Here is a 288,358-nt window from a genome sequence, read left to right on the forward strand (position 1 = left end):
TTAAATTGAAAAAAAAAAACTACTAAAACTGTGGGTAGCAAAACTGAGAACAAAGATAAGTTTATTCAAACCAGTTATAATATTTAAAAAGACAAATGCAAAAAATAGGGGAGACACTACAAGGGGACAAACAAAGCTGGATGAGATTAGAACTCTATAGCATATAAATCAGCATAAATTAATGTGGATGAATAGTCCAAAACAAATACATAGGAATATGGGAAGATGACAAATAGTAACGTAAGTATAGTTTATAAAAGATTCAGTAATATAATGAAATAAATTAAAGCAGACATTAAATTACATGTGTGAGACTCATAAATGTGAAGTAAGATATAGAATCACAAATAAATAAAGTATTTATCCATGTACTCCTGCCCTCTAGTCTTCCCTCTATTTTTTAAACTTGTCTCTTTACAGAACCACTCCAGCAGCATTGTTTTTCTTTACTTCACTGCTAAAGTGGTGCTTTAAATCAAAGGCTCTCATAGACTTGCTTTAAGAGCTTGTGACGTTACGTAAAGCCCACTTTACACGCTTCAATATATCTCACAATCCGTCGTTGGGGTCAAGTTGTAAGTGACGCACATCCGGCATCGTTTGTGAGGTATCTGCGTGTGACAGCTACGTGCGATCAGGATTGAACGCAAAACCGTTGATCGCAAACACATCGTATCTTTGTCTAGAATTGAGCGTTTTGTTGCACGAACCTAGTCAATTGTAACGTGTGACATCCCTCATACGATTTTGGTGTCTGAGGCTATGTGCGCAGGTGTGCGCTCTGCACCGCAGCTTAAAAAAGGTCCGCTTCAGAGCGCAGCTGAAAAGCTGCGTTCTGAAGCGCCTCACAATGTCTGTCATTCACTAATCTCTGTCAGTCGGTCACTATCTCTGTCCCTCACTCTCTGTCCATGTCAGTCTATCCCCCTCTCTCATATACTCACCGATCCCTGATCCCCGGCGCTGCACGGCGTTCACACTGCTCCGGCGGCTTTTACTGTTTTGAAAAAGCCGGCCGCCCATTAAACAATCTCGTATTCCCTGCTTTCCCCGCTCACCGGCGCCTATGATTGGTTACAGTGAGACACGCCCCCACGCTGAGTGACAGGTGTCACACTGCACCCAATCACAGCAGCCGGTGGGCGTGTCTATACTGTGTAGTGAAATAAATAATTAAATCATTAAAAAGAACGGCGTGCGGTCCCCCCCAATTTTAAAACCAGCGAGATAAAGCCATACAGCTGAAGGCTGGTATTCTCAGGATGGGGAGCTCCACGTTATGGGGAGCCCCCCAGCCTAACAATATCAGCCAGCAGCCACCCAGAATTGCCGCATACATTAGATGCGACAGTTCTGGGACTGTACCCGGCTCTTCCCGATTTACCCTGGTGCGTTGGCAAATCGGGGTAATAAGGAGTTATTGGCAGCCCATAGCTGCCAATAAGTCCTAGATTAATCATGTCAGGCGTCTTCCCGAGATACCTTCCATGATTAATCTGTAAATTACAGTAAATAAACACACACACACGAAAAAATCATTTATTAGAAATAAAAAACACAAACATATACCCTGGTTAACCACTTTAATCAGCCCCAAAAAGCCCTCCATGTCCGGCGTAATCCAGGATGCTCCAGCGTCGCTTCCAGTGCTGCTGCATGGAGGTGACCGGAGCTGCAGAATACACCGCCGCTCCGGTCACCTCCACACAGCAACTGAAGACAGCCGTGCGATCAGCTGAGCTGTCAGTGAGGTTACCCGCTGTCACTGGATCCAGCGGTGGCCGCGGGTAACCTCTGTGGCCGCGGGTAACCTCAGTGACAGCTCAGCTGATCGCGCTACTCACCTCAGTTGCTGCGTGGAGGTGAGAGGAGCGGCGGTGAGTAGCGCGATCAGCTGAGCTGTCACTGAGGTTACCCGCGGCCACCGCTGGATCCAGTGACAGCGGGTAACCTCAGTGACAGCTCAGCCGATCGCGCGGCTGTCTTCAGTTGCTGTGTGGAGGTGACCGGAGCGGCGGTGTATTCTGCAGCTCCGGTCACCTCCATGCAGCAGCGCTGGAAGCGACGCAGGAGCATCCTGGATTACGCCGGACATGGAGGGCTTTTTGGGGCTGATTAAAGTGGTTAACCAGGGTATATGTTTGTGTTTTTTGTTTCTGATAAGGGATTTTTTTCGGGTGTGTGTGTTTATTTACTGTAATTTACAGATTAATCATGGAAGGTGTCTCATAGACGCCTGACATGATTAATCTAGGACTTATTGGCAGCTATGGGCTGCCAATAACTCCTTATTACCCCGATTTGCCAACGCACCAGGGCAAATCGGGAAGAGCCGGGTACAGTCCCAGAACTGTCGCATATAATGTATGCGGCAATTCTGGGCGGCTGTTGGCTGATATTGTTAGGCTGGGGGGCTCCCCATAACGTGGAGCTCCCCATCCTGAGAATACCAGCCTTCAGCCGTATGGCTTTATCTGGCTGGTTTTAAAATTGGGGGGGACCGCACGCCGTTTTTTAATTATTTAATTATTTATTTCACTACACAGTATAGACATGCCCACCGGCTGCTGTGATTGGGTGCAGTGTGACACCTGTCACTCAGCGTGGGGGCGTGTCTCAATGTAACCAATCATAGGCGCCGGTGGGCGGGGAAAGCAGGGAATACGAGATTGTTTAATGGGCGGCCGGCTTTTTCAAAACAGTAAAAGCCGCCGGAGCAGTGTGAATGCCGTGCAGCGCCGGGGATCGGGGATTGGTGAGTATGAGAGAGGGCTGCTAACTTCAGTCACTTAGGAGATTAGCGGTCACCGGTGAGCCCTTCACAGGTGACCGCTAATCAGGACGCGACACAGACAGAGCCGCAGCATGACTATGAAGTCGGGTGAAGTTCACTCGAGTTCATTCTGACAGTGCGGCTCTGTCTGTGTCTGCTGTCATCTGCCATTCAGCTCTGCTACATGGCTGTCTGTGTCTGCTGTTAGCGGCCATGTAGCAGAGCTGAATGGCAGATGACATAGTAAAAACGCATCCCTACACATTACACACGCTTGGCAAGTCAATAAATAAAAAAAAAAAAAAAGACGCCCAATGCATACGTCACAGAACACATGATCTAAAGGATCGCACATAAAATTGATCAATTAAACATAGACTACTAACGCACGTGTGACAGCAAATGAACGACCTACGTGCAATCTCATAAGATCCCGTATGCAACCTGGGCGTGTCACATCGCAAATGCGATTGTACAACTAATTGCAACGTGTAAAGCAGGCTTAAGACTTCTAGCCAGCCAGAAGTTAGGATCATAAGATGACACTTCGGGACCAAAGCCGAGTCAAAAAAAGATGAAAATGCAGGAAGGGACTACCACGCCAGAAGTGAAAACAAAAACTGAAGTGGTGCTTTAAATATTAAACTTTTGGTTCAATAAACTTGTCTATTTACTTTTTTTGTCCTTTTTTTTAATAAGGAAAATGGAGGATAATTGGAAAAAAAATATTTTTACTTTTTTTGTCCCTTTAAAATACTAAGAACGTGTGTTCATCTGAATTGCCATAACTGAAATAATTTCTATTGCAGTATATAGCTAAGATTATGGTATCTAAAGATGAGCGAATCCAAACTGTAAAGTTCAAGGTTTGTACCGAACATGGAGTTTTTAAAAAAAAAAATCAGTGTCTGAATTTGGATTTCGGGTGCTGTTCATATGGGAGTGTGATGCCCCAGGGCTGTGGGGTACTCGGTCCCGGGTGTGTGGAGCGCAAAGGGGAACAGTCATGGTCGCGGCCGATGCCTGGCTCCATGACTCTGGGGGGTGGTCCGATAAAAAATGTGGTGAAAAATGGAAGAAAAATAAAAGAAAATAAAATAAAAGAGTTTACGACTACGCCACTTGTGATGTGCGGCTAGGTTATTAAAGCCACCGCTGCAGGGCCCTGCTGAAGCTGGTGGAGTAATGCAGCTTAGGTGTTTGGGGCCCTCTGCAAGCAGGGCTATGCCCCAGCAGTGGATGATGGGGGGCAATAGTAGGGAATAGTCAGTGCATGTGTACAAAGGCAAGACTGAAACAGTTCACACCGGTATTACAGTTTCAACTTGCCTTTTTACTGTTGGCTCGGTACCTGGACCCGCTATTGCTGGTTTCAGGTGTTTCCGCTCCCCTTGTTCTTCGTGCAAGCTGTGACCTGGGGAAGCTGTCATCCATGCACACTTGTTTGTATTGGGCTCCCATGGCTTAGAGCTTCTGGGGGAGCCCCTCTATTTCAGTCTTGGTCCTATTGCAGGCAGCCTGGACTATTTAAGGGGTTCAAATCCCTGGTCCCCTCTTTGCTGCTGATGCTTCAGACTCTCTGGGTGGTGAGGGACCCTGGAGAGACCCTCACCTGGCAGATTTAACAGTTGACCATAAAGTGTCCCACTGTCCTAGGGTCTACACCGTGCCTTGTGCTGAGTCCTGTGAGCCTAGGTTCCAGACTTTCACAGGCACCCCGCGGTTCCTGGACTATTACACTTCCACATGTAACCCATGGTCCTGGAGTCCTGGTTCCTTACTCCACAGTCCCTCACGCCTGTTACAGCGTTCGCTGTTACTTCAGGTCTTTACACTTTTCCTTTCTTTACTTCACTCCTCAGTCTCTCACTTCCAATTCTCAACTCCTCTCACTCCTGACTTCTAACTCTCCTCTTCTCTTCCTCCTGCCAAATTCCCAACTGACCACTGGCCTCACCCCTTGCTGGGTCTCACCCTACAGATTGGGTGGCAATAGGCCAATAAGTTCCCATCCCTTTTACCTGTTGCTAGGCAGTCTCCCAGTCTGGAATTGGGGTTGTGCATGTGGCCTGAGGGTGCAGGTGTGTTAAATGGCACAGGTATTCTGGGGTTTGGTTTTCCACAGGCTACATTTTGTGGCACCTCATACCTCAGGGCTGCTACACTAAACACTCAATCAAGCATCGGGGTGCTCCGGTACGCTTGGTGCTCCACCCAGTCAGTAAAAACATAATTTCTGGATATAGTGTGTTAAAAAAAATCCCTCCCCTGTAAATGTTCTGCTTATGACTAGCTGTATGTGGTCAGACACCCAAATTGCTCAATCATCGATTTCAAATGGGTTTTAGACTCCCGGATCAGATTTAGGTCAAGTCCAGTTCCTGAATTTTTCTTTATTTGAAGTCCAGCTGAACTTTGCTTAGTGCACTGGCACTTCCCGGCATCCTAGCCCCATGTCCCTGCTCCTTCATCTTTCCTCCATGGCCATGCTCGTGTTGCATGGTCCTCAGCTTGGCCTCACCCCCTGTGGCCACCCACTTGTCACCTGGTCTGCTGCATCAGGCTGATCAGGTGATCAGGTTACTATTTTTAGGCTGCGGGTAGCCCAATAACCATGGGTCTCCCCAGCCTGAGAATACCAGCCCCCAGCTGTCTGGCTTTATCTTGGCTGGGAATCAAAATTGGGGGGACCGCACACTGTTTTTTTTAAATTATTTAAATATTTTTTTTGTAAAAAGCTGCAAGTGGTTCCTCCTATTTTGATACAAAGCCAAGATAAGCGCACCACTGGGGGCTGCAGCCTGTGGCCATATGCTTTTTCTGTGCTGGGTATCATAATATGGTGGGACCGTACATTAATTTTTCTAAATTAATTTATTTTACTGTACAATATAGATTCACTAGTGTATGTGATTGGAAGCGACAGACACGCTGTCACTCAGCGTGGGGGCGCGTCTGACTGCAACAAATTACAGACACTGGTGGGCAGGGGAAGCAGTGCATATGCAATGATGGCAATGAGTAGCCCCAGAAGTGAATGAGTGGGTGCGGAGCGTACAGCTGCACCGGTGACTCTAAGTATGAAGCGCTTGCTCCTACACCTTTGCGCTGGATTTTAGTCCCATAGATTTTATGGGGGCCAGCATCCAATCAGATACCAGGGATCAATCCTCCACCGACCCCAAGTCAGCAGGGAATTGATCTAAAAGTCATCCCATCACTAGTGAGAAACGCAGGGAAAAATCGCAAAAAGAATTGACATGGTGCATCTTTGTACTCACCACAAAGAAGCAGCCAAAAATAGCTACAATGTGCGGACAGCAAAAAATAAATTTCATAGACTTTGCTAGGGAAGGAAATGCAAGCAGTTTTGTGCCAAAAACTGCACAAAAAAAGTGGCAAAAAAAACACAGCATGCACATTAGGCCTAAGGGATTTTACTGCTTTGTTCTGTAATTAAATTCCTTAAAAAGTTAAAAGGGAAGCTTAAAGAAAACCAATGAACGGATGATGTATATGATGATGATCATGCACCTTCCTACTACCAAGTAAAGTTTTGAGCCAAGCAGTTTAAATGGGGTAGGGAGTCAACTGAAAATGGCGCCCTTTCAAGGCAATATGTCAAAGCATCTTCAGAAGAAAACTGCTGTAAAGTGGAGGCCATGCATTTAGAAGAGTTAGTGTTATAGCTCATGAATTAGGAATTTAATTTGGTGCAGTTTCTAGAATCATTCATGATGATTTGATGTTGTCAACGGTCTGTTTATGGTGGGTGCCACAAATGTTGATGCCTTAGCAAAACTCATCTCACCCGCAATTAAGCCAAATAATTTAGACATGCTTAGAAAAAAATCAAGGACACTTCTATTTTCAAATTATTGTAGGTGATGAACATTGGTCCTCCACCATGATCCTGAGACCAAACAAAAGTGCAATGGAAGCAAAAAGGGTTATCAACTACAAAGACATTTTGTGTCCAGCAGTCAGCTGGAAAGATCATGACAACAGTTTTTTGAGATTCCAAAGGCATTTTATTACTAAAATTCATTCCACACAAGACAATTACTCGAGACACCTATGCCTCAATAATGAAGGCATTACCTGAGGCTAACGAAAAAAAAATGTCATGGGAAGTTGTTGGCAGATGTGTTGCTGCTTCAAAACAATGTACCAACTCACATGGCTCTAAAAGCACAAGTTGCTATCAAGGAGTACAGTACAGCTTCATAATGCTTAATCATCCAACATAAAGTCCAGACCTAACTCCCAGTGATTACTGTATTTTTCGTTTTACAGTATGAGACACACTGGATTATAAGACACACAGCAAATTTAGAGGAGGAAGCTAGCAAAAAATAATTTTTAATGTAAAAATGAGATTCCATGTTAGAATCCTAGTGCATCTTATAATATCTCACCAGAGGGAATGGGCAGTGGTGGAGCAGCTCAGGAGGGTCAAAGGAGGCAGGGTCGGTGAAGCTGCAGGCTTGGAGAAGGGGGTATTGTGGCTCCAGGGGGTCATTGAATAGAGAGTCATTGATACTGCGGGCTTCAAAGTATCATGACAGCAGACGCAATTGATATGCTAGATCGCTGCAGGCTTCATTGAACTGCCGGCGATTGGCAAATGGATTTCAAGAAAATGGCAGCAGAGGCGACGCATGCACAGATCAGCTTCCGTGCCATTTTCTTGAAGTCCATGGCATCAACCGCCAGCAGTTCAATGGAGCACGCAGTGCGCTGGCAGATCAATGGTGCCCGCCGCCACAATACCCCCAGCCCCGCAGTATTGCTGACCCACTGTCCTGTGATCCTCCTGAGCTGCTCCACTGCAGTGACACCCCCTCCTCTGAGCCCTCAGTGTCGCTGACCCTGCCACATGTGACACCGCTGTACCACCGCCGTAAGAAATATCCGGATTATAAGATGCACCCCATTTTCCCCCCAGTTTTGGGGGAAAAAAATGTGCATCTTATAATCTGGAAAATACGGCACTTTATAATAATAATAATATATAATAATATAATAATATAATATAATATAATATCTTAGAACCTGAAGAAATGTCTGCTTGGGAAATGATTTCCTGATGACAGTGTAGTCAAAGCGACAGTAACAGGGGTCTTCCAGCAGCAACAAGTCTACTTCTCGTCTGAGGGCTTCTGATCACTGGAATTAAAGTGAAATAAATATATTAAAGTTACGGGTGGTAAGTTAAATTTTCTCAGAAAATGTTGTTTTCGTATACAGGTAGATAAATTATTAAACACCTGTCATATATCAAAATTATTGGTGTGCAGAGTTGAACACAACTAAGAAGACTAAAAGTAAGATTACACACTGTATAGTTATTAAAAAAAACTGAAATGTTAAAAAAAATGTCAAAATCATGACAATGACCCAACAAATACTAACTTAAATATGTGAAACTATCATGTACTCAATTTGACTATGCTGTGGTCCTGAAAATATTCTGAACAGAACTGGTTAAATCATGTAGTAATGTAATACCCTCAGTGCAGAAAGGGTGATCATTTTTTTTAAACAATTGTCCAAATCATACGGAAAACTGCTACAGTGATAGCGAAGGGAGTAATCACTCAGAGAGAACAACAAATAGCAATTAGTGATGAGCGAGCATGCTTGTCACTACTCGGTACTCGCACGAGTATCGCTGTACTCGGGCTGCTCGGCGGGGACCGAGTAATCTCGCGATACTCGTGCTGTACTCGTGGTCTTCATTTCTGCATGTTGGCGCTCTTTTGAGAGCCAGCCCTCATGCAGGGATTGGCTGGCAGACCACTGCAATGCCACAGCCCTGTTAGTTGTGGAATTGCAGTGATTGGCCGGCCTGCACAGCGTGACCGAGCCTTTATATTGGCCGGCGCGCTGTGCTCTGCTCACAGCTATTCAGACAGTCAGTGTAGGGAGAGTGTCGCTGATTCAGGGAAAGCTTTGCGGCCCTTTATAGCTTTTTCAGTTGCAGGGCTGCAAACAGTGTGACCAAAATTCCTTCTCAGGACTATTCTAGTTGTATACAGGCAGGCAGGGTATAGCCAGGTCGGAGTACAGTAGCAGAGTCCTTCTCAGGACTACTGTTGCTATATACAGGCAGGGTATAGCCAGGTCTGAATACAGGCTAGTGACCAAAAGAGTCCTTGTCAGGACTATTGTACCAGTATACAGGCAGGCAGGCAGGCAGGGTAGTGGTGACCGTATACCAGCCTTCATCATATCTGGGGCTGGTGTACACAGTGTAAAACAGTCCAGATAGTGTCTGACTTGTCTGTAATTGTCGCTCCCCAAAAAAACCTGTTAGGTTATTATTGCGTCCGTGCTTGGTTTTTAAAACCGCACGTGTGTGCCTGTTGGTGGCAGCGTACAGGTGCACTTGTGTGCAATTTCCACACACTTTGATATAACGCACAAGTAGTGAATATACACGTCAGCAGTGCACAGCATTGCAAAATGCGCAAGGGCATTGGCAAGGAACAAGGAAGTGGACGTGATGGTGGTGCAGGCAGAGGCCGAGGTCGTGGGCAAGCTCTAATTTCGCCACAACAAAGGGCCACATCTAGTCGCTCGCACGTCCTGTCCCAAATTCTTGGGGACCGCAGCAGTACACCGCTCTTGAACCAAGACCAGTGTCAACAGGTTGTTAGTTGGATAGCAGATAATGCTTCCAGTCAGATTGGCACCACCACAAACACTCTGTCTTCCACACGGTCAAGTGTCAGTAGCCGTGATACTGCACCGCACATTTCTGAACCTGATCCTCCTTCCTACCACCAGGCTGAGTACACGTCCTCCTCGGACATTAATGATCCCACACTTGGACACTCGGAAGAGCTGTTCACGTTTCCATTCACACATTCTGGCCTCTCGCCAGCTCATATTGAAGTGGGTCATGAGGAGATCGTCTGTACAGATGGCCAAATATTTGAGCAGCCACGTTCTCACGAAGTTGGCAACGTGTCTCAACAAGTGGTGGACGATGATGAGACACAATTGTCAGCAAGTCAGGAGGAGGAGCAGGGTGCGGAAGAGGAAGACGACGTGGTGGATGATCCAGTAACTGACCCAACCTGGCAGGAGGATATGCAGAGCGAGGACAGCAGTGCACAGGGGGAGGGAGGCGTAGCATCACAACAGGCAGTAAGAAGCAGGGTGGTGGCCCCAGGCAGAAGTCAGGCAACCGTTCCCCGGAACAACACGACGACACAAGGTGCCTGTACAAATGTTAGGTCTTCCCGAGTCTGGCAGTTTTTTAAGTTGGATCCAGATGATTCAAAAAAGGCCATTTGCAACACCTGCCGTGCCAGCATCAGCAGGGGTACCAAAACTAGCAGCCTGACCACCACCAGCATGATCAGGCACATGTCAGCCAAGCACCCGACTTTGTGGGAAGTACAACAGAGTCGAGGAGCAGTGCTTGCTGATGTCACTGCTACGTCTTCGCTGGTTGTGCATGCGAGCCAATCCTCTGTCCATGCTGCCTGCGAACAAGCCTCCTCCACTCCTGCACCTGCAGTTGCCTACGCAGAAAGAACACCATCATCAAGCACGTCCTTGTCCCAGCGCAGCGTTCAGTTATCCATTCAGCAAACCTTTGAACGCAGGCGCAAATACACTGCCAACACCCCACATGCCACAGTTCTAAATGCTAACATTTCGCGACTGCTTGCGCTGGAAATGTTGCCTTTTAGGCTGGTGGAGACTGAAGCATTCCGTGACCTGATGGCGGCAGCTGTCCCACGTTACTCGGTCCCCAGCCGCCACTATTTCTCCCGGTGTGCCGTCCCCGCGTTGCATAACCACGTGTCACAAAACATCACACGTGCCCTGAACAACGCTGTTTCACCCAAGGTCCACCTAACCACAGACACGTGGACAAGTGCTTGTGGGCAAGGCCGCTACATCTCGTTGACGGCACACTGGGTTAATATTGTGGAAGCTGGGACCCAGTCTGAGCAAGGGACGGAACACGTCCTTCCCACACCAAGGTTTGCAGGCCCTACCTCAGTCAGTGTTTCACCCACACTCTACAGCTCCGGAATGTCATGCTCTTCAGCCTCCTCCTCCTCCTGCGCATCCTCATCCACTGTGCCCTCCACACCAGTCACAAGCTGGAAGCACTGCAGCACTGCCTCGGCGAAGCGGCAACAGGCTGTGCTGAAGCTAATCTGCATAGGTGACAAACCCCACAATGCAGAAGAGCTGTGGACAGCTCTGAAACAGCAGGCAGATCACTGGCTCACACCTCTGAACCTAAAGCCAGGAAAGGTCGTGTGTGACAATGGCCGGAACCTGGTGGCGGCTTTGAGGCGAGGCCAGCTGACACATGTTCCATGCGTGGCCCATGTGCTCAACCTCGTGGTTCAGCGGTTTATAAAGTCATACCCAGAGCTGTCTGATCTACTGGTAAAAGTTCGCCGCCTGTCTGCACATTTTCGAAAGTCACCTAATGCTTCAGCCGGCCTTGCCGGCTTTCAGCGCCGTTTGCATCTTCCGGCTCACAGACTGGTGTGTGATGTCCCCACGCGTTGGAATTCAACTCTGCACATGTTGGTCAGGATATGTGAGCAGAAGAGGGCAGTTGTTGAGTACCTGCATCACCTAAGCCGTCGGGAAATGGGTCAAACTCCACACATAACACCTGAGGAGTGGAGATGGATGTCAGACCTATGTACCATCCTCCAAAACTTTGAGGACTCCACCAAGATGGTGAGTGGTGATGACGCCATTATTAGCGTCACCATACCGCTACTCTGCCTTCTAAAACGGTCTCTGCTGAAAAACAAACATGATGCATTGCAGGCGGAGCGCGATGAGTTGCAGCAAGAAACAGTAGTGGGTGTGGGTGATAACACACAGCCCAGCCTCGTCTCATCACAACGTGCAGTGGAGGACTATGACGAGGAGGAGGATGAAGACATGGAGCAACTCTCCGGACAAATTGAGGATATGACATGCACACCAGTCATATCCTCGGTTCAGCGTGGCTGGCCAGAGGACAGGGTAGATGAGGAGGAGGAGGAGGAGGAGGAGGAGGAGGACAGCATGTTCAGTCATCTTGTTGGTCAGGCTACTGAAGTCCTGGCTGTTAAGAGTCTGGCGCACATGGCTGACTTTATGGTAAGCTGCCTGTCTCGTGACCCTCGCGTTAAGAACATCTTGGCCGACAATCATTACTGGTTGGTAACACTGTTAGACCCACGCTACAAGGAGAACTTTTTGTCTCTTATTCCCGTGGAGGAGAGGTCAACCAAAATGCAGCAGTTTCGGAAGGCCATACTCACGGAAGTAGGCAAAGCATTCCCCTCACAAAACGCTAGCGGCATAGGTCATGAATCAGTGGACAACCGAGGCGTACAGCCGAGAGAGGCACAAGTCCAATCCGCCAGAGGTAGGGGAACAGTCTTTAAGATGTGGGACAGTTTTCTCAGCCCCTCACGTACCACAGCCCCTGAGGTGCGGGGTAGTGCCACAAGAAATCCTAAGTTTGCCCAGATGCTGAAGGAGTACCTTGCAGATCGAACAACAGTACTCCGACATTCCTCTGTGCCTTATAATTATTGGGTATCCAAGCTGGACACGTGGCATGAATTGGCTCTCTACGCCTTGGAAGTCCTGGCCTGCCCTGCTGCTAGCGTTTTGTCAGAGCGTGTTTTTAGTGCCGCAGGTGGAATCATTACAGATAAACGCACCCGCCTGTCAACTGAAAATGCTGACAGGCTGACTCTGATCAAGATGAACAAGGGTTGGATTGGGCCAGACTTCACCACACCACCAGCAAATGAGAGCGGAATTTAAAGTTTGCCATGTACCTCCACTCACCCATGGGTACACACTTCTGGACTTTGGATAATCGCTGGACTCCTCCTCCTTCTCCTCATGCGCCACCATGATGATGACCGTTACAAATTGCAATACTTAGGCCTTTGTTTCAGGTATACCCCCAGTGGTAAATTTTTTCGCCCATTCTTTGCAGAATGGACATTACAACGACAGGAGACCCGCTCCTTTGCAATGGGAACAATGTTTTGAGGCCCTCATGCACGTCTCTACCCAGGGACAACGTGGAGCCTCCCAATTTTTGGCTGCCCTGCCTAAGGGCTATACTATAATACACCCACTTCCTTAAAATGGACACTTAATGTTTTGAGGCCCTCATGCACGTCTCTACCCAGGGACAACGTGGAGCCTCCCAATTTTTGGCTGCCCTGCCTAAGGGCTATACTATAATACACCCACTTCCTTAAAATGGACACTTAATGTTTTGAGGCCCTCATGCACGTCTCTACCCAGGGACAATGTGGAGCCTCCCAATTTTTGGCTGCCCTGGCAAAGGGCTATACTGAAATAGACCCACTTCCTTACAATGGGCACTTCAGGTTTACAGGCCATCATGCACGTCTCTACCCAGGGACAACGTGGAGCCTCCCAATTTTTGGCTGCCCTGCCTAAGGGCTATACTATAATACACCCACTTCCTTAAAATGGACACTTAATGTTTTGAGGCCCTCATGCACGTCTCTACCCAGGGACAACGTGGAGCCTCCCAATTTTTGGCTGCCCTGCCTAAGGGCTATACTATAATACACCCACTTCCTTAAAATGGACACTTAATGTTTTGAGGCCCTCATGCACGTCTCTACCCAGGGACAACGTGGAGCCTCCCAATTTTTGGCTGCCCTGCCTAAGGGCTATACTATAATACACCCACTTCCTTAAAATGGACACTTAATGTTTTGAGGCCCTCATGCACGTCTCTACCCAGTGACAATGTGGAGCCTCCCAATTTTTGGCTGCCCTGGCAAAGGGCTATACTGAAATAGACCCACTTCCTTACAATGGGCACTTCAGGTTTACAGGCCATCATGCACGTCTCTACCCAGGGACAACGTGGAGCCTCCCAATTTTTGGCTGCCCTGCCTAAGGGCTATACTATAATACACCCACTTCCTTAAAATGGACACTTAATGTTTTGAGGCCCTCATGCACGTCTCTACCCAGGGACAACGTGGAGCCTCCCAATTTTTGGCTGCCCTGCCTAAGGGCTATACTATAATACACCCACTTCCTTAAAATGGACACTTAATGTTTTGAGGCCCTCATGCACGTCTCTACCCAGGGACAACGTGGAGCCTCCCAATTTTTGGCTGCCCTGCCTAAGGGCTATACTATAATACACCCACTTCCTTAAAATGGACACTTAATGTTTTGAGGCCCTCATGCACGTCTCTACCCAGGGACAACGTGGAGCCTCCCAATTTTTGGCTGCCCTGCCTAAGGGCTATACTATAATACACCCACTTCCTTAAAATGGACACTTAATGTTTTGAGGCCCTCATGCACGTCTCTACCCAGGGACAACGTGGAGCCTCCCAATTTTTGGCTGCCCTGCCTAAGGGCTATACTATAATACACCCACTTCCTTAAAATGGACACTTAATGTTTTGAGGCCCTCATGCACGTCTCTACCCAGGGACAATGTGGAGCCTCCCAATTTTTGGCTGCCCTGGCAAAGGGCTATACTGAAATAGACCCACTTCCTTACAATGGGCACTTCAGGTTTAAAGGCCCTCATGCACGTCTCTACCCAGGGACAACGTGGAGCCTCCCAATTTTTGGCTGCCCTGCCTAAGGGCTATACTACATTAGACCCACTTCCTTCCAATGGGCACTTCAGGTTTACAGGCCCTCATGCACGTCTGTATGCAGGGGCATTGGTGAACCTCACAATTTTGGACTGCCCTGGCAAAGGAAAATACTACAAAGACTCACTTCCTCAAAATGGGCACATTAGACTCAAGAGGCCTTCATGTACGTCTCTTCTCAGGGACATCGGAGTGCCACACAATGTTTTCACGTAAAATCTTTCATGTATTAATCTCAAAAAGTAACATACACCAGCTCTATCTCACTATTGGGTATGTGCCCTTAACATTTCCGCCATGAAAAATCATTTTGGGGTCATTTTGGAAGGTTTTCTGGTGAGTCCGTAAAAATGGCGTAAAACGCGGACAAAATTGTTCACAGCTGTGACTTTTCAGTGATAAATGCTTCAAGGGGTCTTCCCCATGCTGTTGCCATGTCATTTGAGCACTCTTCTGAGACTTTTGTGACATTTTTAGGGTTTCTCCATGCTGCCGGGGGGTCATTTCACAAAAATACTCGGGTCTCCCATAGGATAACATTGGGCTCGTTGCTCGGCCCGAGTACACGAGTATCTTGGGATGCTCGGCCCGAGCTTCGAGCACCCGAGCTTTTTAGTACTCGCTCATCACTAATAGCAATGACAAATTATATAACTATAATCGAATGGAAAACAATATATCTGAAGGTAATTGATAAAATGATAACAACAGTCTCAGCAAATATCTTTCATGAGAGCACAGCTAGGTTTTTCAGTTTATTTTTCTAAAAAAATATTAAAGGGCATTGCTAATAGGCTGTGGTTACTTATGGTGGTATTATTTTGGGACTATACGATGTGGTTATTATATGGTGGTATTATGCTGGGTCTATTTAATGTAATGTGGTTACTATATGGCAGCAGGGCTGCCATCAGAGCATTACTGTCCTTACTGCTATATGGGGCCAAGTGAGCAGACACAAGGAGGGGGGCTGCTCACAAAAAGCTGCCCTCCCTCACCTGAGCTGCACTGATCTATGTAATTCGTGCAGAACAGGAGAGGAATCTACACAGGAGAAGAACGGAGGCTGTAGGAACCAAGCAGGTGAAGGACCTTCTGCCTGAGGAAATTCTGGACCTTTTAGGTCATGTAAAAAAACACCAAAAAACTGGACTGTAACAAATGTTCAATAAATATGCAACATTACAAGCATGTGAATTGCAGCCTCAAGACTAGAAAAAAACCAAGGAGAAAAATTGTAGGAAAAATACCCTGACTATAAATAAATAAATTGCAAGTGCTTAATAACAGGGTACTAAGTATATACATTTTTGCAAAAAGGTAAGAAGCTGTGTCACCTCGTCACGGTGTACCCATCTGAGACAGTCCCTAACCTACTAAAGTTAAAAACATATTCTGTACCTGACTTGTGTCATGTCAAAACTTCAATATGAATGGTAAAGTGGTCAGCTGCGTCCCAGATTAAATACACAACAAAAGTGAGAAGCAAGTAGTTGTTCAGCCTCAGTATCAGGAGGGCTGTGCCCCCAACTTGCAATAAAGCAAGATAAAAGACAAAAAAAAAACACCAAAAAACTGAGCTGTAACAAATGTTCAATGAACATGCAACATTACAAGCATGTGATTGCAGCCTCAAGACTAGAAAAAAGCCTTGGTTTTTTTCTAGTCTTGAGGCTGCAATTCACATGCTTGTACTGTCTCAGATGGGTACACCGTAACGAGGTGTGACAGCTTCTTACCTTTTTGCAAAAATGTATATACTAAGTACCCTGTTATTAAGCACTTGCAATTTATTTATTTATAGTCAAGGTACTTTTCCTACAATTTTTCTCCTTGTTTTTTTTTCCTTTTAGGTCATATGTATGATCACATGATAGGTGAATTGAAAGGATATGCAGATGTTCAACTGCTGCACCCTCTGTGCAGGTCCCAGTGGCTCCTCTTCTGCTCTGCAATAGAGTTGAGCGCGGTTCGTGGTTCATGGTTCTACAGTTTTTTCTTTTTTTTTCCTTGTCTTCCTTCCCTAAGCGTGCGCGTGTAGTGGGGCGGGCCAGCATGTCAGCCAATCCCAGACATACACACAGCTAAGTGGACTTTTAGCCAGAGAAGCAACGGCATGTGTGATAGGATGTCCATGTCACATGTCCCTGCATTATAAAAACGGGTATCTGGCCGTCCGGACGCCATTATCTGCCTTCTGCGTCTGGGTGTCAGTCACCGCAGGTGCAGCTCCTGTCTCCGATACTGCTGTGTACGCTCTACACACAGCACTATACAGAATAGGGATAGAAGTTTCTTTTAGCCCTTGTAAGGGCTAATAACAGCAGGCTCAGAGCCATAGGTGACAGTCAGGTCCGTGGAAACAGATTTTAACAGCTACAGATAAGAGCAGCTGTGTAGCTAAGGTCAGGGACTTCCTCGCTGCATTTCACCATTAGGAGGGATATAAAGTGAGGCTTCCTTTCCTCTACAAAGACCCACAACCATGCCACTGTACCCTCCAGCCCTTTGCACACTCAAGCTCATTGTTACTAAGCCATTATACTAGCAAACACTGAGGAAACTTAGTGGCATCCTAAAAGTGGCTGTTGTACTCCATTTGTGCCCCACTGGTGCCAAGCTATTTGCAGCACCACTGCATTGCAGACTCAAACTCATTGTTACTAAGCCATTATACTAGCAAACACTGAGTAAACTTAGTGGCATCCTAAAAGTGGCTGTTGTACTTCATTATTGTCCCACTGGTGCAAAGCTATTTGCGGCACCTCTGCATTGCACACTGAAACTCATTGTTACTAAGCCATTCTAATAGCAATTTATGCTGCCAGTTTAAGGCCCGTAGTTGCGTTGTCAGGGATAGTTATTATTGTTTATTCTGCTGTTAATAAAGCTAGACCACCGCTGCAATCTACACCACCTCTCAATTTTTACTACCACATTTTAAGTGCACAATCTTGTCGCAATCAAAATGAGTGGCAAAATGACAGATGCTGGTGGAAAGGGGAAGAGGCGTGTTGGAAAAGGAAAAAAGGGTTTGTACGTGGGGAAGGTGGCAAAGCTCCATTAACATCTGCTGAAGATAGACCTCTTCCAGCAAAAGTAAGATGTCTACTACTTACCATGGACAATCCGATGTGCTCCCTTTTTTACGGACACGAACAACTGGAACAAAGGTAGATGATGGCCAAAAAAAGAAAATGCTTGAATGGATCTCAAGTGGTCCAACAAGTGCCCTCTCCACCACCTCAACTACCGCATCCAAAAAACACCAGCCCTCTGAGTTGTCAGCCCAATCACACTTGCTTTCTCCCAGCTCTGAAGTCTCCATCCGCCCTGCACAGTATGGTGGAACTGAGATGGCTGAGTCTGCAGAGCTGTTCAGTCACACTATAGCCTGGAAATCAGAGGTCTGCTCCCAAGCTACAGTGAGTACAGACCAGGAAATGGTCTGCAGTGATGCCCAGGACCTTTGTGACTCTGATTCAGGCCATGAGGACCACGTTTCTGAGCATAATGTTGACCCTTATTCACAAACTGTAACACCTGTTGTTATAGACAATGAGGAACATACTGATGACGATGAGACGCAGATACCAGATTGGGATGACAACTTAAATATCGGTTCACGTCAGGAAGAGGCTGAGGGTGAGAGGAGTGCAAACACAACACTTGATGAGGAAGTTCAAGATCCCACCTACTGTCATATATTACATAGTTACTTAGGTTGAAAAAAGACCTAGGTCCATCTAGTTCAACCTTCCTCCACCAGTTCTATATTTAGTCACTAAGTCATTTATAACCAACAATGTTTTGTGTACTGAGGAAATCATCCAGCCCTTTTTTAAAAGCTGTTATAGTATCTGCCATTACTACCTCTTGTAGTAGTGTATTCCACAGTCTGACCACTCTAACTGTAAAGAACCCTTTCCTATTTAGGTGTCGGAATCGCTTTTCTTCCACTCGCAGTGAGTGCCCCCTGGTCCTTAGTATTGTTTTCGGAAGAAATAAGTCATGTGCCAGTCCTTTATATTGACCACACATGTATTTATACATATAAATGAGATCTTCTCTGAGATGTCTTTTTTCTAAGCTAAACATATCTAACTTTTTCAACCTGTCATCATATGGGAGGCCTTCCATTCCTTGTAATAGTCTAGTTGCCCGCCTTTGAACTGACTCTAACTTCTGAATGTCCTTTTTAAAATGTGGAACCCAAAACTGGATCCCGTATTCCAGATGTGGCCTTACAAGTGAATTATATAGGGGTAACAATACGTTGGGATCCCGGGATCTAATCTCTCTTTTTATACACCCTAAAATCTTGTTTGCTTTAGCAGCTGCTGCTTGACATTGAGTGCTGCTGCTCAGCTTATTTGTAATGAGAATACCCAAGTCCTTCTCCTGTTCTGTAGTCCTGAGTTTACTTCCATTTAATGTATACGCAGCTATAGGATTACTCCGTCCTAGGTGCATTACTTTACATTTATCAACATTAAATCTCATTTGCCAAGTATCTGCCCATTCTGACATCTTATCCAGATCTTTTTGTAATATTGTGCTATCCAGGTCAGTTTTTAATATCCTACATAGTTTGGTGTCATCGGCAAAGACTGACACTGTACTATCAATCCCATCCACAAGGTCATTAATAAAGAGAGTAAAAAGAATCGGTCCAAGCACAGATCCCTGCGGCACCCCACTGCTGACTATAGCCCATTTAGAGAATGTACCATTTATGACTACTCTTTGTTTCCTATCTTTTAGCCAATTCCTTACCCAGTTGCATATTGTGTCCCCTAGTCCTTGCTTCTGGAGCTTTAGTATAAGGCTATTATGTGGTACAGTATCAAATGCCTTTGCAAAGTCCAAATAAATCACATCAGCTGCATTACCAATATCCAGGTTTGCACTTACCCCCTCATAGAACCCCAACAGGTTGGTTAGACATGACTTATCTTTCATGAATCCATGCTGTTTGTCAGTTATCATATTATTTTCTGCAATATATTTTTGCATGTCATCCCTTAAAATGCCCTCAAAAACTTTGCATACTACTGATGTCAGGCTTACTGGACGGTAGTTGCCTGGATCTACCCTCTTACCTTTCTTAAATATCGGTACCACATCAGCAATCCTCCAATCCTGAGGCACCAACCCTGTTACAAGTGAGTCTAAAAAGATGAGATACAGCGGTCTGTCGATTACGGAGCTCAATTCCCTCAATATTCATGGATGAATGCCATCTGGCCCTGGGGATTTGTCAATGTTTAATTTACTCAGACGTAGGCGTACTTCATCTTGTGTTAAATTAATTATATCGGGTGGTGGACTTTGATTTTTCACTTGTTGAATGATCCCTGGTACAGTTAGTTCCTTGGTGAATACAGATGAGAAATGCCTATTTAATATCTCAGTCTTTTGTTTGTCCTCTATAACTAACTTGTTATTATATTTTAAGGGTCCGATACTATCCTTTGTTTTCCTTTTGGCATTAATGTATTTATAAAAGATTTTGGGATTTATTTTAATGTCATTGGCGATTTTTTTTCAGTAGCTAGTTTTGCTTGTTTGATTTCTTTTTTGCATTGCCTATTGATATCTTTATACTCCTGCAATGCTATTTCTGTATTCTCAGCCTTTAAGATTTTAAACGCCCTTTGTTTTTGTTTTATTATACTTTGTACAGTCTTATTTATCCATAGTGGTTTCTTTTTATTTCTGGACATTTTATTACCAGAGGGTATACGTTTTTTACAGGACTCTAGTAGTATATCCTTAAACTTACCCCATTTATGTTCGGTATCCCCAGTTATCATGACTCTGTCCCAAGCTACACATTTAAGCTCTTCCCTTAATTTGTTGAAATCAGCTTTCCTAAAATTCCAGGTTTTAGCATTCCCCCTTTGAAATGTTCTATTGAATATTATGTCGAAGCTTACCATATTATGATCGCTGGTGCCCAAGTGCTCCCGGACCTGTAGATCTGAAATTGTATCCGGTCTATTTGACAGGACCAGATCTAGCAAATTATCTCCCCTGGTCGGTTCACCTACCATCTGAGAGAGGAAATGGTCTTGAATGGTAGATAAGAACTTACAGCTTTTAGCAGAACCAGAAGATTCTATGTCCCACTGTATGTCTGGATAGTTGAAATCCCCCATAATAAGAACCCGATTATTATTATTAGCTGTCTTTTCAATTTGTTCCAGCATTTCACCCTCTATTTGTTCAGGTATGTTAGGAGGCTTATAGCAAACTCCAATTAGCATTTTTCCATTATTCCCCTCTCCATGTACATTTACCCATACTGACTCTACATTGTTGCTGTTCCCTTCAATGTCATCATACAACACAGGTTTTAGGTTAGATTTGATAAATATACACACCCCACCACCTTTTTGGCCTTTCCTGTCCTTCCTAAATGTACTATAACCCTGTATGTTTGTCACCCAGTCATGGCTTTCATCCAGCCAGGTTTCCGTAATGCCCACCACATCATAATCCATGGTTGACATAAGAGTCTCCAATTCATTCATTTTGTTTGCAAGACTTCTTGAATTTGCCAGTAGACATTTAATCCTATTAACACCTTTATTACTCCTAGCCTCCCTACGTTCCTTGTATGTCCCATCCCCCCCTGATCCTTCATTGACCCCTACCGTCTCCCTGTCTCTATCTGCTCTATCTATCCCCTTATTTGCTCCACTACCCTCCCTCCCCCCCGATCCTAGTTTAAAAGCTCCTCCATCCGTCTGACCATTTTCTCCCCCAGCACAGCTGCACCTTCCCCATTGAGGTGCAGCCCGTCCCTACCGTAGAGCCTGTAGCCGACTGAGAAGTCGGCCCAGTTCTCCATGAACCCGAACCCTTCCTTCCTGCACCAATTTCTAAGCCACATATTTATCTCCCTAAGCTCCCGCTGTCTTTCTAGTGACGCTCGTGGCACCGGTAGTATTTCTGAAAACACCACCTTGGAGGTCCTGGACTTCAGCTTCTCTCCTAGTTCCCTGTAATCATTTTTAAGGACCTTCCACCTGCCTCTAACTTTGTCATTAGTACCAATGTGCACCATGACCGCTGGGTTTTCCCCAGCCCCACCCAGCAATCTGTCTATCCGATCCACAATATGCCGAACCCGAGCACCCGGCAGACAACACACTGTTCGGCATTCACGGTCTCAGTGACAGATGACCCTGTCTGTCCGCCTAATTATAGAGTCCCCTACCACCAACATCTGTCTGGGCTTTGCTGCACTCCTATTTCCCTCCTTCCTACAGCAGTTGTTTTCCTGGTTGCTAGGAGCAACATCCTGCTGTAGTGACCCTAGTCCAGGCTCTTCATTCCTAATATCAGCCAAACAGGCATATTTACTAGGTTGTGCCAGGTCAGGACTAGGCTCCCTGACACTTTTCCCCCTACCTCTTCTTCTAACTGTTACCCAGCTACCTACCTCTGGGTCCTGATCTTCCCCACTTCCACCCTCCTCCATATCACTGACCCCAGCCAGAGAAAGCTCAGTGAGCTCTAAACTCCTCTCCAGGTTTGCAATGCCCCTTAGTGTTGCAAGCTGCTTATTTAGATCAGTTACCTTGGCTTCCAAATACGCAACATGCTTGCATCGAGTGCAGACATATTCACCCTCGAACGGTTGCTCAAGGCATGCATACATCTGACAAGATACACACCTGGTAGCATTGTCCATGGAGCACCTATCACATGGGGATCAACAGTAAAGTAGAAAAACAAAGAGAAAAAAACGAAAGAAACCCAATGGGAAACGTATAAGGATAAATTCAAACTATGTTCTTGTGTCAAACTATGTAATTGTGTTGAAACTATGCACTTATCTTAAATTCAGCACTTTACTTCAGTTCAGCACCTCGCTCGCTCAGCACCTCGCTAGTACTGGCTGGTTTATATAGATGTACAATGACTATCAGAAGCTGCTAGAAGCTTCTAGAAACAGGTGTGACTAATCCTACTAATTAAATCACAAGACTAACTTTTTTTTTTTTCCCTTTTCACAGAATCACAAACAGGCACACAATTCCCTAATGAAATTCAACAATTACAGTTATCACCACTATGTAATTGTGTTGAAACTATGCACTTATCTTAAATTCAGCACTTTACTTCAGTTCAGCACCTCGCTCGCTCAGCACCTCGCTAGTACTGGCTGGTTTATATAGATGTACAATGACTATCAGAAGCTGCTAGAAGCTTCTAGAAACAGGTGTGACTAATCCTACTAATTAAATCACAAGACTAACTTTTTTTTTTTTTTCCCTTTTCACAGAATCACAAACAGGCACACAATTCCCTAATGAAATTCAACAATTACAGTTATCACCACTATGTAATTGTGTTGAAACTATGCACTTATCTTAAATTCAGCACTTTACTTCAGTTCAGCACCTCGCTCGCTCAGCACCTCGCTAGTACTGGCTGGTTTATATAGATGTACAATGACTATCAGAAGCTGCTAGAAGCTTCTAGAAACAGGTGTGACTAATCCTACTAATTAAATCACAAGACTAACTTTTTTTTTTTTCCCTTTTCACAGAATCACAAACAGGCACACAATTCCCTAATGAAATTCAACAATTACAGTTATCACCACTATGTAATTGTGTTGAAACTATGCACTTATCTTAAATTCAGCACTTTACTTCAGTTCAGCACCTCGCTCGCTCAGCACCTCACTAGTACTGGCTGGTTTATATAGATGTACAATGACTATCAGAAGCTGCTAGAAGCTTCTAGAAACAGGTGTGACTAATCCTACTAATTAAATCACAAGACTAACTTTTTTTTTTTTCCCTTTTCACAGAATCACAAACAGGCACACAATTCCCTAATGAAATTCAACAATTACAGTTATCACCACTATGTAATTGTGTTGAAACTATGCACTTATCTTAAATTCAGCACTTTAATTCAGTTCAGGACCTCGCTCGCTCAGCACCTCGCTAGTACTGGCTGGTTTATATAGATGTACAATGACTATCAGAAGCTGCTAGAAGCTTCTAGAAACAGGTGTGACTAATCCTACTAATTAAATCACAAGACTAACTTTTTTTTTTTCCCTTTTCACAGAATCACAAACAGGCACACAATTCCCTAATGAAATTCAACAATTACAGTTATCACCACTATGTAATTGTGTTGAAACTATGCACTTATCTTAAATTCAGCACTTTACTTCAGTTCAGCACCTCGCTCGCTCAGCACCTCGCTAGTACTGGCTGGTTTATATAGATGTACAATGACTATCAGAAGCTGCTAGAAGCTTCTAGAAACAGGTGTGACTAATCCTACTAATTAAATCACAAGACTAACTTTTTTTTTTTTTTCCCTTTTCACAGAATCACAAACAGGCACACAATTCCCTAATGAAATTCAACAATTACAGTTATCACCACTATGTAATTGTGTTGAAACTATGCACTTATCTTAAATTCAGCACTTTACTTCAGTTCAGCACCTCGCTCGCTCAGCACCTCGCTAGTACTGGCTGGTTTATATAGATGTACAATGACTATCAGAAGCTGCTAGAAGCTTCTAGAAACAGGTGTGACTAATCCTACTAATTAAATCACAAGACTAACTTTTTTTTTTTTCCCTTTTCACAGAATCACAAACAGACACACAATTCCCTAATGAAATTCAACAATTACAGTTATCACTAGTGATGAGCGAGTACTAAAAAGCTCGGGTGCTCGAAGCTCGGGCCGAGCCTCCCAAGATACTCGTGTACTCGGCCCGAGCAACGAGCCCAATGTTATCCTATGGGAGACCCGAGTATTTTTGTGAAATGACCCCCCGGCAGCATGGAGAAACCCTAAAAATGTCACAAAAGTCTCAGAAGAGTGCTCAAATGACATGGCAAAATCATGGGGAAGACCCCTTGAAGCATTTATCACTGAAAAGTCACAGCTGTGAACAATTTTGTCCGCGTTTTACGCCATTTTTACGGACTCACCAGAAAACCTTCCAAAATGACCCCAAAATGATTTTTCATGGCGGAAATGTTAAGGGCACATACCCAATAGTGAGATAGAGCTGGTGTATGTTACTTTTTGAGATTAATACATGAAAGATTTTACGTGAAAACATTGTGTGGCACTCCGATGTCCCTGAGAAGAGACGTACATGAAGGCCTCTTGAGTCTAATGTGCCCATTTTGAGGAAGTGAGTCTTTGTAGTATTTTCCTTTGCCAGAGCAGTCCAAAATTGTGAGGTTCACCAATGCCCCTGCATACAGACGTGCATGAGGGCCTGTAAACCTGAAGTGCCCATTGTAAGGAAGTGGGTCTATTGTAGTATAGCCCTTAGGCAGGGCAGCCAAAAATTGGGAGGCTCCACGTTGTCCCTGGATAGAGACGTGCATGAGGGCCTGTAAACCTGAAGTGCCCATTGTAAGGAAGTGGGTCTATTGTAGTATAGCCCTTAGGCAGGGCAGCCAAAAATTGGGAGGCTCCACGTTGTCCCTGGATAGAGACGTGCATGAGGGCCTGTAAACCTGAAGTGCCCATTGGAAGGAAGTGGGTCTATTGTAGTATAGCCCTTAGGCAGGGCAGCCAAAAATTGGGAGGCTCCACGTTGTCCCTGGGTAGAGACGTGCATGAGGGCCTCAAAACATTAAGTGTCCATTGTCAGGAAGTGGGTGTATTATAGTATAGCCCTTAGGCAGGGCAGCCAAAAATTGGGAGGCTCCACGTTGTCCCTGGGTAGAGACGTGCATGAGGGCCTCAAACCATTAAGTGTCCATTGTCAGGAAGTGGGTGTATTATAGTATAGCCCTTAGGCAGGGCAGCCAAAAATTGGGAGGCTCCACATTGTCCCTGGATAGAGACGTGCATGATGGCCTGTAAACCTGAAGTGCCCATTGTAAGGAAGTGGGTCTATTGTAGTATAGCCCTTAGGCAGGGCAGCCAAAAATTGGGAGGCTCCACGTTGTCCCTGGATAGAGACGTGCATGAGGGCCTGTAAACCTGAAGTGCCCATTGGAAGGAAGTGGGTCTATTGTAGTATAGCCCTTAGGCAGGGCAGCCAAAAATTGGGAGGCTCCACGTTGTCCCTGGGTAGAGACGTGCATGAGGGCCTCAAAACATTAAGTGTCCATTGTCAGGAAGTGGGTGTATTATAGTATAGCCCTTAGGCAGGGCAGCCAAAAATTGGGAGGCTCCACGTTGTCCCTGGGTAGAGACGTGCATGAGGGCCTCAAAACATTAAGTGTCCATTGTCAGGAAGTGGGTGTATTATAGTATAGCCCTTAGGCAGGGCAGCCAAAAATTGGGAGGCTCCACGTTGTCCCTGGGTAGAGACGTGCATGAGGGCCTCAAAACATGAAGTGTCCATTGTCAGGAAGTGGGTGTATTATAGTATAGCCCTTAGGCAGGGCAGCCAAAAATTGGGAGGCTCCACATTGTCCCTGGGTAGAGACGTGCATGAGGGCCTCAAAACATTAAGTGTCCATTGTCAGGAAGTGGGTGTATTATAGTATAGCCCTTAGGCAGGGCAGCCAAAAATTGGGAGGCTCCACGTTGTCCCTGGGTAGAGACGTGCATGAGGGCCTCAAAACATTGTTCCCATTGCAAAGGAGCGGGTCTCCTGTCGTTGTAATGTCCATTCTGCAAAGAATGGGCGAAAAAATTTACCACTGGGGGTATACCTGAAACAAAGGCCTAAGTATTGCAATTTGTAACGGTCATCATCATGGTGGTGCATGAGGAGAAGGAGGAGCAGTCCAGCGGTTATCCAAAGTCCAGAAGTGTGTACCCATGGGTGAGTGGAGGTACATGGCAAACTTTAAATTCCGCTCTCATTTGCTGGTGGTGTGGTGAAGTCTGGCCCAATCCAACCCTTGTTCATCTTGATCACAGTCAGCCTGTCAGCATTTTCAGTTGACAGGCGGGTGCGTTTATCTGTAATGATTCCACCTGCGGCACTAAAAACACGCTCTGACAAAACGCTAGCAGCAGGGCAGGCCAGGACTTCCAAGGCGTAGAGAGCCAATTCATGCCACGTGTCCAGCTTGGATACCCAATAATTGTAAGGCACAGAGGAATGTCGGAGTACAGTTGTTCGATCTGCAAGGTACTCCTTCAGCATCTGGGCAAACTTAGGATTTCTTGTGGCACTACCCCGCACCTCAGGGGCTGTGGTACGTGAGGGGCTGAGAAAACTGTCCCACATCTTAAAGACTGTTCCCCTACCTCTGGCGGATTGGACTTGTGCCTCTCTCGGCTGTACGCCTCGGTTGTCCACTGATTCATGACCTATGCCGCTAGCGTTTTGTGAGGGGAATGCTTTGCCTACTTCCGTGACTATGGCCTTCCGGAACTGCTGCATTTTGGTTGACCTCTCCTCCACGGGAATAAGAGACAAAAAGTTCTCCTTGTAGCGTGGGTCTAACAGTGTTACCAACCAGTAATGATTGTCGGCCAAGATGTTCTTAACGCGAGGGTCATGAGACAGGCAGCTTACCATAAAGTCAGCCATGTGCGCCAGACTCTTAACAGCCAGGACTTCAGTAGCCTGACCAACAAGATGACTGAACATGCTGTCCTCCTCCTCCTCATCTACCCTGTCCTCTGGCCAGCCACGCTGAACCGAGGATATGACTGGTGTGCATGTCATATCCTCAATTTGGCCGGAGAGTTGCTCCATGTCTTCATCCTCCTCCTCGTCATAGTCCTCCACTGCACGTTGTGATGAGACGAGGCTGGGCTGTGTGTTATCATCACCCACACCCACTACTGTTTCTTGCTGCAACTCATCGCGCTCCGCCTGCAATGCATCATGTTTGTTTTTCAGCAGAGACCGTTTTAGAAGGCAGAGTAGCGGTATGGTGACGCTAATAATGGCGTCATCACCACTCACCATCTTGGTGGAGTCCTCAAAGTTTTGGAGGATGGTACATAGGTCTGACATCCATCTCCACTCCTCAGGTGTTATGTGTGGAGTTTGACCCATTTCCCGACGGCTTAGGTGATGCAGGTACTCAACAACTTCCCTCTTCTGCTCACATATCCTGACCAACATGTGCAGAGTTGAATTCCAACGCGAGGGGAAATCACACACCAGTCTGTGAGCCGGAAGATGCAAACTGCGCTGAAAGCCGGCAAGGCAGGCTGAAGCAGTAGGTGACTTTCAAAAATGTGCAGACAGGCGGCGAACTTTTACCAGCAGATCAGACAGCTCTGGGTATGACTTTAGAAACCGCTGAACCACGAGGTTGAGCACATGGGCCACGCATGGAACATGTGTCAGCTGACCTCGCCTCAAAGCCGCCACCAGGTTCCGGCCATTGTCACACACGACCTTTCCTGGCTTTAGGTTCAGAGGTGTGAGCCAGTGATCTGCCTGCTGTTTCAGAGCTGTCCACAGCTCTTCTGCATTGTGGGGTTTGTCACCTATGCAGATTAGCTTCAGCACAGCCTGTTGCCGCTTCGCCGAGGCAGTGCTGCAGTGCTTCCAGTTTGTGACTGGTGTGGAGGGTACAGTGGATGAGGATGCGCAGGAGGAGGAGGAGGCTGAAGAGCATGACATTCCGGAGCTGTAGAGTGTGGGTGAAACACTGACTGAGGTAGGGCCTGCAAACCTTGGTGTGGGAAGGACGTGTTCCGTCCCTCGCTCAGACTGGGTCCCAGCTTCCACAATATTAACCCAGTGTGCCGTCAACGAGATGTAGCGGCCTTGCCCACAAGCACTTGTCCATGTGTCTGTGGTTAGGTGGACCTTGGGTGAAACAGCGTTGTTCAGGGCACGTGTGATGTTTTGTGACACGTGGTTATGCAACGCGGGGACGGCACACCGGGAGAAATAGTGGCGGCTGGGGACCGAGTAACGTGGGACAGCTGCCACCATCAGGTCACGGAATGCTTCTGTCTCCACCAGCCTAAAAGGCAACATTTCCAGCGCAAGCAGTCGCGAAATGTTAGCATTTAGAACTGTGGCATGTGGGGTGTTGGCAGTGTATTTGCGCCTGCGTTCAAAGGTTTACTGAATGGATAACTGAACGCTGCGCTGGGACAAGGACGTGCTTGATGATGGTGTTCTTTCTGCGTAGGCAACTGCAGGTGCAGGAGTGGAGGAGGCTTGTTCGCAGGCAGCATGGACAGGGGATTGGCTCGCATGCACAACCAGCGAAGACGTAGCAGTGACATCAGCAAGCACTGCTCCTCGACTCTGTTGTACTTCCCACAAAGTCGGGTGCTTGGCTGACATGTGCCTGATCATGCTGGTGGTGGTCAGGCTACTAGTTTTGGTACCCCTGCTGATGCTGGCACGGCAGGTGTTGCAAATGGCCTTTTTTGAATCATCTGGATCCAACTTAAAAAACTGCCAGACTCGGGAAGACCTAACATTTGTACAGGCATCTTGTGTCGTCGTGTTGTTCCAGGGAACGGTTGCCTGACTTCTGCCTGGGGCCACCACCCTGCTTCTTACTGCCTGTTGTGATGCTACGCCTCCCTCCCCCTGTGCACTGCTGTCCTCGCTCTGCATATCCTCCTGCCAGGTTGGGTCAGTTACTGGATCATCCACCACGTCGTCTTCCTCTTCCGCACCCTGCTCCTCCTCCTGACTTCCTGACAATTGTGTCTCATCATCGTCCACCACTTGTTGAGACACGTTGCCAACTTCGTGAGAATGTGGCTGCTCAAATATTTGGCCATCTGTACAGACGATCTCCTCATGACCCACTTCAATATGAGCTGGCGAGAGGCCAGAATGTGTGAATGGAAACGTGAACAGCTCTTCCGAGTGTCCAAGTGTGGGATCATTAATGTCCGAGGAGGACGTGTACTCAGCCTGGTGGTAGGAAGGAGGATCAGGTTCAGAAATGTGCGGTGCAGTATCACGGCTACTGACACTTGACCGTGTGGAAGACAGAGTGTTTGTGGTGGTGCCAATCTGACTGGAAGCATTATCTGCTATCCAACTAACAACCTGTTGACACTGGTCTTGGTTCAAGAGCGGTGTACTGCTGCGGTCCCCAAGAATTTGGGACAGGACGTGCGAGCGACTAGATGTGGCCCTTTGTTGTGGCGAAATTAGAGCTTGCCCACGACCTCGGCCTCTGCCTGCACCACCATCACGTCCACTTCCTTGTTCCTTGCCAATGCCCTTGCGCATTTTGCAATGCTGTGCACTGCTGACGTGTATATTCACTACTTGTGCGTTATATCAAAGTTTGTGGAAATTGCACACAAGTGCACCTGTACGCTGCCACCAACAGGCACACACGTGCGGTTTTAAAAACCAAGCACGGACGCAATAAGAACCTAACAGGTTTTTTTGGGGAGCGACAATTACAGACAAGTCAGACACTATCTGGACTGTTTTACACTGTGTACACCAGCCCCAGATATGATGAAGGCTGGTATATGGTCACCACTACCCTGCCTGCCTGCCTGCCTGTATACTGGTACAATAGTCCTGACAAGGACTCTTCTGGTCACTAGCCTGTATTCAGACCTGGCTATACCCTGCCTGTATATAGCAACAATAGTCCTGAGAAGGACTCTGCTACTGTACTCCGACCTGGCTATACCCTGCCTGCCTGTATACAACTAGAATAGTCCTGAGAAGGACTTTTGGTCACACTGTTTGCAGCCCTGCAACTGAAAAAGCTATAAAGGGCCGCAAAGCTTTCCCTGAATCAGCGACACTCTCCCTGCACTGACTGTCTGGATAGCTGTGAGCAGAGCACAACGCGCCGGCCGGTATAAAGGCTCGGTCACGCTGTGCAGGCCGGCCAATCACTGCAATTCCACAACTAACAGGGCTGTGGCATTGCAGTGGTCTGCCAGCCAATCCCTGCATGAGGGCTGGCTCTCAAAAGAGCGCCAACATGCAGAAATGAAGACCACGAGTACAGCACGAGTATCGCGAGATTACTCGGTCCCCGCCGAGCAGTCCGAGTACAGCGATACTCGTGCGAGTACCGAGTAGTTACAAGCATGCTCGCTCATCACTAGTTATCACCACTATGTAATTGTGTTGAAACTATGCACTTATCTTAAATTCAGCACTTTACTTCAGTTCAGCACCTCGCTCGCTCAGCACCTCGCTAGTACTGGCTGGTTTATATAGATGTACAGTGACTATCAGAAGCTGCTAGAAGCTTCTAGAAACAGGTGTGACTAATCCTACTAATTAAATCACAAGACTAACTTTTTTTTTTTTTTCCCTTTTCACAGAATCACAAACAGACACACAATTCCCTAATGAAATTCAACAATTACAGTTATCACCACTATGTAATTGTGTTGAAACTATGCACTTATCTTAAATTCAGCACTTTACTTCAGTTCAGCACCTCGCTCGCTCAGCACCTCGCTAGTACTGGCTGGTTTATATAGATGTACAATGACTATCAGAAGCTGCTAGAAGCTTCTAGAAACAGGTGTGACTAATCCTACTAATTAAATCACAAGAATAACTTTTTTTTTTCCCTTTTCACAGAATCACAAACAGACACACAATTCCCTAATGAAATTCAACAATTACAGTTATCACCACTATGTAATTGTGTTGAAACTATGCACTTATCTTAAATTCAGCACTTTACTTCAGTTCAGCACCTCGCTCGCTCAGCACCTCGCTAGTACTGGCTGGTTTATATAGATGTACAATGACTATCAGAAGCTGATAGAAGCTTCTAGAAACAGGTGTGACTAATCCTACTAATTAAATCACAACACTAACTTTTTTTTTTTTTCCCTTTTCACAGAATCACAAACAGACACACAATTCCCTAATGAAATTCAACAATTACAGTTATCACCACTATGTAATTGTGTTGAAATTATGCACTTATCTTAAATTCAGCACTTTACTTCAGTTCAGCACCTCGCTCGCTCACTACTGTCAACCCACAGTCAGGCACTCGAGGACGTCAACAGAGGCGGTGGAGGAGGATGCTACTGACGATGAAGTTACCTTGCGCCTTCCTGGACAGAGGAGTAGTACTGGTAGCACGTCTACAACTGCATCCTCAGCCACCACTCTGCCTCTGAGCACTAGTCGGGGGGGGCTCAGCAGGTCGCATGCCCTCTAAGCCTTGCCTAGCCTGGACCTTTTTTGACATAGAAAAATATCTCCCAAATCATGTGATATGTAAAATTTGACGACTTCTTCCATGAATCGTCACATGAATAAATATCACATGTCCCAGTGGGAAGCTCACCATGCTGCAATGCGGTCTAGCCGAGCGAACCATCCACCGCCTGCCCCTTCAAGTGCATTCGCGCGATCTTCATCTTCTAGGACTGTGGGGACAGCTGTCACACCTGGTTTTCCACGCACAACTTCCACCACTGTAACCGCAACAGGCAGTTTGCTTGGTAGGTCGTCATTTGGTTTGGAATGGGAAACAAGTGCGTGTGTACAGCTCTCTCAGACATCGATAGCATCAACGTTGGATGAAGGCAACATCATGTCTACGCCTGCACTTTCCTCACAAACCTGCATTTTTTCAGGGACACCCTACTCAACACCGTCTACACACAGCAGCCAGATCTCTGTCCCTCAGATGTGGACAAATAAAAGGCCATTTCCTGCGACCCATGACAAAGCTAAGACGTTGACTTTATCCCTCTGTAAGCTCTTGGCTACTGAAATGCTGACTTTCCTCCTGGTGGACACACAGGATTTTAGAGACCTTATGTCTGTCACTGTGCCCCAGTACCAGATGTCCAGTTGCCATTACTTCTCTAAGAAAGGTGTGCCTGCGCTACACCAGCATGTCGCACACAATATCACCGCTTCCTTGAGAATCTCTATGTGTGAACGGGTGCATTTCACCACTGATACTTGGACCAGTAAGCATGGACAGGGACGTTACATATTGCTGACTGGGCACTGGGTAACTATGGTGATAGATGGTGAAGGGTCTGCTGCAAAGTCTTGCCGTCCCCACGACTTGTGTGTCAATCCTCTGTCTGTCCAAGTTCCGCCACTGCTTCTGCCTCCTCCACCTCGTCTGGGTCCTCCACCTCCGCACCAAGCCTGCCTGGTCAGGCCACCAGCGTTCTTACTGCGCAGAAGGAATCGCGCACCCCTCATTACTATGCTGGCAGCACAGCGCAATGGCATTAGGCGGTCTTTATCTTGAAATGTCTTGGAAATAAGAGTCACACAGCAGCTTATTTGTGGGCAGCTCTGGAGACTGAGTTTGGTAAATGGTTGTCTCCACTCAACCTGCAGCCTGGTAAGGCCGTGTGCGACAATGCTGCAAACCTGTATGCGGCCCTTTGCCTGGGCAAGGTGACACACGTGCCTTGTATGGCTCACGTGTTGAACCTTGTTGTCCAGCAATTTTTAACACACTATCCCAGCCTAGATGGCCTTCTTAAGAGGGCATGAAAACTGTCTGCTCACTTCCGCCGTTTAACCACCGCTGCTGAGCGACTTGCATCGCTCCAAAAGTCTTTCGGCCTGCTGGTTAATCGCCTGAAATGCGATGTGCCGACATGCTGGAATTCGACTCTCCACATGTTACAGCGACTGTGGCAGCACCGTCGAGCCCTGGCTCAATACGTCATGACGTATAGCCTGGGCCAACGAGATGCAGACGTGGGGCAGATCACCCTGATGGAGTGGTCTTAGATCAAGGACCTACGCACCCTTCTGCACCTTTTCGACATGGCGACGAATATGTTTAGCGCTGACAATACCATTATCAGCATGACAATTCCAGTCATTTACATGCTGGAGCACACGCTAAACACTATTCGGAGTCAGGGGGTGGGACAACAGGAAGGGGAGGAACTACAGGAGGATTCATATGCACAAGACACAACAACATCACCAAGGTCCAGACGTTCATCATCACCAACGCGGCAGGCATGGGACCATGTGGGACAGGGATCAACAAGGGCGCATAGTTATGCCACAAACACAGCGTGGACTTTGTCCGCATGGCTGCGCAAGACACATGAGCGCCTTCTTGCTGCACTACCTCCAACATGACCCTCGTATTGTCAAAATTAGAAGTGATGATGACTACTGGCTTGCCACACTATTAGATCCCCGGTACAAGTCCAAATTTTGTGACATAATTCCTGCCATAGAAAGGGACGCACGTATGCAGGAGTATCAGCAAAAGCTGTTACTCGTTCTTAGCTCGGCTTTTCCACCAAACAACCCTGGTCCAGGGAGTGAATCTCCCAGTTGTAACTTGACAAACATGGGACATTCTCGTCATCTTCAACAGTCTACCCGTACCAGCAGCACCGCATCTGGTGCTGGTAACAGCAATTTTATTGAATCTTTTCATACTTTTTTTAGACCATCCTTTGCAAGGCCACCAGAGACAACAAGTCTGACACATAGTCAACGGATGGAGAGGATGATAGTATTGTTGTGGGCGGGGAGGGCACTGCTCTCACCACGCTCGGGTCCGGCGCTGCTGCTCGGTGGCTCGAGTGGTGGGCCGGATCCGGGGACTCGAGCGGCGCTCCTCGCCCTTGAGTGAAAGGGGGTAGTGTGGTTTGGGGGATTTGGTCCGTGACGCCACCCACGGTTTGTGGTGAGGTTGGGGCACCTCCGCTGCTGTTGACGGGGATCCCGGGAACGATGGCAGGGAGCAGCTGGGATGTTTCTCTCCCCTCCGTGGGTAGGGGGGTTGGTGGTCCCGGGGCCTGGTGAGGTGACGGGGAGGCAGGGTCGGGTAAGGTGCAGGGTCGCTTGGACTGCGCAGTGCGGTGCCGGACGGCACGGTAGTACTCACTCAGCCACAAATGGATGCAAAGTCTCTGGTAAAATAAACGGCTGAATGGACGGGTCCCGCAGCCGGCTGCTGTGGTTTCTCCCGGACGGTTGGTGGTGGCTGCCTTTCCCTGCACCTTTTGTGTATCTTCGGTCCCGATGGCTTCCCACTGGTAACCCGCTCCCCAGCGTGTATATCGGCCGGAGGAGCCCTTTTGCCCGCAGGCTCTGGCCCTGGGAACTCTAGCTGTGGCGGTAGCTGTATTGTGCTGGTTGGACGGTTGCCTTCAATCGGGTCTTGGCTGTTTGGAAACCCCTGGGGTTCCTGTCACTAACGGATTTGACCTGTTTAACGGCGATTCCAAGCCTAATCAGGGTCCGCAGGCCCTGCCGGTTTGTGCTGGCTTCACTTCGCTCCCCGGTTCGGTACCGGCAGGCCACCGCCCGTCCCCGGTCCTACGGTTCCGCGTTGATCTGCCTCTCTTGCAGACGGCCACCACCGTCTGCCAACCTTGCTCTCGGTGCCCGGGCCACGTACCCGGACACAGTCAGTTTGCTCCTCTACTACCACTTTACTCCTCACTCTTTGACCTCCCTAACTTCACTAACTTCCTTTTCCCGCCTCCAGGACTGTGAACTCCTCAGTGGGTGGGGCCAACCACCTGGCTCCACCCCACCTGGTGTGGACATCAGCCCCTGGAGGCAGGCAACAAGGAGATTTGGTGTCTGGCTGATGTCCCTATCTCGGGGTGTGGGGTGTTGTGTTGCAGTCCCTGTGACGACTTGGCTAGTCCAGGGCGCCACAGTATCTCCAAATGAACATCGATGCCATGACTTTGCAAATGGAGCCTTGCTCATTTTGGGCTTCAAATCTTGAAAAATGGCCAGAGCTCTCCACTTACGCCTTGGAGATTTTGTCGTGTCCAGCTGCCAGCGTTGTCTCTGAACGTGCCTTCAGTGCTGCTGGGTGTGTGCTGAAAGATAAGCACACGCGTCTGTCCAGTGACAATGTGGACAGACTAACGTTCATCAAAATGAACAAGTCATGGATCCACAAGGAATTTACTACCCTTGGGTCATCCTAGGGAGAGTAAATACTTGTGGATTTGAAATGTTCTTGATGCAAATCTACCTATGAAGTGTACAACTGGGGCACAAGTGCTGAAGGGGTGTGTGTGTGTGGGGCCCAATTTTTGGAAAAAAGGGAGACTCCGCTTGGAGTAACCTTGCGGTGTTTTACATGATTTTAGAAGGGCATGCCATGCCTATATCTGTGTCTCATCCTCTTTTCCTTGTAACGCTGTTTTGTTTTTGCATGAGAATTTGTTCTTGTCACTTTCCCATGTGTTTGTGTTGTGTTGTGAGTTGTTTGTCACCTTTTGGACACCTTTTGAGGGTGTTTTCTAGGAGTTTTTATGTGTTTGTGATTGCCTCCCATTGTTTCCTATGCGGTTTGAGTGGTTCGCCGAACCGGTTCGCCGAACCGAACTTGAACGAGACCTCTGTTCGGCGAACCGAACTCGAGCCGAACCACGGTCGGTTCGCTCATCTCTACTCTGCAACAATCAGGAATTGCGAGATGTGGTAATGTATAGTGTGTGTGTGTGTGTGTGTGTGTGTAAGCAAATGTGCCTGTTATAGGTCTGTGTGTCTATATGTGATTTAGCGGAGTTGTGATTGTTTATAGGTGCATGTAGTGTACATGTAGGAGAGTTGTGTGTGTCTATAGGTGCATGTAGTAGAGCAATGTATGTCTATGGTCATATAGCAGAGCCATGTATGTCTATGGGCATGTTGCAGAGACTTGTATGTCTATGGGCATGTAGCAGTGCAGTGTATGTCTATGGGAATTTAGCAGAGCTGTGTGCATAATATATATATATATATAAATATTACTGCAGAAATACACTAACAATAGATTTATCACCTCCCTATTCTACCTTATTACATTAAAATTAATAATAATCACTACTCCCCTTTACACCACCAGTCAAGTTTTAATAAGAAAGATGTTTTTTCTATTTTCTGCTGTGTTATCCTCTGGTGTGTGATATGGTAGAGTGTCTTATAGTTCAAAAAATATGGTACTTAGTAGAGTTGAGCGCGGTTCGTGGTTCGTGGTTCTCCAGTTCTAGGCTCGAGTGATTTTGGGGCATGTTCTAGATCGAACTAGAACTCGAGCTTTTTGCAAAAGCTCGATAGTTCTAGAAACGTTCGAGAACGGTTCTAGCAGCAAAAAACCAGCTAAATCCTAGCTTGGTTTCTGTTGTAATAGTGTAAGTCACTCTGTGAATCACACTATTATGACATTTCAGTGTATAGTGTGCGTGAACAGCGCCTTCAGATCACTGCTGTTTCTATAATGGCGATCGCCATTTTTTTTTTTCTTGTCTTCCTTCCCTAAGCGCGCGCGTGTAGTGGGGCGGGCCAGCATGTCAGCCAATCCCAGACACACACACAGCTAAGTGGACTTTGAGCCAGAGAAGCAACGGCATGTGTGATAGGATGTCCATGTCACATGTCCCTGCATTATAAAACCGGACATTTTCTTCCAGGACGCCATTATCTGCCTTCTGCGTCTTTGGTGTCAGACATCACTGTCGCAGCTCCGTCCTCCTGAGTCCTATCGCCGATACAGCTGTATGCGCTGCATACACAGCGTTAGACAGCTTAGGGAGAGCACTTTATAGCAGTCCTTTTAAGGGCTCAAACCGGCAGGGTCAGAGGTCATAGGTGACAGGTCCTGAAAACAGCAACAGCGTCTGTGTAGCCAAGGTCAGGGATTTCCTCCCTGCATTTCACCATTAGGAGGGAATAGAAAGGCAGGCTTCCATTCCTCTACCCAGAGCACCACAATCCTGCCACTGTACCCTCTTGTCCTCTGCACACTCCAACTCATTATAACTAAGCCATTATACTAGCAAACACTCAGTGTACCTAGTGGCATCCTATACGTGGCTATTGGACTTTGCTATAGTCCCACTAGTCCCACTAGTGCAAAGACATTTGCAGAGCGCGTCTGCCTGCATTGCACACTCCAACTCATTATAACTAAGCGATTAGACTAGCAATTTTTGCTGCCAGTTTAAGGCCTGTAGTTGCATTGTCAGGGATATTTATTCTTTATTATTCTGCTGTTAATAAAGCTAGACCACCACTGCAATCTACACCACCTCTCAATTTTTACTACCACATTTTCAGTCCACAATCTTGTCGCAATCAACATGAGTGGCAAAATGACAGATGCTGGTGGAAAGGGGAAGAGGCGTGGTGGAAAAGGCAAAAAAGGTTTTGTCCGTGGGGAAGGTGGCAAAGCTCCATTATCATCTGCTGAAGATAGACCCTCTACCAGCAAAAGTAAGATGTCTACTACTTACCATGGACAATCCGATGTGCTCCCTTTTTTACGGACACGAACAACAGGAAGAAAGGTAGATGATGGGCAAAAAAGGAAAATGCTTGAATGGATCTCAAGTGGTCCAACAAGTGCCCTCTCAGCCACTTCAAGTACCGCATCCAAAAAACACCAGTCCTCTGAGTTGTCATCCCAATCACACTTGATTTCTCCCAGCTCTGAAGTCTCCATCAGCCCTGCACAGTATGGTGGAACTGAGATGGCTGAGTCTGCAGAGCTGTTCAGTCACACTATAGCCTGGGAATCAGAGGTCTGCTCCCAAGCTACAGTGATTACAGAACAGGAAATGGTCTGCAGTGATGCCCAGAACCTTTGTGACTCGGATTCAGGCCGTGAGGAACAAGTTTCTGAGCATAATGTTGACCCTTTATCACAAACTGTAACACCTGTGGTTATAGACAATGAGGAACATTCTGATGAAGATGAGACGCAGATACCCGATTGGGATGACAACTTAAATATTCGGTCAGGGCAAGAAGAGGCTCGGTCAGAGGGGGAGGGGAGTGCAAACACAACAATTGATGATGAAGTTCTAGATCCCACCTACTGTCAACCCCCAGTCAGGCACTCGAGGAGGTCAACAGAGGCGGTGGAGGAGGATGCAACCGACGACGAAGTTACCTTGCGCCTTCCTGGACAGAGTCAGAGCACTGGTAGCACGTCTACAACTGCATCCTCAGCCACCACTCTGCCTCTGAGCATTATTCGGGGTGGATCAACAGGTCGCATGGCCTCTAAGCCTTGCCTAGCCTGGTCCTTTTTTGACATAGAAAAAGATCGCCCAAATTATGTGATATGTAAAATTTGTCATGGTTCTCTTAGTAGAGGTCAAAACCTCAGCAGTTTGACAACTTCTTCCATGAATCGTCACATGAATAAATATTATATGGCCCGGTGGGAAGCTCACCGTGCTGCAATGCGGCCTAGCGGAGCAAACCATCCACCGCCTGCCCCTTCCAGTGCATCCGCGCGCTCGTCATCTTCTAGGACTGTTGGGACAGCTGTCACACCTGTTTTTCCACCCACAACTTCCACCACTGTAACCGCAACAGGCAGTTTGCTTGGTAGGTCATCAGTTGTTTTGGAAGGGGAAACAAGTGAGTGTGTACAGCTCTCTCAGACATCGATAGCACCAACTTTGGATGAAGGCAACATCATGTCTCCGCCTGCACTTTCCTCACAAAGCTGCATTTTTCCAGGGACACCCTACTCAACACCGTCTACACACAGCAGCCAGATCTCTGTCCCTCAGATGTGGTCAAATAAAAGGCCACTTCCTGCGACCCATGACAAAGCGAAGAGGTTGACTCTATCCCTCTGTAAGCTGTTGGCTACCGAAATGCTGCCTTTCCGCCTAGTGGACACACAGGTTTTTAGAGACCTTATGTCTGTCGCTGTGCCCCAGTACCAGATGCCTAGTCGCCACTACTTCTCTAAGAAAGGTGTGCCCGCGCTACACCAGCATGTCGCACACAACATCACCGCTTCCTTGAGAAACTCTGTGTGTGAACGGGTGCATTTCACCACCGATACTTGGACCAGTAAGCATGGACAGGGACGTTACATGTCGCTGACTGGCCACTGGATAACTATGGTGATAGATGGTGAAGGGTCTGCTGCACAAGTCTTGCCGTCCCCACGACTTGTGTGTCAATCCTCTGTCTGTCCAAGTTCCGCCACTGCTTCTGCATCCTCCACCTCATCTGGGTCCTCCACCTCCGCCCCAAGCCTGCCTGGTCAGGCCACCAGCGTTCTCACTGCGCAGAAGGAATCACGCACCCCTCATTACTATGCTGGCAGCAGAGCGCAACGGCATCAGGCGGTCTTTAGCTTGACATGTCTTGGGAATAAGAGTCACACAGCTGAGGAGTTGTGGTCAGCTCTGCGGTCCGAGTTTAATAAATGGTTGTCTCCACTCAACCTGCAGCCTGGTAAGGCCGTGTGCGACAATGCTGCAAACCTGGGTGCGGCCCTTCGCCTGGGCAAGGTGACACACGTACCTTGTATGGCTCACGTGTTGAACCTTGTCGTGCAGCAATTTTTAACACAGTATCCCGGGCTAGATGGCCTTCTGACCAGGGCACGAAAACTGTCTGCTCACTTCCGCCGTTCAAGCGCCACAGCTGAGCGACTTGCATCGCTCCAGAAGTCTTTCGGCCTGCCGGTTCATCGCCTGAAATGCGATGTGCCGACACGCTGGAATTCAACTCTCCACATGTTACAGCGACTGTGGCAGCACCGCCGAGCCCTGGTGCAATACGTCATGACGTATAGCCTGGGCCAACGAGATGCAGAGGTGGGGAAGATCACCCTGATGGAGTGGTCTCAGATCAAGGACCTATGCACCCTTCTGCACAGTTTCGACATGGCGACGAATATGTTTAGCGCTGACAATGCCATTACCAGCATGACGATTCCAGTCATTTACATGCTGGAACACACGCTAAACACTATTCGGAGTCAGGGGGTGGGACAACAGGAAGGGGAGGAACTACAGGAGGATTCATATGCGCAAGGGACAACAACATCACCAAGGTCCAGACGTTCATCATCACCAAGGCGCCAGGCATGGGAGCATGGGGGACATGGATCAACAAGGGCGCATGGTAGCAGGCGAGATGTTGAGGAAGGTGCAGGGGGACATGAAGAAATGGAGGACGAACTGTCCATGGACATGGAAGACTCAGCAGATGAGGGAGACCTTGGGCAAATTTCAGTTGAAAGAGGTTGGGGGGAGATGTCACAGGACGAAAGAACGGTTAGCACCTCTATGCCACAAACACAGCGTGGACTTGGTCCGCATGGCTGCGCAAGACACATGAGTGCCTTCTTGTTGCACTACCTCCAACATGACCCTCGTATTGTCAAAATTAGAAGTGATGATGACTACTGGCTTGCCACACTATTAGATCCCCGGTACAAGTCCAAATTTTGTGACATAATTCCAGCCATAGAAAGGGACGCACGTATGCAGGAGTATCAGCAGAAGCTATTACTCGATCTTAGATCCGCTTTTCCACCAAACAACCGTGCAGGTGCAGGGAGTGAATCTCCCAGTTGTAACTTGACAAACATGGGACGGTCTCGTCATCTTCAACAGTCTACACATACCAGTAGGACCGTATCTGGTGCTGGTAACAGCAATTTTATGGAATCTTTTCATAATTTTTTTAGACCCTCCTTTGCAAGGTCACCAGAGACAACAAGTCTGACACATAGTCAACGGCTGGAGAGGATGATACAGGAGTATCTACAAATGAACATCGATGCCATGACTGTGCAACTGGAGCCTTGCTCCTTTTGGGCTTCAAACCTAGAAAAATGGCCAGAGCTATCAACTTACGCCTTGGAGATTTTGTCGTGTCCAGCTGCCAGCGTTGTCTCTGAACGTGTCTTCAGTGCTGCTGGGTGTGTGCTGACAGATAAGCGCACGCGTCTGTCCAGTGACAATGTGGACAGACTGACGTTCATCAAAATAAACAAGTCATGGATCCAGAAGGAATTTACAACCCCTGTGTCATCCTGGGGAGAGTAAATGCTTGTGGATTTGGAATGTGCTTGATGAAAATCTAGCTGTGAAGTGTACAACTAGGGCACAAGTGCTGCCACTGAATGGGTGGGTGTGTGTGGGGCACAATTTTTGGAAAAAAGGGAGACTCCGCTTGGAGTAACCCTTGCTTACATTGTTTTTAAAAGAAGCCAAGATTAACAGAGCTGGGATCAGGAAAGACTTTGCTACCTACTCCGGTGTCATCCTGGGGACGGATAAGAATGGCGTATTTTGGAATGTGCTTGATGCAAATCTAGCTGTGAAGTGTACAACTAGGGCACAAGTGCTGCCACTGAATGGGTGGGTGTGTGTGGGGCACAATTTTTGGAAAAAAGGGAGACTCCGCTTGGAGTAACCCTTGCTTACATTGTTTTTAAAAGAAGCCAAGATGAACAAGTCATGGGTCAGCAAAGACTTTATCTACCTACCCCGGTGTCATGCTGGGGACGGTTAATTATGGCGTATTTTGGAATGTGCTTGATGCAAATCAAAACATCCTGTTTGCAACTAGGGCCCAAGTGCTGCCACTGATGGGGTGGGTGTCTGTGTGGCCCAATTTTTGGAAAAAAGGGAGACTCCGCTTGGAGTAACCCTTGCTTACATTGTTTTTAAAAGAAGCCAAGATGAACAAGTCATGGGTCAGCAAAGACTTTATCTACCTACCCCGGTGTCATGCTGGGGACGGTTAATTATGGCGTATTTTGGAATGTGCTTGATGCAAATCAAAACATCCTGTTTGCAACTAGGGCCCAAGTGCTGCCACTGATGGGGTGGGTGTCTGTGTGGCCCAATTTTTGGAAAAAAGGGAGACTCCGCTTGGAGTAACCCTTGCTTACATTGTTTTTAAAAGAAGCCAAGATGAACAAGTCATGGGTCAGCAAAGACTTTATCTACCTACCCCGGTGTCATGCTGGGGACGGTTAATTATGGCGTATTTTGGAATGTGCTTGATGCAAATCCAAACATCCTGTTTGCAACTAGGGCCCAAGTGCTGCCACTGATGGGGTGGGTGTCTGTGTGGCCCAATTTTTGGAAAAAAGGGAGACTCCGCTTGGAGTAACCCTTGCTTACATTGTTTTTAAAAGAAGCCAAGATGAACAAGTCATGGGTCAGCAAAGACTTTATCTACCTACCCCGGTGTCATGCTGGGGACGGTTAATTATGGCGTATTTTTGAATGTGCTTGATGCAAATCAAAACATCCTGTTTGCAACTAGGGCCCAAGTGCTGCCACTGATGGGGTGGGTGTCTGTGTGGCCCAATTTTTGGAAAAAAGGGAGACTCCGCTTGAAGTAACCCTTGCTTACATTGTTTTTAAAAGAAGCCAAGATGAACAGAGCTGGGATCAGGAAAGACTTTGCTACCTACCCTGGTGTCATCCTGGGGACGGTTAATTAGGCCGTATTTTTGAATGTGCTTGATGCAAATCTAGCTGTGAAGTGTACAACTGGGGCACAACTGCTGCCACTGAAGGGGTGGGTGTGTGTGGGTCCCAATTTTTGGAAAAAAGGGAGACTCCGCTTGGAGTAACCCTTGCTTGCTGTGTTTTTAAAAGAAGCCAAGATGAACAGAGCTGGGATCAGGAAAGACTTTGCTACCTACCCCGGTGTCATCCTGGGGACGGATAAGAATGGCGTATTTTTGAATGTGCTTGATGCAAATCTATCTGTGAATTGTACAACTGGGGCACAACTGCTGCCACTGAAGGGGTGAGTGTGTGTGGGGCCCAATTTTTGGAAAAAAGGGAGACTCCGCTTGGAGTAACCCTTGCTTGCTGTGTTTTTAAAAGAAGCCAAGATGAACAGAGCTGGGGTCAGGAAAGACTTTGCTACCTACCCCGGTGTCATCCTGGGGACGGATAAGAATGGCGTATTTTTGAATGTGCTTGATGCAAATCTAGCTGTGAATTGTACAACTGGGGCACAACTGCTGCCACTGAAGGGGTAGGTGTGTGTGGGTCCCAATTTTTGGAAAAAAGGGAGACTCCGCTTGGAGTAACCCTTGCTTGCTGTGTTTTTAAAAGAAGCCAAGATGAACAGAGCTGGGGTCAGGAAAGACTTTGCTACCTACCCCGGTGTCATCCTGGGGACGGATAAGAATGGCGTATTTTGGAATGTGCTTGATGCAAATCTAGCTGTGAATTGTACAACTGGGGCACAACTGCTGCCACTGAAGGGGTGGGTGTGTGTGGGTCCCAATTTTTGGAAAAAAGGGAGACTCCGCTTGGAGTAACCCTTGCTTGCTGTGTTTTTAAAAGAAGCCAAGATGAACAGAGCTGGGGTCAGGAAAGACTTTGCTACCTACCCCGGTGTCATCCTGGGGACGGATAAGAATGGCGTATTTTGGAATGTGCTTGATGCAAATCTAGCTGTGAATTGTACAACTGGGGCACAACTGCTGCCACTGAAGGGGTGGGTGTGTGTGGGTCCCAATTTTTGGAAAAAAGGGAGACTCCGCTTGGAGTAACCCTTGCTTGCTGTGTTTTTAAAAGAAGCCAAGATGAACAGAGCTGGGATCAGGAAAGACTTTGCTACCTACCCTGGTGTCATCCTGGGGACGGTTAATTAGGCCGTATTTTTGAATGTGCTTGATGCAAATCTAGCTGTGAATTGTACAACTGGGGCACAACTGCTGCCACTGAAGGGGTGGGTGTGTGTGGGTCCCAATTTTTGGAAAAAATGGAGACTCCGCTTGGAGTAACCCTTGCTTGCTGTGTTTTTAAAAGAAGCCAAGATGAACAGAGCAGGGGTCAGGAAAGACTTTGCTACCTACCCCGGTGTCATCCTGGGGACGGATAAGAATGGCGTATTTTGGAATGTGCTTGATGCAAATCTAGCTGTGAATTGTACAACTGGGGCACAACTGCTGCCACTGAAGGGGTGGGTGTGTGTGGGTCCCAATTTTTGGAAAAAAGGGGGACTCCGCTTGGAGTAACCCTTGCTTGCTGTGTTTTTAAAAGAAGCCAAGATGAACAGAGCTGGGGTCAGGAAAGACTTTGCTACCTACCCCGGTGTCATCCTGGGGACGGATAAGAATGGCGTATTTTGGAATGTGCTTGATGCAAATTTAGCTGTGAATTGTACAACTGGGGCACAACTGCTGCCACTGAAGGGGTGGGTGTGTGTGGGTCCCAATTTTTGGAAAAAAGGGAGACTCCGCTTGGAGTAACCCTTGCTTGCTGTGTTTTTAAAAGAAGCCAAGATGAACAGAGCTGGGATCAGGAAAGACTTTGCTACCTACCCTGGTGTCATCCTGGGGACGGTTAATTAGGCCGTATTTTTGAATGTGCTGGATGCAAATCTAGCTGTGAATTGTACAACTGGGGCACAACTGCTGCCACTGAAGGGGTGGGTGTGTGTGGGTCCCAATTTTTGGAAAAAAGGGAGACTCCACTTGGAGTAACCCTTGCTTGCTGTGTTTTTAAAAGAAGCCAAGATGAACAGAGCTGGGATCAGGAAAGACTTTGCTACCTACCCCGGTGTCATCCTGGGGACGGATGAGAATGGCGTATTTTTGAATGTGCTTGATGCAAATCTAGCTATGAAGTGTACAACTGGGGCACAACTGCTGCCACTGAAGGGGTGGGTGTGTGTGGGTCCCAATTTTTGGAAAAAAGGGAGACTCCGCTTGGAGTCACCTTGCGGTGTTTTACATGACTTTAGAAGGGCGTGCCATGCCTATATCTGTGTGTCCTCCTCTTTTTCCTTGTCCAGCTGTTTTGTTTTCGCATGAGTATATGTCCTTGTCACTTTCCCATGTGTTGTGAGTTGTTTGTCACCTTTTGGACACCTTTGAGGGTGTTTTCTAGGTGTTTTTCTGTGTTTGTGATTGCCTGCCATTGTTTCCTATGCAGTTCGAGTTCGGTTCGTCGAACGTTCGACGAGCCGAACTCGAACGGGACCTCCGTTCGGCGAACCGACCTCGAGCCGAACCGGGACCGGTTCGCTCATCTCTAGTACTTAGCTTCATTACACCCAGCAGCTCCAGTCATAGCCACAGCTACTTAACAGTATGGCTGCAGCAGATGTTTTTGGCCGTGTAGGACATCTGCTGCCGGCCTGCCCTTAGCTCCTCTATGCATTATTGTGAAGTTTGTACTACACATGCGCTAATAACACTGCCATGCGCAGTACAAAGACGACCATACCGGAAGAAGAATGATGGCATCGCAAGGAGAGAGGATAACTCAATCACCGCCAAGTGCCAGGATTCCATTTGAACCTTCTGTCCTTAGCGACGGAGCCGTCCATGACTGGTGAGTATAATCTGTGTTTGTCTGTCTTTCGGCTCCTGTTTCCGGCTCATACACAGTACGTTACTGTGTACACAGGTGCACACTATAGAATGTATTAGGTCTGTATATACTATATCTATATAATGTGGATGTGTGTATACAGTATAGTGCCATGTATACCCTATATTCAGCCTCCAGCCTCCATATTAGGGATATGCAGCCTGCAGCCTTTATATAGGACATTTGGCAGAGGTAATCAGACACTGGACATCGGATAAGGCTCCAGACATCGGGCAGAGGTTATCAGACACAGGACATCTGGTAAAGCTCCAGAAATCGGGCGGCACAGGCACAATAAGCCCAGACCAAATTAGGGCTTCAGGTACTGAACACATGGACAAGGCTGGAGTAACTGGATATGCCGGTCACTGAATATGCAGGTACTTGAATACGCCGGATCAAAGGTTAGCCGGACTACAGACATGATACCAGAGTCAGACAGTTGACCAGACTCAGGCAGAACACTGGATTATAACTTAAGCAGACTCCAGCACTCGAGCAGCAGCAGCAACACAGACGGGAACAAACTGCAGCAGGGCAGTGTGCTGGACCTGTACAGATTCTATCTTGCAGGCTGCCGCCTTTGCCATACAGAACCTATGATTCAGGCTCCCTCTTTGCCATACAGATCACACCCTGCAGGCTGCTCCCTTTGCCACACAGATCCGATTGCACAGGCTGCCCCCTTTGCCATACAGATCCCACCCTGCAGGCTGCTCCCGTTGTCATACAGATCCCACCTGCAGGCTGCCCACTTTTCTATACAGATCTCATCCAACAGGTTGCCTCCTTTTCCTTACAAATCCCTCCAGGCTTCCCTTTTTTTCCATACAGATACCCCATAATGCCTCCTTTTGCATGAAGATTTTACCACATGTGGCCCCCTTTTCCATACAAACCCCACCCAGCTGCCCCTTTCTACACAGCTCCAACTCCCACGGCTGATCCCTATGCCATACAGATCCCACCTCACAGGATGCCTCCTTTGCTATACAGATCCCCCTTTCCCATGCCTCTTTTTTCTATACAGATCCAGCAACCTCTCCCTTACTGTCCTCTTTCCCATGCAGATCCCCCCTTATGCAGCCCCCTTTTCCATACATATCCCCCTAGGTTGCCTCTTTTTTCTATACACATCCAGCAGCCTCTTCCTTACTGCCCTCTTTCCCATGAAGATCCCACCCTATGCAGCCCCCTTTTCCATACATATCCCCCAAGGCTTCCCCTTTTTTTTCTATACAGATCCAGCAACCTCTCCCTTACTGCCCTCTTTCCCATGCAGATCCCTCCCTTATGCAGCCCCCTTTTCCATACATATCCCCCTAGGTTGCCTCTTTTTTCCATACAGATTCAACAGCCACTTCCTTACTGCCCTCTTTCCCATGCAGATCCCACCCTATGCAGCCCCCTTTTCCATACAGATCCCTCAGACTGTTCCCTTTGCCATACAGATCCCATTTCACTGGCTGCCCCATTGCCATACAGATCCCACCCTGCAGGCTGCCCCCTTTGTCATACAGATTCCACCCCAGAGGCTTCCCCCTTTGCCATAATAATCCCTACCCATAGGATGCCCCCTTTTCCATGCAGATCTCACCCCATGTGGCCCCCTTTTCTAAACAGATTTTCCCCAGCCTGTCCCTTTTTCCAAACAGGCTTCCCCCTTTTCTTCACAGATCCAATCTCACAGGCTGCCTCATTTTCTATACAGATCCAACCCCACACACTGCTCCTTTGCAATACAGATCCCACTCCACAGGCTTCCCCCTTTTGTCATACAGCTCCCCCCATACTGCCCCATTTCCCATGCAGATATCTCCCTATGCAGCCCCCTTTTCCATATAAATCACACCTGAGGCTGCCCCCTCTTCCATGCAGATACCAGCACACACTGCCCCTTTTCCATATAGACACCACCCATCTGACCCTTTTCTACACAGATCCAACCCCACAGACTGTCCCATTTGCCATTCACATCCCCCATATGCCCCCTTTCCCATGCAGATACAACCCTATGCATCCCCCTTTCCCATACAGATCTCCCCATGCTGCCCCTTTTTTCCATACAGATCTGGCAACCTGTCTTCCCCCATACTGCCCCCTTTCCCATGCAGATCTTACTCTATTCAACCCCCTTTTCCATACAGATCCCCCGGGCTGAGCCCCTTGCCATACAGGTCCTTATATACAAACTGCCCCCTTTGTCAAACAGATCAAATCCCGCAGGCTTCCCCTTTTTCAACGCAGATTCAATCTCATAGGCTGCCTCATTTTCTATACAGATACAACCCCCCACACTGCCCGTTTGCCATACAGATGCCACTCCACAGGCTGCCCCCTTTTCCATAAAAATCCCCCCAAAGGCTGCCCCCTTTTCCATACAGATACCATCACAGACTGCCCTCTTTTCCATATAGACACCACCCAGCTGCCCCCTTTTCTACTCAGAGCCAACCCCATAGACTGTCCCCTTTGCCATACAGATGCCCCCATATGCCCCCTTTCACATGCAGATATAACCCTATGCAGCCCCATTTCCCATACAGATCTCCCCAGGCTGCCCCTTTTTTCCATACAGATATGGCAACATCTCTTCCCCCATACTGCCCCCTTTCCCATGCAGATCTTACCATATGCAGCCCCCTTTTCCATACAGATCCCCCAGGCTGTGCCCTTTGCCATACAGGTCCCATTATACAAACTGCCCCTTTGTCATACAGATCACACTCTGAAGGCTACCCCCTTTGCCATACAGATCCCACCTCACAGGCTGCCTTCTTTTCCATACAGATCTAACCCCGCGGGCTTCCCCCTTTTCCATAATGATCCCTCCCCATAGAATGCCCCCTTTTCAATGCAGATCCCACCCCATGTGGGCCCCTTTTCCAAACAGATTTCCACCTAGCCTGTCCCTTTTTCCAAACACGCTTCCCCCTTTTCTATGCAGATTCAATCTCATAGGCTGCATCGTTTTCTATACAGATCCAATCCCACATACTGCCCGTTTGCCATACAGATGCCACTCCACAGGCTGCCCCCTTTTCCATAAATATCCCCCCAAAGGCTGCCCCCTTTTCCATACAGATACCACTACAGACTGCCATCTTTTCCATATAGACATCACCCAGCTGCCCCCTTTTCTACTCAGAGCCAACCCCATAGACTGTCCCCTTTGCCATACAAATTCCCCTATGCCCCCTTTCACATGCAGATATAACCCTATGCAGCCCCCTTTCCCATACAGATCTCCCCAGGCTGCCCCTTTTTTCCATACAGATCTGGCAACGTCTCTTCCCCCATACTGCCCCCTTTCCCATGCAGATCTTACCCTATGCAGCCCCCTTTTCCATACAGATCCCCCAGGCTGTGCCCTTTGCCATATAGGTCCCATTATACAAACTGCCCCTTTGTCATACAGATCACACCCTGCAGGTTGCCCCCTTTGCCATACAAATCCCACCCTCCAGGCTGCCTTCTTTTCTATAAAGATCTCAGCCCGCAGGCTTCCCCCTTTTCCATAATAATCCCTCTCCATAGGATGCCCCCTTTTCCATGCAGATCTCATCCCTTGTGGTCCCTTTTTCCATTCAATTTTCCCCCCAGGCAGTCCCTTTCTCCACACAGATCCCAGCTCATAGGCTGCCCCCTTATTAATACAGATCTCACCAGCAGGCTGCCCCCTTTCTATACAGATCCAGCCCAACAGGCTACCCCAATACAAAGCCCCCTTGCAGGCTGTGCTCCTTGCTGTACAGATCTCATCCTGCAGGCTGCCCCTTTTGTCAAACAGATTCTCCCATACTGTCCCCTTTCCCATGCAGATCTCACTCTATGCATCCCCCTTTTCTATACAAATCCCCCCAAGGCTGCCCCTTTTCACATACAGATCCCCCACACTGCCCACTTTTTCACGCAGATCCCATCACCTGTGCCCCCCTTTTCCATATAGACCTCACCCAGCTACCCCTTTTCTACACAGCTCCAACCCCACAGGCTGCCCCCTTTGCCATACAGATCCCACCCCACAGGCTGCCTCCTTTGCCATACAGATCCCACCCCACAGGCTGCCCTTTTTGCCATACAGATCCCACCCCACAGGCTGCCCCCTTTGCCATACAGATCCCCCATACTGCCCCTTTCCCATGCAGATACAACCCTATGCAGCCCCCTTTTTCCATACAGATCTCCCCAGGCTGCCCTTTTTTTCCATACACATCTGGTTACCTCTCACCCCCCATACTCCCCCCTGTAATGCTGCCACCAGGGGGAGCCAGAGTTCTGCAGCAGAAGACACTACACAGAGCAATGAGAACCAGGAAGTGAATACACAGCGTTCTCATACACTACCTCAAAGCACAGCTGAGAAGCAGAGCATGCAATGAATAGTCAAGCAGGCTGGGTCAAACACCATACGGGTAGAAGCAGGACCGGAGGAACGAGCAGAAGCGGAGTTAAAGAGGGGACAGAGGACTGGAGGGGGGACCAGGGGACGGAACACAGACAAGGGCACGGGGGCACAGGAACAGACAGATCAGGATATCACTCACAGGACCACCAATCACAGGCAAAGCAGTGCTAAGCTTATAGCCGGTGCTGGTTCACTGGAAATGTCAGCTTTTAAGGCATCGAGGGTCCAGAAGTGAGGCCAGAGAGAAGGCTCTGCCCTATAGCCATGTGGACCGGGAGGCGAACCATGACACCCCCTTTCCCATGCAGATCCCACCCTATGCAGCACCCTTTTTCAGGATCCCCTCAGGCTGCCCCCTTTGCCATGCAGATCCCACGATGTAGGTTTCCCCCTTTGTCATACAGATCCCGCCATGCAGTCTGCCCCCTTTGCCATACAGATCCTACCCCATAGGCTTCCTTCTTTCCCATATAGATTCCACCCTGCAGACTTCCCCCTTTTCCATAATGATCCCTCCCCATAGGCTGCCCCCTTTTCCATGCAGATCCCACCCCATGTGGCTCCCTTTTCCATACAGATTTCCCCCTAGGCTGTCACTTTTTCCATACAAAGTGGACTCCCACACTGTCATAATGAAGCACTCCGCAGTGATGGTTAATTTGTGATTTTTATTTACATGTTTCAGAGATCATGTCTCCTTTCTCAGAATAAATCACATATGTACAATGTATCCAATTATGTATCTGTTGGGGTCGAATAGGAGGAGTAAGATAGTAGTCATGAGGCCTTAGCAAACCATCAGCACCCACAATCTCATCACAAGGGAACCATTGAGTGTAGAGAAAGCTGTTGTGAATGTCATCTGTGTGGGTGTTGTTTTGCTCTGGTGGCCAGAAATGGTAGTGGAGCTGAATCTTAGCCTGTGACTCAGACAGGTGTCGGCGTTAATTGAGATTAGGGAAGTCCTATTGCAAACAAGTCTGGTCTATATAGGAGAGCACGTTTTGCCTTGCTAGCGCCGCTTATAATTGTATATTCCTCAGTCTCTGTTCCTGGCTTGGAGTTTTGTCCTTCCCTGTTTCCCTGAGCAAGATGTCTGCAAATAGGTTCTCAGTTTTATTCTTGCTTCCTGGTTCCCTCCAGGGCCATATTTACTATCAGGAGTTTGGTATTTTTCTACATTTTGTACTGACCACAATCAGTTTCCTTTCCTTTTCTTTGTATCAAGGTAGTTGGGCCTCGCCTTTGCTAAGTCTATTTTTTCCTATCTGTGTATTGTGTTTTCCTACATCATCGTATCTTTGTATGTGGGGGGCTATCTACTCCTTTGGGGACTACTCTGAGGCAGGGTAGATTTTCTCTTTTCTTTCTGTGAGGCGTAGCTAGTTTCTCAGGCTGTGACGAGGCATCTAGGTTTTTAGGAACGTTCCACGGCTACTTCTAGTGTGGTCTGATAGTTAGGGGATGGCGGTCAACACAGATTCCAACTACTCCTGTTTTCTTGGTGTTTTTTTCCCCAATGAGAGTTTTTGTAATCTTCCACAGTTACCGGATCATAACAGAAAGCCCTCTCCTTCTAACTAATTACCTACATGCTGACTTAGGCTTATGAGGGGTTAAGCTGCCAGGATCTCTACATACATACTATATATTCTCTACAAATACATATCAGGTTCTTAGCGCACAATGTGATCAAATTGTACAAGCCCATATGCCAACGTCAAGGCGACCTCTTCACTATACACCATAATAATTTACCAATAAATTACTTACTAACTAGGACTAGGCCTTATCTGATATTAGTACTACCATTTTTAATATTACTGCACTATTCCTTTTTTTAAATGTTCATCTGTTGTTAACATTTTAATTATTTTTTTTATTTTTCTTACTCTTGTTGTTCTAATTGTCTTGTTAAAAAAAATCCTAATAAATAATGCCTGATGTTTTTGATCCAGAAGAAGGTAAAACCCCAGGACACCTTTAACCAATTTGTGTCAAAGGTGAAAAAATCCTTTTCGATCCCGAAAAAAGACAATCAGTCCTAGGACCCTGGATCAAAACTAATTATGTTATTTCTAGTTAAGTAATTAATTTTACAGTGCTAATTAAATTAATACTATAGTGTCTATAGAGTTTAGGTATTATACTATTCTTATCCTGCTTTCTCATTACAGTATTATTCTAACTTTATATTTTTCTAACTTGGAGTTCTATTTTTACAGATATAACTATTTTATTCCTATTATTATCCTGTGATCTTCTTACAGTATAATTCTAACTTTTCTATAACTATTAATAACAATTAGTATTAATAACTATTAATACTACACTATCCTTACATTGTTTATCTAGACGAAGGCAAAAAAAATGGGCACATTCAGCCTATTTAAATCACAGGGGAAAAATTCCTTCTTGACCCTGAGAAAAGGCGATCAGTCCTAGAACTCTGGATCAAACTGCTGTCTTATTACTACTGTTATTTTATTACCATTTTTACTACTTTCTTATAATCTCTCATATTATTGTTCTTATTATTATCCCTATTGGTTTATACTTACCACTGCATTCATGATGTTTCAATCGAGAGGTCACAGCAGGATGGTCCATATGATGTTCCTCTTTCCGCTCATGAACCAGTTGACGTTTCGGCGGTTGTTGTCCTGTTGGATCCTTCTTTTTTGGGTCCTCCTTGCAGGGATCTGAATGTCCAGTTTTAGCTTCTTTTCTGACTTTTCTGTTATATTTTCCTTTTCATCCAGGTAGTCACACAGTTCTCTTATTCTCTTTTGTTCTTCCCACTTCCTTTTTTCCCTGGTTTGGATTGTCCTGGATGGCTCGGGCTGTTCTTCACGCTGCACTGTGTATCTTCTCTTGGTCTTTGGGTTGTCTGCATCAGACGTTAGGAAGACAAGAGAATAAGTTAGAAGATTTAATAGAAACATCCAAATACACAACCACCTTCTAATAAAAGAGACCATAAGGTTGCCCATAGTTTTCTCACTGACCTCATTCTTGAAGAGGGTTGAAGGCAGTAGCTTCACACAATAGGTCATTCTTTTCAGATGCTCCTTGGGTGTGACATTATTGAAGGAAACACAACCAGATATTAGGATCAGTCCTAACCGTACAAGATGTGATAGAGTGTTATTACTGATCACCACATTGCCCCTCATCCTTCCATTACATGTAGTGCAGAATACAGACTACTGTGCTGCTGTCTGCAGCCCTGAGGGGCTGCAAAGAAAATGGATGGACTTACTGTCCTTCTCTCCTTTTAGATTACGATCAGGCAATGTTCTCACTGGTGTTATGAGCTTCCATTTGGAACTTTGGAACTTAGTTAACAGGAATGTGTCATTGAAACTGACCTATTGTTTAAATCAGACTTTTATGTTATATGTATTCTTTTATTTTTATCTTATTATGATTTGTATTAATAAAAAATCTTGCAAAATTCACACTATACAGAATTTTTTAAAATCATATTTCTAGTACTTTCAGAAATAGTTTTCAGCAGGCTCCTTACCATCAGAGGCAGGATTACAGTGACAGGTAACAACTTTATACAGAGCTGAAAACACAGATGTCACTATTCACTATAGGTGATGATACAGCTGACCCGGCTCCCTCTTTCCTCACAATGACTTTTGCACACCCTCATTAGCTGATTTCGGTATAAAACAGAGGGTTAGAGTCTGTTCATTGCTGCTAATGTTCATGTAAATTTCGTGCAACAAAAGGAAGTTAGAGACTAAAAAGCCCCAGAGGCCAATAAAGATTTTAATATGGATAAAAAAAACATAACAAATATTATTTTTAAGAAAATACATGAAATACAAAAACCTGGTTTAAATAATAGGCCTATTTTTTATGACCTTTTTTAAGCTTTTTGTTACTTTTTGATGCTACAATTACTTCTAAAAATATCAAAGAAGTTGTGATAGGAGAAAATCAAAATGATTTGTAAGACCCTGACCCGTCATCCACATCAGTAGTCCATGTAGGCAGGGACAGTGCGCTGCAAACTTTATTGGCGCTTACTAGGCCCGTGCAATTAATATTGATGGATCCCATTAAAGTTACAGTAAATTTAAGGGGTTTAATTGGACAATTTTCATTTTTTTTTACTACAGGCCTAAGAACTAACAGACAGGTAGTCAGCATCTAACTGCCTGATAGATTCTATCCCCAAAGTATATAAATGAAATATTTTTGGATAACTCCTTTAACCCCTTCCCGACCTTGGACGGATCTATCCGTCATGGAGCGTGTCAGGTTAAGCGCCGCCCCCTGCCGCGGGCAGGCAGCGGTGGTTGGCACATATATCAGCTGTTTTCAACAGCTGACATGTGTGCCTGCATGTTGCGAGTGGAATTGCTTCCACTCGCAACATTTAACCACTTAAATCTCGCTGCCAAAGTCTGGCAGCGAGATCTATATGCGCGCGGCCATGATTTTTACTTACTGCCGCCCCCACCGGAAGTTACGTGACCGACTTTCGGTGGTTGCCATCGTAGCACAGGGTCATGTGATGACGCCTGCAGCTATGATGTTTCACTTTCGTTTTCCCTCGGCCTGGAGCAGAGGGAAACAGGAAGTGACTGTATCTGCTGTTTATAGCTGTATAGCTGTGATCAGCAAATAGATAAGAGCGATCGGATTGCTTATCGCTATAGCCCCCTAGGTGGACTAGTAAAATAAAAAAAAAGTAAAAAAAAGTTTTAAAAAATAGAAAAAAAAAAAACACCTAAAAGTTCAAATCAGCCCCTTTTCACCCCATTGAAAATGAAAGGGTTAAAAAATAAAAAAATATACACATATTTGGTATCGCCGCGTTCAGAAATGCCCGATTTATCAAAATATAAAATCAATTAATCTGATTGGTAAATGGCGTAGTGGCAAAAAATTCCAAACGCCAAAATTACGTTTTTTGGTCGCCGCATGTTTTACGCAAAATGCAATAACAGGCGATCAAAACGTAGCATCTGCGCATACATGGTACCATTAAAAATGTCAGCTCGAGACGCAAAAAATAAGCCATCACTGAGCCATAGATCCCGAAAAATGAGAACGTTATGTGTTTTGGAAAATGGCGCAAAACGTGCGCCACTTTTATTGGACAAAGTTGTGAATTTTTTTTAACCCCTTAGATACAAGTAAACCTATACATGTTTGGTGTCTACAAACTTGCACTGACCTGAGGCATCACATAGATATAACAGTTTTACCATGTAGTGAACACGGTGAATAAAACATCCCAAAAACTATTGTGCGATCACACTTTTTTTGCAGTTTTTCCACACTTGGAATTTTTTTGCTATTTTCCAGTACACTATATGGTAAAACCTATGGTTTCATTTAAAAGTACAACTCGTCCCACAAAAAACAAGCCCTCATATGGCAAGATTTACAGAAAAGTAAAAAAAGTTACGGCTCTCGGAAGAAAAGGAGCAAAAAACAAAAACGCAAAAACGGAAAGTGCCCGGGAGCTGAAGGGGTTAAAGTGGAAATCCTAAATCTAGGGAACAGTCAGTCCTCACAGACTGATGGATTCTACCTGATCCAACACTGGCACAATATCCAATCCACATGGCATCTGCTGACATTGTCTCTTCTCGTAATGTAAAGAAATCCTACAAAAGAGGAACAGAGATTTTAGGTACTTAATCCATATTTCTAGGACTTGGGTCTCATCAGACTCATCAGACCAGAGGACATAGTTCCAGTGATCCATGTCATTAGTCTGTTTGTCTTCAGAAAACTGTTAGTGGGAATCCTTGTGCATCATCTTTAGAAGAGGATTCCTCCAGGGACGACAGCTATGCTGACCAATTTGATACAGTGTGCGGCCTATGGTCTGAGCACTGACAGGCTCATCCCACACCCCTTGAAGCTCTGCAGAAATGATAGCAACACTCATACTGTACATCTATTTTGAAAAGACAGCCTCTGGATATACATGGTGTGCAGTCCTTTTCTTTGGTCGATCATGGCAAGTTATATGGTCTTTGGCCACTGTACTGCAGCTCATTTTCAGGGTGTTGGCAAACTTCTTATAGCCTAGGCCATCTTTCTGTAGAGCAACAATTCATTTTTTTAAAACATTAGACAATTCTTTGCCAGGAGGGGCCATGGTGACCAATATGAGAAAGTCTGTGAGCAATAACACCAAATTTAATTCACCTGCTCTGCATTCACACCCAAAATGTTGGAACCTTAATGAGTCACATGACTTTGGGGAGGGAAATTTCCTAATTAGGCACAATTTGGCATTTTCACTTATGGGTGTACTCACTTTTGTTGCCAGCGGTTTTTACATTAATGCCTGTGTGTTGATTTACTAAGAGGGCACATCAGATCTACACTGTTATATAAGCTGTACACTGACTACTTTACATTGTGTCAAAGTGTCATATCTTCAGTGTTGTATCATGAAAAGATATAGTAAAATATTTACAAAACTGTGATGGATGGATGTACTCATTTTTGTGACATATTGTACATGACTGGACTGAGTTGTAGTTCCTTGCACAGCTGATAATTGAAAACATCACTGTGCAGAGAAATAGTATGAAAGGTGCTGAATTTTTCTTTCTATGAGTGGGTACAGGGTTGGACTGGCCCACCGGAGAAACTGAGTACCTTCCATTAGGCCCAGGTTCCTGCTGGCATGGTCACCATCAGGTTATTACTGCCCTTACAGATGGGGCCCGGTGAAGAGGGGGACAGGAGCCCAGCTGCTTTATTAAGCCCCAGACAGGACCCTCCTCTTCACCAGGCCCCTTTCACATCCGCCTAGCACATAGTTAATTTGTATGCGATGCGCATCAGGTGCCTCACATGCAAATTAGCCATAAGGTGGCAGGGTCAGTGGGACTTACTCACATACATTTTAGCAAACTGCAGTCTAGCTTTTTTATGTCTCTGTGTCAGCAGTGGGGTCCTCCGTGGTCTCCTGCCATAGGATTTCATTTCATTCAAATGTCGATGTATTGTTTTCGCTGACACTGATGCACCCTGAGGTTGCAGGGCAGATTCACTCATCACTAGTATTAAGTTGTACAGTTTAGTTCAAATTATTATATTTTATTCAATATACAGTATATCTAAAACACAAGAAATATCTAAACACACTCTCAATAACTTACCTGAAAATATATCCAATGTCAATCTATATGTTAATTTAACAAAAAGTGATTCTAATGTTACTTTCTTCCAGATATTGACTTTCATTTATAAAATTAGTCTTTCCAAATACTGCCAAAATATTCAAACACAAAACAATATCAGTTCAATGAGTCCCATTAGGTTATAAAATGCTGCAGAAGCAACATCTGCAGCAGGCACTTTATTATATGTCTACTGTACCTATACTGCAGTTATAAAGTCATTTATTACTCTTTTTATGATTTTAATGTTCTAGAAGATTTTATCATCTTCTGTAACATTCCCACTGTGATAAATGCTGAAAAGCATGAATGTAAGTACAGAATGCCACCCAATGCATTAATTTTGTATCATATATTGTGCATGAGTTTCTAAATGTTCAGACTTGGTATCAGACTTTGTTTTATGACTTGTGTTTCATAAAACTTTAGGTGGATCATCTACGTTTTTTACAACTTGTAAAAAAAGAAAAGTATTCAATCCAGTAAACTATTAAAATTAAAAAGGAATTAATTATAGCCCAGAGAGTCTAGGACTGCATAGGAAAGGGCTAGACACTAATTTAAAGCTTATAAGCATGTGCCCAAATACAATGTGGTCATTATACAAATGTATTAAATGGCACCCTGCAGTTATTGACTACTAGAGATGAGCAGATCTTTTGACATTCAAATCCACTGACTGCACTGAAATTTTCCTTTCTCACCTTTCAAACTGCAAAACCACTTAAGGCTGCTTTACACGCTACAATATATCTAACGATATGTTGTCGGGGTCATGTCGTTAGTGACGCACATCCGAAATCATTTGACATATCGTAGCGTGTGACAGCTACGTGCGACTGTGAACGAGCACCTTATCGTTGCTCATTGACACATCGCTCATTTTCTAAAAATCAAACATCCTTCTGTACTCCGGTTGTTCATCGTTCCCCAGGCAGCACACATCGCTCCGTGTGACCCCCCGGGAACGATGAACACAGCTTACCTGCGTCCCGCCGGCAATGCGGAAGGAAGGAGGTGGGCGGGATGTTTACGTCCCACTCATCTCCGCCCCTCCGCTTCTATTGGGCGGTCGCTGTGTGACGTCGCTGTGACGCCGAACGTCCCTCCCCCTTCAGGAAGAGGATGTTTACCGCCCACAGCGAGGTCGTTTGGAAGGTAAGTACGTGTGACGGGGGTTTACGACTTTGTGCGAAACGGGCGACAAATTGCCCGTAACGCACAAACGATGGGGGCGGGTGCGATCGTACATGCGAATGCACGATAAATTATACCATATAAAGCGGCCTTTACTGTTACTCTCATTCATTCTTATCTGAACTACTGTAACTCTCTACTGATTGGTCTCTCTGAGAAAATGTTCTCCTCTCCAATCCACTCTAAATGTGTCAGTCAGAAACCTATTTCTGTCCAGTTGCTACACTGATAGCTCTACCTAGTGCAGTCATTGCACTGGTTATCCATCAGATAAAGTTCTATGGAAAAGTATTTCTCTCACCCACAAAGGTCTCAGCAAAATCCATTTTCTCCCTCATCCCTGTCTATCATCTTAACCATGCATTACATTCTGCAACCAACCTAAGACATCTTCTGCAACCAACCTCAGATCATTTTTCATAATCTGAAACTCCCACTTTCCTCTCCAAAATCTCTCTCATGCGGCACCAGTTTTCTGCAATGCCTTATTACAAACAATCTGATTTAATACTAGGGATGAGCAAACCCAATTGGTAAAGTTCGGTGTTCATACTAGACACCAGGCTCAAACACAGACTTTTAAAAAAAAACCTCTGTGTCTGAGTTTGGAGTTCAGATGCTGGTCATATGTTAATAACGTTTGTTGAAAGGCTGCAGCACACCTAATCAACAAAATGTATTGCATGCTGAAGATGCCAGTATGCTGCTGTGAACAATAAATAAAAAAAAATGACTTGGAGTTCTATTTTTCCTAAACCTCAGCTGTCTTCTTTACTTTGGCTCAATTATCATAAAAAGAGGAGATCCTTTAAAATTACTTAAAAAAAAGGGGGTGTCCCATCTATTTTTGCTAACCAGCCAAGGTGAACCAACCAGCTGGGGACTGGTATTATTAGCCTAAAAATAGTACCCCACAGCCACCCCAGAAGTGTCGCTTCCATACAGGCGCCAATTCCAGCGCTTTGCCCAGCTCTTCTCGATTGTCCTGGAGCTGTGGCAATCAGGGTAGTTCTTTTTTGATTGATGTCAGCTGTGAATTGGCAGCTGACATTGAGCCCAGAGGTTAGTAATGGAGAGGCATCTATCAGACACCTTCATTATTTACCCCGTAAGTGTAGAGTTAAAAGAAACACAAACACAGGAAAAAAAATAGTTTATTTGAATAAAGACTCACCCAGGGCTGTAATATCATCATGCCATTCAGCACCCACTGCTGTACAAGATAGATGAGGAGATGGAACTGCGCTGGATGATTAGCCTGGATTAGGTGAGTATAGGGGCTGGCTGTGGGACACACATGGAGTAGGCTGTCAGGACACATGAGGGACTAGCTGTAGTGACATACTTGGGGCAGCTGTGGAGACTTGAGGAGCTGGCTGTGGTGACATATGAGGCAGACTCTGGGGACATACCTGTGGCACTCTGTGGAAGACTGGCTGTGGTGACATACAGGGGGCTGGCTGTGGGATATACATGGGCAGGCTGTGGTGACATATGTGGGGCAGGCTGTGTGAACATGAGGGGCTGGCAGTGGAGACATGAGGCGCTGGCAGTGGAAACATGAGGGGCTAGTAGTGGAGACATGTGGGGCTGGCTGTGGGGACATATGAGGGGCTTGCTGTGATGACATACATGGGACAAGCTGTAGGGACACGAGTGTCTGGCTGTGGAGACATGAGGGCTCTCTGTGGGAATATGTGGAACTGACTGCAAGCATTGTCCCTTCAGGTGGCTGAATTAAATAGGGCAGTACAGCAGCAAGCTCAGTCCAGTCTACTCTCTGGATAACTGGAACCTAAATTGCCTCTCCCAGAAAGATTTTTGGGGCAGAGCAACTGGTTTGTTACTTTCAGAAAGGCGTGTAAGTTATATTTCCATTTACTACCATCTCCTCTGGTGGTGAGGAACAACAGGTTGGAATTGTCTCTTTCGTGAGTGGGGTGCCGCAAGCATGGGCTTTTTCATTGCTCTCTGATTTCGCTGGGTTATTTTTATGGATGGATTTTTCTCGGCACTAGGACTCATCTATGATGATCAGATAGAACATTATTAGCCAAAATTGAGATCCATTCGCTGCAAGAGGGGGAATGGGCTGCAGATGAATATTATGCTGAATTCCAGTGCTGATCTGCAGATTCACAGTGGAATGACCCTGCACTAAAAAGCCAATTTTTACAGGGTTTGCAAAAGAGGGTAAAGGAGGCTTTGGATATGTATGAAACTTCTCTTTCTTTAGAGTGCACTATGTTTTTGGTCAAGGCCGGCATCAGCACCAAACACACATGGGAAAATGCCTGGGCCCTGGACAGCTGGGGGGCCCACTCGCCGTCTTCAGTCCTGCAGGCCCTAGGCAGAGTTCTAACGACTGCAGTGCTTGAGCTGGCAACCACACTCAGGGCCGCCATCAGGGCATTACATCCGTGACTCCTAAGGGGCTCCATGAGCAGAAGCCAGGAGGGGGCGAGGCCACTGACAGCCCAGGCCACTCCCCTTTCATCCTTCAGCTCACCGGGCCCCAGGGGTCGGGGCCGCCATCAGGGCAATGAGGGGGCCCAGGTCGCTCATAGAGAGCTGCTCTCTTCATGCAGTGCTCGGATCTATCTGATCGGTGCAGAGTAGGACAGGAAATGTACTGGAGCAGAATGGAGGCTGAGAAGGTGAAGGACCTTGCCTGATCACATGACCGGTGACCAGGCAGGTCCTGTAGCTGCTGCAGCCTCCATGCAGATCCTAGTGTCTGCTAACCTGCTCTGCATCGATCAGGAACTGCAAGATGAGGTAATGTATAGTGTGTAACTGTGCATGTAGTCTGTCTCTGTCTGGATGTCTCTGTCTATCTCATTCCCTTTCAGTCTCATTCCCTGTCTGTCAGTCTGTCTCATTCCCTGTCAGTCTCAATTCCTGTGTCTGTCTCATTCCCTAACTGTCTCTCTCATTCCCTGTCTGTCTCATTCCCTGTCAGTCTGTCTCATTCCCTGTCAGACTTTCTCATTTCCTGTCAGTCTCTCTCATTTCTTGTCAGTCTCTCTAATTCCCTGTCAGTCTCTCTCATTTCTTGTCTGTCTCTCTCATTCCCTGTCTGTCTCTCTCATTCCCTGTCTCTCTCTCTTTCCCTTTCAGTCAGTCTCTCTTATTTCCTGTAATTCTGTCTTTTTCCCTGTCAGAGTTTCTCATTTCCTGTCAGTCTCTCTCATTCCCTGTCAGTCTCTCTCATTCCCTGCCAGTCTCTCTCATTCCCTGTCAGTCTCTCTCATTCCCTGTCTGTCTCTCTCAATCCCTGTCTGTCTCTCTCTCTTTCCCTTTCAGTCAGTCTCTCTCATTCCCTTTCAGTCTCTCTCATTCCCTGTCTGTCTGTCTCATTCCCTGTCTGTCTGTCTCAATCCCTGTGTCTGTCTCATTCCCTGTCTGTCATTCAGTCTCATTCCCTGTCTGTCTTCCCTGTCTGTCTCATTCCCTGTCAGTCTGTCTCATTCCCTGTCTGTCGCTCTCATTTCCCTATCAGTCTCTCTCATTCCCTTTCAGTCTGTCTCATTCCCTGTCAGACTGCCTCATTCCCTGTCAGTCTCTCTCATTCCCTGTCTGTCTCTCATCCCTGTCAGTCTCTCTCATTCCCTGTCAGTCTCTCTCATTCCCTGTCTGTCTGTCTCATTCCCTGTCTTTCATTCCCTGTCTGTCTCATTCCCTGTCAGTCTGTCTCTTTCCCTGTCAGTCTATCTCATTCCCTGGCAGTCCGTCTCTCTTTCCCTGGCAGGTTGTCTGTCTCATTCCCTGTCTATCTCTTTCATTCCCTGGTAATCTGTTTAATTCCCTGTCAGTCTGTCTCATTTTCTGTATGTCAGTCTGTCTCGTTCCCTGTCAGACTGTCTCATTCCCTGTCTGTCTCTATCATTCCCTGTCAGTCTCTCTCATTCCCTGTCTGTCTATCATCCCTGTCAGTCTCTCTCATTCCCTGTCAGTCTCTCTCATTCCCTGTCTGTCTGTCTCATTCCCTGTCTTTCATTCCCTGTCTGTCTCATTCCCTGTCAGTCTATCTCATTCCCTGGCAGTCTGTCTCTCTCTTTCCCTGGCAGGTTGTCTGTCTTATTCCCTGTCTATCTCTTTCATCCCCTGGTAATCTGTTTAATTCCCTGTCAGTCTGTCTTATTCCTTGTCTGTCAGTGTGTCTCTCTCATTCCCTGTCTATTACCTCACACATAAGGTTCTTACACTAATAATGTCCTTTGTTGCCTATAGTAAAAATTCACAGCTCCTATTAATGACCTGCAGCTTCCAGCTCCATTGACTTTAATGTAAGGAGGTGTTTTTGTGAATAACTGTAAAGCGTGGGGTTAAATTTTCCCCTCAAAACATAGTCTATGATGTTCCCTGAGAAACATGAGGCGTCTGTGTAAAATATCATGATTGTAAATGAGACGGTGCAGATTCCTTTATCGGACACACAAACACACACACATATACAAACACACATATACACATACACTTGTAAGAGGGTGGTCACAACCCCAGAGAGAGAAGATGCCCCCCTGAAGACATCACATAGTTGTGAAGCATTTATTGAATATGTTGTATAGAGTTATTAATGTATTGTCACAATAATGTGTAGTTTTAAGGGGCCACCACTAGATGTCACTCAAGAGTAGCACACTGACACTAGGAACAGGCATAGGTATGCAGTTGAAGGTTAAATCTGCCTGGTAACAGACAGTTGGGATTTTGAAATTAGCCTATAGGGGAGAAGCTAGGGCATAGCTAGAGAGACTGTTTCTGTGGAAACGGCAGTTAGGGCCCAGCCTGGGTCGGAGTCAGGCCTCAGGCCTGTGGAGCAGCAAAGTCGCTGGCTATGTGGAACTTATAACAAGGAAAGTGGAGATAAAGTTACAGTGGTGTGCAGATAGAGACGGTTGAAGTTAGTTAAGTTTGGGACACAAGACAGAGCAGGAGCAAGGGAACGAGAAAGAAACCAGAATGAAGGAAAGTGGGACACCTCTGATGATGGAGTAAAGAAGGAGACACAGGAGAGAGGGAGCTGCCAAGAGAGACATAATTTGGACCACACTACTGAGTCCCTGAGGCTGGCACAGGATCCTGCAGCTGGAGGCCTGAGAAAGTCTGAGAAAAGATTGTGGCTTGCTGGGGAGCAGTGCGGCAAATAGGGGTAAGCCTTACGGGCACCTTTTTGGACTGTGGTGTGGAGTAGTGTCCGAGGGCACTGTATCCAGAAGTTCATTTTGGTGGCGGCCTGAACTACCTGTATGAGGTCATGGTGACCGGTCTCAAAGCCTTTATCCCTGCTGTACTGTTCGGGTCAATATGACCCGAAATGATTTTTGAGACCCTGCAGATTTTTTTTAATGAGGATTTGAAACTAGTGGTTCCTTGACTTCTCCTCATTTGTGGAGCTCTACATTTTTTTTTTTGTTTTTGTTTTGTTTTTTTGTTTACTTTTTGCTACACGCTGATTGTTACACTTGTACTGTTCGGGTCAATATGACCCGATAGCATTTTATACTGTTCTACAGGTCTCTGATTATTTCTGACTGCAAAAGTTATGTTTTTTATGTGTACTTCATCTCAAAATGGTGTATACAGGAAAACCCCCTGATGAAAGACCTGAAAAAAATCAAAGTATGCGTGTTGTTCTAGATTTGACTCATGGACTAAAAGGACAAAATGTCACATGTGACAACTTTTTTACATCCTATCAACTAGGCCAGATGTTGAAGAAAAAGCAACTTACCATGCTGGGTACTAAGAGAAAAAACAAACCTGAACTACCGCAAGGTATCCTTAGCCAGAGAGAGGTGTACAGTTCTACTTTTTATTTTTCTGGAAATACAACTGTTGTTTCTTATGTTCCAAAAAAAACTAAACAGGTAATTCTAATGAGCACAATGCCTGACATTATTTTGGATTATAATGCCAGAAAGGGAGCAGTTGATACTTTAGACCAAGCAAAATCAACATATACATGCAAACGCAAAACCAATCAGTGGCCAATGATTTTATTTTATAACATACTGGACGTTTCTGCATACAATGCATTTGTCTTATGGAGAGAAATCGACCCCGATTGGAACCGGAATAAGCTGCATAAGGCCCCCTTCACACGTCCGTGAAAAACACGCATGTGTGTTACGGGCCGTTTTTCGGGTCCGTGTCCCGTTTTTGTGTCCGTTTTTATGGTCCGTGTGGCACCTGTGTGAATTGCGTATGCTAGCCGTGTTTGTGTGTAGAACGTCCGTGTGTGCGTGTGGAATTAACGTGTATGTGTACGTGGAATGTACGTGGAATGTCCGTGTGGAATGTCCGTGTGTGTGATGCACAATGTCGTTTATAAATGTCGGCTGACAGCAGACAGAGTTGCGCGATGAGAATGAACTCGAGTGAACTTCACCTGACTTCATCCTCATACCGCGGCTCTGTCTGTGTCGAGTACTGATTAGCGGTCACCTGTGAAGGATTCACCGGTGACCGCTAATCCCCAGAGTGACTGAAGTTTCCCCCCCTCTCTCATACTCACCGTTCCTCGATCCCCGGCGCGGCGCTGCACGGCATTCACACTGCTGCGGCGGCTTTTACTATTTTGAAAAAGCCGGCCGCTCATTAAACAATCTCCTATTCCCTGCTTTCCCCGCCCACCGGCGCCTATGATTGGTTGCAGTGAAACACGCCCCCACACTGAGTGACAGGTGCCTCACTGCACCCAATCACAGCAGCCGGTGGGCGTGTCTATACTGTGCAGTAAAATAAATAAATAAATAATTAAAAAAAAACGACGTGCGGTCCCCCCCAATTTTAATGCCAGCCAGATAAAGCCATACGGCTGAAGGCTGGTATTCTCAGGATGGGGAGCTCCACGTTATGGGGAGCCCCCCACCCTAACAATATCAGTCAGTAGCCGCCCAGAATTGCTGCATACATTATATGCGACAGTTCTGGGGCTGTACCCGGCTCTTCCCGATTTGCCCTGGTGCTTTGGCAAATCGGGGTAATAAGGAGTTAATTGCAGCCCATAGCTGCAGGGTATATGTGTGTGTTTTTTATTTCTAATAAAGGATTTTTTCTGGTGTGTGTGTGTTTATTTACTGTAATTTACAGATTAAACATGAAACGAATCTCGGGGAGACGCCTGACATGATTAATCTAGGATTTAGTGGCAACTATGGGCTGCCATTAACTCCTTATTACCCCGATTTTCCAAAGCACCAGGGCAAATCGGGAAGAGCCGGGTACAGCCCCAGAACTGTCGCATATAATGTATGCGGCAATTCTGGGCGGCTGCTGACTGATATTGTTAGGGTGGGGGGCTCCCCATAACGTGGAGCTCCCCATCCTGAGAATACCAGCCTTCAGTCGCATGGCTTTATCTGGCTGGCATTAAAATTGGGGGGGACCGCACGCCGTTTTTTTATAATTATTTATTTATTTATTTTACTGCACAGTATAGACACGCCCACCGGCTGCTGTGATTGGGTGCAGTGAGGCACCTGTCACTCAGTGTGGGGGCGTGTCTCACTGCAACCAATCATAGGCGCCGGTGGGCGGGGAAAGCAGGGAATACGAGATTGTTTAATGAGCGGCCGGTTTTTTCAAAATAGTAAAAGCCGCCGGAGCAGTGTGAATGCCGTGCAGCGCCGCGCCGGTGATCGGGGAACGGTAAGTATGAGAGGGGGGGGGGGACTGACCGACAGACTGTGAGAGAGGGACAGAGAGACCGACAGAGAGACCGACCGACGGACTCAGGGAGATTGACCGACATACACAGAAATAGAAAGAATAGCCGACATCACTAGAAATAAAAACACCAAACGGACACGGACTATAGGTAGATGCATACGTGTTTACTAACGTGTGTGCACATACCCATAGACTTTCATTGTGTCCACGTGTGCGTGCTCCATGCAGATAACGGACATGGACCCGTGAAAAACGCAAACACATACGGATCACGGACACGCACACACGGACATAATGAAATAACGCACGTGTGACCACAATCATAGATTAACATTGGTGCACGTTTGGCCGTGTCTCCGGTATATACGGAAACGGACCAAACACGCATGTGTATCACGGACGTGTGAAGGGGGCCTAAAAGAAGATTATTTCTTGAGGAATTGGGAAAATCCCTGGTGAGGCCATATATTGAGAGCAGAAAAGTGACCCCCAGAAGTGATGGAGCAACAGCCATTGTAAAAAGTGTCCAGCATGCTCAAGAAAGAGACTCCACATCCATGGCCTCCACCAGCACAGCTACCAGAAAAAAAAAGGAAGAGATGTAGCTTCTGTCCATCTTCCTGTGACAATAAGGGGTACTTAGCACACTACGACATCGCCGGTGCGATGTCGGTGGGGTCAAATTGAAAGTGACGCACATCCGGCATCGCAGGCGACATCGTAGTGTGTAAAGCCTAGATGATACAATTAACGAGCGCAAAAGCGTCGTAATCGTATCATCGGTGTAGCGTCGGCGTAATCCATAATTACGCTGACGCGATGGTCCGATGTTGTACCTCACCCCATCAGCAGCACACATCGCAGTGTGTGAAGCCGCAGGAGCGAGGAACATCTCCTACCGGCGTCACCGCGGCTCCCGTAGGATATGCGGAAGGGAGAAGGTGGGCGGGATGTTTACATCCCGCTCATCTCCGCCCCTCCGCTCCCATTGGCCGTCTGCCATGTGACGTCGCAGTGACGCCGTACGACCTGCCCCCTTAATAAGGAGGCGGGTCGCTGGCCAGAGCGACGTCCCAGGACAGGTGAGTCCATGTGAAGCTGCCGTAGTGATAATATTCGCTACGGCAGCTATCACAAGGATATCGCAGCTGCGACGGGGGCGGGGACTATCGCGCTCGGCATCACAGCATCGGCTTGCGATGTCGCAGCGTGCAAAGTACCCCTAAGACTAATCTGACATGTGCTGGATGTTCAAAATATCGGTGTAAAGGACATGTGTCTTATTATTGTGTTCAGTCTTAAAAACACATGAACATGTTCAGTTTTTTCTTTTTTCTTTCTAAAAAGGTTGAAGTTTTTATGATTTTTCATTTGTTGATTTATAAAATTTGTTTTCAAAAAGTTAAATTTCATGTTTTAGTAATAGTAATGTAAAGCTTCTTTATTATTTGTGTGCAGAATGTCAACAATCGAAGATAATTGCAAGAAGCCTGTGTAACCTTTTTATGAAAAAAAAAAAATAATTAAGTTTGAATTTAAATTTTGTTTTTGATCAACCATGTTCACATACAGTATTTCAATGAAAAAAGTATTCAAATAAAACAATTAGAGTAGCTAAAAATCAAGAATTAATAGGTCGGGTCATATTGACCCTGGAACAGTACAAGTGTATAGCAAATGCGAACAGAACAGCAGGGTTAACAATGCACACATACCAGAGGTGAGAAAGACAGAAGGATGGAGCTAATATACAGCTGTAAGATGGACTTTAATAAAGAAAACCTGTTTAAGTTGCCTGGTTATCTTGGACGATTTCTTGTTGCTAAGGACAGTGCCGGTGATCAGGAGAGGACCAAAGTGCTGGAGAAACCAGGTATTTTCCTGTGGGATGATCCCCAGCTCTCCATATTCCCCTTACTGCTTGCTCCATGTGCTCCCATGTTTTCTGTGACGGTCACGGCTGGGGTGCGCTTGGTGCCCTCCGGGCACAGGACCACGACTACTGCTGATGCGCCCCCTGCCCACCGTTACAACTGGCGTAGTCGGCAGGATCAAATCATCATGCATAGAGACGGGGAAGAGACCCTGGCTGTAACTGATGGTGTAGTGCCTGAAGACATAGTGAAAGTGGCACTGAGAGCACCTGTGGATTTTGTGGACTGTGTTGTGCCTGAAGGACTACATAATGTGGCACTGACTGTGAAAGGGAATCCTATGAATTGTTCTGTGGTGTCTGAAGGACTGTGTATGGTGACACGGGTGGCACATGTGGGCTCAGAGGACTGTGCAGTGTCCGTGGAGCCCTGTGATGCAGCGGCCAGGAAAAACAAAGATGAAGGCTTCTGGAAGAGTGGGTGGCGCCAGGCTGAGAAAATAGCAGTGGCGGTGACCAGGAGGCTGGATCTGAGTTTTGCTGGCATGTGTTCTGTTGGCTGGCACCCCTAAGTCCAGGTGCTGCAGGACTGAACAGTTTGAAAGTTGATATAACGTTAAAGAGGATTGTGCCCAGGGAGAGGACTCAAACATGACTTGAGCCCCCTGCGATTCATGGTTTGCTATGTTTAAGAAACGTACCCAGGGGGATATTGGACTGTTCCTTAGGACATTCCCCTGTGAGAAAAAGACTGTTCTTTAGATAGAGGAACATTGTGTGACTTTTGTTTTTATTTTTTTTTCCTGATTTTTCTGTTCCTGGACAGGGGGACCAAAGGTGAACAATAGACTGAACTTTGTGTTTGTTCCAGGGTCGCTACCAAGAGCAGGACTTTACTAGTTATGCAAAATGTTCTGGTTATCCTATATATGTGTATTGTCTGTGTATGTGATGTCTTGCAGGTGTCCGCCATGCCGAGGACGGCTATGGTTAAAGAGGGGAGGTATGTAAGAGGGTGGTCGCAACCCCAGAGAGAGAAGATGCCCCCCTGAAGACATCTCATAGTTGTGAAGCATTTATTGATTATGTTGTATAGAGTTATTAATGTATTGTCACAATAATGTGTAGTTTTATGGGGCCACCACTAGATGTCACTCAAGAGTAGCACACTGACACTAGGAACAGGCATAGGTATGCAGTTGAAGGTTAAATCTGCCTGGTAACAGACAGTTGGGATTTTGAAATTAGCCTATAGGGGAGAAGCTAGGGCATAGCTAGAGAGACTGTTTCTGTGGAAACGGCAGTTAGGGCCCAGCCTGGGTCGGAGTCAGGCCTCAGGCCTGTGGAGCAGCAAAGTCGCTGGCTATGTGAAACTTATAACAAGGAAAGTGGAGATAAAGTTACAATGGTGTGCAGATAGAGACGGTTGAAGTTAGTTAAGTTTGGGACACAAGACAGAGCAGGAGCAAGGGAACGAGAAAGAAACCAGAATGAAGGAAAGTGGGACACCTCTGATGATGGAGTAAAGAAGGAGACACAGGACAGAGGGAGCTGCCAAGAGAGACATAATTTGGACCACACTACTGAGTCCCTGAGGCTGGCACAGGATCCTGCAGCTGGAGGCCTGAGAAAGTCTGAGGAAAGATTGTGGCTTGCTGGGGAGCAGTGCGGCAAATAGGGGTAAGTCTTACGGGCACCTTTTTGTGACTGTGGTGTGGAGTAGTGTCCGAGGGCACTGTATCCAGAAGTTTATTTTGGTGGCGGCCTGAACTACCTTTATGAGGTCATGGTGACCGGTCTCAAAGCCTTTAACAATACACACATACCAGAGGTGAGAAAGACAGAAGGATGGAGCTAATATACAGCTGTAAGATGGACTTTAATAAAGAAAACCTGTTTAAGTTGCCTGGTTATCTTGGACGATTTCTTGTTGCTAAGGACGGTGCCGGTGATCAGGAGAGGACCAAAGTGCTGGAGAAACCAGGTATTTTCCTGTGGGATGATCCCCAGCTCTCCATATTCCCATTACTGCTTGCTCCATGTGCTCCCATGTTTTCTGTGATGGTCACGGCTGGGGTGCGCTTGGTGCCCTCCGGGCACAGGACCACGACTACTGCTGAGGCACCCCCTGCCCACTGTTACACACTCAGCTTTATATATTAGATATATACATATGGCTGATGATTCTGTCTAGGGCTCGTCATTTTGATGTCCCATAATATAGTGCATGCAGCTTTTTTCGGGCTGTCAAAATGATTACTTGCGGTTAATATGATTGGTGAGGACTGTTTGCAGAATTGGAGATTTTCTAAAAGTGATGTGGGACTGTGGAAGGTTCGAGGTAGCATGCAAGGGAGGATCTCAGCTCACCCGGTAAATGCATCACCTGGGTCCTTTCTCTGGGGGATGGTGCAGGGAGGTCAGCTCCGTGTTCAAAGAGGCAAAGTCCGGCAATAGAAAAAAGTTTTTTCCAGCATCCAAGAAATAAGGTTAAAAAACAATTTTATTTCATAACTTACTTGTGCAAATCTAGCAGGATATGTCTAAGACTAAGAGCCTCTTTTAGGTGTGAAACGCGTAAGCTATTGTTTTATACTTGGTGGACGTCTATCCAACCTAGTATTTGTTTTAACCTTAAGGAATAAAATTGTTTTTTAACCTTATTTCTTGGATGTGATGCTGGAAACTTTTTTCTATTGGTGAAGGTTCGAGGGGTAGAGGCGGAGCTGTGGTGAAGTCTTATGGGAGCCCGAAAATGTTAGCAGTATGGAGCCCTGAAATTCCTGGTGGCAGCCCTGACCTAACTATGTTGGATACTAGATAATGCAGTTGTCGGCTCTTTAATCACACTAGCACACAGCATTCGTGCTGCTGCATTGAAGTTCATCTGTGGGCGGAGCTACCGCACAGTGTGTTCCAGTCCCACAGATGAAGACGAGCCGCAGCACAGCTTCTGCCAGCACACTGAGCACAGCGTATGGTCCCCCTCCACCTGAGCTGTATGTTCCACCCCCCTCGATCTGTATGGGGTCCCCCTCCACCTGAGCTGTATGTTCCACCCCCTGATCTGTATGGGGCCTCCTCCTCCATCTGAGCTGTATGTTCCATCCCCCCGATCTGTATTGGCCCCCACTCCTGAGCTTTATCGGCCCTCTCAGTGCAGTAGGTGCCCCCCCTTGAGCTGTATAGGACCCCAAGAGCCATATGTACTGCCACCCCAGAGCCATATGTGCAGCCCTACAGAACCGAATGCGCTGCCACCCCAGAGCCACGTGCGCTGCCAACCCATAGCCGCGTGCGCTGCCACCCCAGAGCCGCCTGTGTTGCCACCCCAGAGCCGCATGCGCTGCCACCCCAGAGCTGTATGCGTGGCCCCACAGAGCTCTATGCCACCCACCCCAGTAATATGCATTCCCCACAGAGTTGTATGCTACCCCAGTAACATCTATGCCCCCCAGTAATGTCTATGCCCCCAGCTCCTTCTGTCATTTATATACTGTAGCCCCCAGCTCCTCCTGTGATGTATATATAGCAGTGTCAGTGTGCTCTGTGTGTGGCCACCAATCAGCACAACCACATGCCCAGGAGGAGCTGGATGGGAGACAAACTCGAGGTGAGTGAGGCTGCTGCTGCTCCATATTAATAATATCTCTACTGTGTCTGTGTGTGCGTGTGTAATGTGTATCTATGTATGTCAGTGTATATGACTGTATAGGTTTATGTCTGCCTATATTTTGCATTTTTTGTGAATTTGTCTTTAAATATGTATGTGTATGTATGCCTGTATGTGTATGTATCTGTGTATGTGCATCACTACGTGTGGATGGGGCCCACTGAGACTCTTTCTCCCAGGGTCCACAAAAACCTGGAGCCGGCCTTGTTTTTAGTAACATGTATTGACCGGTGATTTTATCAGAGATCCCATGAATCTAAAACATCCCGTGCAGGTGTTTCTATACCTGCATTAGTTTCTGAGTCCTCACCTGAGCCAATGCAGTTTAGAGAGAAGTCCTGTGGGGGGAGAACCTCCATTCCACTAAAAAAGAGTGGAGTCTGTTTTTTCTGTGGCAAATAGGGACTTTATCAGTACCTGTCCCACTGTACCCAGGGAGAAAAAGCAGTCAGAAAACTCCTAAACCCAAGTTGTTTGGGGGACCCCCAACCTGGGTCTATGTATATCCTCCACAATGGTGTCTCAATGTTTATTACCCACCAGGTATTAAACAAGTCAAGGTTAGGGGCCAAAACATTTCTATTACTATTTTTCTTCATAGTAGTTCAGGGGCAAACATGATCGATGAACAGTTTGCTCATTTCTTAAGGTTGTATTTGAAGGAATTATCAAATCCTGTTCAGATATTTGCCATTGATTCTTCACCTCTTACTCATGACGTCTTTTTTTATTGTGTTCAGGTGTTGGAACTCTGTATAGAGGTACTTCACTCATAGTGGATATCATGTTATGTTCTCAAGGGTCTTTCTGCACAAATTGTATTGTGTTTTCCCTGGTTAGCCTTACATAATCCCACCATTGAGTGACAAACTGAACAAAATGAAATGGAGCACATATTGTAAAGACTACTGTTTAGCAACCTGTATTTTGGTGGTTACCATAAGCCTTCCTGGTCCTCTTTCTGATTTTAGTGATGTGTTCTAAGAGAGATGATGTGAGGAGTTGCTGCCCCATGTACCTTATGATTGCACCAGAAGGTTAATGTCGGAGGCCTTTGGTTCTGAGATATTAGCTCTCAAAGAGTATATAACTGAGAGTTTAGCTAAGGGGCACATTAGTCCAACTTCTTTGTCAAAAAAAGAATGGTGGTTTATGGCAGTGCCTGGATTTCCGGGAGCTCAACCAAATACCGGTTCAGGTCTAGGGAGTCATTTTCATGCAAAATTCTATATATTGAATGTATTTCCTTTCTTTTGGCTATGTAAGGGTTAATGTCAATTGTCCTTGCCAGCAGCATTCTCTCATTTTCCTGTAGAGGGTGCCAATTATTCACATTATTGATGGATGCTTGGCCAGGAGGTGAAAGGAGCTGGTGGAGCCTTCTCTGCAAGCTGCTGTGGAGGCAACAGTCCTGTTACTGTCTGCAGCTGTCTGTTGTTGTTTTTTTCCCATATTTGTCTCTTCTACTCCTGGTGTGCTATTAGTGCAACAGTGGGGCTAGTGTCCCTCACCTGACAGCTCACTAGCCAGGGCTATTACAGGGTCTGCCAGGGTCTCAGGTATTCTGTTAGGTGACAGGTGCAGAGCCTGTATAGGACCTGGCTAGATGTGTAGGGTACAGCTGCAGATGAGTGAAGGAGGCGTTCCATCTTCCCCTTACTAGCGCTAGGGCTCACCGTTGCTAAAGTACCCCTTGTTTTGTTGTGTCATGTTGTACATTTATTTTATCTGTTACTCATGTAACACAGATGCTCTGAAAGGGCACAACTCAAGTAACGAATATAATGGAAGTCAATGATTGGACAGTTCAGCTCTCTGCCCACGTACCGGCAGTTATAAACATAGCATAGCATTTATGGGGAAATGGACGATTGTGTTTTTTTTTCTTTTTTCTTTTTGACACATTACATCCAAAAACATTATTTTTATCCCCTGGGAGAGCCAGACACTGAAATTGGCTCACACTGAGATGCTTGCTCCCATCATTCAATGAAGGGAGCCTTCTCTATGTGTACTTGTGTCACAGACAACACATCTAAGCACCCACGATACTCTGCCGAGCACTGAGAGTACCTGAGCACCTTGATGCTCGATCAAGTATCAAGCAGTGGTGAGCACACTAGCTCTTCTGTACATGTAATCTAACATTCCCAAATCTGCAATGTGAAATTGACATATCAGATAATTTGTGTTTATATTAGTAATTCTGTAAGAAATTGACAAGAATCTGGGCAAGAAATTCTATAAACTGTTATACCGCAGCAATTTCTCTTTACTCAATCTTACATAATATAGCATTGGTTGTTATTCTTCATAGACCTTCAGGAACAGTTCTTGTCAGACAAACTGCCGTGAATGAAAACAAAAAATCTATAACATTGTTTTATTTAGCTGCAAAGCTCCCAGCCAGCAGTCAGGTTTAATTCACACTGCTGATGCTCAGCAAACATAACACCGTGACATCTGGAATGTTGGAATTTTTGGCATGGCAACCCGCACCTCAATATAAAAAATCATGTGCTGAACTCCCATTGAAACACAGAGAGCCTCCATTACCTGGAAACAGAAAACCATTAGAATTACAGTGATGATGATTTCTTTAATTAAAACTGGTATGCGCTGAGAGTCTATGAGCACCTCATCCTTCATGTTTGGAGGACTTATTTCCAATCAGTGATTATTAACACATGGAAGGGACCAAGTAACCCTAGGGTGGCTTATTTAGCAATGAATTTAACATTTGTTTTGCTGATGTGACACATTTCAAGTACTTTTATACTCTCTAGCTCTAATTACCATTGAGTCTACAATTAAATATGGAGGGCAATTTCTGGACTGCTAATAGCTGTGTCTTGCCAATACTGTAATCCCCTTGTATGAAACTAATTGTAAAGCAGATGGTTGTGTACATTTTTGATAGCTCCTATGTTTCTTTTATTGAAGATAAAATACTTGCTAGGTTAACTAAAACAAAAGTATAGAACATCTGTCTTTTCCATGGCAAGTGTACCCAGACTGTAATCAGATTAAAACTGATTGGAGTTTGTTAAAGACACATTTTATTTTCAGCACATTTGACATTCATCAACAAACATATGCAGCTTCGTGGGTAGGTGTTAGCAGAAATAAAGACAGATTTCTAATTTAAAACAAACTAATAAAACTATCTTAGTTATTTGCACATGGCAAAGATTTGCTGGTGCTATTAAAATGTGGACTGAAGAACATTTATATAAGAAAAATATTTAATTAACTAAAATGAGCCAAAAAGAATGAATAGTACTTGTATGTGATTGTTGTTAATGAGCTAGAAATATGGAAGAACAATGAGACAGTTGGGCTCAGATAAGAAACTTCAGAGTAACTTTAAAGCATGGTGTGATGACTCCGTGTTTGGCACTTGTGTGGGGTGGTGAACAGTTCTTAATTAGGCCATACATATGGGACCTTTGCTTGTTAAATGAAGAGAAGTTAACCATTGTCTCTTCTCAGACTGATCGGAGCCCTATTGTCTCCAAATATGTATGCACTCTACATGCCACTTTCACTACATGCTCGTAATTCAGAGGAAACTTATGCAGTCGGATTAAACTAGTGACAAATGAAAGAGCAGCCATCTCTTCCAATCCTGTAAGAGAACTGAGTGATATAAAAAGGCCCCGCTTCTGTCACCAGGGAGGAGTCTACAAGATCTCAGCTGAGGAACTTCAGTTCCTGCTGAGGAAACAAAAAAACTGCTTTAGACCTCTTTCACACGTACATGCCTCTGGTACGTGTTTGGCAGTTTTCTCACGTACCGGAGACACATACACATGTAGACCTAAGGGGCACTTTGCACACTGCGACATCGCAGGTGCGATGTCGGTGGGGTCAAATTGAAAATGACGCACTTCCGGCATCGCATGCGACATCGCAGTGTGTAAAGGCTGGATGATACGATTAACGAGTGCAAAAGCGTCGTAATCGTATCATCGGTACAGCGTCGGCGTAATTCATAATTACGCTGACGCAATGGTCCGATGTTGTTCCTCGCTCCTGCGGCCGCACACATCGCTGTGTGTGAAGTCGCAGGAGCGAGGAACGTCTCCTACCGGCCTCACTGCGGCTTCCGTAGGATATGCGGAAGGAAGGAGGTGGGCAGGATGTTTACATCCTGCTCATCTCCGCCCCTCCGCTCTGATTGGCCGCCTGCCGTGTGACGTCGCAGTGACGCCGCACGACCCGCCCCCTTAACAAGGAGGCGGGTCGCCGGCCACAGGGACGTCGCACGGCAGGTGAGTGTGTGTGTGTGAAGCTGGCGTAGCGATAACTTTCGCTACGCCAGCTATCACCACATATCGCTGCTGCGACGGGGGCGGGCACTATCGCACTCGGCATCGCAGCATCGGCCTGCGATGTCGTAGTGTGCAAAGCCCGCCTTAGTATTCCTATGGTTTTTGACACATGTATGTATTTTCACACGGAACGTGTGTCCGTTTGTTTCTCACACCAACATGTCCGTTTTCTCTCCGGCATCACGGGTGTCACACGGAACGCAAATGTGTCACACGTAACACACACGGACCACACAGATGTGTTCCATGTGACACGCATCGGAGAGAAGACATGTGTCTGTGTGAAAAAAAAGAACCATTACTCACCTTCTCCAGCCCTGCAGTCTCTGCCGCTGCTGTCACTTGCTGCCGACCGCCTCTCATTATGCTAATTGAATATTCACTTCCCTGCGGCTGGAGGAAGCAGCAGCAGCGGGGAGTCGGCAGGACCGGAGACCTAAGATCAGCACCACGGACTGCGATGCCAGGAACAGGTGAGTAGAAAGTTCCCGTTGTCCATGCGTTATCGCGGATAACACACGGAGAACACACGTAGCCCATAAACACGGCTCACGGAGGGCTAAACGCACCTCTGACATGTCCGTGTGAAAAACGTGCTTGGTTTTTCACGAACGTGTGAAAGAGGTCTTACTTTGAATATTCTACATGATTTAATTTTAGGATCCCTGGTTCCAGTTGAAAGAACACAAAACCACTTCACTGTTCAATGCTGAGTCCACAAATTCACTTGGAGACCCCAGGTTGTAACTACTCAGCTGCCTGTCTATATATCTCTCTCTGCTTAGTCAGCTTCTTAAGCTTGCCACTATCTCTTCTTAGTGGGTGCCCACCAAAAGCAGGGTGCTGCAAGACTGAGATAGATGGTCTGGAAGCCCTGAAGTCACAAAAATTTTAATCCCTGACTGGCCATTGGGGGATTGTACAGGAAAGGGGGTAATTTTACATATGTGGGGTTAGATGGGGAAAGAGGTGATGGGGAGCTGCAAGCTGGGGGCTGTGCAGGAAAGAGGGTGATATTATTTACTTAGATAGGGAGGGCATGCTTTTACAGTTAAGGGGCTGCATGCTGGGGCTGCATGGAGAATGGGGTGTTCTTGCATTTGAGGGGTTATGTGGTGAAGAGTGTGATGTTACATGTTTGGGGCTGCATAGGGAAGGGGGTTATGTTACATGCTTAGAATTGTCCTCATAGCATCCTCCCTATCTTACAATTCATTATATGGCCTTCAGTATCCTCCCCACCTCACAATTCACTATACGGCCCCGATAACATCCCTCCCGACCCCGAAATTCATTACATGGTCCTGATAGCATCCTTCTTACACCACTATTCATTATATAGACCCGATAGCATCCTCCCCCAACTAACAATTCATTATATGACCCTCATAGCATCCTCTCCATACTACAATTCATAATATGGCCCTGATGGCACTCTCGACTCCACTATTCATTATGAAGCTCATATAGCATCCTTCTTCACCCCACAATTCATTATATAGCCTTGATAGCGTCATCTTCCACCCCACAATTCATTATATTACCCTGATAGCATCCTCCCCACCCCACAATTCATTATATGGACTCAATAGCATCCTTCCCCAACTAACAATTCATTACATGACCCTCATAGCATCCTCCCCACACCACAATTCACAATATGGCCCTGATAGCACTATCCACTCCACAATTCATTATGTGGCTCTGATAGCATCCCCCTTCACCCCATAATTCATTATGCAGCCTTATAGTATCCTCCCTACCCCACAATTGATTATATGGCCCTGATAGCGTATGCCAACCCCACAATTGATTATAGCCCTGATAGCATCCTCCCCACCCCAATTCATTATATGTCCCTGATAGTATATTCCCCCACCCAACAATTCCTTATATGGCCCTGATAGTGTCCTCTCCAACCCATAATTCATTATATGGCTGTGATAGTGTAATCCCAGCCCACAATTCTTTATATTGCCTTGATAGCGTCATCTTTCACCCCATATTTCATTATATGGCTCTGATAGTATCATCCCCCACCCCACAATTCATTATATGGACCCGATAGCATCCTCCCCCAACTAACAATTCATTATATGACCCACATAGCATCCTCTCCACCCAATAATTGCTTATATGGCCCTGATAGTGTCCTCTCTAACCCATAATTCATTATATGGCTGTGATAAAGTTCAGTAAACATTATATTTTTGGATACTGGTCTGTCTTAATTCTCTGTGAACAATCTGATTCTGGCCTACTGTATCCCATAGCAGGTGGCAGTCTACTTTGGTTTATTGGCCAGTAAAACGCATCATGAAAACACAAACACCTAGCCAGGACCTCCAATTTCATGTAGTGCTGAGGGGCATTGAGAATGAGTACCTCACTCATGGATACTGCCCTGCACCACCCTACACTGTGATCTTTCAAGCACTTATGCAGAATCAACATGACCCTCATAAAATCTGGTAGTTCTGGCCCAGCATGAGCCCAGGGATTTTGGCATGAGCAATGATGATATGAAGATGCAGCAAAGATCAAACACATGACGCAGATTGGAGTGGTAAGGTAAGTATAAAGATTTTTATATTTATAAAACCTGCATCTATGTAACCATGTATTTTTGTAAAATCTGAATAAAATTTAATTCCATTAGAATTGCTTTGCTTTTCTTTAATAGTTATATATTGATGTATTTTGTTTATATAATAAAGAAGATCATTTTTGGATAAGGATAAATAAAAACTGCATGAACATTAGGAGAAACGTGACTATATTAGATTTCATTATATAACTACAATGTAGAGGAAGATAGGAAAGTGAATTGAACTAAATTAAAAGATGCAGTGTTGTAATAGTTCTTGAAGGAGTTATTGTAACACCTGCCTGGAGCCACAGACTCAGATGGGCTGTAATGGACAGGCTAGAGGGAAGCCACTCACCAAGCAGGACCCCCAGAACCCTGAAACCCTTTAACCCCTATACAGGGATTTGGAATTACACAGGGCCCTGGAGATCACTACCTGTGGAAGGCTGCAGTCCGATGAGATTAGTCATCAGGCAGGGCAAACCAGGAATAGCAGAACAGGGACAGAATCGGCAGGCCAGGCAAGGACGTAATAAGAAAACGTAGCAGAGGTCAAATCCGGATCGGATCGGGCAGTGAGGTACAAAAACAGCAGGCAGGGGGGTAGTCAGAAAACACGCAGAAGTCAGCACACAGGAATTACTAAACAGAATAAGGCGGACGAGGAGCCAGGAAATCAGAACTATCTCTGGCAGAGGTCAGCAGACAGGAGGAGAATTAAGAAGGGTGTGGTGTCTTCCCATTGGCTGTAGCTGAATGATGGCAACTTCAGCTGGAAGACACATGCCACCTATAGTCAGCCAGTGGTGCTGCAGATCCCAAGATAACCCAGCCCAGTGGATGATTGGCCAATACAAAATAGAGTCTGGCTCACTCAGATGTAGTTGGTGCCTCCGAGAAAAAAAACACTGTAGTCAAAAATTAGCTCGGGCACACAGTAAAAGTAAGAGTCTGAAAACAATGCTTTTTTGAATTTCAGTGGAATTGTTTTATTGATGCAAAGGACCAAACAAAATCTGACGTATCGGCCTTCACATATAGGCCTTCCTCAGAGATGGTCTGTGATACAAATTTACAGAAAAAAGAAAAGTAAAATTAATACATGTACAGATATCCATACATTTTACAGGTACTACAATATGAAATAATAATGTTAGCATCAGTAAGCATATATACACTGATAATGGAAAAGTCAGGTACATTCGAGAAAAACAATATCGCAAGCAATACAGTAGTTGTAAAGATACACATTCTATAGAGGAGGTTCACACTACTCAAAGTGAAGACCATCCTAACCTGAGGCAATATAGAAAAATTAGGGCATACCTATGTGATAATGGAAGAGATATGTATTCAAGTCACTGCTCAAAACGATACCATCATGATATGCACGAATGCCTAAAAATAGACACATATAAGTATACTAGAGCCGGCCATAAGTGAAGAATTTAGGTGAGGATAGAAAATGCGAGTGAAATCACAATTATGAAAGGGAGAAGAGGCAGGAAATCGAAGAAGGAATATATAAAAGAATCAAACTCAACGTATTGAGCCAAGAGAGAGGGAAACAGAGAAAAGGGGGAGGCATATAGCAGAGCAGGAGAGAGGGCAGAAGGGAGGTGGAAGCAGGTCCAGAGGAAAGAAGAAGGTGAATAGTAACAAAGAGAAAGAGAACGAAAATGAAACAAGGGGAGGAAAAAAAGAAAAGAAGGAGACCATGGGTACTGTGTTCCACAAATGAAAGTCAATGCTCAAGATACCTTTGTGAACATCAAAAGCTGCAATAGGTCACACACCAGTAGTGTATAACTACTAGCGGGGGTCAGTTGTTTGGTACTATAAAAGAGATGTATGAGTTATACACAATATTGGATTTCCACCATATTCATATGAGACACAACCTGTGACTATTGTAAAATATGTACATACCTAATAGAGGAGTATGAGGTAGCAAGACTGCCAGTCTAGCACGTGCTAGTACCCTTGTATGTGGTCTAGATATGTGGAAGTAGATAGAATCCACCAGTAATTACCTCATACAATAGGGAAATCATATAGCAAAAAAGGTTTACACATACCGCTCAATGAGACTACTATGCAAAAAAAGATTTTCTCTGACTCTCACTAGAGATCGGGCCAATGCCCAAAGGTGCACAACGCTTAATGTTTATAATCTGTGAATATACAAAAAGGTATATGAAGATAAGTCTATGGCACCTGGACTGTTATCATATGGAAAAAAGTCTGATAGTAAATGACAAACCTTAATCCTATTATGCAATGTAAGAAGTCAATCCTGAAGCAGGAAATGGGATTAAAGGAACAAGATAAGTTCCTGTGAAGATAAAGCAAAAGGCAAGTTGGTCATCGGTCACATGCACAGACCGGCTGTGGCCGTTGTCTGCGCTTGCGCTGAGTGATCCATGTGGTCTCTCTGCGCTTGGGCTACTGACGTGCCCCGGTCCGGTCCTGGCTTTCACCGACAGGTGATCTTCTTTAGCAATCAGGCACCTCTTAAATAGGCCCCATTTCCTGCCACCGTATGCACCGCAGGACTCATACCGGCATTCACACAGGAGTTTCTCCACCACCAGGTACAGATCACTCTTCTCCTGTCACACTGGCTACTATCTGTATTCTCAACTTGCCTTTTGCTTTATCTTCACAGGAACTTATCTTGTTCCTTTAATCCCATTTCCTGCTTCAGGATTGACTTCTTACATTGCATAATAGGATTAAGGTTTGTCATTTACTATCAGACTTTTTTCCATATGATAACAGTCCAGGTGCCATAGACTTATCTTCATATACCTTTTTGTATATTCACAGATTATAAACATTAAGCGTTGTGCACCTTTGGGCATTGGCCCGATCTCTAGTGAGAGTCAGAGAAAATCTTTTTTTGCATAGTAGTCTCATTGAGCGGTATGTGTAAACCTTTTTTGCTATATGATTTCCCTATTGTATGAGGTAATTACTGGTGGATTCTATCTACTTCCACATATCTAGACCACATACAAGGGTACTAGCACGTGCTAGACTGGCAGTCTTGCTACCTCATACTCCTCTATTAGGTATGTACATATTTTACAATAGTCACAGGTTGTGTCTCATATGAATATGGTGGAAATCCAATATTGTGTATAACTCATACATCTCTTTTATAGTACCAAACAACTGACCCCCGCTAGTAGTTATACACTACTGGTGTGTGACCTATTGCAGCTTTTGATGTTCACAAAGGTATCTTGAGCATTGACTTTCATTTGTGGAACACAGTACCCATGGTCTCCTTCTTTTCTTTTTTTCCTCCCCTTGTTTCATTTTCGTTCTCTTTCTCTTTGTTACTATTCACCTTCTTCTTTCCTCTGGACCTGCTTCCACCTCCCTTCTGCCCTCTCTCCTGCTCTGCTATATGCCTCCCCCTTTTCTCTGTTTCCCTCTCTCTTGGCTCAATACGTTGAGTTTGATTCTTTTATATATTCCTTCTTCGATTTCCTGCCTCTTCTCCCTTTCATAATTGTGATTTCACTCGCATTTTCTATCCTCACCTAAATTCTTCACTTATGGCCGGCTCTAGTATACTTATATGTGTCTATTTTTAGGCATTCGTGCATATCATGATGGTATCGTTTTGAGCAGTGACTTGAATACATATCTCTTCCATTATCACATAGGTATGCCCTAATTTTTCTATATTGCCTCAGGTTAGGATGGTCTTCACTTTGAGTAGTGTGAACCTCCTCTATAGAATGTGTATCTTTACAACTACTGTATTGCTTGCGATATTGTTTTTCTCGAATGTACCTGACTTTTCCATTATCAGTGTATATATGCTTACTGATGCTAACATTATTATTTCATATTGTAGTACCTGTAAAATGTATGGATATCTGTACATGTATTAATTTTACTTTTCTTTTTTCTGTAAATTTGTATCACAGACCATCTCTGAGGAAGGCCTATATGTGAAGGCCGATACGTCAGATTTTGTTTGGTCCTTTGCATCAATAAAACAATTCCACTGAAATTCAAAAAAGCATTGTTTTCAGACTCTTACTTTTACTGTGTGCCCGAGCTAATTTTTGACTACAGTGGATGATTGGAGCCTGCGCCCACCGGTGCCGCTGGCATCGACTCCTCTCCCATCACCAACACCATCCACGGCAGGAACACGGCGTCGCTTGGCGATCGGAGTAGAAGTCGCTGGAGAGGACTCCAGTGGTGACATAACAGTTATCTCATTATAGTCACTAGCATTACATTATGTACACTTAAATCCAGAAATATTTGGAGAGTGGCACAAGTTTTGCAAATTTAACTGTCTACCTAAACATATTCAAGATACAGTTATGTAATCAATGTGTTCATAAAGTGTAGACTCTCAGCTTTAATTTGAGGGCATTCACATGTGTTGTGAATTTCATCCGAGTGGGTGCTGGTGTGGAGCTCTCTCTGGTGGCCAGGAATGGTAATGAAGCTGAGTCTGAATCTGTGACTCAAACAGGTGATGGAATTAATTAGGAATCCAGGAAGTCCTATTTCAGATCAACCTAGTGTATTTGGAAGAGCATTTTCAGCCTGGCGGCCACTGGTGATAGCTGTTTCCTGCTGCTTCTGAAGATGGCTGGGAGTTTTCCCTTCAGTTTCTCCCATTTATTCTGTGCCTGAATCTACTCCAGATAAGCTTACTAGTTTCTGTGCTTAATTGCTGGAATTGAACTTGAGGGTGTTTCTTCTTATTCCATTTTGGTCTATGTTTTGGTTTATTGTTTGTGAGGATCAGTCTCTCTGCTTTTGTGAGCAGGGCAGTTCCACTAGCAAAAAGAGAGCTTTCTCCCTGTTCATGTTAGGATTATTTGCACTTTAGAATAATTTGTTCAGTGATTTTGTTTCTTCCCATTATATCTGCAGTTCTACTTAAAGTGTCTGGCACATGAGTACCTGATATGGTGGGGGAGAGACCGTGTGGTTTCAGATCTTTTCTGTATCAGAAGTTTGGTATTTTTTGCAGGCTTTTTGCCTGCTGCAATCAGTTGTCTTTCCTGTCCTGTGGTATCTAGTAAGTCGGGCCTCACCTTTGCTAATCTATATTTTTTATCTGTGTATTGTGTTTTCTTACATCACCGTCATGTTCATGCTGGGGGCTTACTATTTCTTTGGGGACTGCTCTGAAGCAAGATAGGATTCCTCATTTCTATTTTTGAGGTGTAGCAAGTTTCGCTTGCAGTGACGAGGTGTCTAGGTGTGTTAGGAACATCCTACTGCTACTTCTAGTGTTGTCCGATAGATAGGGTATTGCGGTCAGCTTAGTTTCCAACTACTCTTGCGGTTATGTTTTTTCCTGATTAATGGGACTTTTTGTGATCGACCATGGTTACCAGTTCATAACACACATCCTAACTGGAGTAAAGGGTGCTTTACCCGCTGCAACATCGCTAACGACATATCGTCGGGGTCACATCATTAGTGATGCACATCCAGCGCCGTTAGCGACATCGCAGCGTGTGACACCAAGGAGCGACGATCAACGAGCGCAAAAATGTCCAAAAATCGTTGCTCGTTGACATGTCGCTCCTTTCCCAAATATCGTTGCTGCTGGTATGATGTTGTTCGTCGTTCCTGCGGCAGCACACATCGCTGTGTGTGACACCACAGGAATGACGAACATCTCCTTACCTACGTCCACCAGCATGTTCCGGCCGCTCATTTCCGCCCCTCCTCTGCTATTGGACGGCTGCCGTGTGACGTCGCTGTGACGCCACACGAACCACCCCCTTAGAAAGGAGGCGGATCGCTGGCCAGAGCGACGTCGCAGGGAAAGTAAGTCCGTGTGTCGGGTGTTAGCAATGTTTTGCACCACGGGCAGCGATTTGCACGTGACGCACAACCGACGGGGGCGGGTACGCTCGCTAGCGATATCGGTACCGATATTGCAGCGTGTAAAGTACCCTTAAGGGTTTAGGAATTTAAGCTATTTAATATGTAGTTTTTTCAAGGGACCAAAAGAAATTAGACAATTATCTCATTGACTCTTTAATGGATTGGATGTGCTATTCCCTCATTAATCGATCATCAAATAAACAGGTAAAGGTCTGGTGCTGATTTCAGGTGTGACATTTGCATTTGGAAGCTCTTTCTGTGAACTCACAAGATGCAGTCAAATGAGCTCACTGTCATGGCTTGGTTTGGGTATTCAACACTGTGACATGTTACTGCATGGTCAGTTCTTCAGTCTGCTGGGCTATTGCAATTTATTCCCTGTCCAAATGCAGATGGTTCCTATTGTCTTTGTTCTCCATTCTTCAGATGTTTCTCACTTTCCCATTTTGGTCCGCCGTATCACGTTCTGAGTTGGGTTTTATATGTTCACCTTCCAATACCTTTTCTTACTATCTATACCTCTAGGTGAACTTGTATTTAGGGGTTCCAGCACTTCAGCTTAGGGTTATACATCATTAAGTAAATATCAGTTTTGTTCCTGGAGTGAGTCAGTTTGTTCTCCTTTCCAACCCCTTTTCCTTTTCCTATTTTAGGTTTTTGGAAGGTTCTTCTTGGTCCTCTTATTTGTAGTTCTCTTTAGCTTTCCTTCTCTACCTTATATGAACATGTCTTTGTTTTCTCATCTTCCGCTCTCCATATTGGCAGTGTGTTGTGGCCTTACCTTTGGTCCTTCAGGAGGTTGGAGAAACCTCTCAATGGCCTTTTAGAGGGTTAAGTCTGACATAGTTTTTAAGTTATACAGCTACAGAGCTGGCCAAAAGTATTGGAACCCCTGCAATTCTGTCAGATAATACTCAGTTTCTTCTTGAAAAGGATTGGAATCACAAATTCTTTGGTATTATTATCTTCATTTAATTTGTCTTCAATGAAAAAAAATTTGTCATAAAGCCAAATTGGATATAATTCCACACCAAACATAATAAAGGGGGTAGACAAAAGTATTTGCACTATTTGAAAAATCATGTGATGCTTCTCTAATTTGTGTAATTAACAGCACCTGTAACTTACCTGTGGCACCTAACAGGTGTTGGCAATAACTAAATCACACTTGCAGCCAGTTGACATGGATAAAAGTTGACTCAACCTCTGTCCTGTGTCCTTGTGTGTACCACATTGAGCATAGAGAAAAGAAAGAAGTTCAAAGAACTGTCTGAGGACTTGAATCCAAATTGTGAGGAAGCATGAGCAATCTCGAGGCTACAAGTCCATCTCCAAAGACCTGAAAGTTCCTGTGTCTACGGTGCGCAGTGTCATAATGCCCATGGCACTGGGGCTAACCTCCCTAGATGTGGAAGGAAAAGAAAAATTGACGAGAGATTTCAACGCAAGATTGTGCGGATGGTGGATAAAGAACCTCGACTAACATCCAAACAAGTTCAAGCTGCCCTGCAGTCCGAGGGTACAATAGTGTCAACCCATACTATCCGTCGGCGTCTGAATGAAAAGGGACTGCATGGTAGGATACCCGGGAAGACCTCGCTTCTTACCCCGAGATATAAAAAAGCCAGGCTGGAGTTTGCCAAAACTTACCTGAGAAAGCCTAAAACGTTTTGGAAGAATGTTCTCTGGTCAGATGAGACAAAAGTAGAGCTTTTTGGGAAAAGCCATCAACATAGAGTTTACAGGAAAAAAAAGAGGCATTCAAAGAAAAGAACACGGTCCCTACAGTCAAACATGGCGGAGGTTCCCTGATGTTTTGGGGTTGCTTTGCTGCCTCTGGCACTGGACTGTTTGACCGTGTGCATGGCATTATGAAGTCTGAAGACTACCAACAAATTTTGCAGCATAATAAATATGCAATACCAAAAGACAATGTAACTGACCTGATGTGTCGCGTGTGACCAGCACGTCCAGGAATTCGAGGGATGTGTTACTGAATCTGTGAGTCAGCCGTACATTGATCTCATTGGTATTCAAACTCTGAATGAATAAATTAAGATCTCGGGCACTCCCCTGCCAGATGAAAAAGATGTCATCAATGTACCGCGTCTAAAATGGGATGCGGTCTACCGATGACATCACATCTGACAGGAGAAGGTCCCTCTCCCACAGCCCCAGGAATAAATTAGCATATGAGGGTGCAAAGGCTGCCCCCATTGCTGCATCCTGGAGCTGTAGGTAGAGGGACCCCCCGAAAAAGAAAAAATTATGGGTTAATGCAAAACTCAACAGATTCGTGACAAAATCCCTCTCCATCCCAGACATGCTGGTCATTGATAGAAAAAATTAGATTGCCCGTAGCCCTTCGCGGTGTCGAATGCTCGTATAGAGCGATTTGACATCGCAAGAGACTAACAGAGAACCCTCACCCACGTGTAGGGAGTCTATTTTTTGTAAGAAGTTGCTCGTGTCTCTTGTATACGAAGGGAGAGACTCTACTAAGGGCTTAAGCAGGGAATCAATATAGATACAGACCCATTCAAGAAAGTTGCCCACCCCCAACACGATGGGTCTACCCGGTGGCATATTCACGTCTTTGAGCACTTTAGGCAACAAATACAGCGTCGGTACCGTGGGCTCGGACATAAGTAGCAAATCAAAAAGTCTCTTCTCTATAATCCCACTGTCTACAATATCCCTCAGCAAAAATTGTAGTTCTTTCATAAATTTGTTGAGAGGATTAAAAGGTGAGGCGCTGGTAACATTCGCTAGCCCTGAGCTGTCTATATGCCTCCTTTTCATATAATGAACAGGGCCAGACCACAATATTCCCACCCTTGTCGGCTGGTTTTATTACTATGTCATCCAATCTCCTGATCCTGCTGATGCAGCTCCTCTCTTCCCTCGTAAGATTATCATTATAGATATTAGTGGGGAATTTCAAAAACTCATCAGAGGCGAGCCATACAAACAGGTCGACATTGGGACAAGCCGACAAGGGGGGGAATTTCTTCGACTTAATCCGCAACCATGAAGGGATCTTACCTAGGGCACTGGAAGAATGTTCCTCTAATAATTCCTCAAGGATTCTAAGAGCAGTTTGTTCAGTCTCTGCTGGGAAGGCCTTTTGTAGGTCATCGTCATGGAACCATTTTTCATTATCAGTGCCCGGGCAAAGATGTGTAGATCCTTCTCGGCTGTAAAAGGGTCAAATCGTGAACTAGGTGAAAAAGTAAGGCCCCAGGCCAAAACCTCATTGTCTAAAGTTCAAAATATATGTTGGGATAGGTTTATTACCTCTGGGGTGCCACCCGATTTCCCCACCGCTGGGACCTTCTTACTGTGGTTCCCAGTCGTTTTTTGTTTCCCTTTTCTCCTAGTCCCAAGCCTCGTGGTCATGGGGGACAGGGACTGATCTGATGCCTCACCCGCAGACGAGACTGTAGACACTGACACGGACCTCCCGCGAACAAATCGTGGTGCTGACTTACGCCACTTATACACTTTGAGTTGTTGGTAATCCGTCATGTCCCGTGCAATCTTTTTCGAGTGAGTCTCTCTAATCGCTTTCTCCCATTCCTCGGAACTAGCAGCCATCATAGCATCAAAAGTCGCAATCTCCTCGGCCGAGGATATTGCCTTCAATTCTAAATAAGTTGAGTCCAACTCCTTCTCTACCTCTTCAAGGGTTTTTAAGTTAAATCCAACTAATAGTTCCATGAGTTTAAGGGAACTGGTGGAACAGATTTCTTCCCATTTATTAATGAAGGTGGTGTCCTCCACAGGAAAGGAGGGGAACACCTGCATCCTTAGTCCTCGAGGAATCATTTGCTTTGAAATGTATCCCTCAAGCCCTATTCCACCACACCTTTGTACACCTGTGTAACAGGCATTTCACATTACTCTGTAGCTCTGTACTCCCCTTTGCTCAACACCCATGCCATCCGGCAGATTCCCATCAAAAGCTCTGCTACATGTCATTTTTCAGGAGATATCCCTGGTTCTGTAATCCATGATTGGTAAAGGAAAAACCTGTGAAAATACAAAGAAACTCATATAAATATGCAATACCAAAAGACACGGACAATCCCATGCCATGTTCGCAATATGGATAAAGCCATATACAGACTATTGATAGCAAAAGAAAGGAAATTCTGTACAACGACTTAATTGAAAAAACGGTTGAATTTTATTAATATAATAGCATAAAAGCAATAGAAAAATGTATAATATTAAATTTACAGAGACAGATGGTGAGTACCAGCAGATGGCGCCCTCACCTCACAATAGGTGCGTGGTAGCACACTGAGAGTCAGGCAGCACACCAATGGCTAAAAAAAACAGATGATATAAAGCTAGGGTGTGCTGGAGGTCACACAGTGCCCTGTAAACATTAATCAAACACACAAAGTGTGACGGTACATGTAAACAAAGCACTGAAAAAATACAGAGTGCAACCTAACATACCTATATGCGAGATGAGAGCCCAGATCCCCGACCTATAGGTTTCGGTGTGACTCCTTCTTCCAGGGGTGGACTCTAATTAAAAAGTCTGTCCTTATAAAAGGTGAATGTCCAATCAGCATCCATGTCAGTCCAAACCAATCAGACCTCACAATATATATTACCCCTCTATGGTAAAATACAAGGTCCATTAGCATTGGGAGCTGGCCTGAGGTGCAGAAATTTTCCACGCCCTATGCAGTGACGCTATACCAGAAGTCTAATAACATAGTCGTCGCATCACCAGCATAAGGATGTAAACAATGCATGACTCATGAGGGTGTGGCTAAAGCCCCCACGTGTAACACACCAAGAATCCATAGCGTATTGCCAATAGCTGGTGATGCCATACCGGAAGTACCGTGATGTGGGGCGTCGCGTCACTACCATAGAGGCGTCCGCATCATATGACTCACGGGGGCATGATCATAGTATCCACATGCGCCCACACGCCCAGAAACCGTGACGCAGGCGCCTGTGTTTGAGTGAGTGCTATGACAACAAAATCGTTGCTACTGGGCGCCCACGTGTCAGTTACGTCACGGCCCATAGTATCGATCCGCCTATCAGATTGAATACAGTACAGCAGGGGACAGTTAGAAGGAGTGGCCAAACACTAACGGAACACAATGCATCCTGTAAAACCACATCATACAATCGCAGTTAACCACTGCGGCGCACACACACACATGACCGAGTAGCACCGCGCAAGGCTGGAAAACATTTTGGAAGAATGTTCTCTGGTCAGATGAGACAAAAGTAGAGCTTTTTGGGAAAAGCCATCAACATAGAGTTTACAGGAAAAAAAGAGGCATTCAAAGAAAAGAACACGATCCCTACAGTCAAACATGGCAGAGGTTCCCTGATGTTTTGGGGTTGCTTTGCTGCCTCTGGCACTAGACTGCTTGACCGTGTGTGTGCATGGCATTATGAAGTCTGAAGACTACCAACAAATTTTGCAGCATAATGTAGGGCCCAGTGTGAAAAAGCTGAGTCTTCCTCAGAGGTCATGGGTCTTCCAGCAGGACAATGACCCAAAACACACTTCAAAAAGCACCAGAAAATGGTTTGATAGAAAGCACTGGAGACTACTAAAGTGGCCAGCAATGAGTCCAGACCTGAATCCCATAGAACACCTGTGGAGAGATCTCAAAATGGCAGTTTGGAAAAGGCACCCTTCAAATCTCAGGGACCTGGAGCAGTTTGCCAAAGAAGAATGGTCTAAAATTCCAGTAGAGCATTGTAAGAAACTCATTGATGGTTACCGGAAGCGGTTGTTCGCAGTTATTTTGGCTAAAGGTTGTAGAACCAAGTATTAGGCTAAGGGTGCCAATTCTTTTGTCTGGCCCATTTTTGGAGTTTTGTGTGAAATGATCAATGATTTGATTTTTGTTTCATTCTCTTTTGTGTTTTTTCATTGCAAGCAAAATAAATGAAGATAATAATAGCAAAGAATTTGTGATTGCAATCATTTTCAAGAAGAAACTGAGTATTATCTGACAGAATTGCAGGGGTGCCAATACTTTGGCCAGCACTGTAGGGTATTTCCAGTTTGTTCAGGGACCACTTGGGGGCAGGTGTGGTTTCTCCCTTTGGTAGGTCTTCCCTTTTTACATTCTCTGTGTTAGAGTGTCATAACATTCTAAAAGGAAGAGAAATAGACCATCATTAAGCTGAGAAAAAAGAAATAGAGGGATATAAGAAATATTAGGAGTGGCCAAATCAACAATTTGGTACATACTGCAAAAAGAGAGCACTGAGATGAGCTGGGGAACTTAAAAAGTCCTTGACTTTAATGGAAGACAACAGTGGTGGATGACTGCAGGACCCTTTCCATGGTTAAAAAAGAAAAAAAACAACTTCACAACATCCATTCAAGTGAAGGGCACTCTTCAGGAAGTAGGTGTTTCAGTATATAAGTCTACCCCAAAGTAAAGAATTTATGAGAGCAAATACAAGAGGTTCACTACAAAATGCAAACTATTAATGATCCTGAAAAAAGAAAGGCCAGATTATACTTTGCCATGAAACATCTAAAGAAGCAAGCCCAGTTTTGAAAAAGCAGTCTTTGAACAGATGAAATTTAAAATAAACATGTACCAGAATGATAGGGAGAAAGTATGCAGTAGGCTTGGAACAGTTCATGATTCAAAGCACACCAAGTGCTCTGTAAAATATGGTGGAGGTAGTATGATGGCATAGACATGCATGGCATCCAATGGCCCTGAGTCACAAGTGTTTACTGATAATCTGACTGAAGACAGATACAGCCGGATGAATTCTGAATTATACAGGACTATGCTTTTTGCTCACATCCAATCAAATGCAGGAAGGTTGATTGGATGGCTCGTCACAGAACAGATGAAGAATATAAAACTTAACTTTTATTAAATTGCTATAAATGAACCAACCTACAAAAGGTGCTCTCAGTGTTTCACCCAAATAAAGGTGAGTAGTAAAAATAAAGTAGCTTCAAAGATGTGAAACCAATATTTAAAATCACTTCTAAAATGTAGCGTATCGTATATAGTCTTGATGCATTTCTTTGTCCCTCTAATTGCATGATTCCTCAGAAGACCTTCTCAAGAAACTAGGATTTTAAGTTACATAAATATTGCTTCTGGTTTACTGATGAAGCCTACCAAATTACAAGCTATATTGAAATGGGACCATCCTGAGAACAATAAAACTCAGCAAAGTTTCTTAGGTTTTGCGAATTATTACAAGAAATTTATTGAGAATTTCTCTGCCATAGCAAGACCTCTCACCGACATGACTAAAAAGACACAGAGTTCTCTAAATAGTTTGAGGGTGCTTTGTATGCATGTGATTGTCTTTAAAAATGCTTTTCATCAGCACCTGTTTTGATACAGCTTGATGTATCTCAAGCTATTATGTTGGATGTTGATGTGTCAGAAGTGTGGGTGGTAGCTGTGTTGTTTCAGGGTTCATCTCTTGGTAAACTGCATCCATGAGCCTACTTTTCTAGGAAATTATCATCGGCTGAACATAATTACGATATTGATAACAGAGAGTTACTGACGATCAAATTAGCATTTGAGGAATGGCGACACTTCCTGGAGAGGGCATTCCATCCTGTTACAGTAAATACCAACCATAAAAGTCTTCTCAACCTTGAGTCTGCTAAGCATCTTACACTGAGACAAGCATGGTAGTCATTGCATTTCAATAGGTTAAATTTTTTCGCAACTTATCGTTCTGGGTCTAAGAACTTTAAAACTGATGCTATGGCCAGGAGTTTTCCGGGGGAAACCCTGTGAGGAACCTTTCTCTACTCTGAGTTGTAGTGTTGGCACTCAGTATAAATTTTGAGCCCTAAATCTCTAAGGCTCAGGGTCATGAGTAGAGATGAGCGAACCGGTCGCGGTTCAGCTCGAGGTCGGTTCGCCGAACGGAGGTCCCGTTCGAGTTCGGTTCGTCGAATGTTCGACGAACCAAACTCGAACCAATAGGCTATAATGGGAGGCAATCACAAACACATAAAAATACATGATAAATGTACACAAACAGTTAATAAACATTGCCATGACACTTACCGGTCCCCGCGATCCCTCCTGTACTCTGTCTCCTGACGCTATTCCATCCGATGATCGCTGAATCCTCCCGGTGACCAGCACTGCCAGCAGCGATGCAGGACCTATCGTGACGTCAAAATTGCCATGTGACCAGTCACGTGGCTATTATCTCATTGGCTACAGACTGGTCACATGACTATGACGCGTCATGTAGGACCTGCGAGTGCATCTCTCCGGTACACGGTGCACATTTGTGTATCGCCGTGTACCGGCGACATGCTCTAGCACACGGTCGACTCCTCATTCCGTTAGGGACCGGCTGACACAGCCGGTCATTAACGGAGATCACCGTTGCCATAGCAACGCAGTTAGCAGTGATGTCACCGCTAACCGCGGCTCCGGGAGCACCGTTGCTATGGCAACGCGTCTGTCAGCGTTACCGCTGTTACCGCTAGCAGCACTGATCACTCACGGAGTGAAGGCTGCACACTGCTTCTCGTGCAGCTTTCACGGAGTGAATGCTCCACGGGAAGCAGCGTCTTCCCCTATGCAACAGTGATGTAGCAGAGCTGCATTTGTTGAACGAGAAAGACAGAAGAGCAGGATCGTGGAGGGCTGACAGGGGGTAATAAAGATGGAGTCTCTAATGTGTCTGTGTATTTATTTCTATTAAAGTATTTTTTCTCTGTGTGGTGTCTTTTTTTTAACCCTTTATTGGAGATTTTTAATGGCCGGGTCAAACGTGCCTGACATTAAGAATCTCTGGCTTAATACTGGCTAGTAAAACAAAGCCAGTATTAACTCATGATTACCCAACAAGCCACCCGGCTCCAGGGCTGTTGGAAGAGTTGGATACAGCACCAGATGATGGCGCTTCTATGAGAGCGCCATTTTCTGGGACGGCTGCGGACTGAAATTCGCAGCAGAGGCGCCCAGAAACCTCGGGCTAACCTGTGCTGCGGATTCCAATCCCCAGCTGCCTAGTTGTACCTGGCTGGACACAAAAATGGGGTGAAGCCCACGTCATTTGTTTTTTAATTATTTCATGAAATAAGTGAAATAATTAAAAAAAAAGGGCTTCCCTATATTTTTGGTTCCCAGCCGGGTACAAATAGGCAACTGGGGGTTGGAGGCAGCCCATGGCTGCCTGCTGTACCTGGCTAGCATACAAAAATATGGCGAAGCCCACGTCATTTTTTTGGTGGGCAAAAAACTTCTGCATACAGTCCTGGATGGAGTATGCTGAGCCTTGTAGTTCTGCAGCTGCTGTCTGCTCTTCTCCATACAGACAGACAGCAGCTGCAGAACTACAAGGCTCAGCATACTCCATCCAGGACTGTATGCAGAAGTTTTTTGCCCCCTGAAAAAATTATGTGGGCTTCGCCATATTTTTGTATGCTAGCCAGGTACAGCAGGCAGGTACGGCTGCCCCAAACCCCCAGTTGCCTATTTGTACCCGGCTGGGAACCAAAAATAAAGGGAAGCCCTTTTTTTATTATTTCATGAATTTCATGAAATAATTAGAAAACAAATGACGTAGGCTTCGCCCCATTTTTGTGTCCAGCCAGGTACAACTAGGCAGCTGGGGATTGGAATCCGCTGCACAGGTTGGCCTGAGCTTTCTGGGCCCCACTGCTGCGAATTGCAGTCTGCAGCCGCCTCAGAAAATGGCATTTTCATAGAAGCGCCATCTTCTGGCGCTGTATCCAACTCTTCCAGCACCTGCCTGCTATACCTGGCTAGCATACAAAAATATGGCGAAGCTCAAGTCCTTGTCCTTTTTTGTAGTTTTTTGGCATAGGAGGGGACACCTGTTATACACCAACATGGGTATGGTATAAGCCTTCTGATTTCACATGAATTTAATCAAGCAGATCCTAGTGGTTTAGGGACCTTTTTCACATGTGTATTGCGTTTGACTGCATTTGACTGTTCAGGATTGGATTTCATCACACTGCAGTGAAACCTAGTCTCTGGGAATTGACACATTCAGTGTTATCTCAGCCTAGCCTGCTATAATTGTAATGGAATCACTGCCGCTTTTGCATTTAGAGTTACTGCCTTATGTCATCCTGTTATAATTAAGGTTGCTGAATATGTGTTTATAGAGCATAACCATTGAATATGATTTAAACAGGAGTGTGTGACTTTTCTGCTGATACACAGTTATAACTTTCAGTAACTCTAGAGCTAGTTAGTGGGCTAGTTGTATCAGCATGGCTGCACAGACTGGGCTTCTATTCATTGCACCAATATGTTATATGTGCAGTGATAGTTCACAAATGGCTTTAATGAATTGACATTGTAGACACTTTAAGATATTTTTGTGGTGTGAACTTCAGTCCTGATCATATATTGACTTCTTTTTACATTAAAGTTCTATGATATGATAACTACGTGTACCCTATTGTAACCAACACAGGTGAAATCAGAGGTCTAACCGCGGTGTTTTTCCTCCATTTTTGTGTGCATCATACGCTGTAATACTTCAATTTTTAATGTTTTAATCAGGTTTATTATAAGTGTAATTTTGTATTAATAAAATATATCTTTTTGTATCACATAAACATGTGTAATTACTCCAATTCTGTCATTCTAAGGTCTCTATAGGAGTTAGCATAAACATATTTTTGTTTAAAATGAAAAACTGGATTTTTTCATGTTTGTTTACCTGCCTGCTATACCTGGCTAGCATACAAAAATATGGCGAAGCTCAAGTCCTTTTTTGTAGTTTTTTGGCAAAAAAAATAAAAAATGCTTCCCTGGATTTTCCATCGCCAGTGAAGGTAACACCAAGCAGTGGGGGTTAGCAGCCAGTAGCTGCTTGGATTACCCTTAGCTAGCAATACAAAAAATGCAGCGGGAGCCCATATATATTTTTTTAAATTATTTATTTAAATAACTAAAAACAAAATGGGCTTCCATGTATTTTGATTGATTTGATTGCTCACATGACAGTGCTGTAAAAATAAATCTTTAAAAAAAATGACGTAGAACTCCGCGGTATTTTTGATTCTCAGCGCAGATAAAGCAGACAGCTATGGGTTGCCACCCCCATCTGTCTGTCGTTACCTTGGTTGGCAATCAAAATACAGGGAAGCCCATTAATTTTTTCTATTTAAAAAATAGTTAAAAAAAAAATGACGTTGGGTACCCCCATTTTTGATAGCCAGCTAGGGTAAAGCAGTTGTCTGTAGCCTGAAAACTACAGCTGGCAGCTTTAACGTGGTTGGGGATCCAATGTGGAGGTCCCCCCAGGTTCTTTTTTTATAATTATTTTATAAATATTAATAATTACACAAAAAAAGTAGGGTCCCCTCCAAATTGGTCACCAGCCAAGGTAAAGCGGACATCTGTGGTCTGGTATTCTCAGGGTGGGAAGGTCCATAGTTATTGGGCCTTCACAGCCTAAAAATAGCAGGCCGCAGGCACCCCAGATGTGGCGCATCCACTAGATGCGCCAATCCTGGCGCTTCACCCCAGCTCATCCTGTGCCCTGGTGCAGTGGCAAACGGGGTAATAAATCGGGTTGATACTAGCTGTAAAGTCACCTGAGATCAAGCCCAGCAGTTTGTGATGTCATGGCATCTATTAGATACCCAACATCATAAACTGTCAGTACTAACAAAAAAAAAAATCGACAAAAGAAATTTATTTGAAAAAACAGTCCCCAAAACATTTCCTCTTTCACCAATTTATTGTAAGAAAAAAAATAAAGGGGTCCCACGACGACTCTGGACTGTCTAGAATATGGGGGGGAGACACTCAGGGAACGTATCCCCCATTTTCTAGGAGTGCGGACCCTTCATGTGAGGAGTGTGGGTGCAATGAATCTGCACTCACTCTCCCCGGGTCCACACAGCAGAGTCCATGTCGTAATGGTTGCTACCAAAGCTGCAATGCCCTGCTCATGAGGTAAGGGCATGCCTAATCAGGAGAACTACTGTAGAGGAAGCTCTGCTCACTGGTATATAGGTGCTCAGAGGTAATAATAGATAAAATTAGTGAGTAACCTCGGCACTCTAAATCTCCCAGACTAAGTCAGAAAGTCACAATGGATAGTAATGCAAAATCACTCTTTATTGGTCCGTATTAAGAAAAAAAAATTTTCATAAGCATATATGTTTTTGTACAAAACAAGTTACAAATGACGTTTCGGCCTGAGCCTTCGTCAGATTGGACTTATCTGCATGTAATCATGAAAAATGACAATAATCAGTATCACATAAGAGTGAGAGAACAATAACATGAACTCGAACAATGTAGAGGTACAATTGGGATGCAGCAAAAAAATTGCAACACAGCAAGAAATGAAACACATGATACAAATGTCATAATACAGTACAAGGACAATAAAGTAATGACAAATATGGGGTCAGAGTAGACTTAGACAGCTCTGGTACGAAAGAGATGTCAATCATAAAGTAACATGTGCAGTAGGTGTAGAGCTACACTATGCATGGCAGAGCTAATGGGTAGACCGACCATAGAAAAAAAACAGAGAAAAAGTGGAGAAAAAGTGGAGAAAAAGTGGAGAAAAAGTGGAGAAAAAGTGGAGAAAAAATGGAGAAAAAGTGGAGAAAAAATGTAGAAAAAGTGGAGAAAAAATGGAGAAAAGGTGGAGAAAAAGTGGAGAAGAAGTGGAGAAAAAGTGGAGAAAAAATGTAGAAAAAGTGGAGAAAAAATGGAGAAAAAGTGGAGAAAAGGTGGAGAAAAAGTGGAGAAGAAGTGGAGAAGAAGTGGAGAAAAAGTGGAGAAGAAGTGGAGAAAAAGTGGAGAAAAAGTGGAGAAAAAGTGGAGAAAAAGTGGAGAAAAAATGGAGAAAAAGTGGAGAAAAAGTGGAGAAAAAGTGGAGAAAAAATGTAGAAAAAAATGGTGAAAAAGTGGAGAAAAGGTGGAGAAAAAATGTAGAAAAAATGGAGAAAAGGTGGAGAAAAAGTGGAGAAAAGGTGGAGAAAAAGTGGAGAAAAAGTGGAGAAGAAGTGGAGAAGAAGTGGAGAAGTGTTTGTTCATGCCAGATGGGAGATAAATAATTTTTTACCGGCGCTGTCATTTACTGTAATGTGACCATCGGTGTACGGTGTATACCTGTGATCACGTGAGCGGGGACCGGAAAAACCGTCCTGAATCATGATCTCCAGGGTCTCAGCTAGCCCTGAAACCCCGGAGATTTTCTGACGCCGGGGGGCGTCAGACGTTATAAACGGAACACTTATTTCTGCCTGCTGTTTATAAACGGCAGATCAGAATAAGGCTACATTAACACGACCGATCCATTTTTGCGGTCTGCAAAAAACAGTCCGTTTTTTTTCACGGGTGCATCCGTGTGGCATCCGTTTCCGTTCCGTAGACGGTCCGTATGTCATCTGTTTGTCATCCGTGTGCCTTCCGTTTTTTTTGTGTACTGCAAAAAAACTGAAGGAGGGTAAATGCATAAATTTACCCAGGATCCATAGCTTCATCCTACATGAGGCGGTCACATGTTCACTCCAGTGCCATTTTCTACTGCTTTTCACAGCGTAGAGCGCTCTGGTGATTTTCTTGTGCTTGTGCACTTCATATCAGTCTTTTCTGTCATTATAATGGCAGAAAGACACATAATGTCCCACTCTCCTGCATTTTGTAATTTTGCACCCTTTGGTGCCTTTCATGTGGCACTAAGGGGTGCTTAGCTTTGTATTTAGCCAAAAAAATGAAAAAAAAAAATGACGTAGGGTTCCCCCTAGTTTTGTAGCCAGCTAGGGTAAAGCAGACGGCTGCAGCCTGCAGACCACAGCTGGCAACCTCACCTTGGCTGGTAATCTAAAACTGAGGGCACCCCACGCTGTTATATTAAATTAAATAAATAATTAAAAAAAAAAAAACATGTAGGGGTCCCCCCAAAATTGGATCACCAGCCAAGGTAAAGCAGACAGCTGGGGTCTGATATTCTCAGACTAGGGAGGTCCATGGTTATTGGACTCTCCCCAGCCTAAAAATAGCAGGCCGCAGCCGCCCCAGAAGTGGCGCATCCATTAGATGCGCCAATCCTGGTGCTTCGCCCCAGCTCATCCCGCGCCCTGGTGCGGTGGCAAAAGGGGTAATATATGGGGTTAATACCAGATGTGTAATGTCACCTGGCATCAAGCCCTGGGGTTGGTGAGGTCAGGCGTCTATCAGATACCCGACATCACCAACCCATTCAGTAATAAAAAAAAATAGACGACAAACACATTTTTATTTGAAAAACACTCCCCAATACATTCCCTCTTTAACCAATTTATTAGAAAGAAAAACAAATCCAGGTCTGGTGTAATCCAAGGGGTTGCCATGACGATCCACACTGTCCCAGTCAATGAAGAGCAGAATGTTCCCCATTGGCTGGGAGAGCAATGCAGTAACCTGAGTTAACATCAATGGGTCAGCCCAGGTCACTGCAGGGGATGACAAGTGCTGCTGTCAGCGAGGTACATTACCTGCGCTGATCTCCAGCACACTGACAGCACCTGTCACTGAGTTCAATGACCGCCGCCTTCACAGCCAAGTATCGCGAGAGGCACGTGATGTCACCGCTAGTCAGTCTCGGGTCGGAAGCGAGAGAAGGTGATGTGACAAGCGGCGGCCATGGAGGACAGTGACAGCGCTGAGGTCGGGACTTCATCACCGCAGGTAAGCCGAGCGGGACCATGTGTGCAGAGTGTGTGTGTGTGTGTGTGTGTGTGTGTACGTGTGTACATGCCGCGGGCAGGAGGGGGCGGAGCGAGCTGAGCGGGGAAGTGTCGGCTTCCTGCACGTAACTAGGATAAACATCGGGTTACTAACCAAAGCGCTTTGGTTGGATTCCCGATGTTTATCTTGGTTACCAGCTTGTGGCAGGCTGCCAGCAATGGCTCCTGCACACTGTAGCTGTAAAAAGCCCTGCTTTTTGCTGCTAGAACCGTTCTCGAACGTAGCTAGAACTATCGAGCTTTAGCAAAAAGCTCGAGTTCTAGTTCGATCTAGAACAGCCCCCAAAATCACTCGAGCCGCGAACTGGAGAACCTCGAACCACGAACCACGCTCAACTCTAGTCATGAGCCATCATGGGTTCCGGTGAATAAGTCATTTGTTCCTCTGAATCTTTGTCTTAAGGTTATGGGAGAACATGATGATTCTGTTCTGTCTGATCACCCTGGGGTTAAACGTTCTCTTGATCTAATATTGTGTTGCTTTTGGTGGCCCAAGATCTGGAGAGATGTAGTAACCGATATGTCACTTGTGCGTGCTTGAAGACATCTTACTCTCATGCTTCAGGATGTTTGCAGCCTTAAGGCTGCTTTACACCAGACAATCTATCGTGCGATAGATCGTCGGGGTCACGGTTTTTGTGACGCACATCCGGCATCGCTGGCGATGCCGGCCTGTGTGACACCTCCTAGCGACGCAGTATCGCTCACAAATCGTGAGTCGTGTACTGCTCGCTAGGTTCCATAATATCGTTTAATTTAGTTGTTCATCGTTTCCGGGGTAGCACACGTCGCTCCGTGTGACACCCCGGAAACGATGAACAGCAGCTCACCTGCGTCACGCGGCCGCCGCCGGCTATGTGAAGGAAGGAGGTGGGCGGGATGTTTACGTCCCGCTAATCTCCGCCCCTCCACTTCCATTGGCTGGCGGCCGTGTGACGTCGCTGTGACGCCGAACGTCCCTCCCACTCCAGGAAGTTGACGTTCGCCGCCCACAGCGAGGTCGCACGAGAGGTAAGTATGTGTGACGGGGGTTACTGACTTTGTGCGACATGGCCAGCGATTTTCCCGTGACACAAAAAGGACGGGGGCGGGTACGATCGATTGTGAAATCGCACAATCGGTCGTACCATGTAAAGCAGCCTTTAGAATACCCAGCCAACCATGGACAGAAATTTCTATGGATTTTATAATGTCTTTATTCTCCTTTGCTGGTAATACGGTTATTTTGGTGGGATTGGATAGATTTTCATAAATTACACAGTTTATCGCCTCACCATCCTTACCTAATGCTAAGACTTTAGCCCAGGTCTGTGTATGTGAGATTGTCAAACTCCATAGAGTTCAATCTAATATTGTCTCAGATAGAGGAACTCAATTTTTTGCCAAATTTTGGAGAGCATTCTGCTCTCGGTTAGGGATTAAGCTATTTCCTTTTTCAGCATTCCATCGTCAATCTAATGGGCAAGCAGAGCATGTAAATCATTATTTGGAGCATTATTTACGTTGTTTTGCATCTAATAATAAGAAAGAGTGGTCATCTTTCCTTCCTCTTGCCGAATTTGCCATTAATAGTCGTCATTAATCTTCTGGGGTATCTTTTTTTTACTGTTTATGGTCAGCATCACCAATTTTGTACTTTCAGGAGGAACACTCATAAGGGGAACTTGGGGAGGACCTATTTGTCTCATCATTATTGTCTACATGGCAGAACGTTCAGCAGCATTTGCAAGACATGTGTTCAAAGTATAAACGTGCAGCTGACTGTAGACATGTGCCTGGTCCAGAACTGTGTGTGTTTGATCTGGTGTGGTTATCTACTGAAAGCATTCAATTTAAGATAAATTCATTGAAGTTTGGGCCCTGATTTATTGTTCCATACAAGGTTACAGCAGTCATTAATCCTGTTGCTTTCCTTCCGGTATTTACTGCATCTTTCAAAATCCATAATGTAGTCCACAGGTCTCTGTTAAAAATTATGTGGCTTCAGAAACCTGTCTCCTTTTACCTTTTACCTCTGTCTCTGATCTTAGTTGATGAGTCATTAGAATTCCAGGTTGTCAAGATTGTTTATTCTCATTTTATTCGCTGATCATTGCAATATTTGGTTCATTAGTAAGGTTATAGTCCTGAGGAGAGGGCTTGGGTGCCAGCCTCTGATATCCATGCTGAATGCTTTGTTAGGACTTTTCATAATCTTTATCCAGAGAGACTGGGTACTGATGATACAGAGGTCCCTCTTGGAGGAAAGGGTACTGTCACACGGAGATTGTTACAAACTTCGCCGACTGTTATGGTGGCATCAGGACCTGTTCAGACTATTGATTCTAACACTTGATAACCCGATAACTTCTCTGGTGTCTGTGATCAAAGCAGGCAGACTTGAGCATTGACCTGCAGAGTGGTAGATCATAGGCAGGTTAGCAAGAGTAAATCCCTGCTAGTCTGCTTGTTAGTTTCCTTTGATCATATGTTGTGGGGTAGCCAATTATATCCGCTCCCCTATGTCGCTCACCTGTAGCGGTCGCCTCAGGGACGTCACTCCACCTTCTGGGACATCACAGGGGCTCCACTTGATTACCGCTGGCAACAGGTATGTCAGGTTATGTACATAGGAGTCGTGACGCCACACCCGTTTTGCGGTCGGGGTTATAGGTGACCACCACTGCAGCTTAACAAGTGTCTGGGGCTGATGGAATCTGCAGTTGGATGGTGTGGCCTCCCGAGAGTGAGGCTGACCCCAGGGGCTCGGGTGTATGTGTGTAGAACAACAGGTCGCAGAATTACTCATTCGCAGTCCAGAGAGTCTTTCAACTTGTTTACTCACGTTCAGCTGGTTTTGGGAGGTAACTTGGGCAATGTTGAGATAGACCAGATGGAACCAGGTATCTTCAGGCTGGTTTAGGAACTGCTAACTCGCCTTCCTAGCACTTTTTGTTTAGGACAACCCCTGACTTAAAGTACCATGGGATTCATCCAGGGAAGTCGCAACTGCCTTTTCTCCCCTTTCTGGTCTGTTTGTTGGCAGCGTGGACCAAGGAAGATGGCTCCAGGCTCGATCCTCCTTATGGGCCCCCTCATTGCTGCTGATGCTCAAACTCTGTGTTGGTTGGTGAGGACCCTCTAGTCCCTCCACCTGCAGGTTAACAGACCACTAAATGGATGTCTGGCTCTAGGGACCTGTTCCCTGTGCATGCTTAGTCACCAGCAGTCCCCGTACTCGACTGCCTCTCTTCAGGTGTCTTTCAGACTGACTGTGTGGCAACCGTCTCCCCCGCTAATGGCTACTTCACGGGCAGGGTCTGACTAGCGGGTCCATGCGCCTGCTCTCTTCTTCTCCCTGCGCTCTCTGCTTCAGACTCGGCTTGCTCCTCTCCTACTCCTTCTCTGACTGCCACTGCCACCTTAGCTTCCAGACCCTCCCCAGCACCCCTAGCTGTGATGTGGAGGCCACGCCCCCTTTTGGGTCCGCCCAAGGGTCCCCTCTAGTGTGTGGGAGAGACCTGGTCACTTTGTGTCTGTGCATACACACCCTATTCCAGCCTTCAGGATTACCTGTTTGCACTCATCCAGCATGGGTGCAGTACTCATTGGCGCCTGTCCAGGTCAGGGGCGCCACATACATGCTGGCTGAATCCTTCATTTTATGCCAGTTTTTGTTTATCTTAGCTGATCTGTTGAGGTGTTGTGATCCAGACTATCTGGTGATTGCAGTACTTGTTGCTGCGTGCGGTTGTGGAGTTAACTCTTGTTGCCTTTTGTTGCTACCTTCCTGCTATTGCTTTTCTGAGTCTCTCATTGTCAATTCCTGAGTGTATGCAGTGTCAAAGTTTTGGTTTTCACTTGTCTGTCTTTTACTTTGTTTCCATATCACTTCTGCCCCTTCTTCCCCTGATGGGAGAGGGGAATAAAATTAGTTCTGGTCAGGGGCATAGCCAGGCATCTGACTTAAGCATCTCCATCACTAGGAGTAAACCTGAGGTTAGGGATAACCTAGGGTCCCCTAGCATGAGGGAGAGAGTAGGAGCCTCTGTTCTTCATTATTCTAAAATCACATCATGACACAGCCTCCTGTAATCCTGTCATCACCATGACTTTAATATATGTCTTTTTTTCCCCTGAGAGTTTGACACTAGACACTAATTTTGATATACTTCTATGTTTCTACAAATATCTTTAACCCCTTTTATGACCTTGGACATATATATACTTCCAAGGTTGCCTCCCCCATGATCACGGGGAACCATGGTGTGGTGGTAGTGTGGGATCAGTTGATGACCCCTGACACTTCCATTACTCACTTCCTGTTAGAGTCGACAGAGTGTCAGTGCTCACAGGAACACAGCATTTTTTCTCATCAGAGCAGTGCTACAATATCGCTCTGATCATCACAAGTGATTTTGTTTTTTGGTTGCCACAACATTGCATTGAAATGCAATAACAGGCGATCAAAACTTTGCACTTACGTAAAAATAGTATAATTAAAAACATCAGCTCAAGACACAAAAAATAAGCCACCACTGAGTCCCAAAATTTGAGAATGCTACGCGTCTCGGAAAATGGCAACAAAAGTGCTTTTCTTTCTTTGGACACATTTATGAATTTTTTTTTTCACCCCTTAGATAAAACTAAAAGTATACATGTTTGGTATCAACGAACCCATACTGACATGAGGCATCATACTGACATGTCATTTTTACAATACAGTGAACGTGGTAAATAAAACACCCCGAAAACAATTGTGCGATTAAGATTTTTTTTGCAGTTTCACAGCACTTGGAATTTTTTTCCCTTTTTCCAGTACACTATATGATAAAACTAAAGGTTTCATTCAAAATTACAACTTGTCCTGCATAAAAAAGCCCTTTATGGCTATAATAACAGAAAAATAAAAAAGTTATAGCTCTTGGAAGAAGGAGAGAAAAAACGAAAACAGAAAAAATGCCGAGGGTGAATCGGTTAAAGCCTATAAATTTTGATCCCTATGCATTTATAATATATTCCTATGTGAATATTTTTTCGTATATGTACTATATTTATGAAAACATCATCTTATTCTCATTTTAGACATGTTATCCTGTTCTTGTTCATTATTTTGTTATTATGCACATTAACCTTGAGAAAGATCCCTAAAGGCTAAAATGTTTTTTACAATCATTTACAATATGTAATTTCAGCTTGTGACTGAGAAATATATTTCATATTGCAATTCCTATGATTTTGTGTGCCAAAGATCATCCAATATAACTTTGACTACAATTTTGTTTTGAGCACCTATTTTTTGTTCAGTGAGCAAGCATATTCTATTTATACCAGTAGTTTTCAGCATTCCACCTGTTTCTAGTCCCTCAGCTGTCAGTATTTCACCTGCCCCACCTAACTGCTGTAGTGATGCCCGTGGCCGGCGTGCCCGCCCGGACCTTGGGCTTGGGGATCGACATCACCTATTGAGTTTACCATAACCACTATACATCAGACATTACTGACATTGCCACATTCTTTTATGAGACAACTGACTTAAATACAAATGTGAACAGAAAAAAAAGGCCAGCTCACCACTCTGTGTGTCCAGGGGATATGTCACGTTCGTCCACTCCAGGACTGCCACGCATGGGAAGGAAGAACTCCAAATAGCAAAAAAACAGAATCCAGCGGACCATAGGCAGAAAAGTATATAAAAAACTTCTTTATTTACCAAAGTTTAAACTCTTCGTGGTACAGGCTCGCACATAGAACAAAATAATATCTCCATCCAACGCGTTTCAACAAATGAATAGTCACTACATCTTAATCATGGACTTAAAGACCTTAGACCAGATGCAAACATTTTGAAAAGTGAGTTATTGTGTTTCATTTATAGTTTTTAAAGTTTAGTAAGCTGATAGAATGAGGCAAACAAAAAAAGGAGAAACAAAGGATAAGACTAGGGTATGTGAATGTAAAAATGCAATAGAGATCATCAAAGGCTATCAAAGTCATTTTCCTTCTGTTGCAAACAATCAATTTAGAAGTGCAGTTCTAAAATAACATGTGATCCAGGCACATAAAGCTTTAAAATTAGAAATTAATATAGGTTTTTAAAGTTATATAAATGTCTAAAAAATAATGTTAGAGATATTGCGGATAATAAATATTATAAATATATTAATATATGGATATGTCATTACAAGTGTTATCCATACATAAGAGATAAATAGTTAGAACTTTAAAAAGATGGGAGTCTCAAATGCATTGTAAAGAATTGCTTTAGCTAGTATTGCAGATGGAGCAATAACCAATGCAAACATTAACAGCTGCATGTATCTGGAATTCATCTAACAATTAGCCATTCCATTTAGAGAGCGCAGAGCATATCTCACATAAAGACAGAACTAATTACTTTATTCTTGAACTTTTTTCTGTTCAATTAAACTAATCTAAACTCATCTATTACAGTATTTACTATATACATATTTACTACACAGCACGGCTAGCCAGTGGTTCACTCATTATAATGGCCAGTGGCTAGCCAGTGGTTCACTCATTATAATGGCTAGTAGGGCTGTCCAGCAAAATTTTTAATTTTACAGTTAACAATCTATAAAACTAAAGCCTGCTTTACACGTTGCAATTTCGCATACGATATCGTATGCGATTTGCAACACCCCCATCGTATGTGTGGCACGTTCAATTTGTTGAACGTGTCGCACAAACAACCCCCGTCACACGTACTTACCTTCCATACGATCTCAATGTGGGCGGCGAACGTCCACTTCCTGGAGTGGAAGGGATGTTCGGCGTCACATCGACATCACGTGGCAGCCGGCCAATAGAAGTGGAGGGGCGGAGCTGAGCTGGACGTAAACATCCCGCCCACCTCCTTCCTTCCGCATTGTGGACCAGGAGCCGCAGGACGTAGGTAAGATCTGTTCATCTTTCCCGGGGTGTCACACACTGCAATGTGTGCTACCCCGGGTACGATGAACAATCTGACGTGCAATTCTAGAGAAAGGTACGATGTGTATGCGAGGAACGTTTTAACGTTCAATCGCAGTCGTACGTACCTGTTACACACTGCAATGTAACTTACGATGCCGGATGTGCATCACTTACGACGTGACCCCGCCGACACATTGTAAGATACATTGCAGCGTGTGAAGCAGGCTTTAGTTGCTCAGAAGACTAGCCAATATTAATAGTATGAAACATTCTTTGACACTACTGCCCCAGGTTGGAGCCATTGAAACATACTATTATATTGCATATCCATTTTTTAACATAATTTTGTTTTCTTAATCTCAATAGATCCAAAATTATGTATTTCCATAGATATCTTTATTGTGATTGCAGCTAAGCTTTCCTATGATAGGGCTCCAAAATCCATGCATAGAACAACTTAAAAAGTCACAATATTTTTGCACATCTCATAAGTTGCTCAAAAATGATACATCTTTTGACATTTTCCCACACGTCTCAGCAAGCTCTGTTTCTATGGGCAGTACTAGCAGAACATGGCAGATGGGAGATGTGTACACCCACCCATGAAATTAATGAAATGTTACACTACTCTGGTGGTGTAACATACGCTAGAAATATACATTTATGGTACCAGTGCTCCCCAATTAACAAATGTGCCAAATTTGTTAAGTAACCATTCAACATATGTCAACACCAGCTCTCTCGGGGGTTGCATGCAGTTATGCCATGTGAGCACTGCAGATAATCAGTGGCTGCTAATTGGTTACAGCACACACTTCCCACAGATGAATCTTTGACTTCCAAGGGAAGTGATAGTGCCACAGCACATTAGCAGTCACTGATTGGCTGCATTGATATATTAACAATGCGATCACTCACACAGCTGATCTTGATATTATTAGAATGGCCGATTCATGAATTCAGTTTGCATAACATTGTCTTTACAATGAGTTATTTAAAAGAGCAGTCAGATGGTATTGGTGCAGCAGTGGGACTAGTGATCCTTAACTGCCAGCTCAATAGCCAGGGTTATTACAGGGTCTCTCAGGGTTTCAGGTATTCTGTTCAGCAATAGATGTGGAACCTGTATAAGGACTGTCTAGGAGTGCAGGGTGCAGCTGCAGGTGAGTGCAGGAGGTGTACCATCTGCCTCCTCAATAACACCAGGGCCCATCATTATTAAAGTGTCCCAAGTGTACCCCTTGTTTGTTGTTGGTGAACCCTTTAATTCTGTGTGTCTCACCCCCCCACGCCGGACCTTCCTTAAGTTCGTGTCACCATAACAGCTTTTAAAAAACGCCTGTATGATTTCTTCAGTACATACAACATTGTCAGTTATAAATTATATAATGAAAAAATATATAATTGGTGGAGGAAGGTGGAACTAGATGGACCTTTTTTCAGCCTATGTAACTATGTAACTATTCATGACATCATTAAGTCGGCACTGGTTTAGGAAGTGAGTATCTGATATTTGTATTTTACACCGGCGAATAAAGCATTTAAAAACTACCCCCGGGGTAGCATGTCTGTGTAGGTAAATTAATGCTTAGTGTTAGAAATATAGGGCTCTGATGATCAATAAAATTACACATTAGGATCTGATCATCACAGAATGTTGGATATTTAAACCACATTATGTTAACAAGCAGACTTTCACTTTAAGGCACAGCATGTAGAGAAAAGAGCTACCTGAATATAGGTTTTTTTGGGTTTCATTATTGAACAATGGCACAGACGACTACACTGTTGTTCCGTAATGAAAAGCTGGATTTGCAAAATCTTTATTCCGCCTAAGGATCATTTAGTTAAAATATCTAAATGTTCCTGGCAATCAAAATAATGAATGCAAATTCTATTTAAATCTCTCATCTGGACTATGTCCTTTTCCCTTCTTATTACTAAGAATGAACAAAATGCCCTTTTCCTTTCCTATTACTAGCACAAAAAAATGAACTGCATTGTATATATAGTTTGTGCAAATGCAGTATTAAAAACATAAGTTTTACAAATCAGAATATCTAGAAATATAACATATGTATGATCACTTACCCACCATTACTACAGGAAATATTGAAATTCTAATACAAGCCAGTCTGCATCGGACAAAATGGAATTTCAAAATGCTGCAAATACATATATATTTAACCTTTTTCTTCTAGAATTGCTTAATTAAACAAATATATCCTGATCATTCAAAGTTCATTACCCCTATTCTTCTTGATTCATTAAGTGTACTAATGATCACGATGAGGTCCAAAAAGTTTTTACAGATGTTTTATGTCTGATTCGGTTAGACTTATTGAGACATAAGTGACACATTATTGAGTCAATGTGTCACTTATTGAGACACATTGAGCGTAGAACCAATATTCCCTCAAGACAGTTGTGTAGCTTGAAGCTCATCAAAATCTACAAATGTTTTTCCTGTTTCATCTCCCCAAACTCAACTGTCAATCACAGAAACATTGGTCCCACACATGAAGCTTAAAGTAAACTTATGCAACTTTTAATTAACTATGACAATGAAATTTTGTTAGCAAGACAAATTATTGCAGGATTATCCTGCAATAATAAATACAAAAGACACTACAGTAAAACAACAAATAACATTACATCCTAAGAAAATTAAATTTTGACAATACAAAAATAAATTACTTATATGATTATCCCAACAATCAAGTAGATGAGTTGTAGGTACAAGAATGACAATTAGGAACTCAAAAAAGCTAAACAGAAAAAAAATAAAACCAAACTAAAACATTAATGATCGTAAAACAAGGGATGAACAAGTGATAATTTGGAACTGGAGTCAACTTACATAAATAAAATTAAAACTCCTAGAAAACCCAATTTCCATGATTTAAAAAAATATCAAGGAGACAGAAAAAAACATAAGGGTTTGAGAACTTTTTTTCTGTATCTTTAACACCACAGCAAATAGAGGTACTAGAGATAATCAGAAGGAAATGGAAGCCGAGGCCAAAATTATTGAAACCCTGAATTTTTATTTCTTCAAATATTAAGCATATATCCAATAAGATTCCACTAACAGGAGATATAGTCATCACATACGCATTTGACGTACAACTGGTCCTTAATCACAGATACGGCTCCTATCTCTTTTCCCAAAGAATATATAAACAATAAAACATCTTCTTTTACATATGTAAAAGTCCTCGTGATGTCATCGTGGGAGGAGCACAATTTTTACAATGTACATAATCCCTTATTGAACATATAACATGGCCAGCTGGGGACTGTGTCAGCAGGCTGAAGTGATCGTGCGCGCTCCACTGCTAATAGAGATAATATCAATGCAACTGTGCCAGGAGCATGTGATGTGAAGGCACTGCACTTTACTTCACATCACCTTGTTGTTTTAGTGCAGGCTAAAAAGTAAAGCGCGGCGATTTGAATACTGAGCAGGGCAGGAGGAAGGAGCTGCAGTGCTGGACAGGGGGGGCCACAGGTAGATTCTCCGGTGTTCGAGTGTGCCAGTCCGACCCTGAGCATGGCATTGTAGAATCAGTACTGTTCACAAATTTTATATAAGATGCATACAGATGCACACTAAAAAGCCAACAATGTATAGGGGAACTCTGGTACTGCATTTCTGCTATATGAATAAATGAGATATTTAGTTTATGTATTAGCCAATGCATGTAAGCCTGGAAACCAATGGCAAGGTAATCTCCATAATCTAGGAACCTAACTTAACCCCTTAGCGACCTGTGATGTACTGGGTACGTCAGGGCTCCCTGGTAGTATGTCATGGCAAAATCGCGGCCCGGAGCCCCGGGGTCGGAGATTGGTATACAAAAACCTTAGATTCAGGGAGGAGTGTACCTCTGCCTCACCTCAGGAGGGGCGGTGTCTCCTCCCCGACCTACGGAGGCTGTGATTGGCTGATGAACGCCGCTCAACCAATCACAGCCACTGTAATGTTTCAGCCATTGAAAATGGCTGAAACATTGAAAACCAGCCATGACCAGAGTAGCTATAGCACTGATCATTGACTAGAGCTGGGTGATCTCTGTTTCACCTGCCCCCAGCTATGATTGGAGAGACCGGCCGTGTGACCGATCTCTCCAATCACTGTAAATCTGGGGCCAGTGATCGCTCCCCTCTTCTTCACTCTGTCTGTGGAAGCTGCCTTTCAGCCGTCGGTGCCACTGCTGCAGCAGTAACTGCCCCCGATCCACCGCTACTGCCCCCATCTGCTGCCTTCCCCTCCATCCACCACTGCTCTCCCCCATCAGCTGCTGCCCCCCCTCCCCGATCTGCTGCACGCTGTCCCATCCTCTTCATCTGCTACCACCTCTCACCCTCCTCCATCTGCTGTGAGCCTCCATTTGCTGTGATCATCCATCTGCTGTGAGTGTCCATCTGCTGTGAGCCTCCATCTGCTGTGATCCTCCATGTGCTGTGATCCTCCATGTGCTGTGAGCCTCCATCTGCTGTGAGCCTGAATTTGCTGTGATCCTGCTGCCTAGATCCATCCTGCAAGGTAGCTATCCACAATCTCACCTCCCACTCCCCTTCCACCCTCCCCCCTCCTCACCCCATCATCCGCCGCTCCTCCACCCGCTGCACCCTCTCCCATCCGCTCCTCCATCCTCTGCCCCTCTATCCACCTCCACCCTCTCCCAGTCGCTGCCGCCCTCTCACATCCAACGTTGGTCCACCCATTTGCCGCTCCCCTTCATATGCTGCTGTTCCCCTTCATCTGCCACTGACCCCATCTGCTGCCCCCATCTGCTGCCTCATCGATCTGCCTCCATCCCTCCTGTGATCCTGCTGCTGTTCTGATCCATCCCGTAAGTATTATTCGTAGCTCTCTTCAAACTATCCCCAATCCCACCTCCCATTCCCTCAAACAGCCCCGCCTACTTGCCGCCAAGCGCTGACCAGCTACGTGATTGGCTAATCAGTTATGTAATTGCTCGAGTTTTTGATTTTTTTTGTGCACCCCAAATAAAAAAAGACAAAACTTAAACAATTAGGTACCTGATCAGCAAGCGTCCTGCAGCCATACTCGATATTGGACAGGACTTCTTTTTTCCAACCCATCTAGTCCCCCCCTTTTTTCAGCACATCCGTGCATTCGTCCTGATTTTGTTTATGCCATGGGGGGTCTAGTTTCCAAAATAGGGTCACATGTGGGGGAACTCCACTGTCTCTGTACATCAGGGGCTCTCCAAACGCAACATGATGCGGCTAACGATTTCAGCTAATTTTCCGTTCAAAAAGTCAAATGACACTCCTTCCATGCGCCCAAACAGTGGTTTTCTGCCACATATGAGATATCAGAATACTCAGGACAAATTGCTGAACAAATTTTGTGGTCCATTTTATTCTGTTACCCCTGTAAAACTTGAGCCTAAAATAACATTTTTGTGGAACAAAAAGGACTTTTTCATTTTTATGTCTCCATGTATAAAGCATCTGAGGGTTCAAAGTGCTCATTACCCATCTAGATTTGCCATAGGGGGTCTAGTTTCCAAAATGGGGTCACATATGGGGGAGCTCCACTGTTTCGGCACATCAGGGGCTCTCCAAACACAACATGGTGTGGCTAACGATTCAAGCTAATTTTCTGTTCAAAAAGTCAAATGACGCTACTTCCCTTCTGAGTCCCGCCGTGTGCCCAAACAGTGGATTTTCGCCACATATGAGGAATCTGCATGCTCAGAAAAAATTGCTCAACAAATTTTGGGGTCCAATTATTCCTGCCACCCTTGTAAAAATGCAATATTTGAGGCTAAATTAACATTTTTGTTGCAAAAAGTAAAATGTTCATTTTTTCCTTCCACATTGCTTTAGTTCCTGTGAATAACCTGAAGGGTTAATAACCTTCTTGAATGTGGTTTTGAGTAGACTGAGGGGTGCTGTTTTTGGAATGGTGTCATTTTTGGTTGTTTTGTGTCATGTAGACTTCTCAAAATCACTTCAAATGTGATGTGGTCCCTAAAAAAAGTGGCTTGGTAAATTTTATTGTAAAAATGAGAAATTGCTCATCATTTTTGAACCCCTATAACTTCTTTATATCTATTTTTTTCCCAAAATTGTGCTGATGTAAAAGTAGACATGTGGGAAATGTTATTTATTAATTATTTTGTGTCATATGTCTCGCTGGTTTAAGAGCATAAAAATTCAAACTTTGAAAATTGCATAATTTTCAAAGTTTTCGCCAAATTTCCGATTTTACAACAAATAAACACAAAAAATATTGTCCTAACTTTACCACTAACAGGAAACCCAATATGTCACAAAAAAACAGTCTCAGAAACACTGGGATCTGTTGAATTGTTCCAGACTTCTAACCTCATAAAGTGCCACTAGTCAAAATTTCAAAAAATGGCCAGGTCATCAAGGCGAAAACAGGCTGTGGGATGAAGGGGTTAAATGCACCTATCTAGCTTAAAAACATCCATGTCTGGGCAGCTAGATTAAAAAATCTAACTTGAAATGCCATCTATTTTTTTTTAAATATTTTTTGAAATATTTGTTCACAAAGCTTAAAAGTAATAATGCTTTCAAAAATAGAAGTAGAGATGAAGGAATCAGGCAAAATTGAATGTGCATGATTGTATGGAGTTTTCAAGGAAATAAAATTCATGCAAGAGTTTTTCTCCTCACATGTATTGTCACATTTTATACTATGGGACTCTCTTTCAAGTTCCCACAGCATAATAAACATAGCTTATAAAAAAAAGAAGGAAAATTGTTATACTCACCATAGCACTCACATCTCTAGCTCCTCCTCTCCACACCATCACACATCAAGTCCTCTTCACATCTTCCGACTGCGTCCTTAAAGGATTAATGATGGCAAAAGTATATTAGTATTTGTGAGTTATAAATGAAAAATGTTCTCAGATTACATGTTACAGGAACATGTTACAAAAAATATATTTTAGTTCCTCATGAATATAATAAACTAGCTGTAGTACCCAGGCGTTGCCCGGGATAGTAACTGTCTCTCTCCCAGTCTCTGTCTGTCTGTCTGTCTCTCTGTCTGTCTCTTTTCCTATCTGTCTCTGTGTGTCTGTCTCTATCTATCTCTCTGTCTGTCTCTGTATCAGTCTCTCTATCTCTCTTTATCTTTGTGTCTCTGTGTCTGTCTGTCTCTATCTGTGTGTCTGTCTCTCTCTTTCTCTCTCTCTGTGTCTGTCTCTCCCTATCTCTGTGTCTGTCTGTCGCTTTCCCCGTCTGTCTCTTTCCCCGTCTGTCTCTTTTCCTGTCTGTCTCTTTCCCCGTCTGTCTCTTTCCTCGTCTGTCTCTTTCCCCATATTTCCCTGTCTGTCTCTGTCCTTCTCTTTTGCTGTCTGTCAATTTTGCTGTCTGTCTCTTTCCCTGCCTGTCTCTTTCCAGGTCTGTCTCTTTCCAGGTCTTTCCCTTTCCAGCTCTGTCTATTTCCCCATCTGTCTCTTTCCCTGTCTGTCTCTTTCCCTGTCTGTCTCTTTCCCCGTCTGTCTCTTTCCCTGTCTTTCTCTTTCCCCATCTGTCTCTTTCCCCATCTGTCTCTTTCCCTGTCTGTCTCTTTTGCTGTCTGTCTCTTTTGCTGTCTGTCTCTTTTGCTGTCTGTCTTTTTCCCCGTCTGTCTTTTTCCCCATCTGTCATCTTTCCCTATCTGTCTTTGTCTGTTTCTCTGTCTGTCTCTTTTGCTGTCTGTCTCTCCCTTTCTGTCTCTTTCCCTGCCTGTCTCTTTCCAGGTCTGTCTCTTTCCAGGTCTGTCTCTTTCCCCATCTGTCTCTTTCCCCGTCTGTCTCTTTCCCCGTCTGTCTCTTTCCCCATCTGTCTCTTTCCTCGTCTGTCTCTTTCCCCATCTTTTCCTGTCTGTCTTTATCTGCCTCTCTGTCTGTCTCTTTTGCTGTCGGTCTCTTTTGCTGTCTGTCTCTTTCCAGGTCTGTCTCTTTCCAGGTCTATCTCTTTCTAGGTCTGTCTCTTTCCAGGTCTGTCTCTTTCCCCGTCTGTCTTTGTCTGTCTCTCTGTCTGACTCTTTCCCCGTGTGTTTTTCTGTCTGTCTCTTTCTGTCTGTCTGTTTGGCTTTTTTTCCTATCTGTCTCTGTTTGTCTCTGTCTTTTTCCCTGTGTGCCTCTTTCTCTGTCTGTGCCTGTCTGTCTGTGTCTGTCTGTGTCTGTCTGTGTCTGTCTCTCCACCAACATCACATTACCTCACACATAAGCTTGTAATACTATGAATGTCCTTTGTTCCTATAGGGACCAATCATAGCTCCTATTAATAGCCAATAGCTCGCAGCTCCATTCACTTTAATGGAGGCATGTTTTTTGGAGAGTAACTGTAAAGCGTGGGGTTAAATTTTCTTGTCAAAACATAGTCTTTGACGTTCTCTGAGTCACATGAGGCGTCTGTGCAAAATTTTGTGATTGTAAATGCGACGGTGCGGATTCCTTTAGCGGATATACACATACACACACACACACACACACACACACACACACACACACACACACACATACACTCAGCTTTATATATTTGATTATACTCAATGTTAAAAGATAAGTGACAGGTTTTTGCACTTATAAGCACCAACCTTTGGAAGTGTAAATATAGCATAGCCTTTATGTGTTGTATACATACACTATTCATCAGTACACTGCAATTAAGGAATGCATGAACACCACAATTGCTGTAAACATTTAAAACATAAGGTACTTAGTTATTGTTTTTGATCAATGAGTGCATAAGCCATCCAACCATGTCAAGAGGTGCCTAAATATGGATGGTCCCTATCACTAATGTCCTACCTCTCCATGTAGCAAGCCAGGTTTCATTTGAATGGTGAGTGAAAAGGCATAGCTCACAACTAAAACCTTAGGTCAGAAAAACAGAAAAATGGGTGGATAAGAGTGTTCATCCCTGGAGGGGACGATACCCCTCAATATTAGAGTAACATTGACGTTCATGCATTCATTAATTGAAGTGTGTTGACGTACCGAGTATGAATATGTTTGTTTATTAGCCACATAGCTGATTTGTGCACTTGAAGATTAACTTAACATTAAATCTGTGTAGTTCCTATTTTTTCTCTGTCATAGTCTTTATGTCTCATTGCATTCTAATAAAAACAGCCTAGAATGCTGTTTTTTCAGATCTAGAAGTTTTCCGTTTAAAATGTGTAGGCATGTGAATCCACATGAAGCTTTTTTTGTAAAATTGATATATATACCAAAAAAATAAAAAGATGTAACAATTGTAACTCAAATCCCAAAGTTTATGCGCTCTGAATTATGTATGTGCAATGCAAAACTTACCTTTGAAAAAGTACATTGTAGAGCATTTGATTGATGTAAATGCAACTTTCAACAGAACTTTCAATGCTGCCAAACATTTTTTGTGACATCAAGCCCTTAAATGCAATGTCAGCATGATTTCACACAGCAAAATATTTATATGTGCATGTATCACTCTCAAAATTAAGCCCGGCATTACCTTTACATAGCCAGTCCATTCCTCCATTACTGAAATATTACTGTTTGGATTGATATGAAAATGAGGCCACTCAGTGCCACTTTCTCCTGTTTAACTGATAGCTCCTTTGTCTCACATTGCAAAGCAAAGTTTCTAATTAGTGCACAAACTGTCCAATTCACAGGAGTGCCCAACAGCCACAGCAAGATGCACTCTTTTGTTGGGACTCTATCCCTTTATGCCTCTACCCACGCTGAAGGCGGATGTTGGGATCTCTTGAACTGGCCAATTTATACCTTAAGTACAGTATCTTATTATTTTTTAACGTATTTTCTATAGCAGTAATTTATTTCCTAATTCATATATTCAGTGTTTGAATACTATAACTTTTCAGAGTGCAGATGTATTTTTTTTTATATTGAATAGTTGTGACGGCTTGCACCTGTTCACATTTGTCTTACTCTGTTTAGAGGTTCTGCTAAGTTTTTTTTATATTTGTAGTACAATTGTTTCCTACTGAGCACTCCTCCCATCAGCATAATGCATGTTAAATTATATCTGGATCCTGCTTACCTTTAATATTGTAGTCGTACAACCCTGGAGTGGCATATAGGTTAGGGTCCTATCAAAGGGGTATACCCTGCTGGGGCTGACTGGTTCTCATGAATTGGACAATTTGTTCACTAAGTACCTTAATTTTTGAGTATAATTCTATAGCAGTAATATAGTTCCAAATTCATATATTGAATGTTTGCATATTATAACATTTCAGTGTGCAGGTCTATTTTCTTGGATATATTGAATTTCATGATGGTTTGCATCTGTTTCATTATTGTCTTATTCTGTTTGGAGGTGCTGGTCAGTTTTTTTTATATTCATACACATGAGGCGGATACACTGAGCGAGGAATAATATCAGCATAACATAGGATTCAAATCTACAAAGTTTGGGAGTGAAATTCTGCCGACAGATTCTCTTTAAAGAAGCACCTCATCAAGGCTTTTATTATCTTATTATATTGTAATCATCATATTATATTGCACTGTGTACTTTCAATTGCTCATTTAGCCTTTCTACCCAGTAAATTTTCTGTGCTCTATGTACAAACAGGAAGTCACTAGTGATGAGCGAGTACTAAAAAGCTCGGGTGCTCGAAGCTCGGGCCGAGCCTCCCAAGATACTCGTGTACTCGGCCCGAGCACCGAGCCCAATGTTATCCTATGGGAGACCCGAGTATTTTTGTGAAATGACCCCCCGGCAGCATGTAGAAACCCTAAAAATGTCACAAAAGTCTCAGAAGAGTGCTCAAATGACATGGCATCAGCATGGGGAAGACCCCTTGAAGCATTTATCACTCAAAAGTCACAGATGTGAACAATTTTGTCCGAGTTTTACGCCATTTTTACGGACTCACCAGAAAACCTTCCAAAATGACACCAAAATGAATTTTCATGGCGGAAATGTTAAGGGCACATACCCAATAGTGAGATAGAGCTGGTGTATGTTACTTTTTGAGATTATTACATGAAAGATTTTACATGAAAACCTTGTGTGGCACTCCGATGTCCAAAACGCACGTTTTGTGCTTTTTACTAGCGATGTCGGTCATTTTTTTTTTTTATTCTATCTCCCTCAGTCCGTCGGTCTGTCTCTCTCTGTCTTGTCTGTCCCCCTCTCACAGTCTGTCGGTCAGTTCCCCCCCCCTCTCTTACTTACCGTTCCCCGATCACTGCCGCGGCGCTGCACAGCTGTTCAAACTCCGGTGGCTTTTCCTCTTTTGAAAAAGCCGGCCGCTCATTAATCAATCTCCTATTCCCTGCTGTCCTGCTTTTCGGCGCCTATGATTGGTTGCAGTGAGACACGCTCCCACACTGAGTGACAGCTGTCTCACTGCACCCAATCACAGCAGCCGGTGTGTGTATACTGTGCAGTGAAATAAATAATTAAATAATTAAAAAAAACGGCGTGCGGTCCCCCCAATTTTAATACCAGCCAGATAAAGCCATACGGCTGAAGGCTGGTATTCTCAGGATGGGGAGCTCCACGTTATGGGGAGCCCCCCACCCTAACAATATCAGTCAGCAGCCGCCCAGAATTGCCGCATACATTAGATGCGACAGTTCTGGGGCTGTACCCGGCTCTTCCCGATTTACCCTGGTGCTTTGGCAAATCGGGGTAATAAGGAGTTAATGGCAGCCCGTAGCTGCCACTAAATCCTAGATTAATCATGTCAGGCGTCTATGAGATACCTTCCATGATTAATCTGTAAATTACAGTTAAAAAACACACACACCCGAAAAATCCTTTATTAGAAATAAAAAACACTAACAAAGTCCCTCATTACCAATTTATTAACCCCGACAAACCCTCCATGTCCGGCGTACTCCACAGTCCTCCAGCGTCGCGTCCAGCTCTGCTGCATGGAAGTGACAGGAGCTGCAGAATACACCGCCGCTCCGGTCACCTCCACGCAGCTAATGAGATGAGTATAGCGATCAGCTGAGCTGTCACTGAGGTTACCTGGATCCAGCGGTGGATGCAGCGGTGGCCGCGGGTAACCTCAGTGACAGCTCAGCTGATCGCGCTACTCACCGCCGCTCCAGTCAGCTCCATGCACCAACTGAGGTGAGTATAGCGATCAGCTGCTGTCACTGAGGTTAATCGCGGCCACCGCTGGATCCAGCGGTGGCCGGGAGTTACCTGACTGACAGCAGCTGATCGCGCTATTCCCTTCATTAGCTGCGTGGAGGTGACCGGAGCGGCGGTGTCTTCTGCAGCTCCTGTCACTTCCATGCAGCAGAGCTGGACGCGACGCTGGAGTCCGTGGAGTACGCCGGACATGGAGGGTTTGTCGGGGTTAATAAATTGGTAATGAGGGACTTTGTTAGTGTTTTTTATTTCTAATAAAGGATTTTTCGGGTGTGTGTGTTTTTTAACTGTAATTTACAGATTAATCATGGAAGGAATCTCGGGGAGACGCCTGACATGATTAATCTAGGATTTAGTGGCAGCTATGGGCTGCCATTAACTCCTTATTACCCCGATTTGCCAACGCACTAGGGTAAATCGGGAAGAGCCGGGTACAGCCCCAGAACTGTCGCATATAATGTATGCGGCAATTCTGGGCAGCTGCTGACTGATATTGTTAGGGTGGGGGGCTCCCCATAACGTGGAGCTCCCCATCCTGAGAATACCAGCCTTCAGCTGTATGGCTTTATCTGGCTGGTATTAAAATTGGGGGGACCGCACGCCGTTTTTTTTAATTATTTATTTATTTATTTTACTGCACAGTATAGACCCGCCCACCGGCTGCTGTGATTGGGTGCAGTGTGACACCTGTCACTCAGCGTGGGGGCGTGTCTCACTGCAACCAATCATAGGCGCCTGTGGGCGTGGAAAGCAGGGAATATGAGATGGCTGTGTACAGAGCACAGCGCGCCGGCCGGTATAAAGGCTCGGTCACGCTGTGCAGGCCGGCCAATCACTGCAATTCCACAACTAACAGGGCTGTGGCATTGCAGTGGTCTGCCAGCCAATCCCTGCATGAGGGCTGGCTCTCAAAAGAGCGCCAACATGCAGAAATGAAGACCACGAGTAAAGCACGAGTATTGCAAAATTACTCGGTACCCGCCGAGTAGCCCGAGTACAGTGATACTCGTGCGAGTACCGAGTAGTAACAAGCATACTCGCTCATCACTAGAAGTCACATGTCAGTGCATGAATCATCCCCCTCTTCAACTTTGATCCAGCTGAATTTATTCAAAGGTAATAAAATATAATAAGGCAATAAAACTTTGCAATCATCTTAATCATACTAACCCATTAAAAAGATACCTCTATTTGGGCAGCATGGTAAATGATGTAAAATTTCAAATTGAAAAACCATGCCAGAAATGTTGTGTATGTATTCATTTGTATAAATAATTCCCCAAAATTGGTCAATAGGTTATATATAACTCAAAGTATGGTCATTGATAAATACATTTCATCCTGCAAAAAACAAGCCCTCATATGATCTTGTCAATCTATATATATAATTGCCTTATTCTGTCTATCTTGCTCCAAAATTCCGTCATTACAGTGACAACCGTCGCATTGGCCACTTGGCTTGGACTTGCACCGCAGGCATTCGCGGCTCGGCTCGGCCCAGCCCCGCCCCCCCGCCCGCACACGTTGGCCGCTTGGCCCCACCCCTCGCACACCTTGCCCGCTTGGCCCCGCCCCCGCACACGTTGGCCGCTCAACCCCGCCCCCACACATGCCCGCTCGGCCCCGCCCCCGCACACAATGGCCTCTCAGCCCCTCCCCCCACACACTTTGGCCGCTTGGACCCGCCCCTAGCTCACATTGGACACCTATACACCTCCACCACATACATTGGGCACCTATACACCTCCCCCCAGGACTATTCCACACATTAGACACCTCCCCCCAGGACTACTCCACCTATTAGACACCTCCCCCTCAGGACTACTCCACTATTAGACACCTCCAACTGAGGACTACTCCTCCTATTAGACTCCTCTCCCCCTAGGACTACTACTCCTATTAGACTCCCCTCCCCCAGGACTACTCCTCCTATTAGATTCCTCTTCCCCTAGGACTACTCCTCCTATTATACTCCTCACCCCCCAGGACTACTCCTCCTACTATACTCCTCTCCCCCCAGGACTACTCCTCCTATTATACTCCTCTCCCCCCAAGACTACTCCTCCTATTATACTCCTCTCCCCCAGGACTACTCCTCCTATTATACTCCTCTCCCCCAGGACTACTCCTCCTATTATACTCCTCTCCCCCCAAGACTACTCCTCCTATTATACTTTTCTCCCCCCAGGACTACTACTCCTATTATACTCCTCTCCCCCCAAGACTACTCCTCCTATTATACTCCTCTCCCCCAAGACTACTCCTCCTATTATACTCCTCTCCCCCCAGGACTACTCCACCTATTAGACACCTCCCCCTCAGGACTACTCCACTATTAGACACCTCCAACTTAGGACTACTCCTCCTATTAGACTCCTCTCCCCCTAGGACTACTACTCCTATTAGACTCCCCTCCCCCAGGACTACTCCTCCTATTAGATTCCTCTTCCCCTAGGACTACTCCTCCTATTATACTCCTCACCCCCCAGGACTACTCCTCCTACTATACTCCTCTCCCCCCAGGACTACTCCTCCTATTATACTCCTCTCCCCCCAAGACTACTCCTCCTATTATACTCCTCTCCCCCAGGACTACTACTCCTATTATACTCCTCTCCCCCAGGACTACTCCTCCTATTATACTCCTCTCCCCCCAAGACTACTCCTCCTATTATACTCCTCTCCCCCCAGGACTACTACTCCTATTATACTCCTCTCCCCCCAAGACTACTCCTCCTATTATACTCCTCTCCCCCAAGACTACTCCTCCTATTATACTCCTCTCCCCCCAGGACTACTCCTCCTATTATACTCCTCTCCCCCAAGACTACTCCTCCTATTATACTCCTCTCCCCCCAAGACTACTCCTCCTATTATAATCCTCTCCCCCCAGGACTACTCCTATTATACTCCTCTCTCCCCAGGACTACTACTCCTATGATACTCCTCTCTTCCCAGGACTACTACTCCTATTATATGCCTCTCCTACCAGGACTACTCTTCCTATTATACTCATCTCTCCCCAGGACTACTCCTCCTATTATACTCCTCTCCCCCCAGGACTACTCCTCCTATTATACTCCTCTCCCCCCAGGGCTACTCCTCCTATTATCCTCCTCTCCTCAGGACTACTCCTGCTATTATCCTCTTTTCCCCCCAGGACTACTTCTCCTATTATACTCCTCTCCCTCACCCCAGGACTACTCCTCCTATTATACTCCTCTGTCCCCAGGACTACTCCTCCTATTATACTCCTCTCCCCCCAGAACTACTCCTCCTATTATACTTCTCTCCCCCAGGACTATTCCTCCTATTATACTCCTCTCCCCCAGGACTATTCCTCCTATTATCCTCCTTTCCCCCAGGACTACTCCTATTATACTCCTCTCTCCCCAGGACTACTCCTCCTATTATACTCTTCTCCCCCAGGACTTCTGCTCCTATTATACTCCTCTTTTCCCAGGACTACTCCTCCTATTATAATCCTCACCTCCAGGGCTACTCCTCCTATTATACTCCTCTCTCCCCAGGACTACTCCTATTATACTCCTCTCTCCCCAGGACTACTACTCCTATTATACTCCTTTCTCCTCAGGACTACTACTCCTATTATATGCCTCTCCCCCCAGGACTCCTCCTCTTATTATACTCCTCTCTCCCCAGGACTACTCCTCCTATAATACTCCTCTCCCCCTCAGGACTACTCCTATTATACTCCTCTCCCCCCAGGACTACTCTTCCTATTATACTCCTCTCCCCCCAGGACTACTCCTCCTATTATACTCCTCTCCCCCAGGACTACTCATCCTATTATCCTCCTCTCCCCCAGGACTACTCCCCCTATTATCCTCCTCTCCCCCCAGGACTACTCCTCCTATTATACTCATCTCCCCCCACCCCAGGACTACTCTTCCTATTATATTCCTATCTCCACAGGACTACTCCTCCCATTATCCTCCTCTCCCCCCAGGACTACTCCGCCTATAATACTCTTCTCTCCCCAGGACTCCTCCTCCTATTATACTCCTCTCCCCCCAGGACTACTCCTCCTTATATACTCCTCTCCCCCCAGGACTCTGCTCCTATTATACTGCTCTTTCCCCAGGTCTACTCCTCCTATTATAATCCTCACCTCCAGGGCTACTCCTCCTATTATACTCCTCACCTCCAGGACTCCTCCTCCTATTATACTCCTCTCTCCCCAGGGCTACTCCTCCTATTATACTCCTCTCTGCCCAGGACTACTACTTATATTATACTCCTCTCCCCCCCAGGACTACTCCTATTATACTCCTCTCCCCCCAGGACTACTCCTCCTATTATACTCCTCTCCCCCAGGACTACTCCTCGTATTATACTCCTCTCCCAGGACTACTAATTCTATTATACTTCTCCTATTATAGTCCTCCTATTATACTCCTCTCTGAGGGGTGCACAGCATGGGGGATGGAGCATTTTGGGGGTGCGCAGCATGGGGGGATGAAGCATGATAGGGGTGTGCAGCATGGGGGATGGAGCATGATGGGGTGCGCAGCATGGAGGATGGTGCACGATGCAGGTACGCAGCATGGGGGATGGATCACGAAGGGGGTGCGCAGCATGGGGGATGGAGCACGATGTGGGGTGCGCAGCATGGGGGATGGAGCATGATGGGGGTGCACACCTCCCCCCAAAACACACACACATACCGCCACACATGCACCGCACAACACACCACACTCACTGGGAACCACAAACACCGCCCTACACAGACACCCACACACACAGACAACGCCACACACACACAACAACAAACACACAAACACCACGACACACACAAATATACGCACACACCGAGCAACACACACACTTCACAAAACATACCTCCCCCAAAACACAAACACGCACTCCACACACACACACCCACACAAACCTCGCAATACACACAGCACCACACACACACAATGCTGCAGACACACAGCGCTCCACAAACAATGCAACACACACAACGCAACAAACAAACAACACCGCTCTCACACACCCCCATACTCAGACAACACCCAGAACATTTACAGCGCCCTACACAAACACTTGGCAACTAAACACAACAACAGCTATATATATAGCACAAATCATACATTAACTACACAATAAATTCTATAATACACAATGCGTTAGAATCGGGCCACCTTGTAGTAGTAAAATAAAACTATTATCTGAGTAAAAGCAACAATAGCAAATGAATCAAGAACGCCTAAACTATGTCTGCCATGAAGGGGTTAATTAATATTAAAGGGGTTGTCCAAAACCTAACTGAATTTAACATGATTCTCTATCTAGTTAATGTTAAAAAAGCAGTTTCTATTATACTTCAACAAAAAAAACTTTACCCAACCCTCCGTATTCTAAATTCCTATCTGTGCTTTTTCTTCTGATGTCATTTTGTTTGCGGGTCCCAGCACACACTGAGAATTCTCAGAGACATTATGAAGGGTCGGGTGCTCCAGTCTCTGCTGTAGCAACCGTACTCATCAGGGATGACCTTTTCAGGAGCTGGGCTATTCTCTGGTATACTGAGCATGTGCAGATTGTCAGTACTGACACATGCTCAGTATGCTGCCCCTGCCTTCCTAAGTGTTACTTTCATTGCGTGCCCTCATCAGATGTAAGTCTGCATTCCCATAACACTTTTGATGACTTTTTGATGCCTTGTATTTTCAGTGTCAAAGATGCAGCATCTTACAGTTTCAGCAAAGTGGGTGGGATTCATAAAAGTCTCATATCCATTGTAGTTCTATTTTATGAGGGGTAAACTGACCTGTGATGCATGTTCAGTGTGTTGTTTAACACAGACAATCAAAGAGGCAAAAAATGAAGCGTCAAAAATGCTATTAAAATACATGAAAAAAGCAATGAAAAAAACACAAGCAACCTAATTTACACAATAGGTGCAGAAATTCTGATACATCAAAAACTGACCTAAAGCTCATTATGGGAATACTACAACGTGGCCCATTTCTAACGCATCGGGTATTCTAGAATTTATTGTGGAGTTAATGTAAGAGTTTTGTTATTCATATAGATATTGTTGTGTGTAGTTGCCAAGTGCTTGTGGAGGGCGCTGTAAATGTTCTGGGTGTGGGTGTGTGTGAGAGCGGCGTTGTTTGTGTGTTGGGTTGTGTGTGTTGTGTTGTGTGTGTTGCGTTGTTTGTGGAGCGCTATGTGTCTGCAGTGTTGTCTGTGTGTGGTCATGTGTGTTGTGCGGTTTGTGTGGGTGTGGGGTGCGTGTCTGTGTTTTGGGGAGGTATGTTTTGTGCAATGTGTGTGTGTGTTGCGCGGTATGTGCGTATATTTCTGTGTGTGCCGCGGTGTTTGTGTGTTGGGTGTTGTGTGTGTGCGGCGTTGTCTGTGTGGGTGTCTGTGTAGGTCGGTGTTTGTGGTTCCCAGTGTGTGTGTGGTGTGTTGTGCCTGCCCATGGTGCCCCTTGGCTGCTGCCCCAGTGCTGTGCCCTGGTGCCCCCTGTGGCTGCTGCCCACCTTTCCCCAGGTGCAGGGGATTGCTGTCTCCTATTCCTCATTCCCCGACTGTTTACCTCTGTCTCTTCTCCTCCTTCTTCTTTTCTTATCTGCTCCTTGCCCTTTTCTCCTTCAGCTGATTCCTATCATCTGCACTGCAGCACTAATGCTGGGAGTTGTAGTGCAGAAATATTACTCCAGTCCTTGTTCCATTCTCCTCTGTCAAGTTCTTACTTTTGGGAAAAGTCAAGTATGGTTAATGAAAACCACAGTAGCGACAGCGAATATCTGCACCCACCAAAAAAACAGAACCGAAAAAACGTACACACAGACGGGGCCAAGCGGGCTAATGTGTGCCAGGGGCGGGGCTGAGCGGGCCAACGTGTGCCGGGGGTGGGGCCAAGCGGGCCGCTGGGGCGGGGCCGAGCGGGCTAACGTGTGCTGGGGGCGGGACCGAGCAGGCCAACGTGTGCTGGGGGTGGGGCCGAGCGGGCTAACGTGTGCCTGGGGCGGGGCCAAGCGGGCTGCTGGGGGCGGGGCCAAGCGAGCCAATGTATGCCGGGAGCGGGGCTGAGTGGGCGAGGCGTCAGCGTATGCCGGCTCCCTGCACATGTGTTGCGGGAGTCGGGGTAAGCTAGTAACCATGATACACATTGGGTAACTAAGGGAAGCGCTTCCCATAGTTACCCGATGTGTATCATCATTACAAGCGTATGCCAGCTCCGTCACGATCCCAGCATCGCAAGGTTATGTCTGGGCTGGGTTGCCGGTGTGGACTCCTCGGAGTGCAGCAGTCATGTGGGAGTCGGGGCTTCGTTTGAATTCGGGTAAGGGGCGTGGCCGAGCGGGCGATGCGTGCAGGGGGCCGGGGCGAGCGGCCAATCCTTGCGGGGGGCGGAGCCTGGGCGAGCGGCCAATCCGTGCGGGGGGGCGGAAGTGAAGCGAGCAGCCAATGTGACGGTTGTCACTGTAACGACATAATTTTGGAACAAGATAGACAGACAGACAGACAGAATAAGGCAATTATATATATAGATAGCCTAATGAGAAACAAGAACACACAAGAGAAGGCTTTTTTTTATTTTGTCACTGACAGTGTGTTTTCTCACTGAATCTATAGAAAATATTGATGAGCGAGTATGCTTGGCACTGCTCGTTACTTAATCGAGCATCAGGGTGTTTGAGTACTCATGGATCTCAGCCACGTATTGTGCTCTGATATTTTGTCCGTGAAACAATGACCACAATGCACAGGCTTGCTTTATTGCATGATGTGTGCAGGCATCCAAGGGTGAGCCAGTCACAGTCTCTGAATGGCTCTCCAGGGAGATAAAACAATGTTCTCAGAAGTAGTGTGACCAAAAATAAAAAACCCACCCTCCCAGGGCAGGGCAGTAATTAACTTTCCATAATGCTTATTATTCGTGTCAAGCTCGTTCGAGCGTCTCACCAGCTTGAATTCAGTAATGAGTATTCAAACATTTTATTGCTCGCCCATCACTAATAGAGAAGTAACAATTCTGCCATCTTGTCACTTGTAATTATAGCTGGCAAGGGAACAGAATGAAAGTAACGCAGTGGCAAGTAGGGCAGCGTACTGAACATGCATCGGTATTAACAACTGGTGCATACTCAGAATAACAGAGAATAGCCCAGTTCCAATAAAGATTGTAACTGATGTCGGTCCATTTAAGGGTGGGGACAGCGGTTGTGATAGAAACAGTAATGCCAGCCCCCTGATTTGCTAGGAATTCCTAGTGCATGCTAGAAAACTATAACCACTCCTTTGTAGACATGATGTTGGCTGGATGGACTTGACTGCTCAGCACTAAGTGCACATTATTCTAACTAGTCTAATTATAATATGAAGCCTCCCCCAAGATTAAAACACTGAATTTACAACTATGCTGACAGGTTTCACTTAAAGGGGTTGTCCGGTTTAAATACACTCTATGTAACTACAAACTTGTGAATCTGTGGGAATTCACAAGTCTGCAGTGTGCTCATTGTGTACTGTGAGGATTCTCTGATTTCAGTGCTAGGAACAGTAGTCAAGTGACAGCAAGAATGCAATATGCAGTCTCCCAGGCAAAATCCAACTAGACTGCTTCTGGTCTCATGCAATACATTTGTATTGAGCATGATGGAAACATTCTATTTGGGGTCTAGCCAGGATTATTCATTTTGCATACTTGGGGTAACAAAACCCCTGATCCTGGGTCTCACACCAGCGAACCCTTAGGAGTACTTTGCATGCTGCGACATCGCTAGCCGATGCTAGCGATGCCGAGCACGATAGTACCCCCGTCGCACATGTGATATCTAGTGATAGCTGCCGTAGCGAACATTATTGCTACGGCAGCTTCACACGCACTTACCTGCCCTGCGACGTCGCTCTGGCCAGCGACCCGCCTCCTTCCTAAGGGTGCGGATTTTGCGGTGTCACAGCGACATCACACGGTGGGATGTAAACATCCAGCCCACTTTCTTCCTTCCGCATTGGCGGTGGAGGCAGGTAAGGAGATGTTCCTTGCTCCTGCGGCTTCACACACAGCAATGTGTGCTGCCGCAGGAACGAGGAACAACATCGTATCTTCTATTGGTGCGACATTATGGAAATGACCGTCGCTACACAGATCACCGATTTACGACGCTTTTGCGATCGTTTATCGGCGCATCTAGGCTTTACACGTTGTGACGACGTTACCGGCGCCGGATGTGCGTCACTTTCAATTTGACCCCGACGATATCGCAGTAGCGATGTCGCAACGTGCAAAGTACCCCCTACAGTGCACAGTGCGTGTGATGTGAGGATTCACAATTCTACAGTCACATAAAGTAAGAAATAGAGTATCTGCATACTTATGGACTTAGGCAGGCTTTGCACACTACGACATCGCAGGTGCGATGTCGGTGGAGTCAAATTGAAAATGACGCACTTCCGGCATTGCATGCGACATCGTAGTGTGTAAAGCCTAGATGATACGATTAACGAGCACAAAAGCGTCGTAATCGTATCATCGGTGCAGCATCGGCGTAATCCATGATTACGCTGACGCGACAGTCCGATGTTGTTCCTCGCTCCAGCGGCAGCACACATCGCTGTGTGTGAAGCCGCAAGAGTGAGGAACATCTCCTACCAGCGTCACTGCGGCTTCCGTAGGATATGCGGAAGGAAGGAGATGGGCGGGATGTTTACATCCCACTCATCTCCGCCCCTCCGCTCCGATTGGCCGCCTGGCGTGTGACGTCGCTATGACGCCGCACGACCCGCCCCCTTAACAAGGAGGCGGGTCGCCGGCCAGAGCGACGGTCGCAGGACAGGTGAGTCCATGTGAAGCTGCCGTAGCGATAATGTTCGCTACGGCAGCTATCATAAGGAAATCGCTGCTGCGACGGGGGCGGGTACTATCGCGCTAGGCATCGCAGCATCGGCCTGCGATGTCGCAGCGTGCAAAGTACCCCTTAGATGGCACAACCCCTTTAACCCCTTCACGACCGCGGGCAGTAAAATTACGTCCTATTTTAACGTGACTTAACGACCAGGGATGTAATTTTACGGCCTAAAGTTCATTTGATTGCCGTGGCCATAGCAACGGCTTTCAAATGATGTCCCCTGCTGTTTCTTACAGCAGGGGACCTTTGCTTCACCCCAGGGCGGGTGGCATCGCCACCCCCCATCGACGATCGATGTGATTGGCTGTTCAAATCTGAACCGCCAACCACATCTTTCGCACTGATTTCGGTAAAAATAATACCGGAAATAGTGCGATACTGTGAGATCCGGCTATGATGTGCTGTAGCAGGTACCGCAGATCATAGGTGGATCTCAAACATGCCGCCCCCAGCCCCTACAGCACTGATTGGAGCGATCGTGCTATGACGCGCAATCGCTCCAATCAGTGTGCAGTGGGGCGGTCTGATCTGCCGGTGGCCGCCCTCCCCAGGCCTGTGCTGGTCTGGGGACCCTTCTCCAACATGTCTGCAGCGTGCAGCACTGGCTGGTACTAGTGGTACCACGCCACCGCTGCTGCTGCCGCTGCTGTCACGTCACGGAGCAGGAGCGGTGAGTATTGTGCTCACCTTGCAGCCCCTGCGCGCTCTTGTGATTGCTCCTGTGCGCTTCCGTAATGGCCCCTGCTCGTGCCCCCCTGCGATCTTCCCCCCCGACATCCCGATCTGCCCCCCGACATCCCGATCTGCCCCCCGACATCCCGATCTGCCCCCCAGACATCCCGATCTGCCCCCCGCCATCTCTATTTTGCAGCTCCTCCGGTATCTCCCTCCTCCTCTGCTCTCCTTGCCGCCCCTGCGCGCTCTTGTGATTGCTCCTGCGCGCTCCCGTAATGGCCCCTGCCCATGCCCCCCTGTGATCTGCCCCCCCGACATCCCGATCTGCCCCCCCGACATCCCGATCTGCCCCCCCGACATCCCGATAGACCCCCCGCCATCTCTATTCTGCAGCTCCTCCGGTATCTCCCTCCTCCTCTGCTCTCCTTGCAGCCCCTGCGCGCTCTTGTGATTGCTCCTGCGCGCTCCCGTAATGGCCCCTGCCCGTGCCCCCCTGCGACCTGCCCCCCCGACATCCCGATCTGCCCCCCCGACATCCCGATCTGCCCCCCGCCATCTCTATTTTGCAGCTCCTCCGGTATCTCCCTCCTCCTCTGCTCTCCTTGCCGCCCCTGCGCGCTCTTGTGATTGCTCCTGCGCGCTCCCGTAATGGCCCCTGCCCATGCCCCCCTGTGATCTGCCCCCCCGACATCCCGATCTGCCCCCCCGACATCCCGATAGACCCCCCGCCATCTCTATTCTGCAGCTCCTCCGGTATCTCCCTCCTCCTCTGCTCTCCTTGCAGCCCCTGCGCGCTCTTGTGATTGCTCCTGCGCGCTCCCGTAATGGCCCCTGCCCGTGCCCCCCTGCGACCTGCCCCCCCGACATCCCGATCTGCCCCCCGACATCCCGATCTGCCACCCCGACATCCCGATCTGCCCTCCCGACATCCCGATAGACCCCCCGCCATCTCTATTCTGCAGCTCCTCCGGTATCTCCCTCCTCCTCTGCTCTCCTTGCAGCCCCTGCGCGCTCTTGTGATTGCTCCTGCGCGCTCCCGTAATGGCCCCTGCCCGTGCCCCCCTGCGACCTGCCCCCCGACATCCCGATCTGCCCCCCGACATCCCAATCTGCCGGCCTCCCCCGTGATCTCTATTCTGCAGCTCCTCCGGTATCTCCCTCCTCCTCTGCTCTCCCCCTCCCCCTCTGCTCTCCCCCTATGCTCTCCCCCTCCTCCCCTGCTGTCCCCCTCCCCCTCTGCTGTCCCCCCGACGTCCTCTTACCTGTCTTCACCGGCCGATCACATCTGCCTCCATCGCTGGGTCCTTCTTCCTGGGTCTTCTGCTGAGCTGTCCAACTTCCTGCCTGCTGCTCCTGTAAAGCTGTACCTCCTGCTAATCCTCTGGGTACTGTGAGTATAACTTTTTTTTTTTTCTTTTTTTTCCTCTATCCCCTGTCCATTTTTACACCTCGTGCGACCCGCTGAGCGCTGATCAGGGATGCAGATAACGTATCTGCATCCGTGGTCAGTTTTCGGCGGGACTTTTTTTTTCCCGTATCCCCGACGCTTTTTGTATCGCATCAGTCTGTGCGTCCCGCCGAGCGCTGATCAGGGATGCACATAACGGATCGGCATCCCTGCTCAATTTTTGGCGTGACAAAAAGCATCGGGGATACGGAAAAAAAAGTCACGCCAAAAATTGAGCAGGGATGCCGATCCGTTATGTGCATCCCTGATCAGCGCTCACCGGGACGCACGGACTGATGCGATACAGAAAGCGTCGGGATACGGAAAAAAAAGTATCCCATCTGTCCGTGCGTCCCGCTGAGCGCGGATCAGCATCCCTGCTCAATTTTTGGCGTGACTTTTGTTTTTTTTCCGTATCCCAGCGCTTTTTGTATCTCATCCGACCGTGCCTCCTGCAGCGGCCGATCAGTGCACTGCGTCTGTGTGTTTGAAAAGTCAAATGGCGTTCCTTGTCTTCTGAGCCCCGCCATGCGCCCAAACAATTGATTTCCACCACATATGAGGTATCTGCATACTCGGAAAAAATTGCACAGTACGTTTTATGGTGCATTTTTTCCTGATACCGTTGTAAAAAGAAAAAAAAAAGCTACCTTGTTGCTGCAAAAATTGAAAAAAAAATAAATAATTTTCACGGTTCAACGTTATCAACTTTCAGTGGAGCCCCTGGGGGTACAAGGGGCTCACTAAACATCTAGATAATTTCCTTGAGGGGTCTAGTTCAAAAATGGGGTAATTTGTGGGGGAGCTCCACTGTTTAGGCACCATGGGGGGGTCTAAAAACGTGACATGGAGTCCGCTAATGATTCCAACCAATTTTGCTGTCAAATGGTGCCCTTCTCTTCTGAGCCACGCCATGCGCCCAACAATTACTTTCCACCACATGTGAGGTGTCTGCGTACTCAGGAGAAATTGCACAATACGTTTTATGGTGCATTTTTTCCTGATACCCTTGTGAAAAAAAAGCTACCTGGTTCAAGTAACAGTTCTGTGGTAAAACAAAAGAAAATTGAAAAAATGGCTCAACATTATCGACTTCTGTGGAGCCCCTTGGGGCTCACCAAACATCTAGATAAACTCCTTGAGGGGTCTAGTTTCCAAAATGGGGTCACTTGTGGGGGAGCTCCACTGTTTAGGCACTTCAGGGGGTCTCCAAACGTGACATGGTATCCGCTAATGATTCAAACAAATTTTGCTGTCAAATGGTGCTCCTTCTATTCTGAGCCCCGCCATGCACCCAAACAATTACTTTCCACCACATATGAGGTATCGTCGTACTCAGGAAAAAATGCACTATAAATTTAATGGTGTATTTTTTCCTGATACTCTTGTGGAAAAAAAAGCTACTTAGTTGAAGCAACAGTTTTGTGGTAAAAAAAAAATAATTCTTTTCACAACTCAACTTTATAAACTTTTGTGAAGCCCCCAGGTGTTCAAAGTGCTCACCAAACATCTAGAAAAATTATTTGAGGGCTCTAGTTTCCAAACTGGGGTAACTTGTGGGGGAGCTCCATTGTTTAGGCACCTTAGGGGATCTTCAAACCTGACATGGCGTCTGCTAATGAGTGCAGCTAATTTTGCGTTCAAAAATTCAAATGGCGCTCCTTCCCTTTCGAGCTCTGCCGTGTGCCCAAACATTTGATTTCCACCACATATAAGGTATCTGCGTACTCAGGAGAAAATGGACAATACATTTTATGTTGCATTTTTTCCCGATACCCTTGTGAAAAAAAAATCTACCTAGTTGAAGCAACAGTTTTGTGGTAAAAAGTTTTTTTTTTTCTTTTCACGGCTCAATGTTATAAACTTCTGTGAAGCCCCCAGGTGTTCAAAGTGCTCACCAAACATCTAGAAAAATTATTTGAGGGCTCTAGTTTCCAAACTGGGGTAACTTGTGGGGGAGCTCCATTGTTTAGGCACCTTAGGGGGTCTTCAAACCCGACATGGCGTCCGCTAATGAGTGCAGCTAATTGTGCGTTCAAAAATTCAAATGGCGCTCCTTGCCTTTCGACCTCTGCCGTGCGCCCAAACAATTGATTTTTACCCCATATGGGGTATCAGTGTACTCAGGAGAAAATGCACAATAAATTGCAGGGTGCACTTTCTCTTTTCTCCCTTGTAAAAATGAAAATTTTATGGCTAAAGTAACATTTTTGTGTTAAAAAGTAAAATTTTCATTTTTTCCTTCCACATTGCTTTGGTTCCTGTGAAGCACCTAAAGGGTTAATAAACTTCTTGGATGTGCTTTTGAGCAGTGTGAGGGGTGCAGTTTTTAGAATGGGGTCACTTTTGGGTATTTTCTGTCACCTCGGCCTCTCAAAGTCACTTCAAATGTGATGTGGTCCCTAAAAAAATTATTTTGTAAATTTTGTTGGAAAAATTAGAAATTGCTGATGAACTTTGACCCCTTCTAACTTCCTAACGAAAAAAAATTTCTTTCGAAAATTGCGCTGATGTTATGTAGACAAGTGGGAAATGTTATTTCGTAACTATTTTGTGTGACATATCTCTCAGATTTATGGGCATAAATTTTCAAAGTTTTAAAATTGCGAAGTTTTCAACATTTTCGCACAATTTCCTAAATTTTCACAAATAAACGCAAAAAGTATCGGCCTAAATTTACAACTGACATGAAGTACAATATGTCACGAAAAAACAATCTCAGAATCGCCAGGATCCGTTGAAGCGTTCTAGAGTTATAACCTGTCAAAGTGACACTGGTCAGAATTGCAAAAAATGGCCCGGTCATTAGGGTGTTTTAGTGGCCGGGGGTGAAGGGGTTAACATTGGAGTTGCTAAAAAACAGCATTTCATGGTGAATACTCCACTGTAGTTAGTTAATAAGGGTAAACCCTGCCATCAGGTTCCCTTTAAATAGTTTATTAAAACATTTATTTGAATTTAAAAGCGTTCCCACTATACAGCATTCATTGCTTACAATTTTACTTTGCTTATGGCTAGGGAAGACCAAGATTAAGAGGAGTGATAAAAAGGCTGAAAACTTGGATATAGGCACTGCAGTGTTTGTGGCTGTAATGATAGAATGGTATACATAGGAATTAATGGAAACCTTTCAGCAGGTAGATTACTTATGGATCACTTTTTTTGAATGTGAATAGTTGAAATATTATCCAATGCAAACCATAATATCAATTTTATCTATAGAGGAGAACTACAGAGCAAGGATCGTGTTTTATGGTATGCTAATTATAAAAAATGTGAACAACAGGGCATAATGTGAAAAACATACAAAATGTAATTTTTGAAATAAATGTTGAACACCATACTAGCTATGCACATTATTAGTTCAAACTCCCCAAGAATCCAGAATCTCCATCCTATTGGGGTTATATTAAGTAAAAGTCAGTCAATTTACATCTCTACTGTGTCCTTTGGTGGCCTCATGAAATGTGCTTCAATGGTTTATTAATGCAGACATAGTTAGACCTGAGGGAATTGTATAGCATAACATATTCCGCCAAGAGAGATTTATTTTAATATTCTCTGCTATTTCAGCAGAACATATCAATTGTAAGTTTTAATTTGTAATTCTCAACTCTTCTGGGCTTTAGCGATGTTACAAGATATCAACATGTGATGGAAATATTATGCATTTAATGCATGTTGTGTTAAGGGTAAATGATTAAACACAAGACAGAGTACCGACAGTAAAGAAAGACGCTTGTACAATACAAATAATTGCTGAATTGGTGATAAAATGACAGCAAGATTCACATAATGTCATTTATATTCTGGGTTTTGACATGGAAATCATTATAAACAAAAAATGATATTGTGTATGTATCCAAATCAAACTTTGCTGATGTTAAAGCATAATGAGTTGGTAACAGCAAGCGCGTTATACAAATATGATCTTTTTCAGATAATAATATTTTTTGCATCTCATTTACAACTTGAACGTGTATCAAACAAGAAAATCAATTCTCCAAAGAAAATGCGCCATAATTACCATTTGTTATATTTTTATCTGTTGATTTGTCACTTACAATTCCTAATTTTCCCCTAATATAGAACATGATTTCATGACAGACAGGTGCACTTCTCATTAGGGGTTTTTCACAAAATCTCATCATTCATGTCAGGACAGATCAATCAATCTTGAGAAGTTTTTAAATAACTCACAGACAACTCAAGTAATTGTGAAGATTTGAGATGTTAGAATGTGACATTCTTGGCTCTCTGCTCTGAAATATTTCACTGCTTAATTTTGGCAGTTCAGTGTAGGTACAGGTGTGTGGAACCGGGAAAATCTGATATATTTCTATTTCCACCTATGTACAGTGGAAATATGAAAACTTACAACTGATCTGATGTTTGCAAAACTACTTTTTTCAGAAATAGCGTCCACCATGTCCAATTGCTGTATCTGGTATTGTGGCTCAGGTCTACTGCCTGGACTGAGTACATGCTGCAATTTGGCTGCTCCAGAAAATAAAATGACCACAGAATTCTCCACACAATAGTACTTCCAACCTCCTAGCTGTGCAGAAAAAGGAAGCAGGACCCTATTCATACTTAGTCAACACTTCATACTCAGTATCATGAGGATCCTTTGTAATAATAATGATAATAATAATATTTTTTCATTTATATACAGCTATTAATTCCACAGCACTTTACATACATTGGCAACACAGTCCCCATTGGGGCTCACAATCTTCCCTATCTGTATGTCTTTGGAGTGTGGGAGGAAACTGGAGGAAACCCACACAAACACGGGGGAACATACAAACTCCTTGGAGAGGTTGTGCTTGGTGGGACTAGAACCCAAGACCCCAGTGCTTCAAGACTGCAGTGCTAACCACTGAGCCACTGTGCCGCTCTAATAATATGCCATCACTTTATAAGATGGAAATAACCCTTTAATGTACTACTTTGTTGTACTGCGTTTGGGGGAACATTCAACAGATTTGGTTAAAGGGAATCTGTCAGCAGGTTTTGCTACCTCCTCTGAGCGCAGCATAATGTAGGCAAAGAGATCCTGAATCCATTGATGTTTAACTTAGATTACTGGCTGCAGCCGTCCTGACACAATCAAAGGTTTTAGATTTAGCAGAAGCAGCAGAGCTGGGAGTGTTGTCCCACCCACACGAAAATCTCAATAGAGATTGTACATTGACAATGAGGGGTCAGTCAGAGGAGGGGGCATGCTGGACTGCCATGCACATGATTTTGGACTCCAGTAATGTTAATCACTTGGTGACAAAGCCTTTAGTTTAAGTAAACAACATCACACAGCCTAATAAGCGAGGCATAAATTAGGACATATATAATTTCATTTTAGATAAATAATAGCCAACAAGATGCCATATTCTTAGTATTTTAAGTAACTTTTATTTTTGAATAAACATGTTGTAAGAAAGGAAGCTTGGGCAAATGTCTGCAGTAATTTACACCCATCGTGACAATCCAGGCACTTTTCCAGGATCATCCCGATTGTCCTAGTGCAGTGGCAATTGGTGTAATAAGGGGATAATTACAGCTCACAGCTGCTACTAAGCCCTAGATTAGCTGGAAGTACACAAGCTTTGACCAAAGGTAAACTGACCTCATGTGACCTTATTAACCTCAAAATATTGCATCAAAACTGCATGTACCATGAGTTTTTGCCAAGAGATCCACATTTGGAGCAGGAATTCGATGTAAATTTTCAGCAACAAATCTGCTTGTCTTGGCAAAAAAAAGCACAAAATTAGTTGTGACAACATTTATGGTGTTGTGTTATGCCAGTAGATGCAAATTTGGTGCAGAAATCTGGTGCAGACATTTCAGCACCAAATTTGCATCTCCTGGCAGAAAGCCACAAAGAAAACAGAGTCAAAACTATTGTTGTGCATTTTTTGCCAAGAGATACAGATTTGGTACTGAAATTAATACACCATATTCCGGCACCAAATATGCATCTCCTGGCAAAAAAAATCACATCACTCTCGCATCAAAACCGCATTGTGCTTGGATGCATTTTTTGCTAGAAGATGCAGATTTGGTGCAGGAATATGGTGTATAAATATCAGCACCAAATCTGCATCTCTTGGTAAAAACCCCCACAGGTTTTCTGCCAGGAGATGCAGTCTGTGAACCTGTGGTGAGATCACTGAGTTTAATGAGTTCATCTGAGGTCAGTTTACCTTCAGTCAAAGGTGGGGTACCTTGGGAACTTCCAGCTGTGACCACAGATAAACCGAGTAATATCACCGCTAATTGCTGCTGCTAAGTCATTCTCTGCCTGAAGGCACAGTGTGCAGACATGAACTGTGGCTGCACACTGTGCCTTCAGTATGTATGTAGCAGAGGCGGCATCATCATGGGACCTCTTGTGGATTACATCAGAATTGGGTGTTTGGGGTTAATAAAGGGGTGAAAGAGGGTAGGGTTTTGTATTTTATTTCAAATATGGATAATTTTGATGTTTGTGTTTAATTCCTTTAACTTATAGATTAGTAATGAGGGTCTCATAGATGCCTCTCACTACTAATCTAGGGGTTAGTGGCAGCTGTGAGTTGTCATTAACCCCTTATCACCCCGTTTGACACTGCACCAGGGCAATCAGAATAAGCAGCGTAAAGTCTGGGATTGTCTCATCGAAAGGATGCGACAATTATGGGTGGATGCAGGCTGATATTTTTAGGCTTATGGGGACCAATAACCAATTTTTTAATTATCCAGATGGCCAGATTTGGGTAATTACCAGCAGTTCCCTGAGAACTCCGCACCGGGGTTTGGCGCACGGGGTACTAGGTTACCAACGAGGATCTGGATTTTTACAGTTCGGGTTCGTCTATCACTAGTCACCACTTAAAAAAAGCAAACATACATGTTTGGTATCTACATAATCATACTGACCTAAAGAATCATACAGCTAGGTGTCAATTTTAGAGTAAAATAAACTCTAATTAATTAAAAAAAAAAAACAAATGCAGAATTTCACTTTTTTGCTATTTCGCCACACTTGGAATTTTTTTTCTACTTACCATTACATCATATCCTAAAATGAATGGAATAATTCAAAAGTACAAGTCATCCCGCTAAAAACAAGCCCTCACATGGCTACATTGATAGAAAAATAGAAAAACTATGGCTCTTGGAAGAAGGGTAGGAAAAAACTCTAGCGGAACCAGTAAAAATTGCACGGTCCATAAGGGGTAAATACAGCCAGTTGCTACTTTGTATGGAGAGAGTTAAGCTCCTGAGCCCTTTCCACACATGATCACCTCAGCGATCATGTAAATTTATATGATATTGCTTTAAGGGGTTAATTGTCAAAAATGAAAATAAGTAGCACTATCAAATATTGTGATTTTAGTATGAAATACTAAAGAGATCCTAAAAACGTACTCTGTTGGAGGAATGTGAGGATCAAAGTTGCCATGGAAAGTTTAGAGGACCGATCATGACTCCGAACATATCTGTTTTAGTAAATATCTGTATTTTCCATGAGAGAATATGGATTAATAAAGGATCATCAAAATACAGAGCTCTATAAAATGAGAAATGTATATTTCTACAGATATAGACATGTAAGTAGCCCTCTGTGAAGGCTCATGCCCGTCCCTACAGTAGCTCCATAAATATGGGACACAATACATGACTTCTACTCCCTGTGAATGACTTTCCTTTCTTTGTGGAATAATTCATTAAAGGGAAAATAAAAAAGATTACTCTATGGGACTATGAGTCTTCAGGAATAAGCTAAGTAAAGACTTCTTGCCATCACTTTTTTTTTCTTCAAATAGTTTAATAAGCTAAACCAACCAAATTCATGTAATTTACTTTATATCAGTAATAATGGACTTGTAAATTTAGAGCATTTACTGTGAGATCATAAAGGATATGGTCTATTTTCACAAAGTATTACCTTTGTACTTGTTTAGAATTGTAAGCTGTAATAATATTGAGAATCATTAGTTTGTTTAATTTAAAAGAACACGGAATACAGAAGAACATCAATGGAAACAAATCAGCTGGTTAAGGTGAGATTCATCAAAAGGTCTTCAAGTGCGCAGTGATGGAATTACAAACTTCAATTTAATTTTGTATGATCAATTCCAATTGATTTTGTTGCGGATGACTGCTTTAAAGGCAGAATTAGCTCAAATGTGGTTCTAAAAATAGGGTTTGATCTGACCGTGCTTAATCATGGACCTGAGAATGTGATGAATTGGGTGTATAAGGTTGGTGAGTCTTACACTTACCGAGCTATAGTATATTTACCCTATTAGTTCCAGAAAAAAGTTGCGTAGGTCAATTTTATGATTCTTTTGTATTAAAAAGAGAAAATATCTTTATATTGTAAGTAAACTGGTCTGCCTTGAATGCAGCATGCATAGGTATGTCACAGTAATTGTCTGGCATTTCTCCCTTACATTAGTCACATTCAACTTCACATATTGGTGGAGTATGTGCACACAATGTCATTTTCGTAAATATTCTACCACAAAAAACTCCTGAAAAAGTGTTATTTCTGGTATACAGAGATATTAGTGATTCATTTTTAGGACTTATGCACGTACAGTGACAAAGCTGCATAGTGATGTGTACTATAACCGAGTCCTCCATTAGGTAACTGTCCGTGTCATATACCTCTGGTAAAAGGCTAAAAAGTAAGCCGATGTATAGGCATCGTATAATGTCATCTATGAAATCCCATTGTAAAAGGAAGAGTGTACTGCACATTCTATACACTTTTTTACCAGTTTACCTTTTTATAGAAGAATATAGTCTATTGCACTATACCATACCACATAAAATGTTACACTCTTTTGTCCTCCATTGTATAACTAAAATTTATTGTCCAAAAGAAACACTCCTGATAAGAAAAATGTAAATAATATACAATCACCATCCATTGCATCCATGATGTTCTACACTAGTATACTGTTTCAGCTGATATCTCCAGCCAAATAGCATCCTCAATGGTATGCAGCAAGGCAAGAGAATGGTGAGGTCAGTGACTGCCTGCAGCGTTCATTTGAGACATATAAACTTAATTATAGAGTTTGGAGCCAATGTAAACAGTGTACCAAGAGGAAAAATCAGGGATGTAGCACTGGAACAAGGAATCAGAAATTCTGCTCATGTAAGGTTTCACACAGTTTTTGGCTTTCCTTTAATGCCTACACTACAAAAAGCAGGGCTAAGCATGCTGGGCTCTGACAACCCAGAAGCTGTGACTCTGTTAAAGTCATGCATCCCTAATATTTCTTGCTGGTATCCTGTTTCCATTGACTCCAAACATTACAGACAATATACCAAGGGTTGCATACTAGTGATGGGCGAGCGTGCCCGCCACTGCTCATTATTGAATCAAGCATCTGGGTATTCAGCTGCAACTCGAGTACTGAATGTAATGGAAGTCAATGGAGCATTTTCAAACTCAGTTGCTCGAAGCTCGATCGAATAACGAGCTGCAGCGAGCACGCTCGCCCATCACTATTACCAACCTAGTCTTTATTTCTTTTTCTGGACAGCTTAATAAAAAATTATGGACAGACAAAATATATTTCAAATATTGGAAAACAAACCGAGATAAATAATTATGATTATAGGTCATACATCTAGAACCCATAACATAGATATTTAGTAATCAATTGCATTCAGTGTGAACTGTAAAATGATAATTATAGTCAAAACAAAGTGTAGAAATTTCTTCAGCTTAAAAAAAAAAATCATAGATGCCTTACATTTTTTTAACAAATGGGGAAAAAAGTGCCCCATTTTTATGGACTGTCCTGGAATTTCTGGACATTTGGCAACCCATAATATATGAAAGCGGAAGGGGTGGGAAAGCTATCCAAGTACAGCTGTGCAGGTCACTATTGAATGCCCGGGGTGCTCTGATAAGAAGTCCGCCAAGTGAACTGGCGCATAGCAAAAGAAAATTATCAGCACTCCCCAATGGAAAGTTAAGAAATTTTTTTCTTCTTTATTTACACATAATTATAAACTTGTAGAGCCACAAGCTATGTCGACATTTTCCTATTGTTAACATAGCTTGTGGCTCTATGATTTTTTAATTATGTTTCAATTAAGAAGAAGAAATGTTTTAACTTTCCATTTTGGAGTGCTGATAATTTTCTTTTGTTATAACCCAAAATATACCCCACATGATCCCTGTAGCCAATCACTGGCCTCAGCATACTCAGCCTGTATATATCTTATAAGTTGCTTTTTCACTATATTGGATGTGCTGATTCCTTTTGAGGACTTACACTAAATACTATATACAGTATATCATAAAAGTGAGTACACTCCTCACAGTTTTGTAAAATATTTTATCTTTTCATGGTACAATATTGACGATATGACACTCATCAATGAATAGAGCTGGCAGCACTCACTTGATCCAACGTTGCTTTATTGCAGATGTGTATACATCAAACAGGCAAACAGGGAGAGGTGCGGGGGAGGGGACAAGCTGGACGAAGGCACCATTTCGCGCCACTAAGGGCCCTTTCATGAGTCCACAAATCTAACGTCAGAACTGCCTCTTATATAGGGCGTTACCAAGACTGACGTGAAAAAAGTTAAAAACAACTTTAAAACATTCACAGAATAGCAAAACAAAAATCGGAAATGGCCAGACTAATCTGATATTTTACATTTAAATGGCACAAAAGAGAAAAAAAGGGGACTTCCTTATCAATCTATTCAATATTATATCAGATCTTTACATTAAATACATTAATATTCATTATAATGAAAATATAGCAAGAAGATTTATCTTTAGAAAACGAGCATAATAGAAGGGTGTTAGCGATTAATTATAAAAATATAACCAAATCATTTTTATCGTTGAACCCCAATGGTCCTAGGGCCTTACTATCTAATATCCACCGTGCCTTCTTTCTCAGTAGGCACTTGTGAGTGTCACCCCCTGGTGGTGACGGCGTTATTTTTTCCAGCCCTGCAAACTGCAAAACTTTTTGGTTGCTACCATGGAATTCATTAATGTGTTTTATTAACTGCGTCGCTCCCACTCCTGTGTGTATCGAATTGAAATGTTCTCTTATTCTAATGAAAAGGGGCCTAATAGTCTTCCCTATATAATAGAAGCCGCAGGGGCAAAAAAGTATGTAAACTACCCACTTCCTTCTGCATGTTATTAAATCTCTGACTATGTGCCATTTATCACCGATCTTTAAAGGCTTCCCCGCAATGTGGTAACTGCAAAATGAGCAGCTGCCACATCTGTGGTTACCTGTAGGGCTCAGTTTTTCTAACCATGTTTTCTCTGGTACGAAGCGCTTTTTAACCAGCATATCTCCTAGATTTCTGCTCCTTCTGTATTTATTTGGGGCTAATTGGCGGCTATTGTCTGTAAATCTTTGTCAATTTCAATCACCTGCCAGTGTTTCCTGATCACTGTTCTTATTAAACCATCTAGAGGTCCTCATTTAAAGTTAAACCTAAATCTCTCTATATGCGGTTTCATCACATTTTGTGTTTTTAACATGTTTTGGTTTATATTGTTTGGCCTTTTCTAAAGCGTTGGATATTAATTTTGGGGGGTACCCTCTCGCTATGAACCTACATTGTAGTTCATCTGCTTGTTCTAAAAATGTTACTGGATCGCTATTTAACGTCTTAATTCTCAGGAATTGAATGTATGGTATCAATGTTTTTATGTGTGTGGGATCATGTCTTAAGAGTGTATTTACTGATGTTAATTTTCTGAACATTTCTGTAGTTATCGTATTATCTTTTATGATGAGCCTTATATCAAGGAATTCTAGAGTATTACCGCCAAATTCACTCGTAAAGAGCATATTATGTTTTTTTTTTTGTGTTTAAAAACGATACAAATGCATCAAATTCCTCTCTAGTTCCATTTCACACCATCATGACATCATCTACATAGCGAAAATAATGCCTTATATGGCGCAGAAACTACGATATGACACTGATGCAACATAAAGTAGTCAGTGTGCAGCTTATATAACAATATAAATTCAGTGTGCCCTCTAAGTAACTCAGCACACAACCGCTATTGTCTAAACCACTGGCAACAAAAGTGAGTCCACCCCCTAAATGAAAATTGCGAAATTGTGCCAAAAGTGTCAATGCTTTGTATGGCTACCATTATTTTCAAGCACTTCCTTAATTCTCTTGGTCATGGAGTTCACTACAGCTTCACAAGAGCCACTGGAATCCTCTTACACTCCTCCATGATGATCTCATGGGGCCCCCAACAGTATTTGGTGAGATGTAAAAGCCTCCATGCCTCCATAATAATGTCCTCCTTCCTGACCCCTATCATGTAATACTGTTTTCCATTATGTAATAATGTCCCTCGTGCAGTAGTAATGTCCCCCATCTTGGCACTTAGGCTATGTGCGCACTAGACCGTTTTACCCGCGGATTTACCCGCGGATTTGCCGCAGAAATTTCTTGAGAAAGATTAGAAATCTTTCTGCAGACATTTCCCAGCAAAACCTATGTGTAAAAAAACGCTGCGGATTTTTCTCAAGAAAATTTCTTGAGAAAATTTTCTCGAGAAACTTCCTTGAGAAAATGAGTATGTCCATTATTACCTGCGGAATACCCCCGGAATTTCTATACTTGCATGTGTCAGGAACAACCTGCGGAAAATCCGCGGTAAAATCGCGGCTAATCCGCGGTAAAAACGCATGCGTTTTTACCACGGATTTGGTGCGTTTGTTTCCCGCAGGTGCGGGAATCTTCAACTCCCAGAATGTCTCTCAAGAAACGTTCTTGAGAAAAAGGACATTTCTAGTGCGCACATAGCCTAAACCTGTAATTATGTTCCAATAGTAATGTTCTCCTCCTGTAATATTGTTCTCCCTAGTTTCACTCTCCTCAAACATATTTAAACACACAAAAAAAAACCAAAAAAAGATTATTCTTACCTTTCTTTCCTCCTGTGGTGAGCAGTGCCATCTTCTTCATTCATAGCCAGCACAGTGGGTGAACATCGCATGGCAATGACATAATGTGCCTCCCATGATCAGCACACCAATGTCAGCCGTTTATAGTCTGGTGGTCACTATACTGTACACTGGCAGACACAAGCAAAAAAAGGGCCCCTGTGTAAGAACAATATATGGGCCCCTTGCAGCCCAATAGTTCATCATAATGCATAATTCCACTTGCTTTGGATGTAGAAGTGGACTTTCTTATTCATTGGGCCCATGTGCATCCACATTGGTTGCATCAATGATATGCCCACCCCTGCTACTATAGCTATTTGAAGGGTCTGGCATTGGTGGGCCACCATGACACAACGGGCCTGTGTGCAGCTGCATCCTTTGCTAACTCATTCTTTTACCATACATTAGCTACTCTTGTTTGGTGAACCACCTGAAACTATTATTCCTCCAATCTTGTAACAGGGATACAATACATGCTTTAAAACTTCTTTAAAAAGTTGAACAAACCCCTTGTATAATACATCAGCTATGTATACTTATCTGTCGAAAGTAATTGCACATGGTTTTGTAAATGTTCTATTGTTTTATTTTATATATCAGTTTTGTATTGTCATCAGTGTACTGAAATGCAGGATAAACATAACATGTCAATTAAAGAAAATGAACAATATTTAATTAAAGAAGTTGTGGTTTTCACTTGTTCATTATACCTCTCTAAAAGTGTCATAAAAAATTAAAGTCATATACAAAATGGTAACCTGACAACCATATCTTACCATGCAAAAAATAAGCCCTCATACACAAACATTGATTGAAAAATGAAAACGTTCTAGCTCACAACACTTGAAAAAGAAAATATTTTATTTTTCAAACTCTATATTTATTACCTTATTACTTTGTATACTATGATTTCTATCAGCTCTGTGTGGGTCCCAAAACCCAGTTATTTACAAGAAACTAAAGTGTACACTAAATATGAAAAGGCATAACATAAAAAATGTCAATAACAGAATTTCCATTTTTTTTCCATAAAGAGTTAATAAAAGTTAGCTGTTAAGTTATTTGCACCCCAAAACAGTGCTAATGACAAAATCAATTCATCTAACAAAAAATAAGATTTCATACAATTGTGTCAAAGAAAACAACGAAATAATGAAAAAATATATCCTAATCTTTATAAAATGTTCTAAAAATGTTTCTATTGTTATACTCCTGTACTCCTCAACATTGAAATTGCAACACCAAGAAGGAAAAATGTTGTAATTATGAAAATCACAGGATTAATAGACATTAAGGATATGCAAATGATGAAAAAGTGGAAAAAATATTCAGAACATCCTGATTTATTCAGTATCACGTATAAGCGCAATGCACAAAAATATACAAGTATACACATATTGTGATGTCATCAGTGAGGTTGTTAAACCCTTTATGACCTATGACGTACCTATATGTCCTAGGTTGCCTCCTTCCCTTGGCTTGCGCATTATTCCCTACCCATGTCTGCTTATCTAATCAGCAGCCATGCATCTAACAGGTGCAGATGGATCCACTTGTGCCTGTTAATCTGTTAGATCATGCTGTTAAACTCAGAGCGAGAACATTCACAGGAGAACAGCATTTCTGAGATTAGAGCAGAACTGAAGCATTGCTCTAAACAGCAGAAGTGATCGGATAGTGCATACAATCCCCTAAGGAAACAAATAAAATCAATAAAAATGTTTTAAAAAAAAGTTTTTAAAAGTATTAAAAAAATAAAAAAAGCCTAAAAGTTCAAATCACCCCTCTTTTGCCTCATAGATAAGAAAACAATAAAAAAATGCACATATTTGGTATCATTAGGGTTAGAAATGCCCGATCTATAAAAATAAAATATCAATTAATTTCATCGGTAAAGGGCATAGTGAGAAATAAAATAAAAATGCCAGAATTTCAGCGGAAAAGGATTTGGGTATAATAGTAAATCCTAGATTCAACATGAGCCAACAATGTGGTGCTTCAGCTAAAAAGGCCAACAAAATTCTAGGATGTAGCATTGATTTTAGATCAAGAGAGGTAATTATTCCCCTACACTCTGCCCTGGTCAGACTCCACCTTGAATTTTATGTACAATTCTGGGTGCCTCAATTCCAGAAAGACATCAATAGATTGGAACAAGTCCAGAGAAGAGCAACCAAATGGTAGAAGGTCTGAAAGCAATGTCATATGAAGACCAACTAAAAGAACTAGGGATGTTTAGTTTGTAAATGAGAAGGCTGAGAGGAGACTTAATAGCAGTCTACAAATATCTGAAAGGTAGCCACAGTGCAGACGTGTGCAACTATCTTATTCTCCTTAACACAAGGAAGTGCAAGAAGCAATGGGATGAAACTAACAGGAAAGAGATTCAGATTAGACATTAGGAAAAACTTTCTGATAGTGAGGGTAGTCAGGGAGTGGAACAGGCGGCCAAGGGAGGTAGTGAGCTCTCCATAAATGGAAATCTTCAAGTGGAAGCTGGATAAACTTGTAGTTGGGATGATTTAGTAAAACCTGCACTTGCAGGAGGTTCGACTCGATGGCCCTTGAGGTCCCTTCCAACTCTACCATTTTATGATTCTTTGAGAATTTTTTTTTTTATCGCTGCAACATTGGATTAAAATGCAATAACAGGAGATCAAAACATTGCATCTACTCAAAAATGGTAGAGTCAGCTCAAGACACAAAAGTATAAGTTATCACAGCCCCAGACCTCGAAAAATAAAGATGCTATCTCAGAAAATAGCAACAAAAACGCAATTCTTTTTGTTGCAAACTTCTACATTTTTTTCACCATTTAGATAAAAGTAAAACTATACATCTTTGGTATCTACAAACTTGGACTAATCTGGGGAAACATAATGCCAGGTCAGTTTTACCATATGGTGAATATGGTAAATAAAAAAACCAAAAATAATCATACAATTGTACTTTGTTTGCAATTTTACCACACTTGGAATTTTTTGTTCTATTTTCCAGTAGAATATGGGACAGAATGAATAGTGTAATTTAAAAGTACAACTCATCCTGCAAAAAACAAACCCTCATATGGCTATATTAACAGAAAAATAATAAAAAAGTTATGGGTCTTGGAAGAAAGATAGGAGAAAACGAAAAAAATGAAAAATCGATGGGTGGTGAAGGGGTTAATTGTTGTCTAGGAATGTTTTGCTACACTGATTACACTTGGACACTCAAATTATCAAGAACCTCTATTGGCAGCTCTGTTTGCAACTGTCGACAAATGAAGTCCTAGGTGTGTGTGTTGAAAGACAAGTTCGGAGATGCAGCAGGTCATGATACCATGTTTAGGCCAGACAAGCTGCTCATAGTTTCACGGTTAACATAAAACCTGGTGTTCTCATATTAAAAAATGTCTATTGGGACACTTTAGAGAAATGGTCGTACCACTAGCTTCACAATCAAATCTGTGACTAGATTGAAGACTAGAGGGGTTTTACATTATTTTACTTCATACCATAATCTAGGGAGTACGAGTGGTGAAGGCCTTTTCATTGACCACATGACAAAGGCTATAAAAGTGCAGGGCAAGAGAAAAAAGGAGGCAGGGAAATTAGGTCTATCCTCTTTATTGATAAGTCTTGCTTTTGGATGCAATAATAACCAGTGAATGGTTTGGAGACCACATGGGCAACACAATGAAGAGGCCATTACAATTCTGCTCTATTGCAAATTTTAAACCGCATTGCTTTTACAGGCTCTTTGGTTTTTGAAAATTAAATTTTTATGTGTTTGTGTTCATAAATCAGCTAAGTAAAGCTCAGAAAAAAACAAATAACATAGATAAAAACTCCCTGCAAGACCGTGATAGTGGTTTGAAGCCTCTAATATAGAGGCTATAGTGATAGGCCTTGGTTCCACTTGTGTTTTGCATGAACGAATGCATTCTGATAAAACAATGGATTGCACTCACAACTGCGGCAAAACTATGGGCAGTATCCATCTTTCATTGAGTTCTCATGCCATATCGGCATGAGAAAAGAATCACAGCATGGTGCGTTTGGCAGCGGGTTTCAGCTCACACGCATCCATACAAGCCTATGGGTGCATGTGAAACATCGCATTGCACTCGCATGTCATCCAACTGCAGTGCGATGTACGTAGAGACAGATCGGGGAAGAAAGGGAGAAAGTACAAGATCGGATTACAGTCACATGACCCTCGGCTGACACTTGCAGCAGAGGGTCATTAGCATATCGCTTCTGATGCTCTCCCATTGGAAGCTATGTAGAAGTGGAACCGCACCTTAACATAGAGGCTATAGAAGGCAAACTGTGCCAAATTTTTAAACAACAATAGTAAAAATATAAATTTTTCCACAATTACATGCATGTAAGTAAAATTGTCCCGAAAAGTGAGCAACCCTTTTGAGAGGTCATACATGTGTGAAAAAAAAATCTTATTTAGTATACTGTAACTTACCACTACTAGCCTAAACCATCGACACATAAGGATACAGCCACTGATTTCCATAATGCCAAATTCTGAATTTACTGTCTACATTGGGCAAGTAGATGTTAGAGCGTTTTGCCAAAAAGCCCAATTTCTACCCCATAAGCATTTTTCACTTTCTTAATTGGCAAAAAGTCGTCTAAATTCTTCTGCAGCAGTGAATTACTGGAGCATTCGGCTTATACAAATCACCAAGATACTAAATAAGTTATGATTTGTGATGCAATCATTTCAACTCATGGTGGTAGAATTATAAAATAATTCACATAAATAGACCGATATAAGCAGATTATGTTCTGTATATTATTGCTCCAAGCTCTATAAAACACTCATTTGTGGTAATCCCTTTAGTTCCATCAATAATAACAATGCTATATTCTGTCCACCGTTGGCTGTAAATTTATTTTCCTTATTTCTGCATGTGTTTAAGGATAATCAAACAAATTGAAAATAGCAAGGATTAGCTTTGCTTCTTTTCATTTCTAAAGAAATTTGTTTTTTTCCCTATTTATTTTTCACTCAAGTGAAAAAGTGGCCATGTTTCTTTATACAAAGATGGTTATATTAATGTATGATGAAAATGGCAGAATATTGGACTAAATATGTGTTTATCCCTCTCCCTAAAGCTGAACGAAAACTAATTATGAAGCATATGTGAATTTTACTGAATTTGTCGTTTTTCCTCTATGTACAGATGCCCATAACAACAAACGGCCATTTATAGCCAAGTTCTCGACCATTATAAAGGGGGAAAATGTCAGACTGGCACAAAGGTATACCATGTATGCCAGCACACATTCCCTGCTATTCACAATGGGATAACTTCATTTTCATAAAATTCTCAGGAAGGAACAAAAAGTGCTGGGGGCAGATGTAATATATGTAATGATTTTATTGCTGAGTTATCATACAATACTCAGCAATTTAAGAGAATAAAGCAAATATTGATATAAAGTCAAAAAACATATTCACGATGATTGATTCGGCACATTGACAGACTTGAAGATCAATAACTAATATAAAAGCTGAAAATCTGTGAACTACTTCCCTCACGTTAAAAAAAATCACAGAGATAAATCAAAAAATGGAAAATGAATTAAAAAAATGACTGAAATGCTATTATTTGTAGCATTTTTATTATTTTTTTATTTTTAAAAGAACATAAAATAATGAGACTAAGAATTTTAAAAATGTATTTTAAACAAAAAAAATATCGGGTTGAGGGTGTAGTTGAAGAGGGCTGTCAATGTGCCAATAAGATATTTATCCACAGCTAGGGAATTTAAAGGGAAAGTTTTATCAGAAAATGACCTATTGTTTAAATCAGGTTTTTAAGTTAAATGTATTTTTGTACTTTTTAATATCTATTTTTCTTTTCATAATCTGTTTAAACCCCTTCACAACTTTGGACATACTGGAACATCCTATTTTGTGGTGCCTTCCCCACCTTTGTACTTACCATTACATTCTGGCGATCATGCATGCACAAGAGCTTTGTACACGTAATATCCGCTGGGACTTCAGATTATGTGACAGCTGAGCCCTTGCTCTCATAGCAAGAAGAGGTTCCTGTCCACCCCTGGCTGTTTAACCCTGTAATCACAGGATTTAGGAGCTTAGAGAGTAAGGGGGGATTTACACATTGCGACATCACTTCCGAAATATCGTCGGGGTCACGTCGTTAGTGACGCACATCTGGCGCTGGTAACGACGTTGCAATGTGTAAATCCTAGATGCGCCGATAAATGATCGCAAAAGCGTCAAAAATCGGTGATCTGTGTAGTGTCATTCATTTTCATAATGTCGGGTCGACCGCAGGTACGATGTTGTTTGTCGCTCCTGCAGCTCCACACATCGCTGTTTGTAAACCCGCAGGAGCGACAAACATCTCCTTACCTGTGTCTCGACGGCAATGCGGAAGGAAGGAGGTGGGCGGGATGTTATGTCCCGCTCATCTCCGCCCCTCCTCTTCTATTGGCCGGCCGATTAGTGACATTGCGGTGACGCCGAACGCACCTCCCCCTTGAAGGAGGGATTGTTCGGCAGTCACAGCGACGTCGCCGAGCAGGTATGTGCATGTGAAGCTGCCGTAGCGATAATGTTCACTACGGCAGCAATCACCACATATCGCATGTGCAACGGGGGAGGGTACTATCGCGCTCGGCATCGCTAGGCGATGCTAGCCGATGCTAGCCGATGCTAGCAATGTCACAATGTGTAAAGTACTCCTAAGTGTGCTCCATCTGCCAAACTAATGGGATCCTCGTGACATGATCACAGGCTCCCGGTCATACCACGGCAACGCGAGGTCATCATGACAATGTCATGATGACCACCAGGTCACCCAGCTATGGCAAGCTTCTTAGACCATGCCAGCAGCATGGTCTGAGAGGCTTATATCAGTGTAAAACTAAGGCTGGAGTCACACGATCATATGAAAAAATGGTCCTATTCTCTTCCAGGAGAGTTAGATAAGTGGTATCCATTTGGCAGGCTGTGCGTACTGCAAGTCATATGCAAATGGGGGCTTTTTTCCTCACTTGTCACCCGTGTGCTGTCAGTGTGCTGTCAGTGTGCTGTCTGTGTGCAATCCATTTTTTTTATCAGCAGCTATTATTAATTTAGAGTCATTTACAGGACCATTTAAAGTTTTCTGCTACATAATGTATCCATAAAAACGGATGTCACTAGGCTGGTCCGTGTGGAGTCCGTGTGGAGTCCGTTTTATTTCACACCCATCGACTTGCATTGGCGAGTTTTGTACGATTTCGGCATCCAATTGCAAAATGTTGTGACTTTTTGCTCATCTAAAATCTGGATGAGAAAAAAGGTGACCCTCTGCTCTCCCCCATTGACTAAGACTGGTCTGACTGCAATGCAAGATTTTCTCGCATAAAAAATTAAAAATAAATTGTAAACATATTTTTAAGAAATCATAACATGAAAACAAAAAATGGGAAAAAAATATTATACCAATTAATTATTTTATATTTATGTAAGAAAATAAATAAACAAAAAAACTACACATATTTGTTATTGCCCTTTCTGCAACAACCAGATCTATCAAACTGTCACACTATTTAACCCCTTCATTGAACACTGGAAAAATAACTAAAAATCATGGCAAAAAAATGCTTTGGAATCAAAAGTGGAATAAAATGAGACAATAAAAAAGTTGCATGCAAATAAAAATGGTATAGCTGGAAATGTCATGATGTACTGCAAAAGCTGACTTACAGCTCCATAAGCAGAGAAATCAAAAAGTTATAGTACTCAGAATACAACAATGCAAAAACATTTTTTTCCTATAGAATTATTTGTACAATGTAAAAGCAAAAACATAAAAAATATAACTGTGGTACGACTGTAATCATACACACCTGAAGAAATAAAGTTGTCTTATCACTTTTAAGACACGTGAAAAAAAAACACAAACCAATTGCTGAATTGTTGTTTCTTCTTGATTCTGTCTCACAAAAAATAGAAAGCTATCAAAAAAATTATTTGGCCTAAAATGGTACCAGTAAAAATTTCAACTCATCCCTAAAAAAGCAAGCTCTTACATGCCTCTGTCCACAGATAAGTAAAAATGTATCGAATTCAAAGTTCAGTGAAACAAAAAATGTTCTGTAAATTTTGTAAAAAAGTGTTTTTAGTTTCATAGCAGCCAAACCTGAAAAAACTATATAAATCTGGTAACAGTGCAATCGTACTGACCTGAAGAATAAAGTCACCGTATCACTTATACCACAAGGTGATCAACATAAAAAATAGCAATAAGGCTAATTCTGCAACTGCTGTTGTTTTGTGTTTTCTGGCCACCCAATAAGTGCAGTAAGGCGTGGCTCATACTTATTCTGTGCTCTACGCTGAGTGTTTACACCTGGGAATACATTTAAATCATTGAAAAAGGTAATTCAGACAAAATTTCCAATGGAAAATTCACTGTAATGAGACAGAGGGAGTAAGTTTGAACTCCCATCTGGCCTGTGGTTTGGTTCTGTCCATCTGTCCAAAAGGCTTGCACAAAAGTGTGGTCAACAACAGTTTTGTGCACCTTTGAGAAAACAAACACCACTGAACAGGCCAAATGGATTCCAGAGTAGTTCTGCTTCCTCATTATAGTGAATGGATCCTTTGGAGATTCACCTAAATCATGTACTGTATTTCAGAGATGTGGCTAGAAACTCTGATAACTGCTTAGCATTAAGCAAAGGATAAATGTGAACTGATCCAAAATGTTCTGTATCTCAAATTAAAACCAATAGCATCACCTCAACCCCAAAAAAGTACCCACTCAGGTCTGTCATCTGTTAATAGAAATATAGGTGGCTTTGGCATTACTGCTAGCACAAAGGCTCTTGAAAAGTGCTATGGTCTTAAAAAAAAACCCCACAGCAAAATCTGTGCTCCCAAATACAAATGCCCCCTTCCCTTCTTAGCCCCACAGTGTGGCTAAACCACAGTTAAGTCCACGTTTGGCATTATTGTAGTGAAGAGGGTGCGCCTAATGTAAGGTATGTGTGTCTTCAGGAGTAATGATGGCACAATTTTTAATTTTGTAACATTCACTGCGTTTGACTACATGTTTTTTTTCCAATAACAAAATCATCACTACACCCAAAGATGACTTTCCAGCTGGGTGTAATTTCCAAAATGTTTTCACTTGAGGGGGTTTCTGCTTTTCTGCAACCGAGAGGTTCTATAAATGGAGTCCTCAAACTATTCTAGAAAAATCTGTGCAACAAAAATCAAATGGCGGTCCTTTCCTCCTGAGCACTCTGGTGCACCCAAACAGGCCTTTTTTACCTATTACCTTTGTGAAAAAATGGAAACTAGGGCTTAAAATAATATTTTAGTGTTAAAAAATGTAATTATTTTTCTTTAACCACCAATAGTATAACATTTTGTGACACACTTGTGGTGTCAATATGTTCACTGCACTCCTACATGAATTCATTGAGGGGTGAAATTTGTAAAATGGGGTCATTAGTGGCAGATTTTTGCTCTTCTGTCCCCTTAAGGGCTATGAAAATGTGACATGACAACTGCAAAATACTTCAACTAAATATGAATTCAAATATGGCACTCATTCTTTTCTGAGCTTTTCACTATGCTTAAAAAGTACTTTCAGGCCTTGTACAGGGTATTGGTGAATTCAGGAGAAATTGTCTAAACATTTTTTGGTCCATTTTTTCACATTACCCTTTTTGAAAATTAAAACTTTAAGGCCAAAGAAACAATTTGGTATAAAACAAATGGCAATTTGTTTTTTTCCCAGCCCAATGTTATAAAATTCAGTGAATCTAGTAAGCGATAAAATTGCCCACTACACCCTGAGATGAATTCCTTGAGAGGTGTACTTTTCAGAATGGGTTCACTTGTGGGGGTTTCAGCTGTTTTGGAATGTCAGGGGGTTTCCAATGTGACATGGCATCCATTAAACCAAAATGGTGCTCCAAAATTCAAATTGGGCTCCTTCCTTTCAAACCTCCACCGTGCACCCAAACACTAGTTGTCCACCATATATGGGTTAATGGAATACTCAGTAAAAATTCCAATCAAATTGCTCATTTTCTCTTGTTACCATTGGGAAAATGCAAATTTTTTAGCTAAAATAGAGGTGTTATCTGTCTTTGAATGCTGCCTCTTATGATAAGGAGCCTTGCTGAAAACACAGGAAGCATAAGCATAAGTCTAAAAAAACCTGTGAACAGTATGAAAATTGCAAGATTACTAATTGTTAGTGATGAGCGAGTATGCTTGTTACTACTCGGTACTCGCACGAGTATCACTGTACTCGGTCTACTCGGCGGGTACCGAGTAATTTCGCGATACTCGTGCTGTACTCGTGGTCTTCATCTTTGCATGTTGGCGCTCTTTTGAGAGCCAGCCCTCATGCAGGGATTGGCTGGCAGACCACTGCAATGCCACAGCCCTGTTAGTTGTGGAATTGCAGTGATTGGCCGGCCTGTACAGCGTGACCGAGCCTTTATACCGGCGGGCGCGCTGTGCTCTGCACACAGCCATCTCATATTCCCTGCTTTCCACACCCACAGGCGCCTATGATTGGTTGCAGTGAGACACGCCCCCACGCTGAGTGACAGGTGTCTCACTGCACCCAATCACAGCAGCCGGTGGGCGTGTCTATACTGTGCAGTAAAATAAATAAATAAATAATTAAAAAAAACGGCGTGCGGTCCCCCCAATTTTAATATTAGCCAGATAAAGCCATACAGCTGAAGGCTGGTATACTCAGGATGGGGAGCCCCACGTTATGGGGAGCCCCCCACCCTAACAATATCAGTCAGCAGCCGCCCAGAATTGCCGCATACATTAGATGCGACAGTTCTGGGACTGTACCCGGCTCTTCCCGATTTACCCTAGTGCGTTGGCAAATCGGGGTAATAAGGAGTTAATGGCAGCCCATAGCTGCCACTAAATCCTAGATTAATCATGTCAGGCGTCTCCCCGAGATTCCTTCCATGATTAATCTGTAAATTACAGTTAAAAAACACACACACCCGAAAAAATCCTTTATTAGAAATAAAAAACAATAACAAAGTCCCTCATCACCAATTTATTAACCCCGACAAACCCTCCATGTCCGGCATACTCCACAGTCCTCCAGCGTCGTGTCCAGCTCTGCTACATTCAGGTGACAGGAGCTGCAGAATATACCGCCACTCCTGTCAGCTTCACACAGCAACTGAGGTGAGTAGCGCTATCAGCTGCTGTCAGTCAGGTAAATCACGGCCACCGCTGGATCCAGCGGTGCCGCGATTAACCTCAGTGACAGCAGCTGATCGCTATACTTACCTCAGTTGCTGCATGGAGCTGACCGGAGCGGCGGTGAGTAGCGCGATCAGCTGAGCTGTCACTGAGGTTACCCGCGGCCACCGCTGCATCCACCGCTGGATCCACCGCTGGATCCAGGTAACCTCAGTGACAGCTCAGCTGATAGCTATACTTACCACAGTTGCTGTGTGAAGCTGACCGGAGCGGCGGTGAGTAGCGCGATCAGCTGAGCTGTCACTGAGGTTACCCGCGGCCACCGCTGCATCCAGGTAACCTCAATGACAGCTCAGCTGATCGCTATACTCACCTCAGTTGCTGTGTGATGCTGACCGGAGTGGCGGTGTATTCTGCAGGTCCTGTCACCTTCATGCAGCACAGCTGGACGCGACGCTGGAGGTCCGTGGATTACGCCGGACATGGAGGGTTTGTCGGGGTTAATAAATTGGTGATGAGGGACTTTGTTAGTGTTTTTTATTTCTAATAAAGGATTTTTCGGGTGTGTGTGTTTTTTAACTGTAATTTACAGATTAATCATGGAAGGAATCTCGGGGAGACGCCTGACATGATTAATCTAGGATTTAGTGGCAGCTATGGGCTGCCATTAACTCCTTATTACCCCGATTTGCCAACGCACTAGGGTAAATCGGGAAGAGCCGGGTACAGTCCCAGAACTGTCGCAAATAATGTATGCGGCAATTCTGGGTGGCTGCTGACTGATATTGTTAGGCTGGGGGGCTCCCCATAACGTGGAGCTCCCCATCCTGAGAATACCAGCCTTCAGCCGTATGGCTTTATCTGGCTGGTATTAAAATTGGGGGGACCGCACGCCATTTTTTTTAATTATTTAATTATTTATTTCACTGCACAGTATACACACACACACCGGCTGCTGTGTTTGGGTGCAGTGAGACACCTGTCACTCAGCGTGGGGGCGTGTCTCACTGCAACCAATCATAGGCGCCGAAAAGCAGGAAAGCAGGGAATACGAGATTGTTTAATGAGCGGCCGGCTTTTTCAAAAGAGGAAAAGCAGCCGGAGTTTAGTGAACAGCTGTGCAGCACCGCGGCAGTGATCGGGGAACGGTAAGTAAGAGAGAGGGGTGAGAATGACCGACAGACTGTGAGAGGGGGACAGACAAGACAGAGAGAGACCGACAGAGCGAGACCGACCGACGGGAGATAGAATGAAAAAAAAAATGACCGACATTGCTAGTAAAAAGCACAAAACGTGCGTTTTGGACATCGGAGTGCCACACAATGTTTTACGTAAAATCTTTCATGTATTAATCTCAAAAAGTAACATACACCAGCTCTATCTCACTATTGAGTATGTGCCCTTACATTTCAACCATGAAAATTCATTTTGGTGTCATTTTGGAAGGTTTTCTGGTCAGTCCGTAAAAATGGCGTAAAACTCGGACAAAATTGTTCACAGCTGTGACTTTTGAGTGATAAATGCTTCAAGGGGTCTTCCCCATGCTGTTGCCATGTCATTTGAGCACTCTTCTGAGACTTTTGTGACATTTTTAGGGTTTCTACATGCTGCCGGGGGTCATTTCATAAAAATACTCGGGTCTCCCATAGGATAACATTGGGCTCGGTGCTTGGGCCGAGTACACGAGTATCTTGGGATGCTCGGCCCGAGCCTCGAGCACCCGAGCTTTTTAGTACTCGCTCATCACTACTAATTGTGCTTTTTAATAAAGATCATTATATGAAAAACGAACTTTGTGAATTATTTTTAAATGAATACTAGTGATAAGGGAATATATTTGGTATTTTTATTTACTCGCACGAATACTAAGGTATTCAGGATATTCGATACAAAATGTATGTACAACCAGGTTCAGAACATGAAAGACACATGGGTGATGTCGCCCAGGCAGAGAACTGCTAATTGTCAAACACAACCTTCCCTAGCTCCAGGTTCAATGGAGACAGCCATTAATCAAACACAACCCGGATAGCGATCCACAATTCTGCAGCTGTGTAACTGCGTACTCCAATGCAGATTAATTTCAGCACTGCCTGATTGTGTTGAGCCCTGGCTGAGCTGTACAAAGGAGGGGGATTTTCTCTGCTCTCTTGGAACGCGTGTTACATTAAGGGAGAAGTTGAGGGCATAGGTAGAGGCCCTAAAGGAGGTGGAGGAAGCAGAAGAAGAAGTAGTAGATCAAGAAGTTTGTCCAGCAAGCCTTGGGGATTTTAAGACTTGGAAAGCAGCTTCTTCCCTGCCTGCCCCCACAGCCACCAGAGTAACCCAGTGCCCAAACATCAAGATGTAATGCCCCTGACCATGCTTGCTAGTCCAAGTGTCAGTGGTGAAAAGCACCCTGGGAGACCCAGAGTTTTTCAAGGAAAAAGTAATCTTGGCTGCAACATGATTGTGTAGTGCAGGCACAGCTTTATTAGAGAAGTAATGGTGACTGGGCAACTGGTACTGGGAGACTGCAACAGCCATCAGGTTTCAGAAACTTTCTGTATCCACCAGGTGGAATGGCAGCATTTGCGTGGCAGTTTTGATATGATGAAGTTCAAGCACTTTGCTTTGCCATGTGTGAGAGGAAATTACTGTTTACATGACCAAAACTGCGGGAACAAGGACTGGCTTCTGTGCTGAGAGAGGGTGGAGTAAGGTGTAAATGACTGAGCTGTGGACTGGGAGGGAGGTGTAGTGGGAGATGTAGGCCTATGATAGGCCTATTATTAAGAACTTTGTTTGAAATGTGTTAGCCGTTTAGGGGCTGTGTCCCCACATGATGTTTTTATTCTTGACATGCAAATAAAAAACTGAAGATTTTAATGAAGAAACGACTAGTGCAGGAATTTCTCCTGTTTTTCATTGAGGACCAATTACAGTGGCCCCTGCTCTTTGATTGCTGGGATCAGTCTGTTAATGTGACTGACTGATTGCAGCATAGAAGGAGGTGCTGGAATATAAGCACTTCTAGCATGTTCACCACAGGAACTCAGCTTAGCGGACAGCTGATCTCATGCAGTAAAATCCAAGGCTGGCACACTCACCACCCCTGGCTTATTAATCCTATAGATGCAGTGGTCGATTTCGATCAAAGCATTTACAAGGTTGTGACAGGGAGAGAGCTCCCTCTCTCACACTGCTTGGCATCCTCGTGAAGAAGTCATGGGGAGCTGATGGTTGTCATGGCCCCAGATGTCAATCAATGACCACCTTGGGTCATGACCTCCTGTCTTATGACTAGAGATGAGCAAGCCTCTGAAGGCTAGAGTTCGGTTTGGTTCGTCGAACGGAGGCTCTGTTCGAGTTCGGTTCGACGAACCGTTCGACAAACCTCTCGAGCCCCATTGAAACCAATGGCAGGCAAACACAAACACATAAAAACACATTATAAATGTAAACATACAGTTAATAAACATTGCCATAACACTTACCGGTCCCCGCGACGCGTCCTGCACTCTGTCTCCCGCCGCTTTTCCTTCCGATAATCGCTGCATCCTCCCGGTACCCAGCACTGATGATTGGACCTATCGTGACGTCAAAATAGCATGTGACCAGTTATGTGTCTATTATCTCATTGGCTACAGACTGGTCACATGGCTAAACGTCATACTAGGTCCTGTCAGTGCATCTCTCCAGTATGCGGTGATCGTTCCAGCATCTCCGTGTACCGGCGAGATGCTCTGGCACACGTCGGCTTCCCCATTCTGCTTCCTTGTTCCGTTATTCACCGGCTGCCACAGCCGGTGAATAACAGAGATCACCGTTGCTATAGCAACGCGCTTGTCAGCGGTAACGTCACCGCTTACAGCCTGCAGCCTCTGCTACTCACTGAGTAATAGAGACTGCACGGGAAGCAGCAGAGTCTTTCTCCCATGCAGCGCTGTCTGATGTAGCAGAGCTGCATGGGTTGAACCAGAGAGAAGACCATGGATCGTGGAGGGACGCGAGGGAGTAATGAACATGGAGTCTCTAAGTGTGTCTGTGTATTTATTTCTATTAAAATATTTTTTCTCTGTGTGGTGTCTTTTTTTTAAACCTTTATTGGAGATTCTTAATGGCCGGGTCAAACTTGCCTGACATTAAGAATCTCTGGCTTAATACTAGCTAGTAAAACAAAGCTAGTATTAACCCATTATTACCCAGCAAGCCACCCGTCACCAGGGCAGCTGGAAGAGTTGGATACAGCGCCAGATGATTGCACTTCTATGAAAGCGCCATTTTCTGGGGCGGCTGCGGACTGCAATTCGCAGCAGAGGGGCCCAGAAAGCTCGGGCTAACCTGTGCTGCGGATTCCAATCCCAAGCTGCTTGATTGTACCTGGCTGGACACAAAAATGGGGCGAAGCTCATGTCAATTTTTTTTTTAATTATTTCATGAAATTCGTGAAATAATTAAAAAAAGGGCTTCCCTATTTTTTTATTTCCCAGCCAGGTACAAATAGGCAGCTGGGGATTGGGGGCAGCCATACCTGCCTGCTGTACCTGGCTAGAATACAGTAGTTCTGCAGCTGTTGTCTGCTCTCCTGCAAACACTAGTGAATGGAGCATGCTGAGCCTTGTCGTTCTGCAGCTGCTGTCTGCTCTCTTCCGTACAGACAGACAGCAGCTGCAGAACTACAAGGCTCAGCATACTCCATCCAAGACTTCATGCAGGAGTTTTGTGTCCCCCAAAAAAATTATGTCATGCCATGTTTTTGTATGCTAGCCAGGTATCGCAGGCAGCTACGGGCTGCCCACAGCGACGGGTTGCCCCCAACCCACAGCTGCCTATTTGTACCCAGCTGGGAACCAAAAATATAGAGAAGCCCTTTTTTTTTAAATTATTTCATGAAATTCATGAAATAATTAAAAAAAAAAAAATGACGTGGGCTTCACCCAATTTTTGTGTCCAGCCAGGTACAACTACATAGCTGGTGATTGGAATCCGCAGCTCAGGGTGCCCAAGCTTTCTGGGCACCCATGCTGCAAATTGCACTCTGCAGCCGACCCAGAAGCAGCCGACCCAGAAAATAGCGCTTTCATAGAAGCGCCATCTTCTGGCGCTGTATCCAACTCTCCAGCTGCCCTGGTGACGGGTGGCTCGCTGGGTAATAATGGGTTGGGGCTAGCTGTATATTATCAACTGGTCCTAAGCCCGAAATTCAAGGTGTCACGCCAATATTAGCCATGGTCACCATGAATTTCTAGTACAGATAAAAAAAAACACAACACACTGAAAAATATTTTTATTAGAAATAAAACACAACACAATTAGTGACTCCATCTTTATTTCAGAATTTCTGTTTTTTTTCATACAGCATCCCAAATTTCTGAATAGAAAGCGATCAAAAATATTATGTATCCAAAAATGGTACAAATAAAAGCAAGCCCTCACATGACTCTGTTAGCAGAAAAATGATAGCTCTGAAAATAACATGATTCAATTATAAAATATAATAAAAGAAAAACATTTTTTAGTGTGCAATGGTTGCCAAACATAAAAAAATATAAATCTGGTATTCCTGAAATGGCATATATCTAAAGAATAAAGCCGTCTTATCACTTATAACTAGAGTTGAGTGTGGTTCGTGGTTCGTGGTTCTCCAGTTCGCGGTTCGAGTGATTTTGGGGGCTGTTCTAGATCGAACTAGAATTTGAGCTTTTTGCTAAAAGCGCGATAGTTCTAGTTACATTCGAGAACGGTTCTAGCAGCAAAAAGCCAAGCTAATTACTAGCTGGCTTTTCGCTGTAATAGTGTAAGTCACTCATGTGACTCACACTGTTATGAAATTTCAGCATATAGTGTGCGGGGACTGCGCATTCAGATCACTGCTGCTGGGATAATGGTGATTGCCATTTTTTTTTTTCCTTGTCTTCCTTCCCACGTGTAGTGGGGCGGGCCAGCATGACAGCCAATCCCAGACACACACACAGCTAAGTGGACTTTTTGCCAGAGAAGCAAGGGCATGTGTCATAGGCTGTCCATGTCACATGTCCCTGCATTATAAAAACGGGTATCTGCCCGTCTGGACGCCATTATCTGCCTTCTGCGTCTGGGTGTCAGTCACCGCTGGCACAGCTCCTGTCTCCAATACTGCTGTGTACGCTCTACATACAGCGCTATACAGAATAGGTATAGAAGTTTCTTTCAGCCCTTGTAAGGGCTAATTACAGGAGGCTCAGAGCCATAGGTGACAGTCAGGTCCGTGGAAAGAGTTTTGAACAGCTACAGATAAGAGCGTCTGTGTAGCTAAGGTCAGGGAGTTCCTTGCTGCATTTCACCATTAGGAGGGATAGAAAGTGAGGCTTCCTTTCCTCTACACTGACCCACAACCCAGCCACTGTACCCTCCTGCCCTTTGCACACTCAAGCTCATAGTTACTAAGCCATTATATTAGCAAACACTGAGGAAACTTAGTGGCATCCTAAAAGTGGCTGTTGGACTTCATTAGTGTCCCAATGGTGCAAAGCTATTTGCAGCACCTCTGCATTGCACACTCAAACTCATTTTTACTAAGCCATTATACTAGCAAACACTGAGGAAACTTAGTGGCATCCTAAAAGCGGCTGTTGGACTTCATTAGTATCCCACTGGTGCAAAGATATTTGCAACACCTCTGCATTGCCCACCAAACTCATTTTTACTAAGCTATTATACTAGCAAACACTGAGGAAACTTAGTGGCATCCTAAAAGTGGCTGTTGGACTTCATTAGTGTCCCACTGGTGCAAAGATATTTGCAGCACCTCTGCATTGCACACTCAAACTCATTTTTACTAAGCCATTATCCTAGCAAACACTAAGGAAACTTAGTGGCATCCTAAAAGTGGCTGTTGGACTTCATTAGTGTCCCACTGGTGCAAAGATATTTTCAGCACCTCTGCATTGCACACTCAAGCTCATTGTTACTAAGCCATTATACTAGCAAACACTGAGGAAACTTAGTGGCATCCTAAAAGTGGCTGTTGGACTTCATTAGTGTCCCACTGGTGCAAAGATATTTGCAGCACCTCTGCATTGCACACTCAAACTCATTGTTACTAAGCCATTATACTAGCAAACACTGAGGAAACTTAGTGGCATCCTAAAAGTGGCTGTTGGACTTCATTAGTGTCCCACTGGTGCAAAGATATTTGCAGCACCTCTGCATTGCACACTCAAGCTCATTGTTACTAAGCCATTATACTAGCAAACACTGAGGAAACTTAGTGGCATCCTAAAAGTGGCTGTTGGACTTCATTAGTGTCCCACTGGTGCAAAGATATTTGCAGCACCTCTGCATTGCCCACTCAATTTCGCTTTTACTAAGCTATTATACTAGCAAACCCTAAGGAAACTTAGTGGCATCCTAAAAGTGGCTGTTGGACTTCATTAGTGTCCCACTTGTGCAAAGATTTTTGCAGCACCTCTGCATTGCACACTCAAGCTCATTGTTACTAAGCCATTATACTAGCAAACACTGAGGAAACTTAGTGGCATCCTAAAAGTGGCTGTTGGTCTTCATTAGTGTCCCACTGGTGGCAAGATATTTGCAGCACCTCTGCATTGCACACTCAAACTCATTTTTACTAAGCCATTATTCTAGCAAACACTGAGGAAACTTAGTGGCATCCTAAAAGTGGCTGTTGGACTTCATTAGTGTCCCACTGGTGCAAAGATATTTGCAGCACCTCTGCATTGCACAACCAAGCTCATTGTTTCTAAGCCATTATACTAGCAAACACTGAGGAAACATAGTAGCAATTTAAAAGTGGCTGTTGAACTTCATTAGTGTCCCACTGGTGCCAAGATATTTGCAGCACCTCTGCATTGCACAATCAAGCTCATTTTTACTAAGCTATTATACTAGCAAACACTGAGGAAACTTAGTGGCATCCTAAAAGTGACTGTTGGACTTCATTAGTGTCCCACTGGTGCCAAGATATTTGCAGCACCTCTGCATTGCACACTGAAGCTCATTGTTACTAAGCCATTATACTAGCAAACACTGAGGAAACTTAGTGGCATCCTAAAAGTGGCAGTTGGGTTCATTAGTGTCCCACTGGTGCAAAGATAATTGCAGCACCTTTGCATTGCACACTCAAGTTCATTGTTACTAAGCCATTATACTAGCAAACACTGAGGAAACTTAATGGCATCCTAAAAGTGGCTGTTGGACTTCCATTAGTGTCCCACTGGTGCAAACCTATGTGCAGCACCTCTGTATTGCACACTCAAACTCATTTTTACTAAGCTATTATACTAGCAAACTGTGCTGCTAGTTTAAGGGCCATAGTTGCATTGTCCGGGATAGTTATTGTTGTTTATTGTGCTGTCAATAAAGGTAGACCACCGCTGCAATCTACACCACCTCTCAATTTTTACTAACACATTTTATGTGCACAATCTTGTCGCTATATAAATGAGTGGCAAAATGACAGATGCTGGTGGAAAGAGGAACAGGCGTGTTGGAAAAGGAAAAAAAGTTTGTGTCTGTGGGGAAGGGGGCAAAGTTCCATTAACATCTGCTGAAGATAGGCCATCTTCCAGCAAAAGTAAGATGTCTACTACTTTCCGTGGACAATCAGATGTGCTCCCTTTTTTACGAACACGAACAACTGGAACAAAGGTAGATGATGGCCAAAAAAAGAAAATGCTTGAATGGATCTCAAGTGGTCCAACAAGTACTCTCTCCGCCACCTCAACTACCGCATCGAAAAAACACCAGTCCTCGCAGATGTCATCCCAAGCACACTTGCTTTCTCCCAGCTCACAAGTCTTCATCCGCCCTGCACAGTATGGTGGAACAGAGTCTGCAGAGCTGTTCAGTCACACTTTAGCCTGGGAATCAGGGGTCTGCTCTCAAGCCACAGTGAGTATAGACAAGGAAATGGTCTGCAGTGATGCCCAGAACCTTTGTGACTCAGATTCAGGCCGTGATGACCAAGTTTCTGAGCATAATGTTGACCCTTATTCACAAACTCAAACACCTGTTGTAATAGACAATGAGGAACATACTGATGATGAAGAGATGCAGATACCAGATTGGGATGACGACTTAAATATTCGTTCAGGGCAGGAAGAGGCTCAGTCTGAGGGTGAGGGGCGTGCAAACACAACACTTGATGAGGAAGTTCTAGATCCCACCTACTGTCAATCCACAGTCAGTCACTCGAGGAGGTCAACAGAGGCGGTGGAGGAGGATGCTACTGAGGAAGATGTTACCTTGCGCATCCCCGGACAAAGGAGGAGTACTGGTAGCACATCTACAACTGCATCCTCAGCCACCACTCTGCCTCTGAGCACTAGTCGGGGGGGGGCTCAGTAGGTCGCATGCCCTCTAAGCCTTGCCTAGCCTGGTCCTTTTTTGACCTTGCAGAGGATTGCCCAAATCATGTGATCTGTAAAATTTGTCGGGAATCTGTTAATAGAGGCCAAAACCTCAGCAGTTTGACAACTTCTTTAATGAATCGTCACATGAATAAATATCATATGTCCCAGTGGGAAGCTCACTGTGCTGCAATGCGGCCTAGCGGAGCGAACCATACACCGCCTGCCCCTTCTAGTGCATCCGCACGCTCTTCATCTTCTAGGACTCTGGGGACAGCTGTCACACCTGGTTTTCCATGCACAACTTCCACCACTGTAACCGCAACAGGCAGTTTGCTTGGTAGGTCGTCATTTGGTTTGGAAGGGGAAACAAGTGCATGTGTACAGCTCTCTCAGACATCGATAGCATCAACATTGGATGAAAGCAACATCATTTCTACGCCTGCACTTTCCTCACAAACCTGCATTTTTTCAGGGACACCCTACTCAACACCGTCTACACACAGCAGCCAGATCTCTGTCCCTCAGATGTGGACAAATAAAAGGCCATTTCCTGCGACCCATGACAAAGCTAAGAGGTTACAATGGGGAGATAAGGTATGCACACCAGTGACTATGTAAGGGGAATACATGAAATAGCAGAAACTGCTGTGTGAATACTGACTTGAAAAATCCAATAGCTATATGTAAGAGTGAAAATGTGAAAAATGGAATCTGCATTACTGCCATGAACATATGAATCAAGAGAAATTTAGCTACTGAATTGATCAATGCAATAGAGCCCCAACACTACGCCAAAGTATTTCTCTACGTTGGGGTCCCTAGCTTGTGTGTGTCCTCTCATGCAGTTAAAAAACTTACCGTGTATGGGAAGCTGAGACCCAGGCTATTTATGCGTATGATATGGATTGGCAATAGGTGTGGTTGGGGAGGGTTCACAAACGAAAAACTACTAACAATAAGGAATAACGTTTGGAACACCATTCTAAGTCTGAACTGGATGCAAAAACCTAAAAAAACATCACTATGGGGAGATAAGGTATGCACACCAGTGACTATGTAAGGGGAATACATGAAATAGCAGAAACTGCTGTGTGAATACTGACTTGAAAAATCCAATAGCTATATGTAAGAGTGAAAATGTGAAAAATGGAATCTGAGGAATGGAATGAGGAAGTTCTAGATCCCACCTACTGTCAACCCACAGTCAGTCACTCGAGGAGGTCAACAGAGGCGGTGGAGGAGGATGCTACTGAGGAAGATGTTACCTTGCGCCTCCCCGGACAAAGGAGGAGTACTGGTAGCACGTCTACAACTGCATCCTCAGCCACCACTCTGCCTCTGAGCACTAGTCGGGGGGGCTCAGTAGGTCGCATGCCCTCTAAGCCTTGCCTAGCCTGGTCCTTTTTTGACCTTGCAGAGGATCGCCCAAATCATGTGATCTGCAAAATTTGTCGGGAATCTGTTAATAGAGGCCAAAACCTCAGCAGTTTGACAACTTCTTTCATGAATCGTCACATGAATAAATATCATATGTCCCAGTGGGAAGCTCACCATGCTGCAATGCGGCCTAGCGGAGCGAACCATACACCGCCTGCCCCTTCTCGTGCATCCGCGCGCTCTTCATCTTCTAGGACTCTGGGGACAGCTTTCACACCTGGTTTTCCACGCACAACTTCCACCACTGTAACCGCAACAGGCAGTTTGCTTGGTAGGTCGTCATTTGGTTTGGAAGGGGAAACAAGTGCATGTGTACAGCTCTCTCAGACATCGATAGCATCAACATTGGATGAAAGCAACATCATGTCTACGCCTGTACTTTCCTCACAAACCTGCATTTTTTCAGGGACACCCTACTCAACACCATCTACACACAGCAGCCAGATCTCTGTCCCTCAGATGTGGACAAATAAAAGGCCATTTCCTGCGACCCATGACAAAGCTAAGAGGTTGACTTTATCCCTCTGTAAGCTCTTGGCTACCGAAATGCTGCCTTTCCGCCTGGTGGACACACAGGATTTTAGAGACCTTATGTCTGTCGCTGTGCCCCAGTACCAGATGCCCAGTCGCCACTACTTCTCTAAGAAAGGTGTGCCTGCGCTACACCAGCATGTCACACACAACATCACCGCTTTCTTGAGAAACTCTGTGTGTGAACGGGTGCATTTCACCACCGATGCTTGGACCAGTAAGCATGGACAGGGATGTTACATGTCGCTGACTGGGCACTGGGTAACTATGGTGATAGATGGTGCAGGGTCTGCTGCACAAGTCTTGCTGTCCCCACGACTTGGGCACCAATCGTCTGTCTATCCAAGTTCCTCCACTGCTTCTGCATCCTCAACCTCGTCTGGGTCCTCCACCTCCGCCCCAAGCCTGCCTGGTCAGGCCACCAGAGTTGGAACTGCACAGAAGGAATCACGCACCCCTCATTACTATGCTGGCAGCAGAGCGCAACGGCATCAGGCGGTCTTTATCTTGAAATGTCTTGGAACTAAGAGTCACACAGCGGCTGCTTTGTGGACAGCTCTGGAGACTGAGTTTGGTAAATGGTTGTCTCCACTCAACCTGCAGCCTGGTAAAGCCGTGTGTGACAATGCTGCAAACCTGGGTGCGGCTCTTTGCCTGGGCAAGGTGACACACGTACCTTGTATGGCTCACGTGTTGAACCTTGTTGTCCAGCAATTTTTAACACACTATCCCGGCCTAGATGGCCTTCTGAACAGGGCACGAAAACTGTCTGCTCACTTCCGCCAGTCAACCACCGCTGCTGAGCGACTTGCATCGCTCCAGAAGTCTTTCGGCCTGCCGGTTCATCGCCTGAAATGCGATGTGCCGACACGCTGGAATTCGACTCTCCACATGTTACAGTGACTGTGGCAGCACCGCCGAGCCCTGGTGCAATACGTCATGACGTATAGCCTGGGCCAACGAGATGCAGAGGTGGGGCAGATCACCCTGATGGAGTGGTCTCAGATCAAGGACCTATGCACCCTTCTGCACAGTTTCGACATGGCGACGAATATGTTTAGCGCTGACAATGCCATTATTAGCATGACAATTCCAGTCATTTACATGCTGGAGCACACGCTAAACACTATTCGGAGTCAGGGGGTGGGACAAAAGGAAGGGGAGGAACTACAGGAGGATTCATATGCGCAAGGGACAACAACATCACCAAGGTCCAGACGTTCATCATCACCAACGCGGCAGGCATGGAACCATGGGGGACAGGGATCAACAAGAGCGCATGGTAGCATGCGAAATGTTGAGGAAGGTGCAGGAGAACATGAAGAAATGGAGGATGAACTGTCCATGGACATGGAAGACTCAGTGGATGAGGGAGACCTTGGTCAAATTTCAGTTGAAGGAGGTTGGGGGGAGATGTCAGAGGAAGAAAGAACGGTTAGCACCTCTATGCCACAAACACAGCGTGGACTTGGTCGCAATGGCTGCGCCAGACACATGAGCGCCTTCTTGCTGGCTGCACTACCTCCAACATGACCCTCATATTGTCAAAATTAGAAGTGATGATGAGTACTGGCTTGCCACACTATTAGATCCCCGGTACAAGTCCAAATGTTGTGACATAATTCCAGCCATAGAAAGGGCCGCACGTATGCAGGAGTATCAGCAAAAGCTGTTACTCGATCTTAACTCGGCTTTTCCACCAAACAACCGTGGTGCACGGAGTGAATCTCCCAGTTTTAACTTGACAAACATGGGACGGTCTCGTCATCTTCAACAGTCTACCTGTACCAGCAGCACCGTATCTGGTGCTGGTAACAGCAATTTTATTGAATCTTTTCATAATTTTTTTAGACCAACCTTTGCAAGGCCACCAGAGACAACAAGTCTGACACATAGTCAACGGCTGGAGCGGATGATACAGGAGTATCTCCAAATGAACATCGATGCCATGACTTTGCAAATGGAGCCTTGCTCATTTTGGGCTTCAAATCTTGAAAAATGGCCAGAGCTCTCCACTTATGCCTTGGAGATCTTGTCGTGTTCAGCTGCCAGCGCTGTCTCTGAACGTGTCTTCAGTGCTGCTGGCTGTGTGCTGCCAGATAAGCACACGCGTCTGTCCAGTGACAATGTGAACAGACTAACGTTCATCAAAATGAACAAGTCATGGCTCCATAAGGAATTTACTACCCCTGTGTCATCCTGGGGAGAGTAAATGCTTGTGGATTTAGAATGTGCTTGATGCAAATCTAAATGTGAAGTGTACAACTGGAGCACAAGTGCTGCCACTGAAGGGGTGGGTGTCTGTGTGGCCTAATTTTTGGAAAAAAGGGAGACTCCGCTTGGAGTAACCCTTGCTTGCTGTGTTTTTAAAAAGGAGCCAAGATGAACAAGTCTTGTTTCAGCAAATACTTTGCTACCTACCCCGGTGCCATCCTGGGGACGGTTAAGGATGGCATATTTTTGAATGTGCTTAATGAAAATCTACCTGTGAAGTGTACAACTGGGGCACAAGTGCTGCCACTGAAGGGGTGGGTGTGTGTGGGGCCCAATTTTTGGAAAAAAGGGAGACTCCGCTTGGAGTCACCTTGCGGTGTTTTACATGATTTTAGAAGGGCATGCCATGCCTATATCTGTGTCTCGTCCTCTTTTTCCTCTTTACGCTGTTTTGTTTTCGCATGAGAATTTGTTCTTGTCACTTTCCTATGTGTTTGTGTTGTGTTGTGAGTTGTTTGTCACCTTTTGGACACCTTTGAGGGTGTTTTCTAGGTGTTTTTTTATGTGTTTGTGATTGCCTGCCATTGTTTCCTATGTGGTTTGAGCGGTTCGCTGAAACGAACGCGAACCAGACCTCGACCGGTTCGTTCATCTCTACTTATAACGCACAGTGAACATTGTAGAAAATGAATAAAACTAATTCTTGACTTGGTGTTGATGTGTGTCCCTGCACTGTCATGCCTCATCTCTCCTTGGCAGGGGTGCCAACTCACTACCACGGCTGGCCTTTTTCCTGAGGTCTCCTCACTCCAGGACCTGCGCATATCTCGCAGGCCTCCTGGCAAGTCCCTTAGGGTGCTGTTAAATGAGCAGCACACACACTAAAATAATTTTCCCCAGCCTATTGCTAGAATGCTCTGGGTATTTAACCCCTTAAGGATGAAGCCAGTTTTGTACTTAATGCCCAGGCCATTTTTTGCAATTCTGACCAGAGTCAGTTTATGAGGTTATACCTCTGGAATATTAAACCAAAAAAAGAGATAAAGATCCATATCAATCTAGAAATTTGACTGCGCAAATCCCACCATATTTATCAAATATACAACCGAAAAAGGTGTGTTCTGCAGGTATGACCATTCCATTCAGTAATTCATAAGGCAACCATTATAGTTAGAAAATTTATCATATTTTATTTCATCATATTTTTAATACAAAATTTATTAATTGCTGGTACTCACAAAATAATTTAAAATCTACCCCATAAAACCATACAGAAAGCAATCTGGTGCAGTGTGGAACAGCCAATATGTTCATCTAAATGTCAATACATATGCATAAATCCCTGGGTATCAATGAAAATAAATCCGATATCCAAGCATAACTGGAGTAAAATGGAGTAAAGTGCAAGTGCAATTCAATGGTTAAACATTCCAGCTAGAGCATAGACGTTAGGTAGCAGCCAGTTATGCAGCCCAAAAACCATATTTAGTGGTAATCATGAGGTTAACACATTCCCCATCATCAATAACAAAGCAACATTCAAGGATATCATCATAGCATAAATAGCATGTGTATAGCAACCTAATGCCAAGAGACAGGGACCTCCGTTAAGGCTGATGGATATCAGGAATCATAAAATTAGCCAACCCAGGTGGCAGACCACAGCGCCCAGCACCTCGACGCGCGTTTTGCCTCTCGCTTCGTCAGGAGGTGCTGGGGTAGCTGCAGGGTCACTTATTTATGCCAAAGAGCCCACCTGATGTCCATTGCGGCGCACGCCGCATGGCGGAAGTCACATCATCCACTTCCACCGGCGTCCCAGGAGGCATCTCGCGCATGTGCGAGAAGCATCCCACAATTGGGATTGGAGAGGCGGGTCCGGCATGCAGAGCGCGCTCTGACGTCAGTGTGGCCGGGTGGCCATATTGAGAGAGGGCAAAAGTAATGGCAAGAGTACGGACAAATAAAACATGTTGAACGGGATTATAGTGGACTATTAGGCAGGATTATACATAGGGGAAGCCCATAAATACATAAAGGGGACATCCACACTCATTAAGCATATCGTTTGTACATTGTCAAGATAAGCAATCATAAATATACATAAGGTTCTGACACCTAGTGGACAACCCCTTTATAACACCGGGGATAAATCTCATAATGAACAATACATTATAGACCACAGGGGAAAAGTCCCATATATATAATAGCTATTAATCCTAATAGATGTTTTCCACATATGATCACACACAATTATATTCACGCAGAACACATCCAAATTGAGCATTAATTCTGAAGAGATACATCTCAATTTCGGGTATTCTTTTCCTCCAGGGTATAAGCCTTAATAATCCGCAAAATCCTTCACATATTCACAGATATTTCATCCCGTCCATATTGAATGTAATTACATGCAGAGTTCTGTGTAAGAAAACATATAAATAAAATGACCACAACCCATATAAAAAGTGAGATAAACAGTGGCAACAGCTCAGTACTAGCGCAATTTCTGGATCAACATCCAGTCAAAACAGAATCAAAAAACCAAATCGGAGAGACCACAAAGCCAGAGAGGGCATGATGGAAGGATCAAGGAGTCAAAAATTAGACCACATAGTGGGACGGAGAAATCCAAAGGCCCAATCCTACAAAAAAGGCTTAAAGGAAATAAAATCATTCAGCCCCCTGGGTTTCTCCGTCTCCAGAATCGTGATCCACCTAACCTCCTTCTGTGCCAAAATCTTCTTAGGGTCACCCCCCCTCGGGCTCAGATAAACCCTATCAATTCCACGGAATTTCAAAAGGCGCCAATTACAATTATGGTTTTCCTTAAAATGTTTTGGAATATTCTTCAATAATTCAAATTCCTCAGGTTTCGTCACTCCAGCCGCCCTCTTGATATCCCTAATATGCTCAAGGATCCTCACTCTCAACTCACGAGAAGTGAGGCCCACATATATTAGCCCACAAGGGCATTTTGCCCAGTAGACCACAAATGCCGTCCTACAATTAATGTTGTGGACTATTTTAAACTCTCTATCATTTGTAGAATTGTGAAAAGTTGATGTCCTCTCCATCTGTGGGCAGGCCCCACAGTCACCACAACATGAAGAGCCCCATCTAGGGCCCCTAGTTCTCTCCAAGAAATTAGAGGGTGGTGGTATATAGTGGCTCTTCACTATCATGTCCTTCAGAGTTTTGGACCTCCGGGGAGTGATGGCTGGCCTGTCAGATAACACAGATTTTAGATCCCTATCTGATAGTAATATGGGCCAATACCTCTCTATCACTTTTTTCATTTTGTACCATTGAGAATGGTAAGGTGTAATTAACCTCACTTGGTCATCGTTTTTTCTCCCCACTGAAGTCAAAAGATCATCTCTAGGAGTGGCTCTGGCCCTGTCGTATCCATGTTGTATTGCTTTATCGGCATAATGCCTCTTTTTTAACCGCTTCTTTAATTCCAAAGCTTGTCCCTCAAAGAGATCAACATCTGAACATATACGACGGGCCCTGAGGAACTGACCTGTTGGAATTGAGTTGATGACCTGTGGGGGGTGAGACGACTTGGCACTCAGAAGAGAGTTCACGGCTGTGCTTTTTCTGTAAATGTCCGTCTTGATAAGGCCGCCCTCACTCCTCACGACTCTTACGTCCAGAAATTCAATAGAATCCGTGCTAAAATGATAGGTCAAATTTATATTAAGGGCATTATCATTCAATGCCAACATAAATAAATCCAATTTCTGCCGCTCACCCTGCCAGATAGCAAACACATCATCTATATACCTCACCCACAATATTATCATACCACCATCCTCCTCAGGGAATTGTATCAGGCGCTCCCAATACCCCACGAAGAGGCATGCATACGAGGGCGCACAAGACGCCCCCATAGCAGTGCCTCTGGAATGCTTCAGCAGATCCCAGTGATTTTGAGATTGTTTTTTCGTGACATATTGTAATTCATGATAGTGGTAAATTTAGGACAATATATTTTGCATTTATTTGTGAAAAAATCAGAAATTTGCAGAAAATTTTGCAATTTTTAAACTAAATTTTTATACCCTTTAACCAGGAAGTTATTGTGACGGGGTCCTACTCCCATATCACTCAATCAACAGAGTGAGAGATGGCGGTACAATCCAAAGAGCATTTATTCCAAGCAAATTAAATAGTCCATAACATAATCCACAAAACACAGGGTAAAATTAGTCAAGAAATATGAATATAAAACAATAAGCGATAAATGTCTTGGTCTCTCTGAGAAGTCCCAGCTTCTCACAGAGGTTCAATCTTTCTCCCTTCAAGTTCTCCAGCAGACTGCCTCAATCTCCCAGGTAAACAGAGAGTTTAAAGTAGGTGGACTCTAAACCCACCTCCTCCCACACCCAGGGATGGAAGCGCCTCAAGAGGCTATAACCTTGCACTATAGGAGGTGACTACTTATAGACAATACAATGTACACAGAAGCAGTACAAATAATGGACAGTGAACTAAGCTTAAAATAGGAATCTGTACAGCAAGATATACCTCCCCCCATATCCCAGCATCACAACCTCTCCCTCCTTCTGAATAATTGAGTATGCCATGAGGTCTACTCTACACAGACCTCTGGTCATCTCACTTAAGTCCATGTTGCTCAGCTGTGGATAGTCTATGGTTCTTCATTGCAGGACAGTCCATCAGATTTCTGGTGTTGACTTCCACGCTTGTATTGGATGGAGAAGCTGTAGGTAGTCCCTTGTACATCAATAGGATTGGAAGGACAAGCTTCCCTTTGTGTCCTCCTTCACTCAAACTGTGTTTCCTGCACCCACAAATCAGCATTGTAGATCTCCCACATAATTTCCTAGGAGAATATCTGCAGGCAGGCCACTCATCACCTCAACCACACATTGTTTGACCCCAAAGCCAAAGTCCAGATCTACAGTCGCCTTTGGGATATTCCTTTTTTGTCCTCCAACCAATTCAATAACAATCCCTGGTCCATGATGTATCGCCTCTCGCCGAACCACTCGGGGATTAGCTATTGTGAGAAATGCCCCGGAGTCACAAAATACAATAACACTCTGTCCATCCACAGCACAACCTCCTGTAAGTGCTTACTTTGATGGTAGTTCGGCTGTTGAGAATGAACAGGTCGATTTGGTGCAAGGTCATTCTTCAATCGACCAGCAGGGCAAGTGTTTTGCAAATGGTCAGGCTGCCACATCGATAACATATCCTCTGCATCGTACTCCTTCCAGTGTGAATTCTGGAGAAGGCAGTAGGAGAACCTGGTGACAAAGGCCGGAGGCCATACACTCCAGCAGAGGCATCTATGGTGCACGGTTCAGCGGTACACTCCAGTAGAGGTGGTGGTAACTCTTCCTCAGGCAAGATGGAATGCACAAAATGCACCGGACAAGATAGAGGTGAGTGGGGATCCCTACGAATCATTGCGGGACAACTGGATTGCAGGTGCCCAGGTTGTCCACACCCATAACATCTCCTCTCTGTGATCCCCCCAGGGCGTGGTCGGAACTGTTGGGGCCCAGGATTGGAAACCATGGTTGTCATCGGCCTACAGCTGGGTGGAGGGGCATATATAACCAAAGAGGGCTGGGGAACAGGAGCAGGCTTTGGCTTATTGTCCAGAAGCCCCCTCCATTGTGGTCGGATAGTAAGAGCCTCATCAGCCAGGGCAGGAGCTCTATCCAAGGTGCCCGGTGTGCGCTCTCTGACCCACCACTCTCGTATTTCTGAGGGACACTTGTAAAGAAATGGTTCTATAAGAAATACCTGCATAACGTCTTCCACAGTGAAGGCATTTTCCACTTCCAGCCATCTCCGACATGCCTGGGACATCTTATGGGCATACATCCTAAACGATCCCCCTGTGGTGCATGGGAGGTCTCGGAACTGTGCCCTATGTGAGTCTGGGGTGATAGCATGATAATCCAGGATAGTTCGCTTTACCATGTTATTATCCCGGTTCTGCTGTGAGTCAATGGTGCGCTAAGCTTCTGCCAGGCTTCCGTTCAGGAGTCATACTAACAAATGCATCCAACCACAGTGGTAAACCTCCATCATGATACACTGCTGCTCAAAGTCCTTGAAGAACCCTTCCACATCTCTGGAAGCCCCATCAAATGGTTTGAAGTCCGCCCGGGTGATCTGTACAGACTCCCGAATCGCTGTGTTTACACTCCAACACATATTACTCTCTTTGTCGGACTCCATTGCTTCTTGTCTCCTCTGTGCTCGGCGAGCAGCCTACTCCTTATATTCCTGAGATACACTGGGGCCAAGACCTGCAATTTCTTCTTCGAACCACACCACCCCCGTCCCCAGTGCTTGCCCATCAGACATCTGAGAGGAGGTGGACTGGCTCTCACCCATCAGTGGATCAATCAAGGCTTCTTTAGCTCAGGCCCAGATCTCTGTCTCTCTCCTTTAGACTGGATGCGGTCCAGTTTCTGTACTCACTCTGTGGGTTGATCTTCATTAAGCTGTGCTCTGTTGCTCCCACCACTGACACCAGTTGTGATGGGGTCCTATATCACATAATCAACAGAGTGAGAGATGGCTGTACAATCCAAAGAGCATTTATTCCAAGCAAGTCAAATGGTCCATAACATAATCCAGAAAACAGAGGGTAAAATTAGTCCAGTAACACAAATATAGTCCGGTAAGCAATAAATGTCCAGGTCTCTCTCTGAGAAGTCCCAGCTTCTCCCAGAGGTCCAATCCTTCTCACTTCAAGTTCTCCAAACAGACTGCCTCAATCTCCCAGGTAAGCAGAGAGTTTACAGTAGGTGGACTCTAGCCCCACCTCCTCCCACAACCAGGGACGGAAGCGCCTCAAGAGACTATAACCTTGCACTATAGGGGGTGATTACTTACAAACAATACAATGTACACAGAAGCAGTACAAATAATGGACAGTGAACCAAGCTTAAATAGGAATCTGTACAGCAAGATACACCTCCCCTCATATCCCACCATCACAGTTATGTCACACAAAATAGTTATAATAAAAGAAAAGAGGGGCGCTCCTGTGTAAAATCCAAGGTTAAAAACAAGACAGTGTGATGAACACACTCACCTGGCACTGTTGTACATCAGGTACAACGCTGGGAAAAGTAGCCGAAGGGAAATACAGGGTGTACCACTTTGGCATCAGCGGGGATCTCGTCCTCTCAAGCCCACAGGAGTCCTGAACGTGGAAGTCAAAGCCGCCGAACCAGCATTAGACAGCAGCTCCTCCTCTTGGATGGACGGACCCGTAAGCACGATACCAGTGACTCACCAGCCCTTCAGGTAGGCGTTGATGGATTCAGAAAAAACCTGGAATAGCTGCAGCAGCCCCGTGAACTCCACCAGGAGATAAGATAGGATTGATAAAAATGAAAAAATCACGGTGTCGGCTGCGCTGCTAGGGATGTTCATAAGGATGATAGTAATAGTTTTCAAGAGATTTTAATACAGATTACTATGCCACAACGCGTTTCGGGGATACATATTCCCCCTTCCTCAGGTAGCAGTGATCATACAGAGTAATATACCTTTTATACATAAATTTAGAGGTCCCCCCACCCCTTAATCAATTTAACACATGGATCATGAATTCATTAAAAAACAATCAGTCAATCAACAGTGTTTGTAAATACCTCAACTCACAAACATCAACTACATATATTCATATTCAACAGTAATATAGAATGAAAATTGTGTGTATTAAGGATCAAGAATAATAGTTAAATTAAATAATTATACACATAAAAAAACAACAAATGGGATATATTACCTTTTATATTAGATCAATATTTTAGATCCAATATTTTAATTCCCAATTCATTATTTTAATTTTAATTTCTTAATTTTTAATTTTTATCTCTTAATTTTTTATTATTTATTTTATTTTTTATTTTTTATTTTTATTTTTATATATTTTTTTAAAAACATTTTTTCATTTAAACCATTTTTTTAGAAAGTTGCTGGAAAAAATTAATAGAGTTGGCTAAGACAAACTACTAGCACTGGAAATGGATAAGTACAATTATTTTGAAAAGAAAATGGGTTGGAGGCCTAGCATTATCATGAAGAGATAAATAAATTGCAACTAATAAATTGTATATAGACAATGGATTATACATTCATTATAAAGATTATTCACTATCAGTTTTATTAAAATCACGCTAAAGGAGATATTTCTATGAAAAAATCCCTATATATATAAAAAAAAACAACATTCTAGTGTCTAGTGACCACCTACAGTAATTCCTATGGCAAAGTAAAAGAACTAGTGGGTAGACACTGGCACACCTTAAAAAGTGATAGAATCCTCTCAGATATTCTACCTGATAAACCTCAGGTCATCTTTAGGAGGAGTAGAAACTGTTACTGTTGAATATGAATATATGTAGCTGATGTTTGTGAGTTGAGGTCTTTACAAACCCTGTTGATTGACTGATTGTTTTTTAATTAATTCATGATCCATGTGTTAAATTGATTAAGGGGTGGGGGGACCTCGAAATTTATGTATAAAAGGTATATTACTCTGTATGATCACTGCTACCTGAGGAAGGGGGAATATGTATCCCCGAAACGCGTTGTGGCATAGTAATCTGTATTAAAATCTCTTGAAAACTATTACTATCATCCTTATGAACATCCCTAGCAGCGCAGCCGACACCGTGATTTTTTCATTTTTATCCTTCTCACAAAATAGTTAGTAACTTACATTTCCTACCATGTCTACTTTATATCAGCACAATTTTTGAAACAAAATTTTTTCTGGTTAGGAAGTTAGAAAGGTTCAAAGTTCATTAGCAAATTCCCATTTTTTCAACAAAATGTATAAAATCATTTTTAAGGGACCACATCACATTTGCAGTGACTTTGAGAGGCCTACGTGGCAGAAAATATAAAAAAGTGACACAATTCTAAAAACTGCACCCCTCAAAGTACTCAAAACCACATCCAAGAAGCTTATTAACCCTTCAGGTGCTTCACAGGAACTAAAGTGATGTAGAATGAAAAAAAATAAAAATTAACATTTTACCTAAAATGTTTCTCTAGACCCAATGTATTCATATTTAGTAGAAATAACACAACAAAATGGACCCCCAAAGTTATACCCAGTTTCCTCTGAGCTACTTGATATACCACATGTTTTCAGAAACCTCTGTTTGGACAAATGAGAGGCCCCAGAATAAAAGGAGCAATATTTTAATTTTGTAACACAAACTTGGCTGAAATAGATTCCGGGCACCATGTCGCATTTGTAGGGCCCCTAAGGTACCTAAACAGCAGCTGAAAGCCCCTACAAGTGACACCATTTTGGAAACTAGACCCTTCAAGTAATTTATCTAGATATTTGGTGAGCACTTTCAACCCCTGGGTGCTTCACAGAAGTTTATAATGTTTAGCTGTGAAAATAAAAAACTACATTTTTACCACAAAATTGTTATTTTAACCAGATAGTTTTTTTTCCACAAAGGTAACAGGAAAAAATGCACCATAAAGTTTATTGTGCAATTTCTCCTGAGAATGCTGATACCTTATATGTGGTGGAGATCAACTGTTTGAGCGCATGGCAGGGCTTGGAAGGGAAGGAACGCCATTTGACTGCAAAATTGGTTGGAATCTTTAGTGGACACCATGTTGCGTTTGGAGAGCCCTTAAGGTGCCTAAACAGTGGAGGTCCTCCAGAAGTGACCCCATTCTGGAAACAGACCCTTCAAGGATTTTATCCAGGGGTATAGTGAGCATTTTGAATCCACAGGTACTTCACAGTATTTGATAACCTTAGGTTGCCATATTGAAAATGTTCATTTTTGTTTCACAAAAATGTTGCTTTAGCACCAAATTTCTCACTTTTTCAAGAAGCAACAGCAAAAAGTGGACCCCACAGTTTGTTATCAAATTTCTTATAAGTGCAGGGATACCCCACATGTGGTCAAAAATCTCTGTTTGGACAAACGGGAGGGCTCAAAACAGAAGGAGCCCCATTTAAATTTTTGAAAAGTTTAAATAAATTGCAGGCACCATGTCACATTCACAAGGCCTCTAAGGTTCCTATACAGCAGAAACCTCCCACAAGTGACCTTATTTTGGAAACTAGACCCCTCAAGGATTTTATTCAGGGGTATAGTGAGCATTTTGAATCCACAGGTACTTCACAAAAATGTGCTGTATCAACAAATTTCTCACTTTTAGGCTATGTGCCTACGATCCTGCGACACTGATTCTGCGGAGATGTCAGTGTTATCCACGGGAAAACACAGCTGTCCATGCCCACGATTAGGGTTTGGGCCACTGTGCACTTCAGCTTTATTGTTCCCGCGGAGAACACTCTAGTCTCCACAGGATAAATTGACATGCTGCTGCTCAAGAAGCTGCGCTGGAGGTAAGTTTATGCTGCGGAGAAAAGAAGCACAGTGAGCATTGGATTTCTAAAAATCCTTCCACTGCACTTGTACTGCACAGCACTGCATTGTAGACACAGCAAAAACACTCTGCATCCAAAATTGTGCAAGTTCTGATCCTGAACACATAGCCTAAAAAGCTAGGATGGATATCACACACATATTTAATGTCCCACCAGCTAAGCTGGCACCCTTTAGTGACTTTCATGTGGCACTAAAAGGGGTCCCCCAAATATTCAATAGCCAGCTAGGGTAAAGCATATGGCTGCAGCCTGCAGACCACAGCTGGCAGCTTCACCTTGGCTGATAATCCAAAATGGAGGTCACCCCAGGCTGTTTTTTGTTTTAATTATTTATAAATAAATAATTAAAAAAAAACGTGGGGTCCCCCCCAAATTGGATTACCAGCCAAGGTAAAGCAGATAGCTGCTGTCTGGTATTCTCAGGGTGGGAAGAGCCATGATTATTGGACCCTTCCCAGGCTAAAACAAGCAGGCGGCCACCTCCCCAGAAGTGGCGCATTCATTAGATGTGCCAATCTTGGCAATTCGCTCCTGGTCATCCTGCTGCCCTGGTGCGATGGCAAACGGGGTAATATATGGGGTTGATACCAGCTGTGTAACGTCACCTGGCATCAAGCCGAGTGGTTAGTGATGTCCAGTGTCTATCAGATACCCGACATCACTAACTGTCAGTAATAAAAAAAGACAACAAAAAAAATATTTTAAAAAAGACTTAAAACATTCCCTCTTTCATCAATTTATTGAAAAACAAAATACGGTCCACAGTAATCCATTTTGGAGGTCCCACGACGACTCTGGACCTTCTAGAAAATGGGAGTACGCTCAGTGAACATATCCCCCATTTTCTAGAAGGGCAGACCCCCCATGTGAGGAGTGTGGGTGCTCCCACTCTCCCCAGGTCCAGCACTCGACAGTATGAACGGCAGTGAGCTCAGCATCACTGAACACAGTGATGCTAAGCTGACAGCCACTCTGTGCATGCGGCCAGCATCTTTGGAGAAGTAGGAAGAGGTATTGTGGGGATCGCCAAGGCTTAAGATACCGATGACTTCAGGGAACACCGGGGGATTATAGGGGGTGACTTATGAGGACCAGCGGAGGAGTTTTCTTTTGCATGTGTTATGGCACATGCGACATAAATCAGAGAAAGAGAATGAATGCGGCTGGGGGTTGGGTGTCGGGGGGGGCACTATGGTGACACCTGGGGACCGGAGAAGGAGATTTATCTCCCATGTGACATATTTGATCATGCCGGGTGGGAGATAATTTTTTTTTACCAGCACCGCCATTTACAGTCACATCATCACGATTTTGCGGTGTGTACCGGTGATCACGTGACCGGGGGCTGAGAAAAATGGCAGAAATCATGATCTCCAGGGTCTCAGCTACCTCCAGTAGCTGAAACCCTGGAGATTTTACGACCCTGGGGGCGCTATTTACTTTTTTCTTCCTGCCATTTTAAAATGGCAGATCAAGTACACTATTCTGCCGCTATTTTAAAAAGTAAGGCTGTCGTAAAGAGGTTAAGGCATCTTCCACTGTAGGAAGGTGCCTGAGCAATTAACTGTTTGATCCCGTCAGTATTCCAGTCTGCTGCGTGCCTGTTGTCTAAATTCCTGACACCGTCCTGCAGCTTTATGTTCCTAAACCTGTCCTGTCTGTCTCCTGAACCAGAACCTGTCCTGGCAATCCATTTCCAGTACCTCTACCTGTTATGCCTGTCTACTGAACCAGAACCTGTTGTGCATAAAAGTGCAGTCGACCACCTCTTTTGTCCACATGTTAAAAGTCAGACACCACCAAATAGAGGCCACATAGAGCCCAGAGAATTTCAGCTGCCTCATTAGTAAATGGACCCCTTGGAGATTTCATCTGAATCACATATTTTGTAGATTTATATGAAAACCTAGATGTAGTGCTTGGTATAAAGAGCGGGATAAATGTGAAATGATCCAAAATGTTCTGTACCCCAAAATGTCACTCAATAAAAATGTCTACTCAACCAACAAAAAACAAGTCCCTACTCAGGTTCTTCATCTGTTAACAAAAACATAGGAGGTTTCATTGTTATTGGTAGCACAAAGGCTCTGGAAGTGCGCTATGACTTCTCGCTCCCCAAAAGATTTGCAGCTAAACCTGTGCGCCCAAACCCAAATGTCCCCCTCTCTTCCGAGCCCCACAGTATGCCTTAACTGCAGTTAGCATTCCATACACATGATTGGCATTTCTGTAGCAAGGAGAACCCACTGAATTTACTGGGTACAGATCTCCAGAAGCGCAAGCTGGGCACAATGTATGGGCACTACAATTTAGTTTTCACTACACCTCTAGATAAATTCCTTGAGTGGTGTAATTTCCAAATTGGGGGTCACTTGTGGGTGGTTTGCAATGCACCCAATATCCATTCTAGCCAATTATGCAAAAGACAAATGGTGATCCTTCCCTTCCGAGCCCTGCCATGTGCCCAAACAGTAGTTTTACACCACATATGGGGTATTGTTGAACTCAAGAGAAAGTTCACAACAAATTGTGTGGTTCATTTTCTCTGATTACTGTTGTGAAAATGAAAAATATGGGGCACAAGAAACATTTTTGTGAGAAAAATTTGATTTTTTATTTTCATGGCTCAACATTATAAAATTATGTGAAGCATCTGGGGATTCAAAGTGCACACAACACCTCTATATATTTCTTGAGGGGTGTACTTTCCAAAATGTGCCACCTCTACTGGTTAGGCACATCTGGATCTCTGCAAATAAAACATGGCATCTATTCCAGCCAATTTTGCATTTCAAAAGTTAAATGGTATTCTTTCCCTTTACAAGCCCTGTGACCAAACAGGTGTTTTCCACCAAATAATGGGTATCAAATGTACTCATGAGAAAATGTACAACAAATTGTATAGTCCATTTTCTCCTGTTACCCTATGCAAAATTTGAGGTTTAATGAAACACTTTTGTAGGGTGAAAATAAAATATTCATTATTTCTTTCCACATTACTTCAATTCCTGTAAGGCACCTAAAGGGTTAATAAAATATTAAATGTTTTTGAGCAGTTTGAGGGTGTAGATTTTTAAAATTGTTTCACTTTTTGGTATTCTCTGTCACGTAGGCCCATCAAAGTCACTTGAAATTAGATGTGGTCCAAAAAAAATTGGTATTGTTAGTTTTGTTTAAAAAATTAGAAATTGCTGATAAACTATTAACTGTTCTCACTTCCTAATAAAAAAATAAGTAGACATGTGGCAAATGTTATTTATTAACTATTTTGTGTGGTATGATTATCTGGTGTAAGACCATAAAAATTCAATTTTTAAAAATTGTGAAATGTACAAACCTTTTGGCAATTTTTTGATATTTTCATAAATGCAAATATTATTGACCAAAATGTACCACTACTATGAAGTACAACATGTGACAAAAAAGAAATCTCATAATCACTGAGATATGATGAAGCTTTCCAGAGTTATTACCTCAAACTGACGCTGATCAGATTTGAAAAATTAGGCTTAGTTATTAGCATACAAAGTGAATTGGTCCCTAAGGGGCTCAAGGATAAGCTTTATGTTTGGAGAAAATAGAGAACACTGCATGACAGCATAAAAAAACCCTCATATTTTCTGTGAAACATTGTGGTTATGGTATAATGGTTTGGGTCTGGATTTTTTTTGCATTTGTGTAATTGATGTAATAATTAATTCTGAAAAACACCAGCATATTGTAAAAGAAAATGTTAAAACATCCTTCCGTGAACTGAATTTCAAGAGAATGTGGCTTATGTAGCAAGACAACAAATGCTAGACACAAAAGTTGTTCTTAAAAAGAATGGTTTAAAAATAAGAAAAGTTAAAGATTTGGAAGAAACAAGTCAAAATCCTGATCTTAATCCTAGCAAAATGTTGTAAGAGACAATTAGCAAGCAGTTCATGGGAGAAAACCTACCAATATAGCAGAATTAAAGTTGATTTGTATGGGAAAATTAGCTAAAATTCCTCCAAGACTATGTGTAGGACTAATCAATTAAAAATAATTATTATTTATCGAACAGCATTGATTCCATGGTACTATACATGAGAAGGGGTTACCTACAAAATATAAATTAGAGTAAGCAAACTAACAATGACAGAAGGAAGAAAACAGGAAAGCTAATCTCATTCAGCTGTATGGGTCACCATTGAATTTTGGTTCAGTGATTAGATAGAAAGTTCACCAGGTGAACTTGATCATGAAGAACAGGAATTATCGGCACATCCAAAATCCCAAAAAAATTAAAGATTAATGTAGTCTTTTTCTTTATTCAAGCATAATTCCAAATTTTGGAGACACTGACCATGAAACAGTCTGATGCGTTTCCAATGCATAAACGCGCCAATAGTCATGGAATGATTATGACTGAGGGTGCTTTTCTGTACCGGAAATTAGTCATAATGTTCGATGGTCAGTGGCTCCAAAATGTTTAACTATGTTTGAATAAAGAAGAAGACTATTTTAATGTTTAATTTTTGCTTTTTTTGGATTTTGGATGTGCCGATATTTCCTGTTTTTCATTTTTTGGGGATGTGCCAATGACTCCTGTTCTAACATGTGCAGACTGGTACGGAGGAGAAGGTCCTGCCCTTCAAGGCTTACATTGTACAGGATGTAGGAGATTACAATTACCAAAACTGTTTAGATGTAGTTATTGCCATTATGCCGGGGTCACATTAGCGTATAGCATCCGATGTGGGAGAATCAGATACTATACGCTAATAACATTTGGCTCAAACTCTGCTGTGAGTGTCAGCCAAACGTCATTCTACTGTGCTTTCATTTGACCACATGTAAGAATCGGATCACATGTAAGGAAAAGGAGAGATTAAATTATCCATCTTTTCCACTGCCTGTCTCTGCATATATGTATATCAGTCTGCACTTGGATGTCATCTCTCAGTCTAGGTACGGGGAAGTACCAACCGCACAGTAAAAGGGAAGGGAAACCTTGTGTCTAGAGAGAGGAAAAATGGTGGCCCCTGACCAAACCTTCTGCTGGTCCCTGGAGTACCTCACCACCCTAGATAGCTACCACACCTATGCGCTGCATCTAGCTACCTGACCCTAGGTCAGGCCCTAATACTGACCCTGACCCTAGGTATCCCTAGTGCTGGGCCCTGGATACAGAACAGATGGGATAAGCTCTTCGTTAACCCCACCAAACAACTATAGAAGACATGAGGGGAACACACAGGGGGAAAAGCATGAACGACCTATCATCAGATGACTTGGCTAGAAGTTCAGCAGAGCTGTGAGCAACGATACCACAGAGGAATACAAACCATCTGCCTGCAAGATCGTCTTGAAGGAACTGAAAATATCACCACCACAGTCCAAAGGAAGGAAGGAAGGGGTATTTAAACACTAAAAGAATACTGATAATCAACAGTTAGGTGGAAGTCAAGCTCCTGCTGGATCCAAAAGGGAGAGAGATGAATCCAGCGGGAAAACTACCTATACCAATGAATACTGACAGTAGGAACAATGGAAAGTCAGGGAGCATTCTGCATAGCCAGACACTGTGACCTTCTATGGTCAGAAACCACATGACTGTCTGTCACACATGACACACCCGTGACATCATCTTAGTGCAGTCCGATGTTTCACATGCACCCACATGCACCCATAGACTTGTATAGCTGTGTATGATCCAATATATGGTGTCAAACGTAGCATCCTGGTTTTTTTTCTCATGCTAAATCAGCATGAGAAAAAATAGCAGATTTGCTCTGACTCATTAAATAAAATTGGTCAGAGTGCAATGTCCTCCGCATTATACGACAGTGTGAGCACATACCTTATAAGGATGGAATCATTCCAGATTCTGAAAGCAGTTTCATATAGTTTTGCCACTCACAGATGTAATATTCGGTCATTTTTCTAAACATTTTTACTCATTTGTTTGACTTGATTCTCCTTACTTCAAGGACTTATGTGAAAATATTGCATAGTTTTTGGTCACATTTATGCAAAAATGTGGGAAATTGTGAAGGGTTGATAAACTTTAAAGCACCAGCGTAAACATGATATAAGTGTTGTGCTCATAATGAAGGTATTTGAAGAGTTAAGGGTGCTTTACACGCTGCGACATCAGTAGCGATTTATAGCGATGTCGCGAGTGATAGCACCCGCCCCCATCGTTCGTGCGATATGCGGTGATTGCTGCCATAGCGAACAATATCGCTACGGCAACATCACACTCACATACCTGTTCAGTGACGTCGCTGTTGCTGCCGAACAATCCCTTCTTCAAAGGGGAGGTGCGTTTGACGTCACAGCGGCGTCACAAAATAGTCGCCCAATAGAAAAGGAGGGGAGGAGATGAGCGGCCGGAACATGCCGCCCACCTCCTTCCTTCCTCCTTTCTGATGGACGCAGGTAGGATGATGTTCGTCGTTCCTGCAGTGTCACACACAGCGATGTGTGGTGCCGCTGGAAGGACAAACAATCAGCGGCATGCACCACCAACGATATTATGAAAAGGAGCGACGTGTCAACGATCAACGATTTTTGATGTTTCTGCAATTGTTGATCGTCGCTCCTTTTAATCACAGACAACGATATCGCTAACGGCGCCGGATGTGCGTCACGAACACTGTCACCCCGACGATATATCGTTAGCAATATCGTTGTGTGTAAAGTACCCTTTAAGCACGGGTTTATCAAGAAGAACATTTTCCTTTTGAATAGAGCACCTATCTGTGTCATTTAAGGTACAAGTGATTCAATGCAGCTTATAATTGACTCTGCTGCATTTTGGCTGCACGTGTCATAATGAAAACAGTGAAGCAATACATGCTGCTTTTAACAGATAGAATCTAAGAGGCCACATGCCAGAACTTTGCAGGGTTCCTCCAATACTAAGCTATTAAAGTTTTACTGTTTTTGGATAAACTTTTAAAATTGTTTTACATCCTGATATTTCATTTAAATGTCTGAATAACATGAAAGAGAAATCAGGAAAAAAAAAGAAAAGGCAAAAAAAACCTGACTACAGTCAAAAATATGAAATTAATATTCAATAGCTGTGACCTTTGCCAAGCTATCTACATAAATAAATGTAATTTTTTACAGGTAGGTAAAACGGACAGAAAAGCATTAAAAAGCTCAACTAAACGTGCACAGTCAGCAAAGCTGACATTTTTCCGCTAAGAAGAGTTTGGAGGATTTAAGAGAATTGACAGTGTGATTGATGGCTTACTCTATCCAAATGCATGGCTTAAAACATTCCTAAGAACTCGCTGAATGTACTAAATGTTATCTCAATTTACTACATTCAGATCTACAATCTGTAGTTTACTGATAAACCGTAATGTGTAATAAAATGGCTTAATAGCCATCAATAAGATACTGTTAAAGGAAACCTGTCATGTTCTCCCTCTGCTTTAGGAGGGTAATATATAAAGCAGTGACAAAAATGTTGATTTCAGTAGTTTGTCACTTATGTGCATTATCCCAATAGTTTTTGAGAACTTAGTTACATCCTAAACTTTGCAGAACACAGTGAGTGATCTGAAGGTGGGGTTCTGCCATAAATATTAGCCACTGTTCTACAGCAAGTAATTGGCATTTTTTTTCTTATACAGGTATGCAAATAGTTTCTTCATAAAAGCCTCTGTGGAATGGAGATTGTGAGTCACTTATTAGTAGTCGCAATCCTTGACTTTCTAACTTAAGATTTAGGGCAAAGCCATTTAAAGGTCCATGTCGACTTTTAGGATTAATACTCAATATGTTTCAACTAAAAGATTTCTTCTGTATCTAAAAGAAAACACTACTAAATGGGGACAGTATCAACTTCAAAATAAATGGGGTTTATTGAGAAGATAACTAGTCTCACAATTTTGAAAGTCAGTAAGGAGCAAAACAGTAACGCAATCCAACGCGTTTCAAAGGCATCAGCAGGGATGATGAAGAAGGCCAGAATCTCTTTGAAATGAGTTGGATTTGGCTCCTGTTTTGCCCCTTACTGGCTTACGTAGCCCTCTGTGAGTGACATCACCAAGCTTTCCCCTGTGTGCGGTCACTGGAGGAAGTAGTTTTCCAGCCAGAACTCTCCTCTACATGGACCGCGATTCACCGCCCAAACCTGAGTGTCCACTTCTCCCATCAGATCCATGGTACCTCTAAGCACACTCCAAAGGAAAGTCTGTTCCTGTATATCCAGCGTTCGCACAGCTGACCACCACTGCAAGGCATGGGCACGCTTACTATACCTGCCTCTTCTGTACCAGGTAGAGCTTTAATCATTTTACCAAGCCTTTAACTATTCAGACTATCTTTGTATATTTACAGCCTGCTAATCATCCTATGGACACCACATCTAATCTGGGCATTACATATTTGGACACCACAATCAGACAGCCTTCATACGCCAGGTACTGAATCACTGTACTTCCCTGTCTTGTAAAGCCCCCATCACACATAGCGAGATCGCTAGCGAGATCGCTGAAATGTCACAGGTTTTGTGATGTATCAGCAACCTCACCAGCGAGCGGGCCCCTGCTGCGAGGTCACTGATCGTGACAAAATGATCAGGACCATTTTTGCTCATTGGTCTCCCACTGTGCAGCACGCATCGGCGTGTTTGACGGTGGGAGACCATCAAGCGCCAGGTCTGAGTGGGCAGGGAGCCGTCATTACATGGGTCGCTGGTGGCTGATGGCTGGTCGCTGTAGAGATCTGTATGATTGACAGCTCAACAGCGACCATGTAGCGACATTCCAGAGATCCCTGCCAGGTCAGATCGCTGGTGGAATTACTGGTGCATCGCTCTGTGTAGCGGGAACTTAACAGTATTACCTAATCTTAACCTCCTCCCATTCACTGACTTTATTCCCTTATATATTCAATCACCTATACACCCTTGCTGCCCTTTCAGAGTCCACTATCTAGGGAAACTACAAACCCTATATCCATCTGGGAATCCAAAAAGGCAAGTTTATACTTCTGACCCCACTGTAATCCATTACCCCCTCTCGCCTCCCCCCACTCTTTTTGTCTCATACTCATACCTTTTGTTTTTCCTTTAGTAGTGGAATGCTGCATACCATTTTGGATCTACATTACCTCCTGAAAAATCACACATACAGTTAGGTCCAGAAATATTTGGACAGTGAAACAAGTTTTGTTATTTTAGCTGTTTACAAAAACATGTTCAGAAATACAATTATATATATATATAATATGGGCTGAAAGTGCACACTCCCAGCTGCAATATGAGAGTTTTCACATCCAAATTGGAGAAAGGGTTTAGGAAGCATAGCTCTGTAATGCATAGCCTCCTCTTTTTCAAGGGACCAAAAGTAATTGGACAAGGGACTCTAAGGGCTGCAATTAACTCTGAAAGCGTCTCCCTCGTTAACCTGTAATCAATGAAGTAGTTAAAAGATCTGGGGTTGATTACAGGTGTGTGGTTTTGCATTTGGAAGCTGTTGCTGTGACCAGACAACATGCGGTCTAAGGAACTCTCAATTGAGGTGAAGCAGAACATCCTGAGGCTGAAAAAAAAGAAAAAATCCATCAGAGAGATAGCAGACATGCTTGGAGTAGCAAAATCAACAGTCGGGTACATTCTGAGAAAAAAGGAATTGACTGGTGAGCTTGGGAACTCAAAAAGGCCTGGGCGTCCACGGATGACAACAGTGGTGGATGATCGCCGCATACTTTCTTTGGTGAAGACGAACCCGTTCACAACATCAACTGAAGTCCAGAACACTCTCAGTGAAGTAGGTGTATCTGTCTCTAATAGAGATGAGCGAACCGGTCGCGGTTCGGCTCGAGGTTGGTTCGCCGAACGGACCTCCCGTTCGAGTTCGGTTCGTCGAACGTTCGACGAACCGAACTCGAACTGCATAGGAAACAATGGCAGGCAATCACAAACACAGAAAAACACCTAGAAAACACCCTCAAAGGTGTCCTAAAGGTGACAAACAACTCAAACACATTGGAAAGTGACAAGGACATATACTCATGCGAAAACAAAACAGCTGGACAAGGAAAAAGAGGAGGACACACAGATATAGGCATGGCACGCCCTTCTAAAATCATGTAAAACACCGCAAGGTGACTCCAAGCGGAGTCTCCCTTTTTTCCAAAAATTGGGCCACACACACACCCACCCCTTCAGTGGCAGCACTTGTGCCCCAGTTGTACACTTCACAGCTACATTTGCATCAAGCACATTCAAAAATACGCCATTCTTATCCGTCCCCAGGATGACACCGGGGTAGGTAGCAAAGTCTTTCCTGATCCCAGCTCTGTTCATCTTGGCTTCTTTTAAAAACACAGCAAGCAAGGGTTACTCCAAGCGGAGTCTCCATTTTTTCCAAAAATTGGGCCACACAGACACCCACCCCATCAGTGGCAGCACTTGGGCCCTAGTTGCAAACAGGATGTTTTGATTTGCATCAAGCACATTCAAAAATACGCCATTCTTATCCGTCCCCAGGATGACACCGGGGTACGTAGATAAAGTCTTTGCTGATCCATGACTTGTTCATCTTGGCTTCTTTTAAAAACAATGTAAGCAAGGGTTACTCCAAGCGGAGTCTCCCTTTTTTTCCAAAAATTGGGCCACACAGACACCCACCCCATCAGTGGCAGCACTTGGGCCCTAGTTGCAAACAGGATGTTTTGATTTGCATCAAGCACATTCAAAAATACGCCATTCTTATCCGTCCCCAGGATGACACCGGGGTAGGTAGCAAAGTCTTTCCTGATCCCAGCTCTGTTCATCTTGGCTTCTTTTAAAAACACAGCAAGCAAGGGTTACTCCAAGCGGAGTCTCCCTTTTTTCCAAAAATTGGGCCCACACACACCCACCCCTTCAGTGGCAGCAGTTGTGCCCCAGTTGTACACTTCACAGCTAGATTTGCATCAAGCACATTCAAAAATACGCCATTCTTATCCGTCCCCAGGATGACACCGGGGTAGGTAGCAAAGTCTTTCCTGATCCCAGCTCTGTTCATCTTGGCTTCTTTTAAAAACACAGCAAGCAAGGGTTACTCCAAGCGGAGTCTCCCTTTTTTCCAAAAATTGGGCCACACAGACACCCACCCCATCAGTGGCAGCACTTGGGCCCTAGTTGCAAACAGGATGTTTTGATTTGCATCAAGCACATTCAAAAATACGCCATTCTTATCCGTCCCCAGGATGACACCGGGGTACGTAGATAAAGTCTTTGCTGATCCATGACTTGTTCATCTTGGCTTCTTTTAAAAACAATGTAAGCAAGGGTTACTCCAAGCGGAGTCTCCCTTTTTTTCCAAAAATTGGGCCACACAGACACCCACCCCATCAGTGGCAGCACTTGGGCCCTAGTTGCAAACAGGATGTTTTGATTTGCATCAAGCACATTCAAAAATACGCCATTCTTATCCGTCCCCAGGATGACACCGGGGTAGGTAGCAAAGTCTTTCCTGATCCCAGCTCTGTTCATCTTGGCTTCTTTTAAAAACACAGCAAGCAAGGGTTACTCCAAGCGGAGTCTCCCTTTTTTCCAAAAATTGGGCCCACACACACCCACCCCTTCAGTGGCAGCAGTTGTGCCCCAGTTGTACACTTCACAGCTAGATTTGCATCAAGCACATTCAAAAATACGCCATTCTTATCCGTCCCCAGGATGACACCGGGGTAGGTAGCAAAGTCTTTCCGGATCCCAGCTCTGTTCATCTTGGCTTCTTTTAAAAACAAGGCAAGCAAGGGTTACTCCAAGCGGAGTCTCCCTTTTTTCCAAAAATTGGGCCACACAGACACCCACCCCATCAGTGGCAGCACTTGGGCCCTAGTTGCAAACAGGATGTTTTGATTTGCATCAAGCACATTCAAAAATACGCCATTCTTATCCGTCCCCAGGATGACACCGGGGTACGTAGATAAAGTCTTTGCTGATCCATGACTTGTTCATCTTGGCTTCTTTTAAAAACAATGTAAGCAAGGGTTACTCCAAGCGGAGTCTCCCTTTTTTTTCCAAAAATTGGGCCACACAGACACCCACCCCATCAGTGGCAGCACTTGGGCCCTAGTTGCAAACAGGATGTTTTGATTTGCATCAAGCACATTCAAAAATACACCATTCTTATCCGTCCCCAGGATGACACCGGGGTAGGTAGCAAAGTCTTTCCTGATCCCAGCTCTGTTCATCTTGGCTTCTTTTAAAAACACAGCAAGCAAGGGTTACTCCAAGCGGAGTCTCCCTTTTTTCCAAAAATTGGGCCCACACACACCCACCCCTTCAGTGGCAGCAGTTGTGCCCCAGTTGTACACTTCACAGCTAGATTTGCATCAAGCACATTCAAAAATACGCCATTCTTATCCGTCCCCAGGATGACACCGGGGTAGGTAGCAAAGTCTTTCCTGATCCCAGCTCTGTTCATCTTGGCTTCTTTTAAAAACACAGCAAGCAAGGGTTACTCCAAGCGGAGTCTCCCTTTTTTCCAAAAATTGGGCCACACAGACACCCACCCCATCAGTGGCAGCACTTGGGCCCTAGTTGCAAACAGGATGTTTTGATTTGCATCAAGCACATTCAAAAATACGCCATTCTTATCCGTCCCCAGGATGACACCGGGGTACGTAGATAAAGTCTTTGCTGATCCATGACTTGTTCATCTTGGCTTCTTTTAAAAACAATGTAAGCAAGGGTTACTCCAAGCGGTGTCTCCCTTTTTTTCCAAAAATTGGGCCACACAGACACCCACCCCATCAGTGGCAGCACTTGGGCCCTAGTTGCAAACAGGATGTTTTGATTTGCATCAAGCACATTCAAAAATACGCCATTCTTATCCGTCCCCAGGATGACACCGGGGTAGGTAGCAAAGTCTTTCCTGATCCCAGCTCTGTTCATCTTGGCTTCTTTTAAAAACACAGCAAGCAAGGGTTACTCCAAGCGGAGTCTCCCTTTTTTCCAAAAATTGGGCCCACACACACCCACCCCTTCAGTGGCAGCAGTTGTGCCCCAGTTGTACACTTCACAGCTAGATTTGCATCAAGCACATTCAAAAATACGCCATTCTTATCCGTCCCCAGGATGACACCGGGGTAGGTAGCAAAGTCTTTCCTGATCCCAGCTCTGTTCATCTTGGCTTCTTTTAAAAACACAGCAAGCAAGGGTTACTCCAAGCGGAGTCTCCCTTTTTTCCAAAAATTGGGCCACACAGACACCCACCCCATCAGTGGCAGCACTTGGGCCCTAGTTGCAAACAGGATGTTTTGATTTGCATCAAGCACATTCAAAAATACGCCATTCTTATCCGTCCCCAGGATGACACCGGGGTACGTAGATAAAGTCTTTGCTGATCCATGACTTGTTCATCTTGGCTTCTTTTAAAAACAATGTAAGCAAGGGTTACTCCAAGCGGAGTCTCCCTTTTTTTCCAAAAATTGGGCCACACAGACACCCACCCCATCAGTGGCAGCACTTGGGCCCTAGTTGCAAACAGGATGTTTTGATTTGCATCAAGCACATTCAAAAATACGCCATTCTTATCCGTCCCCAGGATGACACCGGGGTACGTAGATAAAGTCTTTGCTGATCCATGACTTGTTCATCTTGGCTTCTTTTAAAAACAATGTAAGCAAGGGTTACTCCAAGCGGAGTCTCCCTTTTTTTCCAAAAATTGGGCCACACAGACACCCACCCCATCAGTGGTAGCACTTGGGCCCTAGTTGCAAACAGGATGTTTTGATTTGCATCAAGCACATTCAAAAATACGCCATTCTTATCCGTCCCCAGGATGACACCGGGGTAGGTAGCAAAGTCTTTCCTGATCCCAGCTCTGTTCATCTTGGCTTCTTTTAAAAACACAGCAAGCAAGGGTTACTCCAAGCGGAGTCTCCCTTTTTTCCAAAAATTGGGCCCACACACACCCACCCCTTCAGTGGCAGCAGTTGTGCCCCAGTTGTACACTTCACAGCTAGATTTGCATCAAGCACATTCAAAAATACGCCATTCTTATCCGTCCCCAGGATGACACCGGGGTAGGTAGCAAAGTCTTTCCTGATCCCAGCTCTGTTCATCTTGGCTTCTTTTAAAAACACAGCAAGCAAGGGTTACTCCAAAAGGAGTCTCCCTTTTTTCCAAAAATTGGGCCACACAGACACCCACCCCATCAGTGGCAGCACTTGGGCCCTAGTTGCAAACAGGATGTTTTGATTTGCATCAAGCACATTCAAAAATACGCCATTCTTATCCGTCCCCAGGATGACACCGGGGTACGTAGATAAAGTCTTTGCTGATCCATGACTTGTTCATCTTGGCTTCTTTTAAAAACAATGTAAGCAAGGGTTACTCCAAGCGGAGTCTCCCTTTTTTTCCAAAAATTGGGCCACACAGACACCCACCCCATCAGTGGCAGCACTTGGGCCCTAGTTGCAAACAGGATGTTTTGATTTGCATCAAGCACATTCAAAAATACGCCATTCTTATCCGTCCCCAGGATGACACCGGGGTAGGTAGCAAAGTCTTTCCTGATCCCAGCTCTGTTCATCTTGGCTTCTTTTAAAAACACAGCAAGCAAGGGTTACTCCAAGCGGAGTCTCCCTTTTTTCCAAAAATTGGGCCCACACACACCCACCCCTTCAGTGGCAGCAGTTGTGCCAAAGTTGTACACTTCACAGCTAGATTTGCATCAAGCACATTCAAAAATACGCCATTCTTATCCGTCCCCAGGATGACACCGGGGTAGGTAGCAAAGTCTTTCCTGATCCCAGCTCTGTTCATCTTGGCTTCTTTTAAAAACACAGCAAGCAAGGGTTACTCCAAGCGGAGTCTCCCTTTTTTTCCAAAAATTGGGCCACACAGACACCCACCCCATCAGTGGCAGCACTTGGGCCCTAGTTGCAAACAGGATGTTTTGATTTGCATCAAGCACATTCAAAAATACGCCATTCTTATCCGTCCCCAGGATGACACCGGGGTAGGTAGCAAAGTCTTTCCTGATCCCAGCTCTGTTCATCTTGGCTTCTTTTAAAAACACAGCAAGCAAGGGTTACTCCAAGCGGAGTCTCCCTTTTTTCCAAAAATTGGGCCCACACACACCCACCCCTTCAGTGGCAGCAGTTGTGCCCCAGTTGTACACTTCACAGCTAGATTTGCATCAAGCACATTCAAAAATACGCCATTCTTATCCGTCCCCAGGATGACACCGGGGTAGGTAGCAAAGTCTTTCCTGATCCCAGCTCTGTTCATCTTGGCTTCTTTTAAAAACACAGCAAGCAAGGGTTACTCCAAGCGGAGTCTCCCTTTTTTCCAAAAATTGGGCCACACAGACACCCACCCCATCAGTGGCAGCACTTGGGCCCTAGTTGCAAACAGGATGTTTTGATTTGCATCAAGCACATTCCAAATCCACAAGCATTTACTCTCCCCAGGATGACACAGGGGTAGTAAATTCCTTCTGGATCCATGACTTGTTCATTTTGATGAACGTCAGTCTGTCCACATTGTCACTGGACAGACGCGTGCGCTTATCTGTCAGCACACACCCAGCAGCACTGAATACACGTTCAGAGACAACGCTGGCAGCTGGACACGACAAAATCTCCAAGGCGTAACTGGAGAGCTCTGGCCATTTTTCTATGTTTGAAGCCCAAAAGGAGCAAGGCTCCAGTTGCACAGTCATGGCATCGATGTTCATTTGGAGATACTCCTGTATCATCCTCTCCAGCCGTTGAGTATGTGTCAGACTTGTTGTCTCTGGTGGCCTTGCAAAAGAGGGTCTAAAAAAATTATGAAAAGATTCCATAAAATTGCTGTTACCGGCACCAGATACGGTCCTACTGGTACGGGTAGACTGGTGAAGATGACGAGACCGTCCCATGTTTGTCAAGTTACAACTGGGAGATTCCCTCCCTGCACCTGCACGGTTGTTTGGTGGAAAAGCCGAGCTAAGATCGAGTAACAGCTTCTGCTGATACTCCTGCATACGTGCGTCCCTTTCTATGGCTGGAATTATGTCACAAAATTTGGACTTGTACCGGGGATCTAATAGTGTGGCAAGCCAGTAGTCATCATCACTTCTAATTTTGACAACACGACTGTCATGTTGGAGGTAGTGCAACAAGAAGGCACTCATGTGTCTTGCGCAGCCATGCGGACCAAGTCCACGCTGTGTTTGTGGCATAGAGGTGCTAACCGTTCTTTCTTCCTCTGACATCTCCCCCCAACCTCTTTCAACTGAAATTTGACCAAGGTCTCCCTCATCCGCTGAGTCTTCCATGTCCATGGACAGTTCGTCCTCCATTTCTTCATGTTCTCCTGCACCTTGCTCAACATTTCGCCTGCTACTATGCGCCCTTGTCGATCCCTGTTCCCCATGGTCCCATGCCTGCTGCGTTGGTGATGATGAACGTCTGGATCTTGGTGATGTTGTTGTCCCTTGCACATATGAATCCTCCTGTAGTTCCTCCCCTTCATGTTGTCCCACCCCCTGACTCCGAATAGTGTTTAGCGTGTGCTCCAGCATGTAAATGACTGGAATCGTCATGCTGATAATGGCATTGTCAGAGCTAAACATATTCGTCGCCATGTCGAAACTGTGCAGAAGGGTGCATAGGTCCTTGATCTGAGACCACTCCATCAGGGTGATCTGCCCCACCTCTGCATCTCGTTGGCCCAGGCTATACGTCATGACGTATTGCACCAGGGCTCTGCGGTGCTGCCACAGTCGCTGTAACATGTGTAGAGTTGAATTCCAGCGTGTCGCCACATCGCATTTCAGGCGATGAACCGGCAGGCCGAAAGACTTCTGGAGCGATGCAAGTCGCTCAGCTGCGGCGCTTGAACGCCGGAAGTGAGCAGACAGTTTTCGTGCCCTGTTCAGAAGGCCATCTAGGCCGGGATAGTGTGTTAAAAATTGCTGCACGACAAGGTTCAACACGTGAGCCATACAAGGTACGTGTGTCACCTTGCCCAGGCGAAGGGCCGCACCCAGGTTTGCAGCATTGTCGCACACGGCCTTACCAGGCTGCAGGTTGAGTGGAGACAACCATTTATTAAACTCGGACCGCAGAGCTGACCACAACTCCTCAGCTGTGTGACTCTTATTACCAAGACATGTCAAGCTAAAGACCGCCTGATGCCGTTGCGCTCGGCTGCCAGCATAGTAATGAGGCGTGCGTGATTCCTTCTGCGCAGTGAGAACGCTGGTGGCCTGACCAGGCAGGCTTGGGGCGGAGGTGGAGGACCCAGATGAGGTGGAGGATGCAGAAGCTGTGGCGGAACTTGGACAGACAGAGGATTGACACACAAGTCGTGGGGACGGCAAGACTTGTGCAGCAGACCCTTCACCATCTATCACCATAGTTACCCAGTGCCCAGTCAGCGACATGTAACGTCCCTGTCCATGCTTACTGGTCCAAGTATCGGTGGTGAAATGCACCCGTTCACACACAGAGTTTCTCAAGGAAGCGGTGATGTTGTGTGCGACATGCTGGTGTAGCGCGGGCACACCTTTCTTAGAGAAGTAGTGGCGACTAGGCATCTGGTACTGGGGCACAGCGACAGACATAAGGTCTCTAAAATCCTGTGTGTCCACTAGGCGGAAAGGCAGCATTTCGGTAGCCAACAGCTTACAGAGGGATAGAGTCAACCTCTTAGCTTTGTCATGGGTCGGAGGAAGTGGCCTTTTATTTGACCACATCTGAGGGACAGAGATCTGGCTGCTGTGTGTAGACGGTGTTGAGTAGGGTGTCCCTGGAAAAATGCAGGTTTGTGAGGAAAGTGCAGGCGGAGACATGATGTTGCCTTCATCCAACGTTGGTGCTATCGATGTCTGAGAGAGCTGTACACACTCACTTGTTTCCCCTTCCAAACCAACTGACGACCTTACAAGCAAACTGCCTGTTGCGGTTACAGTGGTGGAAGTTTTGCGTGGAAAAACAGGTGTGACAGCTGTCCCCACAGTCCTAGAAGATGAAGAGCGCGCGGATGCACTGGAAGGGGCGGGCGGTGGATGGTTCGCTCCGCTAGCCGGCATTGCAGCACGGTGAGCTTCCCACCGGGACTTATGATATTTATTCATGTGACGATTCATGGAAGAAGTTGTCAAACTGCTGAGGTTTTGACCTCTACTAACAGAATCATGACAAATGTTACATATCACATGAGTTGGGCGATCTTTTTCGATGTGAAAAAAGGCCCAGGCTAGGCAAGGCTTAGAGGCCATGCGACCTGTTGATCCACCCCGAATAATGCTCATAGGCAGAGTGGTGGCTGAGGATGCAGTTGTAGACGTGCTACCAGTGCTCCGACTCTGTCCAGGAAGGCGCAAGGTAACTTCGTCGTCGGTTGCATCCTCCTCCACCGCCTCTGTTGACCTCCTCGAGTGCCTGACTGGGGGTTGACAGTAGGTGGGATCTAGAACGTCATCATCAATTGTTGTGTTTGCACTCCCCTCCCCCTCAGACCAAGCCTCTTCTTGCCCTGACCGAATATTTAAGTTGTCATCCCAATCGGGTATCTGCGTCTCATCTTCATCAGTATGTTCCTCATTGTCTATAACCACAGGTGTTACAGTTTGTGACAAAGGGTCAACATTATGCTCAGAAACTTGGTCCTCACGGCCTGAATCTGAGTCACAAAGGTTCTGGGCATCACTGCAGACCATTTCCTGTTCTGTACTCACTGTAGCTTGGGAGCAGACCTCTGATTCCCAGGCTATAGTGTGACTGAACAGCTCTGCAGACTCAGCCATCTCAGTTCCACCATACTGTGCAGGGCTGATGGAGACTTCAGAGCTGGGAGAAATCAAGTGTGATTGGGATGACAACTCAGAGGACTGGTGTTTTTTGGATGCGGTACTTGAAGTGGCTGAGAGGGCACTTGTTGGACCACTTGAGATCCATTCAAGCATTTTCCTTTTTTGCCCATCATCTACCTTTGTTCCTCTTGTTCGTGTCCGTAAAAAAGGGAGCACATCGGATTGTCCACAATAAGTAGTAGACATCTTACTTTTGCTAGTAGATGGTCTATCTTCAGCAGATGATAATGGAGCTTTGCCACCTTCCCCACTGACAAAACATTTTTTGCCTTTTCCACCACGCCTCTTCCCCTTTCCACCAGCATCTGTCATTTTGCCACTCATGTTGATTGCGACAAGATTGTGGACTGAAAATGTGGTAGTAAAAATTGAGAGGTGGTGAAGATTGCAGTGGTGGTCTAGCTTTATTAACAGCAGAATAATAAAGAATAAATATCCCTGACAATGTAACTTAGTTATAATTCGTTGGAGTGTGCAACGCAGGCAGACGTGCTGCAAATGTCTTGGCACTAGTGGGACTATAGCAAAGTCCAATAGCCACGTATAGGATGCCACTAGGTACACTGAGTGTTTGCTAGTATAATGGCTTCGTTATAATTTGTTGTAGTGTGCAACGCAGGCAGATGCGCTCTGCAAATGTCTTGGCACTAGTGGGACTATAGCAAAGTCCAATAGCCACGTATAGGATGCCACTAGGTACACTGAGTGTGTGCTAGTATAATGGCTTCGTTATAATTAGTTGGAGTGTGCAACGCAGGCAGATGCGCTCTGCAAATGTCTTGGCACTAGTGGGACTATAGCAAAGTCCAATAGCCACGTATAGGATGCCACTAGGTACACTGAGTGTTTGCTAGTATAATGGCTTCGTTATAATTTGTTGTAGTGTGCAACGCAGGCAGATGCGCTCTGCAAATGTCTTGGCACTAGTGGGACTATAGCAAAGTCCAATAGCCACGTATAGGATGCCACTAGGTACACTGAGTGTGTGCTAGTATAATGGCTTCGTTATAATTAGTTGGAGTGTGCAACGCAGGCAGATGCGCTCTGCAAATGTCTTGGCACTAGTGGGACTATAGCAAAGTCCAATAGCCACGTATAGGATGCCACTAGGTACACTGAGTGTGTGCTAGTATAATGGCTTCGTTATAATTAGTTGGAGTGTGCAACGCAGGCAGATGCGCTCTGCAAATGTCTTGGCACTAGTGGGACTATAGCAAAGTCCAATAGCCACGTATAGGATGCCACTAGGTACACTGAGTGTTTGCTAGTATAATGGCTTCGTTATAATTAGTTGGAGTGTGCAACGCAGGCAGATGCGCTCTGCAAATGTCTTGGCACTAGTGGGACTATAGCAAAGTCCAATAGCCACGTATAGGATGCCACTAGGTACACTGAGTGTTTGCTAGTATAATGGCTTCGTTATAATTAGTTGGAGTGTGCAACGCAGGCAGATGCGCTCTGCAAATGTCTTGGCACTAGTGGGACTATAGCAAAGTCCAATAGCCACGTATAGGATGCCACTAGGTACACTGAGTGTTTGCTAGTATAATGGCTTCGTTATAATTTGTTGTAGTGTGCAACGCAGGCAGATGCGCTCTGCAAATGTCTTGGCACTAGTGGGACTATAGCAAAGTCCAATAGCCACGTATAGGATGCCACTAGGTACACTGAGTGTGTGCTGGTATAATGGCTTCGTTATAATTAGTTGGAGTGTGCAACGCAGGCAGATGCGCTCTGCAAATGTCTTGGCACTAGTGGGACTATAGCAAAGTCCAATAGCCACGTATAGGATGCCACTAGGTACACTGTGTGTTTGCTAGTATAATGGCTGAGTTTAAAAAACTTGGAGTGTGCAATGCAGGCAGATGTGCTCTGCTAATGTCTTTGCACTAGTGGGACTATAGCAAAGTCCAATAGCCACGTATAGGATGCCACTAGGTACACTGAGTGTTTGCTAGTATAATGGCTTCGTTATAATTAGTTGGAGTGTGCAACGCAGGCAGATGCGCTCTGCAAATGTCTTGGCACTATAGGGACTATAGCAAAGTCCAATAGCCACGTATAGGATGCCACTAGGTACACTGAGTGTTTGCTAGTATAATGGCTTCGTTATAATTAGTTGGAGTGTGCAACGCAGGCAGATGCGCTCTGCAAATGTCTTGGCACTAGAGGGACTATAGCAAAGTCCAATAGCCACGTATAGGATGCCACTAGGTACACTGAGTGTGTGCTAGTATAATGGCTTCGTTATAATTAGTTGGAGTGTGCAACGCAGGCAGATGCGCTCTGCAAATGTCTTGGCACTAGAGGGACTATAGCAAAGTCCAATAGCCACGTATAGGATGCCACTAGGTACACTGAGTGTGTGCTAGTATAATGGCTTCGTTATAATTAGTTGGAGTGTGCAACGCAGGCAGATGCGCTCTGCAAATGTCTTGGCACTAGTGGGACTATAGCAAAGTCCAATAGCCACGTATAGGATGCCACTAGGTACACTGAGTGTTTGCTAGTATAATGGCTTTGTTATAATTAGTTGGAGTGTGCAACGCAGGCAGATGCGCTCTGCAAATGTCTTGGCACTAGTGGGACTATAGCAAAGTCCAATAGCCACGTATAGGATGCCACTAGGTAAACTGAGTGTTTGCTAGTATAATGGCTTCGTTATAATTAGTTGGAGTGTGCAACGCAGGCAGATGCGCTCTGCAAATGTCTTGGCACTAGTGGGACTATAGCAAAGTCCAATAGCCACGTATAGGATGCCACTAGGTACACTGAGTGTTTGCTAGTATAATGGCTTCGTTATAATTAGTTGGAGTGTGCAACGCAGGCAGATGCGCTCTGCAAATGTCTTGGCACTAGTGGGACTATAGCAAAGTCCAATAGCCACGTATAGGATGCCACTAGGTACACTGAGTGTGTGCTAGTATAATGGCTTCGTTATAATTGGTTGGAGTGTGCAACGTAGGCAGATGCGCTCTGCAAATGTCTTGGCACTAGTGGGACTATAGCAAAGTCCAATAGCCTCGTATAGGATGCCACTAGGTACACTGAGTGTTTGCTAGTATAATGGCTTCGTTATAATTAGTTGGAGTGTGCAACGCAGGCAGATGCGCTCTGCAAATGTCTTGGCACTAGTGGGACTATAGCAAAGTCCAATAGCCACGTATAGGATGCCACTAGGTACACTGAGTGTTTGCTAGTATAATGGCTGAGTTTAAAAAACTTGGAGTGTGCAATGCAGGCAGATGTGCTCTGCTAATGTCTTTGCACTAGTGGGACTATAGCAAAGTCCAATAGCCACGTATAGGATGCCACTAGGTACACTGAGTGTTTGCTAGTATAATGGCTGAGTTTAAAAAACTTGGAGTGTGCAATGCAGGCAGATGTGCTCTGCTAATGTCTTTGCACTAGTGGGACTATAGCAAAGTCCAATAGCCACGTATAGGATGCCACTAGGTACACTGAGTGTTTGCTAGTAAAATTGCTTAGTTTAAAAAACTTGGAGTGTGCAATGCAGGCAGATGTGCTCTGCAAATGTCTTGGCCCTAGTGGGACTATAGCAAAGTCCAATAGCCACGTATAGGATGCCACTAGGTACACTGAGTGTGTGCTAGTATAATGGCTTCGTTATAATTAGTTGGAGTGTGCAACGCAGGCAGATGCGCTCTGCAAATGTCTTGGCACTAGTGGGACTATAGCAAAGTCCAATAGCCACGTATAGGATGCCACTAGGTACACTGAGTGTTTGCTAGTATAATGGCTTCGTTATAATTTGTTGTAGTGTGCAACGCAGGCAGATGCGCTCTGCAAATGTCTTGGCACTAGTGGGACTATAGCAAAGTCCAATAGCCACGTATAGGATGCCACTAGGTACACTGAGTGTGTGCTAGTATAATGGCTTCGTTATAATTAGTTGGAGTGTGCAACGCAGGCAGATGCGCTCTGCAAATGTCTTGGCACTAGTGGGACTATAGCAAAGTCCAATAGCCACGTATAGGATGCCACTAGGTACACTGAGTGTTTGCTAGTATAATGGCTTCGTTATAATTAGTTGGAGTGTGCAACGCAGGCAGATGCGCTCTGCAAATGTCTTGGCACTAGTGGGACTATAGCAAAGTCCAATAGCCACGTATAGGATGCCACTAGGTACACTGAGTGTTTGCTAGTATAATGGCTTCGTTATAATTTGTTGTAGTGTGCAACGCAGGCAGATGCGCTCTGCAAATGTCTTGGCACTAGTGGGACTATAGCAAAGTCCAATAGCTACGTATAGGATGCCACTAGGTACACTGAGTGTGTGCTAGTATAATGGCTTCGTTATAATTAGTTGGAGTGTGCAACGCAGGCAGATGCGCTCTGCAAATGTCTTGGCACTAGTGGGACTATAGCAAAGTCCAATAGCCACGTATAGGATGCCACTAGGTACACTGAGTGTTTGCTAGTATAATGGCTTCGTTATAATTAGTTGGAGTGTGCAACGCAGGCAGATGCGCTCTGCAAATGTCTTGGCACTAGTGGGACTATAGCAAAGTCCAATAGCCACGTATAGGATGCCACTAGGTACACTGTGTGTTTGCTAGTATAATGGCTGAGTTTAAAAAACTTGGAGTGTGCAATGCAGGCAGATGTGCTCTGCTAATGTCTTTGCACTAGTGGGACTATAGCAAAGTCCAATAGCCACGTATAGGATGCCACTAGGTACACTGAGTGTTTGCTAGTAAAATTGCTTAGTTTAAAAAACTTGGAGTGTGCAATGCAGGCAGATGTGCTCTGCAAATGTCTTGGCACTAGTGGGACTATAGCAAAGTCCAATAGCCACGTATAGGATGCCACTAGGTACACTGAGTGTTTGCTAGTATAATGGCTTCGTTATAATTTGTTGGAGTGTGCAACGCAGGCAGATGCGCTCTGCAAATGTCTTGGCCCTAGTGGGACTATAGCAAAGTCCAATAGCCACGTATAGGATGCCACTAGGTACACTGAGTGTTTGCTAGTATAATGGCTGAGTTTAAAAAACTTGGAGTGTGCAATGCAGGCAGATGTGCTCTGCTAATGTCTTTGCACTAGTGGGACTATAGCAAAGTCCAATAGCCACGTATAGGATGCCACTAGGTACACTGAGTGTTTGCTAGTAAAATGGCTTAGTTTAAAAAACTTGGAGTGTGCAATGCAGGCAGATGTGCTCTGCAAATGTCTTTGCACTAGTGGGACTATAGCAAAGTCCAATAGCCACAGATAGGATGCCACTAGGTACACTGAGTGTTTGCTAGTATAATGGCTTAGTTAGAATGAGTTGGAGTGTGCAGAGGACAAGAGGGTACAGTGGCAGGATTGTAGTGCTCTGGGTAGAGGAATGGAAGCCTGCCTTTCTATTCCCTCCTAATGGTGAAATGCAGGGAGGAAATCCCTGACCTGGGCTACACAGACGCTGTTGCTGTTTGCAGGACCTGTCACCTATGGCTCTCTGACCCTGCCGGTACGAGCCCTTAAAAGGACTGCTAGAATGTGCTCTCCCTAAGCTGTCTAACGCTGTGTATGCAGCGCATACAGCTGTATCGGCGATAGGACAAAGGACGGAACTGCGACAGTGATGTCTGACACCAAAGACGCAGAAGGCAGATAATGGCGATCGTGAAGAAAATGTCCGGTTTTATAATGCAGGGACATGTGACATGCAGATCCTATCACACATGCCGTTGCTTCTCTGCCTCAAAGTCCACTTAGGTGTGTGTGTGTCTGTGATTGGCTGACATGCTGGCCAGCCCCACAAGACGCGCGCGCTTAGGGAAGGAAGACAAGAAAAAAAAAAAAAAAATGGCGATCGCCATTATAGAAACAGCAGTGATCTGAAGGCGCTGTTCACGCACACTATACACTGAAATGTGATAATAGTTTTATTCACAGAGTGACTTACACTATTACAGCAGAAACCAAGCTAAGATTTAGCTGTTTTTTGGCTGCTAGAACCGTTCTTGAACGTTTCTAGAACTATCGAGCTTTTGCAAAAAGCTCGAGTTCTAGTTCGATCTAGAACATGCCCCAAAATCACTCGAGCCTAGAACTGGAGAACCACGAACCACGAACCGCGCTCAACTCTAGTCTCTAAGTCAACAGTAAAGAGAAGACTCCATGAAAGTAAATACAAAGGGTTCACATCTAGATGCAAACCATTCCTCAATTCCAAAAATAGACAGGCCAGAGTTAAATTTTCTGAAAAACACCTCATGAAGCCAGCTCAGTTCTGGAAAAGTATTCTATGGACAGATGAGACAAAGATCAACCTGTACCAGAATGATGGGAAGAAAAAAGTTTGGAGAAGAAAGGGAACGGCACATGATCCAAGGCACACCACATCCTCTGTAAAACATGGTGGAGGCAACGTGATGGCATGGGCATGCATGGCTTTCAATGGCACTGGGTCACTTGTGTTTATTGATGACATAACAGCAGACAAGAGTAGCCGGATGAATTCTGAAGTGTACAGGGATATACTTTCAGCCCAGATTCAGCCAAATGCCGCAAAGTTGATCGGACGGCGCTTCATAGTACAGATGGACAATTACCCCAAGCATACAGCCAAAGCTACCCAGGAGTTCATGAGTGCAAAAAAGTGGAACATTCTGCAATGGCCAAGTCAATCACCAGATCTTAACCCAATTGAGCATGCATTTCACTTGCTCAAATCCAGACTTAAGACGGAAAGACCCACAAACAAGCAAGACCTGAAGGCTGCAGCTGTAAAGACCTGGCAAAGCATTAAGAAGGAGGAAACCCAGCGTTTGGTGATGTCCATGGGTTCCAGACTTAAGGCAGTGATTGCCTCCAAAGGATTCGCAACAAAATATTGAAAATAAAAATATTTTGTTTGGGTTTGGTTTATTTGTCCAATTACTTTTGACCTCCTAAAATGTGGAGTGTTTGTAAAGAAATGTGTACAATTCCTACAATTTCTATCAGATATTTTTGTTCAAACCTTCAAATTAAACGTTACAATCTGCACTTGAATTCTGTTGTAGAGGTTTCATTTCAAATCCAATGTGGTGGCATGCAGAGCCCAACTCGCGAAAATTGTGTCACTGTCCAAATGTTTCTGAACCTAACTGTACAACTTCCAACACTGCAAGTATCCAAACTATTTTTATATAGCTATATATATTTTATCCAATTCCCTTCTCACTGTTTTCCCAGTATTATTAGCACAGCAGTAATATACATAATCCCATTCTTTCTTTTCTGTCTGACTGAGAAATGACCTAAGCACATCGTGGAGTCCAATTCATCAGTGTATTTGTACAAATTTTGAGTGTGAAAACCTCTTAATTAGTGACATTTTGATTTGTGACAAATCAAGTGATTTTGCACCTTTTTTTTTTATATATAAAGTTGTCTTTTACTGCATAGTTAGACTTATGAAAACCTTTTTGCATCATAAAATTAAAGGAAGACAATAAAAGAGGATTTTTTAAGAATTTAGTGCAAAAAAACAAACAATGAAAACTTCTACACTGTGTGCAGAATTATTAGCCAAATGAGTATTTTGATCACATGATACTTTTTATACATGTTGTCCTATTCCAAGCTGTATAGGCTTGAGAGCCAACTACCAATTAAGTAAATCAGGTGATGTGCATCTCTGTAATGAAGAGGGGTGTGGTGTAATGACATCAACATCCTATATAAGGTGTGCTTAATTATTAGGAAACTTCCTTTCCTTTGGCAAAATGGGTCAGAAGAGAGATTTGACGGGCTCTGAAAAGTCCAAAATTGTGAGATGTCTTGCAGAGGGATGCAGCTGAAATTGCCAAACTTTTCAAGCGTGAACACCGAACAATCAAGCATTTCATGGCAAATAGCCAACAGGGTCGCAAGAAGCGTTTTGGACAAAAAAGGTGCAAAATAACTGCTCATGAATTGAGTAAAATCAAGCGTGAAGTTGCCAAGATGCCATTTGCCACCAGTTTGGCCATATTTCAGAACTGCAACGTTACTGAAATATCAAAAAGCACAAGGTGTGCCATACTCAGGGACATGGCCAAGGTAACGAAGGCTGAAAAACGACCACCTTTGAACAAGAAACATAAGATAAAATGTCAAGACTGGGCCAAGAAATATCTTGACAGATTTTTCAACGGTTTTATGGACTGATGAAATGAGAGTGACTCTTGATGGGCCAGAGGATGGATCAGTTAAGGGCAGAGAGCTCCACTCCGACTCAGACGCCAGCAAGGTGGAGGTGGGGTACTGGTATGGGCTGGTATCATCAAAGATGAACTTGTGGGACCTTTTCGGGCTGAGGATGGCGTGAAGTTCAACTCCCAGGCCTACTGCCAGTTTCTGGAAGACAACTGCTTCAAGCAGTGGTACAGGAAGAAGTCGATATCGTTCAAGAACAACATGATTTTCATGCAGGACAATGCTCCATCACATGCATTCAACTACTCCATAGTGTGGCTGGCCAGTAAAGGTCTAAAAGATGAAAAAATAATGACATGGCCCCCTTGTTCACCTGATCTAAACCCCATAGAGAACTTGTAGTCCAGCATAAAATGTAAGATCTACAGGGAGCGAAAACAGTACATTTCTCGGAACAGTGTCTGGGAGGCTGTGGTGGCCGCTGCACGCAACGTTGATCTTAAACAGATCAAACAATTGCCAGAATTTATGGATGGTAGGCTGTTGAGTGTCATCATAAAGAAAGGTGGTTATATTGGTCATTAATTTTTTGGGATTTTGTTTTTTCATGTCAGAAATGGCAAGATAGCCAAATCTAAAAAAACCCCACTCCAACTTCCAAAAATATTAAGCTTTGATATTTATGAGTCTTTTGGGTTGATTGAGAACATAGTTGTTGATCAATAATAAAAAAAATACTCTAAAATACAACTTTCCTAATAATTCTGTACACGGTGTAGACAAAAAAAGTGACTAATGATTAATCAGGGTTTTGGTGTTTAAAGCACCACTGCAGTGATTTTATTTCACCGCTAGGGAATGCATCTAATCTAAGTCCGCTGCACCTATTCTTCTACTCAATCTCTGGCGTCTGTATCTATCTGTCGGTCTCAGGTAGTTTGTAATCTGCCAGATAGCTGCAATGTTTCATTGAGCACGCAGAAGGTCATGCTTCAATACATCTCAATGAGAGCCTCATTCTGGCTCTCATAGACTTGCATTGGGAGCGTGTGACATAACTTTTGACTTCCAGCCAGTCATATGTTTTGGGCACAAGATGGTCCTGCGGGACCGGAACAGCATTGATAAAAGGTAAAAATGATTGTGAGAATAAAAGCAAGGGCAGGGACCTTATGTTAGAAGCATCACTCCAGCACTGAAAACCAAACAAAATGCTGGAGTTGTGCTTTAAAGGAACTGGTCAATTTTGAACATAGCATCCTTTAAACACCAACATATTTTTGGGAGGAATCAATAAAGATAAACATATTGTTTTATATCCTTGTTTTCAATCCAGTGGGAGATCCTAATAAATATCGTGTTAGGCTTCATTCAGACATCAGTAAGTTTTCTCATATGTAAAAGCAAAAACTGTTTTTCACCAGTGTCTACGATTTGATTTCATTAGTCATTAGTCTTACTATCAGTGTTTCATCTGTGATTTTCTAAAATGAAAAAATACATAAATTGCAACACTTTTCCTGCACATTTCCTTCACCTATTTTCATGAATGAATATATAAAATCTAGGACAAAACATTTTTTGGGGGGTAAAAATGTAAATATTTTTTCTTCACAGCTTAATAGTATAAAATTCCATGACATACTATGGTCACTGCATCCCTAGATGCATTGAAAGGTGTAGTTTGAAAACCGGGGTCACTTAGGGGGGTTTCTGTTGTTCTGGCACCTCAGGGGCTCTGTGATATAGAAACCACAAACTATAAAAGCAAAATCTGCACGCCAATATGGCACTCCTTCCCTGTTGAGCTTTGTGCTGTCTCAAAATTAGTTTTCAACCACATATGGAGTTTTTACGTATAAGGACAAATTGCACAACAAATTGTATCATTCATTTTCACCCATTACCCCTTTGGAAATTAAAAACTTAGGGCCAAAGCAACATTTTAATGGAAAAAAAAATGGTAATTTTCATTTACTCAGCCCAATGTTATACAATTCTGTGGGTTAAAAATGCAAACTAATCTCCTAAATGAATTCCTTAAGCGGTACAGTTTCCAAAATGGGGTTATTTGTGAAGGTTTCTGCTAGTTTGGCATGTCAGGAGATCTTCAAATGTGACATGGCATCGGCAATCTATTCCAGCCAAAATGGCGCTCCTTCCCTTCCAAGCCCTGCCGTATGCCCAAACAGTAATTTTCCACCACAACGTACTCAGAAGAAATTTCAGAATAAAATGCATGGTGCATTTTTTCATGTCACCCTTGTGAAAATGAAAAATTTGTCGCTAAAACATTTTTGTGGGAAAAATGTGATTTTTTTTTTATCACAGCTTAAAAGGAACCTGTCAGGAGAAATTTGCACCCAGAACCACGAGCAGTTCTGGGTGCATATTGCTAATCCCTGCCTAAGGGTACCTTCACACTTAGCGATGCAGCAGCGATCCGACCAGCGATCTGACCTGGTCAGCATCGCTGCTGCATCGCTACATGATCGCTGGTGAGCTGTCAAACAGGCAGATCTCACCAGCGACCAGTGAACAGCCCCCAGCCAGCAGCGACGTGCAAGCGACGCTGCGCTTGCACGGAGCCGCCGTCTGGAAGCTGCGGAGACTGGTAACTAAGGTAAACATCGGGTATGGTTACCCGATGTTTACATTAGTTACCAGCGCACACCGCTTCGCTGTGTGTGCAGGGAGCAGGGAGCCGCGCACACTGAGCGCTGGCTCCTTGCTCTCCTAGCTACAGTACACATCGGGTTAATTATCCCGATGTGTACAGCAGCTATATGTGCATACAAACCAGGGCTGTGTGTAACGAGCAGCGATCTCGCAGCAGGGGCCAAATCGCTGCTCAGTGTCACACACAGCGAGATCGCTAATGAGGTCACTGCTGCGTCACAAAAAGCGTGACTCAGCAGCGATCTCGGCAGTGAGCTCGCTGTGTGTGAAGCACCACTAACTGTCCCTGTGTACACTAGCATAGATAAAGAGAGCTTTAGAACAAGTATCTCTAAAGATCTTTTTACCGTATGCTAATGAACGCATGCACTAGCCACCTGATCCTTAGTTCCCCATCCAGTTGCCCACATTAGCATGATAAGACGTCCCTGTGGGTGTGCTAACATGCTAATGAATACGCAGTGTCACAGGATGATCTCACTCATCTCTCCACCGCCATCACATCCGACTCTGGATTTCGCCTCAGTGCGCATGACCCCATAGTTTGGGTTATGCGCACTACTTCAGTTTGAAGCCAGGACGCATACACTCGGTTTCATAGTGCCCTAGAGGGCTGGTGCCCTCGCTCATTAGCATATGGTAAAAGATCTTTAGAAATACTTTTTCTAAAAATCTCTTTATCTATGCTAGTGTATACAGGGACCGTTAGGCAGGGATTAGCAATATGCATCCAGAACTGCTCCTGGCTCTGGGTGCATATTGCACCTGACAGGTTCCCTTTAAAGTTATAAAACTCTGTGAAGCACTTGGGGGATTAAGGTGCTCACCACACTTCTAAATTAATTCTTTGAGAAGTCTAGTTTCCAAAATGCGCTGACTTGTGGAGTTTTTTCACTGTTTAGGCAAATCAGGGTCTTAGCAAATGCGACATGACATCCACTATCTATTCCACCCAGTGTTGTGTTCCAAAAGTTAAATGCTGCATAACAAAATGTATGGTCCATTTTCTCCTGTTACACTTGTAAAAATGCAAAATTTGGGGCTAAAGTAACATTTTTACTTGTTCCTTCCACATTGCTTTATTTCCTGTGAAGCACCTAAAGGGTTAATTAACTTCTTGGATGTGATTTTGAGCAGTTTGAGGGGTGCAGATTTTATTATCTGTCCCCTAGGCCCCTCAAAGTCACTTCAAATGTGATGTGGTTCCTAAAAATATGGTTTTGTAAATTTTGATGGAAAAATTAGAAATTGCTGATAAACTTTTAACCCTTCTAACTTCATAACAAAATATAATTATGTTTCAAAAATGTTGCTAATGTAAAGTGGTATATCTTATTAAAAGACTACAATATTTTTTGTGACAAAACTCCCTAAAGACATAAAAATTCAAAGTTTGAAAATTGCTTCATTTTCGCCAAATTTCCAATATTTTCACGAATGAAGACAAATATTATTGGCCTAAGTTTACCCCTTTCATAAAGTACAATATGTCACGATAAACAATCTCAGAATCACTGTGATCTATTGAAGCGTTCCAGAGTTATTAACACATTAAGTGACACTGGTCAGAATTCAAAAGATTGGCCTGATCATGAAGGTGAAATATCTGGGGACAAAGGGGATAAAAGACTTGCACAAGATTTCAGAAACATGGCTGCTTTTTTGCATAAACAGTTCAACAATGGTCCATGGGTTTCATCTGCAATGAATCATACAAAATAGACAATATAACAACACAGTAGTTAAATGTAAAATGTAAAGAAAAATGCTCAAATTTGTGTTTGCACAGAATAATGCATGGAAATATAGCATAAAGTATTAAAACTGACTCCTATAAAACAAAATGGTCAACCCCTGCATATCAGGATAAGATATTTATCTTAATTAGCATGAGTAACTTAAAGCCCCCGTCACATTTAGCAACTTACCAGCGGTCCCGAAAACGATGCGACCTGATAAGGATCACTGGTAAGTCGCTGGGAGGTCGCTGGTGAGATGTCACACAGTCAGACCTTACCAACGACTCAGTAACGATACAGGTTGCAGTAGCGATCTGTATAACGATCTCTGCTGTCATTGGGACCCTGTCACACAGTGTCAAACACAGCGATGCGTCCTGCCCAGCAGGACATCGCCTTTGAAGAAAATGGTCCAGGACATTCAGCAACGACCGGCGACCTCACAGCAGGGGCCAGGTCGTTGCTGGATGTCACACACAGCGACATCGCTAGCAAGATCGCTGTTGCATCACCAAAACCGTGGCTCAGCAGCGATGTCACTAGCGATGTTGCTTATGCCTGCTTTACATGCTTCAATAAATCTTTCAATCCGTCGTCGGGGTCAAGTTGTAAGTGACGCACATCCTGCATCGTTCGTGACGTATTTGCGTGTAACACCTACGTGCAATCAAGATTGAACGAAAATACGGTGATCGCATACACGTCGTTTATTCCTCATACATTGGACGTTTTGTTGTATGAACCTAGTCAATTGTAACGTGTGACATCCCTCATACGATTTTGGTGTCTGAGGCTATGTGCACAGGTGTGCGCTCTGCACCGCAGCTTAAAAAAGGTCTGCTTCAGAGCGCAGCTGAAAAGCTGCGTTCTGAAGCGCCTCACAATGTCTGTCATTCACTAATCTCTGTCAGTCGGTCACTATCTCTGTCCCTCTCTCTCTGTCCATGTCAGTCTATCCCTCTTACCCCCTCTCTCATACTCACCGATCTCCGATCCCCGGCCCGGCGCTGCACAGCATTCACACTGCTCCGGTGGCTTTTACTGTTTTGAAAAGGCCGGCCGCCCATTAAACAATCTCGTATTCCCTGCTTTCCCCGCCCACCGGCACCTATGATTGGTTACAGTGAGACACGCCCCCACGCTGAGTGACAGGTGTCACACTGCACCCAATCACAGCAGCCGGTGGGCGTGTCTATACTGTGCAGTGAAATAAATAATTAAATAATTTAAAAAAACGGCGTGCGGTCCCCCCCAATTTTAAAACCAGCCAGATAAAGCCATACGGCTGAAGGCTGCTATTCTCACCGCTGCTCCTCTCACCTCCACGCAGCAACTGAGGTGAGTAGCGCGATCAGCTGAGCTGTCACTGAGGTTACCCGCGGCCACCGCTGCATCCACCGCTGGATCCAGTGACAGCGGGTAACCTCAGTGACCGCTCAGCTGATCGCGCGGCTGTTTTCATTTGCTGTGTGGAGGTGACCGGAGCGGCTGTGTCTGCTGCAGCTCCGGTCACCTCCATGCAGCAGCGCTGGATGCGACGCTGGACCATCCTGGAGTATGCCGGACAAGGAGGGCTTTTTGGGGCTGATTAAAGTGGTGAACCAGGGAATGTGTTTGTGTTTTTTATTTCTAATAAAGGATTTTTTCGGCCGTGTGTGTGTTTATTTACTGTAATTTACAGATTAATCATGGAAGGTGTCTCATAGACGCCTGACATGATTAATCTAGGACTTATTGGCAGCTATGGGCTGCCAATAACTCTTTATTACCCCGATTTGCCAACGCACCAGGGCAAATCGGGAAGAGCTGGGTACAGTCCCAGAACTGTCGCATCTAATGTATGCGGTGAGGTTCACCCGAGTTCATTCTGACAGTGCGGCTCTGTCTGTGTCTGCTGTCATCGGCCATTCACCGCTGCTACATGGCTGTCTGTGGCTGCTGTCAGCGGCCATGTAGCAGAGCTGAATGGCAGATGACATAGTAAAAACGCATCCCTACACATTACACACGCTTGGCAAGTCAATAAATAAAAAAAAAAAAAGGTGCCCAATGCATACGTCACAGAACACATGATCTAAAGGATCGCACATAAAATTGATCAATTTAACATAACTACTAACGCACGTGTGACAGCAAATGAACGACCTACGTGCAATCTCATTCAATCGCATATGCGACCTGGGCGTGTCACATCGCATACGAGATCGCACACCTAATTGTAAGGTGTAAAGCTGGCTTTAGTGAGACGTGGCCTTAAGGAAAAACATCACCGGAAGGGAGAACAAAATCATGATTGCAAATGGGAATACATGATAATACTGCAAAATTGGATCACAAGCACAAAAAATATAAATACTGTGTAATAAATAATGCGTGATCCCAATAGTTAAATTGCATGTGCATGAAATTATCGGATTATATCCAAAAATAATCATATCCATGTGCATAAATTTGACAAGAATAAAACCAATGTAATATGTATGATAGAGGATAAAACCCAGGTATGGTATAATGTTAATCTCCATGTATATATATATATATATATATATATATATATATATATATATATATATATATATATATATATGGAAATCTCAATATATAAAGGGGAAGTGTAGGTACAATAGTCCAGGGGTCACATAAAAAAGAATATAGGCTTAGGCAAATCAAACACAAGGTTTAAATGTGTTGTGCCCACTGGAAGACAAATTGGATCAGAAAGAAATATGCATACCCATAGCAAAATATATGTTCAGGGATGGCGGCAGCCCCTGCTTCAATGAGTAGTCCATGGGTGGTGTCTGGTACACTGACATCAAAAGTATGCAACTGGGATACCACAAACTTCATGTGTACACATATGGTGCTTGAAATTAATCCTACTTTTCCAACTGAGTAAGCACCTTTAAGTCCAGAGGGACCAGGGATCTAAAATACAAAATATTTTTACAAAAATATAGATCAATTTCCTCAGATCATATTGCTCCATAAACTCCACCTTACAGATAAAGTAACATGTTAATTTTAATCAATGCCAAAGTAGAGAAATTGGGTGTATGCCGCGATGTCACCAAAAAGTCCAGATGTTGATTTTTTTTCTTGAATGTCCTAATGCAGGAGACTGAGCTCTCTGAAACATATTGACCTGAATAAAAGAACTTTAAATTAATCAACATCTGGACTTTCTGGTGAAGCGCAGCATACACCGGTTTCTCTACTCTACCATTAATTTCTACATACCCGGGGCTGCAGCAGCCGCCATTTCTGAAGTGTTGCGGGCAGGGGGACAGACCGTGGCGGGGGCTGCTCGAGATGCTCGGATCCGGGGTCATTGCGGTGGCTCAAGGGGAAGCCAGACCCGGGCCTGAGCTCCCGTCTGTCGCCCGCAAGTGAAAAAGGGGTATTATACTGTATATATAGTGGAGGTTTGTCAGTGACGCCACCCATGGTATGCAGTGATTTTGGTGGCACCGCCGATGCTGCTAGAGGTGGTGCCCGGGGCTGATGGAGTGGTGCAGCTGCATGTTATCCCCTCCACGGGTAGGGGATGTGTTGTCCCGGGACCCCGGTACAGGCGGGATGGCGTGATGGAGTGCAGTCTGCAGGGTTGGACCAGATGGTGCTGGTATACTCACAGTATTGAAATAACTTGAAACAAAGTCCAGTTGGTAAACCAAATTGCCAGTAGCCTCCGGAGGGTGTGTTCGGATCCCGCACCCCGGTACTGTAGAACAGGGGCCCTTCCACCTGCACTTTATGTTTGAGTCCTTTGTACTAACTACTTCGTGTGAAACTGGGAAGTCTGCTCCCGGTGTTACTGTCTTTTGGGAGCTGTGGCCCGCGAGAACTGACTCGTGGGATCTTAGCAGGCAATTGCGGAGCCCTATCCTTCTCGTTGGGCTGCCGTCTTGCTCTACCTGGGCCTCCTGTGGGACAAGACCTGAAATCTTGTCCCCGGCTGGTCAATTGGTAAGGGGCTTAAAGCTGGTCCTCACCCTAGGGTCCAGGTACCCTGTCTAAGCATGGCTCCGGACCGGATTCCCGCTGTTGGTACCGGTGAGCTACGACCCTGCCCCGGTCCACTTAAGGTTTCCCGTGACCAGATCTCCATCACCTGTGGCCCTGTCTATCGACTGCCACCTAGTCAGTTGTCAAGTCGTTCGGTAGCCCAGGAGCTCCAACTCCTGACTACACTGTTCACCATCTCTCACTCTCCTCTCCTCACAACCATCTTCCTCCACTCAACTGTCAACTCTCTCTCCACTGTCAACCGTCCCCTCCCATAACACCTCAGAACCCCTAGGTGGGTGTCACCATCCACATGGCCCTGCCCACTGGTGTGTCCCTATTGTCATGGGGGGGTGACTAGGGTTTTGATGGCTGGTGTTGTGTACCAGTATGGGGATTGTAATGGAGGACCAAGGAGGAGAGAATCCTGCACCTGGAAGAGGGGTGCAGTCTTCTGTGACAGCCTGATTTTGTCAGGGCGTCACAGAAGCATAATTAGGAGTTGTAACTGGCACAACCCAATCTCTTCACTCTCTTTGCCTGGTAAGATCCTATTCTGCGCTTTTAGTTTCGTATATGTTTATTTTAATGTGACAGGTATGACTCTAAGAAATATGTTAGGGTACCTTCACACTTTAGCGATGCAGCAGCGATCCGACCAGCGATCTTACCTGGTCTGGATCGCTGCTGCATCGCTACATGGTCGCTGGTGAGCTGTCAAACAGGCAGATCTCACCAGCGACCAGTGACCAGCCCCCAGCCAGCAGCGACGTGCAAGCGTCGCTGCGCTTGCACGGAGCCGGCGTCTGGAAGCTGCGGACACTGGTAACTAAGGTAAACATCGGATATGGTTACCCAATGTTTACCTTAGTTACCAGCTCACACCGCTTAGCTTAGCGTGTGCAGGGAGCAGGAGCCGGCAATGGCAGCGTGAGAGCTGCAGAGGCTGGTAACGAAGGTAAATATTGGGTAACTACCTTGGTTACCCAATGTTTACCTTGGTTACAGCTTACCGCAGGCTGTCAGACGCCGGCTCCTGCTCCCTGCACATTCAGGATTGTTGCTCTCTCGCTGTCACACAGAGCGATGTGTGCTTATCAGCGGGAGAGCAACAATAAAAAAACAAACCAGGGCTGTGTGTAACGAGCAGCGATCTCACAGCAGGGGCCAGATCGCTGCTCAGTGTCACACACAGCGAGATCGCTGATGAGGTCACAAAAAACGTGACTCAGCAGCGATCTCAGCAGCGATCTCGCTGTATGTGAAGTACCCCTTAATGATGCATGACAAATTCAGAACTTATTTTTAACACTTTCCATGACTTTAAAGAGAACATGTCAGCATGATTTTGTAATGCATAGACAGGTCAGTGTCATATTGATGAATTTGATAGCTTTGGTGAAGAAATTAGCAGTGTGGTTCTTCTTTAATCACCATTTGAAGATTTTTGCTGATTATATTTTAGTGCACAGGGGCCGGACTGTACACTGGATCTCCTTCTCCCTGTCTATGATTACCCAGCCCCTCCGCCTGCCTACATTTTGTGAATAACAGGTCATTGCTGAAATTTCAAAAAGAGCAGGCATGCCAATCACAGACTGCAGGCAGGCATAGCTGCCGAGGAATCACAGACAGGGAGGAGGAGATCCAGTATACAGTCCAGCCACTGTGCACCAAAATATAATTAGCAGACAACTTAAAATAGTGATTGAACAAGAAAAACAAAGTGAAATTCTTCACCAAAGGTATCAATTTAATCTGCGCTACAGCACTATTAAAGTTGTGCCTACTTTATATTACAAAATCCTGCTGACAGGTTCTCTTTAAGTTTGTTTGTACAGTTGAACTATGTTGTATGTGTAGTATACTTACATTTTATAATGCAGAGGAAGGCTGGTGCGAATTACAGAACATGTTATTAAAACATTAAATCCTGTTTGTGTCATTTTGTTTTGTTCAATAAAAATAAAATCATTGTAATAAAATGTAATATTTCATTGCATCAGCATTTACATCAGTGTTCCTTTATTACAAGCTAAGTATTCTGCTAAATTGCTTTGCATTCACTTTATACAACATTACATACCCAATTACTGGCTTGGAAAACTAATATGTGAAGATCTTAAGTATGTTTATAAGGAAAGCATTCATCATATTTCTGTATCAATGTCTCCTGAGGTTCTTTAATCTACAACTACAAATGCAAAATAGTCGAAAAGTCAACTAACTAGTGTGCATTTTTGTAATTGTCAAGTTGATCCTTTAGCTTTACTTACTTTTCAATGTAAAACATAAGTAATTCAGTTCTAATACACAAATATATTACATTATTAAATCAAAAGATTCAAGCTTGTGATACATCTATAAATACAGTGAAAGTTTCCCAGAAGAACATTTCTTTGAGAAAACCTCATACAGACATACAGCATTGCACAGCAAGTCCTAGCCATGGACAGAAGGAATCGAGAGGCTGGAAGCTTGCTTACTAGCACTTAAGGCTGCTTTACACGGTACGACCGATTGTGCAATTTCACAATCGATCGTACCCGCCCCCGTCCTTTTTGCATCATGGGCAAATCGCTGCCCGTGACGCACAAAGTCGGTAACCCCCCGTCACACGTACTTACCTCTCGTGCGACCACGCTGTGGGCGGCGAACGTCCACTTCCTGGAGTGGGAGGGACGTTCGGCGTCACAGCGACGTCACATGGCCACCGGCCAATGGAAGCGGAGGGGCGGAGATGAGCGGGACGTAAACATCTCGCCCACCTCCTTCCTTCACATAGCCGGCGGCGGCCGTGTGACGCAGGTGAGCTGCTGTTCATCGTTCCCGGGGTGTCACACGGAGCGGCGTGTGCTACCACGGAAACGATGAACAACTAAATTAAGCGATATTATGGAACCTAGTGACCAGTACACGACTCACGATTTGTGAGCGATACTGCGTCGCTAGGAGGTATCACACAGGCCGGCATCACCAGCGATGCCGGATGTGCGTCACAAAAACCGTGACCCCGACGATCTATCACACGATAGATTGTCTGGTGTAAAGCAGCCTTAAGTTTGTTCTTTGTTTTTTACTTCCCAGCAACGATACATGATTTAGGGTATGTGCGCACGTCTGCGTTCTGCCGTGCCAAATATTCCACAGCGTTTTGACACCGCATGTGCGTTCCAAACCACAGCCGAAAAGCTACATTTTGGATTGCAAAATGAATGCAGAATTCATGCGTTCTCGATGCTTGCTCTATTATAGACAGAGAGGGAAAAGCATCCAAAAAGAACAAAAGAAGTGACATGTTGCTTTTTAGAATGCAGCGTTTTGGCAAAAAATGTCAGCATCCAAAAGAATGCGTTCTAAAATGCAACGTGCGCATGGATACATTCTCACAGTCTTTGCTGGGGACGCAGAACGCATTACGCAATTTAAAATGCTGCGGAAACGCATGAAAAATGCACATGTGCGCACACAGCCTGACAAGAATAAAGGGGTTATTCTGGGTAATGAGAAGGATCCCCAATTCACAGAATGTACAGATACTTTGCAGTTTTCTTCAACCTCTAGCTGTGGAGCTTTTTGTTCTCGCATCATGCTATGCAAATCTGTGCTAGGATAAGCAGAAAACTAGCAGACCACTACAGGTAGAAGATCACTACAGTATACAGCTAAGATATTAAAGTAGCGTTTTTGAGCACAGATAATTCCATTAAGTATCATTTTTCAAGCTGTGCATTTGTTTTATCTCAGTGCACTTGCTTTCCTACATTTCCACCTTAAGTCCATGTGCGCACATTGCATTTTTCATGCGATTCCGCAGCGTTTTGAACTGCAGCGTTTTAATGCAAAAATGCATGCGTTTTGATTTCCAGGCAAAGTGTATGGGAAATAGAGCTTTCTTGTGCGCACAATGCATAAAAAAACGCTGCGTTTTTGGTGTAAAAAAATTGTCAACATCTCTGCGTTTGAAGAAGCAACATGTCAATTGTTTTTGCGATTTTGGCTGTGTTTTGCTAAGAAGTCAATGAGAATTATCAAGACGCATCCTAAATCAAAATCCCAGCATTTTTCATGCATTTATGATGCAAAACGCATGCTTTTTTGTCAAAATCAAATCATGCGTTTTTGGCATTATAGTGAGGTCATGACTAGAGATGAGCGAACCGGCCATGGTTCGGCTCGAGTTCGGTTCGCCGAACGGAGGTCTCGGTCAAGTTCGGTTCGGCGAACCGGTTCGGCGAACCGCTCAAACCGCATAGGAAACAATAGGAGGCAATCACAAACACATAAAAACACCTAGAAAACACCCTCAGAGATGTACAAAAGGTGACAAACAACTCACAACACAACACAAACACATAGGAAAGTGACAAGAACAAATTCTCATGCGAAAACAAAACAGCGTTACAAGGAAAAGAGGATAAGACACAGATATAGGCATGGCATGCCCTTCCAAAATCATGTAAAACACCGCAAGGTTACTCCAAGCGGAGTCTCCCTTTTTTCCAAAAATTGGGCCACACACACACCCACCCCTTCAGTGGCATCACTTGTGCCCCACACTTCACAGTTAGATTTGCATCAAGCACATTCAAAAATACGCCATACTTAACAGTCCCCAGGATGACACCGGGGTAGGTAGCTAAGTCTTTCCTGATCCCAGCTCTGTTCATCTTGGATCATTTTTAAAAACAATGTAAGCAAGAGTTTCTCCAAGCGGAGTCTCCCTTTTTCCAAAAATTGGGCCACATATACACCCACCCCTTCAGTGGCAGCACTTGTGCCCCAGTTGTACACTTCACAGGTAGATTTGCATCAAGCACATTCAAAAATATGCCATACTTAACCGTCCCCAGGATGACACCGGGGTAGGTAGCAAAGTCTTTGCTGAACCATGACTTGTTCATCTTGGCTCCTTTTAAAAAACACAGCAAGCAAGGGTTACTCTAAGCGGAGTCTCCCTTTTTTCCCAAAATTGGGCAACACACACACCCACCCCTTCAGTGGCATCACTTGTGCCCCAGTTGTACACTTCACAGTTAGATTTGCATCAAGCACATTCAAAAATACGCCATACTTAACAGTCCCCAGGATGACACCGGGGTAGGTAGCTAAGTCTTTCCTGATCCCAGCTCTGTTCATCTTGGATCATTTTTAAAAACAATGTAAGCAAGGGTTTCTCCAAGCGGAGTCTCCCTTTTTTCCAAAAATTGGGCCATATACACACCCACCCCTTCAGTGGCAGCACTTGTGCCCCAGTTGTACACTTCACAGGTAGATTTGCATCAAGCACATTCAAAAATATGCCATACTTAACCGTCCCCAGGATGACACCGGGGTAGGTAGCAAAGTCTTTGCTGAACCATGACTTGTTCATCTTGGCTCCTTTTAAAAAACACAGCAAGCAAGGGTTACTCTAAGCGGAGTCTCCCTTTTTTCCCAAAATTGGGCAACACACACACCCACCCCTTCAGTGGCAGCACTTGTGTCCCAGTTGTACACTTCACAGGTAGATTTGCATCAAGCGCATTCAAAAATACGCCATACTTAACCATCCCCAGGATGACACCGGGGTAGGTAGCTAAGTCTTTCCTGATCCCAGCTCTGTTCATCTTGGATCATTTTTAAAACGGATGTAAGCAAGGGTTACTCCAGACGGAGTCTCCCGTTTTTCCAAAAATTGGGCCACACACACAACAACCCCTTCAGTGGCAGCACTTGTGCCCCAGTTGTACACTTCACAGGTAGATTTGCATCAAGCACATTCAAAAATACGCCATACTTAACCGTCCCCAGGATGACACCGGGATAGGTAGATAAGTCTTTCCTGATCCCAGCTCTGTTCATCTTGGATCATTTTTAGAAACACTGCAAGCAAGGGTTACTCCAAGTGGAGTCTCCCTTTTTTCAAAAAATTGGGCCACACACACACCCACCCCTTCAGTGGCAGCACTTGTGCCCCAGTTGTACACTTCACAGGTAGATTTACATCAAGCACATTCAAAAATACACCATACTTAACCGTCCCAAGGATGACCCCGGGGTAGGAAGCTAAGTCTTTGCTGAACCATGACTTGTTCATCTTGGCTCCTTCTAAAAAACACAGCAAACAAGGGTTAGTGCAAGCGGAGTCTCCCTTTTTTCCAAAAATTGGGCCACACACACACCCACCCCTTCAGTGGCAGCACTTGTGCCCCAGTTGTACACTTCACAGGTAGATTTGCATCAAGCACATTCAAAAATATGCCATACTTAACCATCCCAAGGATGACACCGGGGTAGGTAGCTAAGTCTTTCCTGATCCCAGCTCTGTTCATCTTGGATCATTTTTAAAAACAATGTAAGCAAGGGTTACTCCAAGCGGAGTCTCCCTTTTTTCCAAAAATTGGGCCACACACACACCCACCCCTTCAGTGGCAGCACTTGTGCCCCAGTTGTACTTTTCACAGTTAGATTTGCATCAAGCACATTCAAAAATATGCCATACTTAACCATCCCCAGGATGACACCGGGGTAGGTAGCTAAGTCTTTCCTGATCCCAGCTCTGTACATCTTGGATCATTTTTAAAAACAATGTAAGCAAGGGTTACTCCAAGCAGAGTCTCCCTTTTTTCCAAAAATTGGGCCCCACACACACCGACTCCTTCAGTGGCAGCACTTGTGCCCCAGTTGTACAGTTCACGAGTAGATTTGCATCAAGCACATTCAAAAATACGCCATACTTAACCGTCCCCAGGATGATTCCGGGGTAGGTAGCTAAGTCTTTGCTGAACCATGACTTGTTCATCTTGGCTCCTTTTAAAAAACACAGAGAGCAAGGGTTATTCCAAGCGGAGTCTCCCTTTTTTCCAAAAATTGGGCCACACACACACCTACCCCTTCAGTGGCAGCACTTGTGTCCCAGTTGTACACTTCACAGGTAGATTTGCATCAAGCACATTCAAAAATACGCCATACTTAACCATCCCCAGGATGACCCCGGGGTAGGTAGCAAAGTCTTTGCTGAACCATGACTTGTTCATCTTGGCTCCTTTGAAAAAACACAGCACTCATGGGTTACTCCAAGTGGAGTCTCCCTTTATTCCAAAAATTGGGCCACACACACACACACACCCACCCCTTCAGTGGCAGTACTTGTGCCCCAGTTGTACACTTCACAGGCAGATTTGCATCAAGAACATTCCAAATCCACAAGCATTTACTCTCCCCAGGATGACAAAGGGGTAGTAAATTCCTTGTGGATCCATGATTTGTTCATTTTGATGAACGTCAGTCTGCCCACATTGTCACTGAACAGACGCGTGCGCTTATCTGTCAGCACACACCCAGCAGCACTGAAGACACGTTAAGAGACAACGCTGGCAGCTGGACATGACAAAAATCTCCAAGGCGTAAGTTGAGAGCTCTGGCCATTTTTCAAGATTTGAAGCCCAAAATGAGCAAGGCTCCATTTGCAAAGTCATGGCATCGATGTTCATTTGGAGATACTCCTGTATCATCCTCTCCAGCTTTTGACTATGTGTCAGACTTGTTGTCTCTGGTGGCCTTGCAAAGAATGGTCTAAAAAAATTATGAAAAGATTCAATAAAATTGCTGCTACCAGCACCACAAACGGTGCTGCTGGTACGGGTAGACTGTTGAAGATGACGAGACCGTCCCATATTTGTCAAGTTACAACTGGGAGATTCACTACCTGCACCATGGTTGTTTGGTGGAAAAGCCAAGCTAAGATCGAGTAACAGCTTTTGCTGATACTCCTGCATACGTGCGTCCCTTTCTATGGCTGGAATTATGTCACAAAATTTGGACTTGTACCGGGGATCTAATAGTGTGGCAAGCCAGTAGTCATCATCACTTCTAATTTTGACAATACGAGGGTCATGTTGGAGGTAGTGCAGCAAGAAGGCGCTCATGTGTCTGGTGCACCCATGCCGACCAAGTCCACTCTGTGTTTGAGGCATAGAGGTGCTAACCGTTCTTTCTTCCTCTGACATCTCCCCCCAACCTCTTTCAACTGAAATATGACCAAGGTCTCCCTCATCCGCTGAGTCTTCCATGTCCATGGACAGTTCGTCCTCCATTTCTTCATGTTCTCCTACACCTTCCTCAACATTTCGCCTGCTACCATGCGCCCTTGTTGATCCCTGTCCCCCTTGATCCCATGCCTGCCACGTTGGTGATGATGAACGTCTGGACCTTGGTGATGTTGTTTTCTCTTGCGCATATGAATCCTCCTGTAGTTCCTCCCCTTCCTGTTGTCCCAGCCCCTGACTCCGAATAGTGTTTAGCGTGTGCTCCAGCATGTAAATGACTGGAATTGTCATGCTGATAATGGCATTGTCAGCGCTAAACATACAGTTAGGTCCAGAAATATTTGGACAGTGACACAAGTTTTGTTATTTTAGCTGTTTACAAAAACATGTTCAGAAATACAATTATATATATAATATGGGCTGAAAGTGCACACTCCCAGCTGCAATATGAGAGTTTTCACATCCAAATCGGAGAAAGGGTTTAGGAATCATAGCTCTGTAATGCATAGCCACCTCTTTTTCAAGGCACCAAAAGTAATTGGACAAGGGACTCTAAGGGCTGCAATTTACTCTGAAGGCGTCTCCCTCGTTAACCTGTAATCAATGAAGTAGTTAAAAGGTCTGGGGTTGATTACAGGTGTGTGGTTTTGCATTTGGAAGTTGTTGCTGTGACCAGACAACATGCGGTCTAAGGAACTCTCAATTGAGGTGAAGCAGAACATCCTGAGGCTGAAAAAAAAGAAAAAATCCATCAGAGAGATAGCAGACATGCTTGGAGTAGCAAAATCAACAGTCGGGTACATTCTGAGAAAAAAGGAATTGACTGGTGAGCTTGGGAACTCAAAAAGGCCTGGGCGTCCACGGATGACAACAGTGGTGGATGATCGCCGCATACTTTGTTTGGTGAAGAAGAACCCGTTCACAACATCAACTGAAGTCCAGAACACTCTCAGTGAAGTAGGTGTATCTGTCTCTAAGTCAACAGTAAAGAGAAGACTCCATGAAAGTAAATACAAAGGGTTCACATCTAGATGCAAACCATTCATCAATTCCAAAAATAGACAGGCCAGAGTTAAATTTGCTGAAAAACACCTCATGAAGCCAGCTCAGTTCTGGAAAAGTATTCTATGGACAGATGAGACAAAGATCAACCTGTACCAGAATGATGGGAAGAAAAAAGTTTGGAGAAGAAAGGGAACAGCACATGATCAAAGGCACACCACATCCTCTGTAAAACATGGTGGAGGCAACGTGATGGCATGGGCATGCATGGCTTTCAATGGCACTGGGTCACTTGTGTTTATTGATGACATAACAGCAGACAAGAGTAGCCGGATGAATTCTGAAGTGTACCGGGATATACTTTCAGCCCAGATTCAGCCAAATGCCGCAAAGTTGATCGGACAGCGCTTCATAGTACAGATGGACAATGACCCCAAGCATACAGCCAAAGCTACCCAGGAGTTCATGAGTGCAAAAAAGTGGAACATTCTGCAATGGCCAAGTCAATCACCAGATCTTAACCCAATTGAGCATGCATTTCACTTGCTCAAATCCAGACTTAAGACGGAAAGACCCACAAACAAGCAAGACCTGAAGGCTGCGACTGTAAAGGCCTGGCAAAGCATTAAGAAGGAGGAAACCCAGCGTTTGGTGATGTCCATGGGTTCCAGACTTAAGGCAGTGATTGCCTCCAAAGGATTCGCAACAAAATATTGAAAAAAAAAATATTTTGTTTGGGTTTGGTTTATTTGTCCAATTACTTTTGACCTCCTAAAATGTGGAGTGTTTGTAAAGAAATGTGTACAATTCCTACAATTTCTATCAGATATTTTTGTTCAAACCTTCAAATTAAACGTTACAATCTGCACTTGAATTCTGTTGTAGAGATTTCATTTCAAATCCAATGTGGTGGCATGCAGAGCCCAACTCGCGAAAATTGTGTCACTGTCCAAATATTTCTGGACCTAACTGTATTCGTCACAGTGTCGAAACTGTGCAGAAGGGTGCATAGGTCCTTGATCTGAGACCACTCCATCAGAGTGATCTGCCCCACCTCTGCATCTCGTTGGCCCAGGCTATACGTCATGACGTATTGCACCAGGGCTCGACGGTGCTGCCACAGTCCCTGTAACATGTGGAGAGTCGATTTCCAGCGTGTCGCCACATCACATTTCAGGCGATGAACCGGCAGGCCGAAAGACTTCTGGAGCGATGCAAGTCGCTCAGAAGCGGCGGTTGAACGGCGGAAGTGAGCAGACAGTTTTCGTGCCCTGTTCAGAAGGCCATCTAGGCCGGGATAGTGTGTTAAAAGTTGCTGGACAACAAGGTTCAACACATGAGCCATACAAGGCACGTGTGTCACCTTGCCCAGGCGAAGGGCCGCACCCATGTTTGCAGCATTGTCGCACACGGCCTTACCAGGCTGCAGGCTGAGTGGAGACAACCATTTACCAAACTCAGTCTCCAGAGCTGCCCTCAACTCAGCCGCTGAGTGACTCTTATTTCCAAGACATTTCAAGCTAAAGACCACCTGATGCCATTGCGCTCTGCTGCCAGAATAGTAATGAGGGGTGCGTGATTCCTTCTGCGCAGTTAGAACGCTGGTGGCCTGACCAGGCAGACTTGGGGCGGACCCAGACGAGGTGGATGAGGCAGAAGCAGTGGCGGAACTTGGACAGACTTAGGATTGACACACAAGTCGTGGGGACGGCAAGACTTGTGCAGCAGACCCTTCACCATCTATCACCATAGTTACCCAGTGCCCAGTCAGCGACATGTAACATCCCTGTCCATGCTTACTGGTCCAAGTATCGGTGGTGAAATGCACCCGTTCACACACAGAGTTTCTCAAGGAAGCGGTGATGTTGTGTGCGACATGCTGGTGTAGCGCAGGCACACCTTTCTTAGAGAAGTAGTGGCGACTGGGCATCTGGTACTGGGGCACAGCGACAGACATAAGGTCTCTAAAATCCTGTGTGTCCACCAGGCGGAAAGGCAGCATTTCGGTAGCCAAGAGCTTACAGAGGGATAAAGTCAACCTCTTAGCTTTGTCATGGGTCGCAGGAAATGGCCTTTTATTTGTCCACATCTGAGGGACAGAGATCTGGCTGCTGTTTGTAGATGGTGGTGAGTAAGGTGTCCCTGAAAAAATTCAGGTTTGTGAGGAAAGTGCAGGCGTAGACATGATGTTGCCTTCATCAAACGTTGATGCTATCGATGTCTGAGAGAGCTGTACACACGCACTTGTTTCCCCTTCCAAACCAAATGACGACCTACCAAGCAAACTGCCTGTTGCGGTTACAGTGGTGGAAGTTGTGCGTGGAAAACCAGGTGCGACAGCTGTCCCCACAGTCCTTGAAAATGAAGAGCGCGCGGATGCACTTGAAGGGCCAGGCGGTGGATGGTTCGCTCTGCTAGACCGCATTGCAGCACGGTGAGCTTCCCACTGGGACATATGATATTTATTCATGTGACGATTCATGGAAGAAGTTGACAAACTCCTGAGGTTTTGCCCTCTACTAACAGAATCACGACAAATTTTACATATCACATGATTTGGACGATCTTTTTCTATGTCAAAAAAGGTCCAGGCTAGGCAAGGCTTAGAGGGAATGCGACCTGCTGAGCCCCCCCGACTAGTGCTCAGAGGCAGAGTGGTGGCTGAGGATGCAGTTGTAGTCGTGCTACCAGTACTACTCCTCTGTCCAGGAAGGCGCAAGGTGATTTCATCGTCAGTAGCATCCTCCACCGCCTCTGTTGACCTCCTCGAGTGCCTGACTGTGGGTTGACAGTAGGTGGGATCTAGAACTTCCTCATCAAGCGTTGTGTTTGAACTCCCCTCACCTTCAGACCAAGCCTCTTCCAGACGTGAACCAATATTTAAGTTGTCATCCCAATCTGGTATCTGTGTCTTATCATCATCAGTATGTTCCTCATTGTCTATAACAACAGGTGTTACAGTTTGCGAATAAGGGTCAACATTATGCTCAGAAACTTGGTCCTCACAGCCTGAATCAGAGTCACAAAGGTTCTGGGCATTACTGCAGACCATCATTTCCTGGTCTGTACTCACTGTAGCTTAGGAGCAGACCTCTGATTCCCAGGCTATAGTGTGACTGAACAGTTCTGCAGACTCAGCCATCTCAGTTCCACCATACTGTGCAGGGCGGATGGAGACTTCAGAGCTGGGAGAAAGCAAGTGTGATTGGGATGACAACTCAGAGGACTGGTGTTTTTTGGATGCAGTAGTTGAGGTGGCGGAGAGGGCACTTGTTGGACCACTTGATATCCATTCAAGCATTTTCTTTTTTTGGCCATCATCTAGCTTTGTTCCTGTTGCTCGTGTCCGTAAAAAAGGGAGCACATCGTATTGTCCACGGTAAGTAGTAGACATATTACTTTTGCTGGAAGATGGTCTATCTTCAGCAGATGTTAATGGAGCTTTGCCACCTTCCCCACGGACAAACCCTTTTCTTCGTTTTCCAACACGCCTCTTTCCCTTTCCACCAGCATGTGTCTTTTTGCCACTCATTTTGATTGCGACAAGATTGTGCACTTAAAATGTGGTAGTAAAAATTGAGAGGTGGTGTAGATTGCAGCGGTGGTCTATCTTTATTAACAGCAGAATAAACAACAATAACTATCCCTGACAATGCAACTACGGCCCTTAAACTGGCAGCATAGTTTGCTATTAGAATGGCTTAGTAACAATGAGTTTGAGTGTGCAATGCAGTGTTGCCGCAAATAGCTTTGCACCAGTGGGACAATAATGGAAGTCCAACAGCCACTTTTAGGATGACACTAAGTTTACTCACTGTTTGCTAGTGTAATGGCTTAGTAACAATGAGTTTGAGTGTGCAATGCAGAGGTGCTGCAAATAGATTTGCACTAGTGGGACACTAATGGAAGTCCAACAGCCACTTTTAGGATGCCACTAAGTTTCCTCTGTGTTTGCTAGTATAATGGCTTAGTAAAAATGAGTTTGAGTATGCAATGCAGTGGTACTGCAAATAGCTTGGCACCAGTGAGGCACAAATGGAGTACAACAGCCACTTTTAGGATGCCACTAAGTTTCCTTAGTGTTTGCTAGTATAATGGCTTAGTAACAATGAGCTTGAGTGTGTAAAGGGCTGGCGGGTACAGTTGCAGGGTTGTGGGTCTGTGTAGAGGAAAGGAAGCATCACTTTATATCCCTCCTAATGGTGGAATGCAGCGAGGAAGTCCCTGACCTTAGCTACACAGACGTTCTCATCTGTAGCTGTTAAAATTTCTTTCTACGGACCTGACTGTCACCTATGGCTCTGAGCCTGCTGTTATTAGCCCTTACAAGGGCTAAAAGAAACTTCTATCCGTTTTCTGTATAGCGCTGTGTGTAGAGCGTACACAGCAGTATCAGAGACAGGAGCTATGCCAGCGGTGACTGACACCCAGACGCAGAAGGCAGATAATGGCGTCCTGACGGGCAGATACCCGTTTTTATAATGCAGGGACATGTGACATGGACATCCTATCACACATGCCGTTGCTTCTCTGGCTAAAAGTCCACTTAGCTGTGTGTGTGTATGGGATTGGCTGACATGCTGGCCGGCCCCACTACACGCGCGCGCTTAGGGAAGGAAGACAAGGAAAAAAAAAATGGCGATCGCCATTATCCCTGCAGCAGTGATCTGAATGCGCTGTTCCCGCACACTATACGCTAAAATTTCATAATAATGTGAGTCACAGAGTGACTTACACTATTACAGCGGAAAGCTAGCTAGTAATTAGCTTGGCTTTTTGCTGCTAGAACTGTTCTCGAACGTAACTAAAACTATCGAGCTTTAGCAAAAAGCTTGAGTTCTAGTCAATCTAGAACAGCCCCCAAAATCACTCGAACCGCGAACTGGAGAACCACGAACCACGAACCGTGCTCAACTCTAGTCATGACGTTTCCTTTTGCCCTCACATCCATCCCCTACTTTAAAAAAAGAGTCCAACAATAAAATAATTATATATGTTACGTCCGGGTGGTGGAAGAACTGGACCGTACACCGATTTCCCCTGAGGAGGCAGCCAGGCCGGTCACCCCGCCAGAGGGTCCTGATGCACGGCAGCCGAAGCACTATAGGTAGCTGGACAGTCCGTAGAGGAGCAGGAAAGGTGGATGATGCTGAACCCACAGAGTTCTGGACGGTAGTCCGGGTGACGAGGCTCAGGGTCCGAGGTCGGGTTGTAGGGTCAGGCGGGATCCGGAACCTGTTGAGCGATGGAACGGGTCACCGAACGGAGCCAGGGACTGGAGACAGGCGGAGCTGCAGAGGTGGTGAGACATCCGCCGAAGTCACCGTCAGGGTCCAGGGATGGACTTGGTTCGGAGCGAATGGCGTGGCAGGACAGGCTCTACGAGACAGGACAGGGTTAATACAAGGCAAAGCACAGGGCAAAGCAATATGGGGACCTGAACACTAGCTTGCTAAACACGTAGAACAGGCCCCGCCCACCAGGAAAGAGAAACCTAATATACCCTGTACCTGTCTATGCAATATCCTGTTTCTGGGTGCTGGGCCTTTAAGAAAGGGTCAATGACCGCGCGCGCGCCCTAATGCGCATGCGCGAGGCCCGTGTGCCAGAAGCCAGTCCAGGAAGCGGTGAGGAGGAAGCAGGAGCGCCCAGCTGGGAGTCCCACGTCGCAGAGGAGCGCCGGGAGCGGGGAGCTGGACATATGGAGGCCGCAGGCGGGGAAGAGGAGGCCGGGACCGGAGTGGTGAGCAGGGGACGCCGCCGGGGAGCGGGCCACGGGGACCGGAGAACGGGACCAGAGGACCGGGAAGCGTGACAGTACCCCCTCCACCACGCCCCCCTCCCCGCAAGCGGGACAGGAAGGCACGAATCAGAGGAGTGCCAACATTCTCCCGGGGCTCCCAGGACCGATCCTCGGGACCATAACCCGCCCAGTCTGCCAGGAAGTATTGCTGACCTCGCACGGTCTTCATGGCCACGATATCCCTTACCGCATAGATGTCATCGTCAGCAATAGGAGGGGGAGCAGTACCGACCTCAGCAGAGAAGGGACCAAGGACAACAGGCTTGAGTAAGGAGACATGGAAGGAGTTGGGTATCCGCATCGTGGCCGGGAGCTGCAGCTTGTAGGAGACTGCATTGATCTTGCTGATGATCTTAAACGGCCCGATGTAGCGAGGACCCAACTTGTGCGAGGGTAACTTCAATCGGACATATCTGGATGCAAGCCAGACCAGATCACCTGGGGAGAAACACGGGGGATCCAGGCGCCTCTTGTCCGCATGTCTCTTCATCCGCAATGAAGCACGTTCTAGGGACGACTTGACAGAGTTCCATATAGCTGAAAAGTCCCGAACCAGAGCATCTGCTGCGGGGACGTCGGAAGCCGAGGATACTGGCAACGGGACAGAAGGCTGCAGTCCGTAAAAGATCTGAAAGGGAGAGCTGGAGGTGGCCTCACTGATGTGCTGGTTATGGGAGAATTCAGCCCAAGGTAGGAGCGTGGACCAATCGTCATGATGGATGTTGACGTAGTGGCGCAGGAAGGAGGTCAGGATCTGATTGACCCGTTCCACTTGGCCATTCGACTGAGGATCGTAGGCCGAAGAAAAGTCCAAGGACACTCCCAGATGTTTGCAGAGAGCCCTCCAGAAGCGCGAGGTAAACTGAGTTCCTCTGTCAGACTCAATGTGTGCGGGGAAGCCATGCAATCGGAATATGTGCTGTATGAAGGAGTCAGCTAGCTCCTGGGCAGAGGGCAGCCCTGCCATGGGAACGAAGTGGGCCATCTTTGAGAAGCGATCCACCACAACCCATATGACCGTATGTCCGGAGGATAAGGGTAAGCCCGTAATGAAGTCCATTGCGATATGTTGCCATGGAATGGAAGGAATGGGCAAAGGCAGAAGACGTCCATATGGTAGGTGCTTGGGTGTCTTGTTCCGGGCACAGGATGGACAGGCTGAGACGAAGGTTGCAACGTCTTTACGGAGGGACGGCCACCAGTAGTGACGGACAATCGTACTCCATGTCTTCTTCTGACCAGCATGGCCGGCGATCTTAGAAGCATGGCCCCAGTGCAGGACTCTCTGTCTGTCAGTATCTGAGACATAGGTTTTCCCAGGGGGTATCTGAGTTAGAGCGACAGGAGTCACCGGAATGACTTTACTGGGGTTGATGATGAGCTGGTATGTCTCCTCCTCCAACTCCACGGGCACGAAGGATCTGGACAGAGCGTCTGCCCGCACGTTCTTATCCGCAGGCCGAAAATGGAGTTGGAAATCAAATCGAGCAAAGAACAAGGACCAGCAGGCTTGTCGTGGATTCAGTCTTTGGGCAGACCGCAGGTACTCCAGATTCTTGTGGTCCGTGTATATGATTACAGGGTATACAGCTCCCTCCAAGAGGTAGCGCCATTCCTCCAAGGCCAGCTTCACGGCCAGTAGCTCCCGATCCTCAATGGTGTAGTTGCATTCGGGTGCCGAGAAGCTCTTGGAGAAGAATCCACAAGTGACCATCTTTCCTTTCTTGGAGGCCGCAGGTGGGGAAGAGGAGGCCGGGACCGGAGTGGTGAGCAGGGGACGCCACCGGGTAGCGGGCCACGGGGACCGGAGAACGGGACCAGGGGACCGGGAAGCGTGACAATATATTATTAATAAATATGAAATCTCAATAATCTTTTTATTAAAATTAAAAAAATTTTGTATGATTTATAGCAGGTTTTTTTTTTTCTTAAGGTTTAAATGGGCAAACTTTATTTATAAGTGTCTTTGTATTGAAAACGCATTCCATTATAAGCACTGAAAAAGCATATAAAACAAAAACGCACGAAAAATGCATGCGCATTTCCTGCGTTTTTGTGGCCAAAACCAAATTTGACAATGACAAATTCTGCCAGAGGATGCGTTCATTTCTGCAAGGTACTGGACGCAACGTGCGCCCATAGCCTTAGGGTATGCTTGGACTAGGGTATATGCTCTCATACGAAACATTGGCCCAGTTATGCAAATGACTCTCTGCTCAATCTCGGCTCTAAAGCCCACTACACACGCTTCAATATATCTCACAATCCGTCGTTGGGGTCAAGTTGTAAGTGACGCACATCCGGCATCGTTTGTGAGGTATCTGCGTGTGACAGCTACATGCGATCAGGATTGAACGCAAAACCGTTGATCGCAAACACATCGTATCATTCTCTAGAATTGAGCGTTTTGTTGCACGAACCTAGTCAATTGTAACGTGTGACATCCCTCATACGATTTTGATGTCTGATGCTATGTGCGCAGGTGTGCGCTCTGCACCGCAGCTTAAAAAAGGTCTGCTTCAGAGCGCAGCTGAAAAGCTGCGTTCTGAAGCGCCTCACAATGTCTGTCATGCACTAATCTCTGTCAGTCCGTCACTATCTCTGTCCCTCACTCTCTGTCCATGTCAGTCTATCCCCCTCTCTCATATACTCACCAATCCCCGATCCCCGGCGCTGCACAGCATTCACACTGCTCCGGTGGCTTTTACTGTTTTGAAAAAGCCGGCCGCCCATTAAACAATTTCGTATTCCCTGCTTTCCCCGCCCACCAGCGCCTATGATTGGTTACAGTGAGACACGCCCCCACTCTGAGTGACAGGTGTCACACTGCACCCAATCACAGCAGCCGGTGGGCGTGTCTATACTGTGTAGTGAAATAAATAATTAAATAATTAAAAAAAACGGCGTGCGGTTCCCCCCATTTTTAAAACCAGCCAGATAAAGCCATACGGCTGAAGGCTGGTATTCTCAGGATGGGGAGCTCCACGTTATGGGGAGCCCCCCACCCTAACAATATCAGCCAACAGCCGCCCAGAATTGCCGCATACATTATATGCGACAGTTCTGGGACTGTACCCGGCTCTTCCCGATTTGCCCTGGTGCGTTGGCAAATCAGGGTAATAAGGAGTTATTGGCAGCCCATAGCTGCCAATAAGTCCTAGATTAATCATGTCAGGCGTCTATGAGACACCTTCCATGATTAATCTGTAAGTTACAGTAAATAAACACACACACCAGAAAAAATCCTTTATTAGAAATAAAAACACACACATATACCCTGGTTCACCACTTTAATCAGCCCCAAAAAGCCCTCCTTGTCCGGCGTAATCCAGGATGATCCAGCGTCGCATCCAGCGCTGCTGCATGGAGGTGACCGGAGCCGCAGCAGACACAGCCGCTCCGGTCACCTCCACGCAGGTAATGAAAACAGCCGCGCGATCAGCTGCTGTCACTGAGGTTACCCGCTGTCACTGGATCCAGCGGTGGATGCAGCGGTGGCCGCGGGTAACCTCAGTGACAGCAGCTGATCGCGCGGCTGTGTTCATTTGCTGTGTGGAGGTGACCAGAGCGGCTGTGTCTGCTGCGGCTCCGGTCACCTCCATGCAGCAGCGCTGGATGCGACGCTGGATCATCCTGGATTACGCCGGACAAGGAGGGCTTTTTGGGGCTGATTAAAGTGGTGAACCAGGGTATATGTGTGTGTTTTTATTTCTAATAAAGGATTTTTTCTGGTGTGTGTGTTTATTTACTGTAACTTACAGATTAATCATGGAAGGTGTCTCATAGACGCCTGACATGATTAATCTAGGACTTATTGGCAGCTATGGGCTGCCAATAACTCCTTATTACCCCGATTTGCCAACGCACCAGGGCAAATCGGGAAGAGCCGGGTACAGTCCCAGAACTGTCGCATATAATGTATGCGGCAATTCTGGGCGGCTGTTGGCTGATATTGTTAGGGTGGGGGGCTCCCCATAACGTGGAGCTCCCCATCCTGAGAATACCAGCCTTCAGCCGTATGGCTTTATCTGGCTGGTTTTAAAAATGGGGGGAACCGCACGCCGTTTTTTTTAATTATTTAATTATTTATTTCACTACACAGTATAGACACGCCCACCGGCTGCTGTGATTGGGTGCAGTGTGACACCTGTCACTCAGAGTGGGGGCGTGTCTCACTGTAACCAATCATAGGCGCTGGTGGGCGGGGAAAGCAGGGAATACGAAATTGTTTAATGGGCGGCCGGCTTTTTCAAAACAGTAAAAGCCGCCGGAGCAGTGTGAATGCCGTGCAGCGCCGGGGATCGGGGATTGGTGAGTATATGAGAGAGGGGTGCTAACTCCAGTAACTTAGGAGATTAGCGGTCACCGGTGAGTCTTCACTGGTGACCGCTAATCAGGATGCGACACAGACAGAGCCGCAGCATCACAATGAAGTCGGGTGAAGTTCACCCGAGTTCATTCTGATAGTGCGGCTCTGTCTGTGTCTGCTGTCATCTGCCATTCAGCTCTGCTACATGGCTGTCTGTGTCTGCTGTTAGCGGCCATGTGTCACGCTCCCCGGGTCCTCGGCTCCCCTTCCCGGGTCCTCACCCCCGCTCCCCGGCTCACCTGCCACGCTCCCCGCTCTCCAGCCTCCGGTGTCCGTCCTTCCTAGGCCCCCTGGTCCCCGATCCCGGCGCCCGACGGCTTCCCAGGTCCTGGCCGGCTCCCCTGCGTCCTCCTCTCAGCCTCCTTCCCTGGCTTCTGGCACCCGGGCGGCGCGCATGCGCATTAGGGCGCGAGCGCGGTCACTGACCCTTTCTTAAAGGGCCAGCGTCCATTAACAGGAAATGAGGCTAATCAGGTACAGGGTATAAAGGGGTTTATTGTCCAAGGGGGCGGGGCCTGATCTTCGTGTTTTCCAAGCTAGGAGTCAGGTCTCCTTGTGTCTTCGTGCCATACTCACGTATCTCTCTTCTAGAGCTGATCCTGCCTCGCCATCCGGTTCTGCTGAATCCCGAACCCCGCACGCTGTCCGTCTGCCATCTGACAGTCCGTACCATCTCGGATCCCTGCGGTGACCTGTCATCTCGCTCCACAAGGTTCCGGACCCTGCCTGACATCATCTCGGCTTCCAAACCTGAGCTACGTCACCCGGACTACCATCTGTGACTCCGTGGTCCCAGGGACTTCTCCGTTACCTTCACGTGCACGGACTGTTCTGCTATCCATAGTGCTTCAGCTACCGGACTCCTACCACCATCTTAGAGTTCGGCCCAGTGGATCCACCTCCTGGGTCTGCCCGACCGCCTGGCCCTGACAGTATGATCAGGCCATGGATCCCGCTGCAGCACTAGCGGCCTTGCAAGAGGAACTCCAACGCCAGCGTGAAGTCCAGACCCGCATGCTGAACTTTATGACTTCCGTGGACGCCCGCCTGAATACGTTACAAGCGGCAGTTACGCCTTCAGCATCCCGGGCCTCCACTAGTCAATCCACGGCTCCCGCACCCGTGGCCGCCTCTTCGGATGCTTCCCGACTCCGTTTGGCTTCACCACCTCGTTATGCCGGAGATCCCAAGACCTGCAGGGGCTTCATAAACCAATGTTCCCTTCATTTCACGCAGCTGCCACATTTGTTCACCTCCGACCAAGCCAAGGTCGCCTTCATAATGTCCCACCTAGAGGGCGAGGCACTGGCGTGGATGAACCCCTTGTGGGAGAAGGAGGACTCTATGACCAAGGATCTTCAAGAGTTCCTGCAGGCCTTCCGCAGCACCTTTGACGAGCCGGGACGCGCCTCTGCGTCTGCTTCATCCCTTCTCCGCTTACGTCAAGGAACACTGACGGTGGGCCAATACGCCATCCGTTTCCGCACGTTGGCTTCAGAACTCGGGTGGAATAATGAGGCCCTAACAGCCGCCTTCTGGGAAGGACTCTCGAGTCGCATCAAAGATGAGTTGGCGGGTCGTGACGTGCCCTCCACCCTAGATGCCCTGATTGCCCTAGCAACTCGAGTGGACATTCGTTTTCAGGAGCGCTCCAAGGAGCTGTCTCGTGAGAGACGTCCGGTACGGCATTCTTCTCCTCCACAGAAACCCTCCACACCTCAGTCATCATCAGCTGGGATTCCCGTCCACGAGCCCATGCAGATCGACCGAGTACGGCAGTCTGAACAACGTCGAGCAGAGCGACTCGCCAAGGGTCTCTGCTTTTACTGCGGAGAGGGCACTCACCTCCTACGCTCCTGTCCGGAAAGGCCGGGAAACTCCAAAGCCTAGGGTTGGTAGGAGAGGCCACCCTAGGTGCTGGGACTCTCTCAGACCCGGTTACGTGGACTGTGCAAGTAACAACGGGAGAGACGCGTTTCACGGCTGAGGCATACCTCGATTCCGGGGCAGCAGGCAATTTCATCCAGCAAGCCACGGTGGACAAGTACCAGCTGCCTGTTACTCCACTTGACAAACCCCTCATGATAGCCTCTGTGGATGGGAGACCCCTCTCTGATACCATCTCCTGGGTCACCAGGCCGGTCAAACTGCGTATCGGTGCCCTTCACACCGAGAACATCGCTCTCTACGTCCTCCCACACATGTCCCATCAAATCCTGCTGGGACTTCCCTGGTTGCGGACACACGAACCATCAGTCAGCTGGGGCACTGGCGAAATCACCCGATGGGGCTCTGCCTGTCATGAGAAGTGTCTGAAGTCCATACAACCCATCCGATGACCTCCGGTTCCAGAGAACCTACCGGAACTGCCCTCGGCCTATTGGTCCTTCGCAGACGTTTTTGACAAAAAGGAGTCTGAAGTACTTCCGCCACACCGTCCCTACGATTGCGCCATCGACCTGCTCCCCGGAACAACACCACCTCGAGGACGGATATATCCGTTGTCTCCAGCCGAAACCAGAGCCATGTCTACCTACATCACAGAGAGCCTGGCAAGGGGATTCATCCGGAGATCCTCCTCTCCTGCGGGAGCAGGCTTCTTCTTCGTTAAGAAGAAAGAGGGTGACCTACGCCCATGCATTGACTACCGGGGTTTGAATCAGATCACCGTAAAAAACAAGTACCTTCTGCCGCTCATCCCCGAATTGTTCGACCGGCTCAGAGGAGCCCGTGTGTTCACCAAACTGGATCTTCGGGGTGCCTACAACCTAGTTCGTATTCGCTCTGGGGACGAATGGAAGACTGCGTTTAATACTCGCGATGGGCACTATGAATACTGCGTGATGCCCTTCGGCCTGTGTAACGCTCCTGCCGTCTTCCAAGAATTGGTGAACGACATTTTCCGGGACCTCCTCTACGTCTGTGTAGTAGTTTATCTGGATGACATCCTTGTCTTCTCTCCGGACCTCCAGACCCACAGAGAGAACGTACAGCTGGTTCTACAAAGACTGAGAGAGAATCGTCTCTACGCCAAATATGAGAAGTGTGTCTTTGAGCAGTCTTCTCTCCCCTTTCTGGGGTACATCATCTCTGATACTGGACTGCAGATGGATCCCAAGAAGGTCTCCGCCATTCTCAACTGGCCTCCTCCTTCTGGACTGAAGGCAATCCAATGCTTCCTGGGATTCGCCAACTACTACCGCCAGTTTATCCCTCACTTCTCTGCCCTGACTGCTCCTCTCTCCGCTTTGACCAAAAAGGAGGCTAATCCAAAGGACTGGTCACCTGCGGCCGACGCCGCGTTTTGCTCTCTGAAGCGAGCATTTGCCTCCTCTCCTGTACTCCACCGACCGGAATTAAACCGCCAGTTCACCTTGGAGGTGGATGCCTCCTCCTCGGGAGCCGGAGCAGTGCTCATGCAGAAGTCCTCCTCCGGTAAGATGGTGACTTGCGGTTTCTTCTCCAAGAGCTTCTCAGCGCCTGAACGTAATTACACCATCGGTGACCGAGAACTATTGGCGGTCAAACTGGCTCTGGAGGAGTGACGCTACCTCCTGGAAGGAGCAGTATACCCCGTGATTATCTACACGGACCATAAGAACCTGGAATACCTGCGGTCCGCTCAGCGACTGAACCCACGGCAAGCCAGGTGGTCCTTATTCTTTGCCAGATTTGATTTCCAGCTCCATTTCAGACCCGCGGACAAGAATGTACGCGCTGATGCCTTGTCTAGGTCTCTCATGCCCATGGAGCAGGAGGAAGAGACTACCCAACCTATCATCTCTCCTAGCAAGATTATTCCGGTGGCTCCTGTCACCCTGGCCCAGATACCGCCCGGGAAGACCTATGTCTCTGAGACTGACAGGCAAAAAGTGTTACACTGGGGTCATGCCTCAAAAACAGCCGGTCATGCAGGCCAGAAGAGAACATGGGGTGCGATTGTACGTCACTACTGGTGGCCATCCCTTCGCACGGACGTCGCTGCTTTTGTCTCTGCCTGCCCCTCATGTGCCAGGAACAAGACGCCCAAACACCTGCCCTATGGCCGTCTTCTGCCTCTGCCGATACCCTCAGTTCCGTGGCAACACATAGCGATGGACTTTATTACGGACTTGCCATTATCCTCCGGGCACACAGTCATATGGGTCGTGGTGGATCGGTTCTCCAAAATGGCTCACTTCGTCCCTATGACCGGACTGCCCTCTGCTCAGGAACTCGCGGAAGCCTATATACATCACATCTTCCGCTTGCATGGCTTTCCATCCCACATCGTGTCCGACAGAGGAACTCAGTTCACCTCCCGCTTCTGGAGGGCGCTCTGCAAACATCTGGGAGTGACTCTGGACTTTTCTTCTGCTTACCATCCTCAGTCTAATGGCCAAGTGGAGAGGGTCAATCAAATCTTGACCTCCTTCTTACGTCACTATGTCAACGCCCATCACGACGACTGGTCCACGCTTCTGCCTTGGGCTGAATTCTCCCATAACCACCACATCAGTGAGTCGTCCTCCAAATCTCCCTTCCATGTCGTTTACGGACTTCAGCCCTCCGTCCCATTGCCTATATCCCCTTCTTCGGATGTCCCTGCTGCTGATACTGTAGCCCGTGACTTCGCTACCATTTGGGACTCTGTCAAGGCGTCCCTTGGGCGCGCTTCCCAGCGGATGAAGAAACACGCTGACAAGAGGCGTCTGGACCCTCCGTGTTTCTCTCCTGGTGACCTGGTCTGGCTTGCTTCCCAGTATATCCGATTGAAGATACCTTCCTACAAGCTGGGTCCTCGCTACATCGGGCCGTTTAAGGTCCTCACCAAAATCAACGAGGTCTCCTACAAGTTACAGCTCCCGGCCACGATGAGGATACCCAACTCATTCCACGTCTCCCTGCTCAAGCCGGTGGTCCTTGGTCCATTCTCCGCTGCTGCCAGTCCGGCTCCTCCACCTATTGCCGATGACGACATCTATGCGGTAAGGGATATCGTGGCCATGAAGACCGTTCGAGGCCGGCAGTTCTTCCTGGTGGACTGGGAAGGGTATGGTCCTGAGGATAGGTCCTGGGAGCCCAGGGAGAACGTGGGCACTCCTCTGATCCGTGCCTTCATGTCCCGGTTGCGGGGAGGGGGGCGTGGGGGGGGGGGTACTGTCACGCTCCCCGGGTCCTCGGCTCCCCTTCCCGGGTCCTCACCCCCGCTCCCCGGCTCACCTGCCACGCTCCCCGCTCTCCAGCCTCCGGTGTCCGTCCTTCCTAGGCCCCCTGGTCCCCGATCCCGGCGCCCGACGGCTTCCCAGGACCTGGCCGGCTCCCCTGCGTCCTCCTCTCAGCCTCCTTCCCTGGCTTCTGGCACCCGGGCGGCGCGCATGCGCATTAGGGCGCGAGCGCGGTCACTGACCCTTTCTTAAAGGGCCAGCGTCCATTAACAGGAAATGAGGCTAATCAGGTACAGGGTATAAAGGGGTTTATTGTCCAAGGGGGGCGGGGCCTGATCTTCGTGTTTTCCAAGCTAGGAGTCAGGTCTCCTTGTGTCTTCGTGCCATACTCACGTATCTCTCTTCTAGAGCTGATCCTGCCTCGCCATCCGGTTCTGCTGAATCCCGAACCCCGCACGCTGTCCGTCTGCCATCTGACAGTCCGTACCATCTCGGATCCCTGCGGTGACCTGTCATCTCGCTCCACAAGGTTCCGGACCCTGCCTGACATCATCTCGGCTTCCGAACCTGAGCTACGTCACCCGGACTACCATCTGTGACTCCGTGGTCCCAGGGACTTCTCCGTTACCTTCACGTGCACGGACTGTTCTGCTATCCATAGTGCTTCAGCTACCGGACTCCTACCACCATCTTAGAGTTCGGCCCAGTGGATCCACCTCCTGGGTCTGCCCGACCGCCTGGCCCTGACACCATGTAGCAGAGCTGAATGGCAGATGACATAGTAAAAACGCATCCCTACACATTACACACGCTTGTCAAGTCAATAAATAAAAAAAAAAAAGGTGCCCAATGCATACGTCACAGAGCACATGATCTAAAGGATCGCACATAACATTGATCAATTTAACATAGACTACTAACGCTCGTGTGACAGCAAATGAACGACCAACGTGAAATCTCATAGATCCCGTATGCAGCCTGGGCGTTTCACATCGCAAATGCGATTGTACAACTAATTGCAACGTGTAAAGTGGGCTTTAGTTTGAGTGGAGTGTCACTTACTGTGATCTGATTCTATCGCATGTGAGAATCAGAGAACAGGTGCGGAGAAAATGGAGAACTTGATTTCTCCATCTTATCCATTGTCTGTGCCGGCATAAATTGGATTGCACCTGGATGACATCCGTACAGTTTTTTTTGATGTTTTTGTATGGGTGCATAGACAGAAATGGGAGCGCATCGTCTGATATACACTGCCAATTGCAGCATGCAGAGTATTTTTTCTCATGGAAATCAGCATGAAAAAAAACCGCTAGTCGGAATTGCACCATATTATAACAATGGGCCATGTGCTAGTTAATAAAATGAGCAATCCCTTATTGTAGGAATTCAGGGGGCTTTACACGCTACGATATCGTTAATGTTTGGTCGCCAGGGTCAAGTTGTTAGTGACGCACATCCGGCGTCATTAACGATATCGCAGCGTGTAATACTTACCAGCGACCTTAGGCGACCTCAAAAATGGTGAAAATCGTTCACCATGGAGAGGTCGTCCCAAAGTCAAAAATCGGTAAGGGTTGTTTAGCGTTGTGGTTCATCGCTCATGCGGCAGCACACATCGCTGTGTGTGACACCGCATGAGCGAGGAACGTCTCCTTACCTGCCGCCGGCCCCAATGAGGAAGGAAGGAGGTGGGCGGAATGTTGCGTCCTGCTCATCTCCGCCCCTCTGCTTTGATTGGCCGGCCGCTTAGTGACGTTGCGGTGACGTCACTGTGATGCCGAACGTCCCTCCCCCTTGAAGGAGGCATTGTTCGGCAGTCACAGCGACGCCGCTGACCAGGTAAGTATGTGTGACGCTGCGTAGTGATAATGTTCGCTACGGCAGCAATCACAAACAATCGCATGCGCGACGGGGGCGGGTACTTACACGGTCGCTATCGCTAGAAGTTGCTAGCGATATCGCTACCGTGTAAAGCCCCCTTTCGTCTTCTACAGCCTGACAACCTATCAGGCTCAAGTCTTTCTGCATAGACAGTATGTCAGTCTCTGGCTGGCTGTAAAGTGCAGGGTAACATCATCATTTATGAGATCCCACCTGCCAGCTGTTAAAAACCTTGTCTTGCCACAAATTCTACCCTTTTTGTTCATCTATATTTTCCCCATGCAGCTGAAGATAATATTTCTATTTTACATGGAAGAGTGATGATATTTTACAATGATTAGTCTAGATTTACAAAATGAAACTAAATACGCCAAGTCTGCTTTAACTTGCACTAAAAAACTAGTTTTTGGTGAGTTTTTCATGCTGTGTGTTTTCGTAGCATCTTACAGTTCCATCAAAGTGGATGGGATTTATAGTAATCTCCTGCCCACAGTTCTTTAAACTCAGTGTAAACTGACCTGCGCTGCATTTAAAATCCACAACATTAATTTCTCTTGAGAGAACGCTAAGTTTTATGTACAGATTTTCCATATAGAATTGCCTTCGATGTGTAAAATCCAGAGGTAACAAATGTTGAAGCATTTTAGTGTGTTTCAGCTGCTAAAAATGCATGAAATTCACACATAACTATTGAGAACATTTTCCAAGAGACAAATACCAGGAAGTATAAAAAACAAAGCAGCTTTATTTAAAACATAACATATCAACAAGAGTGAAAAAACAGAGATCCAAAAACGCAGTCAAAAAGCATGTAAAACAACGCACACAAAAACACAATTAAAAAAAGCAAGTAACCTAATTTACACAATTAGTGCAGAAAATCTGTAACATCAAAAACTAACCCAATACTCATCATGGAATGTAGCCTTTCATGGCTTGAACCCCATTTGTTATGTGTTCTAACTCAATCAAAAACTGTGGAGTGGTTTATTCATGAAAAGGCCATGTCTTTGAAGGAAAGGGGCAATGCCTGAGCTGCTACACGGTAGTATTATTATTATTATTTACTATTATAGCACCATTTATTCCATGGCGCTTTACAAGTGAAAGAGGGTATACGTGCAACAATCATTAACAATACAAGACAGACTGGTATAGGAGGAGAGAGGACCCTGCCTGTGAGGGCTCAGTCTACAGGAATGGGTGATGGTACAATATGTGAGGACAGAGCTGGTTGCGCAGTGGTGTTCTGGACTGAGGGTTATTGTAGGTTGTAGGCTTGTTGGAAGAGATGGGTCTTCAGGGTCCTCTTGAAGCTTTCCACGGTAGGGGAGAGTCTGATATGCTGAGGTAGAGCGTTCCAGACTATGGGGGAGGCACGGGAGAAATCTTGTACGCGATTGTGGGAAGAGGAGATAAGAGAGGAGTAGAGAAGGAGATCTTGTGAGGATCTGAGGTTGCGTGCAGGTAGGTACCTAGAGACAGCAGTATGCCATAATTACACAGTTGTAAGTAAAGACACTAATAAGTGGTGCATAAATGCACTATAAAATTATAACACATCAAACACCATGAGCCAATTTGAAAAAGTTGATTATATAAAAGAAGTATTCCCGTTATTTATTTATTTTTTTATTAAATCTGTGTGTATATATGCATGTGATGTAGTGTGTATGTGTTAATATACTCCTCTACCTCTGTGCTCTCCAGTGTCAAGGGCTGTTCTTCTCCTCTACTGAGTGACATCAGACTGCAGACTCTCCGGATCATGCTGTGCTCGGTGTGACTAAAAGTGACTTTTACAATGTAAGTCTATGGAGCGTTACAACAAGGCACCATAGGCTTACGCTGCAAAAGAGACTCTCGACTCATGCACAGAGTGAGACAAATAGTCAAAATTGCAATGTCGTCACTGAGAAACAAAAAATAACAGCTCTGGACAATGGAGAGAACTGAGGTAGAGTGTATTCACACATTCGTAAGATACATATATACACAAATTTAATAAGCAATGTGGAATGGTGCACCGTTGCAGGGTTTGCCTAGATATGCTTCCTCGTGTGCATCTAGGATCCAAGCAGCGACTCACGGCAGTGAAACAAATGTCCAAAGAAAAGGGAAAAAAATAGTCCAGCTGCAAATCCTCTGGATATGATAAAAAATTACCTTTTATTCTAACATTTAACCCCTTCACGACCATGGACGGATATATCCGTCATGGAGCGTGTCCCGTTAAGCCCCGCCCCCTGCCGCGGGCAGGCGGCGGTCGGCACACATATCAGCTGTTTTCAACAGCTGACATGTGTGCCTGCTAGCCGCGGGTGGAATCGCTTCCACCCGCGGCCATTAACCCCTTAAATCTTGCTGCCAAAGTCTGGCAGCAAGATCTAAATGCGCGCGGCCATGTTTTTCACTTACCGCCGCCCCCACCGGAAGTCACGTGCGGGATCACGTGACTATCGGTGGTTGCCATCATAGCACAGGGTCATGTGATGACGCCTGCAGCTACGAAATTTCACTTTCGTTTTCCCTCGGCCGAAAGCAGAGGGAAAAAGAAAGTGACTGTATCTGCTGTTTACAGCTGTATCGCTGTGATCAGCAGATAGATAATAGCGATCGGATTGCTGATCGCTATAGCCCCCTAGGGGGACTAGTAAAATAAAAAAAAAAAGTAAAAACAATTTTTAAAAATTAAAAAAAAAAAAAAAAACCTAAAAGTTCAAATCACCCCCCTTTCCCCCCATTGAAAATTAAATGGTTAAAAAATAAATAAATCTACACATATTTGGTATCGCCACGTTCAGAAATGCCCGATCTATTAAAATATAAAATCAATTAATCTGATTGGTAAACGGCGTAGTGGCAAAAAAATTCCAAACGCCAAAATTAAGTTTTTTGGTCGGCGCAAGTTTTACGCAAAATGCAATAACAGGCGATCAAAACGTAGCATCTGCGCAAAAATGGTACCATTAGAAACGTCAGCTCGAGACGCAAAAAATAAGCCATCACGGAGCCATAGATCCCAAAAAATAAGAACGCTACATGTTTCAGAAAATGGCGCAAAACATGCGCCACTTTTATTGGACAAACTTGTGATTTTTTTTAACCCCTTAGACACAAGTAAACCTATACATGTTTGGAGTCTACAAACTCGCACCGGCCTCAGGCATCATACCCACACATCAGTTTTACCATATAGTGAACAACGTGAATAAAACATCCCAAAAACTATTGTGCCATCACACTTTTTTTGCAATTTTTCCGCATTTGGAATTTTTTTGCTGTTTTCCAGTAAACCATATGGTAAAACGTATGGTTTAATTTAAAAGTACAACTTGTCCCGCAAAAAACAAGCCCTCATATGGCAAGATTGACGGAAAAATAAAAAAGTTACGGCTCTCGGAAGAAGAGGAGCAAAAAACAAAAACGCAAAAACGGAAAGTGCCCCGTGGCTGAAGGGGTTAAAAACTGACACAATACACGGGCAATTTCATACTGACTATATGGGTGGCAGGTTACAAAGATGAGCGTTTCGGCATTTCCTTCCTCAGGTCTATGTAACCTGCCACCCGTATAGCCAGTATGAATTTGCCCATGTATTGTGTCAGTTTTTAAATGTTAGAATAAAAACTTATTTTTTATAATATCTGGAAGATTCCCAGCTGGACTATTTTTACACAAATTTAATTAATAAATACAATAAATGGGAGTGCTTTTTTAAGTCTGCATAGTCAATTCTCCCATTGTCAAAAAATGTGTCAGTTTTAATAAATCTCCGCCAATCTGTGTGGGCTAAAACATGCTATATCTGTATATTTTAAATTTAAACTTAGTGTTTTTTTACTATGTCATGAGCATTAATTTCAACAGTGATGGAAGAAACGATCATTGAATAATAGTAAGAATTTGGCTGTAATTATTGCTGCTGAATGTGGATAGTATTTTTTCTCTATATAACAAAAATACCTTTATCTAACACTAAAACATTTCGCAAAAAATCTAAAAAGAGAAAAAATTGAAAAAAAACTAACAACCATGTTCGGAACACGTCTACACCCAAACTTTGAAGATTTTACTCAGTAAGACAACAATCAATCATTTCACATTTCATACTCGATGGCATCAATCTACTTTGACAGTCTAAAATGGGCCACAATCACTTTCTGTTGAGCTTGGAGTAGAAACTTGGCAGGGAGCAATCATGTGTGTCTTTCTCTATAGCAATTAACTTTGCGAGGACTGTACGCTTAATTATTTTATTAAAGACCACATTTTTACATGAAAACTTAATGACCTAACTAATTTCACCTGTTCCATAATAATAGCATACAACACAAACCTACTTCAAGGTTTCCCTTTTTATCAGTTTCTATGGAAGGAATAACCTTGCCGAATGATTTCAGAAATACTAGATAAACTGTCCATATACTGGAGCATGGGTGTCATTATAATAGCAGAATCCACACTAGTCATTATTCCCTTATAGATAAAAAGAATTTACATAAAATGAATTTACATAAAGATTTAACATTTCATGACCTAATGCAACAAAACATCATGGTGCAGAAAAGTAGAATTTAATACCTAACTTAACATGTTCTTTCGCTTTTGCTATTGATAAGGTCATCAATATCATTACAGTGGGGTCGCCAGAAAAAAGTGAAGCATGGTCTGATGGAGCGCTATGGAGGCTACAGAGATGTAAAAGTTCAATGGTCTTTATTAATTCACATAAACCACCTGTGGTTTATGGGAAATTTTACATCCCTGTAGCCTCCATAGCGCTCCATCAGACCGTGCTTCACTTTTTTCTGGCAATTTTCTTCCCCTTGGGGATTCACGGTAAGAGCTGCTTGGATGGAGGCTATACTCGTAACCAGAAATACTGACACCCAGTGACTCCTCCGGATCAGCCGCACGGGAGGCTTTCCTCTTGGAAGGCTCCTCTGGAGAAACTCCCCGGCAGCAGGAAACCTCGACCCTGACTGGCATGGCAGCACGAGTGGTTTATCTCCTGGAAGGATCTCCTGGTTTCAGTCTCTGACAGCGCATGTATAATAACACTCACGTCTTTTACCAGGGTTGTGCAAGGGCTGCACATCCTTATCCGGTGAGCAAATTTTAACTATTTGTTCTCACCGTTTACATTGTGTCCCTACACATGCACTCCTTGTTTTCATTTCTATTCATTACAGTGGGGTTGGACACACAGGACTCCAAAAGATCATCTATTTTCAGAGCCAGGTGCTCTGCAATAAATGTAGCAGGAACTAAAATATTGATGAAAGCTGTGCAATTTATTTCCACAACTGATTACATATGGACTCTGTCAGCAATGGTGGGGTGAGTGTCAGGTGTTGGATCCATAATAATCTGATATCACTCAACAACATCATTGTAGTACAAAAATCCTTTAAATGGATTATTTAAAGGAACTTATTAACAGCTCAATTGTGCACTGACTATATAGCATCTCAGCAACAAGTTCCTAAAAGGCAAGATGGAGAGTATGTAAATAAAGGATATGGGATCTCTTTGGGGGCAATTTTTTAGCTATATGTAATGTGGACTGAAATAAATGTTTTCTATATGGTTTGATTAAATTTCCTAAACCAATTCTACAGCCTTAACACTAGAAGTCCAAGAAATTTCCAGCTCCCCCCTGAAGTCCCGAAAGAGGGTCAAATGACCCTTAGACTATCTTTTTATTCAGAATCAAAACAAAATATGAATTTGAAAATTTTTATCTTGCAGATGAGAAGACTCCTCTACCACAAAAGAGAGCTCGGTTGGCGAGTGAGCCGACAGAGACCGCAAATCCTTCAGGTCATTTGACCCGTCTCTGGGTTCCAAAGGTAGAAATGTTAAATGACCTTTCTCTGGGACTTCTAGTGTTAATGTATCACAGTTTGTAACCCTTACAGTCATATGAAAAAGTTTGGGCACCCCTATTAATGTTAACCTTTTTTCTTTATAACAATTTGGGTTTTTGCAACAGCTATTTCAGCTTCATATATCTAATAACTAGTGATGAGCGAGCATGCTTGTCACTACTCGGTACTCGCACGAGTATCGCTGTACTCGGGCTGCTCGGCGGGGACCGAGTAATCTCGCGATACTCGTGCTGTACTCGTGGTCTTCATTTCTGCATGTTGGCGCTCTTTTGAGAGCCAGCCCTCATGCAGGGATTGGCTGGCAGACCACTGCAATGCCACAGCCCTGTTAGTTGTGGAATTGCAGTGATTGGCCGGCCTGCACAGCGTGACCGAGCCTTTATATCGGCCGGCGCGCTGTGCTCTGCTCACAACTATCCAGACAGTCAGTGCAGGGAGAGTGTCGCTGATTCAGGGAAAGCTTTGCGGCCCTTTATAGTTAGTTCCGGAGCAGGGCTGCAAACAGTGTGACCAGAAGTCCTTCTCAGGACTATTCTAGTTGTATACAGGCAGGCAGGGTATAGCCAGGTCGGAGTACAGTAGCAGAGTCCTTCTCAGGACTATTGTTGCTATATACAGGCAGGGTATAGCCAGGTCGGAATACAGGCTAGTGACCAGAAGAGTCCTTGTCAGGACTATTGTAGCAGTATACAGGCAGGCAGGCAGGGTAGTGGTGACCGTATACCAGCCTTCATCATATCTGGGGCTGGTGTACACAGTGTAAAACAGTCCAGATAGTGTCAGACTTCTCAGTAATTGTCGCTCCTAAAAACCAGTTAGGTTCTTATTGCGTCCGTGCTTGCATTTAAAAACAGCACGTGTGTGGCAGTCAGTGGCAGCGTACAGGTGCGCGTTTTGCACAAACTATTATATAACGCACAAGTCTAGTGTATAATACACGTCAGTCAGCAGTGTCTGATAGTGTCAGACTTCTCAGTAATTGTCGCTCCTAAAAACCAGTTAGGTTCTTATTGCGTCCGTGCTTGCATTTAAAAACAGCACGTGTGTGGCAGTCGGTGGCAGGGGACAGGTGCGCGTTTTGCACAAACTATTATATAACGCACAAGTCTAGTGTATAATAATACACGTCAGTCAGCAGTGTCTGATAGTGTCAGACTTCTCAGTAATTGTCGCTCCTAAAAACCAGTTAGGTTCTTATTGCGTCCGTGGTTGCATTTAAAAACAGCACGTGTGTGGCAGTCGGTGGCAGGGGACAGGTGCGCGTTTTGCACAAACTATTATATAACGCACAAGTCTAGTGTATAATACACGTCAGTCAGCAGTGTCTGATAGTGTCAGACTTCTCAGTAATTGTCGCTCCTAAAAACCAGTTAGGTTCTTATTGCGTCCGTGCTTGCATTTAAAAACAGCTCGTGTGTGGCAGTCGGTGGCAGGGGACAGGTGCGCGTTTTGCACAAACTATTATATAACGCACAAGTCTAGTGTATAATAATACACGTCAGTCAGCAGTGTCTGATAGTGTCAGACTTCTCAGTAATTGTCGCTCCTAAAAACCAGTTAGGTTCTTATTGCGTCCGTGCTTGCATTTAAAAACAGCACGTGTGTGGCAGTCGGTGGCAGGGGACAGGTGCGCGTTTTGCACAAACTATTATATAACGCACAAGTCTAGTGTATAATAATACACGTCAGTCAGCAGTGTCTGATAGTGTCAGACTTCTCAGTAATTGTCGCTCCTAAAAACCAGTTAGGTTCTTATTGCGTCCGTGGTTGCATTTAAAAACAGCACGTGTGTGGCAGTCGGTGGCAGGGGACAGGTGCGCGTTTTGCACAAACTATTATATAACGCACAAGTCTAGTGTATAATACACGTCAGTCAGCAGTGTCTGATAGTGTCAGACTTCTCAGTAATTGTCGCTCCTAAAAACCAGTTAGGTTCTTATTGCGTCCGTGGTTGCATTTAAAAACAGCACGTGTGTGGCAGTCGGTGGCAGGGGACAGGTGCGCGTTTTGCACAAACTATTATATAACGCACAAGTCTAGTGTATAATACACGTCAGTCAGCAGTGTCTGATAGTGTCAGACTTCTCAGTAATTGTCGCTCCTAAAAACCAGTTAGGTTCTTATTGCGTCCGTGGTTGCATTTAAAAACAGCACGTGTGTGGCAGTCGGTGGCAGGGGACAGGTGCGCGTTTTGCACAAACTATTATATAACGCACAAGTCTAGTGTATAATACACGTCAGTCAGCAGTGTCTGATAGTGTCAGACTTCTCAGTAATTGTCGCTCCTAAAAACCAGTTAGGTTCTTATTGCGTCCGTGGTTGCATTTAAAAACAGCACGTGTGTGGCAGTCGGTGGCAGGGGACAGGTGCGCGTTTTGCACAAACTATTATATAACGCACAAGTCTAGTGTATAATACACGTCAGTCAGCAGTGTCTGATAGTGTCAGACTTCTCAGTAATTGTCGCTCCTAAAAACCAGTTAGGTTCTTATTGCGTCCGTGGTTGCATTTAAAAACAGCACGTGTGTGGCAGTCGGTGGCAGGGGACAGGTGCGCGTTTTGCACAAACTATTATATAACGCACAAGTCTAGTGTATAATACACATCAGTCAGCAGTGTCTGATAGTGTCAGACTTCTCAGTAATTGTCGCTCCTAAAAACCAGTTAGGTTCTTATTGCGTCCGTGCTTGCATTTAAAAACAGCACGTGTGTGGCAGTCGGTGGCAGGGGACAGGTGCGCGTTTTGCACAAACTATTATATAACGCACAAGTCTAGTGTATAATAATACACGTCAGTCAGCAGTGTCTGATAGTGTCAGACTTCTCAGTAATTGTCGCTCCTAAAAACCAGTTAGGTTCTTATTGCGTCCGTGCTTGCATTTAAAAACAGCACGTGTGTGGCAGTCGGTGGCAGGGGACAGGTGCGCGTTTTGCACAAACTATTATATAACGCACAAGTCTAGTGTATAATACACGTCAGTCAGCAGTGTCTGATAGTGTCAGACTTCTCAGTAATTGTCGCTCCTAAAAACCAGTTAGGTTCTTATTGCGTCCGTGGTTGCATTTAAAAACAGCACGTGTGTGGCAGTCGGTGGCAGGGTACAGGTGCGCGTTTTGCACAAACTATTATATAACGCACAAGTCTAGTGTATAATACACGTCAGTCAGCAGTGTCTGATAGTGTCAGACTTCTCAGTAATTGTCGCTCCTAAAAACCAGTTAGGTTCTTATTGCGTCCGTGCTTGCATTTAAAAACAGCATGTGTGTGGCAGTCGGTGGCAGCGTCAGGCTCCATATTGTCCCTGGATAGAGACGTGCATGATGGCCTGTAAACATGAAGTGCCCATTGTAAGGAAGTGGGTCTATTGTAGTATAGCCCTTAGGCAGGGCAGCCAAAAATTGGGAGGCTCCACGTTGTCCCTGGGTAGAGACGTGCATGAGGGCCTGTAAACCTGAAGTGCCCATTGGAAGGAAGTGGGTCTATTGTAGTATAGCCCTTAGGCAGGGCAGCCAAAAATTGGGAGGCTCCACGTTGTCCCTGGGTAGAGACGTGCATGAGGGCCTCAAAACATTGTTCCCATTGCAAAGGAGCGGGTCTCCTGTCGTTGTAATGTCCATTCTGCAAAGAATGGGCGAAAAAATTTACCACTGGGGGTATACCTGAAACAAAGGCCTAAGTATTGCAATTTGTAACGGTCATCATCATGGTGGCGCCTGAGGAGAAGGAGGAGCAGTCCAGCGATTATCCAAAGTCCAGAAGTGTGTACCCATGGGTGAGTGGAGGTACATGGCAAACTTTAAATTCCGCTCTCATTTGCTGGTGGTGTGGTGAAGTCTGGCACAATCCAACCCTTGTTCATCTTGATCAGAGTCAGCCTGTCAGCATTTTCAGTTGACAGGCGGGTGCGTTTATCTGTAATGATTCCACCTGCGGCACTAAAAACACGCTCTGACAAAACGCTAGCAGCAGGGCAGGCCAGGACTTCCAAGGCGTAGAGAGCCAATTCATGTCACGTGTCCAGCTTGGATACCCAATAATTGTAAGGCACAGAGGAATGTCGGAGTACAGTTGTTCGATCTGCAAGGTACTCCTTCAGCATCTGGGCAAACTTAGGATTTCTTGTGGCACTACCCCGCACCTCAGGGGCTGTGGTACGTGAGGGGCTGAGAAAACTGTCCCACATCTTAAAGACTGTTCCCCTACCTCTGGCGGATTGGACTTGTGCCTCTCTCGGCTGTACGCCTCGGTTGTCCACTGATTCCTGACCTATGCCGCTAGCGTTTTGTGAGGGGAATGCTTTGCCTACTTCCGTGACTATGGCCTTCCGGAACTGCTGCATTTTGGTTGACCTCTCCTCCACGGGAATAAGAGACAAAAAGTTCTCCTTGTAGCGTGGGTCTAACAGTGTTACCAACCAGTAATAATTGTCGGCCAAGATGTTCTTAACGCGAGGGTCACGAGACAGGCAGCTTACCATAAAGTCAGCCATGTGTGCCAGACTCTTAACAGCCATCACTTCAGTATCCTGACCAACACGATGACTGAACATGCTGTCCTCCTCCTCCTCCTCCTCATCATCTACCCTGTCCTCTGGCCAGCCACGCTGAACCGAGGATATGACTGCATGTCATATCCTCAATTTGGCCAGAGAGTTGCTCCATGTCTTCATCCTCCTCCTCGTCATAGTCCTCCACTGCACGTTGTGATGAGACGAGGCTGGGCTGTGTGTTATCACCCACACCCACTACTGTTTCTTGCTCAAACTCATCGCGCTCCGCCTGCAATGCATCATGGTTGTTTTTTGAGCAGAGACCATTTTAGAAGGCAGAGAAGCGGTATGGTGACGCTAATAATGTCGTCATCGCCGCTCACCATCTTGGTGGAGTCCTCAAAGTTTTGGCGGATGGTGCATAGGTCGGACATCCATCTCCACTCCTCAGGTGTTATGTGTGGAGTTTGACCCATTTCCCGACGGCTTAGGTGATGCAGGTACTCAACAACTGCCCTCTTCTGCTCACATATCCTGACCAACTTGTGCAGAGTTGAATTCCAACGCGTGGGGACATCACACACCAGTCTGTGTGCCGGAAGATGCAAACGGCGTCTTAAGCCGGCAAGGCCGGCTGAAGCAGTAGGTGACTTTCGAAAATGTGCAGACAGGCGGCGAACTTTTACCAGCAGATCAGACAGCTCTGAGTATGACTTTAGAAACCGCTGAACCACGAGGTTGAGCACATGGGCCACGCATGGAACATGTGTCAGCTGGCCTCGCCTCAAAGCCGCCACCAGGTTCCGGCCATTGTCACACACGACCTTTCCTGGCTTTAGGTTCAGAGTTGTTAGCCAGTGATCTGCCTTCTGTTTCAGAGCTGTCCACACCTCTTCTGCATTGTGGGGTTTGTTGTCACCTATGCAGATTAGCTTCAGCACTGCCTGTTGCCGCTTCGCCGAGGCAGTGCTGCAGTGCTTCTGTGTCGCCCTGGACAAGCCAGGGGCCACAGAGCACAACACTTAAACACCCCACACTCCCTGCAGGCATATCATAGTCAAAACACAAAATCCTTGTTGCCTTCCCCAGGGGCTGTTGTCCACACCAGGGTGTGGAGCCAGGCGGTTGGTCTCCACCCACCGAGGAGGAGGGAAAACACAGGCAGTGAGAGTTAAGCTAAGGAAGTGGAAGGAGGAAAGTAGTAGAGAGGAGAAAAGTGACAGCAAAGAGCCTGAAGTTGGTCCGGGTGTGTGGCCCGGACAGGACAGCAAGGTTGGCAGGATGTGGTGACCGTCTGCAGTGGAGGCCGATTGGAGTCTGCCGTAAGGACCGTGGACGGGTGGTGACCCGGCCGTACCGGACCGGTATACAAAGAGAAGCCAGCACCATTGGCAGAGGACTTTCGGATCCCGGCAAGGCTTGGTGTCGCCGTGAATTTGCCAAATCCGTTAGTGAAGGGAACCTCAGAGTTTCCAAACAGCCAAGTCCAGATAGAAGGCAACCGTACAACCGTGAAGGGGAGACACAGCCACCGCCAAGGGCAACCGTCTCCCAGGGCCAGCGCCTGTGGGCAAAAGGGGCTCCTCCGGCCCATATCCAGGTCGGGGAGCGGGTTACCGTTGGGAAACCATCACTACCAACACTTAACTTAGGTGCAGGGAGAGACAGTCATCACTAACCTGCAGGGAGGAACAACCGCAGCCGTCTGAGTGACCCGTCCATCCAGCCACTTGTTTAACCGTGAACTGTGTCATCATCATTGGGCTGAGTGAGTACCTCCGTGCCGTGCGGCACAGCGCTGCCCCTGCGACCCTGCACCTCATCAGGCCCCGCAACCCGCCTGTCATCCATGTCTACCCCATCACCAGGCCCCGGGACAACCAACCCCCCTACCCACGGAGGGGAGAAATAACAACAAAGCTGCTCCCTGTCACAGGCTCCCGGGATCCCCGTCCAGAGCAGCGGTGGTGTCCACACAATCACCACAACCGTGGGTGGCGTCACGGACAATATCCCCAAAACCCAAACCACCCCTTTTCACTCACGGGCGAGTAGCGCCGCTCGAGTCCCCGGGATCCGGCCATCGCTCGAGCCAACGAGCAGCAGCAGCCGTAGAGCAGCGTCAGCCGGACCCGCGCAGTGGGAGAGCGCACCGTCCCCTCCTCCGCCCGCGACACTTCCAGCTTGGGACTGGTGTGGAGGGTAAAGTGGATCAGGATGCGCAGGAGGAGGAGGAGGCTGAGGAGCATGACATTCCAGAGCTGTAGAGTGTGTGTGAAACCCTGACTGAGGTAGGGCCTGCAAAACTTGGTGTGTGAAGGACGTGTTCCGTCCCTCGCTCAGACTGGGTCCCAGCTTGCACAATATTAACCCAGTGTGACGTCAACGAGATGTAGCGGCCTTGCCCACATGCACTTGTCCACGTGTCTGTGGTTAGGTGGACTTTGGCTGAAACAGCGTTGTTCAGGGCACGTGTGATGTTTTGTGACACGTGGTTATGCAATGCGGGGACGGCACACCGGGAGAAATAGTGGCGGCTGTGGACCGAGTAACGTGGGACAGCTGCCACCATCAGGTCGCGGAATGCTTCTGTCTCAACCAGCCTAAAAGGCAACATTTCCAGCGCAAGCAGTCGCGAAATGTTAGCATTTAGAACTGTGGCATGTGGGGTGTTGGCAGTGTATTTGCGCCTGCGTTCAAAGGTTTGCTGAATGGATAACTGAACGTTGCGCTGGGACAAGGACGTGCTTGATGATGGTGTTCTTTCTGCGTAGGCAACTGCAGGTGCAGGAGTGGAGGAGGCTTGTTCGCAGGCAGCATGGACAGGGGATTGGCTCGCATGCACAACCAGCGAAGACGTAGCAGTGACATCAGCAAGCACTGCTCCTGGACTCTGTTGTACTTCCCACAAAGTCGGGTGCTTGGCTGACATGTGCCTGATCATGCTGCTGGTGGTCAGGCTGCTAGTTTTGGTACCCCTGCTGATGCTGGCATGGCAGGTGTTGCAAATGGCCTTTTTAGAATCATCTGGAGCCAACTTAAAAAACTGCCAGTGTCAGAGTTCCGGGTTTTCCAGTTTTATTTTGAAAGAGCTTGCCCTTTGTTAACATGGAGTTTTCTGTTCTGTTGCCCTACTTCCTGTCCATCTGTTTAAAAGCCGCCCCTAAAGCTTAGTTCAGTGCCTGAGTATACTGCTTCCTGTGTGCACCTGCCCTGCTGCTTTTGGTTCCTGATTGTTATTCGGATCCTCTTGGAAAACAACCGACACCGACTCTGGACTTCATCTGGTATCATCTAGCTGTGCCCGGACTCCGTTTGCCGTCTTTGGTCGGCACTTCTGCCCGGTTCCTTCCGTTTAATACCACTCTGGACTCACATCACGTACGGACATTTTTGGACTTACCTATTGCCCTTTTGTGTCCCGGCTGCTGCGCATTTAGGGCTTCTGGGGTGATTGCCAGACAGTCCCTGTATAGGGGTTCGCTCTTGGTGGTCTCCCTGGGGGAGTCCGGTGCGCGGTCCCGGGAATTCCCTTTCGCTCCGTCCCTGAAAGGTATTTCCTGTATTTATGTTCTACTGTGTTTTTGTTCCGTTTATGTACATATTTGCTGGTTGCATATTATAAACGTCTTGCACCAAGAACTCGTCTCTGGTTGTCATTGCCCTAACGCAATCGAAATCCTCAATACATACAATAGTATTACAGCCAGACTCGGGAAGACCTAACATTTGTACAGGCACCTTGTGTCGTGTTGTTCCGGGGAACAGTTGCCTGACGTCTGCCTGGGGCCACCACTCTGCTTCTTACTGCCTGTTGTGATGCTACGCCTCCCTCCCCCTGTGCACTGCTGTCCTCGCTCTGCATATCCTCCTGCCAGGTTGGGTCATTTACTGGATCATCCACCACGTCGTCTTCCTCTTCCGCACCCTGCTCCTCCTCCTGACTTCCTGACAATTGTGTCTCATCATCGTCCACCCCTTGTTGAGACACGTTGCCAACTTCGTGAGAACGTGGCTGCTCAAATATTTGGGCATCTGTACATACAATCTCGTCATGGCCCACTTCAACAGGAGCTGGCGAGAGGCCAGAATTTGTGAATGGAAACGTGAACGAACAGCTCTTCCGAGTGTCCAAGTGTGGGATCAGTAATGTCCGTGGACGTGTACTCGGCCTGGTGGTAGGAAGGAGGATCAGGTTCTGAAATGTGCGGTGCAGTATCACGGCTACTGACACTTGACCGTGTGGAAGACAGAGTGTTTGTGGTGGTGCCAATCTGACTGGAAGCATTATCCGCTATCCAACTAACAACCTGTTGACACTGGTCTTGGTTCAAGAGAGGTGTACTGCTGCGGTCCCCAAGAATTTGGGACAGGACGTGCGAGCGACTAGATGTGGCCCTTTGTTGTGGCGAAATTAGAGCTTGCACACAACCTCGGTCTCTGCCTGCACCACCATCACGTCCACTTCCTTGTTCGTTGACAACGCCCTTGCGCATTTTGCAATGCTGTGCTGATGTGTATTCACTAGACTTGTGCGTTATATCCAAGTTTTTGCAAAACTCACACAAATGCAGCGGAAAGCTGCCACCAACAGGCACACACGTGCGGTTTTTAAATGCAAGCACGGAGGCACTAAGAACCTAACAGGTCTCTATCCAGGGACAACGTGGAGCCTCCCAATTTTTGGCTGCCCTGCCTAAGGGCTATACTACAATAGACCCACTTCCTTACAATGGGCACTTCAGGTTTACAGGCCATCATGCACGTCTCTATCCAGGGACAATGTGGAGCCTCCCAATTTTTGGCTGCCCTGCCTAAGGGCTATACTATAATACACCCACTTCCTTACAATGGGCACTTCAGGTTTACAGGCCATCATGCACGTCTCTATCCAGGGACAACGTGGAGCCTCCCAATTTTTGGCTGCCCTGCCTAAGGGCTATACTACAATAGACCCACTTCCTTACAATGGGCACTTCAGGTTTACAGGCCATCATGCACGTCTCTATCCAGGGACAACGTGGAGCCTCCCAATTTTTGGCTGCCCTGCCTAAGGGCTATACTATAATACACCCACTTCCTTACAATGGGCACTTCAGGTTTACAGGCCCTCATGCACGTCTCTATCCAGGGACAACGTGGAGCCTCCCAATTTTTGGCTGCCCTGCCTAAGGGCTATACTATAATACACCCACTTCCTTCCAATGGGCACTTCAGGTTTACAGGCCCTCATGCACGTCTCTATCCAGGGACAACGTAGAGCCTCCCAATTTTTGGCTGCCCTGCCTAAGGGCTATACTATAATACACCCACTTCCTTCCAATGGGCACTTCAGGTTTACAGGCCCTCATGCACGTCTCTATCCAGGGACAACGTGGAGCCTCCCAATTTTTGGCTGCCCTGCCTAAGGGCTATACTATAATACACCCACTTCCTTCCAATGGGCACTTCAGGTTTACAGGCCCTCATGCACGTCTCTATCCAGGGACAACGTGGAGCCTCCCAATTTTTGGCTGCCCTGCCTAAGGGCTATACTATAATACACCCACTTCCTTCCAATGGGCACTTCAGGTTTACAGGCCCTCATGCACGTCTCTATCCAGGGACAACGTGGAGCCTCCCAATTTTTGGCTGCCCTGCCTAAGGGCTATACTATAATACACCCACTTCCTGACAATGGACGCTTAATGTTTTGAGGCCCTCATGCACGTCTGTATGCAGGGGCATTGGTGAACCTCACAATTTTGGACTGCCCTGGCAAAGGAAAATACTACAAAGACTCACTTCCTCAAAATGGGCACATTAGACTCAAGAGGCCTTCATGTACGTCTCTTCTCAGGGACATCGGAGTGCCACACAATGTTTTCACGTAAAATCTTTCATGTATTAATCTCAAAAAGTAACATACACCAGCTCTATCTCACTATTGGGTATGTGCCCTTAACATTTCCGCCATGAAAAATCATTTTGGGGTCATTTTGGAAGGTTTTCTGGTGAGTCCGTAAAAATGGCGTAAAACGCGGACAAAATTGTTCACAGCTGTGACTTTTCAGTGATAAATGCTTCAAGGGGTCTTCCCCATGCTGTTGCCATGTCATTTGAGCCCTCTTCTGAGACTTTTGTGCCATTTTTAGGGTTTCTCCATGCTGCCGGGGGGTCATTTCACAAAAATACTCGGGTCTCCCATAGGATAACATTGGGCTCGTTGCTCGGCCCGAGTATACGAGTATCTTGGGAGGCTCGGCCCGAGCTTCGAGCACCCGAGCTTTTTAGTACTCGCTCATCACTACTAATAACTGATGGACTGAGTAATATTTCTGGATTGAAATGAGGTTTATTGTACTAACAGAAAATGTGCATTCCGCATTTAAACATAATTTGACCGGTGCAAAAGTATGGGCACCCTTATCAATTTCTTGATTTGAACACTCCTCACTACTTTTTACTGACTCACTAAAGCACTAAATTGGTTTTGTAACCTCATTGAGCTTTTAACTTCATAGGCAGGTGTATCCAATCATGAGAAAAGGTATTTAAGGTGGCCACTTGCAATTTGTTCTCCTGTTTGAATCTCCTATGAAGAGTGGCATCATGGGCTCCTCAAAACAACTCTCAAATGATCTGAAAACAAATATTATTCAACATAGTTGTTCAGGGGAAGGATACAAAAAGTTGTCTCAGAGATTTAAACTGTCAGCTTCCACTGTGAGGAACATAGTAAGGAAATGGAAGAACACAGGTACAGTTCTTGTTAAGCCCAGAAGTGGCAGGCCAAGAAAAATATCAGAAAGGCAGAGAAGAAGAATGGTGAGAACAGTGAAGGACAATCCACAGACCACCTCCAAAGATCTGCAGCATCATCTTGCTGCAGATGGTGTCAATGTGTATTGGTCAACAATACAGCACACGTTGCACAAGGAGAAGCTGTAGGGGAGAGTGATGCGAAATAAGCCGTTACTGCAAGCACGCCACAAACAGAGTCGCCTGAGGTATGCAAAAGCACATTTGGACAAGCCAGTTACATTTTGGAAGAAGGTCCTGTGGACTGATGAAACAAAGATTGAGTTGTTTGGTCATACAAAAAAGCGTTATGCATGGGGGCAAAAAAACTCGGCATTCCAAGAAAAGCACCTGCTACCCACAGTCAAATTTGGTGAAGGTTCCATCATGCTTTGGGGCTGTGTGGCCAATGCCGGCACTGGGAATCTTGTTATGGTTGAGGGTCACATGGATTCAACTCAGTATCAGCAGATTCTTGATAATAATGTGCAAGAATCAGTGACGAAGTTGAAGTTACGCAGGGGATGGATATTTCAGCAAGACAATGATCCAAAACACTGCTCCAAATCTACTCAGGCATTCATGCAGAGGAACAATTACAATGTTCTGAAATGGCCATCCCAGTCCCCAAACCTGAATATCATTGAAAATCTGTGGGATGATTTGAAGTGTGCTGTCCATGCTCGGCGACCATCAAACTTAACTGAATTGGAATTGTTTTGTAAACAGGAATGGTCAAATATACCTTCATCCAGGATCCAGGAACTCATTAAAAGCTACATGAAGCGACTAGAGGCTGTTATTTTTGCAAAAGGAGGATCTACAAAATATTAATGTCACTTTTATGGTGAGGTGACCATACTTTTGCACCGGTCAAATTTTGTTTTTGCAAAAATGCGGATTGCACATTTTCTGTTAGCACTATAAACCTCATTACAATCCAGAAATATTACTCAGTCCATCAGTTATTAGATATATGAAACTGAAAAAGCTGTTGCAAAAACCCAAATTGGTATAAAGAAAAAAGGTTAACATTAATAGGGGTGCCCAAACTTTTTCATATGACTGTATGTCCCCATGAACAATCTTACATATAGACTGATTTATTACCTAAATTGATTTATGACTAGGGATGATCGAATACCTCAAATATTCGGCTTCTAGAATATCAGATGAATAGGTCGCCGATATGCAAATATTCGATGCTCAGTGTAAAGGGGGCTTTACACGGTAGCGATATCGCTAGCAATTTGTAGCGATAGCGAGTGTGTAAGTACCCGCCCCCGTCGCGCATGGGATTGTTTGTGATCGCTGCCGTAGCGAACATTATCGCTACGGCAGCGTTACACATACTTACCTGGTCGGCGTCGTCGCTGTGACTGCCGAACAATCCCTCCTTCAAGGGGGAGGGACGATCGGCATCACAGCGACGTCACCGCAACGTCACTAAGCAGCCGGCCAATCAATGCGGAGGGGCGGAGATGAGCAGGACGTAACATCCCGCCCACCTCCTTCCTTCCTCATTGTGGCCGGTGGCAGGTAAGGAGACGTTCCTCGCTCCTGCGGTGTCACACATAGCGATGTGTGCTGCCGCATGAGCGATGAACCACCTGGATAAACAACCCTTACCGATTTTTGAGTTTGGGACGACCTCTCCATGGTGAACGATTTTCACCATTTTTGAGGTCGCTTAAGGTCGCTGGTCAGTGTCACATGCTGCGATATCGTTAATGACGCCGGATGTGCGTCACTAACAACTTGACCCCGACGACAAAACATTAACGATATCGTAGAGTGTAAAGCCCCCTTTAGTCTATGGGAAGCCTGAATAGTTCCGAATAGTTGTTATTCGGGTTTCTCATAGACTTATATTGCACATTGAATATTCGTGAATAGTTGAATAGCGGCGACCTATTCGGAAAATATGCGCGAAGCCGAATATTTGAAGTATCCGATCATCCCTATTTATGACCTAATCAAACTTCAACAATAATGAGCCATTAGGTCGATGCTCAAATAGGGTACCACTCCATAAAATAACACAAAATGGAACCCGGTACTCCAAATTGTACAATGCAGAAAATCTTTGTTTATAAGAACTACAATCCAAATGTAACATTTTGGTTAAACACTAAAGCGGGCTTTACACACTATGATATATCTCACGAGATGTCGGCGGGGTCACGTCGTAAGTGATGCACATCCAGCATTGTTAGTGATATCGTAGCGTGTGACAGCTACGTGCGACGGTGAATGAGCAGAAATACTCACCTTCTCGTTCATCGTTGACACGTCGCTCATTTTCAAAAAATCGAACGTCCGGTTGTTTATTGTTCCCGAGGCAGCACACATCGCTCCGTGTGACACCCCAGGAATAATGAACTGCAGCTTACCTGCGTCCCGCAGCTCCCGCCAGCAATGCTGAATGAAGGAAGTGGGCAGGATGTTTACGTCCCGCTCATCTCCGCCCCTCCGCTTCTATTGGCTGGCCGCTGTGTGACATCGCTGTGACGCCGAATGTCCCTCCCCTTTCAGGAAGTGGATGTTCGCCGCCCACAGCGAGGTCGTTTGAAAGGTAAGTACGTGTGATGGGGGGTTACAGCATTGTGCGACACGGGCAAGAAATTGCCCGTGCTGCACAAACTATAGGGGCGGGTGCGATCACAAATGCGATTGCACGAGAAATTGACACATGTAAAGCAGCCTTTAGCCTTTCCTCAGACAGATTGTTGATAAAGACAAGACACAATCAGTAAGTCAGTGAGTAGCCCAAGGTAAAGAATGGGAAACCGCTTACTGAAAACACATCTTCAGGGCTATTTCCCATTTTTTTCTTTTCTCTACCCACTGCTTCACTGCTTGTCTCTTATCTTTATCAGCAATGCAATAATGGCTAATTGTTTAGCAGAAAAATTACATGTTTGGATTTCAGTTTTAATGAAACCAGTTTTTCTGCATTGTATCATTTGGAGTCCTGGATTGCATTTTTGTGTTAAATTGTCATGAGGGTGTCTCGCTCTTGGGAGACCTCTGGTGAATCTGGGCTCATAAGGTCACCACATATTACTGTTCAAAGGTCTACAACTGGTATTTGATTGTATTTACTTTCTTTTAGTGCTGCAGTGGTTAAGGACTCTTTCCTCTCTGGTTGTTCTCTGTAGCCTTAGGCGGGCTTTACACGTTGCGACATCACTATCAATTGCTAGCGATGTCCAGCGCGATAGCACCCGCCCCCGTCTCACATGCGATATGTGGTGATTGCTGCCGTAGCGAATATTATCACACGCGCATACCTGCTAGGCGACGTCGCTGTGACTGCCGAACAATCCCTCCTTCAAGGGGGAGGTACGTTCGGCGTCACAGCGACGTCACCACGACGTCACTAATCGGCCGGCCAATAGAAGTGGAGGGGCGGAGATGAGCGGGAGATAACATCCCGCCCACCTTCTCCCTTCCGCATTGCCGTTGAGACGCAGGTAAGGAGATGTTTGTCGCTCCTGCGAGTTTACACACAGCGATGTGTGGAGCTGCAGGAACAACAAACAACATTGTACCTGCGGTCGAACCGACATTATGGAAATGAACGGCGTTACACAGATCAACGATACTGTACGCTTCTGTGCTCGTTCATTGTCGCACCTAGGATTTACACATTGCGATGTCGCTACAGGCGCCGGATGTGCGTCACTAATGACGTGACCCCGACAATATATCGGTAGCGATGTCGCAACGTGTAAAGCTCCCCTTAATCTCAGGTGCAGATCTTTTGTGACCACTCCCCTTTGGTATAAAAAGTCACATGTCTTACCATCTGATGCCGGATATAGAATCTCATTCTTATGTTGACCACTTTGGAAGGAGACAGTCTCTGGAAGAAGCCCAGGAGTCGTGACTATTGCAGTGGTGGTGTTTTGTTGCATTGAAGAAACTAGTGTTTTCCTTTTTGTGTCTTTTTCCCTCTGTCTGTCTTCCTTACTTCGTGTTGTATTATTGTAGTGGTGATACTAGTGCTCTCACTGGCTTTCTCACAAGCCAGGGTGAATTCAGGGCATGCAATGGCCTAGGTACAAGATCGGCGAATAATAACATATATAGGGACTCTTAGGGAGTGCAAAGATCAGCTGCCGGTGAGTACAGATGGTGACTACACTCCCATCTCCATAGCCTCAGGGCATCCCCTTTGTCACCCTTGTGTTTCACTGCACACTGAGCATCTGTATGCTTTGGCATGACATTATAACCAGCCCTAAAGGGACATGCAGGAAATAAAGTGACCTTTGACCTCCTTCTTTGTCGGTTTTGATAGTCACGGTTCCATAAGGACTTAGTGGAGTTTGCGTCTAACTGTAATGTCTATGCACATATTCATCCATCTGGGTCTCTTCTATCTTTAACTATACCAAACAAACAATAAACTTATTTGTCTATGGACCTTATTACTGATCATCCTTCATCTGCTGGAAAGACGGTGATCTTAGTAGTGGTGGATAGGTTCAGTAAAATGATGCACTTTATTGCTTTACCTGCTCTACCTAATGTAAAACATTAGTTCATGTGTTTGTTTCTGAGATTTTGAAGCTTCACGGGGTTCCTTCCAGTGTAGTATCAGATTTGGGGATCTAGTTTGTCTCTAAATTGTGGAGGGCATTTTGTTTTCATCTGAGGGTAGATCTGTCTTTTTCCTCAGCATTCCATCCCCAATCTAATGGGCAGACTGAAAAGTAAAATCAAAGTTTAGAGACTCATGTAATGTGTTTTGTGTCTGATAACAAAGAAAATTGTTTGTAAGCCATCTTTTTGTGTGCCTATGGGTTCCACCCATAGTTCTGTGCTTTCAGTAGATAGGGGTCTTAGAGGGTTTCTGGGGAGGAATGATTTTCTTAAATGCTCTCTTCTATATGGCATGGAGTACTGAACAACCTGAGAATTATGGCAGATAGGTACAAATGCATGGTGTTCCTCGGGTCCGGACCTGTGTGGGAATTATTACATATAGTTGCATACAACTTGAAGGTTCCATCTTGGAAACTGTGTCCTAGATTCATTGATCCATATAAAGTGATCAGCATTATTAAACCTGTGGCCTTTCGGCTTCAGCTACCCCTAGCACCTAAAATACATAACATTTTTAACAGGTTGTTGATCAAGAAATTTGTTGCGTTTCTGGTGCAAACTCCATTGCTGCTGCTTCCGTTATTGTTGATGGTAATTCTGAGTTTCAGGTGGCAAGAAATGTCGATTCCAGTCAGGTTCGCAGTTCTCTCCAATATTTAGTACACTGGAGTTGTTATGACCCAGAAGAAAGGACATGGGTACCTGCGCCAGAAGTGAATGCCAGTAAATTGGTAAGTTCATTTAACGCATCTCATCAGGTCAAGTCTGGTCCTGAAGGTCCAGAGGCCCCTTGTAGAAGGGGGCGTACTGTACTGAAAGTGTTGTGCTCTGGGGAGACTTCTGGTGAGTCTGGGACCAGAAGGTCAGAACTAGAGATGAGCCAACCTCTAGAGGCTCGAGTTCAGTTCGGTTAGTCGAACAAAGCCCGCATTCGAGTTCAGTTCGGCGAGCCGTTCACAAACACATAAAAACACATAGAAAACACCTTCAAAGGTGTCCAAAAGCTGAAAAACAACTCACAAAACAACACAAACACATGGGAAAGTGACAAGGACAAATACTCATGCGAAATCAAAACAGCTGGACGAGGAAAAAGAGGACGAGACACAGATATAGGCATGGCATGCCCTTCTAAAATCATGTAAAACACAGCAAGGGGACTCCAAGCAGAGTCTCCCTTTTTCCAAGAATTAGGCCCCACAGACACCACTTCAGTGGCAGCACTTGTGCCCCAGTTGTATACTTCACAGGTACATTTGCATGAAGCACATTCAAAAATATGCCAGCCTTAACTGTCCCCAATGACACCGGGGTAGGTAGCAAAGTCTTTGGTGAACCATGACTTGTTCATCTTGGCTCCTTTTTAAAAACACAGCAAGGGGACTCCAAGCGGAGTCTCTCTTTTTTCCAAAAATTGGGCCACACACACCACTTCAGTGGCATCACTTGGGCCCCAGTTGCAAACTGGACAGGCTGCTTTGCATCAAGCACATTCAAAAATACGCCAGCCTTTACTCTCCCCAGGAAGACACAGGGGTAGTAAAGTCCTCGCGGATCCATGACTTGTTCATCTTGATGAACGTTAGTCTGTCCACATTGTTACTGGACAGATGCATGCGCTTATCTGTCAGCACACACCCAGCAGCACTGAAGACACGTTCAGAAACAATGCTGGCAGCTGGACACGACAAGATCTCCAAGGCGTAAGTGGCAAGCTCTGGCCATTTTTCAAGATTTGAAGCCCAAAATGAGCAAGGCTCCAGTTGCAAAGTCATGGCATCGATGTTCATTTGGAGATACTCCTGTATCATCCTCTCCAGCCGTTGACTATGTGTCAGACTTCTTGTCTTGCATTGGATGGTCTAAAAAAATTATGAAACGATTTCATAAAATTGCTGGTACCAGCACCAGACACGGTGTTGCTGGTACAGTTTGACTGATAATGACGAGATAGTCCCATGCTTGGCAAGTGACAACTGGGAGATAAACTCCGTGCACCACTGGTGTTTGGTGGAAAAGCCGAGCTAAGATTGAGTAACAGCTACTGATGATACTCCTGCATACGTGCAGCCCTTTCTATGGCTGGAATTATTTCACCAAATTTGGACTTGTACCGGGGATCTAATAGTGTGGCAACCCAGTAGTCATCATCACTTCTAATTTTGACAATCCGAGGGTCATGTTGGAGGTAGTGCAGCAAGAAGGCGCTCATGTGTCTTGCGCATCCATGCGGACCAAGTTCTCGCTGTGTTTGTGGCATAGAGGTGATAACCGTGCTTTCTTCCACTGACATCTCCCCCCAACCTCGTTTAACCGAAATTTGACCAAGGTCTCCCTCATCTGCTGAGTCTCCATGTCCATCGAGAGTTCGTCCTCCATTTCTTCATGGTCTCCTGCACCTTACTCAACATTTTGGCTGCTACCATGCTCCCTTGTTAATCTCTCTCCCCCACCGTCCCATGCTTGCCGCCTTGGTGATGCTGAACGTCTGGACCTTGTAGATGTTGGTATCTCTTGCGCATATGAATCCTCCTGTACTTCCTCCCCTTCCTCTTGTCCCACCCCCAGACTCCGAATAGTGTTTAGCGTGTGCTCCAGCATGTAAATGACTGGAATTGTCATGCTGATAATGGCGCATATTCGTCGCCATGTCGAAACTGTGCAGAAGGGTGCATAGGTGCTTGATCTGAGACCACTCCAGCAGCGTGATCTGCCCCACCTCTGCATCTCATTGGCCCAGACTATACGTCATAAAGTATTGCACCAGGGCTCGGCGGTACTGCCACAGTCGCTGTAACATGTGGAGGGTCGAATTCTAGCGTGTCGATACATCGCATTTCAGGCGATGAACCGGCAGGTCGAAAAACATCTGGAGCAATGCAAGTCGGTCAGCTGCGTTGGTTGAACTGCGGAAATGAGCAGAGAGTGACCGTGCCCTGTGCAAAAGCCCATCTAGGCCGGGATAGTGGGTTAAAAATTGCTGGACAACAAGGTTAAACACTGAACTATACAATGCACGTGTGTCACCTTGCCCCGGCGAAGGGCCGCACCCAGGTTTGCAGCATTGTCGCTCACGGCCTTCCCTGGCTGCAGGTTGAGTGGAGACAACCATTTACGAAACTCGCTCGCAAGAGCTGACCACAACTCCTCCGCTGTGTGACTCTTATTTCCAAGACATTTCAAGCTAAAGACCGCCTGATGCCGTTGAGCTCTGCTGCCAGCATAGTAAGGAGGTGTACGGGATTCCTTGTGCGCATTTACAACGCAGGTGGCCTGACCAGGCAGGCTTGGGGCTGAGGTGGAGGACCTAGATGAGGTTGAGGAGGCAGAAGCAGTGGAGGAACTTCTAAATAAAGAGGATTGACGCACAAGTCGTGGGGACGGCAAGACTTGTTCAGCAGACCATTCTCCATCTATCACCATAGTTACCCAGTGCCCAGTCAGTGACATGTAACGCCCCTGTACATGCTTAGTGGTCCAAGTATCAGTGGTGAAATGCACCCGGTCAGAAACAGAGTTTCTGAAGGATGCGGTGATGTTGTGTGCAACATGCTGGTGTAGCGAAGGCACACCTTTCTTGGAGAAGTAGTGGCGAGTGGGCATCTGGTACTGGGGCACTGCGATGGACATAAGGTCTCGAAAATTCTCTGTGTCCACCAGGCGGAAAGGCAGCATTTCGGTAGCCAAGAGCTTACAGAGGGATAAAGTCAACCTCTTAGTTTTGTCATGGCTCGGAGCAAATGGCTTTTTATTTGTCCACATCTGAGGGACAGAGATCTGGATGCTGTGTGGAGACGGTGGTGTGTAGGGTGTCCTTGGAAAAATGCAGGTCTGTGAGGAAAGTGCAGGCGGAGACATGCTGTTGCCTTCATCCAAAGTTGGTGCTCTCGATGTCTGAGAGAGCTGTACACCAGCACTTGTTTCCCCTTCCAAACCAACTGACGACCTACCAAGCAAACTGCCTGTTGCGGTTAAAGTGGTGGAAGGTCTGCGTGGAAAACCAGTAGTGACAGCTGTCCCCACAGTCATAGAAGATGAATAGCGCGTGGAGGAACTTGAAGGGGCAGACAGTGTTTGGCCCGCTCTGCTAGGCTGCATTGCAGCGCGGTGAGCTTCCCACTGGGACTTATGCTTGTTATTCATGTGACGATTCATGGAAGAAGTTGTCAAACTGGTGAGTTTTTGGCCTCTACTTACAGATTGCTGACAAATTTTACAGATCACATGATTTGGGACATCCTTTGCAAGGTCAAAAAAGGACCAGGCTAGGCAAGGCTTAGAGGCCATGCGACCAGCAGAGCCACCCCGACTTGTGCTCAGAGGCAGAGTTGTGGCTGAGCAAAGGACCACAGAAATAATACCTCTAAAATTAAATATTATTTTTAACAAAATCTAAAATAAGACTTACAATGTCTCTCTTCAACGAACATGAAGGACAAAACAGTGGCAGTGAATATTGGAAAAAGATAGTTTCAGCGTGAGGAAAAATAGCGATAGGTAGGTAGTCAAAGATACGTCAGATCACTAATCTCATAGCCTTTATTGGCCCTTCCTATCAATGGAGGGTGTCGTAATTTGAGGCACACTCCCCATTCCGGGTGGCTGTCCCTCCCTGTCCCTATCTCTAACCAAGGGGTGTCCACCACCAAAACCAGGTGATAAAGTGAAGTAAATCCAAACATAAAACACAATAGCGTTATGGATTTTGGTTTCTGACTAGACTAAATGCTTTAGTCAGAATTAGATGGTAAACCTACAGAAAAAACACTGAAACACATGTTATATAGACAATAATATTTATTATTGAATCAAATATGTAGACAAGAATAAAATACAAAGATTATGAAAAAAGGGGGGAGGGGAGGAGGATGCAGAACAATGATGATACAGAATAACCCCCAATGGTCACCCCGGACTTGTAATCAAGGTGTGTGCAAATACAGTTACAATCAATGCAAGTAATGTTAGGTATACTCATGGAATAATGAAACCGAATTAGTCCATGTAGTCAAAAGGTCATATAAAGCCGTAGGTGTGTAGGAAATAAGGAGCATGAATATTTAATCCTATAGGCTCAATTTTTCCCTAAATAGATCTCTAGAGAATCTGGTAGATACTCCTCACTAAATTAGAAAAGCTATTTTAAAAGGATAAATTCGGTATACATGTGACCATGTGCATACAATGACAATTCCAACAGTAGATGCTGAAGCTGTAGAACGAGTTCTTCATATACTGTATTCAAGCTAGGCTAGTGGATATAATCACACCAAAGCAATTTTAGAAATGTATAAAGCACTATATGCAACCCCTGTCAGGTGGAGCTGAGATGGAGTGCACCACAATAAGATAGGCTAGTGCCTAAGAGAAATTACTTAAACATGTGGGTACTGAATCATATTAACATGTATATAAGCAATATGGAAAAATACGTGTATTCAGAAAACACTCCATATGTGCTCCACCAGACTGGAGGAACCACATCAGCCAGCAGTGATGTATTTATATAGCTCAGTTGTTAACCATACAAAAGATGCTCAAGATGCTGAGGCTGTGGAAAGAATTCCTCATATATTATATTCTGGCTAGGCTAGTGGATAAAAATACACAAAAACAGTTTTTTGAATCTTAATAATATATATATATAGCGCACCATGTGCAACCCCTGTCAGGTGGAGCAGAGATGAAGTGCATCACATTAAGATAGGCTGGTGCCTAAAGGAAATTACTTGAACATGTGAATACTAAATCATATCAACATGTATGTTGGCAATATGAAAGGATACGTGTATTCAGAAGACACTTCACATGTGTTCCACCAGGCTGGGGGAACCACATCGGCCGGCAATGATGTAGTTATAAAGCACAGTTGTTAGCCTATTATACGATGTATATATAAATGTATATAGGGGTTCTGTTAACTATCCACTAGTCCGTTAGACACAGCATCAAACAGTAGCTACGGAAAACAATTTTATCTGCAGAAAGTCTGTTTAACCAGATTAGAGGATAAATACCATTCAAGAATAAACATGTATGTTGGCAAGTTAATACATCTAGAAATGAAGAGTGCCCAATGCAATAAATGCTACAATATATGGGCCATAATTTCTGGTTTACAGATGTATCCCTGAAAACACAACAAGACTGTTCAGCTACTGCAATTGTTAGACCTATTTAATGCCCAATGCAATAAGTGCTACAATATAAGGGCCATAGTTTCCAGTTTTCCGGTGTATCCCTGAGCATGCAGCAAGTCTGTTCAGCTACTGATGATAGTAAACCTAGAGCATACTAACTTAATCACATATAGATGCACAAGGGCCATCAATGAATTACTTACATATAGGAGACCACTGGGAGGCTTCCCAACGCGCGTTTCGCCGTCTTTATCAAGGGAAACGTGAGTGTGTATGGTGTGGGGTGCCTTTTAAAGAGTGTATGGCGTCCGAGGGCGCCACATGCACGGCCGTGCGGCGTCTGTCGTCACTTCCGGTTCCGGGACCGCGGCACGCAAGGCGCGATCCCGAGACAGGAAGCGGCAACAGAGGTGAAGAGTATTGCGTGTAACAAGCGCATGCGCATAAGAAGTTCTTATGAGACATAGATTAGGATGTCATTTATGATAGCGTAAATATAGATTCATGTTGTTGTATTCACAAGCTATATCTATATTGCAAGGCACGCTCAAAAATGATGGAGGAGCCTGTACAGTTTATCCATATTAAAAACATTTAACTGTATAATGATATAGTAAGCCAACATATATTATACATGGCATAGACACAGGAAAAAGCTGAGAAACCCCCCAGTGTTGGCCATACACAGTCATCATACATAGAATACAGATTCTTACAATATTAAGAGTAAAAGACACATAATAAAATATATAAAAAAATATAAAAGACATGTAAAGTGGATGTGTAATTAAAGTGAAAAAATGGTAGTGATAAAAATGTGTGTCAGATGGGTAGGTGTAAGGGATAACAGTGTAAGTATATCCGGTGAAGTGAAGCTGTGACCACTGTGACTAAAGAGTGAACGAACCTAACAGTGAGAAATTACCATGTTGTATGGGGGGAAGGAGGGGGGGGGGGGGTTGGGAAAGTACAGGACATGTGGAAGTGACGTTATAAATAATGTCCCCAGAAAGTAAAATGGGACATATATGACTGTGGAATGGCTAGTGAATGTGTAGGTAAAAACGTAGGTATAAAAGAAGGGGGGGGGGGGGAAGGGGGAGGGGGGAAAAGGTTAATCATGTTGTAGTTGGGGGAAGTTTGTTTGGGGGGTTGGCAGGGGCTGTGAAAGGTAAATAAAAAGTATGTGAGGTGAAGGTGAAAGTAAAATGTGATGTATAAAACACTGTACAGGAATCTCAACAAATCATCTTGGTGGAATTAATTGTTCACCGAGCCGTCCATGCGAAGTTGTCTGATGTACTTGTTGAGGGATAAAAGGCACACAGGTGTTAATGGGATGGAACTTGATGGCGAAATAACTAGGATTAAAATAAGAAGAAATTAGTACAAATGAAGAAAACATGTTAAAAACAGATTAAAAACAAGTTAAAAATTCAGATGGGTCAAATTGGCTATCATGATAAAGGCTTGGGACAAATCTCATCACTCAGAACCTAAATCTAACGATCATAGAAAAGGTGAAAAACTCAGGGATTCATTAAGGCCTATTGGTGTAAGAGCATTTAGTGTGGAAATCCATCTGACTTCCTTCTGGGCCAAAAGCTTCTTCCAGTTGCCTCCTCTTTCAGTTATTATCACTCTGTCTATGCCACTAACTCTGAGTTGGGTGTCATCGCACTGGTGAAATTGTTTGAAGTGTCTTGGTATAGTCTTCATTCCAGAAATATCATCTATTTCCTTGGCTGCTCTGATGTCCAAGACGTGTTCTCTCGTCCTCCTGCGTAATTCTCTAGTAGTCATTCCTATGTAGTCTTATCACACGGACATTTTGCACTATAGATTACTCCTATTGTGCCACAATTAATTTGGTGTGTAATCTTATAGGCTTTTGTACCTGTTGCATCAGAGAATTCTTCTGTAGTGGTGATATTATCACACGCTACGCATCTACCGCAAGGTCTGCAGCCCCATTTCGGTCCTTTACTATTAAAGATACCCCTGGGTTTTTTCTGTGAGAAGTGGCTATTGACTAACAAATCAGCCAGATTTTTAGATCTCCGGTAGGTGATTGCTGGGTTTTGTGGAATATATCTCGATAATGCGGGGTCCAGTAATAGGACATTCCAATGTCTCTTTAGGGCCTGCCAAAGTTCATTATTTCTGGAATGAAAAGTTGAGATGAATCTTACCATATCAGGGCTATTGGGTTTCTTATTGTGATTATACAGTAATTCCGTCCTATTTGCAAATTTTGCCTTCCTATACCCTCTCTGTATCGTTTTCTCACTATATCCTCTCATTTGGAACCTCTGCCATAGGTCACTAGATTGATGTTCAAAGTTTTGATCCGTTGAACATATTCTTCTTATTCTGAGGAATTGACCTCTCGGAATGCTGTTAATTAGGTTCCTAGGATGTGCTGATTGGGCATGGAGTAAACTGTTGACTGCCGTCGGTTTTCTGTATACATCTGTCGTTATGAAACCACTATCATCAATATTAAGAAGAACATCCAAAAACTCCATATTATGTCTTCCTGCTTTGTATGTGAATCTTAAATTGATGTCATTCTTATTGATATATTGCATAAAGACAGTCAAGTCCTGTTGGGAACCCTGCCAGAGAAAAATAATATCATCGATGTAGCGCCCCCAATAGGAAACCTTGTCCAGGTGGGGGGCCACATCGGTATAAAAAAGGTCCCTCTCCCACAGCCCCAGGAACAAGTTGGCATATGAGGGGGCACAAGCTGCCCCCATTGCTGTTCCCTGGAGCTGTAGGAAAAAAGACCCATTAAACAGAAAAAAATTGTGTGTTAGTGCAAACTCTAGCAGGGTTAATGTGAATTCACAAATGTCATCTGGGTGGCTAGACATTTCCAAATAGAATTTAACTGCCCTGAGCCCATCCGCATGTACTATGGATGAGTACAAAGCCTCCACATCACATACCACTATCAGGGTATCTTCATCAAGTTGTATTCCATCTAACTTCCTCAACACATCGGAAGTATCCTTGATGTAGGACGGGATCGTTTCCACAATTGGTTTTAAAATGTGGTCTACGTAACGACAGATGGGTTCACATAGGTTGTCAACTCCGGAGACAATTGGTCTGCCTGGGGGATTTTTGGCGTCTTTATGGATTTTAGGAACCATATAAAACGTAGCAATTTTGGCCTCAGGTTTGAATAGATATGATAGTTCTTTCTTGGTGATTGTATTATGGTCCACCGCCATCTCTAAGATATGTAAGAGTTGTGCCTTAAACGATATCAGGGGATTGAAAGTAAGTTTCTTGTATGCCTTTTGGTCACTGAGATGTTTTAGGACCGTATTAAGGTACATCTGTACCGGCCATAGTACAATATTCCCCCCTTTGTCTGAGGGTTTTATAATCACATCATCCATAGCCCGTAGTTCTTCAATTGCTATCCTCTCCTCTCTCGTGCAATTGTCATGGGGTATGGAATGATGTATTCTTTTCAGATCATCTGTGACTAGTCTGACAAATATGTCTATGTTGGAATACATATTAGATGGTGGGAATTTGTTAGATGGTGGAATGATGTTTTTAGGCATTCTACTTACTGGTGGTGGAGTCTGTTCATCTAGTAGGTCCTGTAGAATTCTCACTGTTTCACGTTCTTTTGCTGTAAAGAATATATCTGGTCCTTCATTTTTGTGGAAGATCTTTTTGAAGGTAAGCTTTCTAGCGAATAAGTGTAAATCCTTTAACGCTGTAAAGAATTGAAAATGAGAAGAAGGTGAAAAAGTTAGACCTTTACTCAGGATTTCAAGTTGGGGTTCCGTGAGAATTTTATCTGTAAGGTTAATTACCTTATAGGAATTATTCCCATTCTTCCTGTAAGTATTCTTACGGAATGGCAATATTTTCTGTTGTTGATCCTGGTTCTTCCCGGCCCCCTTAGCTGAAGCACCATATGACATATTGGAAGTGGTACTATGTTCTGTGTCTGACGAAGCCACCGATGAATATGATGGCATGCGTTGTATACGTTTACTTGTTTCTGTGCTTTTCCATTTGTAAACTCTATCTTTTTCATAGTCTTGAAGATCCCTGTGAAACTTTTTCGTTTTGTTATCTTTGATTTGTTTTTCCCATATTACAAAGGATTTGTCTAGGTCTTCATGAAATTTTTCCCTTTCGGGCTCAGAGAGTATCTTCATAAGTTCATCTTGTTTCTCATTTATCTCACCATCGATATCTTTTATGGTTTTGGAATTTTTGTCGATGATGAGTTCCAGATATTTTTTGGAGCAATTATTACTGGCCAATTCCCATTGTGCAGTCACTTCCACATGTCCTGTACTTTCCCAACCCCCCCCCCCCCTCCTTCCCCCCATACAACATGGTAATTTCTCACTGTTAGGTTCGTTCACTCTTTAGTCACAGTGGTCACAGCTTCACTTCACCGGATATACTTACACTGTTATCCCTTACACCTACCCATCTGACACACATTTTTATCACTACCATTTTTTCACTTTAATTACACATCCACTTTACATGTCTTTTATATTTTTTTATATATTTTATTATGTGTCTTTTACTCTTAATATTGTAAGAATCTGTATTCTATGTATGATGACTGTGTATGGCCAACACTGGGGGGTTTCTCAGCTTTTTCCTGTGTCTATGCCATGTATAATATATGTTGGCTTACTATATCATTATACAGTTAAATGTTTTTAATATGGATAAACTGTACAGGCTCCTCCATCATTTTTGAGCGTGCCTTGCAATATAGATATAGCTTGTGAATACAACAACATGAATCTATATTTACGCTATCATAAATGACATCCTAATCTATGTCTCATAAGAACTTCTTATGCGCATGCGCTTGTTACACGCAATACTCTTCACCTCTGTTGCCGCTTCCTGTCTCGGGATCGCGCCTTGCGTGCCGCGGTCCCGGAACCGGAAGTGACGACAGACGCCGCACGGCCGTGCATGTGGCGCCCTCGGACGCCATACACTCTTTAAAAGGCACCCCACACCATACACACTCACGTTTCCCTTGATAAAGACGGCGAAACGCGCGTTGGGAAGCCTCCCAGTGGTCTCCTATATGTAAGTAATTCATTGATGGCCCTTGTGCATCTATATGTGATTAAGTTAGTATGCTCTAGGTTTACTATCATCAGTAGCTGAACAGACTTGCTGCATGCTCAGGGATACACCGGAAAACTGGAAACTATGGCCCTTATATTGTAGCACTTATTGCATTGGGCATTAAATAGGTCTAACAATTGCAGTAGCTGAACAGTCTTGTTGTGTTTTCAGGGATACATCTGTAAACCAGAAATTATGGCCCATATATTGTAGCATTTATTGCATTGGGCACTCTTCATTTCTAGATGTATTAACTTGCCAACATACATGTTTATTCTTGAATGGTATTTATCCTCTAATCTGGTTAAACAGACTTTCTGCAGATAAAATTGTTTTCCGTAGCTACTGTTTGATGCTGTGTCTAACGGACTAGTGGATAGTTAACAGAACCCCTATATACATTTATATATACATCGTATAATAGGCTAACAACTGTGCTTTATAACTACATCATTGCCGGCCGATGTGGTTCCCCCAGCCTGGTGGAACACATGTGAAGTGTCTTCTGAATACACGTATCCTTTCATATTGCCAACATACATGTTGATATGATTTAGTATTCACATGTTCAAGTAATTTCCTTTAGGCACCAGCCTATCTTAATGTGATGCACTTCATCTCTGCTCCACCTGACAGGGGTTGCACATGGTGCGCTATATATATATTATTAAGATTCAAAAAACTGTTTTTGTGTATTTTTATCCACTAGCCTAGCCAGAATATAATATATGAGGAATTCTTTCCACAGCCTCAGCATCTTGAGCATCTTTTGTATGGTTAACAACTGAGCTATATAAATACATCACTGCTGGCTGATGTGGTTCCTCCAGTCTGGTGGAGCACATATGGAGTGTTTTCTGAATACACGTATTTTTCCATATTGCTTATATACATGTTAATATGATTCAGTACCCACATGTTTAAGTAATTTCTCTTAGGCACTAGCCTATCTTATTGTGGTGCACTCCATCTCAGCTCCACCTGACAGGGGTTGCATATAGTGCTTTATACATTTCTAAAATTGCTTTGGTGTGATTATATCCACTAGCCTAGCTTGAATACAGTATATGAAGAACTCGTTCTACAGCTTCAGCATCTACTGTTGGAATTGTCATTGTATGCACATGGTCACATGTATACCGAATTTATCCTTTTAAAATAGCTTTTCTAATTTAGTGAGGAGTATCTACCAGATTCTCTAGAGATCTATTTAGGGAAAAATTGAGCCTATAGGATTAAATATTCATGCTCCTTATTTCCTACACACCTACGGCTTTATATGACCTTTTGACTACATGGACTAATTCGGTTTCATTATTCCATGAGTATACCTAACATTACTTGCATTGATTGTAACTGTATTTGCACACACCTTGATTACAAGTCCGGGGTGACCATTGGGGGTTATTCTGTATCATCATTGTTCTGCATCCTCCTCCCCTCCCCCCCTTTTTTCATAATCTTTGTATTTTATTCTTGTCTACATATTTGATTCAATAATAAATATTATTGTCTATATAACATGTGTTTCAGTGTTTTTTCTGTAGGTTTTCATGTATATATACACTGGAACAATTAATATGTTCTCTTGTTTATTGAAGTATTTTCCTGTGTTTTCACAGAGGCTTAAATCCATTCATAGTATGGATATACGCACCAAAGAAGCATCTTGGGTCACCCAAGCTGCATCCATTTTTAAGGGAGAGAAGCTGCAAACAGTGAATTTAGATGGGTCTAATACCAAAGAATTAAAGCAAAATCTCACTAGTTTATTCCACCGCAGAACTAAGATCTGGTGGAATAAAACGACACTGGAAAATTACTTGGAGAAAGATATGGTCCCACGTGGACTGAGAGTTCAAGTGTTCCCGTCCTATGGTAAAGAAGACACGGAGTTCACTGCACAATGGGAATTGGCCAGTAATAATTGCTCCAAAAAATATCTGGAACTCATCATCGACAAAAATTCCAAAACCATAAAAGATATCGATGGTGAGATAAATGAGAAACAAGATGAACTTATGAAGATACTCTCTGAGCCCGAAAGGGAAAAATTTCATGAAGACCTAGACAAATCCTTTGTAATATGGGAAAAACAAATCAAAGATAACAAAACGAAAAAGTTTCACAGGGATCTTCAAGACTATGAAAAAGATAGAGTTTACAAATGGAAAAGCACAGAAACAAGTAAACGTATACAACGCATGCCATCATATTCATCGGTGGCTTCGTCAGACACAGAACATAGTACCACTTCCAATATGTCATATGGTGCTTCAGCTAAGGGGGCCGGGAAGAACCAGGATCAACAACAGAAAATATTGCCATTCCGTAAGAATACTTACAGGAAGAATGGGAATAATTCCTATAAGGTAATTAACCTTACAGATAAAATTCTCACGGAACCCCAACTTGAAATCCTGAGTAAAGGTCTAACTTTTTCACCTTCTTCTCATTTTCAATTCTTTACAGCGTTAAAGGATTTACACTTATTCGCTAGAAAGCTTACCTTCAAAAAGATCTTCCACAAAAATGAAGGACCAGATATATTCTTTACAGCAAAAGAACGTGAAACAGTGAGAATTCTACAGGACCTACTAGATGAACAGACTCCACCACCAGTAAGTAGAATGCCTAAAAACATCATTCCACCATCTAACAAATTCCCACCATCTAATATGTATTCCAACATAGACATATTTGTCAGACTAGTCACAGATGATCTGAAAAGAATACATCATTCCATACCCCATGACAATTGCACGAGAGAGGAGAGGATAGCAATTGAAGAACTACGGGCTATGGATGATGTGATTATAAAACCCTCAGACAAAGGGGGGAATATTGTACTATGGCCGGTACAGATGTACCTTAATACGGTCCTAAAACATCTCAGTGACCAAAAGGCATACAAGAAACTTACTTTCAATCCCCTGATATCGTTTAAGGCACAACTCTTACATATCTTAGAGATGGCGGTGGACCATAATACAATCACCAAGAAAGAACTATCATATCTATTCAAACCTGAGGCCAAAATTGCTACGTTTTATATGGTTCCTAAAATCCATAAAGACGCCAAAAATCCCCCAGGCAGACCAATTGTCTCCGGAGTTGACAACCTATGTGAACCCATCTGTCGTTACGTAGACCACATTTTAAAACCAATTGTGGAAACGATCCCGTCCTACATCAAGGATACTTCCGATGTGTTGAGGAAGTTAGATGGAATACAACTTGATGAAGATACCCTGATAGTGGTATGTGATGTGGAGGCTTTGTACTCATCCATAGTACATGCGGATGGGCTCAGGGCAGTTAAATTCTATTTGGAAATGTCTAGCCACCCAGATGACATTTGTGAATTCACATTAACCCTGCTAGAGTTTGCACTAACACACAATTTTTTTCTGTTTAATGGGTCTTTTTTCCTACAGCTCCAGGGAACAGCAATGGGGGCAGCTTGTGCCCCCCCATATGCCAACTTGTTCCTGGGGCTGTGGGAGAGGGACCTTTTTTATACCGATGTGGCCCCCCACCTGGACAAGGTTTCCTATTGGGGGCGCTACATCGATGATATTATTTTTCTCTGGCAGGGTTCCCAACAGGACTTGACTGTCTTTATGCAATATATCAATAAGAATGACATCAATTTAAGATTCACATACAAAGCAGGAAGACATAATATGGAGTTTTTGGATGTTCTTCTTAATATTGATGATAGTGGTTTCATAACGACAGATGTATACAGAAAACCGACGGCAGTCAACAGTTTACTCCATGCCCAATCAGCACATCCTAGGAACCTAATTAACAGCATTCCGAGAGGTCAATTCCTCAGAATAAGAAGAATATGTTCAACGGATCAAAACTTTGAACATCAATCTAGTGACCTATGGCAGAGGTTCCAAATGAGAGGATATAGTGAGAAAACGATACAGAGAGGGTATAGGAAGGCAAAATTTGCAAATAGGACGGAATTACTGTATAATCACAATAAGAAACCCAATAGCCCTGATATGGTAAGATTCATCTCAACTTTTCATTCCAGAAATAATGAACTTTGGCAGGCCCTAAAGAGACATTGGAATGTCCTATTACTGGACCCCGCATTATCGAGATATATTCCACAAAACCCAGCAATCACCTACCGGAGATCTAAAAATCTGGCTGATTTGTTAGTCAATAGCCACTTCTCACAGAAAAAACCCAGGGGTATCTTTAATAGTAAAGGACCGAAATGGGGCTGCAGACCTTGCGGTAGATGCGTAGCGTGTGATAATATCACCACTACAGAAGAATTCTCTGATGCAACAGGTACAAAAGCCTATAAGATTACACACCAAATTAATTGTGGCACAATAGGAGTAATCTATAGTGCAAAATGTCCGTGTGATAAGATCTACATAGGAATGACTACTAGAGAATTACGCAGGAGGACGAGAGAACACGTCTTGGACATCAGAGCAGCCAAGGAAATAGATGATATTTCTGGAATGAAGACTATACCAAGACACTTCAAACAATTTCACCAGTGCGATGACACCCAACTCAGAGTTAGTGGCATAGACAGAGTGATAATAACTGAAAGAGGAGGCAACTGGAAGAAGCTTTTGGCCCAGAAGGAAGTCAGATGGATTTCCACACTAAATGCTCTTACACCAATAGGCCTTAATGAATCCCTGAGTTTTTCACCTTTTCTATGATCGTTAGATTTAGGTTCTGAGTGATGAGATTTGTCCCAAGCCTTTATCATGATAGCCAATTTGACCCATCTGAATTTTTAACTTGTTTTTAATCTGTTTTTAACATGTTTTCTTCATTTGTACTAATTTCTTCTTATTTTAATCCTAGTTATTTCGCCATCAAGTTCCATCCCATTAACACCTGTGTGCCTTTTATCCCTCAACAAGTACATCAGACAACTTCGCATGGACGGCTCGGTGAACAATTAATTCCACCAAGATGATTTGTTGAGATTCCTGTACAGTGTTTTATACATCACATTTTACTTTCACCTTCACCTCACATACTTTTTATTTACCTTTCACAGCCCCTGCCAACCCCCCAAACAAACTTCCCCCAACTACAACATGATTAACCTTTTCCCCCCTCCCCCTTCCCCCCCCCCCCCTTCTTTTATACCTACGTTTTTACCTACACATTCACTAGCCATTCCACAGTCATATATGTCCCATTTTACTTTCTGGGGACATTATTTATAACGTCACTTCCACATGTCCTGTACTTTCCCAACCCCCCCCCCCCCTCCTTCCCCCCATACAACATGGTAATTTCTCACTGTTAGGTTCGTTCACTCTTTAGTCACAGTGGTCACAGCTTCACTTCACCGGATATACTTACACTGTTATCCCTTACACCTACCCATCTGACACACATTTTTATCACTACCATTTTTTCACTTTAATTACACATCCACTTTACATGTCTTTTATATTTTTTTATATATTTTATTATGTGTCTTTTACTCTTAATATTGTAAGAATCTGTATTCTATGTATGACGACTGTGTATGGCCAACACTGGGGGGTTTCTCAGCTTTTTCCTGTGTCTATGCCATGTATAATATATGTTGGCTTACTATATCATTATACAGTTAAATGTTTTTAATATGGATAAACTGTACAGGCTCCTCCATCATTTTTGAGCGTGCCTTGCAATATAGATATAGCTTGTGAATACAACAACATGAATCTATATTTACGCTATCATAAATGACATCCTAATCTATGTCTCATAAGAACTTCTTATGCGCATGCGCTTGTTACACGCAATACTCTTCACCTCTGTTGCCGCTTCCTGTCTCGGGATCGCGCCTTGCGTGCCGCGGTCCCGGAACCGGAAGTGACGACAGACGCCGCACGGCCGTGCATGTGGCGCCCTCGGACGCCATACACTCTTTAAAAGGCACCCCACACCATACACACTCACGTTTCCCTTGATAAAGACGGCGAAACGCGCGTTGGGAAGCCTCCCAGTGGTCTCCTATATGTAAGTAATTCATTGATGGCCCTTGTGCATCTATATGTGATTAAGTTAGTATGCTCTAGGTTTACTATCATCAGTAGCTGAACAGACTTGCTGCATGCTCAGGGATACACCGGAAAACTGGAAACTATGGCCCTTATATTGTAGCACTTATTGCATTGGGCATTAAATAGGTCTAACAATTGCAGTAGCTGAACAGTCTTGTTGTGTTTTCAGGGATACATCTGTAAACCAGAAATTATGGCCCATATATTGTAGCATTTATTGCATTGGGCACTCTTCATTTCTAGATGTATTAACTTGCCAACATACATGTTTATTCTTGAATGGTATTTATCCTCTAATCTGGTTAAACAGACTTTCTGCAGATAAAATTGTTTTCCGTAGCTACTGTTTAACGGACTGTCTAACGGACTAGTGGATAGTTAACAGAACCCCTATATACATTTATATATACATCGTATAATAGGCTAACAACTGTGCTTTATAACTACATCATTGCCGGCCGATGTGGTTCCCCCAGCCTGGTGGAACACATGTGAAGTGTCTTCTGAATACACGTATCCTTTCATATTGCCAACATACATGTTGATATGATTTAGTATTCACATGTTCAAGTAATTTCCTTTAGGCACCAGCCTATCTTAATGTGATGCACTTCATCTCTGCTCCACCTGACAGGGGTTGCACATGGTGCGCTATATATATATTATTAAGATTCAAAAAACTGTTTTTGTGTATTTTTATCCACTAGCCTAGCCAGAATATAATATATGAGGAATTCTTTCCACAGCCTCAGCATCTTGAGCATCTTTTGTATGGTTAACAACTGAGCTATATAAATACATCACTGCTGGCTGATGTGGTTCCTCCAGTCTGGTGGAGCACATATGGAGTGTTTTCTGAATACACGTATTTTTCCATATTGCTTATATACATGTTAATATGATTCAGTACCCACATGTTTAAGTAATTTCTCTTAGGCACTAGCCTATCTTATTGTGGTGCACTCCATCTCAGCTCCACCTGACAGGGGTTGCATATAGTGCTTTATACATTTCTAAAATTGCTTTGGTGTGATTATATCCACTAGCCTAGCTTGAATACAGTATATGAAGAACTCGTTCTACAGCTTCAGCATCTACTGTTGGAATTGTCATTGTATGCACATGGTCACATGTATACCGAATTTATCCTTTTAAAATAGCTTTTCTAATTTAGTGAGGAGTATCTACCAGATTCTCTAGAGATCTATTTAGGGAAAAATTGAGCCTATAGGATTAAATATTCATGCTCCTTATTTCCTACACACCTACGGCTTTATATGACCTTTTGACTACATGGACTAATTCGGTTTCATTATTCCATGAGTATACCTAACATTACTTGCATTGATTGTAACTGTATTTGCACACACCTTGATTACAAGTCCGGGGTGACCATTGGGGGTTATTCTGTATCATCATTGTTCTGCATCCTCCTCCCCTCCCCCCTTTTTTCATAATCTTTGTATTTTATTCTTGTCTACATATTTGATTCAATAATAAATATTATTGTCTATATAACATGTGTTTCAGTGGTTTTTCTGTAGGTTTTCATGTATATATACACTGGAACAATTAATATGTTCTCTTGTTTATTGAAGAATTAGATGGTAGTTGTTAGGTGGAGCTGTAGGAGACCCGCTAAAGTAGCTGTCACCCCATGTTCTCCCGACGCATTTCTCCCCCACCTAACGAAATGCTGGGGGATCATCAGGGGTAAATAAAACACACGTGTGAATATGAAAAAGAGAGGACAAAAAGTGTCTATCAATAAATCAATCAAGATGAAAAAATCATTGAGATTCTCTTGGATATATTACTCACATGACAATAATAGTTGTTCTCGCTGTACGCTAACAAGTTTTCCCATTCAGAAACTTGTCTCTAAATAACACAGACAGAAGTATCCTGAGGGGTTAAATTGATACAATAGGAAAGAGGGAAGGTGGGGAGGGGAAACGGAGGGGGAGAAGTGTCGCGGGCAGAGGAGGGGACGCTGCGCTCACCCACTGCTCGGGTCCGGCTGCTGCTGCTGCTGCTCGGTGGCTCGAGCGGTGGGCCGGATCCCGGGGACTAGAGCGGCGCTCCTCGCTCGTGAGTGAAAGGGGTAGTTTGGTTTAGGGATATTGTCCGTGATGCCACCCACGGTTGTGGTGAGGTTGTGACACCACCGCTGCTCTGGACGGGGATCCCGGGAGCGGTGACAGGGAGCAGCTTGGATGTTGTTTCTCCCCTCCATGGGTAGGGGGGTTGGTTGTCCCGGGGCCCGGTGAGGGAGGGATGGCAGGCGGGTTACGGAGACTGGTGAGGTGTAGGGTCGCGGGGGCAGCGCGGTGCCGCACGGCACAGTGGTACTCACTCAGCCAATGATGAACACAAAGTCTCCGGTAAAGCAAACGGCTGGATGGACGGGTCCCACAGACGGCTGTGGTAGTTCTCCCGGTAGGTTGGTGGTGACTGCCTTTCCCTGCACCTGTGTTGCGTTCACGGTTCCAATGGCTTCCCACCGGTAACCCGCTCCCCAGCTTAGATGGAGGCTGAGGGAGCCCCTTTTGCCCGCAGGCTCTGACCCTGGGAACTGTAGCCTTGGCGGTGACTGTATTTCCCTTCATGGTTTGAGCGGTTGCCTTCACTCGGGTCTTGACTGCTGGGAAACCCCGGAGGTTCCCTTCGCTAACGGATTTGACCGGTTTTACGGCGACACCTAGCCTGGTCGGGGTCCGTAAGCCCTGCCGAATGGTGCTGGCTTCTCTTCGCTCCCCGATCCGGTACCGGCGGGCCACTGCCCGTCCCCGGTCCTTACGGTTCACGTCAATCAGCCTCTCCTGCAGACGGTCACCACCGTCTGCCAACCTTGCTGTATGTGCCTGGGCCACGCACCCGGACACGATCAGTCTCCTCTACTACCACTTCACTCTCAAAACTCTAAGACTAATCTGATCCCTTTTCCCGCCTCCAGGACTGTGAACTCCTTGGTGGGCAGGGCCAACCTCCTGGCCCACCCCCTGGTGTGGACATCAGCCCCTGGAGGGAGGCAACAAGGTTTTGTGTTTGACCTAGATATGCCTAGCCGGGGTGTGGGGTGTGTTGTTGTAGTACCTGTGACGTCCTGGCTTATCAAGGGTGCCACAGAAGGAGTATGGAAGACAGGAGCATCCTGGTATCAAATGAATCCCAGTCCTGTTTTTTCCCCTTTCCCCTGGCACCTTTGGCACTGTAGGTGCTTTCTCTTGGTGTTATTATTTGTTGTATATATCAGGTTAACTAAATAGGTCGCCGGTTTATGGTCTGACACACACTCCCCTCCTTCTCCCCTTCCCTCTCCCCCTCCTCCCCCCTCCCTCCCTTTCCTAGTCTGGGGACATAGGTTATATTTATAGAATTGATATTGTTCAACTACATTTATGTGTGGTGCCCTATTATTAATTGTGGGGACACATGCTATGTCTATACAACTGTTGTCCTTTAATGATACTTCTTTTTGCTTACATCCCCCTTTTTCATTGGATGCCTTTTGTAATCCATGGGGAGACCATTATACCCAAGTGAATACCTCATTTCATTTACTATAAGAATGTAGGAACTTTTTGGTTATCCTCTGCTATTCTGCGACTCTGAGTATGTCAGTTCTGCTGAACTAGGCATCGTTCCTTGGACGCTGATACTGGCTTAAGTCTAAGCGATGAAATTGAGTAAACATTGCTAGTGGTGCGATATCAGCTCTACCCCATTCCATATTAATGAGATGTCCTCTTTGCAAGTGTTTCGAATGTGTGTTTCCATGGCTGGGTTCACACAAGTGTTTTATCTTACATGATGTCAGCCCGCACTGTAGCGATATGGCTTGTCTCACTGATGGGCACTGCCTCTATAATCTTCTTTCTAGCTCTGCATGAGTTAAATGCCCTTTTCGGCCACTAGGCACGCCCCCTCCACAGTTCTATCTGTACTAAGAACAGTAATCTAGCCTGTATGAATGACTGACTCTGCCCCACTATCGTGCATAACGATACGTCATTCCTGGCCATCTGATACCGCCCCTTTACTCATGCATGCTATGTCTTTCACAGCTTTGCCCTGTTGTTTTTGACTAGCGACACGTCACTTCCTGGTGACGTGGTACGTCCTCCTCAATCCTCCTTCAAGCTGATCTTGGATATATGACCAATCCAGACGCCATCACAGGATTGGCTGAAGTGATCTGTCAGTCACGGATCCTCAGCAAGAAGGGCGGGCTTTTATACTGCTCATTTCCGGTCGCGGGAGGTTTAAACCACCTCTGTCCATAGGACCCGCCACACACTTTCTGGGCACAAGACAGGACACAACATCTGACCCCTGCGATATAGATGTGCTTTGGCGCTCGGGACCCTTGTGTCCTTGCAGGTTGAGTTTTTCCCTGGAGCGGCTACTGGTATGTTTTTACACCTTTGGTGTCTTTTCCCTTTACAGGACATCTCAAGGGATTATTAATCATACTATATATATATATATCTTTTGTATATAACATCCTTCTTATAGCATGTATGGCCAGATAGGAAGATCACTATTGTGATCATATTTATTCCTTTCTCTAGGTAAATAGTACACCTGGCCACTATATGGAATGCTTTTGAACGGACCTTTTTTCCACAGGTATATATCAAATGTTTTCTTTGTTTCCCCGCTGCACTACTTTGTTGCACATTAGATTATTCTCATTTTTTGTAGGACTGTACACTTCTGAGATTGTGCATATTAATAACCTAAGTGAGAAAGAAACTGGATCTATATATTATCTACAGGTATTTATGGAGTCTCCAGGACAAAGCAGGGTTTTTGGAGCAAATCCATATATGTGTCACTTACCCTTTTGCAGGACTGTTTGCTGTTTTTGACCTAGCCCTCATTGAATGCAGTCTACTTATGAGCTTACGATTATTGTTCTTTCTTTTTTTTTTAGGACTGTTCATCTCTGATATTGTGTACATTGATGTAACACTACCAATTTAAGAAACCGGACCTATTTATTATATATAGGTATCTATTTGATTTTTTAGGACACTTTAGGCATCTGGAACTTATTACATGTATGTTTCATCTCACCTGTTTTCTGCCTATGCAGGTGCTCCTGTTGCCCTTATCTGACCTTTATATGGAAAGTAGTCCACCCATAAGCCTATGAAAATAAGGGTAGGAATGCACCACTCTTTACATCTGAGGAGTCCTTCCCCTATATGTTATACTAAACTGCAATTACCTTTTTAGGTCTATCCATCTATTAATGGAAACATCTGCTATCAAATAGATTTACAATTTGGGACAACAAGGTATAGATCCCTGGCCATTCATCTTCGGTCCCCCCTCTCCCCTCCCTTCTCCCCCTCCGTCCCCCCTCCCCACCTTCCCTCTTTCCTATTGTATCAATTTAACCCCTCAGGATACTTCTGTCTGTGTTATTTAGAGACAAGTTTCTGAATGGGAAGACTTGTTAGCATACAGCGAGATCAAAACCTAGATTGTACGGTGTACTGAGAGGCTATTGCTGTGGACTTAGTACCTACCCCATTGACAACTATTATTGTCATTTGAGTAATATATCCAAGAGAATCTCAATGATTTTTTCATCTTGATTGATTTATTGATAGACACTTTTTGTCCTCTCTTTTTTATATTCACAGGTGTGTTTTATTTACCCCTGATGATCCCCCAGCATTGCGTTAGGTGGGGGAGAAACGCGTCGGGAGAGCGTGGGGTGACAGCTACTTTAGCGGGTCTCCTACAGCTCCACCTAACAACTACCATCTAATTCTGACTAAAGCATTTAGTCTAGTCAGAAACCAAAATCCATAACGCTATTGTGTTTTATGTTTGCATTTACTTCACTTTATCACCTGGTTTTGGTGGTGGACACCCCTTGGTTAGAGATAGGAACAGGGAGGGACAGCCACCCGGAACGGGGATTGTCCCTCAAATTACGACACCCTCCATCAATAGGAAGGGCCAATAAAGGCTATGAGATTAGTGATCTGACGTATCTTTGACTACCTACCTATCGCTATTTATCCTCACGCTGAAACTATCTTTTTCCAATATTCACTGGCACTGTTTTATCCTTCATGTTCGTTGAAGAGAGACATTGTAAGTCCTATTTTAGATTTTGTTAAATAAAATATTTAATTTTAGAGGTATTATTTCTGTGGTCCTTTGCTATATCATACCTCGATACTACATTTCTTTGTGGTTCTACCCAGAGTTGTGGCTGAGGATGCAGTTGTAGACATGCTACCAGTACTCCGACTCTGTCCAGGAAGGTGCGAGGTAACTTCGTCGTCAGTTGCATCCTCCTCCACCACCTCCGGTGACCTCCTCGAGTGCCTGATTGTGGATTGACAGTAAGTGGGATCTAGAACTTCATCATCAAGCATTGTGTTTGCACTCCCCTTGCCCTCAGGCCTAACCTCGTCCTACATTGACTGAATAGTTAAGTTGTCATCCCAATCAGGTATCTGCGTCTCATCGTCATCAGTATGTTCCTCATTGTCTCCACCAACAGGTGTTACAGTTTGGTAATGAGGGTGTACATTTTGCTCAGAAACTTGGTCATCAGGGCCTGAATCTGAGTCACAAAGCTTCTGGGCATCACTGCAGACCATTTCCTGGTCTGTACTCACTGTAGCTTGGGAGCAGACCTCTGATTCCCAGGCTATAGTGTGACTGAACAGCTCTGCAGACTCAGCCATCTCTGTTACACCATACTGTGCAGGCCTGGTGGAGACTTGAGAGCTGGGAGAAAGCAAGTGTGATTGGGATGACAACTCAGAAGACTGTTGTTTTTTGGATGTTGAAGTTGAGGTGGAGGAGAGGACACTTGTTGGAGCATTTGAGATCCTTTCAAGCATGTTCTTTTTTTGTGCATCATCTACCTTTGTTACAGTTGCTCGGGTCCGTAAAAAAGGGACCACATCGGATTGTCTACGGAAAGTAGTAGACATCTTACTTTTGCTGGAAGATGGCCTATCTTCACCAGATGTTAATGTAGTTTTCCCACCTTCCCCACGGACACAAACTTTTTTTCCTTTTCCAACACGCCTGTTCCCCTTTCCACCAGCATCTGTCCTTTTGCCACTCATTTTGTTAGCGACAAGATTAACCATTTAAAATGTGGATGCAAAAATTGAAAGGTGGTGTAGATTGCAGAGGTGGTCTAGCTTTATTTAGCTGAAGAACCAACACTGACTATCACAGACAATTTTTGTATGCCCCTAACAGTGGCAGCACAATTTGCAATTAGAATTGCGTATCAAAAATGGACAGGTGTGTACAATGCAGAGGTGGTCCAGCTTTATAGACAGCTGAATAACCAACACTGACTATCACAGACAATTTTTGTATGCCCCTAACAGTGGCAGCATAGTTTGCAAATACAATAGCGTGGCAAAAGTGTGCAGGTGGGTACAGTGCCCAGGTTCTGTGGGTCAGTGGACAGGAAAGGAACACTAACGTAGTATTGCAGACACTTTTAGGATGGCAGAAAAAGTGTAAGCTCTTTGGGCAAATAAAATAGCGCGGCAAAAGTGGGCAGGTGGGTATAGTGCCCGGGTTCTGTGGGTCAGTGGACAGGAAAGGAAGCCTCTCACTTTCTATCCTTCCTAATGATGAAATGCAGCAAGGAATTCCATGAGCTGAGGTACACAGACGCTGTTATCTAAAGCTGTACACTGCATTTGCACGGACCTGTCTAGCAGCTATGGCTATGAACGCCTGGAAATCAGCCCTGAAAAGGGCTGAAATAACAAACAGTCCCTAATCCCTACAGCCCTGTGTAGCTTGCACTATGTCTATAGCGCACACAGCAGGATCGGCAGCAGCAGCGTGAGTGGTGACTGTCATCCACACGCCGAAGGCAGATAATGGCGGCGACAGGGAAAATGGCCGTATTTTAGAAGGCAAGGACATGTGACATTCACAGCCTATGACACATGCCCTTGCTTGTCTGGCAAAAATCCACTTAGGTGTGTGTGTGTCTGTGATTGGCTGACATCCTTGCCTTGGCATTCTCTCAGCATCACAGATCTAAACCGCATCCCCCCCGCACACTATACGCTGAAATTTGAAAATAGCGTGAATCACAGTGACTCACATTATTACAGTGAAAAGCCAGCTAGTAACAAGCTAGGCTTTTTGCTGATCGAACCGTTATCGAACGTAACTTGAGTTATCGAGCTTTTAGTAAAAAGCTCGCGTTTGAGTTCGATCAGGAGCACCCCCCAAAATCACTCGAACATGAAATTGGCGAACCTCGAACATCGCTCAACTCTAGTCAGAACGCCTTATTGTTTGCAGGTCTCAACCTTGAATTTAAATGTATTTACTTTCTTTTAATGCTGTAGAGGTTAAGGACACTTTCCTATCTGGCCGTATGTGTTTTTCACCAACGCATATATTTCTATTGGCCGTTTTCATCCGTACTGATGGTAAAAAATGGACATGTCTAAGCGTGAAGCACATGGACCATGTGAAAACACAGAGGTGTGAAGATTAACAAAGATTTTCATGAGTATGCATGTAAACGTGTCTCCAGTGTGTATGCAAATGGATGCCACATAAACTGGAAACACTGATGTGTTAAGGTGGCCTATATGTGTATGCAGTGTAGTGTGCATTTACATACTCACCTTCTTCTTTGGTATCCAACAGCATTCTTCAGACTCTCCGGATCACACTGTGTTCTGTGTTACCCAGAAGTTGCTTTGACAAAGTAACCCTATAAGGTGTTAGAACGAGGATCCGTAAGCTTGATTGAGCGAGATACAGCGGTGACGTCCTACAGAAGAGAACAAGATCGGTGCTGCATACCAGAGAAGATGGTGAGTTTAGTATATTAGCACACAAACTCTAAAAAAAAACTCACAAACTCACCCTCGCCGAAACGCACCTTGGAGTGGGTGTCACATGTACAAACCTGCTGGTGATGCAATAAAGGTAAAGTTATGTTTGATCTCCTTCTTTACACTATTTATGGGTTATACACACATCTATGTGCTGGTTATCTACAAACATTGGGTACACAGACACATGGCTATTATTCTTATATTATGTATTCATGCCACTTTGAATGTACCATGATGACTTAGTGTTTCTTATATGGCTTAGGTGTGTCAACCTAAGGCCATGTGCGCACTTTGCATTTTTACCTGCGTTTCCGCAGCGTTTTGAACTGCAGCGTTTTCATGCCAAAATGCTTGCGTTTTGCTTTTCAAGCAAAGTCTATGGGAAATGGGGATTTCTTGTTCGCACTTTGCTTCTCTAAACGCTGTGTTTAATTTGCATAAATTTGGGCAAAAACTCAGCGTTCAAAGAAGCAACATGTCAATTGTTTTTGCCATTTGGGCTGCGTTTTGATAACATTGAAGTCAATGAGAAAAGTCAAAACGCAATCAACATCAACATTCTAGCATTTTACATGCTTTTTTGATGCAGAAACCATGCGTTTTGGAAAAATTAATTGCATGCGTTTTT

The 288,358-nt window shown here is 44.9% G+C and overlaps 1 protein-coding gene across 1 annotated transcript; it reads left to right on the forward strand.

The window, feature by feature from the left end:
- The first annotated feature begins 274,447 nt into the window (after positions 1-274,447).
- LOC142291719 (uncharacterized) lies at positions 274,448-275,434 on the forward strand. The gene is made up of 2 exons (XM_075336496.1): positions 274,448-275,176; positions 275,277-275,434. Exons 1-2 carry the CDS (start codon positions 274,448-274,450, stop codon positions 275,280-275,282), a joined length of 735 nt encoding a protein of 244 aa, XP_075192611.1. The 3' UTR covers positions 275,283-275,434.
- The last annotated feature ends 12,924 nt before the right edge of the window (positions 275,435-288,358 follow it).

The sequence above is a fragment of the Anomaloglossus baeobatrachus genome, chromosome 1, assembly GCF_048569485.1.
Source record: "Anomaloglossus baeobatrachus isolate aAnoBae1 chromosome 1, aAnoBae1.hap1, whole genome shotgun sequence".
NCBI classification, from domain to species: domain Eukaryota; kingdom Metazoa; phylum Chordata; class Amphibia; order Anura; family Aromobatidae; genus Anomaloglossus; species Anomaloglossus baeobatrachus.

What these genes read in the sequence shown, in the direction of transcription:
- LOC142291719 (XM_075336496.1), top strand. Translation starts at nt 274,448, where the DNA reads ATGGATATACGCACCAAAGAAGCATCTTGGGTCACCCAAGCTGCATCC.